This window comes from Tachypleus tridentatus, chromosome 4, assembly GCF_004210375.1.
Source record: "Tachypleus tridentatus isolate NWPU-2018 chromosome 4, ASM421037v1, whole genome shotgun sequence".
NCBI classification, from domain to species: domain Eukaryota; kingdom Metazoa; phylum Arthropoda; class Merostomata; order Xiphosura; family Limulidae; genus Tachypleus; species Tachypleus tridentatus.
This window is the reverse complement of record NC_134828.1, coordinates 76,311,365-76,534,820: the sequence shown is the minus strand read 5'-3', so window position 1 is coordinate 76,534,820 and position 223,456 is coordinate 76,311,365. Positions and strand designations below refer to the sequence as shown.

Genomic DNA, 223,456 nt, shown 5'->3' with positions numbered 1-223,456 from the left:
ATTAGTGATGGCGATTGAAATATTTTATCGTTTCTGCAACTTGAATATTCATTGATACTGCAATTTGTCTTTATAAATTGAAATTATAATTACTGGTGTACAAAATGGCTGTACCAGTGACGTCTTTGTCAGGCACACAGTATAGTACAAGTTTGGTAGATCAAATAGCTGATTATGGCCTGACTGACTGTGGCATTTGGCCTTAAATTACTAGTTGAACTGACCTACCTATCAAAGATTAAGTTGACTTTTCAATAAATAAATAAATAAAAACTATTATTATTGATCACTAGCTACGTTGTTTTTGGCCCTTGAAAAATTTTACTTTTCTGTCATGGAGAATTTTTCTGCAGTGGGATTTAGTCCTGTTGTCACCACCATCAGAAAGATTCTACCACGGACCCAGCCTATTCATGGATTATAGGCTTCTGCTGTCTAGATACCCTCAAAGGTTTTAGCTACCAGGATGAAGAGACACTCAATCAGCTATTGTTTGATGGAGGCTGCATGATAGTCAACTGTGACATGTTGAGGTAATTAACCATGTCCACCAGGATCACAAGATTCATAAACACAAAAATATCTTAAAACATCTGAGGAAAAAAAACAACTGATCAAAGCCTCCAGTGTGACTACCACCTCACTGGACTGTCCCAGAACACCACCTGCCATTGTTTCAGACATAAGAAATCAGCAGACGCCATAACATGTAAATGATGGAGACCTATGGAAGGTTTCAGCAGCTTTCTGCAATTCTTTTGGAAGGTCACCAGTATACAAGTCATTTGCACACACATACATTTATCTGATTTAAGTTTTTTTATCAATCAGTTTTGTTTATTAAAAATTAGTTTTATTTTCTTTACTTTTAATGTATTTCCTTTTTATTACCATCCAATTTTGTATTACTGGTTTTCTTTCTGTTCACTTCAAATCAGTATTTTAAGTATGATTATAACTTATTTTATAATTACTGATTTGAGCTACATCTAATCACTTTCATTTTAACTGTGAAATTTGCCAGTTTTATTTTTAACATTTTTTTATTCAGTTTTGTATTCTGGATTTATTAAGTTTTTATCCTGTTAGATTTGTCATTTGTTAGCCTATGTTATATTTTATGGTGAAGCTATTGTATTCTGTTTCTGGTATTTTGTTTGTAGAATAATTTGTATAGCTGGTTTCATTTGTATTTTTTACCTTATTTCATACCTATTCAACATTTGACATATTATCTTAAAGTTAAGTTAATACAAAGCAACTCAGATTTAAGTCTATTGTGAAATTATTTTGAGTTACAGCTTATTTTCACTCATTTTGTGTAACACTTTTTTAACATGTCCCTCAGGAGTCAAGGGGCATCTTTACACTACAGCTTGTTGAATATTAAAAGTCAGTTCAATCTGAAAATTTGTACAAAGGGTGGTTTTGAATGTAACTTTTCAAGACAGTTTTTAGTTTGTTAATTAACAAATTTTGAAGTGAAATACAGCATCTTCAAATCTCCATACCACTAGTACTTGTGTGTTTTTTGGAGACTTGCATGCTTCTTGAGCTTGGCCATTAAGCATGTGATTCATTGACAAATTTCAGTCACCTTACCATTTCAAATCACTTTTTGCAGCCCCAGTGTAAAAAGAGTGTTGGATATGCTCTTTAAATTTTAGCCAATAAAAATGCCAAAAAAGATTTCAGTTCAAATTAAGAAAAACTAGAATGGATAGTTTTTTTTTTATCCTAATACAAACTTCTTCTTTTGACTCATGAGGGACTTGTTAAAACTTTCAGTCATATTAAGTGTGTATTTACTGGATTTTGTGTACCCTATGGCATTTACCTTACATATTATCACAGCTTTTTATTAATCTATTTTACTGTAGTTAAAGTGAGTCTTATCTTACAAGAAGCTATAACTACATTTGTATTTTACCTATATGACTTAAAAATAAAATATTTTCGTTTTTAATAATAGTCATTAAATGTTTCATTATGTTTCTCTTCTCAATATCAGACACTATAGTACATTGAGACAAAAGCCATAAATGTCTTAATTTAATTAATTATAGCAATATTTAGGGCAAATGTGCCTCTCACCAGGACTGTGGTTACAAGGTTGTGAATCTTTATATCCTAATAACAGATTATTTCAAAATGCATGGACTACGTAGAGCATATTCAAACCAGAAGTTGAACTATGAAAACTATCATATTCATGATAAATTGCACATGATAAATGGCAAAATTGGGCCATTTTGAAAATAATTTGTATGGTTTTTCAGCAAATCAGGAAAATATTAATTTGATATTAACTTTCAGTCAGAGTTACACTACTGCAAACAAAGTAAGTCATCCAAGATAAGGTCCTGCTGTTTCCACATAGAATAAGGTAATGCAGGTCAGTTTATGTATACTCTACAAAGCAACAACACCTTGACATATATCCTTCTGTTACATGAAACAAACAAAAAACAACATGCAATGATATTCATAAATCACATAAACCAGTCATTAATTGACGAAATCTCTAATATGATCTACAAAATACATGTATGTCAAATATAAGCTCTTTTTCAAAGTTGTATGACATGAAATAACAGTTTCAAAGTTAAGACACTTTCTTCACACTATGTATTACTACTTAAAACATTTAAATGTTGGAATAACATTTAAGTATCTGTATCTATTATTTAACAGAATAAAGTACAAACCATTTTTTCATGAAGCAGTTATATAACACAAAGGTTATATTATTTATATTCTCATAAACCTCTGATTTTTTTTCCATTGTTGTGTACATGTATCAAAATAATTAAAAATGTATTGGTAAAATTACTTGGGTTATTATGTGAATTAACAGAAGAAATTCTTTTAGTGTATGAACAACAACTCATAGATACAAAACCTATTTAATGGCAACATATATATGCAAAACTGTCATGCAAACATTATTAGAATCTTGTGAATGTGTTGAGTTCAATACGATATTTATTTAGACATAGTTTAAAACATGAAAATAATGTCATGTATCTTTTAAAAAGTAATTAACCTTTACATTTAATTATTTTTGTTATATTTTTAGTCCTACAAACGTATCAAAATCAGTGTACACGTCTGGCTCAAAATTAATTTATTTAGAACTAGTGATATTTATCCATATCCTGTTTAGAATTAAGAAAAAAAAATCACTATAATGGATTGTCATAAAATTGTGCAAATTTTCCATAATATACATGAAAAACAGTACACAATATAACAAAAAGATAAGTTTTTCCAACAAAGATAGTGCAATAACACATAAAACTACATAACACTAAAATTACAATAATGGATGTTCTAATTACAAATTTAGGAATGTAAATAATCAACAAACATTTTATTTAAATGCTATTAGTTTCATTATTTTGGCCAATCTCCTTGTTTCCATTTTCAGATTGTCTTTTCTCCTCTTCTATCACATGTGGTTGAATGTCAGGATCTTCAATGTGTTTCTCTTTTATATCATCTTTATTGAAAGAAAGAGAATTTTCTGGATTCTCATTCATCTGGCTTTTATATTTTCCAGCAACATATTTCTGAAGTTGATCCATTTTAAAGGTGAGGTTCTCAGCCTTCAAATTTTCATTTGGCATAACCATCTTACTATCCATGTTCTCATACTGATTTTTCAAAACTAATAAATTTAATAAAAAGAGAGTTAAATACACTTGTGTCACGGAGCGTGTTGTTTTAAAAGTATATATATATATACTTTTCTTCCATAAGACACTGTGTAACAAGATTATTATTAAAATCAGACCAACAATTCATAAGTACCTGTTAAAGTGTTAAAACAAATTATTATCATTGACTATCTCAACATGCATATTTAAGGACATTTTTTTAATGCAACAATTCAGTGCTATCGTGCATATGCAAAAATGCTTTACTTAACACTAGCCTTGATACCCTCACTTAACCCTATGTCTTTAATATAATACAGTTGGTCCGTAGGATGCAAATAAGCATGTAAGAATCCTCCACTAATAAGAGTGCATCACACCATCCTCACATAGCTGACTCCCTCTATACCTTAAAACCATATCTTCACTTTGAGATTATGGAAAAAAAGAACTATCACAAGTGTTGAGTGTTAGAGGAAGTGAGTATCTATCAAATATTCATTTTCATGTTATAACTTTCAATATGATACATTATTTCTTCTCACACAGTAACTATAAACTAACACTGAACTGCTGGAGGGACTAGTGCAAATTTTACCTAGATGAGCACCCTTCAGAAAGCATTCAACACCTCTCTGTAAAGGAACACATTTGTGGGAGGTAATACTACATCTGAATCAGGTATCTCTTCAACCATTGGAAAATATGCATCTCTAAAGCAGGCAGAAAGGAAATACATCCAATACCCAGTAAGATGTGTTAAAATGGTGTACAATGACTGGGGTGCATCAGACTGTATTCAGTAGGTCATCTACAGTCCAAACCCTGGCACTGAGTATTTATCATTCCATTTGTGGGTGGAGGAGGGTTCCAACTATTTTCACCTAAAGATAAAGAAGCAAAAGGTAGTACTGGGAATGTATTATTCAGCTTGTGGTAGGATAAGAGCTCCCTACCAGCCATATGTGTGATGATTTATGTTAGCTAACGCAGCTATAATCCAACACCAGACCATCTGTGAATTGACACCTAGGCAGTGGTAGAATGAGGGGTCCTAGCTGAAGGGGTGAACTGTATTTTGGTGGATCCTCTTCAGTCTGGCATCAGGTATTGTTCTTCTAGTGTGCAAACTACACTGACAGAACGCCACCCCCCTTCTCTCAACTGAACAAGATTAAGCACATTTAGAAGGATGCCTTAATGATGGGAAGTCTGAAGAGATGCAACACTGGATAAAGTGTTCAAAAGCAGGGAAGTCCTGATTTATTCAACTAGGAGAGGGATGGGCAGCAATCCCAACACTGTTTTACTTATAATTGTCCTTGAATTGATTATAGCCTAGGATGGACATTGCTATGATGCAAAATACTGTGAGGATGAATCTACTAGCAGTCTTGTGGAACATCTCATCTTAATAGTGGGTTGGTTGGTTAGTTTGGTGTTTTATGGCACAAAGCAACTAGGCTATCTGCACCACCTTAACAGTGGATATTACAGACTGAAAATGCTATACAGTGTGGACTTATGGATAAGTACACCTGTACAGGCATCACTTACCACAGAGTGGGATCCAATATGTAAATTAGTAAAAAAGAAAAGTAAAGAAATATTAGCTTAATAATGATGCAGATAATGATAACAGGTGATATTTTGTATCCAGACAAGAAGATGGCTACCTGATGAAGGTGATGGGAGACAAATGTGTTAGGTGTGGTCTACATGCCAGCCTGAATGATTTCCTTCAATGGATGACAGAAATAGGAAGCCATGGTAAGGGAAGGTTGCCAGATCTGATGAGAGGGCACTTGGAAAAGACACTGGGGATCAGAAGACAAGGAAGAATAAGCCAAGCTAATAAGTTGGAAAAAATTCATCCCTTAAGTGTGGTAAGGAAAATATCACAGTGAGAAAAAGTTCAAATGGATAAAGAAGTGGGAATGAGAACCATCGAAAGAAGCTGTGTGGGCACAGCATAACATTGGAGAGCATAAACAGGACAGAGATGCCAATCCGGATCATAGTGAAAATACAAATATGTAATGTAAGGCAGGGAAATAGAAGTGAATGTGAAATAACCTTCATGAGTCACTGGGTTCTTGGGAACAAACTGCAATTCAAATACAGGAAAATATAGATATGGTGATAAAGGGCACATGATGCATCAAAGACAAAAACAACTGACTTATGATGAAGTCTTGAAAAACAAGTGGTACATGAAGCAGGTAAATAAGGATTTAAAAGTAGGTTGGATAAAGGTATGGAGAACAACAGTGAGGTCCCAATCAGGAATGGGCAGAGGTCGAGAAAAGTAAAGAACAAAAGTAATGAATAAAGAGAGAGAGGACCAGGAAAGAAAATATTTAATGGAGATGAGAGAAATAGAAAGTACTGGACAAGGCTTCTGCATAGCCAGCAATGGTAGATATGGCTAAACCACTGTCAAACAGACAAGTAAAATATTCTGAAACACAAATAAGGGAGAAGAGAAGCTATACATGTGAAGAGTTTAGACTACCTCGCAAGGGGCCTGAGGAATAACAAGAAGCTCCATCATACTGATGTGCCTATCTGATTCAATAGAAAACCAACAACCCACAAGTTCCTGTCTATAAAGAAATGTTCATTAACCTGTTCTAGATGGAAAGGTGGAAGATGAACACCTGTTGTGATGAAAAAATTTTTTCTCCAATTTGATAATTCAACCCACCCAAGCTTCCTCCTAAAGAAGCAACTGGGTGTGTTCTTGAGATGTGTGATGGGATGGAACTAATAGCAGCTAGTCGTCCATTAATGGTGTTACTGTGAGAATGCAGAAATTAAGCAAAGATCCTGATAAACTGAGAGGATATGTAGGGTGTGAATGTCAGTCCACACTATAAAGTCCAGAACAGATGAACTTGGCTCTTGTGGACCAAACAAAGGCAATGTTTAAGTGTTAGGAAAATGGAAAGGTGAAGGTATGCATCTGAAACATTCATCTGTATTCAAAGACCCAGAGGAAAAGGAAATAAGAGAAGATAAAGTTGTAATAGGTAAGAGACAATGAACAAATGTGAGGAGTGTTGATGAATAGCTTTCATCCTGGACTCCAAAAAGTTTGAAAGACCTTCAAAAACTGTCCTATATAAAAATAATGCCATATGAAAGTGACACAGATACTTGCAGTCATGGGTAGGTGCACTTTAGTTAACAGCATGTCCATACCCAGGAGATCTCAATAATAGAGGAGCCATGTGTGAAGGGAAATGGTCAAAGATGACAAGTGTATCAACATGTAATTCATAAAAGAGCAAGTATCCTCTGACAAACCCACAGGAGAATTGTGGAAAGCCTTGGAAAGGAGACAAATAGAGGAGAGGTGTCTTGAGAGAGTGGAGAGAGACAAATGTAAGCAGGAAAATTGGTCTTAAGTAAATCTCCCAGTTATCAGGGACAGATTTACACACCTGGATCAAAGATTCTAAAGTTTGAGAGAGAGTCAAGTAATGGAAAATATGAACAATGGTACATCAAAGCATAATTACCAGAGGTAAAAGGCAGTGTAACTCTAGAAAGTAACTGTGCCCCACACTGGTTAACATAAAGGAAACAAGGAGGAAAAATTAGGTAGTCAGAGGAAGGGGAGAAATGTAAAAGGGAAAAAAAGCAGTTGTACAACACAAGAGATACAGACAAAAAGGAACACATATGTAATACCATATCCTGAAAATTGAAGATAGTATGGGGGCATCCACAGGGGAAAGGAAGGGTTGCAAAGTAAAGGGAGGAGATAAAAAGATGCTGTTCAAATCATCAACATATTGTTCAGATTCACTAGGAAAACAAATATTTGGCCCTGGATCAAAAGACAAGCTCCATAATAGACTCCAATTTGCAACATACTAAAACCAAGATTTCTTTAGCTGAAAGTGTGGAGCCTGAACCCTGAGAAATTGGAGTTTGAGGTGCAGTTAACTACTATGGTACTGACAGTGATATGAAATCTGGAATTCATAATTCAATTGAGAGTGGAAACAAAATGAATATCCAAAGGTAACAGATGTGTAACTGTAAAAATATCTAAATCAAACATGAGTAAAATTGGAAAATTTCTTTACGCGACAGTGGTAAACCAAGAGAGGGTTCTACAGTACAGAGAGAACAAAGAGAGTGGATCACACTATTACTGGTGAAAGGTTGTTGCATGCTACAGTACAGCCATACCATAAAGTATTATACAACTTATTTCTCCAAATTAAATCTCAATCTATCCTAGGTTATCAGAAGTACTAAGAATCACATCTAAGCCTAATATTTGACATATGGACACTCGCATTCAGATGATAAGATTTCAGTGGTTTTAAACTTTTTTTTTTTGTATTTTGTGCAAAGCTATTTGCACTAGCAGTGTAAGATTAGAGTGAAGGCAGCTGGTCATCACCACCCACTGCCAACTCTCGGGCTACTCTTTTACCAACAAATAGTGGGATTAATTGTCACATTATAAAGCCCCCACAGCTGAAAGGCAAGCATGTTTGGTGTGATGGTGATTTGAACCAGCAACTCTCAGATTATAAGTTGAACGCCTTAACCCACCTGGCCATGCCAAGGCCTGATTTGAAACTTTATTAAACAAAAGAAGACAAACTGCTGTTAACAATTATTATGCAACTAAGTTAATGGACACCTTGTTGTTTAAAAATTAAAAGCTATCAATTCAAAATCGAGATAACCACATATTGTACCAAATGATAACAAAAAACAAAAGGAAATGGTTTAAATAAGTTACACTGGATAAATCTTATCACAAGATATATAACACACTAAGCAGAATTTTACAGACCAATTTTCTACTGTGCAAATAATCTAGAGAAAATCAAAAAGTACAGCAACAGTGCCATTTACCAATTAATATGTAAAAAATGTGAGAGGGTATACATAGATTCACAGAAACAAGAATTAAAAAAACATTCTACAAACTGGAAATTAAAAAAAAATGAATTGAACTTTTGCATACCCCCTAAATGACATTAAACAATAATTTGATCTGGAAATAAACTCAAAATTTTACATATCAGTAAAAAAGATTAAAAACACTAAATAGCCTGGAAATTTTACAAGTAAAACAAAGTCTTAAAAATAAATCCAGACAGTTATTAGTGACCAAACCAACTTGAGCTCCTCCTAACTTCTCACAAAATGAACATCAAGATTAGTTCTTATTATTTTGTGAAACATATACAAGTAATAAAAATAACATCTTGTAAATGTAAAATGATGTAGAGATGGTAATGTCAAAAAGAATGCAAGCAAAAATATAGTGATGATGCAGCTATACATAGATCATCCCTATATGACTTTCAATATTAAAAGTTATGTTACACTGTAAAATGCACGAGCACAAAATGATAGGTTGATCAATTTGACTGATTTCATAGCAAGAGTCTGTAGTGATTCATACGTGTTTTAACTCAACTAGGGTTTCTTGTACATGAGTCCTAGGCTCTTTATTACAATACATTGATGTCTACCCTAGCATGACCGTGATGTTATGATAAAGAAACTGTACATAAAAAGTTAAGAATATATTACTTCCAACTGCAGCAATATTAAATTGAAGTATGCATTTTACAGTGTAACATTCAATTTTAATATTGAGAGTCATGTAGGGATGATCTACATATAGCTATATCATCCCTATGTTTTGTTTTGTTTTTGCACTGGCATCCATACATCATTTTATATTTACTAACTTTTTTTCCCCCGACAGAAAGTAAGTGAATTACATGAGTGTATGTAATAAAACTAAATATTATTTGTATCAAGGCTTTTTTCTACTCCTTTTCTTCATACATAATATAGTGGATGGCTCCTTAAAAACGTTGATTGTATAGTGTATAAAACATCAAGTATTCTAAATGTTACAGTCATCTAATATTCATCTATTATTGGCTGGTGATTCCTGCTTCAACCTGTACTAAACCTTTTTAAAGGAACATCATATTTTTGAAAGAAATATATCTAGATACCTTTAAGGGGTAATGATAACATTGTTTACACTAGAATTATGATTTTGTTTTAATCACTACCAGCTATTATGACTATGTGATGACATAAAATGCTGTCCAGAAACACATGGTGGGTTTAGGTATAAGCTGACATTAGCAATAAAAGTAGTTGTAGAATTATCTCAACTGAAACAAGAAGAAAAATGGATAATTTGGTGACTTGCTCACTTTCTGATTTGGCATCTTAATGATGGTTTCTTGCTTTGTTTTTGGGCTTGTTGGGTAAAAAAACAAATGAAACTGAGTGACAATCAAGTTTTAAATTAAAATAAAACTCTTTGTAATTGTTAATTTTTTAGCATGCATATGATAAATTCTTTGTTGAACTTGTTTACAAACCATGATCTTTAACTCTCTTAACACAGGCCTGGTCAATTTGACCGACCTCATGTCTACTTTGTACTTGTTTAAATCTTTACAGATTTAATACTTCTAATTTTCAATATACTGTGTATATCTTCACAAAATCTGTCGGTCTTTCAGTTAACATTATAAGTCTTTCACATACAAAAAAATCATATCTTTTTAACAAACTAAAATAAAGATTCATCCATGAATGGATTGAGTATTTGTTCGAATAGTTCATGTGAACAGTAATTTTCATGTTAAGATTAAAAAGTTTTCCTCATCTAAAAAAGTCTCAAATTTCTTCTGTGTAATCCCTAAAACCTCCTAAATACATTTAAAATATTTTTTTGTCAAAAAATTTAATATCCTATCTGTTATTTTCTCTACCCTAACTCTATACAATGTTGGTCAATTTCACTGATCTCCTAGCCACAAAAAATAAAAAAATTCTAAATTACCCTTTATTTCACAGAATGACTTCAAATTGTAACATAACATAAGCTCATAACAGTATACATCTATTTATAATTAAATTTTATTGTTTACTGCCCTTTGAACTGTGTTTAACTATTATCCTCACCATTATAAGTTGTAAACTGCTTGGAGAACATGCAGTTCATGTTACACTATTGAGTTACATTACCCATGAGCTACTGCAAATTCTTCACAAGCATGCCTCATGAAACATTTTTATTATATTACTACTTATTTTACCATATCTAATCTAACTAAAGTAAAAGAGTCTGTACTTTTATATTCGAGTTACTTCTTTCATAATAATAAATAAATAATAAACAAGAAAATAAGAAATACTCACTGTTGATGATACTTAACCCTACTTTTTTATACTAATGGTAATAATGCACTAAATAATCTTTATACACTTAAACAATGCAACAAAAAACATAGTCTAATAACATATAAAAAAGTTGGCAATTTCCCTACCTCTCAAAAATTTTCTACCTTTCTAACTGTAACAAGAGCCATTACAAATTCACCAAAGTTAATATTTTGATTTCCTGTAAGAACAGAGCTTGTGTTCTAAAGCAAACTTGACAATTATGTATTCAGAACATAACATTATGCATCATTTGATAAGTGAAAACCTTGAGTTTCTTTTGGTTATAGGTAATATATATATTTAAATGTAAGTAAAAAAAAATATTGACAAATCCTGAAACAGAGGATGTGAAAAGTAGTGTGGTAGAAGTGGTATGATTTTCTACTCAATAGAAAACAAATTTTTTGAAGGCTATACAAATTATGGTTTGTTCTAGCATTAATGATTTTAGAGCGAGTAACATACATTTAATTTCATACTTTTTTGGAGAGGTAGTGAATAAAACAGAGAAGATGCCTACAGAAAATGAGTCACATGAGTTATATTAGGGGAAATTAAAGATTTTTTAATTTTGCCTTGTAGAATTAAAAACTTAAAACTTATGAGCTATTTGAATTTCAACTCTACCTCTCAATGGTTTTACACGACAAACAATAAGTTCATGGTATGAAAATATTTTGGCTTATGTTTGTGGTATTCAAGAACTGATGTACAAAAGATAAATTTAAAGTTTCTGAAAAAAAAAGTTCCAGACCAATTATGTATAGAACAAACAGAACGCAGATGATAAACAAACACAAATAAATATTTTTTCATAATATTGTGCATTTGGTACTCTTATACGTCATTTATCACTGCCCCATTTAGTGCTGTTTCATTATAATGCACATGCACAAGCTCAAGTGCCAATGCTTGGTAATTTCCAAGAGCAGCTGTTACTGCATTATTGCCAACAATCATTTAGTTATTCAGTGCACCTCATACAGAATATACATGCTCATCTGCTGTGCATGTACATTATGCGGCAAGTATTTTCTAGTGCATTTTACCCACAATATCTGAAAAAAGCCTACAAATGATGTCAGTGCATCTAAGATGAAAAAAGGAAAAGCATTTGCATTGATGTGAAACTGCGAGTGATAAGGTAGTTGAAAGCTAGTGAATGTCATGTTGATGTGGGTACTTCTTTACACTTCACAACACCCACAAGAAGAACAATTATAAAATATGCAGACAAGATAAAAGCTTCTGCAACTATAACAACAAAATTATCAGCAACAAAGGTAACTAATTCAAGAAGTCATTTGTTTGAAGAAATGGAATGAAGGCTCAGTATTGGGGTGGATGATCAAACACAAGGTAATGTGCCCTTACGCCAACTGATAATAATGTAAAAGGCAAGAAACACCTACTCACATATTCAAGAACAAAAAGGAGATATGTCAAAAACATTTACAGCTAACAGAGGTTGGTTTGATAGATTCAAAAAGAGCACTAACCTCTATAGCATATGCATTACTGGTAAAGCAGCTAGCATGAATAAAAAGGCAGCCCAGGAATTTCCTACAAATGTGAAAGCCATTATCAAGCAAAGCAAGTATCCTCTTGAACTTGTCTTTAATGTGAATGAAATGGGCTTTTTTTGGATAAGGATGCCTTTTTGTACTTTTAATCTCCCACAAAGAAAAACATGCATCTGGGTTTAAAGCTGAAAAAGACTGGTCAGCTCTCTTGCTAGGGGATAATGCTAAAGGTAACTAATTTAAAGCTGATACTTGTATATCATTCTCAAACACCCCAAGCAATGAAACAAACTTTAAAGTTAAGTCTACCAGTGATTTGGAAATCAAACAAGAAGGTTTGGGTGAGAACTGATACTGTTCAAAATTGCTTTGTTTCACATTTTTGCTCATCTGTGAAGCGCTACTGTGAGGAGTGCAACATTGAACCTAAAGCATTGTTGTTGTTTGATAATGCTCCAGGCCACCCTGATAATTTAGACACTCTTCAAACCTGCATTCCTGCAGAAGTGATTTACCTTCCATCCACACCACTTCATTAATACACAATCAATGGATCAGGGAGTAATATCGAATTTTAAGGCCTACTACTTCCGCCGCACATTCAAGCAACTCGTAGAGAAAACAGATGGGGATAATAAACAATCCATCAGGCAATTTTAGAAAGACTACAACATTATGGATCCAAAGCTAATATCCGAGCATCCTGCAATAAAGTGACACCAAACAGTATGAACAAAGTGTGGAAGAAGCTATGGCCAATAGCATGCAGCAATTTAGAGAAAGTTGAAGGGGAATTGTTCATCCAAAACACTGTTGAATCGGCCATTGAATCGGGACAGGAGGGCGTTAATGAGGACAATGTTGAGGAATTGCTACAGACCCATGGTGAGAGTCTTAACAAGGATGAACTTCAAGAATTAGCAGAGCAACACATCCAGAGGAATCTACTGCCTCTAATGCAGAAGAGGAAACACCAATGAGAACTTACTACAGAATTTTTCAGTAACAGTATCACAGCAACCATGCAAATCATGGACGAGTTCATAGATAATAACCCTGACTATGAATGGAGCTCTAAAGCAAAACAAGGTGTTCTTGAAATGATATCCTGTTACCAAAAGCTGCTTCATGAGAGAAAACTCAAGAAAAGAAAATCAACTCTTAACACCTACATCATCAAGAAGCCAAGGTTTGCAGAAGATTGACAGTCTGGTCCCTCATCTAAAATAATATGAGTGGCTTTCATAAAAAGACTCACTTAATAACAGCTCATTATACTATGTAACACAAATTTTGTTCCTGGATAGTATGTGTTATTTTTTAATTGCTTATGTTGTAAAAGTACAGAAAATGGCCATTATTCCCTTCAAACTTTGCTTTTGTGACTTGGATAATGAAATTTAGAAATTAACCCATTTTGTATGCAAAAATGGGCAAATTTGTACATTTTCATTTTCATAAGGTCTTAATAAAACAATATATGAATCAAGATTTACATGTATTTATACTAAAGTCATACAAAAATGAACAAAAATGTTCAGAAGTGAGTAGCTTTTCGAGATTTGCGACTGTAATGTAAATCACTCTCACATATCAGCCCCCAAATACAGCCTCCCATCATGTTTTCATTACATGCTCCTTGGTAGCAGCTTTCAAAGTCCAGTATATCTTGGTGGAAGCACTTGCCTTGCTCCTCTGAGTATGCTCCCAAGCTTTCCTTGAATTTATCAAGATGAGCATCAAGGACATGGACTTTCAGGAACATCCTGCAGCTCATTTTGCCATAGTTCTTCACCAGAGCATCAACCAGATCCACATAATTTTCACCCTTGTGATTGCTCAAGAAGCCCTGAACCACTCCAAAAAAGCTGCCCTGAGCTTTTTATCCTTTCCTATTGAGCTTCTTGGGGAATTCTGTGCACTCCAAGATCTTCTTTGTTTGTGTTCCAACGAAAACACCAGCTTTGACCTTTGCCTCAGACAGCTTAGGGAAAAAGTCTTGAAGGAACTTGAAGGCTGCAGACTCCTTATCAAGAACTGTGACATATTGTTTCATAAGACCCAATTTTATGTGCAATGGTGGGAACAATACCTTCTGGAGGTTCACTAGTGGCTCACTCTTGACATTGTGCCTCCTCACAGAGAACTTGATCCATTGTGGCCAGTGCTTCCAGTTGTAGTATGCTGCAGTGTCCCTGCTGTCCCAAGGGCAAAGATAACAGGGAAACTTGGTAAAGCCTTCTTGGAAGCCCATCAGAAATGCCACCATTTTGAAATCTCCAACAATGTCCCAGTGAGTGGTGAGCCCCTGTATATACATTACTATGAAAGTTCTAGAAAATTCTCATAAATTCTATAACATTCTTGAAAATTCTTGTAAGTTAGAAAAAATTCCCTATCAGTTACTCAGTACTGAATCTACCTGGAATGTTCTGGAAAATGGGTAAATTTGAAAATTTCATTACCCAGGTCACAAAAGCAAAGTTTGAAGAGAAAAATAGGTCTTTTCCATTTACTTTAGGCATAAGTAATTGGGAAATAACACTTTCTGCCCAGGAACAAGAAAAAGTAAAAATTTTGTTGAATAGTATTATTGTTGTATTTGTATTTATATTTTCACTTGTCTAAGGTATACATAATGTTATAATGACCCTATTCAGCACTGTTTCTGTTAGCACTCCATGTTCTAGGAACATATCCTGAATGCTAACCAGGGAATTACTGCATATTTACTATAGTGACTGGCTTACACCTTTCTATGAATTTATATTAGTTAAAATGTGAAAAGGAAGCTTTCTACATATATTTGAACTAAATAAGGATATAAATTAATATAGTATACAACACTTTATAGTTGGAAAATGGGTTCAAGTATAGTGTAATTCCAAGATGCATCAATGAATATTTTCAATAGTATATAGATACAAAATATTTGCAACTCATACTAATTTGTACAAATAAGTGTTTCATATCTTGAAAAGCCCCAATCCTACTCTCCATCCAGGAGTGGACACAATCATAAGGCCAGAGTAACAGAAGTTTCTAGCCACTGCTTTTACTCAAGTAAAAGGATTAGCACATGTTTATGAGCTTTTCATGTCTGATTAACAAAAAAGTATCATAACTTTGTGAAAAACCCCTGCATAAAACATTTGAAATGTTTACCTGAATATATGTCACCAAAGATATTCTATGCCATGTTAGGGTGAGATTAGTAGTTACTTCAGCTGCAACACTTTTATAGAACACAATATAATAACATGCAGAAATAACAATGTTGATTTATTTAGTATGAGACAATCTTTGTAAAATTTTTCATGTTAATTGGGCACATTTTAAACTTCCAATAATTGACACCTGGCATGAATTAGGTTTATGAACTTCAGAATCAATTTTGGCAAATCTACTTACAGTTTCTGAATAGCCTTGCTTTGAGAAAGTCTCTAGCAAATTAATAGTTTCTTCATAAAAAAATTTTTAAGTTTGTTCAGGAGACTTCTCCATAAGGTTAAGATATGAAATGTGTATGAAGCAGAAGTTATCTTCTGGTTATTTATGAGCACAAACAAAGTTGCTAATTTGCTAGTTCTGTTTTATAATATTTGAGACTAAGCATCATGACAGCAATTAAAAAAATGCAACTTCTTTGTTATAACTGGAACCAAAACTATATTCTATCTTAGTAATAATTTGCGAGTTGAAGAGAAACTAGTTATGCATACCTTAATAACCAAGAATGAAAATTAACAAATCATAATTGCAATTTTACAAGCTTTTAAAGATATGTATAGTAATCAACTATGACAATAACTTAACAAAAAAAAAATATTTTTATCTCTAAAAATAGTTTTTGTTTTGCCCAAGTCTATAGAATGAGCTATCTGTCCTGTGTCCATTGAAGAGAGTAGAACTCTAGATTTAAGTGCTGTGAGTGTGTATACTTCCCACTGTCCCAGCATGAAACAATAAGATACATATGTGTTATTAATAACACTAATAATTTCACTATATGCTAATAAAGTCACATCTTCAAGTTTAAGTTTGGGAATGGTTAATACAATGATTTAAATCTTTATACTATTATGACACACTTACCATTTTGAATACTTTTAAATGGTTGTTGTTTATTGTTTCCATTCTAAATAAAATAAAAAAATCAAAATAACTTTAGTTTGGGTGCTACTTAAAAGCATTTAAAAATACTTTAAAATATTTTTAAAATTCATGTTTTCACTGCTTCATGTGTTCTAAAAACATAATTAATTTCTAAGAAATGTGGAAAAACAGAGATAATGTGCTTTAAACTTCGCTACACATAATTTCTGTTTGTATAAACAACTAAGTATATAGTCAAAACATAACAGAATTTTTTTTTTTTACCTCAACACTGAGATTCTTGCTGTTGTCCGTCTTTCCACTGTGTATATTATTATTTCCTGGAATGCTGATTTGAACTCCACCTGAAACACATATGTGCATAGCATATTGAATTACTGCTAGGTTGTTACTTTCCATAAAAATAAAAATTGGCCAAACAAAGTTTTATACTAAAATGAAAAAAACTTTATCAGCTTCCCTTCATAAATATCTTCATTACTTTGCAAAAACATACAAGGGATGCATTACGTGGTATTAATAATCTAACAGTTCTTGATTGTTAATGGTGTATGTTAAAAATTTCTAAGATTTACTGCTGCAAAAAACTCATTTGGCATTCTGGCAATGTTAAAATAACAATAGTGTGACAATTAACCTTTTCTTTTAGGAACTTTACACAAGTTAAAGAGAAGGAAAAACAAGTCTTGCAGTAAGATTCAGGTGCAAAAAAATTAGACCAATGCAAGTGTGGGAAATAAATTTATTAGTTGATGATGATAGGATCAATATTAAAATGACACTTTGTGGCTATTTTTCAATTTGTCAGTGTGGTGACACTAGCTATTTTTTGTATTTAAGACAAACCTACTAAATGTATCTGCCACCAACATTTATACTGGCCAGAAACAAAAAAAAACAAAACAGCCTGTCAACAACATCCTATCATCCTCGCTAACAACTCACTGACACGTTTATAACACATGTACAGTTTAATGTTGGAGAATACTTTGTGATACTGCTTTGGTTAATATTTGATTTGCCAACTCTGAAATCCAGAGCCCTACGACAGAGACAGCCAGTGCACAGTTGTTGCTTTTGTGACTCAGAATTGTGTATTTATCACTTACCTATGTAATAGGCACTAACCACTTGTAATGCTTAAAACTGTAAGGGGTTATTTCAAATATATCTTATAATGCCTTAGCTATACAATACCTTTCTAAGACTTACACCTGTGGCTTTAAGTGGGTATTCACAACATTTGGGAAGTACAATGATTTCTTCCACTCATAGAAAAATTTTACCAAAAAAAAGGTTTGAGGGTTTTGTTACATGGTACTCATTTGTTGAAGCACTGTAGATCTGAACTAGAGATATGTTTGTCTAAATATAAATGAAACAAAAACTGCTGTGGAAATGTTTCACGTAAATGCCAAATTTCTAAGGCTATCCCATCCATACTTTCAATACATTCTTGTTAGTTAAATCTACAGATATAAATTGATATATACTACAGAAGAAATGAAAATAATGCATGTTTAAAGAGAATTATAATTCTAACTATACAAGTTCTTGGTAATTTGTAATTCTGATAATAAAATTTATATTATGTCAAATGTAAATGCTCTCTTATACTTGCAAATTTGCAAGCTTGAGTAACATAAAGAATTCTTTGCTAAATTTATTGGGTGTATCTAAGTTACATATGTATAATCTGTTTCCAGGACAAAAAAAAAACGTTTAAAATTATGAAGCTTTGTCACAAAAATAACAACAACAAATACTAATATAAAATAAATACCAATCTGAAGCAGGGAGAAAGTGAAAATATTTGCATTGTGTTTTGAGATGTCTTTTATTCACATAATGATCCTATATTTAAAAATAAATTTCAAAAAATATGTAGCACTGATGCTCCTAATTTATTCTTGTGAATTACTCAGTTATCAAGCTGTTTAAAATACAAAAAGCAAATATGAAACCCAGTTTATTATTTAAGTTACTCCTTGTCACCGAGTTGTGCTGATTTCAGGTAATTCTTCAATTTGTTAGTAACCCTGGACAAAGGAAAAATCAAAACAATAAGACAAGGCTTCATATAGTTGTGAAGTGTATATATACATATGGTGTTTTGAAATGTCTTTTACTCACATAGTGATCCTACATATTTCAGTTTGCATTTTTTCCAAAAACCAGTAAAATTCAATGGCATATTTCAATGTTTAATATATTTAAATATTTGTGAGAAGACAAATTCTTATAGACTGAAAAACAGGAATGAAAGAAACTTTTTCTCTTAACTGTTTATGTCAATCCTTTTATACAAATATATTAACCAAACCATAGCTACATTCAAATTTCAGTTATATAATGTTTTACATGTATTAATTATTTCTTTACTTTACTTCTGTTTATATTCTATATGTTAGTTTGTCATTTGAATATATACATTGGAAACCTTGAATATTCATGCTAATAATGCTTCTACAAAAAGCAAATTTATATCTAGTCTATAAAGATTTTGTGTTGAAAATGGGAATATTTGACTTATATTTTTTTGATAGATTCAAACTGGTCCAGCAGATTTTATCTAAAACTTTTAAACATGAATTTGTTTGCAAAGAACATCACCCATAACTGATTGAGAGATTGAGCAGTTGTTCAATAACATTCTATTAGCTATATGTATTCATTTGAAATTTTTTGTGTAACACACAATGTGAGTATCAATTTGAAACAGACTTATATACTTTAATAATGAAAACAAAGAGGCTATAAGATTTTTTTTGTTTGTAATTTATTTCAAATAACTAGCTTCACCAACCATAACTCAAACAAAAATCAACTGTTTCCAAATTCCACACTATCTTTCATAATTTTTTCCATTAACTGGTATGGATAACACCCCTGAACTGTTGATGTTAATTCTTGACAATCTCATGTAAATGCTTACTGTAAGTCACAAAATCTCGAGAATGCATTGTGTCATTAGTGAAACATGTTAGAGAAATACTGATACTTCTTTAACATAAATATTGTCATGTTGTGCAACTGACAGTTGAAAGTGCTGCAAAATTATAGTGATATTCTATTCAAATATCTTGAATTAAGTGCAATTAGTGCATGCCTTATTAAATCCATACATTTTAAAGTAGTGACACTGTGATGTCAGAACATTATCAACACAATTATGGATATTTTAAACTTGTAGCTTTAAATGCAGGCACAAGTGGTCATATGCTGGCATACTTGAGTCCAATACTTCTCAGCTGTTTCAGAGTTTAAATATGTTTCATGTGGTATTAAATGATAAATTAGCAAGCCTATAAAGGTATGTGAAAGGTTTAACAATGAAAATCCAAATATTTACTTAGATAACAATGTAGATAATATTACAAACATCAGTAAGTCCAGGATTATGCATCACATGACAAGATTTTTTATCTTCAGTTAATTTCAGTTAATAAAAAAGAAATTGTTCTAACATCAATAAAATTATATTTTACTTAAATGTTTAAATTCTGTTCTCCAATGAAATTTTTTTCTATTGATAAACAGATGTCCTGTTGCAAGAACAAGCATAGAAATTTATGTTAATCACAAATAAGACACTGTTTTGTTTAATTCATGTCACAGGTTTGACAGAAAGTAGAATAATTCTACTATATGTGAAATTCCTCAAGGAACTGAAAACTTTTTTTTTTATCAGTTTAAACAACTTTTCAAAATCACATTAAAACAATATCTTTCAAAATTAACTCAAAGGAGCAATATATATCAAAGAAACAAACTTTTAAGAAACATAAACATTATTTTGGCAATGTGAAACCTAAACTTACTCTTCATAATTAATGTCAAGAGAATTGTTAATAAAAATCAAATAAAAGAAATGTTTATAGCAACACAAATAACCATACACTTGCTCTACCCCCAAAAACAGAATAAATAATCTAAATTCCAAGATGCATTAATGTATGTTAGTTATATATGTTTATACATTCAAAAATAAACTACAGACACTAATAACACTACTACTGGTTATAGCACCTATATAATGGTAATCCTATTCACCAGTATCATCACCACAAAATGATTAAAATAATTGTAACAGAAAATACAAATTACATGTGCATGGAAGTATAAAAGTACCATCTCAGCATCACAAGACTTAGATTAACAGAGTTTCAAATTTAAGTACCATCTCAGTATCATGAAACATAGATTAGCACTGTTTTAAATTTAAGGCACTTATTTCTACTTTGCACAGTGGTATACTTACAACAGACTTCCATATGAGATTTACACCCACTATCCTAATGTTCTTAATAGGATAAGTTATGAATAAATTTTAGCTATAGGAGCAAAACAGGATAAAGCTGTAATGAATATTTTCCAGTAAATCTCTTGCTTTTTCTCTATGTTATGAAGATGTACCAAACTAATAACAAAAAAATATATATACCTGGGTTAAGTGAAATTACCCAACAAAATCTTTTAAAGTTGTACAAAAAGTTAATTCTGAAACAAAAACATAAAACTTAAAAATAAAATATTTAACCAAAATGGTTAAGTCAAATAAACTGTGATCATATTTGCATGAGAACATTGTAGTATTGTAGAGAGAGCAAAACCTGAAGATTTGATCATAGATTCAGTCCAATTTAGAGGAAGTATACAAACATTGATGAGAAAAATAATACATTGATAAGATAGCATTCATTTCATTATACTTTAAGAATAAATCTTCTATAATGTTCTTCAAATGTTAACTTTTTTATTCTTTTGTTTTATTTACCTTATTCATAAAACGTAATAAAACCAAGGTACACATATGGCTCAAAACATATTTATTTGGAATAAATAATATTTACTCATACCCTATTTTAAAAAAAAAGAGAAGAAAAGTCACTTTGCTAATGACATACAACACAAGCAGAATTCCCCTAATTCATATGGAAAACCATACACAATACGACAAGTTTTCCAACAATGATCATGCTAAAATGCATCAAACTATGCAATACTGAGGTTCCAATAGTGGATGCACAATTAGGAATGTGAATAATTAACAATCTTTCATATTAAATGAAATTACTTTCATTATTTTTGTCATTTGCCTTGTACCCATTTACAGACTGTCTTTTCTCGTCTTCTACCATGCGTGGCTGAATGTCAGGATCTTCAACATGCTCCACAGGCAAGTTTTTCTCTTTTACTTTATTGTTGAAGAAAGGATAAAGATTTCCTGGATTTTTATCCACTCTATCTGTGATTTCAGTCTTTTTATTGGTTTGGTCTTCATTCTGCTTTTTCAAAGCTAAGAAGCATATTTAAAAGAAAATGTAATGAAATTTACTTTTTACAGTAATGTCTCTCATATACTGGGCAATAAACAGATATTTGTGTGCAAATGGATGAGCGTTCTACAAATATATATGCATAGAGATCAACCTGAGATGGTTAGTCAGTGTAGTAACCTATAAATAATTCAAATATTAACTTTTTTTTAAACACCAAGAAATGCATTTCAGATAGATAGATACCTTTCTGCACCACTAAGAACTATTATGTCTCATGCAACTGCAGTGGAATTTCCTGAGTATCCCACAAATCTTAAACAAGCTTCCACCCCTAAATGTGCCTAGCATTTGACTTAACTGTCACAATGATGTAGCCCTCCACCAAAAGGAAGGCAACACAGTTTTCATGCATGGTAATTCTTTGAGCATTCCCATGTGATTAAAGGTTGGAGTGACTGAGCCACCACAACAGAAGGTAAGAGATTCAAGGGCAGATAATGGAATGGATATGTCTCAGATCCCACTAAAAGGAATACATATGCATATAAGAAAGAGGAATCATAGTTCCTAGGAAAGCAAAAGTCTTGTTGAAATGGGAAAGAAACATGCCTTGGATACCAAAATCTTCAAGGGATGAATACATGACATAGTAGGTTAAATCAATCCTCTACAGGAGTTGAGGAAATTTCCCAAATAAATAAAAAACTGAGTGGGAATTAAAACAGTCTTGGAAAGTGGGACCAATCAGCCTAGGCAAAAGAACTCCTGAAAGGGAGTGGAGAGGTGGCTGTCACAATTTCAAAAATGTAATAATGAAAAGCAGAGGTCAGAAAACATATGCATGACCCTTTTGAAAATGTAAGGTAGCAGAGACAAATTAACTAGAAGGGGATGGAACCAGAAGAAATGACTATCAAAGATTAAACAGAGAAATTATGGAACATAGGACAAATGAAATGTTACGGAAGGGATTCAAAACAATTATCTTGGTTAACTTTATGACTATGACCTATTTACATTGTATGTAGATATGCAACTCTCACGAAAATTCTTTATAAAAAATGAAACTTGTTGATTAAATAGCTTAAATTTGTCTTGCATGATCCTAAGCTTGTTTTAATTGCTGTTTTGAATCTTTCCTTTTAAAATAAATAAAATTTAGATAATATAAACTTTTAAGTTAAAACATACTTAATAATAGTAATTTCATTAAAATATATTTAATTTGGTTTAATTAATTTTTAATTTAAATCACAAACACTTACACATGTAAACATGTAAAAATGGCAACTTTGACATAGGGTTAAACACAGTTTAAGATATAAGGACCAATGCCTATTAAGAAAATAATCTTTCTAGAATTACAAAACAAAAAAGGTGAATCTGAGACAGGTTAATAAGTGGTGTAATGCAGTTACTTTTATATATTTATTTTAATATCTGCCTTTGTTTCAGTTTGATACATGTGACATATATTGTTGGATGTGTATTTATTTAACAAGTCCTGCTTCTTCTTTAAATTTGTAGAAGATTCCCAAGAGTAAGAATAAGCAATATGTGTTTTACTAAAACACTAACGTATCTTCAAATATTGTTGAACATGCCTAATGCGAATAAAAACTAGCTACTACAAGACACAAAGACAGATATAAAGAATATTACTGGTTAGTTATAGTCAGTATACTATAAGCCTCGAAAGCTATAATTGTGATAAATGCTTATTAATCAGAAACATAAAGATATTTCACTAAGAATGTTTATAGCTTTTAAATATTACAAACCATTCAACTTCAGTGAATTAACTTCTAAATTAAAATTAAAGTGTTTGGCTACTTAAGATCATAATACACAATGTACATAACATAATAAGTCAGAGACATGTCTGAGATAAATTATAATATGTAACACAGGGTACCAAACCCTTGACTTTATGGAGATGACAAAAAGTATATTATCCCTGAGTGGAGTGACAAACAGTCTCTAGAACTTCCACAGCTAACAAAGAGAAAATCATGACCTGACAATAAAAAAGATGCATTGGAAAAGAAAGATAATGATGACAATGAAAAGGTAAAGAAGGAAGTACCAATGATAAAAATTGTTCAAAATCTCAAGGTCACTGGAAGAAGAAGAAGGTAAAGAAGTAGGATAGGGACAGACAAATAACTGGAAATCTGTAAAGAAGGAAGTACCACTGATAAAAATTGTTCACAAACTCAAGGTCACTAGAAGAAGAAGAAGGTAAAGAAGTAGGATAGAGACAGACAAATAACTGGAAATCTGTAAAGAAGGAAGTACCACTGATAAAAATTGTTCACAATCTCAAGGTCACTAGAAGAAGAAGAAGATAAAGAAGTAGGATAGAGACAGACAAATAACTGGAAATCTGTAAAGAAGGAAGTACCAATGATAAAAATTGTTCACAAACTCAAGGTCACTAGAAGAAGAAGAAGGTAAAGAAGTAGGATAGAGACAGACAAATAACTGGAAATCTGTAAAGAAGGAAGTACCACTGATAAAAATTGTTCACAATCTCAAGGTCACTAGAAGAAAAAGAAGGTAAAGAAGTAGGATAGAGACAGACAAATAACTGGAAATCTGTAAAGAAGGAAGTACCAATGATAAAAATTGTTCACAATCTCAAGGTTGCTAGAAGAAGAAGAAGATAAAGAAGTAGGATAGAGACAGACAAATAACTGGAAATCTGTAAAGAAGGAAGTACCACTGATAAAAATTGTTCACAAACTCAAGGTCACTAGAAGAAGAAGAAGGTAAAGAAGTAGGATAGAGACAGACAAATAACTGGAAATCTGTAAAGAAGGAAGTACCACTGATAAAAATTGTTCACAAACTCAAGGTCACTAGAAGAAGAAGAAGGTAAAGAAGTAGGATAGAGACAGACAAATAACTGGAAATCTGTAAAGAAGGAAGTACCACTGATAAAAATTGTTCACAATCTCAAGGTTGCTAGAAGAAGAAGAAGATAAAGAAGTAGGATAGAGACAGACAAATAACTGGAGACCAAGACAGTGAAGGAAAAAAAGACCACTTAAAGCAAAAATAAAATATATGAAACTGAGGATCAAGAAATATTAAACAGCCATGACTCAAAACCATAGCAAATGAACTACAAAATTGAGCAGGATAAAAAAGATGAAGGACAGGGGAACCACATGAAGTAAAACAACCAAAAAGGCATTATGATATACAGGTGAAAAAAAGATAGTATTTCACATATCTGATTCATGAATGCAAGCAAACAGAAAAGGAAGAAGTACCTTTTCTTCATCATAGAGAGAAGAGCAAGAAACAACAGCTGGAGGTGGAAGAGCTGACCAAAGTCATCCATAGACAATACAGGTTACACAGAAACTAAAGAAACAAAGTGATAGGGATTGAACTGGAAAAGGAATAGGCAAAAGGAACCAATTACATGATGCATTCAGTTACTTGATTGATGCATCATAATTCATCAATGCTGAATGAGAAGTTATACATGATATCAAAAGTACCTTGCTAGGAGCAGAATTGAAGACCTATCTCACACAAGGGTGTTCTGTACTAAAAAAGCTAACAGGATAACAAATGAATGTCAGGTTCATAAATGGATAAAGTGCTTCCAGTCACCACTGAGATAATTAGAGAAAATGGCTGAAAAGAATGTATATAAAAATATATATATTACTTAAGAAAGTGCTAATCTTTTGGGTTTTATGTATATTTTGTATCTATAGTTACATGTTTTTAAAAAGTAACTGAAATGTAAAAATTAGAAAATTAGTAAGTTAGTGAAGAAACTTAAATGGAAACAACAATTACATGAAAATATTATTGTGACTTATCTTGAAACAATGCACACAGTAAGCTGTCTCACAAAGTAATGCAGTATTTTGTTTAACCTAAGTTATTGCTAAGTGATTCACTGCATTGATCTACATTTCAACACATTGTTTTTTTCTGTAGTTACTTATCCATTATTGCATTAATTTTATGAATTAATAAAAAATGAAAGCAACTGTGTAAAGGTCAAGAGGTGAAATTTAACAAATGTACACTAAGCACATCCAGAGTTGTAGTGTGTGATTTCATGGTTACATAGGCATTCCAACTGACAAAGTCCACCTCTGTGCAGTTAAATCGGGAGTTAACTATCATTAAGTAAACAGAACATGTAGTCTAATACCTGCCATTAATGAAAATCCTTATATATCATAGAGATAAACTGTGCTTGCACTTCGACTTTAATATTACTGGAAAACTGTGATATTTGAAACTTATTTAAGGCATTTCAAGAAACTGCACAATACCTAACTGAAAACTTTTATTAATTACAACACTAAATATAATTTACCATAAGTATTATGGGTTTGTTCATTATTGAAAGTAGGCATAGTCAAACAAGGTTCTACAGTCAAGCTACTAATATACAATTTGCAGAAGGTTTAGTTGAACTATATGCATTAAAGATAACATAATATTTAGGGACAACAAGGAACCTGTTAGACCATCTTGCTGTCCCATCCTCTAAGCCAATCTAAAACTATTAAATCAAATTTAATTTAAAAAAACATTCAAAGCTAGTCCTTATCATTTATATAGCTATAAAACCTGCTCTTAAACTCACTGCTTCGACAACATCCAAAGGCAACCCATTTCAAACTTCAACCACCCTGTTAGAAAAATAAAACTTTCTCAGCTAAACACGATTTCTATTTTACCAAAATCTATACTTGTGTATCCAGTCCTACTGTCCTTACTGTTAAGTATGGAAAGAGATAATGCACCAATACTAATACCAAAACCAATCCCCTTAATAATTTAGATATCTCATTCATATCCCCTCTAAATCTCCTTTTTAAATGAAAATAATTTCAGAGCTATTACATTTTCTTCATATGACAACTTCTAAATACCATTCTAATAACCTTTCTTGAAACCTTTTCCAACAATTTGTTGTCTTTCTTAAGGGAAGGAGGCCAAAACTGAACACAGTACCTCAAAAGTAGCATGAGCAATGACCAATAGAATGAAAGTATAATATCTATAAACTTATATTCAATATATCTTTAGATACAACCTAAAATCAAATTTGCCCTCATACCTGTAACAGCAAACTGCTTGGATGGCTTAAGAGACTAAATAACCACTATACCAATATCTCTATCTTTCATAGTACTGGTCAAGGTTATTCCAATCCATATTATAATTAAATTATGACAACCCACAGGCATTATCTAACATTTATTATAATTAAAATCCACTCAACTCAATAAATGATCTAAATTATTTTGTAAAGCAGCAGCAACTTCTTCAGACCTGGAAATTTATGTAATTTAGTAACCATTCTTCAGCTATGTTATTGTTGTAAATAAAAAAGAACTAAGTTCTTACAACTGAGCTCTAAGATACTCCCCATGCAACATTAATCCAGTTTTACTGAACACCATTTACAACAACTCCCTGCTTTCTTCCATCTACCCACTCTTCTATCCAAGTAGCTACAGAGAGAATTTTTTGTACAAATCTATTATATGGCATATTGTCAAATGCTTTCTCAAAATCTAGATACACTAAATCTATGCCCTTCCTCTCATCAACTTGGCAGAATGTTAGATTTGTAAGGCAACATGTTTTCTTTAGTGAAACCATATTGACCATCCAATGAAATGTTAAACTTTGTTTAATATCATTGCAAATTATCTTTTATCATATTTTCAAAATCTTTTCCCATAAGTGATGTAACAATCTATGCATGTCTCTCTTCATATCTCAACCATACAAACAAATGTGAGAGCCCCAAGAAGTATTAAAAAAAAGGACAGAAAAGTAACTCTAAACCTCAAAAAAACAAAAACAAAACAGAAAGCAAATTACCAGTTCTCATACTTATGAAGATGGAGGCATTCATCTAGACTCTGCTATGCTATGTACTTACTCAACCTCAACTGTATAAATGATGTTTCACATTCAATCCTAATAGAAGAAGAACCTCACAGTAGATCAAAATCAGGAACTATTACACATGGTGAATAGAGTAAGATGATTGAGTAAAACATAAACAACCCCTCCCATAACTAAACAGAGTGCTGTACTGCAAGCAACAAAAATGATGATGAGGAAGTAAGCAAACAACGTCTGCCAGATAAACTTCCAAATGAACCAAAGGAGTCAATAAACCTCAAAAAAACAAAAACAAAACAGAAAGCAAATTACCAGTTCTCATACTTATGAAGATGGAGGTATTCATCTAGACTCTGCTATGCTATGTACTTACTCAACCTCAACTGTATAAATGATGTTTCACATTCAATCCTAATAGGAGAAGAACCTCACAGTAGATCAAAATCAGGAACTATTACACATGGTGAATAGAGTAAGATGATTGAGTAAAACATAAACAACCCCTCCCATAACTAAACAGAGTGCTGTACTGCAAGCAACAAAAATGATGATGAGGAAGTAAGCAAACAACGTCTGCCAGATAAACTTCCAAATGAACCAAAGGAGTCAATAAGCACAACCTTATGAACCTACACTTGTGGAGCTATATATAAGCCTCAACTCAACTGTAAGAACAGGTAATCATCCTGTACCTGGTAATATGAGCAGAATGTCAACTGCATGCACAACTATACAAACAGGACATTGTATGTCCTGCAACTGATATTAGGAAGCAGACAAAGTACCCTAAGCACAACCACAGGAGCAGAGAAATGAAACATCCTAAACTGTAATTACTAAGAAGGGGACACTTATCAGTCTCAACTGTATGAACAGGGTGCTAGCTACTTGACACCAGTATTACAAGTAGAATCCAATGTTGGTTGGTCCATTTTCCACCACCAACAGCATCTGGGATTAAAATTCCAAATGGTAGAAGTTATTAGGCTTCCAAGTTGTGCTCTCTTCTCAACTGAGTGAGGAGATATGAACATCATGATGTGTGTTCTGCATTTCTGAGAAAACTTACAAGGTCCACTACCCCAGTGGTTAGGAAGTGGTAAATGGCAAGGACTCCAAAATTTCACCTGAGGAAGTAATTGGTAAAAAGGTACTGGGAAGTCTGGAAGAATGTCACACCTGAAATAAGTGATCCGATCAAAAAACCCTACTTTGAAAAGCAGACCACTCTTGATATATTTGATCAAAAAAGCAGTGGGGATGGACAGCAATTGCCTTCTGTTTTATACATGATAGTCCACAAGTGTTGGTCTACTAAGTACTTATCAGAATTCTACACAGTGGAAAAAGATACACACATATACCATTAGGTAGGCTACTAGAGATCCTGTGCAATACCTCACTTCAACAATGTGTGTTATAACTGTAAAGGTATTCACTGTGGGTTTAAAGGAAAGCATGCTTGACCAGGTGACACTTGCCAAGGAACAGGATACAAATGTAAATTGAAGCAAAAGGATGCCCCTGAAAGAAACAAAACTGAAAAAAGATAATTACCCAAGTTAGATTCGAACCTGCATTTGTAGAATCATCATAGGAGTTAGACAACATCCACCAGTGAAGAACACAGCTAAGCAGTGCAAGTAATAAGTGACAAATGTATGTACCCATCTAGATGCTCTTTTCCAAAAGATAACAAACACAAGTTTTAATATGTCAATTCTCATGAGATAAAATAAACAAGACATCTTTCTGAGGAGAGAGAAATGTAAGCCAACCTAATAAACTGATAAACCCAACACTCAAGTTTGATGGGGGAGAGGTTGCATGACACTGAAGTATTTCAGGAAATAAAACAAACAGGAATCCTAAAAGGAAGCTGTATGAGCCACAAATCACAGCAGGACTTGTACAGGACACAAGAAGCAATCCAGATCTGAATTGGAATAGATTGAAAAATGTAAGAGATGGAAATAGGTGAGAAGGCAGGATTGCCCTCATGAGAAGCTGAGGTTTTGGGAAGGAAGGGTCTGGGTGTGGCAAAGTACGATACTATGTTTAAGGGTATGGAAAACATCTATTGTAAAAAGGTAATATAAAATGTTAGTAAGATGAGTCTTTAAAAATTGTTCCTGTGAAAATGAAGCTGAAGCTTCAGGATTAGACCCCAGATGGGTAACAGTGGATCTAATTCAATCTAACTAAGAATTGCAAGAGTGATGAAATACTAAAACATGTTGGTCAAAAACTCTAGGGCAAATGAGTCATACAAAGTTCCAAACTTAACTGTGATAAATACCACTGAACATGAACCTCCACTTCAGGTGAAGGGGGAAACATAAAATAATCTGAGTTAGAAATGTCACATAAAAAGGAGTGAGAAGCATCATAAGAAACAGGAGAAACACTCAAAATGTAAAGAACCTGCGTAATTAACTGGAAGAGCAGTTGAAGATCAGGAAAAGCTACTTTATGGGAGGATGTATGTACTATATGGGGATTAACTCCACAATTTCTGAATGCAACCTATTCCAAATACCAACCATCCTATTAGAAAAATAACACTGTCTTAGCAGAATATTACTCCTACAATGCAAACATTTATATCTGAATATCATAATCTTACCATTTTCATCATAAAAGATGCATGGTTTTTCCATCTCTATTACCCTACTCTGAACCTTTTCCAAGAGTTAAATGTCCTTTCTAAAGTAAGGAGTCCAAGCTATGAACTATCCAATAACATAACATTATAACCTAATTAGATATGTACGAGGGCTGTTCAAAAAATACGCAGACTGTTTGAATTGCGCGACTCCAGTTGGTTCCAGGGGAATCCGCTTGGTGTTGCTAGGTTCGCACAGATCAGCTGATTATGATGCCATTTCCCGATTGCAGATATCTTCATTTGTGTATTAGCTATTAGGTTTTAAGTGAAGTGCGATTTTTTCGTTTGGCGGATTTCAGAATGAATGACCTGAAGGAGCAACGACTTGCTGTGAAATTTTGTGTTAAACTTGGAAAATCTGTGACTGAAACTTTTGCTATGCTTAACACGGCTTACGGTGATGTTGCTATGAAGCGTACGGCATGTTTCAAGTGGCATGAACGTTTTAAGGATGGTCGACAGTCCATTGAAGATGATGAGCGTCCTGGACGTACTTCCACGTCAACTGATGACCCACATGTCAACAAAATCAACACCCTGGTGCAGGCAAATCGACGTCTGACTGTCAGGGAGCTTGCTGAAGAGTGTGGGATATCAGTTGGATCTTGTTACGAGATTTTGACCGAAAAATTGAAGATGCACTGCGTTGCTGCGAAATTTGTGCCTCAGAACTCGTGAGTTTTTTGGCCAAACACTCGATCACTGTTCTCTCCCCCCCCTACTCACCTGACCTTGCTCCTTGCAATTTTTTCTTGTTCCCCAAACTCAAAAGACCCTTGAAAGGAAGAAGATTTGAGACGATTCCTGAGATTAAGGCAAATGCGACGAAGGAGCTGGAGGACATTACAAAAGAAGCGTACCAGGAATGTTTCAACAAGTGGAAACACCGTTGGGATAAGTGTGTGCGTTGGGGAGGAGAGTACTTTGAAGGGGTCCCAGACCTGTAACTTCTAAATAAAGTACATTTTGTTTTATGACGTCAGTCCGCGTATTTTTTAAACAGACCTCGTATTTATTAATTCTATAGATATGACCTAAAATTCTATTCTCCCCTACCAATAGCAACAGCACATTGCTTGGATAGCTTAAAATACTGAGAACACCTGAACACCAAGATCTTTCTTTTCCATAACTTTGTTAAAGTTATTATTGCTAAAATTATAGTCAAAATTCAAGTTGTGTTATCTCATATGCATTATTTTGCATTTATTATAACTCAAGATTGCCTGCCATTTATCTGCTTGTGGAAAATGAAAATAGAGTAAAATACCAATAATATGGATTATCACTTTGTCTTAAGAGTTCCATTTAGTTTTGAATGAAAATTGAACTAACTATCTGAATTTATTATACGAATTATCATAGTGTCACCACTTAGTCTTGAATGAAAAGTAAAAACATTCCATGTATGGTCTGTAGCTGCAATAGTCTCTTACAATAATCACTAAGGCCCAGAAAAACAAAAACTGGAAATATAAGAAATTCCTCTCCTTTACCCTACCTTTGTGAATTTATTTGCTACAAGGTGAAAAATGTTTCACTTCATTTGAATAGAGAAAAGTAACAGCTGAAATATATACAAGTTATACATTCTTTACATTGCTGACTTGTGTTTTTTACTAATCTATTAATTAATAACAGTATTAATATAGCAAAACATTAACTGTATTTGCTAATCTTTTTAATGCCTATTGAATAATGTTCTTAATTACATTTACCAAAATGAAATGAAAAATTACACAAAATATAAATCTCTAACCTCACTACTAACCTTCAGCTTGTCTTGTCTTAATGTCCTCCCTTTAAAAGCAAGAACAATTATTATTTATACTGCACCATAAAATGAAAAAGTAGAATATTCAACTTCATATTATTTATATACATATATTTTTTTTACATTTCTTATTTTACATCTAAATTTGAAGACTTTAACTATTTATTTCCCTTAATACTATAACTGTAATAGGCACTTTTGCAAGATTTTCTTTTTGGTGGAATCAACATGTTATGCAAACATTAAAGCACCAATATTTAAAAACTATTCACATTCAAACAAGTATTTAATGTACAATTTAGGGTTTTTAGAAAAAACAAGCATGGAACTTTCAAGGGTTTGTTAGGTTAAAATTAATAAGTATATATCAACACTGTATTCTGTTAGACTAAGATTAATATAGTATATATCAACACTATATTCCAGAAGTTTTCAAATAATCTCAACCTGCCAATGCAGTCAGGCAATTTTCTGAGACTCAAGATCAAACAGGAGAGAAATGAGTCACTTATACTTAAACTATCATAGTTTTTGATCAAAAATATTTCAGGATAGTTACATATGAATAGTTTTAAAAAAATATTTATATTTTACCATATCAGCATTTCTTACAGACTTTTTTTTTCTTGTCAGAAGCAAAAAGACAAAGGTCTGATCATTTGAAAATTTTGAACCTATGGATCAATTTTTTAGTTTTGCTTGTTTCTTATCTTCTGAGTTATGGTGCTATAGATTGTACTATTACATGAACTTAATACTTTCATTCACTAATACAAAAGGTTTTAAATTTGCAAGGTAACTCATTTAATATTTTTTTATGAAGTAATAAAAAGGTTAAACATGCATGTGGTAATGATCACAAATGTTTAAAGTTTCAACAACAAAAAAATACACATTTCAACACATGAGTAGATAAGCAAAATGCAGTACCCAGTAGCTCAAAAGTAAATCAAAGAGCTTGTAACACTAAACATCATGCTTTTACATATGGTGGGCACAGTGCAGATAGCAAAGTACAATTTTTAATAACTTACATAATCTGTTGTAATTCATTTTCCAATTCTTTTTTTGCTTTCTCCACAGCTGAAAGATTTTCTGCAAGACAAATAATTAAACAAAAGTTTGTTTTACACTAATTTATCACATGAAAATTACTGTAATGAAAAATCAGATATTTTCATAATGTAGAAAATATAATGCAATTTTGATCTAATATTAAAGTAAATTAAACCTGAGACTACTAAATATTTAATTTTTGGTCTACAGCGTTTAACCATATCGCTTAACCACTCAATGTATGCAAATCAAACAAAAGCCTCCCAAAAACATTGTAACAAATTCACAACAAAATCAATATTAAATTTGAACTTAAACTTATGTTTACTATAAATGTTAATCATTTCCTTATTCTGGGAACTGGTGAATGGAGAACCAGAGTACAAGTTATATAGAGGTTCACAAAGTTCAAGATTTTACAAAGAAACCTGAAATGCATGAAATGTTGGATGACTAAGTCTTCAAAGAGGATGTTCCATTTGATAGATGGTCTGAAATGAAAGCTGACTGACCTTCTGTTCGGAAAATCAAATTTTAATAAACAATACTCATTGTTGCCTTTTTCTTATGATCATCATTTAACTAAAACCATAGGATCCTTTGTTGGTTCATGTCTTATATGCTAAAACTGTATGACTGTTTCCAATATAACATTTTAGTATTATTTGTAGAGTTTTATTTTTATAAGTTCAAATTAGAAAAAAGAGCAGTTACCATGGTTTTATATTTTGAAAACCTGCAAAGAACATATATCTGTATAGCTCGAAAGTCTTGACCAGCCAGTAATGTGTAATACAGTCTATTAACAACATAATGTACCCATGGCAATAAATATAAGAACCTATTCATAAAATTGAAGAATATTCACACACATTCACTTTAAAACAGGGAAAAAAAAACCTGATGCATATACAAAACAGTTATTAATCTAAGAAAGTGTTATGTTACTGAAAATAACCACAAATTTACAGATAACTCTTGTAGTATTTCCATCAAAAAGTTAGTTATATTGATGTTAGGTATGAATAAATTTAAAGAAAAGATCAGAATGATTAGGATCAGTTCATATGATTTAATAAACAAGACACAGTTTATCATTTTGGTATACACATGAATATTTTCATCACAACCACTTCAAGTAATAATTCCTTTCCCCCATACAATTTAGTACTGACAAGCAGGATTAGCTTCATAAATCACATTACTCAAATGAAAGTTGAAAAAAAGAAAGAAAAATTATTCATTCATGTGCATACCTTCTCATCCCATAACTTTCAAGCTAATTTCCTGTCTAATTACTATAAAACAGAAACCTAATATTATTATCAACCTGTCCAGTTAATGGTTAATACTGTTTTATTTGTCAAGTTCTTATAATTATGTCCTCCAATAAAATAATTTTTGTCCACTCAGTTTCAAATTTTCTCACAAAATCTTCCAAGTGTTGAACAACAAATAAGAACAAAAGGTGAAGACAGGTAAGTGAGATAGTGCTGAAGACCAACAGTTATAGCAAAAGCACCATGTTGAACAGACTTGGTAGAATACAAAGTGTGATATAACAAAAGATAATGAAACATCCAGAGTAAATTGCCACTAAACAAAGGCAGTCAGGTAAAATATTGGCCTACACCCAGGAAAAATGTAAGACTGAAGTTACAATTTTCCTACACTAAAAATATATTTCTTACAATTACTTACCTCCTCTCACATAACAGCTTTTCTTGTTCAATGCTGCCCTCTTAATCCATTTTTTGTTGCTCACCACTAACCTTCGTACTCCCACTTAATCAACATATTTAATGCAGTAGAGTTACTGCAGCATGTAAATAATCATGTGAAAATCCTCTTCCAATAGGGGCACTACACTGCTGTCTCATCTAGGTCCTTCTGTATTATAGAACCCAGTCTTCACTTTGAGGTTAAGCAAAAAAAAAGAAAGCACTGGAAGTAGGGAGGTATGAGAAAAGATTGCACCACATCTGAAACAAGTATACTTTTTATATGTTGTGAAAATATGTTGCTAATTTGGACAGAAAAGAAACAAATCAAGTACTCAGTTGTGCAAAATGGCTTACAGAGGATATGGTGGGTCAACCCTGGCCCAAAACCAAGTGGTATCAGGTATTTATCAACTGGTCTGCAGTACAAGAAGGGTCCTTAGTGTTTTCACCTCAAGATGAGGAAGCAGAATGAAAAATGATTTCCATTTTGCTATCCTAATCAAGGCACATGTGTGCAGACCCAATACACAACCAGCATCAAGCCACCCAAAAACCAGATATTCAGGTGACAGTAGGAATGGGTCATTCGTTCAAGTCTAAATTCCAATAGCATTGGAAATTTATCATTCAGCTCATTGTAGGATCAGGACTCCCTATCAACAACATGGAGATTTACATTGGCTTTTCAGGCTATAATCCAATATCAGGCCATTCAGTAACAGATTCCTAAGTAGAGGTAGAATGACAGCTTCCAGCAACACAGGTAAATTGTACTTTGGTGACTTATCTCCAGTCCAAAACCAGGTATTTTTCTTGAGGTCCATAGGAGGAAGAGAATTCACACCATCTACATCAACAAACACCATGGCCCTACTCTCAACTGAATGGGATTGAGTACACTCAGAATGAAGCCTCCATGGTCCACCAGCACAATGGTTAAAATATGATAAGTGATAAAGGCTCCCACCCTTCAATTAAAGAGGAATATGGTGGGGAGTCCACAGGAATTCAACATTGGATAAAGTGCAACAGTTGACAACAAAATCCCTATTTCTAAAAGTAGGCCAGCTGTTCCAATGCTGCTTTATTCATATTAATTGTTGAATTGCTATGGCCCGGGGACAGACGTGTATGTGATGCAATATATCTCGAAAATGAGATTAGTAGCAGTCGTGGGCATCGTAAACCTGAAAAGCCATACAATGTAGACTTTTGGATTAGTATATCAAGACAAGCATCACCCACTACAGAAGTGGATTCAACATGTAAAATTATGCCCCTGTAAGAAAATAAATAAATAAATAAATATAAAAATACTTGGTGTTGGGCAACATTCAATATCCTGATGAGAAGAAGACTGTCAAATGAGGACTTCCATGGAAGCCCACGTCTCTAAAAGAGAAAGCATCTTGCATGTAATAAGAGGAGGAAAATACTGAGAGTTGAAAACCAAGAGCTTATTAATTCAAGGAAGGAGCAGAATTCAGGAGTGAAGGAGAGGAATCACTAGAAGCAAAGGATATTGACAAAAGGCAACATTCCTGACATATCAAAGGTAAAAAGACTGAAAACACTCTGGTAAGAATTAAGGGCTGCTTGGGAAGAAAAGAGAAGAAAATAGGTCACCTAAATGTGTGTGTTTCTGTAGAGGTTCCCTAGAAAAAAGGAAAATCTGATCTGTGATCAAGAAACACGACAGGTCACATAATGGACCCAACTCACGATGTCCTAAATACCAGTACCTCCTCAGCAAATAGTGGGAACCCCAAAGCCTATTGTAGCAATAGCTGTTTTGAAATTCACAGATTAAATTTCAACTGAGAGTGGATTATGACATATCAATTTACAGTATCCATTTTCACTGCAGAAACATAAATTTAATCAAACTAGAAACAATTAAGAAAGTTGTTCAATAAATTAAACTGTTAACACAAAATACAATGCAAACAAGCAAAATTTTGAAATGTCTACACTCTACTGTGTCATATTGAGAAGCAAAGAATGAGTTTACAGTATAGAGGGAGCCAGTTGAGAAAGCGTCGTGGAGGTTCTCACACAATTAATTGCATGCTATAATGCAGATGTAGCACATTAAACACATAGGGTAGATGGAGGTACAAAGGCTAGTGGAGAGCAAAGGATTTGTGGATATTAAAAGCAGCACTGAATGACAAAAAAAATATTATATATGATTAAGGGTAAGGTATTACATCAGAAACTTAATAGACTAAGATTTTCCATATGACACTTAACTGAACCATTCAATGCAGACATTAATTTGGTATGTTACTGATCTTTGAATTTCTTTTAAATAAAGAAAAATATTAATGAAATTTAAGAAAAAGTTTGCTTCAATGTCCAATTTTAAGATTAGTTGATGTAATGTTTGGAGTTTCTCAGATTCAAGATTCAAAGCATTTGTTAGTTGTTGTACATTATTAAAACTAATATCTTTTTTGTCTGTCCAGCATTCCTAATATGTGTTATTAAACATAACCAGGTTTCACATTGTTGATGTCTGATTTTTACTACCTAATTTACCTTTAATTCTAAACAAAAATTATGTAAAAAATAGTACAAGTTGCTCACAAGTCCACAGCTGGTGGAAATATATTGCATATGCACTCTGGTTTTGGCCTAATTCAGACTTAAATTTATGAACACATGTTGTCCTTGTAAAACTTGAGTTAAGAGTAAAGTTTCCAGTCAAAATATTTCACTTTTGTTCTAAACAGTTATGACTAAGGATGGTAACTCTTGAAAAAATATGTTAGATAATTTACATATGTCACAGCTTGTTTAAGACAAATATTTTAAACATATAAGATTTCAAACTGCTGTGCAACAAATGATTTTAAGTAACGTTTTATATAACAGTTTAAAATAAGATAGAAATAATTAAAAAATACTATGTATTTCAGTAGGTATTATGGTTTTCAAATAAAATACAGACAAAATCTACAATTTGATGATTAAGTGAATTCTTCTTAAACACTTTAACACCAAAGACCTTTAGTAGTTTATCTGTTGATAGGCATATAACAGTAGCAAATATGAAGACTACTTCATTCATTCTTCCCTTGTTTACTATTGTTTATTATTTGTTGAATTTCAAAGATGCAAACCATTCATTGATTCATAATAAACTTTGTGAAAAACCATGTAGTAGCTCTAAAACAGATTTACAAATTCAATATTATAAAAACCAGAAAATAAGTTTTTTATTTCTTACATATTTGAATGAAATGCTCATTATCTCCAATCAAAAATATATACATTTGAAAAAAACAAATAATTACTGTACAAGTACATTTTGTAAATGTTTGTTCTAAAAAAATGTATGAATAATATGTAACTATCTTACTTAATTTTAATTTGGGAATAGTATTTAGTTGCAAAACACAATAAAAGTATCCAAAACTGACAGATGGAAATATACACACTCTAGCAAAGAACAGAAATAAAAAGGTTGGACTTTACCCATAATTCCATATATAATGGAAGTATCGGAGAACATGAGGCTGACCCTCACAACTGTCATGCTATTACTGTACATATTTAAACTGAATAATACAGTTTTTGTTAACAAAGCTTTGTACATAATGAAATATTTTTATAAGAGTGATGATACTGTTAGAATATGTGAATTCCTGTTCAGGTTAACAGCTGTATGTGTGTATTTATTTTGCTCTGCAAGACACAAGTAACTCTGTAAAAGGACATTACACTTTTCTAAGTTCCCTGGTGGTCAACATAAGGTAACTATTAAAGTGTATGAAACTGAATATTCTAATAATATAATAACATTAAAAGGTTAAGCTATGCATGTTAGACATCCACGGTCTCAGAGTTTTTAAAACAGTGATAAATTACACCTCAAGTAAAAATAAACTGACTTCATTGTGGTATACTACAAGCAGAATTCTACTATTAAAGATGGGAAATGGAAAATTTAGGTTGGTAGCTTATGATTCACAACAGTCAAACATATTACTAAAAATGATGAATAGGACTAATACAGAGTCATTTATTTATTGTTCTTAAAAAGAAAAAAATTTATTCTTTATATTGTTGTTGAAGAGGCACTAGTCAGGTTAAGTTAGTATTAACTCAAGTTATATTGTACTAAAATCTTACCTTGCAAGTTTGTTGCTCTGTTCTCAGCATTTTGTGACTCTTCTTGACAAGCTTTCTAAAAATAAATGTGAAGACAATTGTCTATATACGTGTATTATATGATATTTTGCAAGGTCAAAATTAAACATATTTACACTTTATATAGCCAGTACTCATGAAATTTCTAACATACATACGTATTTTCATTTATGGAAACAAATCTGAAAAAATTAAACATGTGGACTAAAAAATTAAACAAGTTATGCTCAATATTCTTGTAGTTTTATTGCATACAGAATATGATGAAACAAATTTATAATTCAAAAACTCCTAACTATGGAAATTAATTACAGCTACACTTCCTTACTATACAAGCTAATGGAATAAAACACCAAAGTGAATGCTTAACTAACATTAGATATGCTTTATAATATTAATTGCATCGTATATTATTTTACTGCTACTAGTGTACAATAATATCCTTTTTCAGAGATATTCAGATTATTTCTTTAAAACTTTCATATATGTAATTTGTACATTCCCAGTAAATGGAACGTTCAAAGATCATAAACAAATACTGATCCCTTTGCTTAGGTAAAGGTTACACACTACTATCTCATAGAAGCTTCTACCAGCTTGACTCTATCTGCTCCCTGGGCAATGATAAAAGACACTTATACAAGTCAGTATTAAGTTGGAAAGTTTACTTCCTTGACTATATATGTTATTTGGAATATATATCACTGTCATATTCTGAAAACTGTTTGATAATGCACAAGGTCTGACTTTCAGAGAATGATATTAAGTTACTCTTGCTTCTATCCTTGTCCTATGTAGATTATTTTTTTTATTTCTTTGCCCTGTACTTTTATTAATCTAAGTAAGGATACTGAGTTAGCTAAAATTAAACCAAACAAAAGTAATAAAATAATAACTAGAGAGGTGAACATTATGATGTGGGAACTGGGACAAAAGGCTGTCACCTACTGCATATTTTTAGAACCATTCCACAAATAAATGTCAGTTGTTTGGGTGACAACTCTAGCATTAAGCGTTTCACCCTTAACTGTAATTGAAATGAATATCAATATAAGAAAAGATTTTTACTTTCTAATTTATGGTTTACCCTCCTTAAATATTAATGTGCCATACCTATTTGTTATAAACGTGATAATTTCACAGTTATTCAGATATTACAAAATTTGTAATAAATTACAATATTTTATTAGTAATGGTGAAATTAACAGTTAATGGATTTAATAAAGAAATTTGAGATAAAATTATTAAACTATTCTGTAATAAATAAAAAAATGTACTAAATAAATACAAAGAGATCAAAATCAGAGAAGTTTCACTAAAAATTACTAATAATTATTTCTAGTTAAAAATAAGGTCATTTAAGAACTTGACATGCAGATTTATACCTTGAGCCCAATATATAAGCACAGTAAACTTAGTATACTGGCATGGTTCAATGTCGTGTTAATTAGTGCTTCTTCCACATTAGGGACAGGAATACTAACATAAAGAGGGAAGTTTCATCTTACTTACCCCAAGATGGTAGTGCCTTATTTCCTTATTTTCTATTTTTATTTTTATCTTTTTACCTTTATCTATCTTTTTCTTATTGTAACTTGGAAGAGCAGTCACCCTCCCACAATTATCTGCAGGCAGTGGTGGGTGATATAAATGTGGACTGTTGTGGGTTTGAGCACTCATATCTTGCTTTCCTAATTTTTAGTCTAGTTGTGCCTATTTCTTATGTTAAACTAGCAAATTGGAGGTTAAGACTGATAGACAGTATATCCTCACCAGAATGTGTTCCTACTTATTCAATCACCTTCAAAACCTAGAATACACTTATAACCTGACACTGCAGCTCGTACCCTAGGATTTTTTAAAAATGTAGCATATTTTGTTTATTTTTTTATTTTTATGTGTTTTGCTTTGGCTTTTAAAAAAATTATGGTTATAATATAATTAATCAAAGGTTAGGATTTGCTGTTTGTAATTAAATCCTTCCTCATGATTTTATTTACTTATTTAACTTCATTTAAATGTATTTATTTAATTTCATTATATATACATAAATGCCAAACTTCACTTTCTGTAAACTGCATGACACTTCTTCAGTCCAAACTACTTATTTCAACATTTTCTGCTTCTTTCTGAGGCACTATAATTTTAATTGCAATTTTGGACTTGCATTAGATATATGTCATCGAGCTAAGCTATCAATTTCTAGTGAGAATTCGTCATTGATAAAGTTTTTGCTTTATAGAAATAACAGCAATAAAGTTCTGGTTAAATGACACGCCTTTCACTGAGCATCCTGCTTTCAAAAGATGTCAAATTCCCTCTGATATTTGCTATTATATTATATGTAACCATTAAAAGGCAGAGGTGTCACAGAACTGAGAGCTATAGGGTTTAAAGGTTTGTGTATTTTCTTCAATCTCATTGTTGGAGCTCTGGTTGATCAGTTATGGGAATAATTTTAAGCAATTTCTGTATTAGTTATTGATTTGTTTGTAGTTGAGCACAAAGGTACACAGTGGAATATCTTTGATTTGCCTACCATGGGTATTGAAACCGAGTTTCTAGTGGTATAATTCTGCAGACAAATCACTGTGCCACTAAAGGACCAGTGTTAGTTAAAAAGCTAGATAAACTATGTAAGTTTTAGGGCATTCTATTTTAGGTGTGTGTGTGTGTGTGTGTGTGTGTGTGTGTGTGTGGAAATAGTTCACATTCTAAACTGAACAAAAAATTTCTGAGGCCACATTATCATGAGTAATTGTAATTTTCCATTATAATCAGCAGCAATTCTAGAAACAAAAAAGATGCAACTGAAATTTATTTCATATTTTTATGGTGGTTACACTGTCAGTAAAAATGACTGATCCTGTATATAAAGAGTTAATAAAGAATTCATAAATTATTTAATCTTTAACATAATTTTTCCAAAAAAAGTAAAACAAAATGAATTTGAAGATGCTTGACCCAAATGTTCATATTAAAAACACCCTCTAGTTTAATGGAAAATGCTGTAAAATATTTTATTTTTTCAAAATGTATGTTGAACTATTTTACCTCAGATATTAATTCAGACCAAAATAATCCATAGCATGAATTATCATCATTGGCCTAATTGTATGATATTTTGTGAAATATGTCATCTGGTATAAATAAAATATGGTATGTCCATGCAAACTATTTCTATTGAAGAAAATATGCATTTTCTAAAGTTGTTGTATGCTTTCATGTATATGTGTAATTTGCAGACAATGCATCTAATCAAATCAGCTTACATATAAAAAGGAAAAGGTGCAGTAAAAAAAAAGGATTCTGCATGGGACTTAAAGGAATGAAATCAAATTTGGCAGACAAACTGGTGACAAGGTTTTGTTCAACTTAATTCATGATGGTTGGTAAAACAAAATACATGGCCAAGCTAACTAATAAATAATTTGGCTGTGAAATTTTTATAAATTTTATAACTGTATCTTACCAATTTGGACCCAATTTTGATTTCATTCCTTTAAATTCCACACTCAGTTTTTTGGGTTGCATCTATTCTTTTTTTTTTTGTAAGTCACACCTAATGTGTTTTTAATTAGATATCATAACCTTCTATTAACAAACTACAGAAAGCAAGAAAGTCCCACACATTAGTAACCAACATTAGCTATAAGACTGCTATCTTGTTATTCAGAACATCTTTTACAGAGCCAACTAGAATCTTTAAAACATATGGTGCTAGTTTTCCTTTCTATTACAGCATTAATAACTTTCTTTATAGTAACACCATGGAAACTAGATTAACAGTTTATTGTAATCACCCATATGCATTTGCTACAGTCCTCCTTGATGAAACAAGAGACACAACAGAAGTGGGGGGAAGGGTGGTGGTTCTTTTCACAGGTGAATATATATCTGAAACACATTTTCAGACAAGTAAATACAACTCACTTCTCTATAGAAGAGATAACTAGAATTCCATACTGAAATAGATGGTCAAGGAACCAGTGTGTGTAAAGAAATTTAAATGATGAGCTACTATCTGTGAACATAGTGACAAAAAAATGAAAACTTGTGAAGTGTTACACACGAGGAGCAGACAAAATGGAGCATCACTAACTAATAGACTAAATTCATTACATGGAGAGAATGAATAATCTTTGCCTAACACAAGTGGTAATGGAAAAAAGTACTGTCAAGAACTTCAGAAACATTCTAAGTGGTACTAAGGTTTTGCAGAAATGGGTAGAATGTAAAAGCTGCTCAATGCCATATACATATCCCAGGGAGTCAGCAGGGCATCTATGTTTAGTGTGGCTACAGCGATAACCCAAGTCATAAATTACAGGAGAAATACTTAGCAGAATAAGTACGTATTAGGATAAATAATTCCATATCTGTATCCTGAGGTGAATGTAAAACCTATCTAGCTGGTCACACCCACTAGGAATAGTCTTGAAAACATTTTTTCTGATGTAGAACTAACCACATTAGCCTCTTATTGTGGATTTTCTGTGAAAACACCTTCAGAATGTGGCTAAAAATAAGCAAGTGTGAGTCCTAAATGACAAATGAAGCTCTTGAGAGAAAACCAATAAGAACCAAGTGAATAAAATGTAAAAGCCAGACTTCTATGAGGCAAAAGCTGAGTAATGGTTCCAGAAACAACTGATCACAGAGCCACAAAGTGGCTGATCTCTTTGTATGATAGACACCAGGAAGGGAGCCACAGAACAAGCAACTCCCCAAATGGTGTAGGTGTCAAATAGAGGTTTTCAAGATAAATCTAAGGGAGGCTAACTCCAGAAAACAAGTATCCCAATGAAGAAATTCACAGAATCAAGCAAAGTGTACTGGGCACTAATTAAATAAGTTGGGTCAGATTTTAGTGCAACTGTACTCCAGTAAAGCTGCCAGTGTAGCAGTGTAAAGTCTCTACAAGGAAAGGTTAAAGAGAATGACAAGAAAAGAAGGTGAAAAAGGGTGAAGAAAAGCAGATTGTGGGTAAAAGAGTCAAAGGTTTAAGAAGAAAATCCTTAAAATGAGAAAAGAGTTTCAAGGAATAGAAGTACTAGAACAAAAGAATTCCAACCACAAGCTATAAAGAAGTAATCTTAAGTTCAGGAAGAATATGACAATTGTGAGTCAACATGAAACACAAACCAATAGAATCTTAAGTAGTGCTAAAAGTTGACAATGGAGAAAAAGTGGGAAAAAAAAATCTTGTGAATTGAGGTGCATGCAAGAAGCTTACCTGAGAAACATAAAAAAAAAAAAAAATGGAGTAAAAGAACAAATATCACATAGTCAAGTATCATAGTACCAAAAAGCAAAGGTAGGTGATCTGGTCCTCATCAAGGATAGAAAAAGCATAGGCAAAGGCATGTTGTAAGAAGAGCTGGTCCAAAATGTATAAAATCAAGGAAGACATGCCCAGCAGATGTAAAAAAGAAGAAAGCATCTAGGACTGAGATTAGCTAACCAAGTGATGTCATCAAGGATCTTGACCTCAGGAGGTTTCACAAATATACATATGTACAAAAAATCAAATTCAATAAAATCCCAAATATTCATCTGATGGAAAGTAATATTATTATAATTTACATTATTTTTAATAAAGTAGATCTGATGTGCCATACTGATGAAATTCAAATTAATTATCAAAATAAAAACACTGGGTTAACAATGACAGAGAATATTTCTATCAAGAGATGATACCACAGATTGGAATACATCCCAAAATCTAATCTCATGAAGAGAAGAAATAAAAGTAAAGTAAGAAAAGTTAATCATTCTTATCAGAAGCTCTGTCTTAAACATTCACCTTCTTTTCTTATAACCAAGGAAGATAACATTTTAAATAATAGTACTTACACAATGGGTTCAGTATAATGTACACAAGTTCATCTATACACTTGCACACATCAAGTATTTGCATTATAGCTTTTGATAAGCATGTGTATCTTTACAAAATTTGGTAGATTTTTAGTAAAGATTGAAAGTTTTTTGTACACAAAAAAACATATTTTTAATGAAATACTTTTAAAAAGATTTGTTTGTGAAAATACATTCTTCATTCCAAAAATTTCAAATATTATTTGCAAAATCTCTAAAACCTCCTAAATAAATTTCAAATGTTTGTTTTCAATAAGACTTTATATTTTATGTTGTTTTTTTTAATACTCTAACTGTATGGAATCTGTCACTTAATCAAGCTCATAACCATAATAAAATAATTAGGAAATAATTATAAGTTATGCTTTTTTGTGCTCCGATGACTGACGTATTATAACATAAAAATATAAATGTTTAGTCTAAGTAGCTCAAATCTCATAACACTATATATGAACATACACACACACACATATATATTTTTTTTTGTATTATATTGACCTTCCAGTCTTACACTCAGGTCACCTATCCAGTAGTATAAAACTAACCACGTCTTCCCTGTCTTAGCTGCATTTTAGTGAAGAGAAGAAATAAAAGTAAAGTAAGATAAGTTAATCATTCTTATCAGAAGCTCTGTCTTAAACATTCACCTTCTAGTGAACTAGTATTTTGTAACATAGTCACATTTCAATTATTATACATTATACAGGGTGTCCCAAAATAATGTTTACACTATTTGACTGTGTATAGCTAATAAACCATTTCTTTTGTTTCAGATTTGACTTGTGTCCAAGGATGGCGGATAATCAGCTTATAATCGAGCACAAAATATTCATTCTCAAAACTTTTTAAAAAGTCGAAAACAAAGCTGAAGTGCAAAAACGTTTTACTAGAAAGTTCCATATGGATGCGCCATCTCGCCCCAGCATTTCACGCATCATCACCAAGTTTGATGAACACGGAACTCTCCACCATATGAGAAAGGGTCCCTCCGGTCGAAAAAGATCAACAACAAGCCCAACAAGAGAGCAAGAGGTCATTGATAATGTTCTGAATCTATGTGATCCAGGGCAAGAAAAATGGCATACAGTTGGCATGCACATAACCACCAAACCACAACAAACCATAGCAGAGCCCACACAGACACTTTATTTCAAATCATCTATATATATAGGAATGGAAGGATGGTTCGAAAGATGTTCAGAAAATAACAGAGAGTATTTCCAATCAGGAGTGTGTGTTTTTCTCAGATGACTTAAGGATAGCTCACATTTGGGGACTGTAAGAAGCCAAGGTGGAATTGGCTGACCAGTGGTTACAGCAATGTTATCCAAGGACAGACACAATTCATCCAACTGTGCTTGGATACAAAGGCCAAAAGGAGCAATGACAGATCATTTGTTCTGAAAAAGTATGGCCCACTGAGGAAGGAAAGCACAACTGCAGTCTTGCAAAATGCCATACCTAAATGTTGTATCATAAACCTTCTCAATGTTAAAGAATATTGATACAAGATTTTGGTTTCAGAAAGGCTTCTCTGATTGATGTTAAATTGAATCAGTAGTAGTGGAACAAAATGGAGCAGCAAATGTCTGAAATGAAGTGATGGAAAGTAATTTTCAAGCCTCAGGGTAAGTAATGTTTTGAATCATCTTTAAATGCTGCACCTCTTTCTTCCAACCACTTAGGGCAAGCATGAAAGTGGGATGGGTGAAAGCCATTGCAATTGACGCAATGAGGGTCTATTTCACACAGTATCATAGTCCTTGACACTGCAACGAGCATACATCAAGGAACCACAACATGATGTCTTCCAGTGACCAAACTGCTGACAGTGGAAACATCTGAGAGGGTTTGGAATGTATGGCCATTCCCTGCAATTAAGAGAATGTGAGAGAATGTGCTGGTATATGTTATTATCCCCTATTAGGTAAGGTTGGTTGTTGCATGATAATTTACATGCTTACATGTAAGATGCAGCTGAATCATGAGGTTACATGGGAGGTCAAGGCTTATACATGCAAAAAAGTGTTTGCATACAGAGGGCAGTACATAATCAGAATAGTTATTTCTGTGAGAAATAATATACCTTATAAGAATGTACATTTGATATATGTTTTTTCTTTACATCTTTACATTTCATAAACTTTTACTAAACTATAGATTATGGTTAACTAATAACAACAAGGGCAGTCTACTAACAGATCTTTTCAAAGTTATTATTGTTGTATCTAAAGTCACTTAATGAAATATAACAAGTCTCCCACAAGGATTCCATATATGTTTAATGGGATTGAATTCTTACGACTGGTTGGTGTGATTGTTACTGTATTATCAATTTCACCTGAAATGCATCAAACCATTTAGTATAATGAAAGTGGGTGTTATCTACATGATTTAGCTAAAGTCAAAATTAATTGCAACAATATATGGTAGTCAGTGATGTCGAGAAACCCACTTGTTGAGAAATTTATATGCAAAAACCGACTTCGTTTGGGTTGAGAAAATATTTTACACAGAAGAGCGAACAACGTTTCGACCTTCTATGTAAAATATTTTCTCAACCCAAACGAGCCGTTTTTGCATATAAATATATGGTAGCATAAAAGTGTGTAGAATGTGATCCCTATAATTTGCACCTGACATTCATTTCCCTTCACACAATACTTCCACCACTATCATAAGCATCATGTTCTGTGTTATAATGGAGTAAACATGACATGGTTCCAATTTCTAAACAGACGAATATAAGCCTGTTATCTAGTTGCAAATGAAATACATCTGTAAAAGTAACATTATTCGACTTAAGTTCTTGGCATTATTGCTGGTGAGATGTATTTTGTACCTTGCTATGAACAGAGCGCATCTGCCACGTAGCAAGCAGGTTGGCTTTGTGAATTCTGTTTATAGTCATGTGCAGTCTGACAAACATCCAGCGTGGCTGTATACATCTGACTCAAGCTCTGAGCCAAATACCCATGATCATAGCAAACCAGAAACAACAGATATCATTTGGATGTTTATCTTATGGTTGCTAGTCTGCCTAGATGTTCAACAACTATAAACAGTGGGAAAGCAGTTCCACATTCTGCTAATTGACACTTTCAAACATTTGCAATTAATTATAGAACCAATACTAGCTTAAAAGCATGGTTTACTTGACTAGTCTATTGCCTCAGTACACAGGAGCAATATCTCTTTCATAGAGAAGCCCTGTATATCACTGGCCCTTGTTAAAATATCAAAACAATTTGAGCAGATGACTATCACACTCATCTATGATGTGAAAAGACTCTTCACTTATGTTAAACATTATATTTCTTCTTCAAGGTCTAGCCACGGCTCATGAATAATATAGAGTAATTTGAATTCTGTGTTACACTTCAAACTATCCTATTTTTTGAGCAGTGCATTTTATCATGAAAAGTGCAGGGAAATTTGCTCTTTTGAACAACATGATGGGGTTGTATATAATATACCTGAAGTTGATAAACCAGAATCTTCTCTTAAATCAACAACACTAACACATAACTAGAGTTGAGCAACTAACTGATTACTTATGAGATAAATTACATTAATTAATCAAGATTTTCTATCAAAATTTCTTCAGTAAAATATTATTAATAAATTCACAGCTAAGAACTTTTTGATTTTTCCTATTCAACAAAAAATGTAATTTTTCATGATGATGTTATGTTTTAATATTGAGTCAATTTAACCAGCAACATTTGAACAAGAAACTTGTTTTATGCACAGATTTAGTTTGTTGTTACCTGAATATTTTAAATTGTTTAACTAGACCAGGGTTCCCAACCTTTTGGCACTCGTGACTTGAAAATGTAATTGATGAAATAAAATTAATGTTATCCCAAGCTACTTCTAACAAGGCTACGCCCTGATTGCCCACCGGTTGGGAACCCCTGAACTAGACACAAGTTATCTAAGTCATTTTACTTCTAAATAATCTTGTTTTAAATCTAAAGAACCACAATCTAATAAAGTCAATATGAAATTATTTGGTTAATACATATTTTTAATTTTTAATGAAAAAAGTTGCTTAAAAAATTGTTGTGAACCTCATTACTATTGACATATTTGTATAATACTTTAATTATTTTTTAATTAAAATAATCATTTATTTTACACTATATAACAGTAACTCAAGTGAGTAATTTTTCATACCTTTATACACAATTCTCATAATAAATTTTATTTATCCTGGACCGACAATCTGTAAATGTTTTGCTTACTTGTGAATTGTTTTTTAGCATAGAGCTTTTATAATAAATTTAGTAAGTGTGTTTATTAATTAGGTCTATATAAAAACTGTCAGTACCTATACTCTATTACCTACACAAGAAGAAACCAGAGAAGTTTGAAATTGTACAAGTATTTTGACAAAGCCTCCATCTCTAATATACTCTTGTTTACTGGTAAATCAATCTGTTGGTAACCTTTCAAAGAATAACAGGTTGTGTAATTTGTAAGTCATCATAACAGCAACTACTCTTTTAATTTAAGCTTAGTGCACCTACAAATTCAAAATATATGTAACTGATGTTTTATCATTCAAATATGGTGATCAAACAGTAATGCTATCATTTATTGAATACAATTTTGTATGCTTTCTATGCAAAGTACATGGAATGCAACAATTTATTAGAATAAATTAACATATCTTAAGCACACACACTTGTAAATATAAGGAGAATAACTATGATTCTTATGTTAACAATAAATCATATGGCTTTTTTATTTTATTTTGAGAGTTATTATTATTATTTACCTAAAACTTTAGTCATTTCTACTCTCAAACTAATATACAAAGAAACTTCTAAAAGTTTGTAATTAACCAATGCTCACTGTATCATTCACTATATTTAATTACTTGGTTTGATTTGTACATGTGACGGAAATATATTATTGCTATTATACACAGTATGCACAAACACACGTCATAAAGCATAATTAAAAATAATAAATAACGCTAACAGTTGAAATCGAACTTCCAGTAATGAGTAAATAAAACATAAAACTTACTAAGTCTGTTGACAGTGTCTCCATTTGTGTTTTATATTCGTTCTCTTCATTATCTTTCATTCTGAGCTTCATTTCAATTTCTTCACGTTCCTTTTCTTTTTTACTCATTGTTAATTTTGAAGTATCTAATTCTAATTTAACCTTATTCAGAGCGCTTTCTAAATCACGGTTTTGCTTGTCCATACTTTCTTTTCTTTGGCCAGCTAAACGAACATTTTCTTGCATAATTTGTAGTTGCTTTTGAAGATCATTAAACTGTGACGAAAGACTCCAATAACTGAAACCCAAAATTCCCAAAACAACAAACAAACCTACAACAAGAAACGGAGGTCGACTGGAAAAGTTTGACCTCAACTGACCCCTTGAGACTGCATTAGTTGAACCCATCGTGTTCTATAAACTTTTACAAACGTTTTCTAAAACTTCCACTATTTAAATTTTAATTATATCCCACTAAACAAAATACTCATAAACCAAATGGCACACCCAAATCTAAGCAGTTTTCACCGTTCGTAAATGCCCCCAGTAACTCCAATGACTGTTTACCTGTTATTTACACACCTCACACACACGTACAATGCTTTCAATCGCGTTCACTTGACAGGTAGATAAAACGAGGTTCTAATTATCATCACTAGAGGGACAAGTGATTTATGTTTACAGAAAATTTACATACAATTAGATAAATAATGGTTTATAAGTTAATGTTTGTTCTTAAGAACAAAACTACCCAAAGCGCCATCTGTTTACTACCCACCACGGGTATCGACACCCGGTTTCTAGCGATATACGTCCGAAAATATACCGCTGTGCCATTAAGGGAGAGGGGCCGACAAGCATGAGGAAAAGTTTTATTCACGGTGGAACATATTACATGCTCTCTTATACTCTCAGGAGGCGAGCAATGCTATTAACATATTGTGGAGTTAGTTACTTTAAATGATGGGTTATATTTTTCCATTTATTTCTGTTAACCTGTTCTGATAAATAGAGATTTGAATAATTACTAAATGTGATGTTTAGTTTGCTGTAAGAATCAGTGTGTTTTACCACCACTTATTTCGATTAAATTTCCCGAAAGATTGTGAAGATAATTTTCTTCATGGTCTGTTTGTTCTGTTAGTCCTCTGACTTTTATATTTTTAGTCTTTTGCTGTAATGCATTTAATCATACTTTAATTATTTATACTGATTTTAATATATTTTGTGCTAATTTCTGTATTGTGCGATCTAATGCTTTAAGTGTGCGTTCGAGGAAATCAACTTGTTTATTTCGCTTTTTTGTCGCCAGTTCGTTCTTTTTATATTTAAATAGTGTTTTAATTTCTGATTTTAGGTCTTCCCATCACTTTACCGTAGTGGTTTCTGAATTACATAAGTTTTCTAATTTGTGATTAACTGCATTGCTTCTTCCTGAAATTATGTTACACTGTGATTCTTGTTGAACTTGTTTTATGCATAACTGATAAGAAGTTCTTCTACGGCTGAAGCAGCCAGTTTGAGTACAAACAATTTAAAACTAGTCACTTTGGTAAATATGCAACACTATTTTAGTGAAATAAATATGTATTTATTCGTTCACTTGTGTTTTTATCCACATCATCATTTAATTATGAAATGTATTTTTATTATAGTAAAGCCACATCGGCCTATCTGCTGAGTCCACCGAAGGAAATCGAAGCCCTTATTTGAGTGTTGTAAGTCCATAAACCTACCGTTTTACCAGCGGGGGACTTTGGACAAACTACGATTATTCTGTGAGTGATAAAACCAAACATTCAGAGATGTGTCCCTTCAAGAATGTAATTTTTGTCAATTAACTAGATTTTTGGCATCACTTGGTACACTTGACGCACTGCAAAGTAAACCAGAGTTCTAGTGGCTCGTGTATAAATCGATAACTTGAACTCACTTCCATATATCTTCACTAGTATTCACCAAGACCCGTAGAGCCTCTTGTGAGGTGCACGGAACGACACAACTTCAGGGTGCAGCCCCCCAGTAGCAAAGTGGTATGTCTAAGGACACAAACTGCTAAAAATTAGGTTTCAATACTCTTGGTGGGCATATTACAGATAACCCATTGTGTAGCTTTGTACTTAATTCTAAACAAACAAACCTGAGTACAATCTCACTGATGTGTCCCTTTTTCCTCGGTGGTGTTGCCAAATGCTATCAGAATTTCATTAGTTCAAAAGAGCTGGAATAGTAGACGTGATTTATTCATGCCCCTCTTGTACCTATTTTGGAACTGAATAGAAAAAGATGTTTAATCTCAGAACCAGATGTGAAATTTTATTTGAAATGTCCTGGTACTTCCCACATATGACACCTATCATGTTTAGATTTCCATCTATGGAGAGGCACCTTTTACTGATATGGCAGAAAAATCACAGGATAGTAAAGCTTGAGAAACTTTAAACATCACTTTCATCTAATGAGTCAGGGTGTTAGGAGGTGCTTATTTCTGGGGGAGTCTTAGGCTGTACTTAAATGTTTCTTAATACTGACATCACCAGAGTTTACTTTAGCTGAGGTTAAGTCACTAGAATTGTGACTGTGGACATTTTTTCCTTATGTAATCACTTCAAACCTGATTGCTACAAAAATTATCTCCATTAAGCTATAAATGTTTTTAATACTCATATGACATCACATTGTTTCACTCAAGAGACCTTTAATAAATTTAATAATAAAGATATCCTCACTACTTGCAGCTGCCTTCCCTGCAGTCATTAGAAATCACTCACAAAAGTAGTCATATTTTTGTTGGTTTTTTTCATTGGAGACTTATACACAGCCTGACAGGTATATAGCTTGGTTTTCTTTTAGGTTAAAATGTTAGCACAACTCAGTTTAAAACATAACCCACTCATTGGGCTGCTCTTCATCAGTGTTTTCAGCTGAGACAAGTAGTGCTCCATCCAAATTCAGACTTAGGTGTTCCCTAACTAATGGATTTTGCCTTCAATCAACAGACAGTTGTTGTCATGGCAAGTTCATGAGCTAACTTTTCACATTCTTAAGTTTGGATGCAACCTTTTGTTTATTTGTTTGTTTTTTATTAATTTTGCACAGTGTAAGACTAGAATGAAGGCAGCTAGTCATCACCACTCATTGTCAGCTCTTGGGCTGTTCTTTTACCAACAAATAGTGGAATTGAATGTGACATTATAATGCTCCCACAGCTGAAAGGGCAAGCATGTTTGGTGTGATGGGGATTCGAACCCACGACTCTCAGATTACAAGTCGAGCACCCTATCCACCCAGACATGCCAGGTTAGAACTTTTGTGTTTTATTTGACATTTTAACATTTCTTCTGTCTTAGAGAGGCTTTTGTCTACCTCACAATTTAACATCTCTTCCAATGTGTGTTTACTGTCTCTCCTGCTGGTTGGTAATGATCTGTTGTACTTTATTAAAATCTTCCAACTCATTCTCAGAGACTCCAAACAAAAGCCACTGGTACAAACACTTTGTCATCCTTGTCTCCTCTGTATCAAAGGTCAGTTTAGAGGAAAGACAGGGTATTGTTACCAGTGTGAAAAATCCATCACCACAATTCTATATGAACACAACTAAATCAAGATCATGGACATGACTTTTCTTGTCAATGGCAGAAGAGTGATCTTTAAGAGCATTTTTTCTAGATTGTGTATAATTCTCTAATCAGAACAACCATCAATGATTAACTCTTTCTCTCATTCATAAGTTCTTCTTCTAGAATATGCCACAACAAATTTTTTTAATGTTCAAATTTATGTAGTCAGTAAGAGTACAAAGAAATTCAAAAATATACACTTTAAGAAAAGACAGAAAATTTTGTGAAAATAAAACTTGGAATCACAACATCAGATTTTAAATTTAGTACATTACTATGTGATATTCTCAAGTACTATGATTACACTATAGATAAAAATAATAATTTCAATACATAGAAGAATGGTAAATTGTTATATAGAATTAAAATGAGTTCAAGAACTAATGATAAAACCACAGTATATGGAACAAGCTATCAGAAGACTTGTAATTTTGATACATTTGAGTATCTGTTGCCAGTAAAACAATTACATTAGATGATAGTGGACACCTCTCTGGAGACAGAAGATAATTTATATCAGTGGAAGTGTCTGAAGAAGACAAAGAAATTAGTGTTATATCACAAATACAACAGGGTCATCTCTTCCAGAGTGCATGCATTTCTCATATCACTCTTGATCATTCTGCAAGAAAAACAGTGAGATAATACTTTCAGACATCTATAAAGCTGTATATTGGTAACAACACTATTCTGCAAAATATCATCTGTGGGAGACTTTAGTTACAGAAGGGGGAGAATGGTTCATGAAAGTGTGATCTAAGATGAGAGCATATTAGCCACGTTACTTTTACAGTTGTCTAATCTCAATATACATTATTCTGCATACACGTATTTGTGAAACTTTTCAAACAAAAAAAAATACCAAATGCCTTTACATAGTACACTTCTTTTACTTGTTGTCAATGCTCATTTTATATTTTAGAATACATTTCTAAATCCACAGTTTTTGCAGACCTTAATGCGTACTTCTTGCTCCAATTTTACCTCAAATACCACACCTGTTCTTTAAGCCTGATTCAGGAGATTAGTCATTCTGATGCAGAATGTATTGTTACACTGTGAAGCAAAAATATATTAATCTGATACAAAGAGAGCATTTCTCCATAAAACTGACTTACTAAATCAATTGGATTTGCTAACAGATATGTAACTAACCCTGAATTCATCAAAGTAAAAGTGACTGAGACACCACATATTTCTAACATAAACAGTTTTGTTTAATAAAATAAGTAAAACGGATGTGATTCTACTAAATAATGATGATATTTTTTAATATTGTACAGCTTAGCAATTTGAAATTGTTACTGAATTGATCAAAAATATCTTTGTAAGGCAGAGATGAGGCACAATTTGAAAAAAATACAAAAACAGACTGATTAGATGTTCTATTTAATGTCAAGCTTCATCAGAACTTCACTCACATAATCCAGTTATTCTCATTAACAGAAAAAAATGAAGGTTTCAGTACTTCTATCTAGAAATGCTAGACATTTTCTAAAACCTAACAGTCAACTTATTGAACATATTGGCTACATACTTAAATAATTTTTTTGAAAAGATGTAATAGCCCAAGCACAGTGCTAATGCAGCTCAAGATTAGCCATATCCTGTTCACTTAGAACTTGTAACTGCAGACACCTATGATAAAATATTTGCAAATTGTGCATTGTCACCATATGATGCAGTAACAAAATTAATGCACAAAACTTGCTGTTTTTTTCCTTAAAAGCTGGTTGCATTTACACTGACAGTGATCTGACTACTAATGTTATACCAGTGTTAGTTTAAAGCTATTCCTTGGTTGAACTGAGTGAATTGCTGAAGAAATTTTCTGATGTGTTTAAGGAACTAAATGATCAATCAGATTGGACAACAATTGCATGTCACCATATCATTACATCATATAGAAACAGATGATGAACAATGGATAAAACAACTACTGCGCAGGCTCTTTGGAGCACTAAGATTGTTGCCAGTATACTGAAATTGAGTGTACATTGAATGATGAGATCACTGAGATAATGTACTCTTCTTCAAGTATGTAGTTTTCTACAATATTTACTGTCAGTACAAAGGGATCAGCATCAAGGTTCTGTTTGAAATTTAGATTTGTAAAAGTAGTTATATGCTTTGATGCATTTTTGCTATTACCTTCAGATGAATGTTTGGATCAATTAAAAGAGGACTACCAGTTCAATCGCTTGTCTTGGCTTTGGGTTAACAGGAATTTGAATTGTGTGTGGAAAGTTAATTTAAAATTCCTTTCAGCAGTCAAGAAGGATTATGTAAATTCCTTGCCATGATATTTGGTCTGTGTAATTTACCTGTAACCTTTGAAGAATACTATAAAAGAGATGTGCCATCTATGCTTTTGAAATGCTAATCTTTAGTCACACAATTTTAGGCTGCTGCTGAAAACCTAGAATGGTAATCCAGCACATCAAAGATGTGTGCTTCAAATTGAAGTCAGTAAAATGTGTTCATGTGCATTGAAGTGAAGTTTGTTGGTTAGTAGGCGCAGTAATGATGAGAACACCATCAAGTACTACTATGATCTTCAGTGTGACAGCACTGGACCTTATCTACCCATTTGTGATGAATCGGAAGAAGAGAAGCCAATACTAAGAAGATAAATACATTTTGATACCAAGACACGATTTTAAAATCACTAGGGGTAGAATTACACATATATGAGATGAACATCTAAATGCATTTGCAAACCAATAAAAGTTTCTGAACATCCTAAGTTGTCTATGAAGTCTGAAAGATCCACCCTTTTGAGGCTTGACAGATATTAAACCTAAATTCCTGCCACAAAGTATAATTTTGTTTTTCATTTGCAAAGTTATTTTTTTTAAGTTACCACATGGAGCTTAAAAATGTAGTGGCGTTACATAAAGGTAGTTATGGGTTATTTTACAAAATATGCTAAAGCGTATGCACTGATTGATATATTAGCTCCAACAGTAACTTTGTGATTTGTTTGTTTAAAATTATATACAAAGCTCCACAATAAGCTATCTATGGTATTAAAACCAAGTTTTTAGCATTTTATATCCACAGACTTATCACTGTACAAGTTGTGGGGGTGCAACTTTATTATCATTATACTTACAGGGGTCAGGAGAATCATTCACAATTATACTATATATTCACCCAATTGCAGTCAGGGTCTGGGTGCAAGAATTAATGGTGGGCTACAATATTAAAAATCTCTGTTTAGTTTATTAAAGATAGTTCACTAAAAACTTGATTTTTTTCTATGTGAAAGTCTTATAATGTTTACTGAAAGGCTGCCAAATTTTGAGAAGATATACATTCTATATTAAAGGTTTGTAGCATTGAAATAATAAAAGCTGTAAATGAGTAAATAAAAAAGGTCATGTGGTGGATCAAATTGACTGAGTCTATGTTCAGAGAATTAATGACAAGTGAAGTGTATTAAACAGCTCCCCACATGTTTGGGAATTGGGGCCTCTTTCATTTGAGGCCTGGCTGCCTCAAACCTACTGCAACCCTCCTAAGGGACTCCCTGATTATAATAGATAGAGTACTGAGTAATGACAATTAGAACCTAGAATGTTAGCAACTGGCATGTTGTTATGGATAAATAGGATATACAGAACATCACTAGCATTGCAGAGGATATCTAAAAACTGGCAAAGGCTCGTGTTATGTCCTGTATAACTTATAGTTCTTTTATGACATAACCATCTTTAGATATATCATATAAAAACCAAAGAAATAAGTCTTCATATGGAAATTTTGTCATGCATATCTACTTATATAATGATGGAAATGATGCTCTCATCTTCTGTAATAGCATTGTTTACTAACTGTGATTTTCAATAGAGAGTAAAATGAAAATATTTTTCTTGATTTTATCCTTTTAAAATATTTCTGTTGTGTTAAATTGGTTTCTGTAGCATTGAATGTACATGTATATAAATAGCAGAACAATCTGATGAATGGGAAAATAGCTGACAATTTGTGAAGTTACAAACATTCTCAAATATAGTATAAATGATATTGTATTCCACTTTTAGTTCACACTTCTAGTTTGCTGCTGCAGGAATATGGATGAAAACTATGAAGTTCAAATTTTTTTGTGCTACTTAGTGCAAATTGATACATTGACTGCTGTTTTTCACATTACACAAGAGCTATTAGTTCACAATGAGAACAAAACTCAGTCAGTACACATCAGTGCTAATGTACTTGGTAAAAGGTATGCATGCATGTATTAATTTAGAGTGGTATAGAAGCCAAAATGAACATGAGAAACTTTGAAACTCAGCTACACATTGATAACTAAAAAAACAAACAAACAAACACATCAATCTAGGTTTGATTAATAGTTTTATTGATCACAACTGTATGGTGAACATGAACTCTTGATTTCTCATAAGTTAGGTGGACCAATAATGGCCCTTCTGTGTTTGCTCAACACAGTACCAGGTAATGACCACACTGACTATTTTCTGCTTGCACATCAAAAAGTGAATTACTTGTTTGTCATTGTTATTAACATATAGAATATACTTAAGTTGAATGATCAATGTATAGAATCCAAAACATCAAAATATGTAGAGCTGCCAAGTTGGAGAGAACTACTGATAAGCTACAAAGTAGTTCTGATAAAACCCCTTAATCAGCAAGGAAAGTCAAATCAGTGTATAAAACCAAATGTCTAAAGAGAAATGTCATTATTCTTGCAAACTTTGGCTATGTTACATATGCATCCACCACCACAGTTCCATCAGTAAATCCACCATTGTTTGTTAACTAATTAGGACCCAAAGCAGTGATAAATTGGAATACCATATGCACATTAATTAAATTTTTCCTCAGATTATAATATTACTGTTTATAGTTTTGATTAATTCTGTTAAGTGGTTGAAGACAATAGTATATAACTAAGCTCAACCAAACTTTCACCAATAAAGAGGTGATAAAGTAGACTGGAAAACTGGTTAATATTAATATTGTCTAAAGGTTGGGTTAGAATTTGCAAGTATCCTTTTGAACTTTGGGTTGAGCTTAAACGTGCACTAGTTTTGAACCTTTATGTACCTTATATCATTAGAATTTCCCAATTAAGAGCATACAATGAACACAGGAATAAAATGGGTTGATAAAATATATCAATTAATTATAGTAAGACAGTGTTGTTTAGTATCAGCTTTTGTACAGGCTTGTAGCCTACACAATCACTTAACTGTAAATATTAATAATTTAATTATTTGTTATTTATTAGACAATAATTCTAAATTTGTTTGTATTCATCTTTAGGAAAATCCTGAGAAGGACCTATGTGGTGGCAGAACCAGGGATTCAGTTGTGGAGTTTCTTGTTAGAAAGGTATGTCCAGGCTCTCATTGCACATGACATCATTACCTGAATATTGATCTTGAGATATGCCTTTAAGACCAACTTATCAAAATTTGTTTCATAAATTTAGACCACATACACATAATTTTATACTTTTGCTCAGGTTCTCCCTTCACTCATCAAACACATATTGTTTAAAAGATATATTAATAACACATTGTTTTGTTTTCAGTCATTTACTCAGCCACTTTCAAGATTCTGATAGAGCAGAATCAGTTGGCTAGAAGACAGTACAACTTCAAAATCAGTTTAAGAACTTCAAATATTATATAATTAGTTTCTTTTCTGGCTTGTACTCGCATCTTATGAGATTGTTTCACTTTGATCTACAATTAGGTCAGTTCTTGGCCACTCTTGGCTGGAATGTGTTGCCTAATTGAATTATTCAATCCCTTTAATGCCTAAATATTGTCATTGCAGAAGAATAGCTAATATTGACCATTCAATAATTAGGATCCTGACCTCTTTATATTCAAATACGATAATTTTCTGTTTGATCAAGTTAATATTATATTTGAATATTTCATTAACTTATATTTTTATGAAAATTAGGCTTTTAAATACTGATTAGATTTGAGTATCAGAGTCCATAAAGGAAAAAAGGGTGAAAACAACTGAATTAACTAATGGGATTCAGATTGCTTCAATACTTTTCATGATGTAATACACTGATCAAAATAATAAGTGTAATTCCTTTTGTATCTTAACAACTATAATAAAGCAAAATCACTGCTATAGTTACAAAATAATGCATGTTATTCCTCTCATTTATTATGACAATTAGGTGAGTCATGCAAAATGAAAGTCAAATGACTGAATATTAATTCCTTCTGTGCTTCAAAAATACATTTAAGTGTTTCATTGAAATGGAGAGATACTACAGAAATCATAGATAGCTAATCACATCAGTGTTTTATTAATCAGAAACCACTTATAAGCCAATCACACCTAGACCTGGCAGATCTACAATCTGCAACACTAATGCATGACCTTTATAAATTGATTTTGATTTACCAGCAATTGTAGGATATCTATTACAAGACTGTCAGATATTTACAGCATCAACTAAGTACCACGTCAGTATAAAGATGATTTACCACAGAGCTTACAAGGCCAATCTGTATGTCAAATGTTACTACAGAAAGGCCTAATACAGCTTAATCATATTGATCCCAAAAGCTTATCTGATGTACAAACATCCAAATCAATGTTCGTTTTTTGATATGAGTTATGGTTCACTCCGATAGGCATATAAATATTTAGACAGAAGCTGAAACAATATTAAACCCATCTTCATATAGAAGTATGATATACATTACAGCAATGGGAATGCAGTTTAGATAGTATCAAACACTTTTGGATGTAACAACACTCATATCCTGTGAAATAGTACCATTAATGTTACCCATTATAAGGACTACATCATATAACCCTTTATTCTGAAATATGCTGTGCAATTACACTTGACTGCAGTCTATTGAATGACAATGTCTAACCCTCTCATGCTAAACTGTCTAGCACATTCTTTGAAAAATTGGGAATTGATCAAATTGTAAGGACAACATACATAATGAACTTCAATTTCATTAAGCAAGAGTGGAGCATGTTGCATCCTATAAAGTGAAATGAAGGCACTATAAAGATTTTCTTTTTGTTATTCTCAAAAGTGATCAAGGATACATCAGGAACTTCAACAACACTGGTTTTGAATAAGCAACCTATGTCACGATACCCTTGCTGTTTGTGGTGGCCATTATTTACTTTAAAGTGTCAAGATATGAAACACAAAGTTACATTTATCAAATAGTCATTTGGTGCACAGACTGACTGACTAACTGCGTGGACTTCAGATCACTTAATAGCTCACAAGATTTTGATAAAAATGAAATAAGCAAATGGCATTTTAATAGAAAATTCACATTATCATTGATATGTTATAAATTTCGATTGCCCTCTGTCTTGGACAACATACTTATAATTAGCGTGTGTAAAAGTTTAACTATTTGTTTTGATTATGAATTTCATCTCAAAATGAAAATCTGATACTGTTGCAATGAAACAGTTTCCTCAAATGGCTGTTGTTCAAGGTTTCTCACATTGTGTTCCATGGAATCCTGAGGTTCTGTAGTATAGATCAAAGAGTTTCACAAAAATATTTTGTTTAGTGTAGTCAGGCCAGGTATTGGTATGGCTTAAAAGCTTGTCAGTCTATAAATCATACCATCCTGTATTCTCTGTCATTGGCTATTCATGGGAAGAACCTGTTAATGCCTTTATATATGTTAGTTGCCAGAGATAGTCAAGTGCACCATTTCAAGGAAACAAACTAAATTGGGTGATGCACTTGATATGATACAGCATCACTCCCAATATTAAAGAGTTGGAAGCAAAAGAAGCAACAACACTCTTCCCGTTAAAAAGAAAAATTTTAAACTGCTTTAAGATTTTGTGTTATGAAGTTAAGATGAAAGTTCCTTTTTGAATAAAAACTGTTTAATTATAATTAATATATATATAAAACAAGTGCAATAAATTTAGGTATGTAGTTATGTATTTTACAAAAACATTTTTTTATCAGTTAACTTTTTAACGATGTTTTCTAAGGGTTCTGTCAATTGTTTTAAAGTTCAAAAGTGTTCCATGGCTGAAAAAGTTTGAGACATGCTGCTCTATGTTAATACTTAGTCTGTAGAGAAATTTAATATTTGTCAACAGCAGACTTTCAATAATTTGTTAAAGCTGGTTTTACCAGATTTTAAGAGCACTTGCTTTGATATTCAGGGTTACGTGTATGTACCACATTCAAAATAATTGCATTAAGAAACATCTTGGCTGAATACTGAAGATACAGAAAAAGTCAAAAGACTTAAAAATAATTCCACAACTAATTTTACTTTTGAAAATATTAATTCATGTTTTATTTTTCTATTTCAGAAACTTGCATCTTTCATTTACAAGCATGGTTGTGCTACTTAACTTTTTACAATATTATCAATGAAAATATTGAACTAATAAACAATAAATTTATTTTCCAATAGTGTTTAAATTATTTTTAATTTACAGAATACTGCATGTGACAAGAATACTTTTAACATCCAAAAATAAACTGCTTGAATAAATGTTTAATTCTTGAAGAGAAAGGACTAAAAACAGTTTGCAATACCTACTATTAACTATTACTTTAGACAAATGTTGCTATTTACAGTATATTGTGTACAAGCTTATTCCACTTTTAACAGAAATTTCTTGGAATCCAAGAAAAGTATCCTGCTTTGAAGGCAAGTTTTATTCTGATACTGATCATACACTTCTGGTACAGTATGGTACACAACACCCACATTGGTAATAAACAATTTATTTTTTGTAAATCTCACTACCTAAAACCTAATGAGCCATAAGCACCAATACACTTGTAAAATAAAACTAGAGTATAATGTAATAGTATCTAAATTTTTCAATAAAAGCCACTTTCACAATATTCTGAATATATAAAATATAGATTTGTTATTTTCATCATATAACATGCCACTTGGAAGATACATTTCACCATGTTTTAGTAGAAAATAATGTGCACACACTTTAATTAGTTAAATTGAATAATTATGACTACAAACTATTTTATAAAAAGATGAAAAATGAAAATTGGGATCAAACACAGACACCTAACAAATCCATGGATTTGTACCATTCTTGTATGTTAATTGGGAGTTACTGTTCTACTAATATCACAGCACACATGGAGGGTTGAGCAAGTGCTGTACAGACGTTTCATTTACAACAGTTTTATTTCTGATGTTGTACTGTGAAACAAACAATAATTAAGCTGGCTTTATTTGTCTTCGTAGAAACATTTTCTTCAACAATACAGTAACTGTTCCACCCTGAACATCAATGTCTACTATCCTTTGATGTTTAGTATCACTTTCATAAGTTTAAAATTTATTCATATCCACCAGATTACAGATGTTTCTCAATATGGACAAAGCAATTTTAAAAGTTTACTAAATGTTCTCTATGTTCTGTCATTATTTTAGTATGACAGCTAGTTACATATTCCTTCACTCTGCTCTGTTGTGTCTTGATCAGTGTGAAACATAATTAAATCTAAAGTTTATTAGGTTACTTTATGTTATTCAGTCATATACACCAACAAAAACTAAAAATAAAACACTATTCTATCACCATTAATACTGTTCCTAAATAAGTAATGTGCTGTGTTACCTAACTCTTTGATACCTTTGGCAGTTTATTATTATTAGGAAACTGAATTTTACCAAGAACCTGCATGTTGTTTTGCACATAAATAGGGTTAAAGTTTAAGACAGTTGATTTTTATCAGCTGCAATACAACTACACATGCTGTAGACAGAAATATTTATGTGACCATTTGTACGAGACATATTGCCCTGGTATAAAACAACTTCATTTAGACAGTATTATAAATAAAACTGACAGATATTCTAAACAAAACTAAAATAAGCTAGCATAACATTTTGAAAGGATTTGTTTATGTATGAGACATGCAATAAATTACATTATATTATTCAATGAAAATAAAACTACAGACACACACACAAACTTCAAAAATTACTAATACTTTTCTTCAAAAAATTACATGACTAAAAATTTTTCTCCCTATTGCAACACTTAGATTCTGATAGTTTCCAAAAAGTTAATTTTAAAATTTAACTTTTTCTTGGAAAAAGTAATTATGTTAATTACCTTCACAGACAGAATTAGGATGCTTAATGTATGAAAATAACCACTGGCTTAAAGTGCAAGGGTAATGCTTATTGGGTTCTGATGTTAGATGAAATGTTTATTTGCACTATATGTTTTACACATTGTATATCTATTAGCAGTTTACACAGAATGTGAACTTATTTCTTAAAGGCACAAGTTGTTACTTTTCCTTTAACAGACTTGCAGTGTCATTGTAAGAAATCTGGTAGTTTACCATAAGAAAATATAGCTTCAACCACTTCAGGATAAAGACTACTCCTTGTACTAAAGCTTTACAAAAATCTAGTATCAGATAATTGGTTTACTTTTTGGATTGTTTGCTTTTAGTGTTTGAGAAATCAGTGTAAATATTGTAGAAAGATTTCTGTAGCAAAACACTCTTAAGTAAAAATACATCTATTGATTTTGGATTAGTTTTACTAAGGTTTTAACATAATAGAAATAAATGTATGGTGTCCACTTTATATATGTATGTTAAATAGTTTTCAGCACATTTACCCTTTAAAGAAATCTTCCAGTGTCAGTAATAACTTTGGTATTAAACTGACTTCATGCAAATGCAATAACTAATGGTGTTAATTTGCAACAGATTAATGATGTTTTAAAACTATTTTCCAGTGTTTTTAAAAACTCTTGAGAAAAATATCAGCTTTTTTTAAAATGATGAATTTGTTTGTTCATAAATAATTTTGGTACCAATTTTGAAATGTTTTTGGGAAAAACTAAAGTTTAAAAGGCACATACTATCCACCTGCAAAACTAGACCAATATGTATATAACAATTAAATTTTACTAAATAAATAATGAAATGATCCTTGAAAAATGAATGAAAGATATTCAATGAATGTCTTAAAACAGCTACTTGCTTAAAGCTTTGCACAATCGCTTTAAGCAGTAAGTAGTTTAATATGAATTTCTACACATAACTTAACAAAATAAAATATGACATTATTGAAACTGATGAAAATATGGCAACAAGATTCAGAATTTAGATCTGCACTAGCAGTTCATACATCTCACCAGAAAACCAGCTATAGTGCCTACTCCATCTTCAAGACATCGACCTTCACCTAAAACCTTTTTTAAACAAATGAGATATTTATACTATGATCTTTCTTGAGTAACAACACTGTTTAAATGAGGAATTAATGTACTATTCACATGGCTATTATTTTTACATCTAGTGAAGGTTTTTTTTCTTCAATACAAATAAAGCATTAGCAAATGGGTAAAAAAAACCAAACAAAACACATTTTCACATTTACCTTCATACTGATTATATTTATCACCAATTCCCTTCCTTCAACTTTCGGCATAAGAGAAAGAAGAGTTTGAAAATTATGGACAAATAATTTTTCAACCTTTTTGAAATATTTCATTTGCAAATTTGATTACATCATTTTTACAAGCTGATGGGTCTTCAGAATGGTTCACTTACCTAACTTTCAATTGAGGGTTTCATAGATTTTGATTTGACAAAGAGCAGTCTATTATTTATACAACTTTCTAAATTACAAATGTCTTAACTATCAAAGTGCCACTTTTAATATGAGAATCACCTTTAGAATAAGAAAAATCTTGGATCTCAACAACATTGTTTGCTATATTCCTTGAAAAAAAAGTTAAATTGTGTAAATGATTAAACAAGTTGTTCAATTCTCATTAAAAATTAAGAGCTTATGTATTAAGTATTCAGTATAAGGTACTACACTTTAAAACTGACTATGAAACTGATAAAGATGTTTATAATGTTGAAAATTGCATTTATCTAAATCCCTCATATGCTTTGAATTTTCATTGAAATATAGGTAATACTATTTCTTAACCAAAATTTTATATCAATAAAAAAAAAACTCTTCAAAGCAACATTCTTGATATAATACAGCTACAAGTACAATATATATGAATCAAGAATAAAAGGTCAGGACGCTAGTCTGATTTCCACGTAACAACAGGAAAGGAGGCATGTCTCTTGTCAGTGTTTCCAACCAAGCCATGTACATTGGTGCTGAGCAAGTTCCTTTCCTTGGCATTGGCAATGTCCTGTAATGGCACATAAAATACTATATATAACTATTGGTTGGTTGGTTGGTTGGTTTGGTGTTTTATGGTGCAAAGCAACTAGGCTATTTACACCAAACATCTGGTAAAAAGTTAAAATTATCTTAATTTCCTTTTATGAATTTTAATAAAACAAAACAAAGTCTAATTTTTGAATTAAAAACACAAGTAGCATTAAATTCAATTTTTACACCTAGTTTACAGCAGTAAGAGAAAAACTATGGTAATACAAATTGTAAAGGACTTTCTGTAGCATAATTGTAATAATTATATAACTCACAAGGATGACTAATGGATAAGTTCAAAAATTAGCATTAGTCACCTGAAGTCGGCCTTTCCAGTCCTGGTTGAGTTATTTGACATTATGGCCCTTTTCATAAAGTAATACAAATTTTTAAAAGACTTATAGCAAAATTTTAATTATAACTTGCCAGGATGACTAACAGGTAGTTCAAACAGCAGCATCAGTCATCTGAAGTTAGCCTTTCCAGTCCTGGTTGAATTATTTGATGTTATAGCTATTTCCTAATTCTAAATCGAACTAGATGTATTTTGATTCTTAAAAGGGAATCACCTCAAAAAAGGTCCAATTTTAAATTAAAAACTAAAATAGCATTAAAAAGATTAAAGGCAATTAAAAAACTAATAATATTTCTTAGGTGGACAGTGTTCCCATCACCAATAACAATGTATAATGGTACAGATAAACCTTGGAACAAAACATTTAAAATGGTGCTGTCATTGAGTCATAACAATGACAAAACAGTAAAATGTTGTTTATTGTGACCCAAGTGTTACACAGACAACACATTGGTGTAACAGTCCCAGATAAAAGAAACCGATGAGTTAAATTGTGACCAATGCATAGTCTAGTTAGAACAACTTCCTCTTTCCAATCTTTACAGAAGGAAGACTGCCAGAGTCCAATAGAGGGTTTTATTTGGAAAAGCTTATTTTCTCATTGCTCACTCCAAGGCGACAACCAACTGGTACAGAGCCGAGTCTTGAATAAGGATCATAATCCATGTATAGAACAGGCACAGCAGTGATAGTGTCAGAGCAGACAGATTTAGCTGCAGTGTCGGCAAGTCCATTTCTGCAAATACTAACGTGTGCTGGTATCCAGAAAAACTGGAGAGAAGTAGATGTTAAAGAGAAATGGACCAGTTGGTTTTGATTATCGGCAAGAGCAGTGAGAAATAATGTGAATCGATTCCAGAGCCAGTAGAGGACTATGGGAGTCAGTATAAATAGTGCAATTTAAATACTGCTTAGCTTCTATGTGATCCATGGCAAAAGAAATAGCGTTCAGTTCAGCAGTGAACACAAAAGCTTTAGAGGGGATTCTGTGTGCAACCACCAAACCATAACAAACACTGGCAGAGCCCACACAGTCATCTGATTTTGAACCATCTGTATAAATAGGAATGGAAGGATAGTTCAAAAGATGTTCAGCAAATAACAGAGTATTTCCAATTGGGAGTGTCTGTTTTTCTCAGATGACTTAAAGATAAGCCACATTTAGGGACTGTGGAAGCCATGGTGGGATGGGCTGACCAGTGGATACAGCAATGTTATCCAAGGACAGACCCAATTCATCAAACTGCTCCTAGATATGAAGGCCAAAAGGAGAAATGGTAGATCATCTGTCCTGAAAAAGCATGGACCACTGAGGAAGGAAAACACAATCTCAGGTGAGATGCTTTAGTAAGGAACAAAGTTTCGAAGCATATAGTAAAGACAGTAGCAAATGGTGGAGGTGCAAAGAAGGTTCACGAGACTGTTACCTCAGAACTGGGGAAATGTGGAAAGCCCCAGTGGAGAGGCAAAGTATCTGATGATGAATGGGGTCCAGTATTTTTAAGGCCAAGGTCCTGGAAGAGCCATAGACCAGTGATCCATAGTCTAGTTTTGATTGAATAAGAGCACGATATATCTTTAGCATAGAACATTGATCCACTTTTCGTGTGGTGGAAGAGAGGAGACAAAGAATGTTCAGTACTCTTGTACATTTGACATGTAGCTACTTGATGTGTGGTATAAAGGTCAGCATACAGTCAAGGATAAGCCCCAAGAATTTTGTCTCAGGAACCACAGGTAGCACAATTTCACCAATATGAAGTTCAGGGTCAGGGTGAAAATCCTATTGGCCGCAAAAGTGCATGCAGAGAGTTTTAAAGAGAGAGAAGTTAAAACCATTTGTTGTAGTCCACTTCAGTAAACAATCGAGGGCAGTCTGTAGCTGCTGCTCAATATACTTCATGTTGACAACTGACACGAGATGTGAAAGTTATAGACAGAGCCCATTTGTTGTAAGAGGGAGTTGTTCAGTGATGGCATTAATATTTATACTGAAAAGTATGACACTCAGCGCACAGCTCTGAGGGACTCCAAGTTCCTGTAGGAAAGTGTCAAACCCACACAAACTTGGAATCTCCTGTCCATTTTTTTTAATTGATAAAAATGGTTAAATGACTACGTAACCCATATAAATGGCAGTCTCACACAATGCCATACCACTATATTGTATCATAAGCCTTTTCAATGTCAAAGAATATTGATACAAGATGTGTTTGTTTGAGAAAGGCTTCTCTGATTGATGTTAAGGTGAATCAAGTGGTACCATGGTGGACACTGTCATTGGAACCCACACTGGGTGGTCAAGAGGAGGTTGTTTGATTTTGAGATATATAACTATTAAAAGTATTTTTTGTAAACAATATGTACCAACTACACCAAAAATGTTTCAGAAAAATAAGCAGATATTTTGTCTTAATGTAAAGCCTCTGTACAAAAATTTTGAAAACTATAAATATTATGAAGTGATGAAAGCAGTTTTACTTTAGAAATAATGGTATAATGGAAAATGTAGAAATGGTTGAGATGGTGGAAATTGAGGTTTGTTTTGTTGCATATGGAAATCAGGAATAATATTTTGATTCCAATTTCAAAAACAAATTTTGAAGGGATACAAAAATAATTCTGTTGTAAATTGGGCAGCTGAGTTATATGGAGACACTGAGCAAATGTGGAAGAGTAAGAAAAAATTTCAATATTCTAAACAAATATATTCCTCATAGAACGAAAAGGGTGGTTGCAAGTAGAAAACTAGGTTTGCTCACAAAGGGTATGAGAGATAAAATTAGAGAAAAGTATCAGAACTGTAAGAAAAGTAAAGTGACTGGTATTACAATAGGTCAAGAAAGTTGGTTAAACAGGAAATTAGGATATCCAACAGGATGTATGAAGAAAGGTTAGCTGAAACAAAAAATAACAGTAAGGATTTGTTGAGAACATTTGGGATAAACAAAATGTTAAGGAGATAGGACCCTTGAGTAATGATAAAGGAAGGCTTATATCTTAGGATTCTGAATTAGCTAAGTTATTACATTCTGCTTTTTATTCAGTTTTTACTAATGAAGACTTAAGCAATGTTTCTCAACCTGAGCAACTGATAGATTAAAAACAAAGTTAAACAAGGCCCTTGCCACAATTTTTTTTGCAAGCCCTTGAATGGTAGACAAATACCAACAGATTGGAAATTAGCTAATATCACTCTTATCTTCAAGGAAGGCAACAGAAGTTGTTCTAGTAATTATAGGCCTCTGTAATCCAAAATGAGGGAAATAGTATAACAAAATTTTCTTTTTATGAGCAATAAATTACAGATGAAAAAAGATAAATAAATGAATTGAATCTTTAAGTGATTGTAAAATATGAAAACACAATCAGAGAAATCATGAAATGAAGAAAAATTTATATTTAATCCTGATGAAAGGGTAGAAGAGTTCCTAAAATATAAATTAAGTGCTATTCCTCATGTTCACGCGAGGAATGTTCAACTGGTGCAAACCTTAAGACAATTAGCTTGTGATGTGAAAATGTTCTGTTTGTTATCTCAAAAATGGCATTGATATTAACACTAATAACATACCTTCTGTGCTCACAAAATCACGTAGTTTGCAATCTATCTCACCAATACATAAAAGATTGTAAATATCACAAATTATGAATCAAGTAACAGACAAGTGAAATACTTTTTAATCTGAATATGTTTTCCACCTGCTGGTTAATTTGTAAAATTGTAATTTAAGTTTTACAGTTAGTACTGAAGCTTAAGCAGATAAAACTAAATTGTTTGACCTTTGAAAAATTAATGCTAATGAAATTATGGAAGATATGTTGTTTTTGAGAGTTTGATAGTGCATCATTCTTAATTTTTTTAAAATTTCTATGGTTAGACAAACTGCTTACAATTTTTTAACTTGATAACTTCTAAAGTTTAGACAGATTACAATGATATGTATTTTTTTATGTTAATTTTATTAATTGTTTTCTTCAATATCAGATATCTTAAAAGATGAGGATTTTTATAAACCATCAAAATTGATGAAAATCATTTTTGGGTGGAGTTTTGCCTCTATACCTCCTAGCACAGTACTACTATAAACCTGAAAGGGGACTAAGTGGAACTCTGAACCCCAATTATATGAATGCCATCAATCTTCACTTGGGCTTTTTATTGAAAAGTTAGGATGATTGTTATCCACAATGACAACTGTACTTTAATATTAAAAGCAAGTATACACAGTAACTACACACTACTGTAAGTTAATTCTAACTATTAGAAAAACCAAAAAAACACTTAATTGTAGAGTTTTGTTTTAAAAGTAAAATTCTCCAGAAGGAAATTAAGAATCAGACTGCTTTATTTCTAGGTAAAATTCAGTAACTGTTTTAGTAAATAAAGGAGTTACTTCATTTTTTTTAATTCCAGGAACTTTCTGATACAAGTCACAAATTTATGAAACTCAAATTTTCAAGTTCTCTAAAATTCAAGATTTCCAGGTCTACACAACCCATTGGATATTATAATTTGGGCTACATTCTTCTCATTAAGTGTTAAATACTTTAGCAATTTGTCTGCTTGTTAAAATGATTTAATTTCAGAGATCATAGCAGAAGTGCCTGGATAAGCAGATTAGTCCCTTACTCCAGTACAAGGGTTTCTGTCACAAAGTATACAACCCACATTTGGATTCAAAATACCACAAGTATCTTGGAATGTTCCACCAAGAGACCAGATATTAATCCTATAAAACAGAGATTAAGTTGCACTATACAAATGATATAAACATGTTGAGATTGTTTTATATAAAAACAGCAGTTACTCAAAATCAAATATAGTATTTTCTTGAATTACATTAGTAATATTAAGACTTACCTCTGGGACCACACAGATGTATGAAGCATAGTATTTTATAGAAGCATACAGCAAGTACAGTCCTCTTACCTCCACAAGATGTTTGAGCACAGATGATTACATGTACCATATATTTTGTGCATACTTCATGGACTTCAAGAAATTGTCTATGATTATCACCCAATTTTATACATTGAAAAGTTTGTTAAAAACTATATGTTATTTAACATATGCTTTCATGTATTATGATGGACAGGTACCAAAACACACACAGAAGAAAAAAATACAAAAGTTATGTTACACTATAATGTCTATATCAGTTATTTGATAACATACAAAATTAACACTTACATTACAATAAGGGTAGCATCGTGTGAATATTGTAACAACAGCTCTCGAAGTCTTAAGTGTCGCCGCGTCTATAAAAGATAAGAAAATCTTAAAACAAAGCTAAATTGTTTTATTATAAAAATCACGAAGTTAAAAATAATTATTTCTTAGATCCTCTAAATTGTATCATTCCTGTAAAAATAAACTATTCATAAGACAAAAACTAAAATGTTCACTCAAATTTACATGGAGAATAAATTCCTCACATTTTTGGTTTCCCCACTTTGTCTATTGAAAGACTTTTGTTTATACAGAAGCTCAGCTTTCATCATTAAACCTTTCCTTTAGATAACTTTAGAATACTACTTTAATGGCTATTTTACAATGAAGCAACATTATGAGTGGAAGTTCTGCTTCTACTTGTGTAAGGAAGACATAAATTCAGGGATTTTATTCTCCATGTAAAGACCTGTTGAAGAAAGATAACAAATAAAAATAAGAACTCTCAGTTTTGGCTATTTGACAGTTTTTGACTTTAGGATGATCTGGATAGGTGCACACATACGTTGAAGATAGAATGACTTATGCAAGATAGCTTTTTCATATTTCACTCATGGTGGTATCTAGAGAAGAAAATCCAGATGACTTTTGTATTGCTTTAATTGGTGTTATGTCATCCATAAATAGAAAGTGCTAGCATACTATCCCATAATATAATTGATGGCTTTATACAATAAACATTTAACAATTTTTTCTCTCTTATACATTTGTGTATGTATAAATGTTGAATATGCAGACATTTTTTGCTCATTCTAAACAAAATGAATATTAAAACTTCCAGCAAAATTCACAAAACAAAATGTATTAAAATAATGTTTCAAAAATACAATAAAAACCTTAACTAAACCTAATAATTCCCTAACAAAATAATTTTTTCCAATTCATCCTACCTTCTCTTTAACAGCCAATATTTCAGATTCTGAGATGACCAAAGAATTTCCTTCCACATTTTCAATATTTCTCCACTTGGCTAACATTGCAAAAAATTCTCTATTGCTGCAGATAACCAAATATATACAGTACCATTAGCACAGAATTTTAATAACTCATTCCATGTCACCTTTTGAAAAGTTTTGTAAACTGAAAAGCTGTTTATAAAATAACTAATACAATATTAATACTTAAACTTCAGATATTTTACTTAAAAAACTGAGCTAGTATAACAATTTATAAAAACTGAGATGCTTAATACTATAACAGTTCACATCTTAATTATTATATCCTGAAAATTTCATAATGAATTCAAAAGACTGAAGATTTAATTAGCTAAGATACATTGAGTAAATTATGAAGTAAGAAACAATACAAAATTAACATTGTATAAATGTAAATTTAGGACTCATTTTTCAAATACTTCAAACAACTCCTGTATAAATTACATATATTACAATAAAACAAGTGCTGTATACCAAGGTAACTAATATACCAAAACTATTAGCAGTTATATCATTACATAAAACCAGACACTGTAGTGAAACCACTGTACTGAATTAGGATTCACATTAAGACAAAGGCTAACACAAATAGTGTATAATTACTGTACTGATATAGGGTTTATCATTTAATTCCTAAAGACAGACATTGCAAAACTAATGTGCTGAAATAAAATCTATATGATACAAATAAAGACACACTATGACTATGGTACTGAAAAATGTTTTATGATGACACAGCTGTTAACACAAAACTATATAATGAAAGTTATAATCTTCCTATACTGAAAATATTTCAAACAGGTACACATCTCTCAGATGAAGGGAAGTATCCACGAGCAGATGTGTAACCGGTTTGCAGTGGAGGAAGTGGCACGCCTGCTGACTTATGAGTTTTGTCCAGCCACCACTGCAGATCATCTCTCAGATAAGGAGAAAGATAAATGGTGGCAAAAAAGGATTTGTGCAAAATTCCATCTCAAGCAGTAAGTGATTGAGCTCAGAAGACAATGAATTAAAAGCTTCATGGAAAGTAGATGTAAAGAAGAAGGTAGAGTATGAATGATGGTGGTGTTGAAGACTCCCAAATGCACAGGTAATAGATGGGTCAAAGTTCTAACAAAATGTGAAGGTTGGCAATGGTGGCATTCATTATCATCACCTACCACTTAGTAGAATACCCAAATGAGAGTGAAAAAAAGACTCCATGCTAAACAGGGGGAGTGTGATGAAGCAGTTAAGGTGAGAAATCAATGAATGGCCATAAATCCCCATTTGTTATGGGAAGAACAAAAAAATGGGAAGAAAACCCCCAGAGGGACGGTGAACCAGTTTAATTGCTTGATACAAAGTAAATCCTGAAACACTTTTGAAAGACAGATGTGTTGTTTGGCCTTTTATGGCCAAAATAATTAAGTTGGACAGTGTCACCATTGCCAATGACAACATCCAATGTCAGGGCTAAATCCTTAGAAATAACAATGGCACAACAGTAAAATTTAGACTATTGTGACTTGGGTTTAACGAAGGCCACACATTGGAGGATCAGTCTCAGATAAAAGAAAACTGAGTTTAAAACTGTAACCAATGCATAGCCTAACCAGAATAACTTCCTCCTTAGAGAAACAAGATGATCAAAAACAACAGAAGGTTTGATCTAGAAAAGTTTAAACCTTCTGTTGCTCACTCCAAGTCCATTGCCACCTGCTAAGTTGAATCTTTAGTACAGGATCATAGACAATATATGGAACATGCACAGCTGTGATTGCATCAAAGCAAACAGACTTAGCAGTAGTGTGAGCAAGCTTGTTCTGGTGAATACCAATGTGCTCAGGTATCCAGAAAAACAATGCTAATGGAAGATAGAGAAAAATGAGCCAGCTGTTGTTAAATATCCACAAGAAAAGGGTGAGAACTAACATGAAGTGATTCCAAGATCAGTTGTGAGCTAAGACAGTCAGTGTAAAGAGTATAATTAGTGTACTGCAGAATACAGGTTCTGTATTTACTGTTGAAGGGATCCTGCAAGCAACTACCAAGCCACAGAAAACCACTAGAGTCACCAGATTTCGAACTATCTTTGTAAATTGGAATAGAAGGATGGTCCAAAAGATGTTCGTACAAATAAGATACTTCCAATCAGAAGTATCTGCCTTCTTCAGATGACTCAAGAAAATGTCACTTCTGGAGATAACAAGCTGTGGTGGAATGGGCTGATCACTGAGGACAGCAACATCATCTGGAGATAGTAAAAAGTCATGATAGAATAAGCTGATCATTGGGGACAGCAACATCATTCAATGCCAAACCAAATTCATCCCATTGTACTAAAGAGAAAGAATTGTAAACTGACTATTCTGAAAGAGTGTGGGCCACCAAAGAAAGACAGAACCCCAGGTAGGATGTTATAGCATGGAACAAAGGTGGGTAGCATACTGAAGAGAAAGTTACAGAAGTGAAGAGGAGGTTCATGGGACTGAGTACAAACTCTGGATTAGAGAAGTTCAGAAAGCCTCTGTGCAGAGCCAAGATCATGAACGATAAATATAATCCAACAAGACTGAGGCCTTGGTAGAACCATGAAACAGACTCATAGTCCAGTTTGGATCAAATGAGGAGCATAGTAGATCTTAAGCAAAGAACATTGATCTGTTTCTCAAGGGGTTAAAGAGGGGATACAGTGGATGTTTAATACCCTTGTATATGGAGTTGCTTTATATGGAGAATGAAAGTAAGCTTATGGTCAAAGGTAAGGAGTGAAAAGTGAAAAGAAGTATCCAGAATCAAAAGAACAGGAAAAGATTGGTAGGAATAGGTGGCATATAAAGGTTCCAGAGGCAAATAGGCTTCAAAAGTTGTAAGGGTATATTGCCTTCACAATGACATCACTAGAGGGTCAATACTGTGAAGAACTAGAGCATATATACATGAAGCCTCAGAAAAGATGAAAGACTTAAGACCCTAAGATATATATATATATATATAGGGCAAAATTATCCAAGTCAAACCTAAGTTCTTAACTAGAAGGCCCCAAACAAAGACACCATGTATATAAGGCCAGAGCTGAGGAAGTATGGGCTAAGGTGGAGGACAGATAGTGAAGTGCATTGGCAAAAATCCCTTAGAATATCTGTGGAGATCCTCTGAGAGGTGATGTAAAAAGAAGATACCAGAGAAGGGGATGTGCAAGACTAACAGCAAGTTTGTGATCCACCCTTCAAAGAGATTAAAAAAAACCCAAACAGCCCCTCATAAAAAAAAAAAAATGTATAGTCAGCCTGAAAGTAAGGGTAAAACAGTACTAACTTGATTATTATGAGAGAGAGGAAAAAATAAATGTAGGAAAATAAAAATGTAAAATGGAGGGAAAAGAAGTGAAAAAGAAACAGGTGACAGGAACAAAACAAATCAAGAAAACCAAATTAGGCCAAAAAGAATCCCCAGGTTAGGAACAGGAATGATTAGCAAACTCTAGGGGCAGAAAAAGACAAACAAAAAGACCTCATAATCCAGCTAAAGGCTCAGCAGTTTCAGTAGAAGCTGTGGTGAAATTCTGGGAGCTGTAATATTTGACTTCACCATTACACAACAGATAAATCCATCACTGATCACCTGCACAAGGCCTCCAAAAAATGCTAGCCATTGTTGTAACCCCTGATGCAGTAAAGATGAACTTCAAAATGCATTCCACATAAAGTTTCACAAAAAATGCTGAAATAAAAGCAACATGTATTAAATGATAAATATTTAAAAGAATCTGGTTGAACTCAAATGAAGTTTAAATTGAACAACTTTATGAGGAAAATAAAGTTAAACAACATAAATAGCAATAAATAAAAGCACATCCAAACTCAACTGCTGACAAATGAGAAGTGAAAAAGGTTCAAAAGAGGAGAATAGAGGGAGTCACGTGTCAAGTGAGCATGCTATGCTACTACTGGTTTATGGATGACATGATGATTTATATAAGATATACACGGGAATACACTAATTCTAACGAGGTGGGAGCACAAAGCTTGTGGCATGTGTAAAGAACATTTACATATAGATAACAGCATTACACAATAGCTAATCTTGTGAAAGATACCATATCAAAACCATTGTATACTGAGTTAGGATTTACATGATGAAAATTACTAACATTGTATAGTGAAGTAGATACTGCACTAAATTTAAGATTTATATTATGATACAAATAATAAACAGTGTATAATGAAACTACTGTAATGAATTGGGATTTACATTACAATAAAATTACTAATAATGAAACAACTATAATAACAAATGAGATTTTATGACATTAACATTTATTATTGTATCAAATACAGAACAGAATTAACTTGTGCACTGATTATTGAAAAAATGTATTTTTATGAAATGTTTATTTGGTTTAAATTTTAAAGTATACATAATACAAATTATTATTTCTCCAGATAATATATATAACTATGGTGGAATAAAACCATACCTAGATTCTTGAGGAGGTTTGACAATATCTGGTATTACAGTCACATCAGAATAATCTATCCTAAATTTGTTGAGAAGAGCAGCCATACTATGAAAATAAAAGTATTCGTGATAAAATATCTGTGGAAGTATTTTTGTAGAAGATAAGCTTATTATTGAAAAACAAATAAGTAAATAGATTAATTTAATATTCACAGAAAATTTTTTTTTCTCCAAGGGATAAATTACTTGGATTGATTAAAGTGCCAATGTACTTAAGAATGTCAACTTTTTCCACAGATTTGTATTAATCAGTCACATATATGGTTTATAAACTGAGAGTAATCATATAAAACAAAACAATTAGACATGAAAATCAGAAATGGAAAGCAAATATAACCATAGTGATGAAGTATCAACCAAAGTATAGTTACAAAAATGTAGTATATATATGGTTTTTTATAAATGATCTTCCACTTCTTTTATTTTGGGTATTATAATTATCTGCTCATAAACTTTTTTTTTTTTTTTTTTATTACTTATGAGAACTTGAATCATTTTACCGACATCTAAATTCATTATGTCTTTAAAGTATTTTAAGTGGCATTTCCTGGAATTTCTGTAAACAGTTAAATTTTAATGTATATTCACTTTAAACAGCTCATCTGCCTGTTAATGCAACATTCTAGAAATTTGTCTTTATTATAACTATTATTATTATTATCCTCATAGTACTTTAGTAAATGTAATGGCAAATCTTTTTTTTAATATTCAATTGTAATTATTATTGTTAAAGTATTGTGAATAAGTATTTTATAATGTTTATTGATTATATTATTAGGACTTTTATTTTGGGTATTATAATTATCTGCTCATAAACCTTTTTTTTTTTTTTTTTATTACTTATGAGAACTTGAATCATTTTACCGACATCTAAATTCATTATGTCTTTAAAGTATTTTAAGTGGCATCTCCTGGAATTTCTGTAAAACAGTTAAATTTTAATGTATATTCACTTTAAACAGCTCATCTGCCTGTTAATGCAACATTCTAGAAATTTGTCTTTATTATAACTATTATTATTATTATCCTCATAGTACTTTAGTAAATGTAATGGCAAATCTTTTTTTTAATATTCAATTGTAATTATTATTGTTAAAGTATTGTGAATAAGTATTTTATAATGTTTATTGATTATATTATTAGGACTTGAAACATTCTTACTTTAAGCATAATGCAGGTAATTATTTTTAACTATTTTATAGCTTGTTTACATTTTCCTGCACAATGCCCAGATACAATGATTTGAAAATGCAAGTGTGATTACAGTCAGTTTAAATAATTCAAAGACTTTTTAAAAGTAATTCTAACATATTTCATAATAGGAGTATGTAAAAAAAAAATTGAAATGCCATGGTTAAATGAAAGTGACAGCATTTCTAATGCTGTAAAAAATAATGAAAAATGTTCATAAGATAAAAATTTAAATACGATTGCCAATGACTTAAGATAAAATGTTTAACACCTTACTTTCTCTGTTCTCTATCAAGTTCATCTTTCTTATTTGCTAGAGAGAACACACGCAGCTTGCAATTTCTCCACTGAGTCTTATTACTCAACAAGTAAGGGATTAACATTGTTAAGCCTAGAAAATTAAAATGGTAACACCATTGAAATATATTATTTTGTCCACAAAGAATTCAAAGAAAAACTGCATTTTGTTTTTAAGTGATGGGTTCTAAGAAATTATAGCATAATACAATAGGCTTTAGACCACAATATAAACATTAAACTATTCATTAAAATTAACTTGTGTCAGTAGACTAAATTTAGTAAAATTCTAATATCATAGAAAAAACTAATTAGTATTATTAGACATACTTACAAGAGATTTATTAAACAGGCAATTAAGGTTTCAAATAATAAAATTTCTAAATCTAAGAATAGACTTCCAGCAAAACATGTTTTGTCTTTTCAGTTGTTAGTGTATTGAAAATTTAGAAAAGTATAAATATTTTTTTACATATATAAACACAGGAAAATAATTACTTTGTATTGCTGAAAGTTTAATAAAACAAAAACCAAACACGGAAAACCTCCAGACTAATGTATTATTGAACTAAACATATAACAAAAGATCAAAGTTAAAAAGGGACTTCTCTCTTAACTTAGAGCAGATAGTATAATAAAACAGAATACTAGAGATAAGAAATAACTAGTACCAAATTAATCCTTTCAGAACTAAACCTGCTGATTTCTTTACTTCTCATAAATGGAAACATGTGACCAAGTTATACAAAACTTGTACAAATATTTACTAAATGATATTTAGTTTTGCCTTAAATTTTTTATTAACTCTTTCTGTAGATGTTTATATCTTAAGATTCACAAATGTTATCAAGAAACTTTCTTCAAAAGAAATATTAAAATGGTCCCTCTTATCTTAGAAATTATTTTCTTTATTACATATATGAGAAAGATTCATGTATATATAATCAGTTTCAACTTGACTAGTATTCATTAAGATATTTTTATATTGTAATTTGTCAACTATAAAAAACATGTCAAAAAGTGAAAAGTTTAGCAGAGAGCTATAATCTGACATGTTGCAATGGGCATCAGGTTAAGTAACTATTTCTACCAGGTAATATTTTTGGGAGAGGCCAATTTATATCTAATAAATAGTTTATTTTAAATACATAAGGTATTTTACTTATCAGCTTAACAGTAATATTCAATAAGGACTCGAGTCACTGAAATATTTGTCTTGTCACCTACAGTTCTGTCAAAACCTAATCAGGCTTACCTGATCTGTGTCTTAGAGGGAAAAAATTTCCATACCTTTCACAACAAATACAAGTTAAAACATTTATTGTTGCTGTTGTTTTAACACAAGGCTTGACAAAAGGCTATCTACATTCTGCCTTCTGCAGAGAATCAAGAGTCTTAGCAATGTTAGTCCATAAACTATAGCACTCCTCATAGGGGACAATATTTTTAGAAAAAAATGCAAAAAAAAAAAAATTACAGCTCTGGTTTGTTCCTAAGTATTTTAAATTTCAACATATACAAGTTTCATTGTTCTTCTCGGCAGGAGCTACATCCGATTAATTTCCTAAAAACTCTAAATTTCTTCTCACACCAATGTTTTGAATCTACATAGATGTATTAAAGTTAAAATAATCTAAAATTAATGTGTTTTAAGTAGTTGTTTTATTACATAAAATTATATTTAGAAATACTAATATTATACAACTAATAAATACAAGTTTAAAAAAAGATTGAACCTACAAAAAATAGATGGTTCCAAAATTCTACAAATTAATTTCTTATATGCATCTTTTGGTTTTTATGGTTGCAAATATTAAAAAAAGAAAATTTGTAAAGTTATGATGAAATTAAATGGTGATTAAGCATATGAATTCAGAAAACAACAAATCATTTTTTTACACATTTATTTAAAACATTTGTTCAAATTTGTTATAAGTTATTTTTATGTTTGAAATTAAATAATTTTGTTCAGGGCAGAACTTACACATTTATAAATCATTTCAAAAAAGATACTGCAGATTGGCAAAAAGAGTAGAAAATAAGAAATTATGATATTAAAACATTTAAAACTACAAATTCTTATACTTACCACCATCATCATATAACCACCATACATCAATAGTGCCCTTCTTTTGTTTTCTTTGGAACTGGTTGACATTAGACAAAACATCCTTGGGCATGTCTTTTGAGAGGCCTTTTATTATTTGGTTACTGCTTAAGGTTGTACTTGGAGCAGCCTCTGTTTCACCCTCTGGGTTTATGGAAACAGAGGATTGAAAACCACTTCGAGTACTGGTCGGGGTGTTTGGAGGGGATGAATGTTGAGAAATTGCACCTGGTGAAAGACTTAATTAGAACTGTAGAATACAAATAAATGGATCATGGTTTCTGTTATTTCCTTCCATTTTCATAAAATTAAGACAAATACACAAGAAGCTCTTACTTGTATTTCAATTATACATTTTTCAAAGAGAAAACATTTTTATAAATTGCTTTGAAGGATTCACTTTGTAGGAAACGCCATCAATTTTGCCTTTTACCTGATACATAATGATAAATCACATATATATATATATATATATATACATGAATACTGGTGTTATTTATGCAACTGTTTTGTATTTGTATGCATTTTATTTTTTGTTTTCATAAACAAAGATATTTTACTGAAAGTATGCTATAAAAAAAATGAAGTTACTAAATTTATAATTAAAGTCAAAATTATATTAAACCAGTAAATGTAATAAAAATTAAGCATTTATTGGATTTATGTTCACATGCTGATGTTTAACGTTTTTTTATTTTATTATATACAAAATTATATGACCAGATGTTGTGCATGAACCTTTTTTGTTCATTGATTAATAACATTTTACTGGAATTCTGTGCAAAGTGTCAATTAGTTCAGATAATATTAATACATGCAATAAACTACAATATAAATAGTTAAGCTTCACATACCTGTTTTGTTTTTCAAAAGTAAATCCTGCAATTTGTATAATACTGTTTCATTTATGCATGATTAGATATTTAAAAGATTTGTTGAAAATAAAAATGAAACATTCACAAAAGCTTAAGGACTTCATATGCTAAATACATTAGCAAAACAAATTCTTGTTTTTATTTCATTTGATGTCTTGTCATAAAAGAAACAGTTGCTATAATGTTATGGAAAATACATTCTTACAAATTGTTTTTTTTCTGTTTTTTTGTTATTTTAGTGCAAACCTACACAATGAGCAATCACATTCTGTCTACTAGAGGAATCAAATCCCAAATTTACCATTCTAAGCCTGTGAACTTACCACATCCAGTGTGGGACAACTACGCTGCTTCAAAACTGACTCACTGAGATGTACAGGCATTTCATGATGAAATTATAAAAATAAAAAAACTTTTTCCATAATACCTGCCTGGTACAATGAGTGAAAACTTCAAAATTTTTCCAAACAAAATCTAAAATTTACATTTAGTCTCCTGTACATATAATTTACAAGAAACTTAACAAAATTGACTAACATCTAAACAGTTCAAGCAGCAAATTAAATGCTAGGAACTTAAAAAAATTGTTCCAATTAGTTACATACATGATTATCATCAGAAATAAAAAAGGAATTTTAATAAAAAAAATTAGAATATTTTATAAAGACTAGTTTGTATTCCATCCAGTCTGAATATTCACCACAAAATTTTGTTTGAAAACAAATAAAATTGATATATTTGTGTAGTTTAGTCCTTTTTTTTTTTATAAAAAAAGGAAACATACACCTTGTTCCTAGGTTTAAGTTTACAAAAAACTGAAAATAACTACACATACAAATTAGTTGAAACTGAAATGGCATGTTTATATACAACATTTTTATAATGGTATTTTAAAATGGCACCAATGGGTTCAATCATCTCAGATTCCTAAGAAACAGATATCTATCCTTAAGTTAGACTTTTTAACTAAAGTGAGAACAATTAGTCAGTGTCACCTGTTTACATGGCAGTTTACTATGTAAATTAGAAAATTATTTTAAGTGTAAATTTTCTTCTACCAAGTGTATTTCTGATAATATTTAACATCTCTCACATTGTAGCTTCATTTCAATAAACGGTATGAATTTTATCTCACTTGCTCCACCTTTTTGTCTAAATTTTAATCTTGTAACTCTCTCTACCTACATCAATGTGCCATCTGTACATGGATCTGTACACGAGCTCCATTATTCTTTTCATATTCACTTTTTCAAGATTGGCAAGATTATCAGATCCATATACTCCTATTATGGGGAATGAAGGGCAGGATAGAGTGAAAAGAGGCAAGTATTATCTGAAATACATTTTTAATACAGAAAAAATGTAATTTTCTGAAACACACTTACCTCACACTTTACCTAAAATCTTACACTGACTAAGTGGAGGGTCCAGTGAGGATAAGATCCACACAGAAAACATCTGCATAGAAAATAAAGTGTTAAAAATTTAGATTTAATAAAGCATGCTAGTGGGAGTCCACACTACTTCTGGAACAGGTATGCTCTTTGCCCAGATAAGAACCTCAATTATAGGTAGTAAAGACCAACTGCCTACAGAGTCAACATTGTTCATTATCATAAGATTCATCCAGGTTCCAAACCACACAGATGAGATTCCAAATCTCACTGATGAAATTATAGGACTGATTTTAAAACTAGATCCAAGTCCAAGGTGTAGAGGCTAAGGTATGGGGACTGTTAATAGTGAACAGATCCAACCTATTCTACCTGCAGGCCAGAAGGAGAAAGAAATTCATCTCAAGGGAATGAAGTGCCATGTTAACGTCCCAATCTGAAAGTACTGATGCCAAGCAACTTAAATTAAGTTAAACAGCTTCAAGAAATCAGGAACAAAATGCAATATTTCTGAACTCAGGCACTACTAAACAAGAATTGATGGTTCAAGTACTGGTGCATGGAGGGAGTCATATGCATCTTATGATAGTAGTGCTCTCCTATTGGTGGAGATGATGCATGATGATTTGCATGAGAGATGTTGAAACCTTTGATTCCAATGGGGATGTGTAGAAGGCTCATAGCATGCATTATAAAAAAATTAAGAGAGAGAGGATAAAATGGATAAAGTTAATCTTCTGAGAAAGAGAAATCAGGATGTCTGTTCAAAGTTCATTAGTAACTATCTGAGCAAAGAAATGTACTGAATAAATAATCTAAATTCTCAGTAATCCATTAGTCTCCCTTAATCTCCCACCAACTCAGCCTCAGAGCTAACAGGAGAAATAAACGTCAAACTACATGCAAGACTCTCCCCATGGATATAAGGAATTGTATGTCCTCCCTGATACTTGAGTAATGTTAGAATTGCAAGGACAGGTATCAAGCAACTCTGAATCCAAGATGTTAACATGTGCATTCATATTAGGAAAAACACCCATAATTCTTTTATGTCATAAAATCAAGAAAATAAACAATAAGCTCAAGCTCCATGAAAAAGACCTGAAACAATTCAAAGGAAAATGTTGCAAATGTGGTATTAGCACTGATGAGAAACCTACAGTAAACATGCAAGACCATCTTTGTAACTTTTGCCACAGAGAAAAAGTGAATAAAGTAACTGGAGCAAACAAGGTGGAATTAATATCATTGCATATTGTGTGTTTTATTATAGCAAAGCCACATCGGGCTATCTGCTGCGCCCACCGAGGGGAATCAAACCCCTGATTTTAGCGTTGTAAATCCGTAGACATATCACTGTACTAGAGGGAGGGCATCATTGCATAGAAAACCTTTCATTGGGTTAAAGCTGAAGTGTGGGAAAAGTAACTGTTTTGTAACAAATATTAACAGAATAAATTAAAGTTTGTTTAATTTTTTTAAATGCCATTAAGTTGTTGTGAATTAGTGACAATATTGTAATTTAATAATTTCAACTCTATAATTACTTTCATTCTGAAATTACTATGTTATACAGCTTGCAATTTTACTATTAAAATTTGTTTATTTTTATTTCTTGTACACTTTAAAACTTATCGTGGGACATACCAGATACACTTCGAGAAAGATCTCTATCCGAGAGGTTTTGTTCACTGTTTGCAGCTCCTCTAGCATTCTGCTCAACCAATCCAGTATCTTCAGTATCAATATATTCCGAATAATCCAATCCCTCTTGGAGCCGAAGAATACCCAAAGACAAATGCATATCAAACACTTGGCTGAAAAAGAAAAATGTTACTGATTATTAACAAACAGTTATGGAAAACAAGAAGAAAAGGTTTAAATTATGAATAAAAGAAAAAACTCAAATTATCCAACAAATAGAACAGATAATGTTTCAAACTTTCTTCCTTGTATAATAAATTCATAATTAAGACCAAAAATTTTAGAAACATTGCATTTCATCAGAAATGACATTTTCAATCTTCCATATTACAAAGTCAATTGATCATTCAGCTAGTAAAATATATGATATATAAATTTAAATATTGGAAATATAACTACTACCAACTTATATAAAGTTTATTCAAAATGTGACATACAACTTCCATAGTCGTTAAAACTTCGGAATACTTGTTAATTTATTCATATTAGATGTACAAAATATAAAACAAATATTTTATTATTTTAAAAATTGGTGTATTTAATGTTGGCTTACTGAATAACATTGAAATATTCCAAAACTTCTTTTTCATCACACACTTGCCAGTTATGTTTGTACCCCATCAACAACATATTAGGACGTAATTTTCCAAGTCCTACAAGCTGAGGAATATATAAAATACACAAATGAAATGTTTTAAATTTTCCAAGAAAAAAAACTAGAAACATAAAATGTCTTGAACTTAATACATGTTCGGATCCAGGCCCCGACTCAGATGTATACAACTACTCTTTAGTACCTTAATTTGACAGATGCATGCCTGTATTAAACATTAAGATTCTTGTGTCACCTAACTTAATATATGCACAAATTTCATGACTACCACTAACAGAATTACCTGTCATTACAATGTATCAGAACATAGAAGAAATACTTTTCTGTACTAAGAATAAAGTATATTGTATTTTTCAGAGTGTAAAACAAGTCTTTTCATTGTTGGCCTAAGCCTTGACTTATATATTACATTAACTTATCTTTAGATTGAACATCAAAATTTCTCAATGTTTCATAAAATGAATGAGTTTTAGTTGTGAAGGTAATCATGTAACCTGCTCAATGAAGTATGTTTAATTAGCTAACCAACAACATGCTCATACCCTCTTGATACTTTTCAATCATTTTTACAAGTATAAATTCTCAAGAAAAAAGCACAAAAAACAAATCTCATCTCCCATTAACTCCCACAAATCCTAAACAACAGCATTCAAGCCAGAAGTTGTAAAGTTTGCAGAGGAAAAAAGTGCAAATATGGCCACTCACTGTAAGTACAGTGTCAGTTTAGCAACTTTTGCATACATGTGCAGATGAAAATAATACAGACACCTGACAATTAATATGGATAAAATGCCATTAACATTTAACTTTCCAATGAACAGAACTAAAGAAAGCAAAGGAAAAGACAAAGAGAAGTAGTTGGTTCACATCCTGACTTGGTGGCTATCTCTACTAGGAACCAAGATGGAAAATTTGATGGGTTTTTTTTTTCTAATGTTGAGTAACTATCTGTTGTGATTTAATGTGTACTTGGAAATGAAATTCATACTTCAACAATCTAATTATTATGGGTAATTAAATGCCCAGACAATTTAACAGTTGGTGGAAGTTTGATTATGTCTTTCATTTGTTTTTTATGCATGAATTAAAAGAATTTTAACTTGTTATATATTTTCATATTTTCCATTTTTTGGCTAACTTTCACTGTCTTCAGATTTCTTCACATTTCCCACTATATTTCTTCTGCTGGCATACAATACATAACAGTCATTATATACATGATGTATCCTCATCTTATACACCACTTCAACTAGCATGTAAGTGAAGGATGAAAAACAGAAATTTAATCCATTCAACTTGTATGATGAAAAATACAGTATTTCAAGTAACTGTTTGTTCTAATGAATAAGCTGAAGTGTTTATGTCTGTAACAAAGATTTGTGTAAGAGTACTACAAAAATACTTGTGAAAGCCTTTTAACTTGATGTATCAGCATGATCTATACTGAAGGTACTGGATTTTGTGGTCTACTTTACAGGTTATGACTTAAACTGCAGCCTATGCTAAAGGCTCAGTTCTATCAAATATATGAAGAATATTTGACAGATTGAAAAGGTTCACTTTATTGGGCTATTTGTATAAATGGCATTACTACTAGTAATAACTAACAAAGAATGTTAGAATGATACTTGCCTGTACTAAAGACTTCATACCATGTGAGAAATCTTCTTCTTCTACTAAAGCATAAAAAGCTTTGATTTTCCTTTCTTGTAGCCAACATGTAGCATGTTTATTCAGTGCATTACGAGCTCGCTGACTCAAGGAACCCTAATGAAATACTATAATTATTATACTTCTGGTACTTGTGTTTCATTGAGAATAAAGATACAACAAATGAAATAATTTAATGTTTTATGTAATATTCCTGCTAAAATTTATTAATTTTGACTAACTTTAATAAACTTACTTTCAAAAAATGTAATATGAAATATTAGTATTGATAAACTCACCCTATGAATGTTTCCACACACAAGTAGGCTAAGACTTTTACAGATATTGTATGTAAAATCCACAAGAGGGGGTCTGCTATTGGGGTGCCCACTCAGTAACAGAATTTGTGGCCTGGAAAATCATGAAATGTCATGTATTTCTATCTTTTTGTAATACAAAACCTATTATAAAATATTTTTATTTAAATTTATAATATATTCACCTGTAGTTTTTGACATGCTCTTCAACTCGATTTAACTTGATAACAGTGCTTAAAGCTGACTTGTAAGTTTGTGCTTGTGTGGAGGAACCCCAATTTGCATCTGCAATTATTCATATAACAGTTTCTAAAATTACTTGAGTATCAAAAATGAAGGATCATTATACATGTATTATACACAAAGTAAAAACCTGGATTTTATTTAAACTATTATTATTCCTTTTAAATTGATTGTTTTGAGCTGGTAAAAATCAACAAATAGCCTTTTTGAATATATATTAAATATTAAAAGCATATGAAACACCAATAGGAGATTTCATATCACTTACCAGGTTTTCTGTGATGAATGTAAATATACAAAGCCAGTATAATTGCATATGTAATCAAAGCTGTCCACCAGTTGATAATGAACATAACAGCCACACACAGTAGTGCTCCTAGTAAACTCACCCACTTATTATAATATTTGAAAGCTGGACGAAACCCTAGAGCAGGAAGAAAGCTAGTATTTTATAACAAACAATGAATCCAACATAAAAACATGAAGTAATACATAAATATTAACAGTGAAAAAACGTCTATTAGAGCCAGTCAGAACATTCTTCACTTAACAAATGAAAGGAATACTCAAAATAGTGACATACACAAGTTAGTGTTAAGTTACTTTAACTGCTTCCAACACTAGGTGATTTTTGTATAACATCCTTTCAAATATTGTTTAATTCTTCTTTGCTGTTATTCCTACAGATGTCAGAATGGTCAAGGAGAAAGAAGAATGAAAAGTTAGGTTTGTGTACAGTGATGATGGGGGGGGGTGAGTCCATTGAAGTTGCTGTATTTTAACAAATTTACAAAAAGCCATTAAAGGCTGAAATTGAAAAAAATTAATCATTTCTAGTTTATAATACAAATGACATGAAAACTGTTTTTCATTATAACTACTCTTGACTTTAATGTTTGGCATAGTTTTTCTCAGTTTATCATTTTGAATAAAAGTTTTTTCTACCACCTTTAAAACAATACAAGTACCCACTGTATTTATACAAACAGATACACAGCATCACATGGGGTAAACAACAAAATATCATTTTACTGATACTCAATTATCTTAATAAACTCATTTTTCCTGGGATGGATATTATAATAGTTGGCAGATTGCAAATATGTTTTGTAAACAGAAAGAACAATTCATATCTGTTATCCCCCCTGCTTTCTGAATACTAATTAGGTAGCCAACAACTGCAATACTATGCACACCCCTTGATTTCGGTCCTCATTCCACATGAAAGAGATCCCCCCTAGGGTTTGTCTAAAATGTGAAACGTTCCCAGTAAGTGAAACATTACTATTTACTAAGAGTAAATATAGGATTTAAAACAAATTTATTTGTTGAATCAATACATAATCATTATACACAGGAATTAAACAACTCATTAGGTTTTTTACTTCTTTCACTCACTACATCTACAAATGATTTCTCATTGATGAGTCATATTACTTAGAACAGTTACTGTGAAATAACCTTAACAAAGCATAGTGAAAAGGAGTGTGTGAAAATAAAAATTTACCTGGAGATCTGACAAAAGATGAATGAAAACAAGAAAAGTTGATCAAGCAGTAGGCCGCAAGAAAGAAGTTGGAAATTATTGGTGCAATGGCATTTAGTTCACCTAACAGGAAGGAAAAAATTAAAATTAGCTAGCACCAATGTTATTACAAGTATTGAATATTATAACCTTATATATTTTTAAAACAGCACTGTTTTAGTAGAGTTCATTTCTTTCCAATGTTAACATTGCTATGCTGCAGGTTAACAAGTATAAGATCACTAATATATCTTTCAAAAAAATTCATTGACAATAAACTACAGTCAAAATCCTAAAATTAATCTTTGGATACTTATGAAGTGATTATTATTTTTTTTTTTAGTAAATAGTTTGTAGCTTCAAATCATATCAAAATGTTCTACAAAATGTTTACATATACAGATTGAACAGTTCTGCTTTTATGTTTATCAGTAGAAGCATTACTTGAAATAATACAACTTATTGTAATGTCAGTGTCAGACTATAACAATTAAAGTGCCCCTCCCAGTAGCACAGTGATGTGTCTGCAGACTTACCATGCTAGAAACTAGGTTTCAACACTACTGGTGTTGAAAGTGCAGATAATCCAATGTGTAGCTTTGTGCTTAATTTAAACAAACAATCCGAGCATGATGATCATTCAGCTTTATTTTTCTGCTTAATTTAACATAAACAAGTTTAAACATAATATCACTATTACATGCCTCAGTTTTTAATGCTAGTGTGACAAACTTATATTTACATGCAAGCTCAGCAACATGAAATATAAATAAAAAAGAACTTAGAAATTTAAAAACTAGGTTTTATTTCTCTTTTTATATTCACAAAGCTAATTTGTTATTCTAAGATGTATTAATCAAACATTAAATTTCACATCTATGCATCCTCAACACATTGAAAAGAATTTACCTCATTTCATATCAATAAACAAGTGAATTTCAAATATATAGCTTATATGGGGATGAAATTGATTATCCTGTTCATTTAATGTTCAGATTTATTCCCAGCAAGTTAAACACCAGACCTAGAAAACTCCTTAGCTCAACACAACCCATATACTTACATTACTACATATTACTAACAAAATAAGTTCCAAACATGTGTAGCTGTAACTGTCTGTGATACAACCAGAAACATGTTTTACCACATTTAGTATTACAGCATAAATGTAATTGTCTTTGTTACAACCAGAAACACGTTTTATTGAATTAATATTACCAAATCCCTGTAACTACCTGCAACTTATCCACGTTACACTAAAAAGTGAAAAGGCAGTGTAACAGTTTAAGCAGGTGCTAGTTCTTCAGCATAGTTAGTAAAGCACTTATATAGCATGTTATAGGTCTGAGGTTCAAATCTGAAGCTGTGCATACATATGTGCATGTGTACACACACACACCATGAAAAATTAAATTACCACATGATTAATATTTTGACTGAAATTCTGACAATCTAACTTGTGTTACCTGAAAATAAGCCTCGTACACTACAAGACTATTCCTGTTAGTATTTTCCATGTTAGTAGAAAGATATCAAAATTTTGTTTATTCAATGACAAAGAGCTAGACAGATGGTTATACTTGTCTATGTAGTTTTTGTGAATAACATGTAGACACTAATGTAAATATTTGAGACATCTTAACCCATTCACTGTGGCTGGGATGTACATTTCTTAATGCACTGTGGAGGGGTTAATAGTCTATTATATTGTTGCTTACAATAACAAGTCGAGCATTACTTCATTTTGATTGTTATTTTATTCTAATAATGTTTGTATATCTGAAACTTAATGAGATATTTTTATTTTTTCAAAGTTATAATTAATCATTTTGTTAAAACTGTGCTGCTACTTTTGAGCTCATTATTTTAAGACTATTATGATGCTTAACGTATAGTGGTTCTACATATTATAATTACTATTATGATGCTTAACGTATAGTGGTTCTACATATTATAATTACTATTATGATGCTTAACGTATAGTGGTTCTACATATTATAATTACTATTATGATGCTTAACGTATAGTGGTTCTACATATTATAATTACTATTATGATGCTTAACGTATAGTGGTTCTACATATTATAATTACTATTATGATGCTTAACGTATAGTGGTTCTACATATTATAATTACTATTATGATGCTTAACGTATAGTGGTTCTACATATTATAATTACTATTATGATGCTTAGCATATAGTGGTTCTACATATTATAATTACTATTATGATGCTTAACATTATAGTGGTTCTACATATTATAATTACTATTATGATGCTTAACGTATAGTGGTTCTACATATTATAATTACTATTATGATGCTTAGCGTTATAGTGGTTCTACATATTATAATTACTATTATGATGCTTAGCGATAGTGGTTCTACATATTATAATTACTATTATGATGCTTAGCGTATAGTGGTTCTACATATTATAATTACTATTATGATGCTTAGCGTTATAGTGGTTCTACATATTATAATTACTATTATGATGCTTAACGTATAGTGGTTCTACATATTATAATTACTATTATGATGCTTAACGTATAGTGGTTCTACATATTATAATTACTATTATGATGCTTAACGATAGTGGTTCTACATATTATAATTACTATTATGATGCTTAACGATAGTGGTTCTACATATTATAATTACTATTATGATGCTTAACGATAGTGGTTCTACATATTATAATTACTATTATGATGCTTAACGATAGTGGTTCTACATATTATAATTACTATTATGATGCTTAACGTATAGTGGTTCTACATATTATAATTACTATTATGTAGCTTAACGTATAGTGGTTCTACATATTATAATTACTATTATGATGCTTAACGTATAGTGGTTCTACATATTATAATTACTATTATGATGCTTAACGTATAGTGGTTCTACATATTATAATTACTATTATGATGCTTAACGTATAGTGGTTCTACATATTATAATTACTATTATGATGCTTAATGTATAGTGGTTCTACATATTATAATTACTATTATGATGCTTAACGTATAGTGGTTCTACATATTATAATTACTATTATGATGCTTAACGTATAGTGGTTCTACATATTATAATTACTATTATGATGCTTAACGTATAGTGGTTCTACATATTATAATTACTATTATGAAGCTTAACGTATAGTGGTTCTACATATTATAACTCAGCCTTTTCAACAGCCATGTCTTTTTTACTCTTAACCATGCCTGACCTTGTTTTTCTTGTCCTGCTGGGGATCTGTTTGTAAATACTTTATTTATTCTTATCCCTTTATCCATTAAGATCTATTCTTCAAGAATTTTGAAATTTTAAGGATAATAACCTTACCTACATAGGCTTCATTATTTTGATCAGCTTTGCAACCACTATGATAAAATGAAACTACAAATGCTATAACTTGTGACTTTAAATTTCTAAGCTTATAGAAAAAATACATGTTTGTTGTGCACAATAATGAATTATTTTTAATAAAGTGTCTTTACTAAAGATATCTGAATTTGTGATGTCAGTGAGCAATTTGCTCATTAAAATTAATACTTTATCTCAATTTCAGATTTCCTTTGCATTTCTCCTAGAACAACATAAATGAATATCAAAAGATCTTTTCAGTAAAACTTAATGTTTGGTGTTTATAAAGTTAGCAAGCTTGTATATTATCAATATTTATGGTATAAACATGAAATCTGCATTAAACTCAGTTTAATGTGTAGTTTGGAGCAACCAATTATCACATGATAAGGAAGAGTGAAGTCAACAGTTTATTTAAATATTTCTTTTTGAAATCAAAGAATTAAAACATGCCAGAATTTGGTTTATTAATTATTTTTTTAATGTTAAGTTTCTTACGTATATTGATAATAAACTAATTCAATTAAAGTTTGAATGGAACTATAGAAAAATTTGATGTGCACTTTTACCTTCATGCATCCAGTGTTCAAGTTCAGTGATCCTTTTTGTAGGAATGCATTTCATTTTGATGCTATTTACACATTTCAGTCAGCTAGTATAAATTTAGGTCCAAAATTCTGCATTTTATTTAGTTAATGCTGCAGAATGTGATCATGTTTACTGTAACAGCATTATACCAGGTAGCACTGATATCTATGTAGGTGACATGTCTATAAATTTTGATAATGCCTACAGGAGCATTGCTTGTAGTGGAATGATTTTAGATTTTCATGGATGTAATTTTCTTTTGCCAATTATATTCACTATGTTACAGATATATCTGAAGCACATGTGTGTACCAAGAACCTAGAACTGTTTTAATACTTTCCTTAAAAAGGACTAAGATATTTTTCCAGCCATAAGTCATCCATTGTTATGTTGCACTATTAAATGTGTGGAAATTTATATTGAATCCAATATATAGTTATGGAAGTAAAAAAAGAAAAAAACATACATTTACATGAGTTGTAACTGAGTTATGGCAACCAGATGGTGGATTTATTAATGATAAAAAATATATATATTCAAATCAAATCAAATACAAAAATTATTTACATTATGGAGAATGTAGTTATATCTTAAATACTATAAAGTTCTTTCTCAAAAATCCTCTTAGGCCTATTAAATTGCTTTAGTATTCCATTAACAAGGTGAACAATTTTGTTTTTTATTGTAATAGTATCAGTAATTCACTCAATGTCACATAAGTTACCACAGTTATATCTTTAACTTCCAATAATTGCCTGCTCTTTCATCAAAATCAACACAAATTATTTTCCTTGTCTCTCAAATTGTTAATGTCAATTGATGTCAATTATTATGTCTTTCTCTCCTACAACAGGTCATGTCATATTTTCTAACTTTCTCTGACCTAACTTCTTTATTTCAACTCTGCTCTTACTCTTTTCTTGTCCCCACACATGATCACAGTTATTTATGTCAGTCACTTAGCTCTTCTAAACTAATAATCTCAACATCAATAAATTACAAACAAAAAATAAATTAATACCTACACTAAACAGTCTTTTATAACTGACAGCATAGTAACACTTAATACAGGAAAACAAATAAAATACAAAATTTCCACTTTGTTTATTGAGTATTTGTTAAAATAAGATTTGCCTAAATTTTGATATTACTTTATAAAAAGCACATCAGATTAAATAAAAATATTCCAAAAAAGCACCAAAATATCATTAGAATGACTTACCTATTATTACACATGCTAATGCTATTGCAAAGGCTAACACATATGCTCGACGTGGCTCCCCATTCTTTCCAAAGCCTTTACCAAAATATTCAATTTTTGGAAAGATTTTATCTCTGCACAAGGCCTATAGGGATAAAATACACATTCTAGTATTGTGTAATCAAAAAAATGTATTAAGGGGAAAAATGTACTCCATAATTTCCCAAGTAGTTATTTTGATATGGGTCAAATATGAAAAACATACAAAATATAAAATCTCAATATCTAACTAAACACAAGACAACTTGTAAAAGATAATACAAAAAAGAAGTAAAAATAAAACTTATTCAATGCAAATTATGTCAGACCTTTTTGTCCAAATGTGTGTGTGCGTGTGCATGTGATTATACAGTACTTGCTATCTTAACTATTTATGGACAAGGATGGATCTGCACCAAAAGTCATAATAGGGTCAAAATGTTAATCTAAGTTTTAAACCGGGAGTAAATAAAAGGCTAGTTTCACCTGTCAGTGAAAAACCAAAAATCACAAGAAATATTAAATTTTATTTAAGACAACGTTAAAATTTGTATATTCTCAAACAGATTAACACTGGACACATACCTGAAACACTTTTGGAGCACTAACCAGGCTTGTAAGTGCTGAAGATAATGTAGCAGCAAAAATACCAGCATATATAAGTGGACCAAAACCAGAGACCATCTCCATTACCTGAATATTGCACAAAACTGTTAGCAACCTGTATATTACATTAAGTACATATTGACAGATAATTTCTATTTTTTTCCTGAAGTGATAAATTAATTCAAGCAATATGAAACTTAGCAATTTTTGAAACAACCAGCATAGCATAACAAAGTTATTGTGCAGCAGGCAGTAGCACTCCCTATGTAGAGATGGCTCAAATTATTCATCAAAATGGTATTTTAAGTATCTCATCAACAGGTCATCAGAACTTTACAATTCTATAAAGTTTATCCTTCCACAACAACATCTATATAATGATCAAGTCGCAAGTTCTGGAAAATGTCTAAATATCATAGCAAAAAGTTAATTTCCGGAACTGAAAATATATTTCCAATAATACTTTCCTCCATTAACAATACAGCTATTCTTCTACATCAACTTTGCCTATCAAACCATTGGTCTTGCATGCTCCAGTCTTTCATACCCCACTTAAATGCCCTTAGCAATATCTAATTTACAAATTTCTCCACCCTCACCAATACACTTTTTATTCCAGTACTGCATATAAGCACCTCAATTAGGTAATATAATCACTTTTTATAAACTTACACCAGCTCTTAGTGGGGAGAGTGTCAGCAGAAGTAACTATTATTGGAAATAAATTTTTAGTTTAAGAAAATGTTAACTTCTAAAACATACTCACCATTTGCTGACAATATAGCTACAACTCCATTTTAAGAAAGTGAAATGGCTGGTACAGGCATGATCCATAGAGGGCACCTGCACAGATCAGTGGCATACCAAAATAAAAGTAGTAAACAAGTGAGGGAACCACATTACATTTAGAAGAGCTGGAACTTAGCTCTTGTATCGAGAGTGGAATATTCCACAAGTAATTATCACTACAGGCCAGACCCAACCAGATAACCAAGGTTCCACAACTCAGGGTTGGAATTAAAGGGTCTTGATCCCTATATCTCATGTTTTGGTGGCTAGATGTATTGGATCAAAATCCCATAGATATTTATATGTTTGACTGGATCCCAACCTGCAACCATAGCAATGTGTTTTACACCATCTGAGTCACGATGAGAAAGTCATACTGAAGTGGACAAACATTCACCTGAGGAAGTCCAAAAGGCAACATCCCAGACTTGAAATAATTGTGTCATGTATGCAATACTTCAAAGGAATAGAAATAATCTTGTCTGGAATTATGAACATTCATCCTCATTCCACATCCAAGTAGACAAGGAATATTTCACTTACCCCTGGAATTATGGAAAGAATATAGAACCTGTGCTCAACCAAGGGCCTAGAATGGGACCACTATGCATTTGAAATTATGAGAAGACAGTGGTTTTGGTTTGTTTTGAATTTCACGCAAAGCTATATGAGGGCTATCTGCAATAGTCATCCATGATTTAGTAGTGTAAAACTAGAGAGAAGGCAGCTAGTCATCACCACCAACTGCCAACTCTTGGGCTACTCTTTTACAAATAAATAGTGGGATTGACCATCATATTATAATCCCCCACAGCTGAATGGGAGAGCATGTTTGGTGGGATGGAGATTCAAACCTGCAACCCTCGGATTATAAGTTGAGTACCTTAACTATCTGGCCATGCTGAGCCAAGGAGATAGTGGATGTTCCTCCATGAACAAATACATGAAATCAGCATTGGTCAAATAAATGGGCTATGCACACTCCAACCATATACCATAGTGTCAAATCATAAGTGGAATTACGAGTAGGCTACCACAGAGGCTGATATCACTTCTACTGACATCTGTGAAAAATATCGAAGGACCCAAGTAGTAGAACTCCTACCTTTGCCCTCTTCTCAAAACAATGAAAAAATACACTAACACTCTGGAGAAAAAGCCTCTTTCTACCACCCCAGTAACTGTAAACTGGGTGTGGTTAGAACTCCCTAGCTCCACTAGTAGATTCTAGGAGGTAATGTGTGTTAAAGTGTCCCAAGGAATTGTGCTCTGGAAACAATGCAATAAGTGAAACAAATTCCCTAAATTTTTAAAAGCAAATCAATCCTGATTTATTTAATCTAATGGTCAACAGGGACAAGCAGAATTCCCTTCAACTTTACTCATGATAGTCCAAATTAATATGGTAATACCATCTGTAAATGCCAAGATGGTCTTATAAAAACCTCATTTCTACAAAGCCTCTTGGAATCAGTTGTGAGATTAAATTGGTTGCTAGTGTAGAACTGAACTGAGAAAAGTACACCTGTCTGGGAAACACTTGCCATAAAGTTGGATCCAGTGAAAGCATAATGCAAGACCCTGGAAAATAGACAATATGACAATCCTTACAATCCAACAGATGTTGTTAAAAACAGTCACAGATTAGGGGAAAACTCCCAGAAGAAAGCTGCCTGAGCATCTAATAAACATGAGAGAAAAGCACTATAAGCCTAAATACTAGTCTGTAAAATGTCCCGATTTTAACAAAAAATGCAGCCTGGTTGTAAGTAATGAATGAAGATTAGCTATAAAATGCTATAAGTATAGTTACCAGTTTGGCCACCAATGTTGATTTAATTCCTTTAAGTTACACACTTTTTTCACACCTAAAAGAATTTTTTATTACTTTAACATTTCCTTTTTAGTTTACAAAAATTCCTGTGTAACTTGAAATGAATAGTAATGTACAGTGGATTTTAGTTCAGGAATCAGTGTGGATCTTTCTAAAACAGTTGTGGATAATTTCTAAAAGGACTGCAGAAGTAACTTTTATGAATACAATCTTTTAACAAAATGAGCTAGTAGATGATATAATTAGACCTGCTATTATATTTTGCTAATAAACAAGTGAGAAGCCTAACTTTCAGGTCAATGATACAGATATGAAAAAGTATAGTATACAACTATGTCATAGTGATTTTTATTGTTCAGCAAAACCTTTAAGTAATTATTTTATTTCTTTATTCTTATTAATGCAAATCTGTTTGAAATGTCGTCACTGGACTGAAAGCAATGAAATCTAGTTTACCTGACTGTATAACATTAAAACATTTTATATATTTCAAAAAACTTTGAAATCCATTAAATATAATCTTACCTGATAATTGTTCATTAAACCAAAGGGGCAGATTTCATTTTCCCCAAAGGAACAGTTAGTTAATAGAGACAAAGTTCCATTCTCAACAAGTGCCTCTATCCCATTGCTATCGCGATATGTTACACATCCAGCAATTACTGCAAACAGCATGTAGGACAAACTACTGATGACTATGGCCAAAAAGGTTCCTTTTGGTATGGAACTCTGTGGGTCCTAGAAATATTAAGCAGATAAATAAACAATTTCTTTTGCTGAAAACACACAACATATAAAATTTCAAAGATTATAAATAAGCTACCTCAAAATAGACTAATATACAGATACAAAATATATTAGGTAGTTAATGAGACAAAGGTACCAGTTTTATCTGTATATAACAGAAAATATATTATTAAAAATGTAATAAACACAAAGTAGCTGCAAAAATGAAGTCATAGGTTTTACTGTTAAACTATTTTCTGCTTAGTTATTTTGGCTTTAAAAATACATGTATTCAAAATGTATCACATTACATCAGTAGCTTATGACAATTATAAACTATATATTTTCAGATTTTTTACAAAATAGCAAAAAACAAGCAAAACAGTTTGTTCAGAAAACATTTATGAATTTATGTTTTATTACGTAATTACAAGGAACCCATAATATAGTATTTAGTAGTTTAAACATTGAAATTTAAATATATTCTTACAATATATATATATTGATGTAGTAAAAGTATGTGCATGTTTGTAACTAACTACTAATGCAATCAAAAAACATTTCTTGTGTACTACCAAGTTCTGTAGACCATTCACACTTAACTTATTCTGAACATGTTGCCATAAACAACTACCTAACTGCCCTTAATTGTAACATGTAAAAATATTGGAAAGGGTGGAAGCATTTTAATATTTAACAGACTCAGTACGTCTCTAACAAACTTGTTTATCATGAATATTGTTATTGTGAAGTAATAAAACACTAGATGCATTTGCAGATTTGTCAAAAGCACAATTAATCCAATTAAAAGAAAATACTTTCATTTGCATGTAATAAGAAAATTATTAAGTTACTGTGTTTAATAACAAAAAGTATGAATGCTATTAATAATTCCAGTTTATACAATACCTTTTTTTTTGTTAATACATGAGTAACAAATGAAAGCCAATTTCTCTTGCCATGAAATTAACACTAGAAGTTTGCTTTAAGTCTTACACTTTTATTTGTTTTAAAGCAAAACTACAAACTGACTATCAGTGTTCTGTCTACTGCAGGGAACTGAACCCTGTATTTTAGCATTATAAATGTACACTTACTTAGAAACTTGATTCTTGGATACTAACACTTAAGAAGAAAAGATAGAAAAATCAGATTTCATTTTGCAAAAAAAAACTAGATTGAAATACTTAAGCAATCATCATTCTTGTGCATGCACATATTTAAAACATTTTTTTCTTTGATACTGTGTAATAACAATAACAATTATTTAAGTTAATTTTGTTTTTAGACTTGGAATAATAATAATAAAAGAAGTCTACTATACAAGAATTTTATGTCTTAAATTATTTTGAAATTCATATTTATGAAAGCACAACTGAACAATTATCTATTTGAAATACAGCTGTCAAGATAGTTTATTTGATTTAAGTTTAGTTTTCACTAGTGGTTGGGCATCATAATGTGACTTGTCAACTAAAACCATACTTGCAAGTCTTGGTATTTTGAAATATATATTAACTTAATTTTGTATACATACTCCTTGAATTGTATTTTTTTGGCATGAAGTTTACTTTTCTTACATTTATGTAACAAAAACCTATGCTTTTACAGAACCCTACATATATTTACTGTAGTGGAAACCAATTTTAGTTTTTCCATAAACTCGAGGTGGAAAATCAATTTTTTCATGTGTTTAAAATAATTTTTAATTTCCTAACATCAGGCATTGCTACAGTGAAAATTATCTTAACACTTAGTATTTTTCAGACTCAATTCTGTCATATTATTGTGTGGTTTCTTGGTTAATATACATCTGTAAGTATTAATATACTGAACATTATTTCTATATTCAAAATAACAAAAACTTTACCTATCAGAACTGAAGTACTTAAGAAAAAATTGATTCCAAACTATTAAATTTATTAAATTTTCTTATTACTGATGTAGAAAAAAGTTAAATACAGTTAAAATTTTGTATTTATGGCTCTGCTACCATTTATAATTTTGAACTATTGACCAGAAGGAGGGTAGCCAGACATCATCACCCTACCACCCACCATAAAGGGTTGACTATCATTCTTATCCAGTTTAACCCTTTCTCAATAGGTCACGAGTCAAAGGCCTTGCTATCAGGTTTGCTGATTTGCATTAAAAAGTTTTTTGAATAAGTTTGGAATCAAATTATAAATTAATTCAAACTTTATTATACAAGTTAATTTCTTTATTTAAAAGTAAATATTAAAAGAAAACACCTGAACATAAATTTTAGTAAATCATGTGGTATGCTGAATGCATCACTGTTTAAAATGAGATGTTTGCAATGTCAAAATATTAAATCTGTAGTTTTATACAAATTAGGAATGCAAATTATTAATACTGACAAGAAAGAATAGGAAATAGGAATGTTATATTTTTTATTTTGCTGCAAAACACAGTGGCCCCATTCACCTTTTTCCATTTTTAGAAATAGTCCCTCATGCTCTCACTACAATATATGATGACGTGAATAACCAGTCAACAGCTCAGAATTTCCTCCTAGCAGTTTTCTCAGCCATTTTAATTATATTTGAAGTTGAATTATAATTACAATTTGATTCCAAACTTGCTGACAAATTCATAAAATAGTTTAATAAAATTTTGAATGTAAGTAAACAAATGTAATGACATGACCTTTAACCCATGACCCTTCATGAAAGGGTTAATGTACAAGTATACTGTTCAGCATAAGAAAACTATAGTTTTGAACCATGAAAAAACTGAACAGGATTCTTAAAGGTAACAGTGAAAGTTTTGGAATGTAGCAACATTTTTAATAGCAGATGATAAAATTATAATCTAAAAATAAAGTGATACAAAAGTAAGTTACTTTGTAAAAACAAAAAAGTGAAAACTAATGTTTATAAAGAAAATGATAGTGTTTTTTTTTTTCCACCTAATTCATGTCAATATACCTCAGAACAGGTGGTATGGGTACTAACACTTATTGATAAGCAGAAAACAACGTTTTGAGCTTCCTAAGTCATCTTCAGGTTGACAAAAACCTGTTCTGAGATACATTTTTATTTCAAGTGAACTTCTTGTCATAAGAAAGTAATTTAACTCAGATATTAATATGTTTAAGTTATAGATGTTAATGTTCTTATAATTATATCCAATGTGGTAATTTCTTGTGCAGAAAATTTCAGTTATAGAATTGCTCTTGTGGCTATCTAGAATCTAGACTATTCTAAGCTATTGAATGCTATTTTCTTGTTGTCTATTTAATAACAGTGAAATAGAGTTTTAATAACAGTATGTATGTTACTCCATTCAAATTTCAAAAACAAAGAAAAGAAGAGAGGAGTGAGTGACAGAAGGTGGAAGATTTATGACTCTTTGTATCTGTAGTAAAAATAATTTTTGGTGATGATTCCAACTGTTTTGTTGATCACTTTTTTCATTATTAATAATGAAAATAAGTCATGTTAAAAACTATACCATATTTAAGTTTTTGAAAAATTAGTGCTGTGATCCGTTTTTGCTTAAAGTTCATTGTGGATGATATCTCCAAAAATTTATTTCCATTTATAGACCAAAATAATGGCAGAAATAATAGCACAGATACCTTTATCCAGAAAGAAATAACAAATTTTTAACTTTAAAAAAACCATTTCCTTTTGGACACATTAAGCCAATGTTTGGCATCTGTAGGATCTATGATCTATGTATTATGAACTAGTTATACAGAACAAAATTACCTTCTAAAAACAGTTTTTAAATGCAATCAAAATGAACTAAAATAAGATTATCTCATAATCATGTTTCTGAAACTACAGTTAGATAAGAATTAGAACAAACATATCAAAACAGTTTGAACTATCAAAACATGATAAAACAGCAACTGTAATTTTTACTAAGTTTGTTTCCTAACACTATACATAAAAGAGTTACAGGTTCATTAAAAACAATTTATACTGAATAATACACATGAACTTCCTTTCACCTGAGTAATTAAAAAAACTTCTAGAGTATTTGGGCTGATAATATTTACAATATGGAAAAATTTCAAATTATCTGTAATGTATAACAAATCACATGCTTAATCATTATGAATATTTTGTGAACATTATTAATAGACTTGCAAATACATCATTAAATGCAAATGTACTGAAAGACTTTAAATATTAATTATTTATTTTTATAAATAAAGCCACTTACTTTTAAGTCTCCTGATATGTTAGCTCCAGCAAGAATTCCTGTAGCAGCAGGAAAGAAGATGGAAAACACAGAAAAAAAAGTTTCACCTCGAAACTGAGGAACAAAGTTTTCACTTGCAAGTTTCCTTAAAAATGAACAAAGTGTACAGTTTATAAGAAGTGGTTATGGTTATAGATACATTTGGGTAAGAAATGTACAAACACACACACAAGAAAACATTGTTTTCTTTGAGAAAAAACAAAACAAAAAAAACTAACAGTCGTATATATCTCATGCCATTCAAACTGGAGATGTACTTTATGTGAAATTGGCAAATAAATAATCATTGAAGTATTACTTAAAAATATCTTTAAAATAAAAGAAATTAAAAAGTTAAAAATAAAATTTTATAGCTATAAAAAAAGGTATTGGAGAAGTAACTTTCAGGAAAAATTATGGTTGAAAATTAGGAAATGCTTTACTGTAGAATACAAAAGGACTTATTTAACTGAAATTGTATGCATACTGTAGTAATTAGATAAAATGTCATGTTAACTCGATATGAAAAAGATTATACAACTTAATGTACAGTAAACATGGAAGCTATTTCAACATTCTGTGGTTTCAATAATAGCAACAGATCAATATGGCATAATTCTACAAAATATTAAAAACATCTGAAAATATTGGGTACTATTCAGATTGTGTATTCCTGTATCAAGTGGGATGAAAGAAGTGAATGGTCTCTGATGCAACAAGTCTACACATCCTTCAAATACTAAATTTGATGTCACATGGCACAGACTATTGCATCACCTTTGGCAAACTAAACTGTTTATATGATGCATTAGGAGACCAATTCATGATGATGCCACCATATCTGAACTCTGAAAATTTTACTTTTAGATATAGTTTTTCAATAATATGCTTACTTTAAGTCTTATAGCTGAGTATATACAAACTGTATACAATCAACTTAAACTAATAATGTTTAAAACAAAAACTGGCTTTATTAATCACCATTGTAGCCTATGAATCCTCGGGCCTGTTGGGACACAGATGGTGGAATAAAGGAACCAATAACAAAGTCAAACATAGCTACTAGGAGAATAATGAGCAATACAATCTGGGCCTGAAAATAAAATTCAAAGCTTTGAAACAAAATAACAAGTATTGTTAATTCTCTCATGTATCTCAATATTTTTCTTGAGTATTTATTAAAATCAAGTGAGAACACTTAAAATAAATGCCATATAGTGTATGTATGTAATACAAAATTCACCACTCACTACGTTCGGCATAATAAATTCTCAAATTCCATGCTAAAATCTAATTATTTGAAGACATGATAGAAAATGTAAAATCATTAATAAAAACTAATATCTCAGTTTGGTAGTAAGTCTTCCTATCAAATTATTAACTATACCTTTGACTACTTACAATGTTCATAAAAACCTTGCTGTGAGATTATCTTAGTATATTCAAAAGAAATTATAGTGCAACCAATAATTTTTCTATTCCTCTTAGACAGTCTTTTATATTAAATACGTAAAAAAATTGAAAAATGAAGTAACATTACTGACACTTAAGTACATTATGCATCACGTTATGTGCTGATCTAACTATGAAGAGCTGCCAATAAATAGCATAAAAAGGGTTGATCCAGAACAAAAGATTCTTCAGAGTTTAAATTTTCCTTATTTCATTTATCATTTTATATTAAGCTTCTGACAAAAGTATGCTATCTATATGTCAAAATTAAAAATTAGCCAAGTAATTAGTATAGGTAACTTAGAAAATTGATCCAACTACAACTAAGCACTGTCATAAAACAAAAGTTTATAAAGTGCTGATTCATTAGTTATGTCCTATTGCTGTTAACACTACCTGCAACAGTAATCTCAGTAAGAACTTAATGTTTGATCTGCTTAGAAAACTTAATGTATAGTAAGCTAACACATGTAAAAGATTTTTATAATAAAAATGATATATATTAAACATTGTAACCATTACTGTTAGTGAAACTAATACTAAACAAATTACAATATACAAATTGCTTACAAAACAAAAATAAGTTGTTTGCTTCAAATGCATAATTACAGATTTGTTCTTTCCAAAATATGACATCACATGTGTCATATACAAAACTTCACAAATAGTCCACTCCAAAAACATCTAACAACCAATTAAAACCAACTAAACAGCTCTAGCAGTGTAAAAGTTAGAATAGCATAGCATGCATCTAAGGTGTACGATTATGAAATATGCTACTGTTTAAATACTGAATAGGGTACGAAGACTGTACAAACAGTACAGGAAAAAATAAGTTTAGTAAATAGTGATAATAAATACTTATTAAACTAACTAAATTAATGGTAATAAGAAATATTGAGTACACTACTTGACTTCTTTATCACATACACATGGCTCTCTCACAGAGCAATAAGTAAGAAATGACCAATTGCACAAGCATTAATAAAATAGAAGAAAAAATCATAGTATTAATAACAATACGTAAGTAAATATTACAAATGTCAGTCAAATTAATCAGCAAAAGCCAACGTAATAAAACTAATGACAATATTTTAACAATTTTGTTTGCTAAGCAAAAAGCAACACATTACAGTATTATATGAAACAGGTAACAAAATCAGATTTTTATCATGAGAATCCCTTATACTTACTGCTGAGTGAATGGGTGGGAGACTAGCTTTGAGAGTTTAAACATGTTTATTTTCACCTTAATCAATTAGAGAAGAAATGAATTAAGATAGACAAAATAGTTCTGAAAATACTGGAGCATTTTAAGTTATTAACTTCATAGAAATTACAAAAAAACTGTAGAACTTACTGAATACATCTGAAGTACAGAAAATGAAAGATGTCTTATTTGTGAAAAATGAGAGTAAAGTTTAAGGGTTCTGTACACAGAATCTTAGAATGTTGAATGAACCCCAGTATAACTAATAAACAGTAAGTAGTAAGCACTGTAGTTTAAATTATTTAGAACACTTGGATCTCAAAATGGAAAAAAATTTAAGACTTAAAATTTAAGAGGTCCAATTATGCAGAAGTCTACCAGTGGGACAGTGGTGAGTCATCGAATTTACAATGTTAAAATAAAGGGTTTGATTCCCCTTGGTAGACAGAGGATAGCCTGATGTGGTTTTGCTATAAGAAAACAAAACAAACACACTTACAGAAAATTTTTAACTTGAACATTTGATTAACAATACAAATATCTAAATTTTGTTAATTTCCTTTAACTGAAGTGAAACATTTTTAATAATGAGTTCCTTTGAAAAAATGTTTGGCAGTTTAAAAACCCACAAAAACTTGATAATTCAGTAAAAAGTATCAACAATACACATAAGCAAAATTTACATACAAAAGGTGGTTATGAATACAAATTTTAGTCTGAATAAATAAAAACTACCAAGTTGTGAGCTGGAGTTACCACAGGGAATTTCTTCTTTCCCCCAAAAACAAGTTTGTCAAGTTATATAAATATACTGAAAGTAAAAAAAAAAGTACAACTGCTAGGAACTTGTTTACTGTGAAAGTTATAAATTTTCTCTACTTAAAATGTATTTTTGAGAGTTGCTTTTTCTTAAACTTCTGTAGCTATTGTAGGTAAACACTGCCTTCTGTATGTATATTTTTACTGCATGTCACAAGCTTTGAGTTCCCACATACTCCATGATCAAAGTGGTTCAATTGTGCCTCACATACAAGTTATCATGCAAAAAACTCTTCACCAATAAGAGCACAACACACCCATCCTACTGCATACACCTCCCTCTATTTGATTTTACCAACTTATTACTTCACGTTTTGACAGAAAATGGAAGCACTGGTTTTCACTGAGGAGAAATAATAGAAAGTATAAGAGGAGATAAGTACCTATTGGAGATATATTTCCAGTATAGGAAAATTATAAATTCCCCACATGGTATTCTATCTTCTCTAACACACAGCTAGAATCTCACACTGATTGGTGCAAGGGTAAAAAACAAAACTCTTCAAAAGTGTTCAAGAGTACCTTGGAGATTTTTACAGCAGAAGATGCTAAAGAGGCAGAAAAAGAGAGAAGTACATCCAAAATGTAGAAAACAACATTTGGAAAGGGCTCTAAATTACTTAATATGAATATCTCAATCCATTAGGAGACAGTAATGTAGATGAGAAGTGTAGAGTGGTTAGGACATGACAAAACATTCCTGGCAAGTCAACTACAATCCAAAACTCACCCACCAGGAAGTAACATCCTTCTCTGTATTGTGCAACATCCCATTCAAAACCAGATAGGAACCACCCCCAACACAGCACTAACCATGGTAATTTAAATCTTCAAGGGGTAGCACATAGGAAAACCAATGACAACCAACATATTTATCCTCATAACAAGACATTAGCAAAGAAATGAGGCAAGCTAAGTGAGGAAACAGACACACCTGTAACACATGTCTGAGGGCTAATGTTGATTGGTCCATATGTTGGGAACCAACATCCAAGTAGGGGTAGGATGAAGGATCCCTATTGAAGAATTGAACTAAGTTTGGACAGCTCAACCAACAACGGCTCCTCAGATAGACCCATTCAGAGATAAAGCATCAGACTAAAGGGCAACTTGTCATCTACAACAGCAGGACAAGTCATCTACAACTTGTCATCTACCCTACTCAACTGAATAGATTCATTTGCTTACTATCATATATCACTATCATATTCAGGAAGATACATCCATGCTCCACACTCCAGCAGATTATAACTGGAAAGATAATAACTCCTGTACTCCACTGGAAGAAAAAGGGAGGAGAAAATGTGGAGAGTCAAGAGGTTGGTATTGTCCAGAATGGGTGTATTAATGAAGCAAATATATTGCAAGGAAAAACCTATGAGTGATCTTGTGGAACATCACACCTCAGCAGTGTGGCTAGGGAAATTATAATTATCAGATTTGACTTGTGTAAGTACTTATGGACAACCACCACTCACAGAATGGGATTCTTTATAAAGGTATTATATAAACAAGTAACTAAATCAGTCACAGTATCTCAGAAGACAATAGCCTGATGAGGAAGAAACAGCTACCTGAAATAGAGAATGGGAAATAAACGTATGAAGTGTAATTCCAGTGTTTGATGGAAAAAGTATCTCCAATGTAACGACAGGGTTGAAATGCAGGTACAAGGTAAGGTGCTTGACACCAGGAATTATGGGAAGAAGGAGATAATGAATAAAACAAATCAAAGAAAAATTCAACTGGTAAGGGAGGGGAAAAAAAAGTCAAACAGAAATGGTACCAGTGAATGAAACTGGGATATGAAATCAATAGAAAAAAAAAGCCTTGAAGGCAATTAAGGAAACAAGAACATGTATGGGACATAGAAGACCATCTGAATTTGACCAGGGATAAAGGTGGAAGATGGAAGGAAACAAAAATGATCAAAGGAAGAACATGTCAAACTGTCAAAGTGTAAGTTACGAAAAATTGATCCATAACAAAAAAAATGGATCAAGTTGAAGCAGCTGAGAAAATCAAATCTGCATCAGCCAGGAAGGTGAAATAAGGAAAACCAGACACGTAGTGGCATAAAGGAACAAACTCACCCAGGAACAATGCTCAACAAGATGATGAAGGTGTAAACTAGGTTCAATCCTTTCTAAGGACATAGACAGCCAGGTCAAGTAAATGAGGAACTGAATATCAAAATAAAACAAAAATGAGGTCACTTAAAATTGAGGACAAAAGCCAACATCTTCCTATAGTCAGAGCCACTGGAAATATTTCAGGACTGAGAAACCACTTCATCAGAAAAAGTGGGTTAGGACTGGAAAGACAATCTGGAATAAGGTTGAAAGCACTGGGAATATGACACTAGGAGACATACATCAAGTATGTGGCCCAAAAAGGGAGGTCCAAAATTAACAACAAATGGAAATAAAACATGTGCCTCCTTAGTGAATGATAACAAACCACCATCACTGAATTGTCAGAATGGAACATTAGTTGAATCCTGACAAGAAAAAGTGAATCAAAGAATATTGGTGTGAACGTGGGAAGAACATCAGGCCATATATCATTATCCTGAAGCCACATGCTGACCAACTCACACCATTGGAGGTGTGGTATTTGGAAAGAGAAATAAACAGATGAGGGGATGAAGCACTCTTAATGATGTGGAAGCTTTTGTTTAACCATCTACAGTGACAGTATTGGTATACTTATGATTCTCTTATCTTTTTCTTGCCAAATATGAAAACAGAATGGTTCTGTACTACCAACAGAAGAGAAATGACAGAACTCAGATTAAAAAAAAAAAAAAAAGGAGTTTTTAGGTTTTCAGTTGAACGAGGCTTAATGGATCGATGAATCCTAAACTGAAAATAACCCCTTAAACTTTCTAAATAAATAGTCTATAGAATATAAATTTACATTTTGTGAAAAAATATGTTTGTCAATATCAAATATTACCATGAGTTAATGTGCAAAAATGTTTAAGTTATAATATACTATATTTACAAATCAATGTAAGATTGATTTAATAAATGTTAATTCTATTTTGACAATTTAAATGTCTTACTTTAGTTTCCCATTCTGTTCCAATCAAGGTGATTCCAAGCAATACAAAAACAGTACATATTCCAATAATTCGTACATCATTCATTCCAGCATCCACAATGGAGAGATTTTGAAGCTGTAGATAAGACAAGTATACAGTTCTTTGAATTTCAGTTTTCAAAATTCATCCATTTTCTCTTGTGCAGGAGTGCATACATATTATTTTACAATAATGATTTTAATACAGCTCTGTGTTTCTAATCATATTTATTACCATTACTTTAAATTATTTTAGAAACCTTAATTTCAAATTATTGTGAATAAAGACACAATCACCCAAATTAGTGTGTGTTGTCCACATAAATTTCTACTACAAAAATAAATACCTGAATCAAACATAATAAAAATGAGTAATGTATACACATACATTTTAACAATAAGCTGTCATGTATTGTGCTCAATAAAAAAGTTATACCTCCTTGTTTTTTGATATTTTAAAATTTTAAACATTTTTCATAGAAATGTAATCAATGAATTTGTTTTTTAAATGTACTATTATCAATCAAACTTTGTACATTACATATAGATAAATCACAAGATATCTCTGACACTCTTGTTCATTTAATGTTTATTTCATATAATTAAATCACCTGCAACATTCTTCATTCATCCCTCTTTATAACCAGCAAAAATAAATTAATTCTTAATGATAAATAAAGAAGAAGCAAATAAAAACTTAACTAGCACAAGTAAATGGGTTCCATCTTTCAAAAAGTTTTATACAACAATATTGTTAGAAAACTACAACAAATTATCCATGAATAATCTCTTTAAAAGTAATACTGAAGACTAAGTTAAATTTGAGGAAAGGAAACAGGTCAAACATTAGTGTAGATGAAAAACAAAAGCCTTGTGGGGAAGTAACTGTAGTGGTAGTAAGATTAGTTATTTTTGCTTAACAAATCAATTAATTTGACTTTATTCTGCTTTAAGATTATAAGGAAGTAAACAGTGATATAATACCTACCAATAAAACATCCCTCACGGTTTCACCAAATCCAACTACATACATAGCCACTGCTACAGCATTTGCTAGAGAGAAAATCAAACCAATAGCTCCTCCAAATTCGGGCCCTAAACTTCTTGATATCATGTAATAGGTTCCCCCTATTAATAGTGTTATAAGGCAATACTATTAAAACATACCAACAATAAGTAGAATCTGTTTATGTAGTATTTAGTAGCATTGAAACAATTAGCAAAACCAAAAATGTGGTCAAATGTAGTATACATTTTAAATTGATAATCAAATATTTCCTATTTCATGTTAATATAAACAAACACTGATACAGAAAAATTAAGAGAAAATGTATTAGGCTTGAAACAACTGATCCAAACATTAACAATTTACTAAAGTATACATTTAAAGAAATTATTTTAACTGAAAGTGGATATAACAGGCATAAGGAAATATAGGATTAACTTTATCTAAAGGTACAAGCTAAAGGTACAACATAAGATCTTTATATAATTTAAATTAAGTGTCAACAATTTAATCAGTATTTGTTAAATATCGTCAGTAACAAGTTTCTCTCATTAGCAATTGTAGAGAAAAATTACTAAGCTCACTAATAAAATTTATCTAACCTTCAATAATCAGCAAAATATATCTAAAGTTTGAAAAATAAAAGGAACAAACTTAAATACCTGTCAACTGACAGGGTATGTTTAAACTTAATTAAAACTATGCAAGCCCAAAAGCAATAATTATTTCAAAGAAAACTTAAACATTAACTTCATCTCAAATTCTTAAAATTATAACAAAGATTTCATAAACATTTGGAGTTTGTTTTCCATCTAACAACAAAAACATTTTGAGGTAATCCCACCCATGAACAGAAAATAGAAATAGGGTTAAGTTTAATTTTTACCCTCTTAAGATATTCCTGATAATTCATAGTGTTTACTTAAAAAAGTCACTTCTATCTTATGGGAAGGTGATAGAAATGTTCCTAGTAATTATAGGTCTATTAGTCTTGCATCATTTGTGGGAAAAAGTTTGGAACATCTGATGAAAGACACTTTGCAAAGTCATTTGACAAAGTTTATAATTTTATTCAATAGTTAAAATGGTTTCACTACAGGAAAATATTGCCTTACAAATCTTTTGACAAGCTTTGAAAATATTACTGCATATGTAGGTGAGGGTAAGGGTGTAGATTTGGTGTATCCAGATTTTCAAAAAGCTTTTGACAAGGTATTGCATAAAAGACTTGTAGAGAAACTTCTCTATAGGTGTGGGGGATAAAGTTAAGTAAGTAGTGCAGTACTTTGATAGAAGAAAGCAGAGGGTTGTTATAAAAGGAGTTCAGTCAAACTGGATTAATGTTGCAAGTGGTGTAACTCAGAGCTCAGTCTTAGGACTATTGCTCTTTTTGATTTACATTATTGACAGAGGTGAAGGAATTATCAATAAATTACTTAAATTTACAGATGATAAAGGTCTCGAGTGTTCCTTGGTATAACTGTTAAGTCTTCTAAGCTATGCAAAGCAGTGTGCTGTTGCTAGTAGTAGGACAAATAAGTTTAGGTTGTATCTAAAGAAATATTCAGCACAAGTCTAAAGAAGTTAATGTGATTGTTTAAGTCATTGGTTAGGACACATTTGGAATACTGTGTTCAATCTTGGACTCCTTATCTTAGGAAAACATTGAACTGTTTGAAAGGGTTCAAAGAAGGGTTATTAAAAGAGTACCTGAGATGAAGGGTTTGTGATACGAGGAGAAATTAAGATTTTTAAAATTGTTTTCTCTTAAAATAAAACAGTTAAAGAGGATTTGAACGAGATGTCTAAGATTGTAAAAGGAATTGATAACGTTCATGCATCAAAATTTTCATGCTTAACAGCAAGAACTATAGAACTATGGAACACATTTAAGCAAGGCAGAAGCCATCTTCAGCTAAAACAATTTTATTTTTCAAATCAGGTGGTCGGTCTATGGAATGGGTTGCTTTTGGATGCTATGGAGGCAATAAATTTGGGTGAATTTAAAAGAAAGTTTAATAAGTACATAAATGGAAAGGGCTGGCTTTAATTTTTTTTTAATTTACTTAAGTTTTACTTTGGGTTAGAGGGTGGGACAGCCAAGATGGACAAACAGGTCTTTTTGTTATCCGTAAACACTGTTATTGTTTAATAATATTTGTATACATTTTACTGACAAATTCTTTGTGATAATTAGAATGCAATCCAAAAAATCTATTCTTTGATCATGAACCTTTACTGAAACAATCATTTACATGCTGCAAATTGTGTAAAATGAGAGCAGTGCACATACTCTTACATGACAACACTGTTTGGACTAAAAAGTTAGCGTATTCAATACATTTGGTTCCAGTATTGTTCACAATTAGTATATACTTTTCTAATTCCATATACTTTAGTAACATCACTGTCTGGAAAATGTTTTTAAAAACAATGCCTGTAGAAACAAAAAGATCTAGTAAACTTATTCTACACTGAAGCAGGATTCAAGTTCAAAATAAAAACATCTGTGGTTCAAAAATTGTACTACAAATAAATTCTAAAAGTGACAGTTTAGATTCAATTACTACATTTAACAGGAAACTGAATAAATTTCAAGTTTCTATAACTACAGTGAATTTCAGAATCATAAACCATTAAAAATAAAATTTAGAAAAAATCTAAACATTGAGAAACATGAAATATTTGTTAAACTTAACAAATAGTACCTGTAAAATTTTGAACACCCTGTAAACATTTTTTTACATATTAGATGCAATTTCATTACAAATGAAGCTTGATAAGGTCATGCAGTTTTTCTGAATCATAACATGCAGTTAATTTAAATTCCACAGAAAACAATGAGAATTAGTTTACCAACAATTCCTTTTACCACACCATGATGTTACTCTGATAAACAGACCACTTATCTTGTAACTTAGTCATTCTCTCTCACCTGTCAGAGGTGCATTTCTTTGCAATCATATTCTACAAGTATCTACTTTTGCCCTTACAATTAAGAAATTGTCTTTAGACTAGTTTTTATTTTTTAGTTTGTAGTTAAATTCATGATATCTACCACGTTCTGGTTTCCAAAGTAAAGATTCTTTTCAAACTAAATACTTTTAAATATAATATATAAAGGACTTTTTTATAATATTGTTTTATAAAATATTAAAAAGCAATGCATTTTTAGCAGTATTATTTGGGACAGAAATGACAAATGCTTAGCTAAATCTTTACATTTATTATACAATGAAAATGTATGCATGTTCACACTAAGCTGTTTCCACATTTTTTACACTTAAAAACATTAGCCATCATTAAAACTTTTTATCGACATTACAATAATTATGCTTTTCATTTATCACTACCTCTAATTCATAACTATTACCTGCACTTATGAATGCAAAGAAACACTCCAGAACAGAACATACAACTTGATTTAGGTTAGTATCAATCCCCTTATACAGCATGCATGAAGATAGGCCAGTGTAACTGGACCGATTACCTACCTCCTCGGACTTCCCCATTTGTACAAATGGCTGACATAGACAAGGTTGTCAGAATAGTAACCACTGTTGCTAAGAGAACAACTACAAGGGCTAGACCTGAAATGTAAATCAGCATTAGTTCAACAATCCATCAAAATGTTATCTCCTACCTCCTCGTACCTCTCCATTTGTACATATTGCTGACATAGACATGCTAGTCAACATTGTTACTGTTGTAGCTAAGCCCACAACAACAAGAGCTAGACCTGAAACAAAAACAAATTTTTTGTTTGCTCGTGTTTTGATGTTTCCTAAGAAAGAAAAACATTAATGTAAAGCATTGAAAATTTAACAATTCTAGAAGATACTATATTTGTGTTATAAAAAACATGACTTGCACAGTTTCATCTATACATCTAAAATATTTGTTGTACTGTATTATTTGCAGTGTTCATATATGCAAGTTAAATCTACTGAAAAAAGTTACTTTACTACTTATAATGCTATGTATCTTTTAGATAAAGAAATATCTAAAGCGTAACATTACACAGATCTATCTTGTTAGAGAAGTTAAACAAAATACACACAAAAAGATCCAAAAACTGATAGCAAGGTCTAGTTATTACGTTGTTTAACAGTATAATTAATACCTAATATTCAGTGGTATTCTGCCAGTACTTACTGGTACAGAGTACCAGAATTTATTTTTGAAGGTGGTACTAATATTGGGACTTATCTCCTTTTTGTCTTTTTTTATATATATATATATACACACACACACATGTATATGTAAATTTTTTCTTTTTCAAAAACAGGTCCACTTCACCCAGATGAGTACCTCTACTTTTTTTTTTTTTTTGAGAATTTCATGCCTGCTAATACAGAATCAATATAGGAACCTGCTGAACAGAAGAAATTAAAAAAAAACTAAGCAGAAATTTACAAAAAGTGAAGGAGTATGACAGATTTTAAAATTTGTATATTGAATATTTTATATTTTCTTTTAACAGTCAGGTAATATGATAAAGATTATACTTATGATCACTACAGTTACAAGAATAAAACTCAAGATGACATTTTTGGTAACAATTAAAGATTTTATTTTGAATTAGCTTAAATATTTTGAATACATAGGTCCATGGTAATAAATAACCTAGTTTTCCTTAGTGTTTTTGTCTAAAGCAGTATGAAATGCCAGTTGGCTTACACATTCAGTTGACAATGTTATATTGTAATTTGAGGCAGAATTAAAGTTTAAACAATAATAATTAAAAAAAACATTTCACTAATGCATTAGTGTTTTATAATGAGCAAGTTTGTTAATTTTTATCTGAAAAAGCTTTTCTTTGTTATTTTAGAATGGTTCTTAAATTTTTTGTAATCAAAATTATATAACTTTGAGTACTGGGTATCTTTTAGTGCTGAAAATGAGTTAGAACCGTGCAGTCTCTACAGATGGTTTGAAAATCTTTACATTCTTGAGCCAGACATTTTAGTGAAATTAGTATGGAGAAAGACATTTTTGCAATAAAAGCAAAACAGTTTATTCAGGTACTTTTGAATAATATGTCTTATGAAATTTTGATTGTTACTTATTTGTTTAACTTACTACTGATGAATCTAATTAAAATATAGTTTACTCAATACCAGAGTAAACTTAAGTTGAGTAATATGCTCAATTATGGAAAATCTCCTTTCTGGGACTGTGGAAACAACTTATGCTTATAAAAATATTGTACCTTTCAAGCTGTCTTGCAATAAAATGGTATTTACATTATGTTTTAATACTTAATATAATCTAAATGATAGATTCAATTTCTCCAGTGAAGTCCAAATATTTGCAGACTTTACTATATAAAGGAAGTTTGTTTAGCTTTTCTAACCAACTGTTGCTTTAAAAGGTTTGTTTTTATACCAGTTTTAATCTTCATTAGATTATCACAATGGTGCGTTATTCAATGTTTATTACTTGCAGAATAGGGGTTTAGTGAGTAATGTTTTATAACAGATCCTTAATTTTATACGTTCCTCTTGCACTGAAGATATACATTAGAATTTTAATTATCATTGTAAAAAGTAAACTACTGACTAATTATAAACTGTATTACATTTCTATTACTCAACTTACTAATTCTATCCAGTAGACTAGTTATATCTGGATGACACATCAGAACTATTCAGAGGCCAATATTAACCAGGGTAAACAAGTTTTAAAATCACCAAAACTATTACCAAAAAACATCAATATGCCAGTATTTCTAATGAAATCTAAGCTCACTTTGGTAATGAACTTACCAATCCCAGCTTGGCCTACAACCCATGACAAACGCAAGAAGAGCATCACACCCCATATGTTCAGAAGACATCTTATCTAAATAATATTAAAAAAGCAATTTCGTTTTTTAGACAACTGAAAACAAGGAAAATTAACCATAAAAATGTTGTATTTAATAGAAATTTAAATAAAAAACTTAAAATATGATAATTTATTAGAGCTTTTTGCTATGCTTATAAATGTAATAACTTAATATTCATATTCTAAATCTATAAGAATTAAAAATATGCATGCATATTAGATTAACTTCTCGTACTTAATGAAAACAAGTAAGCAACAATAAATACTGAGAAAGGGAGAACAAGTGCAAAAGTCAAATTTTGTCAACTCTGTACCAGTTTTACACTAATGTTCACCACTCTCAGATACTCATGGTTGCTATTTATTGTTGGTTCTAATAACTGACGAAATTCAGTTTCATTGGTGACACTAACTTGATAATGTTGTTGTTCATATGGTAATACAACAACCAGTTATAAAAACACCAAAATGTTGATTTTCCTATACTGAAAATGTATTTCCAATAGGTACTTCTCTCATAAGATTACCTCTTCTCATCCAGTGCTGTCTTCTATATGCAAATGTTTTTTTTTTATGCATGCCACAAGCCTTCTACTTTCCAGTAGAGGCTTTGAATGATTCCAACATATTTCATGTAAATAATAATGCATCATTTTTCCAACAATAGGAACATGATATACTCATGTAACACACAACTCCCTCTATACACTTCTACTGAAATAGACTTCTAGGTTTGGGAGAAGATGTAAGCACCAGAGAAAAGTGGGGAGAAAGGATGGAGGGTAAAAGCAAAAGGAAATACCTATCAGAAATACATTTCCAGTATCGTAAATTTATAACTTCCAATATGATACATCCCTCTGTTTTCAAAATTAGCAAGAATCCCACTCTGATTGGGTGGTGGGTTCAGGGTGAGGAAATGACAGAAATACCCCCTGAGAGCATCCAAATGATACTCCTGAAAATGAGTCAGATCTGTAGATCTCATGAGGGGAACCACAAAATGTTTGAACCAGATATGCTCTTTGTCCATCCATGAAATGAGTAAGATATAAGGATGGAAAAGAGAAGCACATCTAAATAGGAGAGAACTGTAGCAGGGTGATGATTCTAAATATGTTAATGTATGTAATTTCATCCCACAAAGTATAAGAGTGATAAATCAATGATGTGCCCCTTGGTGTAGTGTCTATGGTGTGATGGACCATACTTAGTAAACCAACTATATCTAAAACCCATGTCACTAGAAACCATACATCCACACCAAGTGGAGGATGAGAATCATACAGTCTTCACTTCAAATTCAAGAGACTGTTCAACTACCATCACAGACCATTCAATGCAGGAGAAAGAATAAGTAAATTCCAAAAATAATGGTAAAAGAATGAGTTAAGGTTTCATAAATACCTTGGATGTCCCCAGAGAAACTACATATATAAAGCCAATACAGAAGACAACAAGCAAGCCAATATAGAGGAAAGAAAGAGGATGTCTGCAGGAAACCTCTCAGGATTTCAGTGTAGAGCATCAGAGAAGAGATGGATGGTAGAAAGATAACACAAAAGAATGATGAGGGTAAGTTGAAGATGGGAAAATTGGATGGGTGAGACTTACAGATGTGGGAGCCATACCCCAAACAGTCAAAATAGAACCTAACAATTGCTTGTAAAGAAAAACAGTTTGCACAATGAAATGCAAGAGCAAACTGATCCAAAGCCCATTGGGTTCAAAGCATGCTAATTCCATCACTTAATTGTGAGGCAAATTGGTCTCAACATACCTGAAAATCATGGAGAGAAAAAAAATACAATAGAAAAGGGAGTATACTAAAGATATATGTAAAACTTTAAACAAAGGAAAAGGAAAATATCTGAGCACAATCACTGTCAAAAGAGAAGTGATAGTTCTGTAGAGGAGTATAGAGGGAGTCACATGCATCACATGAGTATGTAATGTTCCTATTGGTAGAAAAGTGATGCATGATTTACTTGAAAGGTGTGTTGAAATCATTAGATTCCAGTAAGGGTAGAAAGCTTGTAGCATGCATAAAGAAAACATTTATATAGAGAGGGCAGCACTAGAAGAGAATAGTTAAATCTTGTGAGAAGAGGGAAGTGTATTGGAAGTAAACTTTTAGGGATAAGCATTTGAAAGATTGTTAGCATCAATTAAGTTGTTACTGAATTCATAAATTAGAAACTTCTTACTTCAATCAATTTTCTCATTCTGAAGATCAACTAAGACTTCTATTAAATTAATTGAATGTTCTAAAAATCAACAATCAAAATAGGCATGTGCAGTAACTGAAAGCATTAGTTTATGATGTACACTTATTTCAAAGCTATGTTACTGATAAAGTGGAGTATTTAAAAAATAACTTCAAATGATACTCACACTTGATTTCAAATTTGGATGTTAAATATTTAAATGTTGCAAAATTCTGCAGAACTGTGTGGAAAATTATACATTTCTATTCAACAGTGTCTGTATTGAAAACATTTCTCTAACCACTGTTATTCAAGATAAATTAATCATATACACACACAGCTACAACAATTTCAGTTCATTGTTAACACCACCAGTAGCTTGTTTATTAGTAAAATTATTGAACTGCACAAAACATCAACATAAACAAACATTTAACTCTATAGGTCTTATTTGAAAGAGTTTTTTGGTTTAATCACTATTTATGAAAGTATGTTGAGCTGTTGGAATCTATAAATGCAAACATTTTTACAGAAAACTTCTGAAAGCAATATTATTAGAGGATAGATTTACAAATTCAATATATGTAAAAACTCAAATATGACTCCATTTAAGGTAGTATTAAAATAGTTTACCTTCAAGTGTGGCAGAGCTTTGACAGGGAAGGAGACTGGATATGTACTTTAAAGATTAGGGTTAGAGGGTTGGATATAGGATAGGGGCTCCTATACATAGTTTGTAATTGGTTGACAGTAGAAAAATAGGGAGGACAAGATAAGCCAACATTCTCTCAAAATACTGTCACTATTAAAGAGAAATATGCTATCATTACCAACAAAAATAAGGATGACCATAAATTAAGAATTAAAGAAAGTCTGATGATGTTAACTTGAAGATGGCACTGAATAAAAAAAAAAAAATTCAGCTTTCCTTTAGATTTAAACTATTCCAAATAAAATTACATTAAATCCCTAACTACTAGTGTATGAAGGATTTATGTATTTCTTTAAATAAAATACATATTTACTTTGTTTAATAAAAATTGGTCTAGATACCTATGTAATGCAGTAGATTCAACTATTTTTAACCCATAATACTGTTTTGGACAATAAAAGATAACTATACCAAGTAATTAGTAATCAGAAGGAGCTCATAATTTAAATAAAAGTCCTGGGAAGTTAAAGAATCAAAAATTCCTTTTTTCTTTAGTGTTTATATAGGTGACCTCCACCTTCTCATTTTCAAATATCCCTTTCAAACAATTTGTTAATTCATTTTGAGAAAATCAACACTGATTGGTATCAACTAGTCGAACAGTTAGGTACATAATTATTAAACTACCTTACCAGAACTCCTTTGATCCATCCAAACTTTACAGCTTCACTGACTGGACCTCCTTCTTCTTCTTCACCAAGTTTACTGTGCTTGTAAGGGCTCTGCAAAATTATGTACGTTTATAGTCTCTGGTTAAGACATTTTATTTTATAATACTGCTATTTCATTACTGTTGGAGTTTGGAGATAACTATGCCACTATTGACAAGCAAAGTAATACTTTTTATATTACTGTTGTATATTGCAAGTACTGTAAAATTGTGGTGGAGTGTGTTTCTTAATATTAGAGGTGATTTGACATTCAGATCTATGGATGTCATGTTTTCTGATTAATGTATAGGAACTAATGAACTATTTCTCAATGTTGTTAATTGTCTACTTCACCCATGTTTTGTAACAGCAGCCATTCACATGTCTTGTGTACTATTTTTTTCAAGTATTACTATGATCTAGAACAGTGGTTCTATTTTTATACTGGACCTATAAACTATGCTGCCACTTCCTTTCTGCAATCATTCCATGTACTACTCAAAGTTAGAAGGCAAACTGAGGAGTAAAAATCTAGAATTTACATGTTTGACACAAAGCAGATCACTCAGGGCTGTGTTTCAGTGCTTACAAGATTGTTAAATTAAGAGTTTATTGTGAATAAGGTATCTACTATATAGAGCAAAATGTGCGTCAGGGAACAAAAAAAATTGTGATTGTGTATCTAATTTCACGTTGATAACATCCTAGAAAATAGTAAGTTTTCATTTTCAGTATTGGTACCTTTATTAATTTTATTGCATGTCTAATGTCTGTTATGTTAAAAAAAGAAGCACACTTTCCTATCCTTTGTTTCAGATAAGTTTTGAATAACAGGAACCTGTAACTAAAATCAGCTTAGTTTCTGCCACTATCAGTTGGCAGACAGAAAAAGCAAAAATACAAAAGTGAAAACTTTAATTTTTATTTTTGAGCTTTTTGCAGACTAAATGTTAAGATGACTTTTGATTGCTGTTAATTCATGCATTTGGAGAGAAAATTGTGTGCATGTTGTACGTATGTGTGTCTTGTCAAGATTTTTAACAGTTACCCAGTTATTCATTTCCTGATTGGTAAATAAACATTCACCAAGTTTTGATGTACAGGGTGGCCCGTAAGTCCCTACCCATCCATATGTTATTGTTATATTCAATTATGCATGTATTATAAATTTGTTTCTTTTTCTTCAGAGAAATATGGCTGATGTAAGCCCGTTTACACTTGAAGAGCGTATTGTGACAAGTACGTGGGTACATGAGTGCAAGAATATTGGTGACACCACACAGATACACTGGATATGCAAGATGTATGGATGGGTAGGGACTTACATAGCACAGATTATTATATTGATTACTACCTGTAGCACCCTTCCACAAATGTATTTTTCTTAAAATGTTGTTTAAATAAAGATTAACATACATTTATGAGATAATTAAATAATCAAATATTTATTTCCTTTTAATTAAAAAAATATAGAAATATTATTGGAACATAACTTTGTGTGTTTTTTTTCATATTATTCTTAATATGTAAAAAAAAAGTTAACCAAACAAACTGGAAATTGAGTACAGCTTGCTATAGCTGAACTGCCAGCAGTTTATTACAAGTACTGAGAATAAATGTGTAGAGTGCAAGTATCTTGCTCAATAAAAAATGGAGAATATCTGTAGTTTGATTTAAACATAATAATCATGGTTGGAGTTGAATACCAGTCATAATAGCCAATGCTATATAGTACAATAGAACCTAAAAGCGTACAAATACGAATGAATACATTTACTATTAAAGATCCTCTTCATCGGCATTGGGTCCATATTTTAGACCTGGAATGGTCATGTTAAGCGTCGACCTCTTCCTTATCTTACTATTATAGTTGTATACTAGTTTGAATTTGATGACGAGGAACTCACTTTTCAGAAAATAAAGTTTGAAGGCAGTTTGAATTGATAGTGAAATACTATTGCAAACATACAAGTTTCGATTAGTTTATGTAATTATCAGATACGTATTGATTACACGCTTTTAGAAACGTTGTATATTTGTAATTGAGTAGGATAGTTTGTTTTATGACAATCTTCTCACTGTCGTACAATGCCATCTGATATATGTAAATATGTTGGAATGTTGACAGTAGAAAGCAATTTAAGTTTTGAATTGATTGCACCACATATACTGAAACTGTTTTAAACCTTAATACTTAATATTTTCAAAATAAAATTTTAAAATCCCAGTAAACATTAATTTACTTTTATATTCTTATGATCACACATCACAACTAATTTTAACTTCTGATCAAAGAAAGTTACCTACATAGATTAGAGGCACGGCATGGCCAGGTGAGTTAAGGCGTTCGACTCGTAATCTGAGTCACGGGTTCGAATCCCTGTCGCATCAAACATGGTCGCCCTTTCAGGCGTGGGGGCGTTAATTACGGTAAATCCCACTATTCGTTGGTAAAAGAGTAGCCCAAAAGTTGGCGGTGAGTGGTGAAAACTAGCTGCATTTCCTCTAGTCTCACACTGCTAAATTAGGGACGGCTAGCGCATATATTCTTCGTGTAGCTTTGCGCGAAGTTCCAAAATAAACATAGATTAAAACTCAATATCGGTGTAAGTTATATTTTCATTTGCTTTAATTTAGTTGGTTGCAAGAATACTTAATGTTCGCGAATGATAATGGCGGAAAGGCTTTAACAAATCCCGAGAGAAAGGAATAAATTTTAAGTGCGAAAATAAGTAAAGCAACGAGTAGGTTTAAATTTAATTTGGTGGTTAAGGAGTTAGTGTAATTATCAGACCAGCGTTAGTTACGGATGTATTCAGTAAATATCGATTACATGTGAAATTATATCAGGTCATCACTTAAATAATGTCCGATTTTAGGCTCAGAAAAAGATAAAGGATTTTAAATGCTTTTAATGTTATTTAATCATTAATGTATGTTCCAATATTATTAATTACTTCCTGCCAACGATTCACAAGCTTCTGAATACCACTTTTTTTAAACTCTTGGAGTGTGGAGGAAAAGACTGTAGAGAGGGTAATTTTCACATTTTCATGCGTTCCAAGCTCTTTTTACATCAAGATAGTTTTGCAAACTTCGGAATACATGATAATAAGATGGGGCAAGATCTGGAGAATAAAGATGTGGAAGTTTTTCCCAGTCTAGCTCTTCAATCTTTGCAGATGTGATCCTTGCTGTATGGGACCGTGCATTATCCTGGTGTAACAACACTTACCATTGATCAAAGCAGGTCTCTTCTTTCAGTGCAATACTCAAGTGCTCCAACTGTTGACAATAGAAGTCCGATGTAATCGTTACATTGAGTGGCTGCAACTTAAAGTGGATCATACCAATAATATCCCACCAAACGCTAAACAAGACTTTCCTAGGGAAGAGGTCCATTTTGAGTTATGGTTTAGCCAGTAATCCTACATTGAGCCATAGTCTGCGGCACTCAACATTCTTATAAAATATCCATTTTTCATCTAACCTGTCCATAAAAGGTGAGTTACGTTCACGAGAGTGCAGAGTGGTGTAAATGTCCACTCTTGCTCTAGGGTTGGCTTCTGTTAAGTTATGGAGGACTCATTTTCCAAGTTTTGACATCTTTCCAAGCTGTTGCTGATGATAGTGATCTTTTGAATGGATTGAATTAAGCTTCTGTGTTAGTTCAACTCTTACAGCACAATCTTCAAGTGCAGCCAGCAGCAAGTCATCATTAAACTCAACAGGATGACCTGAACGTGGTGCATTACTTGAGCTGTAGTCACCTGATGTGAACTATTGAAACCACCTTCGACATTTTCTTTCATTGAGAGACTCTGCACCATACACACCTTGAATGTTTCGTGTAATTTCTGATGCACTATTGCCTTTTTAAACTCAAAGCATTATATGCCTAATGTGCTCCTCAGACACATCCATCTTCATAAAGGTTTTTTTGATTAATGGTCTGAAAAGTGGAGTTGGGTTAGTTTCTTTTATTTGTCTGAACATTTTGATACCCGTCCTACCACATATTTTAGTCATTAAAACCTTCTATAAAGACAGAAATGATGTACTTTCTGTATTCAATTTTCAAACATTACTTATGGGATGACCCGATACAAGTAAGTTCATTGGTATGTTAATCCGAATACCATTAGCAAGTAAATTTCTTTTAACCATGTACAAGCTGTATTAACCTGCAGTTTGTAGCAAATTTAGGGGAGAAATAAACTAATCTATTATCCAACGTTACCTGAACTATGCATTATTTTCAAATAACGTTAAAACACTGATGCCTGAAATGGGATTATTTTATTAAAGTTTATTAGACTTCAACTGCAAAATAACCTCACCAGATATGGCATATTAGAGATGGTGAAATAGTTTTAAAAAGGAAGAATATAGCAGGTTACAAGAAAGAGACAGAAAATAAAGAAAAAGCAAGAAATGGAGAAAACTAAAAGAATGCGATAGGATATTAAAAGAAAAACAAGGAGTAAGATAAATTTAAAAGAAAATCCAAATGTAAGGGTTCTGTTTATAGAAGAATTAAAATGTAGATCTAATTGGGAAGAATATCAATAAAGCCATTGGAGATAGATTAGAAAGACTCAAGTGCATAGAAGCTGTAATGACAAAACTGAAGTGTAGAAAGACAAGAATAAAGTAGACATTCAATATTGTCGAAAATACAATGCACGACAAAATAAAACATTTAGTAAACGAATAATTAAATGAATAGATTAGAATAGCCATTTTTATTTCTGCATCTCCTCAAGAGTGTCAACCTAAAATAACACAACACAAAACAAGAAAAGGGATGCCTTATTTGGTTTACATCTATTACCATTACTGCTGTGCCTTCTATTATTGCAGGTCGACCTTGGAATACTGTAGCCATGTTACCATCAAATCCAAAAGGCTGAGGCAAAGACAAAAACAATGCAAATAACGACAATTATGAGTAAAAATTCAGAATATGAAAAACAATTTCAAAACAATTTTTTTTAAATTTATTTATTAAATACACAAAACACAGTCATAAATGAGCGATCTAAAGCAGTAATAAATAATATAATAATAAACAGCTTAGAGATATTGGTCAAGCCTAGTAGCCACAAATGATAAAGGGCTATGTCTACAATCATTACGCTCAGTCATTTGAAATAGTTGGCATCTCTGAGATAGTAATCTTAAGCAGTATATACATGTAGAAACAAGGTGAAAATATAAATATGCCCCAGTAAAGCAATTAGTAATTGAACAGTTAACGAGCAATAAGTTACTGAATATTCATTTGTGACTCAGTTCAGTGTCAGAAAAGTTATTCAGCGTTATAAGCGAGGGTTATCAGGTCTATTGTTATTCTGTTACTCATAGTGTTAGCGTTTTTGTTTAGTTTAATTTGAATTTCATGCACTGCTATTTTAGAGCTATCTGCGCTAGCTATCTCTAATGTAATAAATTGTGATAAACTAGAAGGAAGGTTACTTGCCAACACCATCCACTTACGAACGACCAATCAGGCTTACCGTCACAAGACTGAAAAGGCGAACATGTTAGATGACGAGGATCCAAACCAATGTCCCGCAGATTGCAAATTAAGTGCCATAACCACCAGCCTATCCCCAGCCTAGCGCTGTTTATCAATCTCATTCGAGTAAGTTGGGTGTACACACACTTAATTTCAGAATTTCTATTCAAACAGCATCTGTGGATCTAAGCCTACACCAGTTTCAGAGTATAGATTGAAAGGTACGTTTAAAAATTATACTCACAAGTAGCAACTGTTTAAAGAAATAAGAGTTTTTTATTACTACGTGGATTGGACTTACCATCACTTTTACCAAAAAATTCAAAAGAACCCACCAAACAAGAAAACATTTATTAATTAACAGTCTAAAGTAGTTTATTATGCCTATTAAAAAGTATTTATTTTTGCTGTTTACATTGTAAATATTAAAATTACAAGTTGAAGATCTTAAAATTTCAGTTGTTTTTGAAGATTGAAATTATTAATCAAAACGGTGCTTTATGTGTAAACGAGTTAAAAGGGTAGGGTCTCCGACCTTGGCTTAGGTTCAGGCACAGCCGTCCCTAATATTAAAATACTGATTAACAGGAAGACAGCCACTCAGTAGTGCTACCACCATATTTTGTTTGGTCTTGAACAGCTTGCTCTTATGACCATGGATACCCGCAGGAAGCGGAAAGTAGGAGTTTTTCACAAAAGGTTACTCATTATCATGTAAAACAAAGAATGTTTTAGTATTTTTTTATTAAGACTAAATTTGTGCTTGCATTTAAGTACACAGAGCATACTCTTAGTCTTTTAGTTTACACTAAACGCTGAACTCCAACATACATGTTTTGCCAAACTTGAAAATATTTCTATGGGCGATAATGTTTGTGACGTGCGAACAGCTAGAATCGCGACGTCCTGTTTCCAGGAAAGTCATGGTTTGAACTCTTCTGTAGATAGCTTGACACTAACTATTAAACCCCGTCAAGTTAATCTATAAAACCGTTAAAAGAAAAATGTTGAAGGTAAAACCATCAAGAAGTGAACTTAACTATGTGTTATTTTTCGAGACATTGTCTGGATATTTAAGTATAAAATAGCGTCACTTTGTACGTGATATTGATAGAGGCGACTATAAACAAGAACCTACTTTTACTTGCAACATTAAAATTTAGCACGTGCAATGTTGAGTTTCGGTGTATACAGATTGACTTCTGCACATGTTAAGAGAAAACTTGTGAAGTCGTGATGACGAAAAACCCACTTGCAATAAACACGTATCTCAGGAGGGCTGGTATGTGCATTAACTTTTACCAAAATAAAGCAGAGAGCAACGTTTCAACCTTCTTAGGTCATCTTCAGATTAACAGAGAGAGAGATACATAAAAAACTTGTGAATTCGTATTCTAATTGGGTTGACTAAACAGGAATAGAGCATATGTCAAACTAAATTAGTGACATTGTTACGTATAACCTTTATCGTATCGTGTGTTATGTTCCTTCTTCAGAATAAGAGTATAATCCCTACAGTCATTTGATTATTCACGATTTTGTAGTTAAATATTGATTTGATACTGTTGAGTTCTACTTTATAGAAAAGCGAAGAAAATGTATGCAGTTTAAGGGATACAAGTGTTAACAGTCACTCCCTTTAGATTTATTATTCTGAACTGATTAGCTTATAAACCGTGGAAAACAATTAATAAGTAAAGAATTAATGGATATATGTTCTTTACTACAGTTGAGCACAACTTCGAGTTATAACGTAAACCGCATTAGAACAATTTAAAAGAAATAGTGTTCAAGCAACATCATGAGCTTGGGATTCAGAGCTTGATGGGTTGGGAGATATGAAGAAAAGGGCCAAAATGGTAGACATTGGTTAAACTGATAAAAGCCAGCTTCAATTAAAAATGAAAGTTCCGTTGCATATAATTATAAATTATACTTAAGGTTTCACAGAAAAACGCCCCCTTTCTACAACGTTTCACAAAATAAGAGAAAAAAAATTCTTTCCTGAACTGGCTCAAGCAAGATACTAACTGAAGTATAGGTTTTGAAACATGGCGGAATGATAAAGCCAGTAACACGTCAATCGAAAAATGTGTGAGCTGGCAGGTAGAACAGTAATTAGAATCATCCGCGATCAAATAAAAGTACATAAAAAAGGCTATCAGATAATTCTTGGTATTTTTGTGAGTAAATGAAACAATGGACACATCACTGCCAAAACCAAATGTCTAGCTGATACGAGTTAGTCCTTATACAAAAAGAAAATAGGGCAACTGTTCCTGTCCATTTTAAAATTAATTTCAGTTTGTGATTTCAAGTCAAAGTTGACTGCTAACTTCTAGTTGAAAATTGGTTGATAACAATGGGAGAGACAGCAGTAACCACTAACTGTTCATTCTAGCAACAAACTAAGATTTGTCAGCCGACATTAGTAACAATCCGAAAATACTACTAACCGCATTCAGTATGTCGGAAGAGTGGCATGTGCCATCAGAAGCACAGAAAATTAGATGTTTGAAGTAATTTCTAACACTTATAGAAACATATCTGATAAAATACGTGGTCATATCTACAGGTGGAGTAAGTTTTTAATACTTACTGATTATTCCCCAGGAGGAAGAAATAAACTGTTCCCAAACGATTGTTTGTTTTGGAATTTCGCACAAAGCTACTCGAGGGCTATCTGTGCTAGCCGTCCCTAATTTAGCAGTGTAGGACTAGAGGGAAGGCAGCTAGTCATCACCACCCACCGCCAACTCTTGGGCTACTCTTTTACCAACGAATAGTGGGATTGACCGTCTTACATTATACGCCCCCACGGCTGGGAGGGCGAGCATATTTAGCGCGACGCGGGCGCGAACCCGCGATCCTCAGATTACGAGTCGCACGCCTTACACGCTTGGCCATGCCAGGCCATTCCCAAACGAATTGCTATAAAGATTGAAGTATTAGCATAATTATGTGTGTAATGTTGGCTAGCAACAACAACAAAAAACAACTAAAAAAGACCGGAATATATCATGTATTTAGCCTGAAACACGTACTTCGTGATACCGCAAAATGTAAAATAGTTTCTCTTACTAATGTTTGCATATTAACTCATAACCGGAAATTATATTTACCAGATCATTAGAATGAAGGCGGGGTACTAATTCAGTAAGAAACTTGAAAATTGCCATGTTTCAATAATGCGTTTAGTTCTTAAATGAGGAACAATATAGTTTATACCTCAAAATTGTTAACCCTTATTGCAAATTTACGTGAATACAGGATAACAATTTCGCGAGGTTGGGGGTTGCATATCGAGTAATAAAAAGTTTTTCTAGTATCATATAAGCAAGAGTTCCATTCTACTTTAATGTCACAACGAAGATTACTATTCATATCCGAAACACTTCACAGTTAACTGGCTCCAACATGAAGGTCGTAATGATAGTTTTATTTCACAACTTCTGTATAGTTTCTTAAACCGATTGAAATGTAGTTTTAACTTATATAAATTTCTATAATATACTTTTGTGACCGTTCCATCTTGAGAGGTATAGAGAAGGATGACGAAAAATAGATGACTTCTTTTATAATGGGTTAATTAACTAATTCAAACCCAAAATCCAAACAAAAAAATGTGCTCACTTCGGAACATTAATAGCAAACGCTTAACATTTCAATTAATACAGAAGTAAAATAATTTATGAATTATCTCAGAGAATCATCCTAGACATGGATCAGCCACATCTACTATTTTGCAGTGCATAAAGCTCGCAAACAGTAAGATTTATACATAACGAAAAGTCTTTAAAGTAGAAATTATAATGGGAAGTAAATTGACACATGTTAATAAATTTAAGAAAAGGTACCGAGAGTGACTGACTTAGAAATGTAAAACAGCCCTACCAATACTGAATTTATCTACATGAATACATATAAACATGCACTTCACAGTTTGACATTCATTGTCCATAATGGTTGTTGAATTTTAAGACTTGTATTACCTTTTCTCAGTCATTTGATAGTTTGATTCTTTAGAGCGCATTTAGTCGAGTTGTTGATAATAACTGGTCATTATTCGATGTATATACAGCTATTATATTTTAACAAGTCCAAAACACTGATATTTAAATATTAGCATTAGTGTTACTTTTTATAATGTAAATGTTTAAAAGTATTAGAGTTCAAACATCCATGGCTTAAGTGTGCATGTTATTCACAGTTATATGTAAAATCAAAAGCAATTACGTTTTCTAATAGGTAGTGCATATTTAATTTGTTATCTTGAAACTAACAAGTTTCGAACAAGATAAAATTCCAACAATGTTTTTTTAGTAAATACTGTAAGCATGGAGGAATTATAACTAATACCTTGTTGTAAAAGAGAATATGGTGACAGAAATCAACTTGATTAAATAATTCATGATCTTCAAAACCTGAATGTTACCCCTAGAAATGAAGTTCCTGTTCTTTGAGGAAACTTACCTTATGAATAAGTCTAAATTAATAAAGTCAACATAAAATTCGTAACACAGGACATTAGAACTATATACGCAAATACAAATTCCAATGTTCATAATCACATTTAGCTATAATCTATATACAAAAAAAGCATCCATCCAATATTTATAGAATAGATTAACATAACGAAATTATTCGTTCAAAAAAAAACAAAAAAAAAACAAATTGTAAGTCTCCAAGAACAGTCTTTCATCACGAATTACTCAATAATCCTAGAGTACCACTTTTTCCACGAATTGAAGCGGAAAATTAACACAAAACAGTTCGATTCTTTTAAATGAAATGAAAACGAAGTAAATGAAAATCTATTTATAAAACATACGTCTTCTACAAACTGTTTAATTTTTCAATAAATTTAATATTCTGCAAGTTTGTTTTTCAATTTTTTTTTCAGTGTGTGCTTTAAAATATTTTTCACTGCAATAAAACTTGTGTTATAACGTACTCAACTCCATTAGCAACGTATAACTTTGCCACCTCGGAGATTTGCTACTGCTTTCGTGATGCAGTATAGAAAATTGTCATTCATATATACAGACATACACAAAATATAGTTTTTGTTATGAAACTTAAATGTTATTTCTTTGGGTACAAATAGCTATAATGTTACCGATTTCAAGTATTGCAAGCAGTAATTTATGTATCACACGCTACTAGCGAAAACCCAATTACAAACAACAAGCATTCAATTTCCTGAGTGTACAAGAGAAGCCATTCAAACCTTGCCGCCTATCGAACCCACTAACGACAGCCACCAAGCTGTCTTCAACGTTTCATTCTTTTTTGTCTAATCATTCAACCTCTACAAATGCTTTACTGATTGATATTTCAGCCGAATCTTCCTCATCGCCTACGCCTAAACAAACGAGCCCCATACCCTTTTCCTGTTGCCCCTCATCTAGTGAGGAAGAAGACAGTTTATTCCCAGTCAAAATATCTTTGTCAGTGCAATTCGCAGCAAGCCAAGTCTCCTACCATTGTAACATACCTTTACGTTTCTTACACCTTCCTCCTCTTTCACCAATTTGTTTTAAACCTTCAAGTTTAATTGGGAACTGGTTAGGAAAATTATTAGGTCCTTAACTAGTTAAAGTAGGTTTTCTAGGGACATCCCCACAATAAGATGTCGCCCCTACCACAATGTCAAGTGGAGGGAAGGGGAAAAATTAGTTTTTGAGCAGCCCTGATGTTGGATATACAAGACTGTTTAGTGTAAGAGTTATCATTTAGTGATATCATATCTACTGATTGTTTAGTTTTTATAATCAGGATGTAAAAACTAATTATTTTAAAACCGATGGCTATGACAATTTACGTAACTCGGCGAGAGTAATACCGTGTGTGCAACTCGGCGAGAGCAATACCGTGTGTGCAACTCGGCGAGAGCAATACCGTGTGTGCAACTCGGCGAGAGCAATACCGTGTGTGCAACTCGGCGAGAGCAATACCGTGTGTGTGTGTGTAGTTCAACTGTTATAATTTGACATCACATTAATTGAACCTTGTTTTTTCTCTCGTTGCCTAAAGTGAGTATTATTACATCATAACGTCTTGTAGTTTATAGAAAATTCTGGATCTATATATAGGTGAACAAGTGAGAAGTTTAGTGAAAAGTTAAACTGATTGTCAGCTTAGCTGTAACAGGCGATACTTTAAAACGAGTTATGAATCAATTGTACCTGCCTATGTGGACTTTGACGAAAAAGAATTATTTTGTTTGTTTGTTTTGAATTTTCGCACAAAGCTACTCGAGGGCTATCTATGCTAGCCGTCCCTAATTTTGCAGTGTAAGACTAGAGGGAAGGCAGCTAGTCATCACCACCCACCGCCAACTCTTGGGCTACTCTTTTACCAACGAAAAGTGGGATTGACCGTAACATTATAACGCCCCCACGGCTGGGAGGGCGAGCATGTTTAGCGCGACTCGGATGCGAACCCGCGACCCTCAGATTACGAGCGCATGCCTTAACGCGCTCGGCCATGCCGGGCCAAAGAAATATTTAAAGTTCTGGATACAACTGTGGTAACTAACAGGAAAACAAGTGTTTTTTTTTTTTTTACTGACACTATTGTGATAAAAGGAGAGAAAATGCAATTCGTCTTGATAGCTAGGTTCTAAAATAACTGAGCTAGTCTGTGTGGACTTTTCACGTCAAAAAAAGAATTTAAACCTTTAGACAACTGTGATAACCAATATCGTGCCGAGGTCTTTTTGTACACATATTTGACTTATTTTAAATGTGAGGCCCGGCATGGTGAAGTGTATTAAGGCGTTCGACTTGTAATCCGAGGGTCGCGGGTTCGTATCCCGGTCGCACCAAACATGCTCGTCCTTTCAGTGGCGGGGGCGTTATAGTATCACGCTTAATACCATAATTCGTTGGTAAAAGAGTAGCTCAGGAGTTAGCGGTGATGACTAGCTGCCTTCCCTCTCGTCTTACAGTAGTAAATTAGGGACAGCTAGCGCAGATAGCCCTCAAGTAGCTTTGCGCGAATTCAAAACAAACAATTTTGAATACATTATTTTAAAACAAGTGGATTGTGTGTTGTCCGTTTCTTATTCGAATTTATCGCCAAGTCAGACACCTGTAAATAATCTTAACTATATAAAGACTTGACATTTTAGGTTTTTCTCGTAAGATTTTAAATCGACCTTCCTACTAGTAGTAACAGTAGCTTAAATATAAATAACTAAAAAAAGTTGCCTTGCGACCTTCATTTATCGGGCTATGAAGAAATACCTGACAGCAAAACGCTGTTCTAATATTCTGCGATGATCATCACTTCATCTTTCTACCGAGATACAACAGAAATTACACTAAGCGGACCACGCGGTATTCGTCAGATACACAATTAAAACCGCTGAGATTGTAAGATAAAATTCTTGAACGTTTAACAGTTGGAGATGGCTGTTGATGACAGAATTCTGACAAAACATACTGAAAGAACTTAGCAATATTTAGTTTACTGGTGAATTTTAATAAATATTTGTTTGTGGGAACTTCCTGAGCGATCTTTCACGAGTTTTTGTCGCTATGAAAAATGATTGCTGTTAGTCTTATTAGTATACGCAAGTTTTCCCTGTGTACACAGAGGGAGTAAGTCTAAAATAGCACGAGAACTAACAATGGTTCTTAACCCTGTTTGAGGTACTGAACCCAGGAAGTTTCGAACTTGCATTCACTGAACCATTCGTAATTGGAAAAATAAAGTATGATTTTTTCAAATTCAAAACATAAGTAGATATTTTATTATTGCACAAAATGAATCATGCATCAGCTGCACAATATCACTGTGTTCAAAGAACAAAATCAACAAAACATGAATTTCACACAAAAAGAAAAACATAACTCAATGAATATTTACTGCAAATCAATGTGACTTTTGCTTTTCAGTGACAAGTTCAGAAATGCGCGGCTTCATCTTGGTAAGCACTCATATCATTTTCGCAACAAAGTCTGTTCCTTTCTATCGTTTTTATGTCTACCATCCTCGAAAAGGATTATTCGCAAAGATACGTTGTAAAAAACGGTATGAGTATCTCAAGCGCTTTCTTAGCAATAAGAGGGTACTCCACGATTTGGTGATACCAAAACGTTGAGAGCGTTGTTGTTCTGAAACGTTGCTGTTGACCCTGGCTCTGCTAAAGTTCAATGATTTCGTCGAGATATTCATCATTGACATCTGCTGTCGCAACACTAAACGTGAACGGCTGTCTCACCCATGCTGGATATGACTCTGATGGGGAAATATCCGTCGAGAGACTTTGCGAGCTCATCTAAGTGCATGGCAATTGCTTGCTTCAGTTACCCGGGTACAGAAATGTCTCCAATTTCAGACACATCTTCGATCTTACTTACACTGTCGTCCAGCAGGGGAACGTTTGCGAAAATATTATTCTCTGTTCGTCGTTTCCATAACGGTAGCTTTTTTTTGAAAAGCCTTCAGGTTTTCTTCTGTTTCGATGATGTTGACTCCACTGCCCTGCATCTGTTGATTGAGATGATTGAGAGCATTGAAGATATCGGCCACGTACGCCAAAATGAGAATGAACCCAGATTTTTCGAAACAATCTGCATGACAATGTTAATGCTCTCGCAAAAACAGGGCTAATTCCACACGCACGGAAAAAGCACGATTCAGCACCTTACCCGGGATAACCACCAAACGTTAGAATGGTACAGAAGTATCTCGAATTCAGAGCCCATTTCATTACACAGCTCTTTGAAGAGCAGTGCTTCAGGGCACTATTTTGCACAAAGTTCACATATTCCACTACAATTTTAATACTCCTGCCAGTTTTAAAGGCAAGGTTTTTGTTGCCAATGCATGCTTGTGCAGAACAATGTGTTACAATGATGTGTGGTGCATCGGCTGTCACCAGCGCACCAAAGCCAGAGTTTCGTCCCAGCATGACTGGAGCTCCATCCGAACAAACTGCAGAAACCATATCCTACGAAAGATCGTTGTCTCTGAAGAAGTCATCCACAAGTTTCTTCACGTCGGCCTTAGTTGTTGTTGTAAGAGGCTTACAAAATAAAAAATCTTTTATCTCGTCGTTCTTCACATAGCGCACGAATAGCTGGCTTAGATTGGAAATCAGATTGCAGATCTGATTTCAAGCCCAGCAAAATTCAGCCTTCAACTACTTGAGCCAAGATGTCATCGCTCATGTCATCTATTCTGCTGCTGATGGTGTCATTTGAAAGAGGAATTTAGGATAACTTATTTTCAGCAGCTTTTCCCAGCATGATATTCGCCATCTTTAAACAGCTGGTTTTACGCGTGCTTCACCAATGGTGCGTGGTTTGTCCTGTTTTGCGATCAAGTATGCAACTTGATGCTGTGAGGATCGGTTTGTCGAGGAGTACAAAGCCGACAATGTAGCTTTTTCATCAAACCTGGCTCTTTTTACTTTGAATTAAACAAACGTTGTGTTCTTGTATTTCCTATCTCCATGCAGCTTTAGGGAGTGTTCTCTTAGTTTTGCCGGTGCTAGACTAAAATTGCTCAACTTGGCATTGCAAATCATGCATTGAGGACGCTGACTCTCATCATGTTCCGTTATACATGTGAATCCATATTATATGTATTCGTCCAACCACTTTGTTTTTGCTCGACATAGTACGAATTGATTGAAAGATTAGGAAAAAATCACAAATGACGCACGATTACTACAGTCACAAGTCGACTGCTAAGCGCACGAAGTTATCTGCTTGATTGATTGATTGATATAGTGTTTTATGGCACAAAGCAGCTAGGCTATCTGCGCCAAACGTCCGGTAAAAAGGTAAAAAATTAAATGTAGTAAAATACAGAAAAGAAAATGAAGGTAAAACAAAACATCATTGAAAAACAGAAAAAGTATAAAACCAATGTTGACACCTAGTCTACAATGTTAAAAGAGAAATCAGAGTAAAAGAAGTTGTAAAGTACTTACTCTAGCAAAATGGTAATGAACATAACCCGCCAGGAAGACTAACAGGTAAGTTCAAGAACCACCGTCAGTCACCTGAAGTTGGCCTTTCCAGTCCTGGTTCCGGGTTATGTGTCATAGCAGCCATTATCAAAATGTAAAATAATAGAAGTTTTAAAAGACACATAGCAAAATCGTAATAATGAGTAGCCAAATGTCCAGTAAAAAGGTAAAAGTAAAGTAAATGGAGTAAAATTTGTAAAAGTAAATGAGGGTAAAAACAAAACAGCGATTAAAAACAGAAAATTGTATAAAACCGATATTGACATCCAGTCTATAAAGTTGTAAAGGACTACCTGTAGCAGAATGGTAATGATCATAACCCGCCAGGAAAACTAACAGGTAAGTATAAGAACCACCGTCAGTCACCTGAAGTTGGTCTTTCCAGTCCTGGTTCCGGTTATGTGTCATTATGGCCAGTACGAAAAGGTAAAGTAGTAAAAGTGTGAAATGACATGCAGCAAAAGTGTAATAACAACTCGCCAGAATGTCTAACGGGTAGTTCAAACAGCAGCGTTAGTCACCTGAAGTTGGCCTTTCCAGTCCTGGTGTCGAGTTATTTAATGTTCTGGCCATTTTTCAATGTCAAATTGAGCTATAGAGAATGAAACTGTAAAAAAGGAACCACAATTAAACAGGTGTAATGAATAAATATGCAACACTTAAATGAGATTAAAAAGATTAATGGCCATTAAAAAGCTAAAAAACCTTTATCAAGGTGGACAGTGTCACCATCACCAATAACACTGTTCAATGTTACTGATAAACCCTGGGAAAAAACATGTTTAAAATATTGCCATCGTTGAGAATGGTAACGATGGCAAGAAAGTAAAATATGGCTGATAGTGATTTGAGTGTTACACAAACTAGCATTTGGTGCATCAGTTCCAGATAAAAGAAAACGATGAGTTAAAAAACTGTGACCAATTCATAGTCTAGTTAGAACAACTTCCTCCTTCCGAACTTTACGGAAGCTAGATGGCCAAAGTCCAATTTTGGGTTTGATTTGAAAAAGTTTGTTGTCACGTTGCTCATTCCAATTGGACTGCCAGCTGGCACGGAGCCAAGCCTTGAATACAAGACCATAGTTCATGTACGGAATAGGCACAGAGGTGATAGTGCCGGAGCATATAGATTTAGCTGCCGTGTCAGCAAGCTCGTTCCCGCGAATACCAACATGGCCTGGTACCCAGAAAAACTGGATAGAAGTAGCAGTTAATGAGAAATGGGCCAGTCGGTTTTGAATATCAGAGAAAACAGGATGTGAGCCTACGTGTAGCGATTCCAGGGCCTGTATAGGACTAAGCGAGTCAGTATAAATAGTGCAGTTGGAGTACTGCTCAGCTGCAATATGAATCAGGGCAAGAGATATGGCATACAGTTCAGCAGTGAACACAGAAGCTGTAGAGGGGGATTCTACGTGCAACTACTGAACCACAGCTAACCATAGCAGAGCCCACTGAATTACCTGATTTGGAACCATTTGTATAAATGGGAACTGAATGAGTGTTCGAAAAATGTTCATTAAATAAAAGACGGTACTTCCAATCTGGAGTATCTGCCTTTTATAGATGACTGAAAGAAAGGTCACATTTGGGGACTGTAATAGGCCATGGTGGGATGGGCTGACCTGTGAAATCTGCAATGTTATCCAAGGACAGACCCAATTCATCCAATTGCGCCTGGATGCGAAGGCCAAACGGAGCAATGACAGATCGTCTGTTTTGAAAAAGTACGGCCCACCGAGGAAGGAAAACACATCCCCAGGTGGGATGCTGTGTTAAGGAAAGAAGTTTCGAAGAATATTGTAAAGATAGTTGCAAACGGCGAAGGTGCAGAGAAGGTTCATGAGATTCAACGTATAAGCTTTGAACTGGAGAGGTACGGAAAGCCCCAGTGCAGAGTCGAAGTCCTTGGTGATGAATGGGGTCCAGCATCTTTAAGGCCAAGGGTCTGGCAGACCCATAGACCACTGATCCATAGTCGAGTTTTGATCGAATAAGAGCACGACATACCATTAACATTGAACATCGATCTGCTCCCCAACTGGTAGAAGAGTGGATACGGAGGATGTTCAGTGCTCTTGTGCATTTGACCCGAAGCTGCTTTAAGTGTGGTATAAAGGTCAGCTTATGATCAAAGATAAGCCCCAAGAACTTGGTCTCCGGGACTACTGGCAACAAAACTTCACCGATATGAAGTTCAGAATAAGGGTGGATACCCCCGTTGATGGCAAAAGTGCATGCATACGATTTTAGAGAGAGAGAAATTAAAGCCGTTCGCCACAGTCCACTTCAGTACACGATTGAGGGCAGTTTGTAGTTGCCGCTCAATATATCTCATGTTCGACGACTGACATGAGATGTGAACATGAGTCGCCGACATACAGCCCATTCGCAATAGTAAGAGGGTGTTGTTCAGTGATGGCATTTATCTTTATACTGAAGAGTGTGACACTCAAAACACAGCCTTGAGGGACTCCAAGTTCCTGTACAAAAGAACGGGAAAATGTCGAACTCACTCGGACTTGGAACCTCCTGTCAATTAAATTTTTTTAATAAACATGAGTAAATGGCCACGTAACCCAGATGTATGGAGGTCTCGCAAAACACCATACCTCGATGTTGTGTCGTAAGCCTTCTCAATATCAAAGAATATTGATACAAGATGTTGGCGTTTGAGAAAGGCTTCTCTGATAGATGTTTCAAAACCAATTAGGTGGTCTGTGGTGGAGTGCTGTCGGGGGGGGGGGGGAGGTGGTTTGATTCGAGGAACCAAACAAGACGAGCATTAACCATCCTTTCTAAAATCTTACAGAGATAGCTCTCCCTGGCTTAGAGAAAGGTAAAATAATAGCCTGGCACCAGGCATCAGGAAAAACATTCTCCTGCCAGATCCGGTTAAAGACAATCAGAAGGACATCAAGAGAAGCAGGAGACAGATGGTGCAGCACGTCATAATGAACATCATCAGGTCCAACAGATGTATTGCCAGACCGATGAAGGGCCATTTTCAGTTCCACCAGTGTAAAGGGACAATTATAGTCAAAGAAACAGTCAGTTCGAAAGGAAAGAGGTGAACGCTCTGCCCGAGTCTTGATGGCCAAGAAGGTGGAGGTACAAGCCGAAGTGCTAGATACCTGGCAAAAGCTTTCACCTAGAGTATCAGCGATGCTCCGGACATCAGCCACCTCCTGACCATCAGAGAGTAAGATCGAGAGAGGGATAGAATTGTAGTGCCCATTAACCTTTCGAATCCTGTCCCATATGCTCTTGGAATTGGTGGTAGAATATATGCTAGTGGTGAACGTAATCCAAGATTCCTTCTGGCTTTGACGTCTTACCCACCTAGCATGTGCACGGGCCCGTTGGAAAGCGACACAGTTCGAAAGTGTGGGACATTTACGAAAAGTATCCCAGGCCCGTTTTTGAGCCTTCCGTGCTAAGGATTTCACCATAGACGAGGATATCGTTGAAAACGTGTCGAGGTTTTGGGAATACACTGAGCAGCTGCTTGTATAATACAGCCAGTACCGCTGCCACAGTCATCTATTGATGGCTGATTCACGATGGCAGGATCAAGTTCTGCGAGAGCAGTGAAAGTGGACCAGTCTGCCTGATCCAGCTTCCACTGGGGCACGCGGGTACGATGGCATCGACCACGGCAAGTCTATCTCAAAAGTATAAGAAAATGATCACTGCCTAGTGGATTATTGTCAACCCTCCATGAAAAATGGGAGAATAATGAAGGCGAGCAAATTGAGAGATCAATAGAGGTAAAGGACTGACTAGGTGCATGAAAATAAGTGGAAGAACCAGCATTGAAAAGAGAAAGGTTGTGATCAGAGACCATACGCTCTACAGAGCGACCCCTTCCATCAATAACAGCACTTCCCCAGAGGGGGTAATCTCCATTCAAGTCCCCCAGGAGTACAAAGGGAGACGGCAACTGTTCAACGAAAGCATCAAGGTCGGATTGATCATATGTCTCTCCAGGGGACAGGTAAAGAGAACAAACAGTGATGGTATGACACAAGGAAACACGGATGGCTACGGCCTCCAAGGGTGTGTTGAGTGACAAAGACAGGGGGGGCACATGCTGATCAACCAATAGTGCCATCCCTCCATGTACTCGCCCATCACACAGCCTGTCATTTCTGTACAGAGAAAACTGCTGAATGGAGACTGTATCAGCAGGTTTGAGAAATGTTTCTTGTAGGGACAGACATACAGGATGGTAGGAAGCGATCAGTGTTTTGATATCATCCAGATTAGAACGTAAACCTCGACAGTTCCATTGTATCAAGATGGCCATTTTTAATGACGGGTTGGCGAAGTGGCTTGGGAATCCTTCTGTTTACGACCACGTCTTTTTTCCTTACTGTCCTTAGTCGGAGGAGGTCTATCAACCTCCATGGATCCTGCCCTGGGTCGATTGGGCAGGTCTTTGTTAGTGGAAGGGGATTCCAGTGACTGAGGACGTGAAGGAATGATTGTTTTGCCTCTTGAGGTGGGAGAAAAAGATGTATTAGAAGAAATGCTTGTATTTGAAACTGAAGTATGTGGATCTTGAGGTTTGTTGGAATGTATGCTAGGAACAGAGATGGGTGTGGAAGTCGATTCATCAACCTTTTTAACCATGGAGGTAAAAAGGCTTTTCATTTGTTTAGAAAACAATTCTCTTGGAGTCAGAGAGATCTGTCTGCACTCCCACTGTGGTTGTGGAACGAAGTGCAGCAGCATATGTCCGAGATGAATTGGCGGGCAGCAATTTCCCAGCCTCAGGATAACTAACGTTATGTATCGTTTTCAAACGTTGCACCTCTTTTTCCTCCAACCATTTTGGGCAAGAACGAAAGTAGGAATGGTGAGAACCATTGCAGTTGACGCAATGTGGGTCCATGTCACATGCATAGGCATCGCGGTCCTTGCCACCACAACGAGCACGTCATGGAACCACGACATGATGTCTTTGAGTGGCCGAACCTCTGACATTGGAAACATCGCAGAGGGTTTGGAATGTTTGGCCGTACCCTGCAAATTAGATAACCTGCCTTGATGGTGGCAGGTGCACTTGATGATGTAAATGTCAAAACGAGGGTATTTGTTGGCAGTGTAACTCCATCTTTGCGAGTATAGATGCGCCTCACTGCAGAAACTCCTTGAGTGGAGAAACCAGCGTGAATCCGACTCAGGGATGTTCTTCAAATACCTCTCAACAATAACTTCTCGTGATGAATTCAAGGTAGCATGAGATGTAACTTCAATAGGTATATCCCCAATTGCCGTTAAATTCAAGAGGAGTTCACTGTGTTGGGTTGTGGATGGTTCAACCAATATGTCTCCAGATCGAAGCTTCTTTACTGACTTTGGAAAGTTTGCAAGTCCCTCTAGTCCCTTCTGAATAAAAAAGGGGGACGTTTGCCCCAAAGGTTTTTCTGAAAGAGAATGTAATATAAGAAAATGGGGTACGTGTGTTACAGATGTTGAAGATAGCTGTTCAGTCTTCAAGACGTTGTCGTTTTCCTATTGACTGTTTTTTCACTATTTTATTTAAAATTTTTGAAGGAGGATTCACAGGGAAAAAGAAAAATTTCGGTACCCACTGACCCCACCCACCACGGAGCCCTACAAAGGGACGTACTACAATGTCATGCAAGGACAATGCAGCAACCCCAGGGTTTCGTGAGCACTATACCCAAACACCAGCATCAGGCACAATGTCCACAACACCCATTGAGAACTTCCAACACTGGTACTTGGTCGACTCTAGACCAAGTAGACCAGCCGATTAACCCAAGGGGGGCCACCCAAAGGCCGCTCGTTTACGGGAATTCAAGGCCAAAGTGGTGTGTTAGGGTTGGACCCCTGAACCGCCAGGATCCTCTCCTCCCTTTCACGGGTTGCCACGCACGGCAAACACGTGGGTGGATGTTTAGATCTCAGAGAAGGTAACCAGACAGAATAGAACCTTCCCTGGGAGGTCCCCTCACCACGTACAGGAATCCACACTGATGGGTACAAGCTGGAAAGTGTAGGAATATTTCAAACAAGATTATATATTTGGCCTCTATTGTTAGAAAGGCTTTAGAATAGGAAACAATAGTAATCAGTATTTTCGAACATCACCTTAGTGAACATTTAAAAAATAGGTGAAAAACTTAATTGTTCTCCCTACATTATAAAATTTATACTCACGTTTTTTAAAAAATTCGAAACGTGCAAGAGTTGGGGTGCCATCTGTTTTGATTTCAGTTTTAAATTATTTGTTTGTTTTGGAATTTCGCACAAAGCTACTTGAGGGCTATCTGTGCTAGCCGTTCCTAATTTAGCAGTGTAAGACTAGAGGGAAGGCAGCTAGTCATCACCACCCACCGCCAACTCTTGGGCTACTCTTTTACCAACGAATAGTGGGATTGACCGTCACATTATAACACCCCCACGGCTGAAAGGGTTACTCGGATTACGAGTCGGACGCCTTAACGCGCTTGGCCATGCCGGGCCGCTCTATTTATAGTTATCAAATTTAGAAACTACACCCAGACCTTCTAAAAGAGGCTTACTTTTCTGTTTAAAAAAACACTGAAACTTGAGCAATAATGTGGCGTCTGATGAAATTATATTTTTTTCTCTGAACAATCATTAAAATTTCTAATACAAATCGTTGCACAGTAGTTTCTATTAACATTCAAAAGGTGTTTGTTGGCATAACGATATACGACTACTATATCAAATGTCCCAAATAAAACTGCCGTGAGGTGCTATAGACGTTTGTTTGTTTGTTTTGAATTTCGCACAAAGCTACTCGAGGGATATCTGTGCTAGCCGTCACTACTTTTGCAGTGTAAGACTAGAGGGAAGGCAGCTAGTCATCACCGCCCACTGCCAACTCTTGGGCTACTCTTTTACCAACGAATAGTGGGATTGACCGTCACATTATAACGCCACCACCGCTGAAATGGCGAGCATGTTTGGTGCGATGTGGATGCGAACCCGCGACCCTCAGATTACGAGTCGCACGCCTTAACACGCTTGGCCATGCCGGGCCCTGTTGTAGACGACAAAAGTTAAAGTTATTATGGAAGCTACATTGGAATGCTTCATTTGAATGGCACGTGTCTCATAAAAAGGGATAGTTTACCCCTCTTCTGTTCATCATATTACACGTACAACTTCACTTTTGGATAATAAGTACTGTAATTTTCATTTTTAAATTCGTAAATGATTTGGCTATTTGGAAGAGTTCCCCTGATAACTCTAATGCATCTAAAAATCTTCAACTTTTACTTTACGTATAGACGAATTACTTAATAAATGACGATGTAAAACAAATACATAAAAAACCACTAGCAATCTATCTTTACATAAACCTCCACGTAACTACTTGCATTAGCCAAGTTTCTTGGATAAGCTTATATTAAGAGATTCACGTAGGTTAATCATATAAAAGGCACCACATCAAACTTCGGTAATAACCAGGGTCTCTCCCGATAACGTTCCTACACTCTTTTAAAACTGGCATTAAATCAGTAATTGAATATGCTTGTTCGACTTCACTAAACTTAAAAATACTGGAAATTCAGAAATTTTATACTTAATAAATACATGCGATTTTAAGAAGTTTGTCATATAACAAGGAAATTTAGCATCTCTCTTCTCATTAAATATCTACTCTAATTCTATGGCCATATAATCTAGTGCTAGGTTGCATTAAATGCAACTCATCATTTGTCTTAATACTGAACAGTTTGTGGTCACATACAACCTTTAGTATTAAACAAACACAAGCAACATTTTAAACAAAAGTGCCTTTGAAGTAATGACAAAAGGGCTTAAATGAAATGGATCGTTTGATAGTTGTGATACATATAGACTCTCCTAGTATTTTTAATCTTATTATAATTTACATCAGTCCGGAATTTCACCCTATATTAAACTGGAAGAGTTCGTACCCGAACTCCATGTTTACCCCTATTATAAAGTTGAATCTGCACACAAGTAATCACTTACATTTATCTGGTTTGATATTTGCTTTGTGGTCAGTCAAGACTCAAATTCTAATTTTGTTATTTAAAACAAGTTTGAAAGAGCTTATTTGAAATTTCCTACAGTTTTCGTTGGGAATTTCGCGCACATTACAAATGGTATACGTAATTACAAATATAGCACATTACAATTGCTATATTGGACACAATTTCATTTCAAAGTATTGTCAGTTATTATAGCATATAACCGCAAAGTTATTTATATGTCATATATATGTATGCAAATACAAGTATTTAAATTTATTTACCTTGTCGAGTCCTAGAGTAAGTGTAGCATTATGAAGTTCATCCAGAGTTGGTCGAATCATGTGACCATGAACAGACATGACATTCCTGTAATGAGCCACATTAGGAAGAGCTTCTCTAGTGTAATGGTGTAGACTTCGAACATTGTGTGTATCATAAGTTGAATTTCCAGAGCGTTGTGTCAAAGAATTCAAAGTTGTTTGATTGCCATCCACAGTAAAAACCTCATTCTCGTATAAATTATCATTATTTTCATCGAAATAATCAACTTTGTCAACTTGAAATCTTGAAGCGTTTTTTTTAGAATCGGCAATTCCATTTGCTCCATCCATTTCTATCCACTCTGGCTTTCCGAGATGTCTACCACCGTTTTTAAGTTGATTTTTTGCCATTTGTGGTAAAAGCAGAGATTATTTTGTTAATCACACACACCTTCCCAACAACTAACACATCAAATGCCATATAACGTCAATTACCCTCTATAATAAAGCTTTAGACGGTAGAGCCCTCTACTGGATTAATCAACGCTCTCAAGTGGACATTTTCATCACTATGGGATATTATAAACCTTTCAGACTTTCGTGTTGATTTTAAGCAATTTAATACATGCATTTGAAACTACAATAATTCCAAGTATTTAAGTTTTTATTTAGTTTCCATTTCTTTAACAACGTATAATTTCACATAAAATTTGTAATATGTATTAAAATATATATAAGGTGGTATGTCACTGACAATAAATCTAAAATCTTATCATGTGAAAATTTTTTGTATTTCCAAAATATTAAGTTTCGTATGATTGATAAAAAGAAGGCGTAATTAATATAAATAATAATATTAATATAATATATTTTAAAAGGAATCATTTTTAAACTAATAATGATTTAATATGATTCAAGTAAACATTAAGTTATGATTTTTTAAAAACTATTTTCGAAATTCATAAATTACAAGAAAGTTGAATTTCTATTAATTGTGTAAATAATTTTTTGTATAATAGTTATTTGTAGTTCAATCATTTTTTGGAAAGCGTCACAAATCAATCTGGAATTTTAGGCACGTAATTTTATGTGTTGAACATGAATTCAAGAATATAATTACAGCAGAAAAGAGAGTTCATTTGACTACATAAATACATAAATATATCTTATGGGTATGGACAGTAGAAAAAATTAACAAAAAGCATTATGTACAGAGTCCCTACAATTTAGCCCCCTAGTGGCACAGCGGTATATCTGCGGACTCACACCACTAAATCAGGGTTTCGATACCCATGGTGGGCAGAGCATAGATATCCCATTGTGCACCTTTGTGCTTAATTCCAAACAAAGAAACCTTAGTAATTAATCAAATCAATGAGCACTTGGAATATTGATAATCACTATACTTACATGAATCCATTCACGATTTTTAGAAACAAGATAAATTAAAGCAAGGGTGGCTGAAGATTTATTTTCAAGGAGAAGTGGTTAATATAAGATGATAAATTTGTCCACAGTCAGTTCAACTTGAAAATGTATATGTATCCAAATTAGACTCATTGTGCGAGAGTCCTGCATAGCCAGGTGGTTAGAGTGGTTGATTAACAATCTGAGGGTCGCAGGTTTAGATCCCTGAAAAGAATAACCCGAGAATTAGCAGTGGGTAATGATTAGCACAATTCCCTCTAGTCATTTGCTATTAAATTAGGGACTGCTTGTGCAGATAGTCTTCATGTAAGTCTACGCAAAATTTAAACTAAAACTCATACTGCGCATTCTTATACTACCGCCAGTATTTGGGATAAATTATTTGTTTCATTGTTAAACATATAGCTACACAATAAGCTAACTGTTCTATGCTCATCATTCGTGTTGAAACTCGATTTTTAGCGTCATGAGCCTTCAGTCATACCGCTGAGCCACTGGGAAAACTTGTGATAATGTTTTACACGGATAATTGAATATATCATATCAAATAAATATGCAAATCAGCAAATCATAAGACAACCACAGCTGATATAATGTTGCGGTGGAAATGAATGTGGTTGTGATATTGTTTGACATTACGTAAACATAATACTACCGAAAACTGATTACTTTTGGAAAGGGTATGTAACAGTCCTTTCAGAATTAAATTACTCATATACGCAATTCATAAATATGTGATCAGAATGGGGATTTATGATTCAAGAGACGATATCCCTTGTACTTAATTTGATTGGAAAACAAAGTAATATAGATCAACATAGGGTATCAGGATCATCAAGAAAGAGGCGTGTAACAATTCGTATTCCAGCAGATACAAATGTTTGGGTTCGCTTTGCTTATTATCAAACCCACGTTATAAACCCTTTAAGCGTACATCAATATTGACTTTGTACAAAAACGAAAGTAACAGGGAAAGATTCACCAAGATAATGCTTAATATCAATCATGTCTACCGTTCATCCATGGCATATTTCAAGCTAAAGAATAAAACTGGTATTCACACAATTTTATATGAAGATACACTAATCAAAGTCACTGGATGAACTACTTTCGTACACTTAATAGATTACAAAATGCCTGCAAGGAGGAGAAGTGTGTTTTGAACTTGTCAATAGTACGATGGACGTTTTGCAATAGACACTACGCTGCAGGACTATTGTCAAAATGCACGATCTTTAAATAGAGCCTGAGTAGATGTGGTGACATTAGCTGTAACGATGCAGTGAAGCTATAAAATCATTTTGCTGTGACATACTCAACACTTTCTATAATTACTTAAACTGAGTTAATGTTTTATAACGTTATTACTGATTCCATTGTCGCAGATTGGCTTGCTGGGTGAGATATTCGAAACGAGTGTCAGTAATGCAAAAGGAAATATCAAAATATACAGTGTGGCTAAAAAGTAAAAAAAAATCAAATGGCATATTAATGGAGTTAAAATAAAATATCTCTTTAAAATTAGTAGGATTTTCTAAAGGAACACGCAAAACTTAGAAATTTCAGTTTTTGTCATATTATAATATATTCCTAGAATTAATTTAAGCCTGTAGCAACAACAGGGTAATTACTAACATAGATACAAACATTTTTATTAACTAAGTCCCAACTTCTCAACAGTAAGTTTATTGATTTATAACACAAAAATCCGCAGTTCCATTACCCGCGATGGGCACATTAGGTAGCCCAATGTGGCTTTGATTAAAAAACAACAACAAACAAACAAATAACTGTAGAAGTACTGATGGATGTTTATCCTAGAATTAAATTATTACTATTTCAGTTTTTACAATGCTTGCTTTCAAAAGTCATATTTTAATTTTTCTAAAGTTTTTGTTTAAACAAACAAATATGTATGTAAGTTGATTAAAATATTTCTGGACAGTAACAATCGGTTGAGTTTCTGTTGTGGATGCTTTTCTTTCACTCTATCTTAAATACTACCTTATGTACTAAACCTATTTATATTACAAAGTCACTTTATCTATTGTATGTGTAATGAAAAAGTTCCAAATTTGTGACCTGGTTGTGACCTTTGAAATTTTCAAAGGATTTTGGTTATGCATCAAAGATATTCCAAAGGACTGTAAACGATACGGTTGTCAAATGAAATTTGAGGTAACGTCCAATCTGGAATGTCTGGTGTCGTGCTGGTACCGCCGTCTACGTTGACTGTTGAGTTAGATAATAGGTCTATTAACACATATAAGTATGTTTAAAATGGTTTCAAAATGTTTAGGAATACTATGCGATTAGGCTTTTATAGTGTAAAAAATGTGAAAGAAACTTGTTCATTCCATTCCTTGAAAACATTCAACAAGGTCGAGGTAGACGCCTGTGCTACTGTATATCGTAATTTGTAATGTAGCGTAGAAATTAGATTCACTAGGTCGTGGATTTAGTCTGGGTGCTAGTACAGAATTCCCGTAGTAACATGTTACTGGGGAAATTCTGTACAAACCATATTCTGTAAATTGTAATTTGTGAAATGAAGTGTAAATGTCCAAATCTGTTGATTATTATTAATATAAGTCACTTCTGAATTATTATTTCACTAATTTACAGTTACAATAATTATTGTTACCAGTGTTACTGTTAGTGTAGAATTGGTAGTACTAGTGCTAGTTGTATTAATTAGTATTATACATGTACACATTTATGATAGTTGTAACTAGTATTACTGTTAATATTACTAACAGTGTTGGGTTGTTTTACTTTTAACTTTGGAATTCATACTTACTAGTTGAAACTGTAAACCATGGCATATGGCAAACATAAGATAAAAACGTTAACATAACCTATGGACAGTGGACCATTTGGTCCTACAAGACTGACTCTGACTTGGGAAAAATAAGAAGTTTACACCATCCATTTACTTTTCAGAAAACCATTAATTTTCCTCTAAACCTCCTGTAAAATGCTGGCCTCTATCACTGCTGACAGCAGTTCATTGGAGTCCTTCCATAATTCAGTCACTCAATTCATTCTGTAGTTCTTTGAAGTCAAAATATGTAATAGTTGAATGTGTATGTATACAGTGCTGAGTGGTACAGATAAGCCTAGTTGCTTTGCACAATAAAATGTTAAACTGACCCACTCACCCACTATGCTGAACTAATATTAACTCTTAGTCTTGCAAACAATGAGACAAAATGGTCAACTGTAACATTATAACAAATGACAGGCTTGCTCAAATAAATCTTTATTTGTATTAAGGTCAAAACTGATACCCCCGTATCAAAAATGCATTCAAAACCATATAAGGTAAAGTTTGAAACTACTGTGGATCAAAGAGTCCAGAACATTGTCTGATAGTAAGTAGAGTTCACCTTGACCTTTGTATCCACTTTTTCAGTCTCAAACTAACCCCTGGCACTATGTTCAACATTGACCACTTGTGGACATTTTACAGGTAAGAAATGGCATGATATATTGTTGCAGTTATAAAGGTACACATGCTTTGTGAGTTTCACCACATACTGCCATCTTTCCCTGTCTAGGACCATTCATACAATTTCCTACAGGTAGTTTTTTTTTCTTAGGTATAAATTCTCATAAGGAGATATGTTTTGATTGTTACCCACTGTTAGTTGGGGTACATTATAAGACTGTTTACCACAACTTGTATTGTCTTAATTGGAGCCTCTTCTGCATTTTTCATATCTTATGCTCATGTTTTATTGTCTTTAGAATACAGCACAATGAATCAAAGGAAAATAGTTAAGAAATATTAACATACCTCTACAAGATAACCATCCTATCTCTGATATCATTCTAGTATCCCTTCTCAGACACTTTTCCAATAAGTTACTATCTTTTCTTGTAGAACTAGACACAAAACTACACAGAATTTCAGGCAGGGCTAACTTGTGATTTGTATAAAATCATAGGTTGTAATTAATATCTTTGTAACTATAAGTACACCTTAAAATTCTTAGATATTCTAATTACCAAGAGAATATTGCTTCAGTGGTATGAGCTACTTGCCTATTATTATGCCAAGAACCTTTTCTTCAGTAATTTGAGTTGGTTTTCATCTATATTAAACATTTGCTCCAAATTATGATAACCCAAATGCATTGCTTTTCAATTACAAAAATTAAAGTTTTGTCCTGGCATAGTCAGGTGGTTATGGGGCTTGCCTTGCAGTCTGAGGGTCAGAGGATTGAATTCCCCATCTCAACAAACATGCTTGCCCTTTCAGCTGTGGGAGCAGTATAATGTCACAGTCAATTCCACTATTCATTGGTAAAAGAATACCCCAAAAGTTGGTGGTATGTGTGATAACTAGCTGCCTTTTCCCTAGTTTTTCAATGCTAAATTAAGGTTGGCTAGCTCAGATAGTTGTCATGTAGCTTTGTATGTAATTCTGAAACAAACAAGTAAATTAAAAATAATTTAAATATTTGCACAATTTACCAATTTATTCAAGTATTGTTTTGTACTTCACACCCATAGTACAACCAGAAGTACCCTAGAGTTTAGTGCCATAGGCAGACTTTACTTATTCCATCTCTGTCAATATCATTAATGTAAATGATGGAATGGCCTAAGCACTTACTTCTGAGATGATCCACTACTAAATAAGGATCTAGTTTTGATGGGCTTCATTAATAACAACCTGTTGTATTGCCCTGTTTAATCTCTCCAAAGCTCATTAATTTGTCACCAGTTCCTAAAGGTATGATTTTCTTAAATCATATTTTGTATGGCATCTTCTCAAAAGCATTTTGAAAATCTAAGTACACTAAGGCCACACTCTTTCCTTCATTTGGATGACAGTGGTATTATTAAGACTAGTTAATAATAGAAGTTGTAATATCAATAGGTTACAATCCCATCGGTAGGGCACAGCCATAATTAAGAAAAAATATATAATAAAAGTTCTTTCAAAGTATTTTGCAGGAACTTAACTAAATGAATATTAAAATGGTTAAAGTAAGGATTTTGAATTAAGTACATAATTAATGTTAAAGCACAAATGATTAAAAGTATGTGTGTACTTGTATACTCAAAAAGAACATGAGAAACAACAGAAGGCCATTGAGTTTTCCCCACAAAGAAACTGGTCCAACCTTGATCACTTTTGTCTATAAAATTATTCAACAAAGCTTAATTCAAGCTACTAACGTTTATCACATCATTAGGCAAACCATGTCACAAATTTGTAGTTAGTATAAAGATTGTTTTACCTAATATACAGCCAGAATTTCTTGCCTTTTATTTATTTCCTCAAATATCCAGAATTTTACCCATAATCTTATCTATCACCACTTAAACAAACCTCTGATGGCCAGTTTGTTGTAGCCCTTAATGATTTTAAACATTTGAAGGAAGATACCTCTACTTGTTTTTTAAAGTCTAGGGAAAACAAACTTCAATTTCTCTCTGTAATGTGTCTGAGGCCAGGTATGATTTTGATAGCTTGTCACTGAAATCTTTTCAAGCAAATCACTTTCTTTTTTGTAATAAATTTATCCAACCTAAACATGACAATTTTTGAAGAAGGACTTGCTAGAGTTTTGCAGTGTGACTGTAACCTCACTGCTACCGAAATAAGAATTTCTGTAAAGAGAACCAATAACCCTTTATGCTGGTTTTCCTAATTCCAAAACATCAATCTGAAAGGTTAGAGGCTTTTATTAATTGCCACACTTCATTCCTCCTTGCTTTTCAGCACATTAATATTTCTACCACATAAAACAATAGGCTTTTTAAATTTCTTAACCCTAAATGAACCACTTGGCATTTTATCAGTGTTGAAACTAATTTGTCACAATAAGACTTTTCAAATCTTTCAGCATGAAAGAAACATTTTCAACAGAATCTACCTTGTCTAGAAGTACATATCATTGACGTGGGTTATAAATAACAGTGGTCTGAAGACAGCTCCTCAAGGATCTCAATACTGAATTTTGATTATCAGAATAATGCTTGTTTAACAAGTTTGATTTCTTCATTCAAGCCAATTCATAATACATCTGTTGAGTTTTCCTGAATTATATTAAAAGTCTTGTCAACCAGTTGTTTGTGAGGAACCATATCAAAAGCTTTTTTGAAATCTATTCACTTGACATAAACAGGAATACAGTTATTTAGTGAAGTAAAAGCCTTACCAAAATCTAAAGTTAGTGAGGCAATAAAACTTCTTTCCAAAGTCATTTTGAGAAGTTTTAACCAAATTCCAAGTTTCAAGGTGTTTGTCTAAATGATTCCTGACAATGGAATCGAACAGCTTACCAACAACAGAAGTCATACTGATTGGTCAGTGATTTCTTGAGTCTTCCATAGACTCTGTGTCTGAAGATTTCAGTTAAACTCCATTCCAACTTATTACTTAGTGTCTTTAAAGTCTTAGGATAAACCTAATCAGGGTCAGACATTTTTCTATCAGTAAGATTTTTGAGTCTTTTCAAAAATTAGTATTCTTTAATAGTAATAATAATAAAATGTATAAAGAGCTCGTATCCCACCCCTTTTAATTTATTAAATTTCTTTGGTAATGTTGTCATTATGTTTGGCCAAAATCAACAAAAAATATCTGAGCTAAATAATTATTCTTGAGAAAAGACTTTCACTTAATATCTTAAATAATGTCACTTTTTTTTATTTTTTTTAACAGAAGCATAAAGACCCTTTAAATATTAGTTAATATTGCCAGTTAAAAATCTCTAAAACCTTTTAGATTTAACTGTGATTTCTTAACTGTGTTTTTATTTTGGTACTCTACTATATTTTCCAAATTATTAACATTTGTCTTCATATTCTTGAAGCTGTATTTATCATTTGATTAAAATGTTAATATTTCTATTAACTCTTCTATTAATACTGCTCTTAAAGCTCATTGTCAAGTGAATGACTGTGTTCTGGCTATTAGATTTTTGGAAGTTGTGAAGGTTAGATTCTCTGAGCAGGTGCCTATAAATTATAAGTGTTGGTAAAATTGATGCATGTGTCCATAATTGAAGAGCACCAATAGCTTGTAAATGAAGAAATAACTTGCTGTAGGTAAGATTAAGAGATTAGTGAATTGTTTCTTACTATATACAAAATTTGACTAGTGGTGCATATTACTATTTATATAACATAATATATATAATAATATGTCTATTATTGATACTGGCAGACCTGTTACATATTTTTTGGGATACAGTGCCTTGAGGAGCTAATTTCACAAACAATATGTTAGTATATTAATTTTTGATATCAGAAAAATATTGTTTTTTGTATTGGAAGGTAAAAAATTAACATTGTTTAATTTGGTTATTGAGATAAATACATAGTTATTTTAGTTTAATTATGATTGATACATTATGAGTTGTGTGTGCTTTATGAAAGCTTGTTATTAGAATATGTAATATTATAAATACATACTCTATATATTATCTTTCAATGTGTATTTGTTTATATTATTGGGGAACAGAATAATTGTAAAAGTTAAGTTATCTTCATATTGATTTAAGATCCTTTTTAAAACATTTACAGATAGGAATGTGAAAGATGCTTAGAAGTATCATTTGTTTTTTTTATTTTTTACTTTTGCACATCTAATATGTAACATCCCATGTACTCCTTTATACACATTACCATGTATACAACAGAGGCTTCTGTTAAAAAACATGTTGGTCTCACATAAATAAATAACTTGCTGTGACTGAAAATTATTTATATACATTCAGAGGTGTATTTGCAATTATACATCATGTTAAGAGTGTTTCATATGCTGACTGCAATTGACAACTGTTACAACATTTATGTTTAAATGTTGCCACCAGAAAATGTGGGAAAAAAATAATGGAATAAAGTGGTCTGACATTTCAAGAACCAAGCCATGTAAAAAAAAAAAGAATGCTTAGGTCTCAGTATGTATAATTCAAAAATCTTTAAATCAAATACATTTAAAGGTAACAAGTCATCAAATAGAATTATTTTGCTATGTGGAAATGAATTTTGGATTAGTTGAAGTGAAATATTAATTTGGAAAACACGGAAACAATGTCAAGTAACTGTTGTGCATTCAGCAATTGAAATTTTTATTCTATTCAAAAAATAAAGAATAAAAGTCTGATTGCATTTTTAGAAATAAACTTTTCTTTTCACCAAACTAGCTTTCAGATTATCTTTTACATGTTTAGCAGTTTTAACCAATTAGGATTCAAACGTAACAATGAAGAGAGATGAGTGCAACTTTATATTTTAGAAAATTGTTGTATACCCCAGTTGGCTACAACAAAATAATCATCTGCCTTAAATGAATAAGTTAAAAATGTTTATTTGTTGTATTTGGCTGTTACTTTGTTACCTGTATAAAAAATAATTTTCATTTTACTTTTTGATTTGCCTAACTGCAATTTCCCTTAGTCAGCAAACTGTAGCCAATTTTTCACTTATCATAGTACTTCCATTCATTTACAACTATATTAGATTCCGATTACCATTTCTTTGGTAATGATACACCTTCAGTACAGTCACAATCATGTTCCTTTGGAAGTTAGAGAGGTCTTTGCTGTTACCAATTGTTTTGCAAATATTACTATATTTATGCATTTACATTTTAAGTAATCAAATGGCACATCATAAAATCATTTTACAGTTACAAATAAATGAAGTATTTTATAAACAATAAACAAAATGGTCTTGATAAAATTATCAGTCAAAGTATATGCAAAATTATGACACCAGCAATTAACATTTTTTAAGTTAAAGGGTCAAGTTAAAAAAAAAAACAATGTGCAAAGCTACTGGTTGCTTGTTTTAATACTAATTAAGCCTTGCAATCTTTTTATGTGTTTAACATCTGCACATTAAGTTATGATGTGCTGGCAGTGCAAGAATACTGTTTTTAATTTTATATGTTTCTATAGTATCATGGCAATAAAATGATTTAGTAACCTGCTATGTAAATTTAATTCAAAATCCTGCTGTTAAACAGTTCTCTACAGAAGAAACTGTAATATTGTAACTATAAAGAAACAATCATAATAAAGCACTTGTGAACAAAATTATACATTTCTTGTTTTTAAAAATAATCATTGAAATAAAAGAATCTTTATCACTTCATAAGAATATTTTTCTAGTTTTAACATTGTAGCCATGTTGTTGGGTGTTTCTTTCTAGTTTTCTGTATTTACTCACTTTTTTAATAATATTGCACAGTTTGAACATTCATATGAAGTAAAATTACATTATGTTTCATGAAACTAATTCAATGTTAAGTGGTCTTTATAGTACTGTGCATTATCTGGTTATAGTAGTACATCTAGACAGGGAATAGGGAATTTGGATATTATGAGATATTTTGACTTATAGATTAAGAACTTATGGTCTAGTTGATTAGCATATTGTACTGTCAAATAGAAGATTCAGAGTTCGAGCTACAGTGTGCTGCTGGACATACACCCACACTGTTTGTTCAGCTGTAGAGGAATTATAACTGTGACAGTTAATTCTTTTATTCAGTTAAGAGTAATTACATATTAGTTGGCAGTGCTGTTGACTGATCACCTTTCCTATGATTAGTTTATTAAGCAGTTATAAGTTACAGATGGCTACTGTTGACCCATAGAGGACTCTGAACTGTTCATTTAAGCTTATTTGTAGATGTGACATCAGGTACCATTCAGATTAATAATACCTGATGATGAGTAACCAACATGTAAGCCAAATATTTTCCACTGCTTAGTTTAAAAATAAAATGATGTCAAGTGGTAATTGAACATGATTGCTAGTTTATGATCAGTAACTTCCTTTGTGAAAACTGTATTCAAGTTAAATTTTTAATATGGTTCCATCCATTATCATTTAAAGTAACAATATTGTATACCTCTCATAGAAATTAGCCAAGTGGAGATAGTTTGTGTAGATCATTTTATGATCTAAACAAATATTGTGTGCTTACCCAGAGCATTTTACATTATACTTTTTTAAGCCATTATTTATAAAGTAGCTTGTTTTAAGTATAGTGTTGTTCCTGCAAACAACTGGAAAGTAATATAGCCAGCCACTGGGATTATTATTCACAGCTGTAAGTTGCCAGAAAAATTTTGTTTGCATGTAATTATTGGGAGCAGTATGGTGTATGTGTGTTTAGTAATTATGTTAGATTTCTGATAGAAAATGACATTAGAATGCTAATTAAGTAAATAAATGTGGTGTGGAGGTTGTTGTATTTTCTAATTTATTTTTTCTTCTTTACTTTTGAGAACAATCACCTTCCCACAACTGTATGCAGGCAGTGAAGGGTGATGTCATGGACTTGAGAACCCACATTTTGATCTTCTAATTTCAGTTACTTTAATTTTAATTTTTATTCCTTTATTTTATTTCTTTATGTGAGACTGATGAACGTAGGTTAAGATTGATAGACGGTGTATCCCCACCGCAACATAGGTCCTACTTTAGGGTATATTTTGTATCCCACATTATAGCCTGTACCCTGAGGATCCTTTCAGTTGGTGCAGCATTTTTTTTATTTTTGTTTATAACAAACTAACACTAGTCAGAGGTTTGAATTTACTGTTTTTAAAAGTGTTCTTCCTTTTGACATTATTTTATTTTACTTAACTCTATATCAGTATTAATATTCTCTTTACACACACATATAAATCAAAATAACTTACCTGATCTAACATGTTAATAGTTTATTATTTTAATACTGTAGTTGGAAGACTTAGATGTATTATTTGTGTTATATTTTATAAAATGGTCATATAAGATGTAATTACTAGTGGACTCTTGAGTATAAGGATTTACTGTAGTAATACCATACTGTAATGTTGGGCATGATGATATGTTATTTGGGATAAAGTATTTTATTTGCTGTTAGTTTGTATGAAGACAAAGCAATATAAGTATTATTTAATAGGTATGAAATGTTATATATAAAATGGATAGATTAACTAAGTTAATAAGAATCAAAATGTACATTACTAGACAAGCTTTCTTCACAGAGTGTAATGTAAAAATTTCTTAATTTTCATTTTGAAATTAACTGTCAAATAAAAATTTAGTATTAATCAAGCAAACATTATTGCAAGATTCAAAAAGTATAAGCTTATCTCACTGTTTAACTTTTTAGTGTTGTAATTTATATTGTATTACATATATGGTTATGTAGTTTTTATTATAATGCAGGGTAAATGTGGTAACTGGGTAAGAAAGATTTACCCATATATCATCCAGGAGGTTTGGCCTACTCTGGAAGAACTGGGAGTCAATACACCAGAAGAAGTTATCTGGTAGTACAGTGGCAAGTCTATGGATTTACAATGCTAAAATCAGAGGTTCAATTCCCCTCGGTGGACTCAGCAGATAGCCTGAGGTGGCTTTGGTAAATGAAAACACACACACAGACACCAGAAGAAATGGGATATGACCAACCTGAACTTCCTTTAGAGAGCATTTACAACATTCATTGACCATACAACATTAGTGTTAAATGCATGTCATAGGTTGTTTTATATTACTTATTTGTAGTGGCTTTGATTTTATTTCAAACTGATATTCAGCTACAAGTGTTTTCAGTTGTTAATTATTTAGCATCTGCAGATCTTTTTGTACCTAAATTATTTGTGTTTATATGTGTTATTTATATAACAGTTTTCTGTGTGAGAATATTAATGTTTGAAATTTGGGAAGTACCTCAGGAAATTTTGTAATAAATGTATGAGACAAAATATGTCATAACTGTTCTTTCCTATCCACTATTTTTAGTTGTTGTGTATATTTAATATTTATGTTTCCACAATGTTTTTTACAAGACATATTTTACAGTTGTGAGGACATCAACAACAACAATTTTGTAAAGGAAATGTTTGACTATTGAGTGTATTATTATGTGCTCTTTTTCTTATTACTTACTCTTCTTTAGTAAAATGTTTTAAGTGAAAAGATAAAAATACTACTCACTGTTCAAAATCAAACCATGTAAACATGTAAACTTTCTGCACCAAATATTCTTAAACTGAATTGTCTAATGGATGTTTATAAAGACTGTTTATTATTGTTAATTCAGCACATTTTGAAAGCTGAGTGAATAAGACCTTTAACCAGTTGTTTCTCTCTCAGATGTATAACTAGGAGGAATAAAAAAGGAAATCTACATCTATTTACTTTTTGACCACAAAGTCAAGCCACAAAATGACACTGACCTCAGTGACTAAAATATGTCTTTTTGTTACTGCTGTTACAAATAAGACTGTTATTTCTCATTGTATTGAAATACTAGGTTCATATTCATTAAACTAAAAGAATTGGACTGTAAGATGAACCATTAGGCTTTCAAATGATATGATGGCACCTTGTAGTTATTTTTACAGGCAGTTTGTGCTGCTCTTGTGTGTTTTACATGTAATAATTCACTTTTATTCTGGAATTTGAGGAAAGATAGCATAAATATTTCTTTTTCAAGCTAGTTCTGTTTCATAATTTATATCAATAAATATATTGTAAAGAAAAAATCAAGTCCTGATTAGAAAGTAGAGTTTGTAAGCTGAATAGTAATAGAAAATATTGGACATGAGATTGGTGAAGTGAAACAGTTGGTGAAATCTGGTTTCTTGTAATGGCGTCTTATGTAAACATACCTTCTTGCTATGTGGAGGCTCAAACAGTGATAAGTGATATCTTGGTTGTCTACATATGAAACATCCTTAAACCTATGAAATAAGTGTTCTCTTTACCTAAAAATGCAATACAGAATCTTAGGTTTTACTTAAAAATTAAGTAAGATATCAGTTCAATTGTAATTTATAAAGTAGGATTATAACATGTAACTTAATGTTTTGGAATAACATGGGACCTATTGGTCTATTTCAGTTGTCCCATCTTAAGTTAAAACTATTAATAAATAAATTTAAAAAAATCTTAAATCCAACCCTTATCATTCATATACTTATCAAGCTTTCTCCTAAATTCACTTAAACTTACTATCTTCACAACATCCAAAAGCAACCCATTTGTTTTATTAAAGGAATATAATCTAAAGAGTGGTTAATTGCCTCCATGTTTTAAGAATTATATTGTTCACTTGAGTTTATTTTACATCCATTAGTTTAAATTTGTTTAAGCAGGGTTGTATTTGTGTGAAAGCTAAAAAAAAACCAAAAAACAGGAAAAGACTCCCCAAAAATAGCAATTTTAATTTGAAAATCAAGACCACATCTTCAAGACATTACTAACAACTTAAGAGGGCAAAACTGTATTAACAAACTTAGTGTAATCATACCGCCAGGATAATTTCATTCAACTTAAAAAAAAAAAGAGACTACATCTGCTGATAGGTGATATCCTTATTAAGCTAAAAAAAAATTAGAATCAGGTCTTATATGCAGGAAATATTGGTAATAACATGAATCAGGCCCAAACTTTGTAGGAATTTTTTCTTTATGTTCCTGTTGTTTTGTATTAAGCACAAAGCTACACAATGGGCTATCTGTGATCTGCTCACCACAGGTATCAAAACCCAGTTTTTAGCATTGTAAGTCTACAGACATACTGCTGAGCCACTGGGGTTTGTGTTCCTCAATGTGTTTCTAAACAGTAAAAAAATACATGAGTGCAGAAAGTATAAGTTTTGTTGATATTTCAGGTAATGGGGATTTTATAAGGGCGAAAATTTTACTGGCCTTCTGTTTGTTTATTGGTTGGATCACTGTTTTGGCATCTGTCTGAAGAAAGCCTCACCACAGACTCTGAAATTTCATTGCACTTAAGAAACGAGGCGACTGAATAAACTAAAATGCCAAAAACAACAACAAAAACAAACAAAGTCTGGTGAAATCCATTATTATTAATAAAATTTACGCTTCACCATGGGCGTAATATGAAGAAATAGATTGTAGCGTATTTTGTTGAAGATCTATTTTAATAGCAGTAACCTTGAATTAAAAAGCCTGGTTTTAGAAAGGATCTTTTCTACAAAGTACGTTAAAAGTAGCTGCAAAATTGCAAGCACGACAGCATGACTTATAATTTTCAGTTATCAAATGTATGTCATACAGTTTGTAGATTCGGACATCTTTGAATAACATATCAGTTTGTGAAGTTGTTTTGTAATTAAGCTCTTAACGTATTTTATATCTAGATTAATTAATGAGTAATTAATTTTCTAAGTTGATTAGTAGTGTTACTCCGTTTATGACTCCGTAATTTCTACTACTTGTTATTCGTAGATGGTTTTACAAAATACCTGATGTGCAGTGTTTGGCAACCTCACAATTAGTTATTTCAAGTTACTCTTCAGCCAAAGTAACATGCGAATAAAGACCTCACTGAAAAATAAACGCTTGTAATCTCTGGATTGCGAAATATCCTAATCTAAACAAGAACAAAATTCATGTTTCCTGCTGACTCTCTCGAAAAACTATCAACTCATTCTTTTACCTTATGGATTGCAATCATTAAGTGAGTACGTCGTAAACTGAAATACACAAATCATTCGATATTTAATACAGGATAGTTGTCAACTTGTTACACTAAATGGCATAACATTATCCTTTGTTTTGCAAGAATCTTCTGCGTATACAGGTCACGTTTTGTAAATATATCGATCTATGAAACATCACGTTTAAAGAAGTTGGTCAACAAGTAAGAAAATTTTACTGTCATCATAAGGTAATCACATATCTTTTAACTTTAATATACAAGTGAGTGAAAGGATAATATAGCTATATCAGTAACTATAAAACAAAAACGGAATTGAATATGGCATTATATTAGTTACTATTTTCTTGTTTTCTGTTTTAAGATTCATGAGATAAGATAAACGGTTTTAATAAGCAGTTTTGCCTCGAAGCAATACGAAAAACTACGTTTCGGTTGATGCTAATTCAGCTGACGTGATAAAAGGGTGGTCTGAAGAATTTGCATTTCGATTTCTATACGATCACAAAACTAGAATAAAAACATACATTGCAATCGGGTCTGTTTGTGATTCCTCGCGTGTATCTCGAAAACTAATAGATGAATATACATACCAATTTTACGAAAAATGGGAAGTCGCTATGTGACAATCCTCCTCAAATTTGGTCTGGATTTGGATTCTGGTTCAATTTGAAGTATTTATTCACTGTTTGATTTTATAAGCGTAAAGCATGGTTGGATTTTTACCAAATTTCGTGGACACATTAAGGTTGAGACTCCTTATCACACTACCAACAATCTGGATCTGAGAAGGATTTTCCGAAAATTGATGTTATCTGATATAAACTCATGCAATGTTGAAAAGGAGTGGATACGCGAGGGTATGCAGTCTTTGTGAATGCTCTTGCCCAGCGACATGCCTGAAATTGAAAAAGTAGTGCATGTATCGTGGGCCCGGCATGGCCTAGCGTGTTAAGGCGTGTGACTCGTAATCTGAGGGTCGCGGGTTCGCATCCACATCGCACCAAACATGCTCGCCATTTCAGCGGTGGTGGCGTTATAATGTGACGGTCAATCCCACTTTTCGTTGGTAAAAGAGTAGCCCAAGAGTTGGCGGTGGGTGGTGATGACTAGCTGCCTTCCCTCTAGTCTTACACTGCTAAATTAGGGACGGCTAGCACAGATAGCTTTCGAGTAACTTTGTGCAAAATTCCAAAACAAACAAACAAGCATGTATCGTAAAATTGAATGAAAATAAGGTCCTGAAATTTAAGCATTATTAACAAAAATCAATTGGAATAAAATTATTTAAAATCAATCTGAAATCTATAGCATCTTCTTTAGGTATGAATAATTTCTTCTAACCGGACTACAAACTTCCTTGTATGTATGTGTATGTATATATAGTGCATTCTCTCCAATGTTTTACAGCGTCTCACATTATACATACAAAATAAAATTCTTGTTCAATATACGAAAAATTATTTAAATAAACTAATTTAAAACTTTATCGCTTTAATGATTCGTTCACAGAACGATCACTGTTATTATATATTTTTTAACAAAATTGAAAAGAAAGTTCTAGTTCAAAACGTGATGTTCCTCAGAGTTAAAGACTATATTTTGAATACTTTTTAGTTATTGTTTAAACAACGAATTTTGTTTATATCTGGATAATCTTGTGGTTTGTTTGTTTGTTTTTTGAATTTCGCACAAAGCTACTCGAGGGCTATCTGTGCTAGCCGTCCCTAATTTAGCAGTGTAAGACTAGATGGAAGGCAGCTACTCATCACCACCCACCGCCAACTCTTGGGCTACTCTTTTACCAACGAATAGTGGGATTGATCGTGACATTATAACGCCCCCACGCCTGAAAGAACGAGCATGTCTAGCGCGACGGGTATGCGAACCCGCTACCCTCAGATTACGAGTCGCACACCTTAACGCGCTTGGCCATGCCGGGCCTAACCTTTTAGTAATATTATAATATAAGTTAGTCGAAGAGATTAGGTCTCGTTTACTAACTTCTGAATTACCAGTTTTTGAATATGAATAAAGAAGAATTTCAACATTAAAAATAATAAAAAGTCAGCTTACACTGATGCTGAAAGTATGGCTTAATAGTTATAAATGATTAAAGTATAGTGTTTTTTTAATATAAAATGTATTTGTTCCTTTCCTGCACAATTAATCACAAAATAATCTACAGAAAGTTATTAATATGATGTTTTGGCCTTACAAGTGAAACACTGTCAAACTAGACAAGTTGGTAAGATAATTTAAAAGTTTGCAGTAGATCGTTTATTTTTTTAAACTTGGTAAAAAGTTTTTTGTAAGTACTATATTGCTTCAATATTGTTCCCCAATGGCACAACGGTATGTCTATGGACTCACACCGCTAGAAACCGAGTTTCGATACCCGTGGTGGGCAGAGCACAGATAGTCCATTATGTAGCTTTGTGATAAATTCAAAACAAACTGCTTCAATATTCTACTTTATATCATGATTACCCCCAGGTGGGTTCGACTCGTAATCTGAGGGTCGCGGGTTTGAATCCCTCTCATATCAAACATGCTCGTCCTTTCAGCCGTGGGGGCGTTATAATGTTATGGTCAATCCCACTATTGGTTGGTAAAAGAGTAGCCCAAGAGTTGGCGGTGGATGGTGATAACTGGCTGCCTTCACTCTAGTTTTACACTGCAAAATTAGGGACGGTTAGCACAGATAGCCCTCGAGTAGCTTTGCGCGAATTTCAAAAAACAAAAAAACAATGCTCCCCCAGTGGCACAGTGATATGTTTGCGGACTTATACTGCTAAAAACAGGTTTCGATATCTGTAGTGGTCAGAATATATTGTGATTTATCTCACTCGAAGTAAATATATTGAACCCTGATAACCAAAACATCGAGTTGTATTAACGATACAGAAGACACACGAAAGACCAAAGCGTTCAATGCTGTTATTATTTCAGTGCTAAACAACACAACAAGTTAACTGTATTCTGTCCATCGCGATGAATCGTACCTCAGGTTTTAGCATTGTAATTCTGTAAACTTACCGCTGACCCAGTAGAGGACAAGGCGTTTAAAGCCAAGATAGCTCTTCTCGAATTCAAATGTGCAAAATATTATGTTCAAATATACACAGGCATCCGATTGTATCATTTATTTGAATAAACATAGTGCGTGCTTTTGGAAAATAATTATGATTTAGTAATTCGTGATTCTTTATTATAAGTGTTGTTTTGTTTGTTTGTTATTATGCACAAAGCTACATAAAGGGCAATCTCTGCTCTGCCAACCACGGGTATCGAAACCCGGTTTTTAGCAGTATAAGTTCACAAACATACCACTGTGCTACTAGGGGGGGGGTCTATCAGTGTTGATATCACTTATTTTTGAATAAAAATATTAGTTTCAATCAACTATATGGTTGGTCGTTTATTTTGTTTTATATTGTGATTTACTTCACTCGAAGTAAAGTAAACCGTATAAGCGACGAGAATAAGAAATTAAATAGATTTAAAACTCACCAAGTTTGATCTATTTCTTTTCACTTCTGGAAGACTGAGCTTCCAATTATCTCTAAACGTCAGCTTCCAGAATTAAAAAACAACAATAAGATCAAATAAAACAGAAAGCTTTGCGATTTTGTATCTTATCATTTCATTTTCTTCACTTGATGCAATGTTTCAGTATGAGTAACTACCTATTATTTGTTTATCCTTGCAAAGAATATTTCATCTCGATCACTCTTTTTCTTTCAGCGAATATAAAAAAGAATAATAAGCTCCTCGCTAACACGTCATAAGAATTGTTGTGAATTTTAATTTCTATTTATGAACTGTGTTTATTTCTAATAAATACATTAAATTATGGCTTTAATTATACCTCCCCTATTGGAAGGTAAACATTATGTTTCCACTCAATTGCAATCGAGTGCCTTTCATTTTTTTTCTTGTCCCCTATGGAACAGCGTTAAGTTTACGGACTTCCAGAGCTAAAATCCAAGATTTCATTCCCATGGTGGACACAGCAGAGAGCTATATGTTACTTTGATCTAAAACAAACAAAATTGAAGCCCTATTTCTAAACCAATCGACTTGAAATTTGGCGGGTTTATATTGCTGTGCTGCGCTATATTTTCTCACAAAGAAAATTTCTGTGTTAAATGTCTTTCCTTCTGAAGTGTATGTTGTAGTTTTACCTACTCTTACCTTGAGTACCACTCTTTCTTAAGCCTACTGTATTCTAGATATTTTATCAAAAAAGCAATATATTGAATTCGCTTGCAAATGTTTGCGTCTCACGTTGAAATTTCCCTTTTATTTGCTTTTATAATAAAGAATGTCGAGTGTTTGATATTTTCAAAGTGCAATACTTTATTAATTTATCATGTTCTTCCTTTATTTAGAAGATTTTCTTGTAACTTTTACAGCAGCATTTTCAGTGGCACGTAACTGATCTAAAGATTTAGCAAGTCAGAGTAACTTGAAAGCTGCTTGTGTGATACTACGCAAAATTGTTTTCTGCAGAGAGAAGCACGCACGAATTAATAACTTAGAGACGTGATTCCCCGTCGCACTAAACATTCTTGTTCTTTCAGCCGTGGGGGCGTTATAATGCGACGGTCAATTCCACTATTCGTTGGTAAAAGAGTAGCCCAAGAGTTGGCGGTGGGGATACTTATGAGCTAGCTGCCTTCCGCAATCTAACGTTTGGTGTCACATTAAAAATCCCAAGTTGGCGAAGCTTTTGTTTGTTTGGAAATTTCGCACAAAGCTACTCGAGGGCTATCTGTGTAGCTTTGCGCGAAATTAAAAAAACAAACAAAACAAAGAGAGACGTGATACTTATTTAGCTCGTAACATTCGGACAACTGAATATACGTCGCAATATAATGTAGTGGTGTCACATTAAAAAACCCAAGTTGGCGAAGCAGTGAGGGATTTTAGGCTCGACAGAAGTGATTAAAATCACAGTACATACAGTGCCAGATTAAGGCTTACGCTAACTACGCTACAACTGAGAGTCTCACAATATACAGGGATTCTTATTCTTAGCCACTTCTAAAAAAGAAAGACTGGCTTAATTTTAATTTTTTTAATCGCATGGGATCTTTTAACTTGACATAGCTTTGGGCCTCAGAATCTAATAATCCAGCAATGTCTAGTCATCGTACGTGTTTATTTTATGTTTCTCATAATTCGTTTCATTGCAAATTTTAAATCAGAGGCGATTGAAAATACTTAGCGAATGCGTCTATAAATTGATATTGGTTTAAAACATTAACATTTGGGGTTCATTGCCGAAATGAACGCCACACAGGTAATACGTGGTACAGTTTTCTGCCAAAAATATTTAAAACATATAAGAAAAACTTATAGAGTTAAGAGGGAAGATCAACTCGTGTTGTGATAAATTTACAAATTTATATATGTATGTATTAAAAATTATGAAATAAAAGTGTTTCGTAGGTAGTCACATTTTCAACACAAGGTTTTGATATCAGTTGTTTTAAAAATCATATTTAAAACAACAAATAAATTTTAAAGATCTATAAACTTTATTTATTGAAGTTTTTTTTTTAAAGTAACAAAACCGATCTTGTTCTTCCAATTCAAAATCGAAGAATTAAGGTTAGAAATTATTTGTTTAGTTTATTTTTGGCAGAAAACTGTACCACGTACTACCTGTGTGGCGTTCATTTCGGCAATGAACCCCAAATGTTAATGTTATAAGCTCTTGAGAGCTTAGCACGCAGCTACCGGAAACTAATTATTTATAAAACAAATGGTTTCTACAGAGGAAAATGTCTGCTACCTTTGCGGTCCTTTTCCGAAAGCTTGTTGTGTGTATGTGTGAGAAACTGGTTGACCCTCTGGTAGTGCTTCGAATTTCTAGCCCGACACCACAAAATATTCTACATACTTTAATGATATGTGTGTTATAAGAATGACAGCCAATCCCTCAACATGGTTGGTAGGCGGTAGATTACTGTTGAATGGCTGCCTTACCTCATAGTTTAAAACTTAGGACGGCGGCTTAAGTAGCTTTGCGATGAATACAAAACTTCAATTTGTTTGTTGTGTGCCTGTAGTTAGTTACTTATTCCATATTACAGAGCAATTACATTAAAATAATATGGGTGTTAAATTGCACTGTTTGGCATGTGTGCAGTAGCTTTCATCTTGCATACTGTCATGTGCTCTTCAAATATACAAAAATACAAATACAACCATGATGATCAAGGGCTCTAAGCCTTAATCATCTATACTCAAACTTGTGGATGAATGATTTTTACGTTACGAAGGTCGAAATTTTCTATAATTTATTATACTTTTCTAAGGAAGTTGATGATCTTTATAAACAACTGAATGTTTATTGTCGTTAAATTGCTACGAATGAATTTCTGGTTTATTTTTGACTTTATATTTAGTCTTGAGTTTGAAACAAAAGGTTGTCCCATGCATGCAATTATTATAAAGTAACTGAAAAATCCTGCATTATCAATCACACGTTTAACTTCTGTGTAAACAAATTTTAGCATACTATAGTCAGATTACTGTCATCTGAACATCGACTTAGGGACCCACATGAATAGTAAAGAATGAAAACATTTAATACACTGATCGTTTTTAGTTGCGATTTGCTTTAATTTTAATTTCGCAAATGTAAACATTCTAAAATATATCGTAATTGATATTATGCCCTATGCCATTAACGTTTGACAGGATACTGACTTTTTCCAATTATACAGATGATGAATACATTATGTCAAAACAAGTGTGAAACCTCACCACGTAATTGTAATCCATGTGAACATGTCCGGTAATGCTCTAACGAATGTGCTTTTTGACAATAGCCAAGCAACGTAGTTTCCATTGTAAAAGACTCCACGGTAAGACTATCATATCCAAGGCACACCACTGTTTCCACTTGCTTTCCATAATCAACTTGGGGTACGAGGACAACATTTTTCCAGGACCCGTTTCAACTGACCGATCATAGGTAATTTTACTGGTATTCTTTGTACAAAACACCATGAATACTCCTTTCATTTTATTTTCCAGCTGCCTGAGGTATTCAAACGTTGAAAGAATATGTTGTGAAAGCAACTTCTGTATACGGAACTTGTGTCGCTTTTTCATATAGAGATCCTTATTGATAATGTTGCTTACTGTTGCTTGGTGCACGTGAACATATTTTGCATTAGACTTTTTTTCTGTTTGTTGGAGTTCATCTTTCACAAAATGCCACTTTAATTACCATGGATCGAGTACAACGTGTTGCATAGTGTCAGTGCTCTAACTTTATCATAGTACCCCAGTTCTCCAATGCCATCATGTACAAGGGATATCCCCGTCTTTAAATTCATAGATATGTTGGCTATTACAATATATCAAAATTAACATACACAGATAACATTTAATAATAGCACTAATTCTACAAGGTACTTGGAGTACGAGTTTCTGGTTGATGATTGTTGTTTAAGAACAGGAAAATCATATCATAATATTTGGTACTGATAAATACTTATAAAGAACAAGTCAATATTAAATTCCAAGATTTTGAAGAGTTAATAAGAAACTTTCATGTAGATGCTGATAACAGCTGCAACATATAAACATAAATGAATCTATGTTTAGTTATTAATTCCAAACTAAATGATTTCAGAACGCAATCTCAGGGTACTGCTTATTAATACAATACAAACGTCTGATCTCAATTACTACTCCTTTTCTGGAAAAGATACGTTAATTAAAGTTTTGTTTGTTTTGAATTTCTCGCAAAGCTACATGAGGGCTATCTGTACTAGCGATTCCTAATTTAGAGTTACTCCTGTACCAACGAATACCGTTGCCTCATAAACTTTCGACTGCGGTTCGAGCGCTCTAACCACCCGACTATTAATATATTTACAAGTCATTCTATTCTCATTTTTAGTGCTCTCCACCGTCATGAACTTAAGCTTATCCATAATAAACAGTCATGCTAAGCGTTAAGTGTATTAATTTAAATGTTTCGTTAGTAAGCCGCGAGCAGCAACCACGTATTCTAAGAAAAGACTCGTCAAACACAATACTGCTTGAACCGTCATTAGTATTATTTTATTTTTACTTTATATCAAACGGTTAAAAGTCTGAGTGTACAACATTAAACATTTTTTTGAAACACCATATAAAATAACAGTAAAATCCATAAGCTTAAGCTGTTCAAATTAAAACCCGTAATTAAAACCTGCCATACATTTAGAAACGTAGGTTCTGGCTGGTGTTTCAACAAAATGTTTGACTTTAATTATTTTACAATAAAATTTGAAAAATAAAAGAAACAACTGGAATAATGATAATTTTTTTTCTTTTGTTCTAGATAATTTCATAGTGTTCACATTTTCCCTATTAAATGATTTTTTTTAATTTTTATTTTCCACTTTCTTATTTTCATCTTTCGAAGCTCTACTCAAATAAGTGGTTGAGTCTGACAACGCAAAATGCATATTTTTTTTTTATGTTCACTGCCCTTAAGATTTTGGCCAGCAGTGTATATATATATATATATATTATATATGCCTTTTTAAAACAATTTTTTATCCTTATTATAGAAAGGTATTCAGTATAACGAGACAACGTTAACACAGAAAGCAAGTGAAACGTTATAAATAAATAATTTGGGATAAAAAGCATTCCAGAATGCAGGTTTCCCAACTTATCTTATATTCCTTTTAATTCATTCATTATGCATTTCAAAGCTCTTTTGATATTCAAGGACACACTATTTAAAGTTTTCTTTTTGTAGTGCATTTATACATAGCAAATTGGATATGCTTTTGGCTATTATAATTTGGACCAGCTGATAGATTATGATGTTGAACGAAAGTCTTTATGGACAATAGGGATAAGTAGGATAGCTTTAGCCCCAAATCTTAACGGACTTTATATGCAAATGTTAGAACTTAAGCTAGGATAACCAAATTTTCGTTTTCTTTTTATTGGTTTTGCAAAAATGGTAAAATCCACGGATATTCACTAATTTTTGGACTTCTTCTTGATAGAATCTCGAGATGTTACCTTTTCCTAGGACCAGACCTGGAGCTAAAAGAGATAGCAATAAAACGTGTCACTATAATGTTTAAAATACGAACAAATGTGTCAGTTATTTATATATTAGTTAGTTTTAGCACTGATGTAGCTTTTTATATTTTATCATTCGTGACCTCTTCAGGTTTAACCTCCGCAGAAATTAGACACACCTCCGTGCGTTAGTCGCAAGTTGCGACTTCTAAACAATCACTTTCCAAGTTTAAATATTTTATCCGCTATATTATTTTTCATTTGTCTCCAGTGTTACAAAAATCGATGAAAATAATGTAAACTCGGTAAACCATATCGGAAAAAAACGGTCTCAGTTTATCACTAATACATGCATTTAGTTCAAAATTGTCATCTGTATGGATTTACAAATATTTTCTCCCGTTGTTGAATTATATATTTCGATTGTAGAATATTCAGTAAATGTATTGGCTCGTACACCCAGGATTTCACCAGAACTGTTACTTAATAATATTTTATCATTTGTTTTATTGAAGAATAAAATTCTTCTGACCATAAAGACGTGAACAAATATCTATTGACCAACAAATATCAGACGTAATACGATGAGACATTGATTTATAAATGAACATGACACTTTCTGCAACATACTGGTTTGATTCATGCACCACCACTTGCAACTGGATCGGACATTACACATAGGGTCACACCAGTTTCATCTGGCACAGAGAACGAGAAAAACAATACAATTTTTTTCTCGACTACTGAAGAAGGTTCTCACCGTGAATTATTAAACAAAAAATATTTCTAGAACGTTTAGAATGGCAAAGCAGAAGAGATAAATATATTAGAATTGGGAGTTTGTTTAGCACCCACTTCATGATTTTTCTCGTTACAATTACCTAAAACGGCATGTCTAGTTTTATATAAATAATCCAAGTCAACTCACAGAAAATAATGTCGTTTCTATATAGTCTATACACGTTATCAAGAATTTATGTTTATTGTCTTGGTGATGCCTGTTGTAGCTCATTTACGACAAAGATATCTAAGTATCTCGATTCCAATCAGCTTTTTAACTTTATTACCTTACAAAATTCTCTAATGCGATCGACATTGTAAATCCACAAAGCTACAAGTTTAGCATTTATAGTTCCAACTATCAATACAGTAGAGAAAATTGTGCAGTGACTATAAGGACTTGAAAAATGTATACACAAATTCGATAACAGGGCAGAGCAATCAAACAGTATGTGTACATACATTTCTTTGAGACTAATTTTAATAAGTATAACAGATAAGAAAGGGGGATTCCACTGAAGTTGTGAGAACGTGCTCATATCTTAGCGATGACATTAAATACTCTTTACAACTACAGATACCTAGCTTTATCCTACAATCATCTCAAGTCTTCAATACAAAGTGCTAGATTAAAGGGTTTGATACCTCCACAACACACACTTTGTTACAATTACTTTTGGTGTGAGTAGAAGAGATATTACTATTTATATTATGGTTGCACTCACTCACTCCTCGAATAAGATCTACTACACGACTTGCAATATCAGTGTTAATTATGTGACACTTGAAACGATTGGTTTTAGTATTTTAGTTGATTAAAATTATAATTGTCAAAAAATCTTTAACATTAAACATATTATATTTTAAACACCACGTTCTTATTATAGTATATAATAACAGTTTTCTAACCACACCATATTTGTCATATCCTTTACCGACCTTGCGTTTCCCAATGTTTGTTGGCTACTTGTCCCTAGTACTGAAGTTATCACTATCCACTTCCAACTTCTGTTGGATCGCAGAGTGGTATTTGATGGTCACTCTTATCACGCACTCATGGCTTCAAAATCAGAATGCAATTTTTTTTTTTATAACAAGACGAAAAATGCCGGAACTCTTCACTCTAAGCACTGGGACACTTTCGGTCTAGTTTTAATACGACAACTATATATTTTTGGTGAAATACTTAATGTAACCTCCCAACCATTAGGAGGGAATATTTTTCTTTTTTAACCTCATAAAGAATCTGTCACATCCAGCTTTGTCATTCAATAGTTTTGAAAACTAAACTTTCAATTTTGGACCTCATGAAAAGAGACAAAAGTTTGGATTTTAAAACTCGCGCTTTGCCATTCAGAGTAAGGGTATAAAGTAAATCTGTCCCACTACTGTTTTGACCTGAAAGGCATCTTATAGTTCAGAGAATTTACGTTTATAGTTAGAGGGGCCAGACTTACAAAGATTTCGATAGACATTTAAAAGGTTGTATCAGCAAAAAAGTTATCCAACTTGAACATCCATGATCTTCACGAAAGCTAAATATGGAATATCTAAACTATTTCACTGTGATATCTGTTTTAATAATATGCGAGGAAATGTAGTGTTTAGAAAATATTATTACTGTTTGTGGTAATGACATAAACCGACAGAAAAAGATAAATAGAAGTGTGGAAAATAGCTAAATGTTTACGATAAATAACAAAACAGATGATGCGAGATACTGTTGTTGTTAGAAGGCATTTTATAGCGCGAAACACCACTTAGGCTATCTACAGTTTGCTCCAGGTTCAATAACGATAAAATATATACTCGACTACTGAAATTCCCTTAACGCTTTACCGGTAGAATTCATTTGAATCCTAGTAACCTTAGAATTTAAAAGTGAAGCCCGGCATGGCCAAGCGTGTTAAGGCGTGCGACTCGTAATCTGAGGGTCGCGGGTTCGCATCCTGGTCGCGCCAAACATGCTCGCCCTTTCAGCCGTGGGGGCGTTATAATGTGACGGTCAATCTCACTATTCGTTGGTAAAAGAGTAGCCCAAGAGTTGGCGGTGGGTGGTGATGACTAGCTGCCTTCCCTCTAGTCTTACACTGCTAAATTAGGGACGGCTAGCACAGATAGCCCTCGAGTAGCTTTGTGCGAAATTCAAAAACAAACAAACAAACAATTTAAAAGTGATAAGTGTGAAACGAAATTTTGTTTTTTAAAATGTCAACAACGTTATTTTTTATTACCATTGTATTCACTGAAGTAAGTAACTTTACCCGAAAATAAAAGGGAGTCCTCAATAGCCGCGACTGTAATGAGATCTCAAGTCTGTCAAGAGGCAGAGCCATGAGCTAAAAGTTTGAATTGGAATAAAAGCTCACAGAGAGCACTTCTATGAACCGTTATGCCGAATATAAAAACGATTTTGTAACTTAGGTAGAATTGAAAATAAATCACGTCATTCTCACGTTTATTAATCACAGCATTTGCTTGCAGAAAATATTTATTATAAACTTCTAATGTTCAAAATAGCTTTATCACTCAACGAATGCAACATATACATAGAATATTATCGATGCTACGCACATGGAACGCACGTGACGTGTAAAAATTCGCTACTCTAAATGTATTCCTGTCAAGATACGATTATTTAAATGTATCAAAGCTGTTGTGCGTGACTTAGCGTTGTGTGCCAGCACAAACTCGTTTTTTCAATGCAATGGCAAGATTGAGCACATCTTGGAACCACAGAATCTTCACTATTTCGTTGGATTGTGACATATAATCTATAGTATACTTATATGTAGCTATTTTCCTTATATCCTTTACACATATAATGCATCACAATAGAACCTCAATTTTTTTAGTGGTTATCTGTTGTGTACATAACAAAGTCCGTAGGAATACTGTGTATCTTTAGCAGGATATATGTTTTCAAAGAAATCTTGAAATAAGTCCTGGGGCTTTTCCGATATTAATTACTTCACTTCTACAACTGTATATCGCTATTCAGCCGTGTGAAAGTGTAATAATATGTCAAACACGCTATACCTGATATATGCAGTGCTGTGAAAGCCTTTTGTCCAATACCAGAGCTCATCAGACTGATTAGGATGTGACAGATATTAGCGATAGTCGAGATGATATTTATATAATCAATTACTCAAAGAACAACTGTTTCGGTGTGAACTAAAGGATTTTGATACTCGTGGTGGGCAGAGCACAGATGGTTCACTATGTTTGTTTGTTTGTTTTTGAATTTTGCGCAAAGCTACACGAGGGCTTTCTTCGATAGCCGTCCCCGAATTTAGTAGTGTAAGACTTGATGGAAGGCAGATAGTTATCACCATCCACCGCCAACTCTTGAGCCACTCTTTTACCAACGAATAGTGGGATTGACCGTCACACTATAAAGCCTCCCATGGGTGAAAGGGCGAGCATGTTTGGTGCGGCAGGGATTAGAACTCGCGACACTCAGATTACGAGTCGAACGCCTTAAACCACCTGGGTATGGCGGGCCGGCTCACTACGTAGCTTTGTGGTTAGTTGGAAACAAACAAACCGTAAATGTTATTTGATTTTCAGATAAATATTTTATTTTAACCGACGTTTTGGTTTATGTCTTGAGAGTCATAGGATACAAACTAATCTAACATAATAGCACTATAAAATAAGACTACCATAATATAACAGAAATTAGTTGTTTAATCTATGACGTTCAAAGGTATTCAAAAATGGTTGTAAACCGAAACGTCGAGTAAAATAAAAACAAAATAACATTTCTATGAAGTTGCTTCTCGTCCTTCTTGAACATGGGTCCCGTCATTCAACAAGCACTGAAAATATTGAAAACTAATTCGTGATTAACATAAAAAAAACACAAAAAATACGATAAACTAAAACAAGATATCCCCATCTAAATCCCATAAAGTTTGTCTTAAAACAAAACTACACAATATGCTATCTGCACTTTATCCTCCGTTAGGAATCTAACCTCGGACTTTAGATTTGTAAGTCTTTAAACTTACCGCTCACCTCTCGGGACTCAACCACAAAAAGGAAAATGGCGAATATCAGAGAAGCCCCAGGTTTTAGCACAAATAAATTTTAAATTCTGGATGTTAGTAAGTCCGCGCAAGCGACTTTTCAATCTTCTAATAAATAAGTATGACGTCACAAACAGTTATCAATTTTGAAACAGTAATTTATTTATAGGTTTTGAAACTATGTAGCAAAATTCGTAACGTTATAATAAAATTGCACACACCCAAGTTTTGCATATGAAATAATACAAAAGTCAGGTATTACGATTTTCAATATATCATACACAGTGACAATCACGATTCGTGGAACCTTTGATATATTACTGCATGTGACAGCATCCCATTAAGTGTGTATTGCTTAATATAAAGTTCATGCGTGTGGTTTAACAGTGTTTAAATTAGAGTAGCCATGCAATGTATCAGCAAGAAAACTAACAATAATATTTCACAATTTTAAACACATACACACAGACTTGAGGATTGGTTGGTTGGTTTGGTGTTTCATGGCACAAAGCAACTAGGCTATCTGCGCCAGACATCCGGTAAAAAGTCAAAATTAAATTTATTAAAATTCGTAAAAAGAAATCAAGGAAAAGAAACGGTTTAATTTTTCAATTAAAAACGTAAATAGCGTTAAATCCAATTTTCATATCTAGTTTACAGCAGTAAGAGAAAAACTACAGTAATACAAGTTGAAAAGGACTTTCTGTAGCATACTTTTAATTATCATAACTTGCCACAATGACTAACGGGTAAGTTCAAATATCAGCGTTAGACACCTAAAGTTGGCCTTTCCAGTCCTGGTTTCGAGTTATTTGACGTTACGGCCATTTTCTAATTTCAAATCGAACAAGTTGTACTTTAATTCTTAAAAAGGAATCACATTAAAAAAAGGTCTAATTTAAAATTTAAAAACTTAAATAGCATTAAAAAATTAATGGCCTTCAAAAAACTAAAACAGTGATGACGAGAAACCCACTTAATGAGAATAAATGCTCGTTTGGGCTTAAAAACACTTTAATAGAAGAGCGAACAACGTTTCGACCTTCGTTGTTCGCTCTTCTAAAAAGTGTTTTCAGCCCAAACGTTGTAAGTTATGATGGACAGTGTCACCATCGTCAATGACACTGTCTAACGTTATGGACAAACCTTGGGACAAAATATGTTTTAAATGGTGCTGTCGTTGATAGTCGTAACGACGACAAGACAATAAAATGTGGCTTATTGTGATCTGAGTGTTACACAGACAATACACTGGTGCCTCAGTCCCATAAAAGAAAACGATGAGTTAAAAAACTGTGACCAATGCGTAGTCTAGTTCGGACAACCTCCTCTCCGATCCTTACGGAAACAAGGCGGCCAAAGTCCAATAGAAGTTTTATTCGGAAAAGCTTGTTTTCATGTTGCTCACTCCAAGTTGACTGCCAACTGGCACTCAGCTGAGCTTTGAATACAGGACCATAGTCCATGTATGAAACAGGCACAGCAGTGATAGCGCCGTAGCCGACAGATTTGGCTGCGGTGTCGGGGAGCCCGTTCCCGCGAATACCAATATTGTCTGGAGAGAAGTAGATGTTAAAGAGAAGTGAGCCTGTCGGTTTAGAATATCGGCGATAACAGGGTGAGAACTAACATGGAGTGATTCCAGGGCCAGTAGAGAAATAAGTGAGTCAGTAAAAATAGAGCAATTTGAGTACAGCTAAGCTTCTATGTGACCCAGGGCAAGTGAAACGGCATACAGTTCAGCATTGAATACAGAAACTGTAGAGGGGATTCTGTGTGCAACCACCAAACCACAACAAACCTTGGCAGAGCCCACAGAGTCACCTGATTTCGAACCATTCGTATAAATGAGAATGGAAGGATGGTTCGAAAGATGTTCAGCAAATAACAGACGGTACTTCCAATCGGGAGTATTTACTTTTCTCAGGTGATTTAAAGAAAGGTCATATTTGGGGATACTAATAAACCATCGTGGATGGGCTGACCAGTGGATATAACAGTATTATCAAAGCACAGACCCAATTCATCCAATTGCACCTGGATATTAAGGCCAAAAGGAACAATAGCAGATCGCAAATCGTCTGTTCTGAAAAAGCATGGCTTAACGAGGAAGAAAAACACAATCCTTGGTGGGTTGCTGTCGTAAGGGCCGAAGCTTCGAATCATACAATATAGGCAGTTGCAAACGGCAGAGGTGTAAAGGATGTTCATGAGACTCTGGACTGTGGAAGTGCAAAAAGCCCCGATAAAGAGCCGAAGTTCCTGATGATGAAGTGTCCAGCATCTTCAAGGCCGAGGTCCTGGCAGAGCCATAAATCAATGATCCACAGTATAATTTTGATTGGATAACAGCATGATATATCTTTAGCATGGAACATCGATCCACTCCCCAAGTGGTAGAAGAGAGGACATGGAGGATGTTCAGTACTCTTGCACATTTGACTCGTAGCTGTGTGGTATAAAGATCAGCTTACAGTCAAAGATAAGCCACAAGAACTTTGTCATTGGGACCACCAACAGCACAACACCGATACGGAGTTCAGGATCAGGGTGAATACCCCGTTGGCAGCAAAAGTGCATACAAACGATTTTAGACACAGGGAAGTTAAAGCCGTTTGCTGTGGTCCACTTCAGTAAACGACTGATGATAGTCTGCAGCTGCTGCTCAATATACCTCATGTTCAACGACTAACATGAGTCGTCGATGTAGAGCCCGTTTGCAACAGCAAAAGGGAGTTGTTCAGTGATGGCATTAATCTTTATACTGAAAAGTGTGACACTTAAAACACAGCCCTGAGGAACACCAAGTTCCTGTAAAAAGAACGGGAAAGTGTTTGAACCCACACAAACTTGGAATCGCTCATCCATTAAATCTTTATTTAATAAAAATGGGCAACTGACCATGTATCCCATATATATGGAGGTCTCGCAAAATGCCATACCTCAATGTTGTCGTTTGAGAAAGGCTTCTCTGATAGACGTTTCAAGTCGAATTAGGTGGTCCATGGTGGAGAGCTGTTTTCGGAACCCACACTGGGTGGGAGAGAGAAGGTTGTCCGATTCGAGGAACCAAACAAGACGAACATTGACCATCCTCTCTAAGGTGTTACAGAGACAGCTCGTCAAAGCAGCTGGACGATAGTTTGAAGGAATCCTGTGATCCTTCCCAGGCTTAGAGAAAGGTAGGACAATAGCCTGGTGCCAGGTATTAGAAACAACATTCTTCTGCCAGATCCAGTTAAAAACAATAAGAATAGAAAGAGACGCAGGAGATAGATGGCGCAGCATCTCGCAGTGTATATAATTAGGTCCGACTGATGTACTGCCAAACCGATGAAGGGTCAGTTTGAGTTCCATCAATGTAAAGGGGTGATTATAGTCATAGAGACAATCATCTTGAAAGAGGTGATCACTCTGCTCGAGTTTTGATGGCTAAAAAGGTAGAGGATGAAGCAGAAGTGCTAAATACCCGGCAAAAGGTTTCACCTAGAGTATTGGCGATGCTCCAGGTATTAGCTACTTCCCAGCCATTAGAGAGCAAAAACGAGAGGGGAACAAAATTATATTACCCACTGACCTTTCGAATCTTGTCACATATGACTTTAGAACTGGTGGTAGAAAATATGCTGATAGTGAACTTATCCAAGATTCCTTCTGGCTTTGACGTCTTACCTGCTGAGCATGTGCACGGGCCTGCTGAAAAGAGATGCACTTCGAGAGAATGAGGAATATCTACGAAAAGTATCCCAGGCACGTTTTAGAGCCTTCCATGCCATGTGGCATGCAGGATTTTACCATGAACGAGGATATAGTAAAAAATGTGTCGAGGTTTCAGGAATACATTGAACAGCTGCATGTATAATATAGTCAATCATTGCTGCCACGCAGTCGTCTATTGATGGCAGAATCAAGTCCTGCAAGAGCAGTGAAAAAGGGCCAGTTTGTCTGATCCAGCTTCCACCGGGGCACGAGGGTCGGATGGCATCGACCACGGCCAGTCTCTCTCAATATTATAGGAAAATGATCATTGGCTCGTGGGTTATTGTCACCCCTCCATTAAAAATGGGAGAATAATTAAAGGGAGCAAATTTAGAGATCAATAGCAGTAAAAGACTGACTAAGTGCATGGATCTTGAGGTTTGCTGGAATGAATGTTAGAGAAAGAAATGGGTGTTGATGATAAAAAAATTCATATGGTATTAGAATGATTCTTTTGGAGGCACAGAGAGATCCGTGTGCACTCCCACTGTAGTAGTGGAGCAAAGTGTGGCAGCATACGTCCGAGATGAAGTGGTGGACAGTAACTTTCGAGCCTCATGGTAATGTATTGAATCATCTTCAAATGCTGCACCTCTTTTTCTTCCAACCACTTAGGGAAAGAACGAAAGTAGGATGGGTGAAAGCCAATGCAATTAACATAATGAGGGTCCATTTCACTCTCATAGCCATTGTGGTCCTTGCCACCACAAGCACACGTCAAGGAACCACGACATGATCTCTTTGAATGATTAAACCACTGACACTGGAAACATCTTAGAGGGTTTGGAATGTGTGACTATACCTTGCAATTAAAGTAACCTGCCTTGATAGTGGCAGGTTGACACAATGATGTAAATGTTATAATAAGGGCATCATCATTCCATCTTTGCGAGTGAAGATACACCTCACTGCAGAAATTTCTTGGATGGAGAAACCAGCGAGGATCTCTGACTTGGGGATATTCTTCGAATCCCACTTAACAATAACTCATCGTGACAAATTCAAAGTAGCATAGGACATAACCTCAATGGGTATATCCCCAATCGCTTTTGAACGTAAGGAGTTCACTGTGTTGAGATGTGGATATTTACACCAATATGTCACTAGAGCAAAGGTTTTTGACTGACTCTGGAGAGCCAGAAAGTCCCTCTAATCCTTTCTGAATAAAAAAGGGAGACATTTGCCCTGAAGGTTTGTCTGAAAGAGAATGTAATATAAGAAAATGAGGTACAAGTGTTACATATGTTGAAGATTGCTGCTCAGAATCTCCCAGACGTGTTCGTTTACCTACGGACTGTTTTTCATTATTTTATTTAAGGGTTTCGTGAGCACTATACCCAAACACCAGCATGAGAAACAACATCCACAACACCTGTTGAGAACATCCAACACGAGTACTTGGTTGATCCTAGCCCAAATGGACTAGCCGATTAAGACACCCAAAGGTCGTCCGTCTACAGAAATTCAAGGCCAAAGTAGTGTGTTATGGTTGGACACTTTAACCACAAGGGTCCTCTCCTCCCCTTCACAAGCCACCACGCACGTCAAACACGTGGGTGGATGTTTAGATCGCAGAGGAGGTAAACTGAAAGAACAGAACCTTCCCTGGAAGGTTCCTTCACCACGTAATTATTTTGTAATTCCTTACATGCAGAGCTTAGTGGACACTACAGAAGAAAGGCATATAATAGACGACCGTAGTCCTCCTCCAAATAGTACACACACAAATACACTGTATTACGACAGTTTCAATACGAAACTACAGTTTTTTTTGTTGTTGCAAGCTTTTATTTTCATTCAAAACGTACACGAGATATTCCAATCCAGTTATACACACCGAGGGGCAGACTTGAAGATTATGAATAAATTTTATTTCCATTCCAATTTGCAACAACATAAAGATAAGATTTTGTATACTTCAAGTTGAATATGACGTGTAGGAAAGATTATTCAATCAAATATGCTGTGTAAATTGTTTATCAAGTATCTTAAGATGTAGTTCAACCAAGTAATTTCCAATCTTTATGATTGTGACTGGATGTGTATCATCTTGTAATGTTTTAGCTTCGTAACATTGAGGGAAACGCCTGATATTTTCTTAGCTTCGTTATCATACACATGCAGGGGCTGTTTGAAGGGGTTTGGTTACCTGATGTAAAATAAATTATGTTTATATAGTTTTACCGCAGCAACTTATAGTATTTAATTTTTCTAAATAATCTTCATTCTTCTGATGAAGTACACGTAGTTTTTGACTTGAGATACGTAGTTGCATGTCCTCAGACCCCTATAGTTCGTAGTTGCATGTCCCCTATAGCTTTAGCTTACGAAACTAATGCCTATATTGTCCCTCACTTGGCTTCATGCCTAGGTATGTACATAAATAACAGATCAGAAACCACGATATATAATACCGCAGCTTTTAACTGAAACTTCGTCTGATGTTTGCGATTAATTTGTTTGTTGAATTTCGCGCAAAGCTACTAAAGGGTTATCAGCTCTAGCCATTCCTAATTTAGAAGTAATAGATTAGAGGGAAGGCAGCTAGTCAACACTACCCATCACCAACTCCTGGACTACTACTTACGAATGAAGTTGGTTTCACCGTTACATTATAAAGTTCTTAGTGGTGGAATTTCCGAATCCAATATCACAATTTTATTTTGTAATTCCTTACATGTAGTGCTTAGTGGAGATTACAGAAGAAAGGCATAATAGCTGACTGTAGTCCTCCTTCAAATATTACACACACAAATACACAGCATTACGACAGTTTCAATACGAAACTACATATTGTTTTTTGTTGTTGTAAGTTTTTATTTTCATTCAAATCATACATTAGATATTCCAAATACTTTTTACGCCACCAAGGCACAGATTCTGTAACTAGAATATTTATGAAAACGACACTTTAAATATGATTCTTGAAAAAAATTAGTGTTGTGAGCGTATATATAATTATTATTTGGCACCTTCACATCCCTACTGAATTTCCACATTCCAATTCACACGCAGTTAAAACTTTCAAGAAATACTTAAGGCAGATGAAGACTTTCCTGCAATCCCATTAAACCAGGTGGTACAAGTGTGATGTCAACAAGTGAATAACACTAAACACCTTCCTTACATGTACGTTTATTAGGAATATATTTTATAACAAAGTTCAACAAACAAAAATGAACAAGGAATGAATCAGTCCCATGATACAACTCAACTTTTTAAATGGTCACATTGTCATCTAGTGTCAAAAATACGAATTTAAATCGAATATATACATATTCATGAATATATATTTTATGAGAATTACGAAACCAACGAAAGCTTAACACAGCATTTCTTTACTCTGTATTGTATTTACAAGTTTTAGACAACTAGGAAAAAAGCTGAATAAGTGACGCATAATGGCCAATGAAATAGTATAAATTTAAATTACTTTAAAGATAGTGATATCTATGTAAATAGAATCTACATAGTATTGAGGAAACATCTAGATCAGATTTAATTTCTCCCCAAACGCCTTGCAAGAGAAATATAAATATTGTCAAAAATTATTCAGAGAAGATATAAGTGTTAGAGTCCACAATTTCTCACATCTAAAACTACATTGCATCCAGTAAATGGGAGTTAGTAAACAGAATATAAGCCCAGAAAAGTAGTTACTGTTCATGTTTATTTAGATCCTACTGAAGTGTTCATGTATGTATGTGGCTATTTAAAGGACTGAACAGCTACTTTCAGAAAATAAATTTAACTTATCACTCTACTAGTTATTCTGTAACATACTTTTTGTTTTAGCATGGTTGTCTAAAATTTATTGATATTCTAAAACCTTATATAAAGCAAAAATTTAAAGGAATATATTTTTTTTAAAAAAAGGCTTAACATCACAAGAAAAATGAGTTCTTAAATAAAACTTGTAACATCTGATGTTTTCACTTGTTTTTATAATAAATGTCTGTATACAGGCCTAACCTTGTAATTAAAACACAGAAAAATATGAGGGATTATTTGAAAGTTAAAAAGTTACTGTTAGGTTACAACAAAAGAAATAACTTATTTACTAACCATTAAACAACTTAAATTTAATGTTGTCATAACATTAGAAAATGCTGTTTATAAAATCTGATAATGATTTATTAACTAATGACTCATGGTTTAATTATAAACATTTTGGATCAGGCCTTGACATACACCAATCTGTTTATAGCTGTCCATTTCTGCAGGAGTCAGTGAAATAACCTGATCACTGATTATACATATAAATATTTAAAAGCTTTACTTAAACTCGTGTTAATAACAAGACCTTTCTTTTTCACAATGTTAATCCTTAGAAGTTATTATTATTATTATTATTATCATCATACTATCTTGTTAAGACGTATGTTATCCTGCTAAAAGATCTAAAATTTTTACTTGATGATAGAAAACATTCCCTATTAATTTTAATAACACAGCACCTATAGAATAATTTCCTTTTCCAAAAATCACACTTTATTAGTATTCTGTAAAAATAAAAAAATTTACACTATACACAGACACACCATCACCAATCACGTATGTACAAATAGGAACTTAAAGTGTTAACACTTTTGCTGCTGACTAATTTAAAGGATTAATATATAGTAAATATTGTAAAACTTCATGTGTCACAAGAGTAACATGAGGGAAAGAAGGATATATTGATGAAAAGACAACATAAATACTTCAATACACTGAATAATAACAATCACCCAAAATATTAATTTTATTAGTGAACAGATACTAATTATCACCAAAGCACTCAGGTGATTTTGGTTAAAAGAAAATTAGGCATTATTCCCAAATGTGAATTTTCATACTCTCATTCACAACTTAGGATTACAGATTATAGAAGAGTTGTGCTGAGTGTGAAGGTAAGATAACATGTAATGGTAATATCATTCATGTGTTCAGAATGCTCAACCACATGATAACCAAATATATTTTTGGTTTTGACAATACCCTGTGACTAGATAAGCAACTTACTGATGCAATTTAAAATATCCAAACAAACTTAATTTTCATAATTTAGCAATGATAACAGCTAAAGTTTTCACACTAATGTAATTTTGTGCATTTGATTTTTGTCATTTTACTGTGTGCTATTTTGAAATATTTCAAAATATTTGCACTTTTACATGTTAAAAATCTTGTCACAAAATATACTGAAATACAAGTATTTACTGATTGTACCTTATAAAGGGCAAAACCCAAAACTGGCTAATATATTCTATTACACCTTAATCCATCATTAACAGTCACGTTTAAAGATAAAACTTTAAACACACAGTGAGGACAGTTAAACATACAATTCATTACAATTTATTGAAACTACATGTACGAGCTTTTGTTGTCACTTCTAACCCTACAGTAGTACAAACTTTCTTACCAGTGTGCTATTCACATTCACTTAATTCTGTCAAACAAATAGTTTTGAATTAGTTCCTTTTAAGATATTTTGCAGCACATTAATCATAAAGAAATAACACAATCAATTTTGGAAAATAAGATCTTCTTCCTTAAAGACTGAATTAGGAAGCACAGAAAAAGAGGTCCCATCTTAAGAGACTTGGATTATTATATTTCTTATTTTTTAATTTTAGACAATTTTTCAGAAGCATTAGGATTGGATATTAAAGAAATGTTCCATGTTCACTGCTGAAATATATTTAAACATTTAATGTACTATTTTAGAAATATCCAGAATACACATTTCAGGAAGTACATAAAATCTTAAACTGACATTTTCTGAATGATTTTGCTTTCATTTTCTTTGGGAAGTGTATTGTCAATGAGCTAAAAACATTGCCTTGTGCAACACTGTGGCACCACGCTCAAACAATAGGACAGTAAATTACCCATTCTGTAGGAAATACAAGTGTGAAGAAAATCCAAAGATACAGCTTATTATAACTTCCATAAGTAATCAGCTCTCTTGGCATATTTGTTTCCTATAAGAAAAATAAAAAAACTATTTGGAGAGCAAATAGTATATTCTTTTATATACACACAATTATGGTTGCTGAAAGTCTCTGTTTAAAATAACCTAAATTAAGGAAGTTAAAAGACAAATCTTTGGTAAATAAGTCACATGTAGGAAATTACAAGCCACTTATAAAGTACAACAGACAAATCAAAACTACAACTCCATCTACAAGTCATGCTAAAACTCTAGTTTGATGTATGACAAATATATGATAAACTGATGAAATGAAATAGCTAACATTAACATTTGATTAAAAAATATGGTCTTCACAGTGAAGTTTATAACATTTTGAAATTAACAATATGCAATCATGCAGAGTTTGAAATAATAATTGACATTTGGTTAAATATTAAACATGCACCATTTCCTCTAAGCCAAATAATTATTCAATGTTATAACAATAACAAAATAAAATGTCTGTTAAGAAGCACAACTTAAGTATAACAGCTGATTAAGACTGAGGCATTAGAATATTAGCAACTAAAGAAATGAAGCATATTAGTGAAATGTAATAAGAGGCTACTCTAAAATGTGAAGCAAGTTATTACACACTATACTGTAAAGTCACATTTATATGAATAATGTTTTAAATACAGTAATATTTCCAGTGGAAAGCAGCAACTACAGTTCAACTGTTTTGGTTATGTATAGTCATGATGTGCTAAAAACATGTAGGTCCAAGACGTCTTGATAAAACTGAAATAGAAACACTTATGGTTATGTATAATTTACAGTAATTTCTTTGAACAACCTTCAGTTTCAGTAATAATAAATTGCTGGTTTGGCCTTTTTCTATATTTCTCAATGATGTAAAAACCACCATCACACGTGCCATTTCTCAGCCACTTTGACGTATCTCAATGGCTTGAGCATGAATGTGGCATTCATGTAAAACTTCAATAGTCTGTGTTTTCTCATATAGCAAGTCACTGTACTCCTACCTACACAGTTAATATTTTACCCTTTATATAGATACACACACACACACACACACACACACATAGAAAAACTCACTTTATAATGTCCAAAACATTCTACAGGTTGTGTTAAATATGCCAGCTCAGCTAATTTAATTACAAGTCTAACATATCAAAAATGTTTAGAAATGAATCAACTTATTATTTAATTGCACTGTTGTTAAACACAAATGAATCACAGATATGACTCAAAGTATAATCTTAAAGCAGTTTTCTATTACAAGAACTATTTTTTTTTTCTTGTTGAAAAATTTACTTGGTTAGTTACCAATTTATTTAAAATTTGGACCAAACAAAGTTTATTTGATGCTAGACATCATGAAATAATGTTCTTAGAATTTTACCACTTTCTTTCCAAAAACCACAAAAATAATTACAAAATATACTTCTTTTACCACATATCTGAAACATCTCTTCAAAAATTAACAAAAGTATTTAATTTATGACCAGTGCAAGTAATTTAACATATAAATAACCCATTTACTGTAAGACAGTAGTTGTTTTTTTGTCAGTATGACTACGGTTTGTTGATAACCTCCTAATATCAATTTAAGTTTACAAAAAACAAAGTCCACATTTCAATTTTACACAAGACAAAGTTTGTTCATAATAAAAACAAAATTATGCATGATAACTGTTGATACTGTGTTTATAACATTACATTTTACAATCTGAGAGATTGTTCAAAACACTACGGGAGTTATCTAATTTTGTTCTTTTCTTTGAAAATGCAATAGTTAGAGCACATTGAGTCATCAGCAAAGTAAATTTGACAGAAGGAAAATACTCAAATGTGTTATTTTTACAAATTCATAAACATTTAACTAATTAATATTTCATAATTCTATTTCAATTACAAACAGTTCTCCTGTGACATTCATTTTATGTCTGTTCTTTCTTACTTTTGTTAGATTTTCCTACTTTACAGTTGCAGTGCCTCACGTGACATGGTGTAAAGTCCATTATATCTTTATCACAGCATTTCAATTTATTATTATTTTGTGATCCACTTACTTTAATTTCAAATAAGGTTCTAAACATGTCTGAGATGAGTGTAGCCTCAGAACTAAGTATCTTAAATCTGTTGTATCAAATTCCATTGTAAGACTTTCCACACAAAATTTTATCACCAGATCTTAAAATTTTAATGTCTATTGTAAAACTAGTAAGTTTGTAGACCTTGCAAGAACATACTATTTGTATGTTATCTGGCAGTAGACAACTATGGTAAACACAGGATAGTTTAGTTTACCATGGTTGGTGAATTTGGTTTTTAATTTTGTCTTGGTTCACCCAGTGCAGAATTCTGGATGGTTATTTCACTTTATTTTATAAACAAAGTTAATATTATGTGATTCTATGCAATTATTATTTAATAGTGATCTTAATTTAGGGCTTGGTTTAGGAGTGAATTTAAAATCAAGTAGAACTTAATGTTTAATGGCAAATTTTCTATGTTGATTAGTTTTTGAACTGATTTCAGGTATTAATGGTAAAACTGCAGTGTAATTTTGTGTGGTTGTTTGATGTACTAGATACAATTTTGTTTGAAAGTTGAGTTTGAAGTTTTTGCTCAGGTGGTTTTGTGGTAATTTGTTGGTGTGAATGCAAGAATGCTTTATAAAGTTGATTTCTTCATCTATGTACTCAGTTGAGTGAAGTCTGAAAGTGTATCTATAAGAATTTTAGTACTTTGATGTTTTCTTTGGATTTATGGGTGGAATTCCAGGGGATGAAGAGGCCTGTACAGGCCTACAAAATTTTAGTAAATTTTGGTTTTTAATTGTTTTTCAGAGCTAATAATTCTGAGGTTAAAAAAAAGGTAGCTGTTTGTTATTTTTGTGTTAAAAAAGTAATTGACATATCTTTACCAGCATAAAAGAGGATAGTGTACAGATTGTATGGCATTTGTTTCTATTTGGACCATAAATATCTTGTTGAGAACTGAGAACAGGTGAAAGAGTTGTTCATGTTTAAACCATCTGGCTGAAGAAAGTATTTGTTGTTGAAAATAAAATTTTTGTTTTGTTTTTGTGAATTATAAAAGGGAAACAGAAAGTGTACTAGTGATGTGAATTATTTAAAGTATTGGGATCATTATAGTAGATGTCAAGTGGTATATTACAAGTTTCTTTGATGGGAAATTCAGGGAAAAGTGACAAAGTCAACAGTGATCATTAAATCTTTAGGGTTTGGCTGGTTTAACCCTTTTGCAATGGATCAAGGGTGAAAGGCCATGTCATTGAATTTGTTGATTTGCATTCAAAATTTTACTGAAGTACTATTTTATAAATTTATGTCAATAAGTTTGGTATCAAATTGTTCATTATAATTGAAACTTTAATACTATGTACAAATTATAAAATCTTAACTTAAAAGTAAAATTTAAAGAATGCACATAAATATAGATTTTTATGAGTCAAGTGATACATTGAATGCAGCACTGGCTACAATTAAATGTTTTGATATGAAAATACTAAGTTTACAGCTTTGTATGAACTAGGAACTCAAATTACCAATATTGATGAGCTAGAATATAAAATAAAAATCTCAAATCTTTTCAGTTTTGCTGAGATGTGGCTTATGTACTGAATCAAACACAGTGGCCCTGTTCACTTCTTTTCAGTTTTGAAAATGGTCCCTTATATACTCTTACTTCAATCTACAGCATGTGAATAATCAATTAGCAGTTTAAAATCTCCCCTTCCTGGTTTCTGCTAAAAGTGTACCATGTTCTTTCAAATCAAGATTTTAAGGAGGCAGGTTATGTCTTTAGACTGCTCCAAGTCTCTCTCTCTCTCTTTCTGTTTTTTTTTTATTAAAGACCTCAATACAACTTAGTTACTAATTTTGATAAATTATAGTGGAATACTGTACAGATATAGTAATTTATGATCTTTTGGCTATTGAAGTGTATATATATATATATATATATATATATATATATGTATAAAATTTGAAACAAATATTTTGTTTCATATCCTCTATCTGTTAAATTTTAAAAGGCTTACCAACCTATGTCTAGTAGCAATTGAGTTTAAAGCTTGTAGCAATACAAGATTATTGTTTGCTCCACTTTTTTATTTATTGTTCTATATTTTAAGAAAAATAAATTTAATAACTTATTTATAAATAGTAATAATCTATGTACATATATAATGTATAATAACTGAAATGAGACTGTATATTACAAAATACCAGTTCATTAAACACAGCCAAGCCAGGGTCACATTGTAAAACCTAAAGATTAATTTTACATTATTGGATATAACATGAGTGCATATCCACCGTGCCAGTGCAAGTTATGTGATGTTAGTCAGGCACCACTGGAAGGTCAATAAAAAACAAATACATAAATTATATACAACTGATGCTACTTAGACTAAAAATTTGTATTTTCATTTTATAATATGTAGTCATTCTAGCAGGAATAAAGCATAATTTACACTTCCTAATTTTTGACTGTGGTTAAAAGGTTAGTCAAATTGACAGATCTCGCATAGTTAGTGTATAGATAATAAAAGAAAATATAATGTTTTACCAAAAACAAACATCTTAAAATTAATCTATGCATGGATTAAAGATTACAAGCAATATTTGAGATGTTTGGAAAAAAGAATAGTTTTAATCATAACATGAAATCACTTTGTACTTAGGCCAATAATGAAACAGACTCAATATTTTTGCAAACAAATCTTCAGTAAAAATACTTCATTCAAATATGATTTTTTGTGTACTAAAACTTGTAATCTTCACAAAATTTAGTAGACTACTAAAGATACACATACATCAAAAGTTCTAGTACCAATACTAAACTTGTGCATATGTTTATATAAACTCTTGTATATTATACAGAGCTCACTGTGAAAGGGTTAATGTGTTTCTGAAATTAAAGACATCTTTAAAAAGGGATCTTGCAGATTTTTTGTAAGGAGTGAAAGCCATGCTATGTATTTACTAATATTATTGTTAAATAAGTCACAAATGGATAGCAAAGGTCATACAAGGCAGTCTTGATTTAGTGGTGTGGGAATACCTTAACGTTGTGGTGTGCATGAGCCAGCTCTCTTTACATAAAAGTAATGATCTAATCAGAGTCTGGTCAGATTGACTCCATAAACTCATAAAATAGTAATTCAATACAATTTTGAATGCAAGTCAACAAATGCAACAACATGGCCTTTGATTCATGACCCTTAATGAAAAGGTTAATTTAAGAAGTATTTACTGAGTTTCACTGAAATAAGCATTGCAACTAAACATAATATTTTCCATTTTTAAAATAACATAAATACTTACATATTTCTATAGGCATTTTAGTTTAAATTGTAAACAGTTTTATGATGTACATCATATAGTACTGCATCCTCTTCATCATCATCACTTTTATCCAGTGGTTGCATTTCTACTTCTGAGCCAGATGCTGTGATGAGACCATACTTCCTTGACTTGTTCTTCCTGCGGCGTGACCTTGAAAATTTAAATTTAAAAAGTTGCACTCATGACAAAAATTTTCTTTATGAATACATACTGTATTTATGAAATTTCAACTACTGGAAAATAAAATTAATTTTACACACTTTCATATTTTCTGAAAAAAAGATTACTTTGAACAGGAAATTGTTTTCAAATTATAAAATGAAAGAAGTCAGATGCGATGAGGTACTGTTAAATATTGAAGCAAAGAGACATATAATGCAGCCAAACCTAAGACTAATGGACAGCATTATAGCCATGAGATCAATAAATAATTTATTATTCTTCAAATATCAATTTTACTAAAAATCATCTTTAGATTGACAGACAATGTATGTTTTAAACACTATAAACACAGTTCTTATTACAACCAATGCTCTTCTCTTCATTCCAATTCTGATCATTTTACATAAGGACTGGTATAACTAAGTTATACCAGCTTGCTGTAATAGAATTCTCAGGTTATTGGTTTACACTCAAACATTATATCACATGTCTACATTCCAAAGTTGAGAGCTTCCTGTTTGTATTAATTGAGTGGAGGAGGGTGTGAAAAACCAGTCAACCTAAAATGAAATTTATTATAGAAAAAGAAGTCATCAAAGAGAACATGCAAGATACTCTATCTTATAAATTACATGTGCATACCACGGTGATGAGGAATATAAGTAGATACAAACAACACAGGTAAGAGCTAAGGATGTTACATACACCCATAGTAATGACACATCTGTGAAGTTCAAAATCAGGTTCAAAATGCTATTCTGATTCTTTAAAGACAGAAGATGCCTTACAGCTCTTTTGGAATTTATTCCATGTGCTACATGTAAGACCAGGAAATTGAAAAATAGTGCTTTGGTAACAGTAAATTATTTTATTAACTCCTTAAACCTGAGTGCATGCTACCAGCATCCAGCTAAAAATTCCAATTTATCTATCAGGTGATGACAGTGCCCAATAAAATTTATATTTGGAAAAAAATTAGAGATTTTACTAGGATATGGTGATAGTTATCAAAAAATCATGAAAAATAAGACAGGTTTAAAGAATTAACAAGCATTTATTAGTTCAGACTGAGATAAAATTAGGATGATGGTCAGTTGACTGGTCAAATACTATCTACTGAAAGCTCATTTCTGAATCACTTTGAGAAACATTTCTAGTGCTATATGTACATGAAAATGTAAACAATTGTTGGATGCAACCACTTCATATGGCCGTTTAAAGTGTGCATAACCAACATTCAATAACCTACCTAGCCTGGAAAAGATAGTAAAAGTGATAATAACAAACGTATTTATCAATATATCCACACCAAGTTGCCAAGTACCAAAACATTGCATCAAGTTACCATTACTGGATTCGTGGATGGAATATTTTTTAACTAAAACAAAAACCTTGACCATTTTTGGTGATGGTTTATACATTTTTACCTTAAGGTTATATGAACAGCACTTCTTTAACAAGTCTTTTTAGTCTACCAACTTCACAACTTTTAAAACACAGATATTCAGCAAAACTCAGTATCCTAATTGAAGAAGAAGTTAGCCCCAGCATATCTAGTGGATTAATGGATGGCTGGAGTAATAGTCACACTGAAGAAGTAAAAAACTTTATAACAAAGATTTACACAGATAGATTTGTTCATTCAACAACTTCAAAAGCTTTTGATACTCTGTAAAGTACAAATATGATCAGTTATAAATGCTATTACTGAAATAATCATCAGTGCTTCCTGCTGTGATAAGTAGCAAAGATAATGGAAAAGCCACTGGGAAATCATGATTTAAAGGTATCTACATCTCCAGCACAAAGGGTGTGTAGCTCATATAATACAGTTATTCAATTATGAAGTGTGTAAAAAGCTTTACATCACATACGCACAAGGGCCAAAAAAATAAAAAAATCCATCAATCACTTTGATATACATACTATGCCAACAATCCATTTAATCAATATTCAGTAAGCTTTACTGAACCTTCAATGGGCTTCATTTACTGAGTGTCTCAAAGATTAACATGAAAAAAGGCTCAGCAGTCACCTGCTGTTGAAGAAGCAATTTCTGGTTGTTGTCATATATATACTGTGTGCCAAATTCAAACCTCCAACTCTTTGAGCTTGTTACACAATCATCTGAAAAGATGGAAACAGATACAGCTATACCATCTGATGCCAAGGAAAAAAAAACATTCAACTTATTAAAGCTGAGGAGAAACAATTAGGGGACAACATACAAAATTGTGTTCCACCCAGCCAATAAAACAAGCATATTTAGTACTCCAATATTATCAAAGGGATAAAGATATGATAAAGAATTTTAACAAGAAAGTAACTTTATTATGGCCATGGTTAATTTCAAGTCACAATAATCCACACACTGTTCTTAAAGCACTGGCTACTTTTAAAACACAAAAATGATCAGTTAACCACAACATCACATGAATGCTAGTTCTACCATGTAATCTTAGTATCACTTTTGATTACCACTGTGGAAAGGCCTTACTCTCCTCATATTTTAACCTTCAAGCCAACACACTTTTGCCTACTCCTTGTGTCACTGAATATAGTAAACAGGTATGAGTTGTTTGGAGAACTGTACACTAAAAAACACAAAACTAACTGAAAGTGGATGAGAAATTGATCACTGTCTGTTATAGTTTCTTAATATTGAAAACCATGAGCTAAAATATCCTTGCTTGTTAGTCCAACAATGGTAGTGCTTTGAAAATCAAAGGATGATAACAAAAAGAATACTGAGGAAAAAACAAAAAATCACTATAAACATGTTAGATATACGACTGTTTCAGTTTAATTTTAGTGAGTGTGTTAAAGTTGGTTATTTTTTAGAAGTTTATTGAAAGTTTGTTTATGTAACTGTTTATGACTCATACAATGTGTAGTTCAATATTTATGAATTAGTCACTGTTATGTTACTATATCATGTTATTACTGCCTTGTAAGTTTTTCTCATTTTGATTGAGTATCACTACATCATAATATTTAGAAATATTTGGAACATTCTAGACCTCTGTTGGAGTATAAATATACTTTAAAAAGTTAATTTGAAAAACAGATCTTGACTGAGTGATTGTGAATTTAGACAAAGAGAGTACAGTGGTAGTTTTAAGGTGAAATTATTGCAAACTATATTGTAATACAAATACAGGAAGAATAATTCATTATCTCAGTCATTTTCTAAAGCAACCAAATCAGTCTGTTTGGACTTTGACAGAAAAGAGACAATTGTTTAAAGCTAAGGATATAATTGTGATATCTAAAAGTGTAATAAATATTTGTATGCACATTTGAATTGTTTTAACATATTATTTTAAAAGAAGTGGACTGTGTGCTGTTTATTGTTGAAATTTATCACCAACAAGTCACAGACAACTACTACAAAGAATCTAGCCCACACATAAAAACCTGACATAGATTAAGGTTAAGGGGCCATAGCCCAAGGCCCATAAACAAAAAATGCCTGTTATGAGGTTTAGTTTTTTGTTTTTTTTACCTTAGTTGTAATCATAAGCTTGGTAGAAAAATTTGTTCTTTGGCCTGTCTAACCCTTAATCTGCCACTGCTTTTAAACATTAATGAGCAGATCCAGACATGATTTTGAGACACTGGTGATCTACTTCATATATTTAATTCCTTACTATGGAATAATATCCTTAAAATTTTAATTCAACCATCAAAATAATAAAGTCCCAATTTTTTCCACTGTAATTATTATTTATATTAGAAAGCATTGATTTATCATTTTTCACCATTTCAAGAGATGAAAATAGAGGGTAGATATACATACACCACATAAAATGTGTTAGTTTAGATATGAAATTAGATGATTGCTAGAACCCTAAGCTTGTCTCCAACAAAAGTGCAATAAATTTGAGCAGACAGTGAGAAAAGAAAGAGAAGTACTAAAAATGTTACATCATGAGATACTACTTACTTTACCAATCAATGTAGTGATATTATGAAAAAGATGGAAAAAATTATTAACACTGGATTGACAATATGAGGCAACTTTACTTGCAGGTAATGTTTGGAATAATTCAGGAAAGAGCTTTTAAGTCTGTATGAAGATTTCAAGCAACAAGAGGGTGAAGACTCACTTGTAGAACCTCTCACAACCCAGCTGTGGATGGTTTGACAGATTTAAGAAGTGCTACTACAATCATCATCTTACAGTGTCAGGGAAAAAGAGCAAGTGCTGAGAAGGAAGCAAAAGAACAGTATTGAGCTACTATGAAGGAAATAATAAAGGAAGCTAAGTACACATCTGAACAGGTTTTTAATATGGATGAGACAGGGCTCTACTGGAAATAGATGCCCAAGAAAATGTACACCTTCAAAGATGAAAATCAGCAACTGTCTTTAAAGTTTCTAAATATCTTGTAACACTTCTGCTTGGATGTAACACAGCATATAATTTTAAGCCACTTACCCATCACCCTGAAAATCTCAGGGCTTTGAAGGGATATTCAAAACTCTCTCTCAGTTATATGGTACTCCAATAATAGAGCTTAGGTAACTAGGGTTGTCCTTACTGATTGGTTTATACACATCATTTTTGCCCAGCTATTAAGGAATATTGCATCAAAAAGAATCTACATTATGAGGTATTGCTTCTGTTAGATAATATCTCAGGACATCAAATGAATTTTGGTGATTTCCTGAAAATTGACATTATTTTTCTTCTAGCAAATACTATTTGCCTGCTGTAGCCAAAAGGTTAGTCTCCTTAAAGGCATATTACTTACATTATACATTCAGTTAATTCATCCACACATTAGACAGTGCATTAGGTAGTGGGAAAAGGTTAACCGTTAAAGAGATTTTTGGCATGAGTACAATAACATGAACACCATAAATAATCTCTATGCATCACAGGAAGAAGCATCAGAACAGTTCTTGGTGTAGTATTTGACTTGAATGTGCAAGTGACTTCCAGGGATTTAAAAAGAGTATTGGAATGGTTTGACAAAACAATGTGGGGCTTGCTCATGAAGTTGGACACAATGGAGTTGCTTGAGTCATATGAAGAGCCACTATCTAAGGAGGACAATTTTTTGGATGCACACCAAATCAAGAAAGAAGAAAGATGAAGATGTAGATGATGCACTTCTTCTACTTAACCTAACTACAAACATTTCAACAAATTGATAAGGCCATATCTATATTCATTGAAAATGATCCAAAAAGAGTGATGTTATTTGGGAGCAAGTTTTCAATAGGAAACAAAATGTTATAAAGATCTTTACCAACAGAAAAAAAAATTTGGTAATGATGATAATTATGAGAACATCACAAAAATAATTCTGGTAGAACATGCAAAAAATAAGGTTTTGAGAGTTAATACATGGAAATACCTCTGAAGGAGCAGTTTGATGATTTGTATCCTTAAAACTCTAAAGCACCCCTAGCTCTTTGCACTTGCTTAATTCTTAAGATGTAGTTGCTAATATCATTAGCTTTGTTATGTACTACAAATGTAAAATATTCTGTAGTTTCTAATATGTTAATTATCTGTTTTATCACATTTCCTATGTACTTTGTTGTAAACAGACTTTTCAGTGATTAAAATATCCATTCATTTAGGATCAGAGATTCAAATTTGTTTTATAGTTATCTGCATTTGATCTGGACATTTTTCATTGTGCACCTCAGTAAACTCACAAATTTCTTCTCTCTTTCCAAGATTAAAATTAATTTAATACTTTCTATTCCTTTAGTTCAATTATTTTATCATTTCATCAATAACTGCTTCTTACTAGTTATTTCTGCAGTTTTTACCAACCTCTCACACTTTCTCAAAAGGGCTAGTTTTAAAATTTCTATAGAACCTCAACGAGCATCTCAAACTTGCAGCTTAACTGAATATGCACAGGGTACATCCAGTAGGTTGACCCCAGTAGAAAAGGAACTGTGACAAGTTTGTAGTCAAATATACATGTCTGCTGTACATAAAAAAAGAAAACCAAATGTGTTACAAACATAAATTGCAAACATCAATTGTGATTCAAACTCTGAGAAGTCACAGTGCAATGTGAAGAATGGAAAATACTTTGGTCCATTATGTATTTTTTTTCAGTATCCTTGTATATTGCATCTGATATTTATTCTTTGGTACCACAAACTATCTTTAACTGAAAATCAACAATGTAAAGTAAAATGAAAACAGAAGGTCCTCACTTTCATTGTGATTGCATTCATGGAAAATGCTACATACAGCAAAGCTAATATTACCATTTAATAATTGCTACAAGTAGAGGTTACATTTCTGGGGAGCATGATTTTGGTTAAGATTTCCTCATATATATGGCATTGTACTTCTCTAAAATTACATATATCTTTATGTAATGGTATAAATAATTTAAAATATATACTACATACAATACATTTATGTACAATTTTTAATTAAGCTGAATAATGAGACCTGCTGGAAGTGGGTTGGTGCTTGTTCATCTACAGATAGAACTGGGTTATTGTGGTACTCTTCTTCCATTTTGTGGAAAAACACATGGACATTAACAAGGTTTGGATTAATTTACAGCCACAGAAAAAATAAATGTTATTGGATGCTAACCCCTTCCACTGGATAAACAGGGATTTTTGGCTTAATGCTGGATTAAACATGGATAAAGGATTAATTGAGAATCCATCAAGAATACATACAGATTAGGTTTAACAGTAAGCTGAAAGATGATTGCATGAGATAGGCTCCATTCAAGTAGATCAGAAAATAGTATTTGATTAGTACACAATGTGCTACATTTTTATGGACTGCAAGTTAAGTTTACATAGATGTGTACAAACTATTATTTTTTTTTTTTTTTATCAGAAGAAAATGCCATGAAGTTTTCCACAATATGAGATAAATAAATTAATTATAACTATAAGAAAGTTAAAAATATACTTAGATTCTGTTATAATATTAACAAAGGACTGTATTAGTTTGTCAAAATTTGATTCCTCTTTCTGACAATTTAACGTCTTTCGCAGAAACTCTTCTCAGCAAAGCAAAATGAATGCAACATATTTGAAGAATGTTTGCATATTAGATCTATGAATAAGTCGTAATGATTTTATATACCTTGAGGCCTTTATAAAGTTAAAATGGAAACTAATATGTTGATTCAGTTACTGAATACATATATTTTGTGGCTTATGGTTTTTTTCAGGTCATTTACATGCTATAAACATGAAAGATAAAAGAATTTTAGGTACATTTCTTAATACTTTCTACACAAAAGCTTGTATTTGAGGCAAAATAAAGTTTAAGTTAAAAATAAGGAATATTATTATATATTTGAACAACATACAACGGTATATATTAACATATATGCCATAATTTTACAAATATTAAAGTATCACATGCATAATTAAGTTATTTTTGTAAAGTACTTTGAATTTTTTATCATATTTGTTAACACTGTATTGTCATTAAATTGTTTATAACTTTTAATACACTTTTTTCTGGTATTCACACTCCTATCATAGTAAACCTGATGTTAACTCACCATATGGTATTATAAGCATCATCTGACAACTCCTCTTACAATTAATGTAAGCTCAGAAATCACCTATTTTTTAAAAAGAACTTTGTATTTATTCAAAGACAATCTTTGAGTTGAGCAACTGGTGGAATTTCTAAATGATTAACCACTAAGTCCTTTAAATAATTACATTCAACTAATCAATTATTCTCACATGAGACTTGGGAAGTTGTAATAATCAAAAACAGCAATAACTGGAAGCACAAATTATGAAAAATCAATTATTTTTTATCAGTTGTGATTAATCATTTGCAATCATAGCCTTAATATTTCTGCATTTTTTGTTGAAACAAGGTACAGGGTTAAAATGAGGTGCTAATTCGAAAAATAATTTTTTATACACATTTCACTAACAAAGGTGAACATATGTAAGCTAATCATGTTTGTCAGAGGTGGAATGGTGTTAGTATTTATTGACATTTAATTCACAGTGAATAACTTTTTGGAAGCTTAACCACTTGATCTGTATGACAATCATTCATTTACAGATCATCCAATTCAACCTACCCATAGTTTATGGCATCCATAAAATATTGAAAATTTTAATTATTTTTAAAGCTTATTGACCTTATATACTATTGTGATTTGTAATTTTAAACAAGAAAGGGTGTAATGAAAAACTGGGAAACTATAAATCTATATGTATTAGTCCTCATAATTAACCAAAAGCTTATTAGCCTAACCACCACTTGTTTATATATTTAAATAAACATGTTTATGGGGTAAAACTTCATACTGCAGAATAGTAAAATAATAAATCAAGAATTCTCACAATTGTGAAATCCATCATTGTTTTCTGAAACCATATTTTCAAAGAGAGCTCAGAGACATTTAGTTAAAGATCAAATATTGAAACAAAAATATTATATTTCTAGATCTTACCTCACCATTCTTATGACAAAATATATCATCACAATCACCATTCCAGCAAACACCACATACAGAGTTTGAGTCACTGCTTTATAAGAGTGGTGAAAATTAAAAATCGTTTTCAGGTATGTATCTTCAAAGGTATCATTCCTTTCTAAGGAACCATTTAAAGTACGCTTCAAAGTACTGTGACCAATACTATAACTTGTAGACAATTCAATCATCTCGTATCCTTTGGGCTCTAACTTCTTTTTACTTCTGTTTTGTTCATCAGTATTATTACCAAATTTACTATCATTTGTTTTGTTAAGAGCTTCATGAATTGTGCCATTTCCTCCTTTTTCAGTATCTGTTTTTTCATTCAAACAATCACCATCATAGAGTAAGCTCAGATATAATATTGTCCCAAATATTGTCCATTTGAAACGTATTGAAAATTCCATATTTCTTCATGAATATGATACACAAGACTTACTGACTAGAAGTTTGAAGCTTGTATTGCTGAAAGATAAAAAAACAACAACATTACAAATTCTGCAAACAATCCTAATTTAAAACTTATTGATTAGTTTAGTAACACTGCATTAACATTGATATTTAAATAATAATAACAAGATTCTCATTGTTCTTATCTACTATCTAGTGAAACCACAGGAAAGGGAACAGACTATGTTGCTAGATAGCCTTATCACTTATAACAATTGACTATGTTTTAATATCTTAATTAAGATGTTATTGGCATGAAGTAATAATACTGGATAATACTCCAAGTCTTAGAGATATGGCTTATTAAATAAACCAATGTTTTTTTATGATTTTGGGTTTTCAGGTAATTTTACAGACTCACTATGAAAATACTAAGAAAAATAAACTTGGTTTGAGACCATGTTTGAATTATGTGAGATTAATTCATTCAGTGTAACAAATTTCAGCCTTCTACCACCATTACTCTTGCAGCTTTAAGCAGCCAAAGTTGCCTGAAAATGAATTTGCAAAAAAAACAAAAAAAACTAAATTTTACAGGTCTGTGAAACAGAAACTATTAGAGTAATTGATCTAATCTTTGAACATTTTTCATTATATGGATAGATGAGCACGTGAATTTTTTCAAGGCATTCCATGGGGATCACCTGCAGCACCCTGGATGATTTGACATGGAATGACCCTGGTCCATCAGTCTCAGATAAAAGAAAATGATGAGTTAAATAACTATGACCAATGTGTAGTCTAGTTCAGACAACTTTCTCTTTCTGATCCTCATGGAAGCAAGACTGCCAAAGTCCAATACATGGTTTTATTCACAAAAGTGGGTTTCATGTTGCTCACTCCAAGTCAACTCTCAACTGGCACGGAGCTGAGCTTTGAATATAGGACCATAGTCTTATGTATGGAACAGGCACAGCAGTGATAGTGCCAAAGAAGACAGATTTAGGTGCAGTGTCAGCAGGCCTGTTCCTGCAAATACTAACTTGGCCTGGTATCCAGAAAAACTGGACAAATATATGTTAAAGAGAAATGGGCCAGTCAGTTTTGAATATCAGGAAGAACATGGTAAGAACTAATGTGAAGTTACTCCAGGGCCAGTAGAGAACTAAGCAAATCGGTATAATAGTGCAATTCTAGTACTGCTTAGCTTCTATGTGATCCAGATCAAAAGAAATGACATACAGCTCAGCAGTGAATACAGAAACTGTGGAGGAGATTCTTTGTACAATCACTGAACTGCAATAAATCACAGCAGAGCCCAACAGTCACCTGATTTTGAGCCATCTGTATAAATGGAAGAATAGTTTGAAAGATGTTCAGCAAATAAAAGTTGGTACTTTCAATCTGGAGTATCTGCTTTTCTCAGATGACTTAAAGAAGGGTCGCATTTGGTGATTGTAATAAGCCATGGTGGTATGGACTGACCAATGGATATAGCAATGTCATCCAAAGACAGAGCTAGTTCATCCAACTGCACCTGGATACAAAGGCCAAAAGGAACTATGGCAGATTGTCTGTTCTGAAAAAGCATGGCCCACCGAGGAAGGAAAACACATATCCAGGTAAGATGTTGTGGTAAGGATCAAAGTTTCAAAGTGTACAATAAATACAGTTGCAAATGGTGGAGGTATAGAGGAGGTTCATTAGACTGTGTACAAGTTCTGGACTGGGAAAGTGTGGAAAACCCCAGTGCAGAGCAGAAGTTTCTGATGGTGAATGGGGTCCAGCATCTTCAAGGCTAAGGTCCTGGAAGAGCCACAGACCAGAGACCTATAGTCGATTTTGATAAAATATGAACACAATGTCTTTAGCACAGAACATCAATCCACTCATCAAGAGGTGGAAGAGAGGACATGGAGGATTTTCAGTGCTCTTGTACATTTGACTCATAGCTGCTTGATGTGTGGTATAAAGGTCAGCTTACAGTCAAAGATAAGCCCCAAGAACTTTGTCTCAGGGACTATAAGAAGCACATCTTTATTGACGTGGAGTTCAAGATCGGGGTGAATACCCAGTTGGTAGCAAAAGTGCATGCAAATGGTTTTAGAGAGAAAAGTTAAAACCATTTGCTGTAGTCCACTTCAGTAAACGATTCACGGCAGTCTGTAGCTGCTGCTAAATAAACCTCATGTTCGACGACTGACATGAGATGTGAAAGTTGTCGACATAGAGTCCATTCCCAACAGTAAGAGAGAATTGTTTAGTGATGGCATTAATCTTTATAGTGAAAAGTATGAAACTCAAACATAGCCCTGAAAAGAAAGGGAAAGTGTCGAATCCACATAAACTTGGAATCACCTGTTCATTAAAAATGTTTTTTATAAAAATTGGCAAATGGCCAGGTAACCCATATAACTGGAGTACTCACAAAATGCCATACCTCCATGTAGTGTCATAAGCCTCCTCAAGGTCAAAGAATATTGACAACATGTTCTCATTTGAGAAAGACTTCTCTGATTGACATTTCAACTTGAATCAGGTGGTCCATGGTGGACCAATGTCATTAAAACCCACTCTTGGTAAGCGAGAGAAGGTTGTTTGATTTGTCGAAGCAAACAAGATGAGCATTAACCATCCTCTCTAAGGTCTTACAGGGACAGCTCGTCAAAGTAATTGAACAGTAGTTTGAAGGAATCTTGGGATCCTTCCCAGTCTTAGAGAAAGGCATCAGGAAAGACATTCTCCTGCTAAATCCAGTTAAAAACAATCAATAGAATAGCAAAAGAAGCAAAGGATAAAAGGCACAGCACATTGTAGTGTGCATCATCAGGCCCAACATACGAAGAGCCACTAAGAGCTCTACCAGTGTAAAGGGGCAATTATAGTCATTGAGACAATCTGCTTGAAAGGAGAAAGGTATCACTCTGCCTGAGTCTTGATAACTAAGAAGGTGGAGGATCAAGCAGAAGTGCTAGATACCTAGCAAAAACTTTCACTGAGAGTATTTGCAATGCTCAAGGCATCAGCTACTTCCTGGCAAGATTGAGAGGTGTAAAAATTATATTACCCACTGACCTTTCGAATCTTGCTCCATATGACTTTGGAACTGGTGGTAGAAGAGATGCTGGTTGTGAACATAATCCAAGATTCCTTCTGGCTTTGACGTCTTACTTGTCAAGCATGTACAAGCACCTGCTAGAAAGCCATGTGGTTCGAGAGTGTGGGATACCTATGAAAGGTATCCCAAGCCGATTTTAGAGCCTTCCATGCCATGTGGCATGCAGGATTCCACCAAAGACAATTATATCATGGAAAAGGTGTCAAGGTTTTAGGAATACATTGAGCAGCTACCTATATAATACAGTCAATCACTGCTGCCACTCAGTCTTCTACTGATGCCTTACAGATGATGGCAGAATCAAGTTCTGAGAGAGCAGTGAAAGATGGCCAGTTGGCTTGATCCAGCTTCCACCAGAGCACAAGGTGGCATCAACCATGGCCAGTCTCTTTCAAAATGATAGGAAAACGATCACTGCCTGGTAGGTTACTGTCAACCCTCCATGAAAAGTGAGAGAACAGTAAAGAGGAGCAAACTGAGAGATTAATAGCAGTAAAGGACTGACTAGGTGCATGAAAATAAGTATAAGAACCAGTACTGAAAAGAGAAAGGTTGTGATATGAGGGCATACACTCTATGATGCAACCCCTCTCATCAATATCAACACCTCCTCTGATGGGATTATGTCCAATAAAGTCCCCCACAATTAAAAAGGGAGATAGCAACTGTTCAATGAGAGCATCAAGGTATGATTGATCATAGATCTCTTCAGGAAACAGGTAGAGAGAGCAAACAGTGATGGTACGACACAAGGTAACAGATGGTTACAACCTCTAAGGGTGTGTCAAATGGCAGAGACAAGATGGACACGTGCTGATCAACCAACAGTGCTACTCTTCCATGCACTTGTCCATCACACAACCTGTCATTTCTGTAGAAAGAAAACTGCCAAAAGGTGACTGTAGCAGCAGGTTTCAGATATGTTTCCTCTAAGTTCCACCAGTATGGTAAGAAGCAATCAGTGCTTTGATGTCATCCAGATTAGAATGTAAACCTCAACAGTTCCATTGTATCAAGGTGGCCATTTTCATTTATATGCAGGTGATTTGGGTGGAGAGCCCTTCTGTTTCTAACCACATTTTTTTCTTTATTCAAGAAAAGTATATTGACCTCCATGGAGTTTGTTGGAATGAATACTAGGGACAGAGATGGATGTTGATGTTGATACAACAACTTGCATAACCATGGAGTTCAAAAGACTTTTAATACAGTTTGAAAATGATTCCTTCAGAAGCACAGAGTTGATTGATTGATTGATTGATTTAGTGTTTTATGGCACAAAGCAGCTAGGCTATCTGCGCCAAACCTCTGGTAAAAAGGTAAAAATAAAGTAAATGTAGTAAAATACATAAAAGGAAATGAAGGTTAAACAAAAAAGTATAAAACCAATGTTGACACCTAGTCTACAACGTTAAGAGAGAAAGCAGAGTAAAAGAAGTTGTAAAGTACTTACACAAGCAAAATGGTAATGAACATAACCCGCCAGGAAGACTAACAGGTAAGTACTAGAACCACCGTCAGTCACCTCAAGTTGGCCTTTCCAGTCCTGGTTCCGGGTTATGTGTCATAGCAGCCATTATCAAAATGTGAAAGAATAGAAGTTTTAAAAGACACAAAGCAAAATCGTAATAATGAGTAGCCAAATGTCCAGTAAAAAGATAAAAGTCAAGTAAATGGAGTAAAATTTGTAAAAGTAAATGAAGGTAAAAACAAAACAGCAATTAAAACAGAAAATGGCGTAAAAACCAATGTTGACATCCAGTCTACAAAGTTGTAAAGGACTACCTGTAGCAGAATGGTAATGATCATAACCCGCCAGGAAGACTAACAGGAAGAACCACCGTCAGTCACCTGAAGTTGGTCTTTCCAGTCCTGGTTCCGGGTTATGTGTCATTATGGCCAATACGAAAAGGTAAAGTAGTAAAAGTGTGAAATGACATGCAGCAAAAGTGTAATAACAACTCGCCAGGATGACTAATAAGTAGTTCAAATGGATAGTTCAAACAGCAGCGTTAGTCACCTGAAGTTGGCCTTTCCAGTCCTGGTGTTGAGTTATTTAATGTTCTGGCCATTTTCCAATGTCAAATTGAACGAGAGAGAATAAAACTGTAAAAAAGGAACGACTTAAATGAGATTAAAAAGATTAATGGCCATTAAAAAATTAAAAACGTTATCAAGGTGGACAGTGTCACTATTACCAATAACACTGTCCAATGTCACAGATAGATCCTGGGAAAAAATATGTTTAAAATATTGCCGTCGTTGAGAATTGTAACAATGGCAAGAAAGTAAAACGTGGCTGATAGTGAGTTGAGTGTCACAAACTATACATTGGTGCATCAGTTCCAGATAAAAGAAAATGATCAGTTAAAAAACTGTGACCAATGTGTGGTCTAGTAAGAACAACTTCCTCCTTCCGAACTTTATGAAAGCTAGATGGCTAAAGTCCAATATAGGGTTTGATTTGAAAAAGCTTGTTGTCCGTTGCTCACTCCAAGTGGACTGCCAGCTGGCATGGAGCCGAGCCTTGCAGACAAGACCATAGTCCATGTATGGAATAGGCACAGGGGTGATAGTGCCGGAGCAGATAGATTTAGCTGCCGTGTCTGCAAGCTCGTTCCCGCGAATACCAACATGGCCTGGTATCCAGAAAAACTGGATAGAAGTAGCTGTTAACGAGAAATGGGCCAGTTGGTTTTGAATATCAGCGAGAACAGGATGTGAGCCAACGTGAAGCGATTCCAGGGCCAGTATAGAACTAAGCGAATCAGTATAAATAGTGCAGTTGGAGTACTGCTCAGCTGCAATATGATCCAGGGCAAGAGATATGGCATACAGTTCAGCAGTGAACACAGAAGCTGTAGAGGGGATTCTGCGTGCAACTACTGAACCACAGCTAACCATAGCAGAGCCCACTGAATTACCTGATTTGGAACCATTTGAATAAATGGGAACTGAATGAGTGTTCGAAAGATGTTCATTAAATAAAAGACGGTACTTCCAATCTGGAGTATCTGCCTTTTATGGATGACTGAAAGAAAGGTCACATTTGGGGACTGTAATAAGCCATGGTGGGATGGGCTGACCTGTGAAATCTGCAATGTTATCCAAGGACAGACCCAATTCATCCAATTGCGCCTGGATGCGAAGGCCAAACGGAGCAATGACAGATCGTCTGTTCTGAAAAAGTACGGCCCACCGAGGAAGGAAAACACATCCCCAGGTGGGATGCTGTGTTAAGGAAAGAAGTTTCAAAGAATATTGTAAAGATAGTTGCAAACGGCAAAGGTGCAGAGAAGGTTCATGAGATTCAACGTATAAGCTTTGAACTGGAGAGGTACAGAAAGCCCCAGTGCAGAGTTGAAGTCCTTGGTGATGAATGGGGTCCAGCATCTTTAAGGCCAAGGGTCTGGCAGACCCATAGACCACTGATCCATAGTCGAGTTTTGATCGAATAAGAGCACGACATACCTTTAACATTGAACATCGATCTGCTCCCCAACTGGTAGAAGAGAGGACACGGAGGATGTTCAGTGCTCTTGTGCATTTGACCCGAAGCTGCTTTAAGTGTGGTATAAAGGTCAGCTTATGATCAAAGATAAGCCCCAAGAACTTGGTCTCCGGGACCACTGGCAACAAAACTTCACTGATATGAAGTTCAGAATAAGGGTGGATACCCTGTTGATGGCAAAAGTGCATGCATACGATTTTAGAGAGAGAGAAATTAAAGCCGTTCGCCACAGTCCACTTCAGTACACGATTGAGGGCAGTTTGTAGTTGCCGCTCAATATATCTCATGTTTGATGACTAACATGAGATGTGAAAGTCGCCGACATACAGCCCATTTGCAATAGTGAGAGGGAGTTGTTCAGTGATGGCATTTAACTTTATACTGAAAAGTGTGACACTCAAAACACAGCCTTGAGGGACTCCAAGTTCCTGTACAAAAGAACGGGGAAAGTGTCAAACCCACATGAACTTGGAATCTCCTGTCCATTAAAAAATTTTTAATAAACATGGGTAAATGGCCACATAACCCATATGTATGGAGGTCTCGCAAAACGCCATATCTCCATGTTGTGTCGTAAGCCTTCTCAATGTCAAATAATACTGATACAAGATGTTGGCGTTTCAGAAAGGCTTCTCTGATAGATGTTTCAAGACGAATTAGGTAGTCTGTGGTGGAGTGCTGTCGTCGGAACCCACACTGGGTGGGCGAGAGGAGGTGGTTTGATTCGAGGAACCAAACAAGACGAGCATTAACCATCCTTTCTAAGGTCTTACAGAGACAGCTCTTCAAAGCAATTGGACGGTAGTTTGAAGGAATCTTGGGATCTTTCCCTGGCTTAGAGAAAGGTAAAATAATAGCCTGGCGCCAGGCAACAGAAAAAACATTCTCCTGCCAGATCCGGTTAAAGACAATCAGAAGGACATCAAGATAAGCAGGAGATAGATGGTGCAGCATGTCATAATGAACATCATCAGGTCCAACAGATGTACTAGCAGACCGATGAAGGGCCATTTTCAGTTCCACCAGTGTAAAGGGACAATTATAGTCAAAGAAACAGTCAGTTCGATAGGAAAGAGGTGAACGCTCTGCCCGAGTCTTGATGGGCAAGAAGGTGGAGGAACAAGCAGAAGTGCTAGATACCCGGCAAAAGCTTTCACCTAGAGTATCAGCAATGCTCCGGACATCAGCCACCTCCTGACCATCAGAGAGTAAGATCGAGGGGGGGACAGAATTGTAGTGCCCATTAACCTTTCGAATCCTGTCCCATATGACTTTGGAACTGGTGGTAGAAGATATGCTTGTTGTGAACTTAATCCAAGATTCCTTCTGGCTTTGACGTCTTACCCACCTAGCATGTGCACAGGCCCGTTGGAAAGTGACACGGTTTGAAAGTGTGGGATATCTACGGAAAGGATCCCAGGCCCGTTTTTGAGCCTTCCATGCTAAGTGGCAAGCAGGATTCCACCACAGACGAGGATATCGAGGAAAACGTGTCGAGGTTTTAAGAATACACTGAGCAGCTGCTTGTATAATACAGCCAGTTACCGCTGCCACACAGTCGTCTATTGATGGCTGATTTACGATGGCAGGATCACGTTCTGCGAGAGCAGTGAGTGGACCAGTCTGCCTGATGCAGCTTCCACCGGGGCATGCAGGTAGGGTGGCATCGACCACAGCCAGTCTCTCTCAAAAGAATAGGAAAATGATTACTGCCTAGTGGAATACTGTCAACCCTCCATGAAAAATGGGAGAATAATGAAGGGGAGCAAACTGAGAGATCAATAGCGGTAAAGGACTGACTAGGTGCATGAAAATAAGTGGAAGAACCAGCATTGAAAAGAGAAAGATTGTGATCAGAGAGCATACGCTCTACAGATCGACCCCTCCCATCAATAACAGAACTTCCCTAGAGGGGATGATGTCCATTAAAATCCCCCAGGATTAGAAATGGAGACGACAACTGTTCAACAAGAGCATCAAGGTCTGATTGATCATATGTCTCTCCAGGGGACAGGTACAGAGAACAAACAGTGATGGTATGACACAAGGAAACACGGATGGCTACGGCCTCCAAGGGTGTGTTGAGTGACAAAGACAGGGGGGGCACATGCTGATCAACCAATAGTGCCATCCCTCCATGTACTCGCCCATCACACAGCCTGTCATTTCTGTACAGAGAAAACTGCTGAATGGAGACTGTATCAGCAGGTTTGAGAAATGTTTCTTGTAGGGACAGACAAACAGGATGGTAGGAAGCAATCAGTGTTATGATATCATCCAGATTAGAGCATAAACCTTGACAGTTCCATTGTATCAAGGTGGCCATTTTTAATGACGGGCTGGCGAAGTGGCTTGGGAATCCTTCTGTTTACGACCACGTCTTTTTTCCTTACTGTCCTTAGTCGGAGGATGTCTATCAACCTCCATGGATCCTGCCCTGGGTCGATTGGGCAGGTCTTTGTTAGTGGAAGGGGATTCCAGTGACTGAGGACGTGAACGAATGATTGTTTTGCCTCGTGGAGTGGGAGAAAAAGATGTATCAGAAGAAATGCCTGTATTTGAAATTGAAGGACGTGGATCTTGAGGTTTATTGGATCGTATGGGAGAAACAGAGATGGGTGTGGAAGTCGATTCACCAACCTTTTTAACCACGGAAGTCAAAAGGCTTTTCATTTGTTTTGAAAACGATTCTCTTGTAGGCACAGAGAGATCTGTCTGCACTCCCACTGTAGTTGTGGAACGAAGTGCAGCAGCATATGAGGGCTGTTCAAAAAATACGCGGACTGACGTCATAAAACAAAATGTATTTTATTTAGAAGTTACAGGTATGGAACCCCTTCAAGGTACTCTCTTCCCCAACGCACACACTTATCCCAACGCTGTTTCCACTTGTTGAAACAGTCCTGGTACGCTTCTTTTGTAATGTCCTCCAGCTCCTTCGTCGTATTTGCCTTAATCTTGGGAATCGTCTCAAATCTTCCTTTCAAGGGTCTTTTGAGTTTGGGGAACAAGAAAACATCGCAAGAAGCAAGGTCAGGTTAGTAGGGGGGGTGGGGAAGAACAGTGATCGAGTGTTTGGCCAAAAACACACGAGTTCTGAGGCACAAATTTTGCAGCAATGCGGTGCATCTTCAATTTTTTGGTCAAAATCTCGTAACAAGATCCAACTGATATTTCAAACTTTTCAGCAAGCTAACAGTCAGACGTCGATTTGCCAGCAACAGGGTGTTGATTTTGTCAACGTGGAAGGACGTCCAGGACGCTCATCATCTTCAATGGACTGTCGACCATCTTTAAAATGTTCATGCCACTTGAAACATGCCGTACGCTTCATAGCAACATCACCGTAAGCCGTGTTAAGCATAGCAAAAGTTTCAGTCGCAGATTTTCCAAGTTTAACACAAATTTTCACAGCAAGTCGTTGCTCCTTCAGGTCATTCATTCTGAAATCCACCAAACGAAAAAAATCGCACTTCACTTAAAACCGCGTAGCTAATACACAAATGAAGATATCTGCAATCGGAAATGGCATTGTAATCAGCTGATCTGTGCAAACCTAGCGAAACCAAGCGGATTCCACTGGAACCAACTGGAGCCGCGCAATTCAAACAGTCCGCGTATTTTTTGAACAGACCTCGTATGTCCGAGAAGGAGTGGTGGGCAGCAATTTCCAAGCCTCAGGATAACTAATGTTATGTATCGTTTTCAAATGCTGCACCTCTTTTTCCTCCAACCATTTTGGGCAAGAACGAAAGTAAGAGGGGTGAGAACCATTGCAGTTGATGCAATGTGGGTCCATGTCACATCCATATGCATCGTGGTCCTTGCCCCCACAACGAGCACATGTCAGGGAACCACGACATGATGTCTTTGAGTGGCCGAATCTCTGACATTGGAAACATCGGAGAGGGTTTGGAATGTATGGCCGAACCCTGCATATGAGATAACCTGTCTTGATAGTGGCAGGTACACGTGAAGAAGTAAATATCAAAATGAGGGTATTTGTTGGCAGTGTAACACCATTTTTGCGAGTGGAGATGTGCCTCACTGCAGAAACTCCTTGAGTGGAAAGACCAGCGAGAATCTCTGACTCTGGGACGTTCTTCAAATCCCTCTCAACAATAATTCCTTGTGATGAATTCAAAGTAGCATGAGGTGTAACCTCAATAGGCATATCCCCAATTGCCTTTGAATTCAAGAGGAGTTCACTGTGTTGGGATGTGGATGTTTCAACCAATACGTCTCCAGATCGCAGCTTCTTTACTGACTTTGGAGAGCCAGCAAGTCCCTCTAGTCCCTTCTGAATAAAAAAGGGGGACAATTGCCCTAAAGGTTTTTCTGAAAGAGAATGTAAAATAAAAAAATGAGGTACGTGTGCTACAGATGTTGAAGATTGCTGTTCAGAGTCTTCAAGACGTGGTCGCTTACCCATTGACTGTTTTTCTCACAATTTTATTTAAATTTTTTGGAGGATCCATTGGATAAAGGAAATATTTGGTACCCACTGACCCCACCCACCATGGAGCCCTACAAGGGGACGTACTACAAAGTCAAGCAAGGACAATGCAGCAATGCCAGGGTTTCGTGAGCACTATACCCAAACACCAGCATTAGGCACAATGTCCACAACACCCGTTGAGAACTTCCAACACTGGTACTTGGTTGACTCTAACCCAAGTGGACCAGCCGATTGACCCAAGGGGGGCCACCCAAAGGCTGCCTGTCTACAGGAATTCAAGGCCAAAGTGGTGTGTTAGGGTTGGACCCCTGAACCGCCAGGATTCTCTCCTCCCCTTCACGGGTCGCCACGCACGGCAAACACGTGGGTGGATGTTTAGATCCCAGAGAAGGTAACCAGACAGAACAGAACCTTCCCTGGGAGGTTCCCTCACCACAAACAGGAATCCACACTGAGGGGGAAGCACAGAGAAATTCTGTCTACACTCCCATTGTAGTAATGGAATGATGTGCAGCAGTGTACGTCCAAGGTGAAGTGGTGGACAGTATCTTTCAAGCCTCAAGGTAATGCATTGAATTTTCTTCAAATGCTGCACCTCTTTCTCTTCCAACCACTAAGGGCAAGAATGAATGTAGGACATGTAAGAGCTGTTACAATTAAAGCAATGAGGGTCTGTTTCATGCTCATAGGCATCTTGGTCCTTGCCACACATCAAGGATCCACAACATAATGTCTTCGAGTTACTGAACCACTGACACTGGAAACATCTAGAGAGGGTTTGGAATATATGGCCATACAATTAGGATGACCTGCTGATGGTGGCAGGTAGACACAGTAATATAAATATTAGAATAAGAGCATTGGTCGGCATCATAATTCCATCTTTGTGAGTTGAGATACGTCTCACTTCAGAAACTCCTTGGGTGGAGAAGTCAGCAAGGATCTCTGACTTGGGGATGCTCTTGAAACCCCTCTCAACAATACATCCTTGTGACAAATTCAAAGTTGCATGAGGAGTAATCTAAATGGGTATATTTCCAATTGCCTTTGAATACAAGAGGACTTCACTGTGTTTAGGAGTGGATGCTTGCACCAATATGTCACCAGAACAAAGCTTTTTGACTGACTTTGGAGAGCTTGCAAGTCCCTCTAGTCCCTTCTGAATGAAAAAAAAAGGAGACATTTGTCCTATAGGTTTTTTTGATTTGTTTTGAATTTCATGCAAAGCTACTCAAGGGCTATCTGCACTAGTTGTTCCTAATTTATGGTGTAAGACTAGAGGGAAGACAGCTAGTCATTACCACTCCCCACCAACTTTTGGGCTACTCTTTTTACTAATGAATAGTAGGATTGACTGTCGTGATCCTCAGATTACAAGTCAAGTGCCTTAACCACCTTGCCATGCAGAGCCTTTGTCTGAAAGAGAATGTAATATAAGAAAATGAGGTACAGGTGCTACACGTGTTGAAGATTGCTGCTCAGTCTTCAAAATGTGTTTGTTTACCTATCAACTGTTTTTTTTACTATTTTCTTTAAGTTTTATTTGGGGGATCAATAATAAAAAAAAGAATATTTTGGTGCTCGCTGAACCATACGAGGGGACATACTATAGTGCCAAATAAGGACACTGCAGCAATGCCAGGGTTTCGTGAGCACTATACCCAAAATATCAGATACAGTGTCCACAACACCCACTGAGAACATCCAACACTGGTACTTGATTGACTCTAGCCCAAGTTGACCAGCTGACTGAACCTAGAGGGGCCACTCCAAGGCCACCTATCTACAGGAATTCAAGGCCAAAGTGGTGTGTTTGGGTTGGACCCCTCAACCACTAGGATCCTAACTTCCCCTTCAGGGGTCATCATGCATGGCAAACATGTTGGTGGATGTTTAGATCCCAGAATCTGTGTAACAGTAAAATACCATAAAGATTTGATAAATAGACAGTAAAAAAAATAATGGAAATGACTGTTTGGTTCATCAAAAATTTAGTTGTACATTAACACAGATAATTATTTAGTGATTGTAATGTGTACTTATTAATAGTTATTTTGTTAATTTAAATAATAACTTTATAACAAACTGTATATGTTTGATACATTATTGTTTCATTTGTGTATCTTGACTGTTAAATGGATATAATCCAGAAAGTGAGCAGTCTTACAGGCTCTATTTTTAAAAGTTTTATTTGGAATTTTTTTTTAATGCTCTGCTGGAGGGTTTCAGTATAATGGAATAATGTTAGGTGACAAATAAATATTTTCTGATTACACAGATCTGTGTGTCAGCATGTTGATCAGTTATTCAGTGAGTTACTTAAAAAATATGTAAGTTCAATGCTGTGCATTTTAGAATTAGTGGTGTACATACAAGAGAAAATTTAACAAGTGACTTATTTTAGGTAATTTAGGCCTATGAACCTAACTTGATTTGTACTGTTGTAGGTTACTATTGAACTTGTACTAATAACTTTCTTTTCGTTAAGTGGACTGGTCATTTAATTTGTGTTTTCTTAATAATAAAAAAAGGAATTCGGGCAATTCATAAATGCCTGAAAACAATTATTATTAATAGTCATGACTACTTTTTCTAGACCTTTGTATTCGGGGTTTTACTAAACCTTTTTAATTTGTTTGCAAATATTTAATTACTAGTAATACATTAAAATTAAATTATTACAAGTCAAGTAATACATTAGTTAATTATTACATTTAACTTAATACACCTTAGTTGTTACTATTAATTTTACAGATTTGTAAATAATCAATACAACTTAATTGTTAAAGTTAATCGGTGGACTCAGCAGATAGCACAATGTAGCTTTGCTATAAGTAAAACACACACACACACATTAATTTTAAATGTACAATGCATTACATGTATAAATAGTCTAACAAACTAGTTAATTAATAATGTTATTTGCCATCAAAGTATTACCAGATAAGCCTAAGTTATCCATTTTAATAAATACAATCAAACAGAAACGAAAACCCAGTTTCAATTTCTACTTACGCTGTCCTTCCAACGTAGATCGAATGGCCGAAAAATTTATACAAACAACTCACTGAACGTTATACGTATCACCATATTATGAGATAATACATATTAACACGTTGAGAAGCCTAAATGTTGACAACTGTCTGATAATTTATTGCTTATGAAAAGTCAATACAACATATAAAATATTATGCTTATGAAAAGTCAATACAACATATGGAATACATTTTGTTATTGATAACTAAATGCTTTGATTAGGTGATATGATAATATTATACATAAATTAATAGCGTTTATTTTGCTTTTTAAAGATTTAATCATGTATTTGAAAGTTTCTTAATACAAACTATAATCAAATATTACGCAACTCTGAGGAATGAGAGTAGGGACCAGAAAAGTTGTTAGACCGAACGATCTTCCTTCTACGTGTTTTTAAAGATTAAACATTTAACACATTACAAAATCTTGTTAATGTACAATAGTAAAATTAACGTATAGTTGCTGTAAATGCCGAACTAATAATGATTGAAAACAAGCTGGATTAGCATTTTATCAACAAAATTTATTATATAATAATATAGTATATCAGAGGCAGTACATTACATCAATAAGAAATACGCAAACAACGAGTTAAATCGCAATGAAGTGTCTACTTATTATTACATTACATGAATATTAATGTGATATTTTCAGCTAATACTTATTTTGAATAGAGCCACAAGGTGGATTTGCAGAATAACAGAGTATTCTAACAAGAAATTTGTTACAAAGTAGTTCTGTAACAAATTTAGAACTACTCTTTAACAAATTTCTCTGACAATAACAGACTTCTCGAAAAACGAAATATAGAATATATGTACAGGATATAAAACACAAAGCTACATACTGGGCTATTTATACTGTTCACGCCACAGATATATCGAAACCCGATTTTTAGCTTTATAAATGCAGATACTTAATGCTGAGCCATTGGGGTGGGGGTGGGAGTGAAGGTAATACGCATTAGGGATAATCTTTATTATTTATAACACAGATATAGTTTACTTTCTTTAGGTGTTACACAGTAACTTTGACTAGAAATTAGTTCTTCTCTTTCCAGCCTGCACTAGCCGATAACTTTCACTACATTATCAAAGCTGCTGCTATTTAATTAAACCCAGCAACATCCGACCTATCCAGAGGTACTAGTGCTACCACGTGACTGATTATTCACATGGAAATCGTTGCTTTGTACTCTCAAGAAATCATCTGTGCGACTGGAAGGCACTGTCATTTACATTATTGCAACATAACTACTCTTTTATTATATCTTCTGTGAGAACTGAGCATACCAAGAATAACGAACTAATTTTGATAAAAAAAACAACCAAAAAAACATGAAGATAGAAAACATATGGCATAGTTATATACCCCTTCTCCTTATTCCAGGCTTCACTTCAAGACGATAATTAATCTTAAGCTTAAAACCAATAAACTATATACACACGCACTGGTAAATAAGAACGGTAATTTTCTCTTATTCCTGTAAACAGTTACACAGAACATAAATGAAAGAAACCTTTAACACATATAATAACTCAAAATTTTATATTATGGCAATGCCCTTTAATAATGATACAAAACACACTGAAAAATTCATTAATAAAAAAAAAGAAGACTTAGCCAAATGCCATTCAACAACCATTTACAATCTAGCCAAAATCTAACATAATAAACAAGACAAATCGTAATATAATATACAATGATATCGTAATGTAGACACTTACGATGATACGTGATAATTATATTTCTTATAGGACATAAGTATTAGGCCTATTATATTTCTTAACACAGCATTCTGTATCTATTCTCTTGGGGATTTTAAAGAATTAGAAAAGTGCTTAATAATAATATTCCAACCAGATTACACTTGCCATTTCAATTTAAGGCGATGCATTTAACTCAATCCAGAACTTTTCAGTGTAATTGGAATGATATTCTTATATACTTTTATAATTCTTGAAAATCTCTAAGGGACTATATAAAGATTCTACCATTTGAAAATATAATAGGCTTAATGTTAATGTCTTATGACAATGTAATTATAATAATACTTCGGCATGTTTTGCCACAAGATATTCACAATAACAATGAATTCGCAATTTTCTCATCAAAACACTTTAAACACAGACATAATACGCATTAAAAAAAAATCGTCATTTAGTTCTAGTTTTAGAATGTGTGATCGTGAGTTTATCAATAAAGAGTGTATAGTGACAAATTTTAAAGTTCACAGAAATGTTCACAGAGTATATTGAAATAACAGAGTAGAGTAGATTAATTCTTCTTGTCAATTGTGTTATAAAACAACTGAATCAGTCAACCAGAAAAGACAATTACTTTAAACTCTGGATACATCTATTGTAACCAATAGTGTAATGGACATTTGTATACTCGTTTGATTTGTTTTCACTATATTATTAAAAAAAAACATATTGTGTTGCTGCTTGTTTGCAGTTAAAATTTATCATCACCAAGCCATAGGCACCTATTACAAAGTATTTGGTGTTGCAAAACCTGATACCACTATAGTTACAATATGGATTTTTAATACTATTGTAACATCAATCTTTTGTTGATGGGTTCTTTTAAAGTAACTGCTGAAAAAAAATCAAAATACAGTCTATGTAAATAAAACACATTTCTTTATTTCTTCCTTGGTATTTTTATATGTTTGAACAGTGTTGTACCTTTTGAGCTACTTTTACAAATGATCTAACTTCACGTGAAAATAAACCTGGTTGTAGTCCTGACTGAAAACCAACTCTGACTGAAGTGAAAACACATTCTGATTGATTCTCTCCAGAAGTTTCTTAACTATCTATTGTAATTTACCATCTGATGTACTAGAAAACTTGATATCTAATCATTAGAACGTTATAGATTTAATTTAACAATATCACTATGACCTTAAGCGATTTTTACCTAACATGTAAATTACAATATCAAATATATAGCTTATAAAGATACAACATTCCTCAAGTACACGAGAAAAAAAATTGCCTAATTTGAAGCCTCATGTTAATTTCGTAGTATGAAACGCATTGTGTCTCATATCATTACATTCTTTAGAGTTTGAAATATTAACTCCAAACTAAACTTAATCAGTTTGATAAGTTCCGCATAGCCACCACACTCTATTTACATTTAAATCTACATTTAATGTTTAATTTGTGCAGTATTATTGTAAGTAAATACCTAATTGTTTGTTATTTGGAAAATTATTTCATATATCTTACATGTCTCAGTCTTCAAAACCTCACTTACCAACTGAGTCTGAAAAGCTTGTTCTTTGTATAACAAATTATTGCAAGAGGGAAAATACCATAGCCTAAACAATTATTTGCTTTGATTTCTAACTAGATGTGACTGAAGTTTTTTAATAATTAGCTTCTAAAACATGACTTTCTTTTGAATATGATTGTGAGAATTGTTAAGGTTTATAAGATGAAAAGGGAATTCTGACATTGCGACATCTTTATTTTTCATGGATTTTACTCAACTCAGTAACAAATACACAAAGGCTTATTAATTTACTGATGTGATAAAGTCTAAGTTAAACAATAACTCTTTTCAACTCCTCTTTCTTAACAAATGATATATTATTATTATGGTCACACAGTTTGACCTGAGACAGTACTTGTGGGATATGCCGGGGTTGTGAGTTCAAGCCTCACCTGTGAAATGTACGTTTTGGCCCGGCATGGCCAAGCGTGTTAGAGCGTGCGACTCGTAATCTGAGGGTCGAGGGTTCGCATCCCCGTCGCGCCAAACATGCTTGCCCTCCCAGCCGTGGTGGCGTTATAATGTGAGGGTCAATCCCACTATTCGTTGATAAAAGAGTAGCCCAAGAGTTGGCGGTGGGTGGTGATGACTAGCTACCTTCACTCTAGTCTAGGGACGGCTAGCACAGATAGCCTTCGAGTAGATTTGTGCGAAATTTAAAAACAAACAAACAAACAGTTTGACCTGTAACATAATAATCCGATGTGATTAAGACGATATTCGTGATTGTTGATTTTCCAAAAATACAAACCTATTTTTCTGATTTGCTAAATCTTCACAAAGAATGGAATTACGTTCCAAAATTGTAATCCATGATTTCTCGGTCTCTCGAGTAAAATATAAGTTTCATCAGTGAACCTTCTCCAATTACTTATTTGTTTGTGGTTCAGCACAAATTGACAAGGGTATCGAAAGTCGCTTTGTAACGTTATAAACTTTCAGACATATCGTTGAGCCACTATAGACCCTATTAATTAGCTACACCAAGCTGTTTAGTAAATAATTCTAGGTATCACCAGGATACCAAATTGTTAAAGTTTTGTTTAAGCCTCACGTGACTCAGCAGTGAGCTTGAGAAGTTTAGAAGTTTTCACTGGTAAAACTTCGGGATTCGATGCCTTTGGTGGCTACACGTACAGCCCAGACTTCTGGGTCATGACTAAACGTTATAGTCGCTACTTTTTGTAGTTCATATTACATTCTTTCTTAACACAGTTCAAATATTTTAGCATCAAAATGTCAAGCCAAGGATGATTCTAAAAATATGCTGAAAAAATGCGCTCGTGATTTTTTTACATTGATCCTCAAGAACATAGATAAAATGTTTTTATCTTCCAAAAATCAACAACAAATTTTTTTGGAAGAAACCACCTTCAAAGAATTTTTCGATGTGAAAGGGTTAAAAATGATAATTTTAATTTTCCTTTTTCCTAAATGATGATTGAACATATTTTGTGACCTAGTATTCTATATTCTGTGTACATGACCAACTTTATTTGAGTTCGTTCAGTTTATGATTGATAACATCAAAGAGACAACTTCAGATAAAATAGTATTAAAGTTATTTTAAATAATGCCGGGTCGTACGAGTAACTGAAACTAATACAGGCTTCTGGACATTCCTATATAATATATATGACAATCTTGCATTTTGTAATTCTTTTGGTGTTTGCTTATTAAAACGACACAATTTTGCGCTAACCATAACTTTTTGGCAAACGTTTTGATCCTTTGCTACAATTTTCTTACCACTTGCGCACGTAACTACTCTGTCACTTTATGTTCACGAGACGGACAAGCCTTGTTTTTTTGTTTGTTTTTTAATTTCGCGCAAAGCTACTCGAGGGCTATCTTTGCTAACCGTTCCTAATATAGCAGTCTAAGACTAGAGGGAAGGCAGCTAGTCATCACCACCCACCGCCAACTATTGGGCTACTCTTTTACCAACGAATAGTGGGATTGACCGTCACATTATAACGCCCCCATGGCTGAAAGGACGAGCATGTTTGGCGCGACGGGGATGCAAACCCGCGACCCTCAGATTTCGAGAACACGCCTTAACGCGCTTGGCCATGCCGGGCCCGGACAAAGCCAGGCACATCATTTCACCAAATGCTTGGTAATGGGCAAAGAAGTCTGATGTCGCGTGTGACCCCTACTTTGGGAGGTGGGAGGTAGATTTTCCCTGTGGGTCTACTAAATTACGTCCCTGGACAAATCGTAATTTTATTTGAAGAACATGACTGCTGATGGAACACGCCCTAGAAACAAAAACAAGTATGTACATGTACACTTCATAATATCTGACCGAGTAACTAAATAAGTAAAATCACTTAAAGAAAAACTAGCTTAAAATTCTATTAGTACGTAGTGACACCTGATAGACGTTTTTCTATACCATAACTATTCTGATAGTACATATTGATGTTGTCATCTGCGAGTATGACGCATGCCATCCTCACTCATATCTGGAAGTCATTGAGTGTCCAAAGATTTGAGTTCATTTACATATTATAATTAAAAAACAACAACATTTAATAGCAATATTTAAGTATTTTTTTGACAAGAAATATACACAGAGTTGTAGTAGATTACGGTGTGATATATATATTCACTCACGACATGGAGCTTAAGTAAAAATTCATAAAATAAAGCATTTTCAGGAAATGTAATGCAAAGACTAAGCTAAACGTAGACAGTAAAGAAAAACAAATACAGGAGCGAATAACTGACAGAAATAAACTTTATTCAGAATTAACATTCCGTTGAAACACTGGTTGGATGCTCGTTTCTATTTGACCTTTAATTAGGTACTGAGGAATGGTCTAAACACCCTTAAGAACGGGGACGGAAAGAAATTTACATGACGTCGCACAGTACAAGAACAAGAAGAATTGTGATCTGCCATTAAAATTCAGACAGAAGCGATAAATTATATTATACCATAATCCAATGTTTAATATGCCACCGACAATTCCAGGAGATAAAAACACCAAACTTTTGCCAATTTGAACAAATATTTGTGTCTCAGCTTGAGAGTGGTTCGTCCTCCCCAGGGAGTATGCACAGACACAAGGCCAAAGTGACAGCCGTTGGCATCAGCAAGCTTTACTCAATTGCAACGATTAGTATATGTTTATAATCTTTAGACATTTTGGTGAGCTACAATGTCATACCACTTGCAAAACACTCGCACGAAAAATGTATAAAAAGGCCCGGAAAATATCTGTCTAAGAATATATTTTATATAGCTACGGAAGGGTGAAATTTATAGTTGCTTTAGCAACGAAAATAGTTACCTTAGTGTATGAAAATTCAGTTTATTTTTATATAATGAAAACACATATTTGTAAAAATTAGAAATCTATAAACAAAGAAAAATCCTGTGATAATAAGAGTAAATATCAAACATAACACATGTTAGCAGCAAAGGATTGAAAAGGATCAAATATAAATAAATAAAAGTAGCTGCTACAACATTTTAGACGTGCTTTATACTTTTTTAACTTTTTCATCGCGATAACTAAAGGTAGCAAATAATGAGACAGACAGAGATATATTTGAATAATTACTCATAAGAAATAAAGTATTGTTTGTTTTGAATTTGGCGGAAAGCTATACGAGGGCTATCTGCGCTAGCTGTTCCTAATTTTGTAGGGTAAAGCTAGAGGGAAGGCAGCTAGTCATCACCACCCTCCGCCCACTCTTGGGCTAATCTTTTACCAACGAATAGTGAGATTGATTGTAACATTATAACTCCCCACGGGTGGAAGAGAGAGTGTGTTTGGGGTGACAGGGATTAGAACGCGCAACCCTCAAATTACGAGTCGAGTGTATTATCTGCCTGGCTGTGCTGGGTCTGAAATAAAGTAATAGGAGGGTTTGTGTCTTTATATTCCACCATTGTACAATATATAATATTAGACATCATAAAATTATATATTTAGGTATAGGTTTTAAAATCTATGGGTGACATATTTATCACCTATTAGTTTATCCAAATGAATTTATAAGATAATATGCAATAATTTGAAACTGACGAACACTCACAAATTTTCAATCACACCTCGAAGTCAGTAACTGATTTCATGAGAAAAATAACAGAAAAACTGAAGTCTTGTTTGTTTGTTTTGAAATTTCGCACTAAGCTACTCGAGGGCTATCTGTGCTAGCCGTCTCTAATTTAGCAGTGTAAGACTAGAGGGAAGGCAGCTAGTCATCACCATTCATCGCCAACTCTTGGGCTACTCTTTTACCAATGAATAGTGGGATTGACTGTCACATTATAACGCCCCCACGGCTGAAAAAGCGAGCATGTTTGGTGCGACAGGGATGCGAACCCGCGACCCTCAGATTATGAGTCGCACGCCTTAACACGCTTGGCCATGCCGGGCCGAACTGAAGTCACAGCAATTAGATTTAACTTTATGTCTGGTAAGACTTTCAATGCTACTCCACTGGACTTTTTTTGTGGGTTCTTAGATATACCTTATATGTGTTTCATAGCATATTCTACATTATGTACAGTGGAAGATTAGAAGAATGTTTGTAAAACACCGTAGTCTAAAATTTATCTCACTGTCTTGACAGAAACTTGTTAAAATAGAAATTCTGATGTAAAGCAATATTTTGACAATTATGACCATAAAAACAAACACAGTCGATAATGAAGAAAATAGCTTTGAGAAGAGCAACGGACAGGAAACATCATCTTGGTCAGATAAGGTTAATCCTCAACATTAAAAGGTTTTTGCACTATGAGTATTATTATAGCTACTGCTAATACGTAATTATTACATTCTACTAATGCCATATGTTTAACAGTGAACAAATAACAATAATCTTTAAAAAAAGTTTAAGAAGATTAAAACTCCAAAAATGTGGTTATGTCTCTAGAGCCTGACTAAAGCTTGAATGTGAAAGCTGACGATGTTGGAGATTTATGAAAATCTAATATATGACTTGGAAACAAACTGTCATCTGACTGTTAATCATTGGTGTCAAGTAATAAATAACCGTTCCTAGTAATATGTAGAAAATTAAAATTTTATGAAACCAAAAACGATGGCTTCTAATGAAACAAAAATGAACATACCTATATTATACTTCAATGGTCACTTTGGTTACAGCAATAGGGGATGCAGTATTTACAAGGAATCTCAAACATACGAAGAGTTAAAGTCTTAGAATACGAGATTGCTGAATTTAAATTACACGTTCTGTACAACACATTAAATCATATTTCGTGACAGTGTATGAACTAAGCATCAAACAAAAATGAATAGGGAAGCGAATGCCGCACTCAATCTCATAATTCGTTTTCGGAGTAAAAAAAACAAAACAATAACAAATGGTAGCAGGTGCAACTTTACTTGAAAATCATTTCAGTCCCACCAAAAATTATAAAAATACATCTCTTACCAAACAGAATTCTCCTTTTTCTTAGCGATGGTTAGCAGCTTTTAACAGTGTCCGACTCAACTAGAACATGATGCAAATTTATTCCTTTTAAGACAGAGATGATATAAACCGTTGTTTTTGTTTGTAGTAAAGTACTTGTTTGTCACCATTATTAATTTATATAATCAGTATTATGTTCCCAGAGGAAATTATGAATTCAACTCTTCTACAGTGAAAGAATTTCACCGTTGGTCTTCAGACTGTTAGAAGCGATGCAACTTTGATAGCGTCGAACAGAAACAAAACACTCACTATATAGCCTGATGGTTAGGTCAATCTGCGATTCACGGATTCAAATCACGTTGTGAAATACTCGTCTCTTCAGCTGTGAAAGAGTTATAATGTGACGAACAATCCCGCTATTCGTCAGCAAAGAATAGCCTAAGGGTTGTTAATAGGTGGTTTTGACTTGTCTTCCCTCTAGTCTATTGCTTTAAAACTAGGAACGGCTAGAGCAGATAACTCTCGAGTAGCTAGGCACGAAATTCTTATTCAGAGTACATTACTCCTGAGGCGAGTGCCCCTGCGGGAGAGGTAGCCAGTCCTATCTTTTTCATCATGTATGTAAGTGACTTTTTTTAAATGATCCAAATTTTAGTTTAACTTCGCAAATTCCAGATAATGTGATAATATGGGAGTATTTGATATCTTCAACAGTATTCAATAATTTAACTCAGTAGCGGTTGCAAATTAGTATCTGTCAAAAACATAGAATCAAGATTGATGTTCCTAAAGCAAAACAAATTTTATTTTGAAGATAAAATAAAACTCTTAGAAATCCTCTCTAGTTATACCGTTATGTAGCTCTTCTTAATGTCTTTTTCATCAGATACATTCCTTGGAATTACTCATGTGACTAAATAAAGCTGGCATACACATATTACAGAAATAAAGAACAAAATGTGGCAACCAGCAAACTATTTTAAAAGATTAAGAGGTTAAAAACACAGGAGCTATACTTGAGAACATAATTAAAATATAAAAAAACAACAACAGTGTATTAGAACAGTTATAGAACACGCACTTCCCGCGTAGAAAAACATTGCAACAACACATATGAACAAAGTATCAAACAGCTCAAAATTCGATAGTAACTACAGCTTTTAGAGTACTAAGATATTCAAACACCACATTTATTCACAAATACGCAAACATTAAACCCATAGAAACAGACTCATAGATTACTCGTTCAACTATTTTGATACAAACATTTAAAAATGATTTACTAACTGAAATAGATCGCTATATTACACATGATAATGGTTGACTTCAAAATCTCTCCCCACTCAATTTCTGTTGTAAGAACAAGACCACCTACACCAGATTTAGATACAATCTGTGTACTTAAAAAGGTGTTTGTGTAAAATACGCGTTGGTAGCAATATCACGTAAAACAAGTGACGTTTTGCTACGGAACTGTTTGCTAACATATACAACCAAGTAAAGCGAAATACTTCAGTGTGAACTGTTTGTGAGTGTATGCGATCAAATATAAAGAAAAGCTACAAGTACATTCAAGGACATGAACTGAAAAGTTAAAAGAAAATCGGTATTTACTCAGTGCATTACATCTTTTAAACCTGATTTAACAAGTAAAATCTGCAGAATTTCATATATTATTAACAATGCTCATGTAGAGAGGAAGAGGTCTCTTGAGCACGTGGCTCTTGCAGATCACACACCGCGACCAGAACAGAGGAATAAGTTGTACACAAATTTCTTTGATTCCGTGCTTCTTATTGGACAATTAATTTATTCAAAAGAATAAATTAAACTATGGATGATTTTGAACTTTAACAGTTTTTATAAAATACAATCAGGAATGTCTCTACAAAATTCAGGTTTGTCTTTCGACATTCTTAGAATGCTTTAAATATATCTGTTGTCGCCCTTGTACCAAGTAAAATCGCTTTCTATGTAAATATGGGTGCTAAAATTTACCTTATTTTGGATCAAATTATGCAAAATTATTTCTTCTACTAAGTTACGCAATTGACCATTTTTACCTAAATTATATTTTCTAGTTATATTGATATACTTTATGTTTTAAAAACTTGGTGAAAATTATATAATTATCAATCGAAAATTAATGTTATCTAGCACAATTTTTCTATCCATTTCTTGGCAGTAAATTCCACGTGTTTAACTTCATCAATGAATATCAAAATAAACTTTGTTCTGAACCCTACAGATGGCGATACGTTTACAATATATTTTGAGATTTAAAAAAAACGTGAAAATAAGTTAATTGTTAGTTATTTCTACTTATGTAAGAATTATATAACTTTCTTGTTGCAGATTGGTCATTTGATCTATTAAATTAAGCTGTTCCTCTTTGTGTTTCTTCTTGGCATAGGTATAAAAAACAATATTACTTTATCCTTTAATACGTTTATTTACCTGTATAGAGAAACAAAGTAAATTGTGCTGAGCTAGCCACGAAATTAGGGCTACTCTAACTTATGTTTCGTTAGCATCTAATACTCTAGAGGCAACTTAGTAACCTTTTATACAATTAAAAGGATATAAGCAAAGTACAGTGTAGTAGTGTCAAAATATTGTTTGAAACCAATAAATCATTATATATACATACACTGCTCGCCAAAATCTTGAGGCCAATGAACATAAAGAAAAATATGCATTGTGCGTTGTTAGACTCAACCATTTATTTGAGTACAGCTTCGAAAGATGAAAATAAAAAAGGGGAAAATAAAAATAAAAACCTTTTTAGCATTTACTAGGGAAAATATGAACACTATAAAATTAGCCTAAATACTAGCTGGTCAAAAGTTTAAGACTATACTGAAATGAAGCGTTAATCGGTAAACACATAACGAAATTTAGTCATTTGTGTTCAAGCATTAGCGTCGTCAACATCTTCCACTGACATCTCCTGTGCTACATTGGGTGAAAACATGGCAAAGGCTAAAAAGTTGACAGACTTTGAACGTGGCAGAATTGTCGAGCTGCAAAAGCAAGGTCTCTCTCAACGTGCCATCGTTGGTGAAATTGGGCGTAGTAAAACTGTTGCTGCAAATTTCCTAAAATACCCTGAGGGATACGGAACGAGAATTTCAAGTGGTCAGCCCAAGAAAATTTCGACGGGTTGTCCGGCAGACACCAGCCGATCGTCGAACCAGATTAAGACCCTTATGGGTGTAGAATGCAGCTCAAGAACAATAAGGCGGAATCTATGAGAGAAAAGCTTTAAAAACCGTAAACGTTTTCAAAGGCCACGCCTCCTTCCACACTACGAAACAGCTCTGTTAAACTTTGCTGAGAAGCACCAAGCATGGGACGTAGAAAAGTTTAAGAATGTTTTGCTCTCTGATGAGAAAAAAATTAACTTGGGTGGTCCAGATGGCTTCCACTTTACTGGCACGATAAGGATATCCCACCGGAGACATTTTCTACATGACACAGTGGATGAGGTTCCATCATGATCTGGGGTGCTTTCTCCTTCCATGTAACAATGGAGCTTCAGGTTATACAGGGGCGCTTAGCGGCAGCTGGCTACAATGGCATGTTAGAGAGAGCATTCTTGTTGACTGAAGGCCATCGCTTGTGTGGAAATGACTGGATCTTTCAGCAGGAAAACGCTGCAATCCACAATGCCCGCAGGACAAAGGACTTTTCATGGCGAATAACGTGATTCTTTTGACCATCCAGCGTGTTTGCCCGAACTCATGAACCCCGTTGAAAGTGTTTGGGGTGGATGGCAAGGAACGTCTATAGAAATGGATGTCAATTCCAAACAGTGCATGATCTTCGTGAAGCCATCTTCACCACTTTGAATAACATTCCAGCCAGCCTTTTGCAAACGCTTATATCGACCGTGCCAAAGTGAATGTTTGAATTTATTCGCAATGACGGCCATGCAACTCACTACTGATACCTCTTGTT

At 33.2% G+C, this 223,456-nt stretch overlaps 3 protein-coding genes and 2 long non-coding RNA genes across 13 annotated transcripts; 2 read left to right on the top strand and 3 right to left on the bottom strand.

Annotated features, from left to right (window-relative positions):
- Window positions 1–2,022: 2,022 nt before the first annotated feature.
- On the bottom strand, window positions 2,023–50,631 carry LOC143249482 (uncharacterized). 2 transcript variants are annotated; one of them, XM_076499399.1, is made up of 8 exons: window positions 50,009–50,630; window positions 39,077–39,131; window positions 33,194–33,254; window positions 32,157–32,185; window positions 21,612–21,833; window positions 16,799–16,878; window positions 16,514–16,556; window positions 2,023–3,670 (listed from the first exon to the last, which is right to left on the bottom strand). In XM_076499399.1, the coding sequence occupies exons 1-8, from the start codon at window positions 50,393–50,395 to the stop codon at window positions 3,378–3,380; spliced, it is 1,170 nt and encodes a 389-aa protein (XP_076355514.1). In that variant the 5' UTR covers window positions 50,396–50,630; the 3' UTR covers window positions 2,023–3,377. The 2 variants fall into 2 exon arrangements, with proteins under 2 accessions (XP_076355514.1, XP_076355515.1); XM_076499400.1 differs by lacking the exon at window positions 21,612–21,833 and having other exon boundaries at window positions 50,009–50,631.
- Window positions 50,632–51,678: 1,047 nt separating this feature from the next.
- On the top strand, window positions 51,679–81,671 carry LOC143249480 (uncharacterized). Its single transcript, XR_013027803.1, has 3 exons — window positions 51,679–51,765; window positions 58,903–58,971; window positions 81,549–81,671. It is a non-coding gene; the product is annotated as an uncharacterized LOC143249480 (long non-coding RNA).
- Window positions 61,896–143,353, bottom strand: LOC143249479 (solute carrier family 12 member 2-like). Of its 4 annotated transcripts, none has more exons than XM_076499393.1 (24): window positions 142,894–143,353; window positions 119,078–119,167; window positions 115,466–115,541; window positions 113,192–113,287; window positions 109,680–109,819; window positions 108,675–108,788; window positions 103,108–103,219; window positions 102,109–102,233; window positions 97,711–97,923; window positions 94,542–94,649; window positions 93,939–94,062; window positions 88,738–88,839; window positions 87,499–87,654; window positions 87,173–87,272; window positions 86,970–87,081; window positions 86,653–86,787; window positions 84,961–85,067; window positions 84,351–84,520; window positions 80,417–80,662; window positions 78,307–78,421; window positions 76,799–76,885; window positions 72,289–72,394; window positions 71,360–71,427; window positions 61,896–65,787 (listed from the first exon to the last, which is right to left on the bottom strand). In XM_076499393.1, the coding sequence occupies exons 1-24, from the start codon at window positions 143,281–143,283 to the stop codon at window positions 65,652–65,654; spliced, it is 3,228 nt and encodes a 1,075-aa protein (XP_076355508.1). In that variant the 5' UTR covers window positions 143,284–143,353; the 3' UTR covers window positions 61,896–65,651. The 4 variants fall into 4 exon arrangements, with proteins under 4 accessions (XP_076355508.1, XP_076355511.1, XP_076355509.1 ...); XM_076499396.1 differs by lacking the exon at window positions 142,894–143,353 and adding an exon at window positions 121,403–121,422; XM_076499394.1 differs by lacking the exon at window positions 142,894–143,353 and adding an exon at window positions 120,873–121,185.
- A 2,856-nt stretch (window positions 143,354–146,209) lies between these two features.
- On the top strand, window positions 146,210–156,458 carry LOC143249478 (uncharacterized). Of its 5 annotated transcripts, none has more exons than XR_013027801.1 (2): window positions 146,210–146,569; window positions 155,494–156,458. It is a non-coding gene; the product is annotated as an uncharacterized LOC143249478 (long non-coding RNA). The 5 variants fall into 5 exon arrangements; XR_013027799.1 differs by having other exon boundaries at window positions 146,236–146,478; window positions 155,542–156,458; XR_013027798.1 differs by having other exon boundaries at window positions 146,241–146,478.
- A 22,707-nt stretch (window positions 156,459–179,165) lies between these two features.
- LOC143249477 (uncharacterized) lies at window positions 179,166–210,925 on the bottom strand. Its single transcript, XM_076499391.1, has 4 exons — window positions 210,785–210,925; window positions 196,268–196,756; window positions 187,650–187,820; window positions 179,166–182,338 (listed from the first exon to the last, which is right to left on the bottom strand). The coding sequence occupies exons 2-3, from the start codon at window positions 196,696–196,698 to the stop codon at window positions 187,667–187,669; spliced, it is 585 nt and encodes a 194-aa protein (XP_076355506.1). The 5' UTR covers window positions 196,699–196,756; window positions 210,785–210,925; the 3' UTR covers window positions 179,166–182,338; window positions 187,650–187,666.
- Window positions 210,926–223,456: the final 12,531 nt, after the last annotated feature.

Bases quoted from the DNA above. Each gene is read 5' to 3' on its own strand.
- LOC143249482 (XM_076499399.1), bottom strand. From the start codon at position 50,395: ATGGGTTCAACTAATGCAGTCTCAAGGGGTCAGTTGAGGTCAAACTTT. The intron at 16,879-21,611 runs GTAATTTCATTT...TATGTGTTTCAG, and splicing joins AAATGACAAAAATAATGAAA to GTGGAGTTCAAATCAGCATT. The intron at 3,671-16,513 runs GTAAGTGTGTCA...TAAATTTATTAG, and splicing joins ATTTAAAAGTATTCAAAATG to TTTTGAAAAATCAGTATGAG.
- LOC143249479 (XM_076499393.1), bottom strand. From the start codon at position 143,283: ATGGCAAAAAATCAACTTAAAAACGGTGGTAGACATCTCGGAAAGCCA. The intron at 113,288-115,465 runs GTAAGTTCATTA...TTTACATTTCAG, and splicing joins TGTAGGCCAAGCTGGGATTG to GTCTAGCCCTTGTAGTTGTT. The intron at 78,422-80,416 runs GTAAGTATAAGA...TTAATTTTCTAG, and splicing joins GTGGTTATATGATGATGGTG to GCTTAACAATGTTAATCCCT.
- LOC143249477 (XM_076499391.1), bottom strand. From the start codon at position 196,698: ATGGAATTTTCAATACGTTTCAAATGGACAATATTTGGGACAATATTA. The intron at 187,821-196,267 runs GTAAGATCTAGA...TAAATTTTCAAG, and splicing joins TTTGTCATAAGAATGGTGAG to GTCACGCCGCAGGAAGAACA.